At 40.1% G+C, this 288,358-nt stretch overlaps 5 protein-coding genes and 1 pseudogene across 11 annotated transcripts in view; 2 read left to right on the top strand and 4 right to left on the bottom strand.

Moving 5' to 3' along the window:
* The window catches only part of DYNC1I1 (dynein cytoplasmic 1 intermediate chain 1), a 188,618-nt gene extending 165,121 nt beyond the window's left edge, over positions 1 to 23,497 (bottom strand). The window contains exons 1-4 of one of the 6 annotated variants that reach the window (XM_087712713.1): positions 23,270 to 23,497; positions 16,197 to 16,319; positions 12,731 to 12,821; positions 8,559 to 8,649 (exon numbers count right to left, since the gene is read on the bottom strand). In XM_087712713.1, coding sequence (XP_087568839.1) covers positions 8,559 to 8,649; positions 12,731 to 12,821; positions 16,197 to 16,310 — 296 coding nt within the window. In that variant the 5' untranslated portion in view covers positions 16,311 to 16,319; positions 23,270 to 23,497. Of the gene's footprint in view, positions 1 to 8,558; positions 8,650 to 12,706; positions 12,822 to 16,196; positions 16,320 to 23,269 lie in introns of all 6 variants that reach the window. The other 5 variants (XM_087712711.1, XM_087712716.1, XM_087712717.1 and 2 more) reach the window with 5 other exon arrangements.
* Positions 23,498 to 67,021: 43,524 nt separating this feature from the next.
* On the top strand, positions 67,022 to 81,219 carry PDK4 (pyruvate dehydrogenase kinase 4). The gene is made up of 11 exons (XM_014060113.2): positions 67,022 to 67,263; positions 69,369 to 69,510; positions 70,805 to 70,876; positions 71,429 to 71,613; positions 71,715 to 71,801; positions 73,503 to 73,580; positions 74,135 to 74,211; positions 74,723 to 74,821; positions 76,262 to 76,369; positions 76,989 to 77,102; positions 77,727 to 81,219. The coding sequence occupies exons 1-11, from the start codon at positions 67,062 to 67,064 to the stop codon at positions 77,850 to 77,852; spliced, it is 1,290 nt and encodes a 429-aa protein (XP_013915588.2). The 5' UTR covers positions 67,022 to 67,061; the 3' UTR covers positions 77,853 to 81,219.
* A 15,937-nt stretch (positions 81,220 to 97,156) lies between these two features.
* On the bottom strand, positions 97,157 to 99,249 carry LOC148045799 (uncharacterized; annotated as a pseudogene).
* A 7,822-nt stretch (positions 99,250 to 107,071) lies between these two features.
* ASB4 (ankyrin repeat and SOCS box containing 4) lies at positions 107,072 to 132,421 on the bottom strand. The gene is made up of 5 exons (XM_014060108.2): positions 132,071 to 132,421; positions 119,769 to 120,068; positions 111,064 to 111,554; positions 108,469 to 108,582; positions 107,072 to 107,539 (listed from the first exon to the last, which is right to left on the bottom strand). The coding sequence occupies exons 1-5, from the start codon at positions 132,270 to 132,272 to the stop codon at positions 107,351 to 107,353; spliced, it is 1,296 nt and encodes a 431-aa protein (XP_013915583.2). The 5' UTR covers positions 132,273 to 132,421; the 3' UTR covers positions 107,072 to 107,350.
* Positions 132,422 to 155,310: 22,889 nt separating this feature from the next.
* On the top strand, positions 155,311 to 168,416 carry LOC106543984 (serum paraoxonase/arylesterase 2). The gene is made up of 9 exons (XM_014060107.2): positions 155,311 to 155,445; positions 159,236 to 159,306; positions 161,817 to 161,872; positions 162,707 to 162,872; positions 163,719 to 163,845; positions 164,749 to 164,952; positions 165,960 to 166,041; positions 166,450 to 166,578; positions 167,608 to 168,416. The coding sequence occupies exons 1-9, from the start codon at positions 155,369 to 155,371 to the stop codon at positions 167,764 to 167,766; spliced, it is 1,071 nt and encodes a 356-aa protein (XP_013915582.2). The 5' UTR covers positions 155,311 to 155,368; the 3' UTR covers positions 167,767 to 168,416.
* A 17,230-nt stretch (positions 168,417 to 185,646) lies between these two features.
* On the bottom strand, positions 185,647 to 284,942 carry PPP1R9A (protein phosphatase 1 regulatory subunit 9A). 2 transcript variants are annotated; one of them, XM_014060119.2, is made up of 16 exons: positions 284,449 to 284,942; positions 275,774 to 277,379; positions 243,609 to 243,741; positions 240,087 to 240,207; positions 234,174 to 234,278; positions 232,270 to 232,405; positions 231,629 to 231,784; positions 224,069 to 224,122; positions 221,697 to 221,926; positions 218,891 to 218,987; positions 218,455 to 218,626; positions 211,070 to 211,227; positions 197,223 to 197,342; positions 195,514 to 195,537; positions 194,822 to 195,004; positions 185,647 to 186,012 (listed from the first exon to the last, which is right to left on the bottom strand). In XM_014060119.2, the coding sequence occupies exons 2-16, from the start codon at positions 277,136 to 277,138 to the stop codon at positions 185,800 to 185,802; spliced, it is 3,267 nt and encodes a 1,088-aa protein (XP_013915594.2). In that variant the 5' UTR covers positions 277,139 to 277,379; positions 284,449 to 284,942; the 3' UTR covers positions 185,647 to 185,799. The 2 variants fall into 2 exon arrangements, with proteins under 2 accessions (XP_013915594.2, XP_013915595.2); XM_014060120.2 differs by lacking the exon at positions 195,514 to 195,537.
* Between the last annotated feature and the right edge of the window lie 3,416 nt (positions 284,943 to 288,358).

Below are 288,358 nucleotides of genomic sequence, written 5' to 3'. Positions count from 1 at the left end.
AGAAAGAGCTTGAGAACACAATCCTCAGCAGGAAAAACAACAACTGAGGTTACTAAATGAACAGGATCATCTTGAAGGCTTGCTAGGGGCTTAAATCTCAGATTTTTCTCTTGGAAGTACTGGTTTCCAGCATTTAACCTATTTCTGAGTGCCTGAGGTTAATTACTATCTTCATGAATATTCCGTCTTCCCATCTGATAACAGTCAAAGTCGGTTGCACAAGACATCAGCACAACACAACCAAAATGAACAATAAAATCAGAACTTCAGACTGGCTCAGACAAGAAAACCAGATAGGAAGTGACAAGAAAATGTTGCCAAAAATGGAATGTGAAATGAACTGAAAGAAGCAAAGAAGGATGCCAAATCTGTCTAGGAAGAGCATCAACGATGGACTACTTTGTCAAGAGAAAGTACTGTTTCCTGTCATTGCCAGACTTTAATTATCTCAGGAAGTGAGAGAGGTCATGCAGAAGAAAACAGGTCTCCAGAATCCCCCATTATAAATAATTAAGGGAAATGTAGGCAACTTTACTAGTTTTGGGTAAGACCTCATTCCACTATACGGCCAAATGTTAAAGCATATGTTTGATATGAGAGTTCAAAATTCATAACTTACACTTTGAATCAGGTCTAGAAATAGATAACTAACTTGGACAGAAGCATGATATTACGCATAAAGAAGACAGCCCATATAAGATAGCACATGGGTATATGTATCTTAATTTCCTTATAACTAAATTAGACTTGTTGTTTAGCACATTAAGCAATCCATGGGGATTTCTGGTTGATGTAGTGGTCAAAACAGCTTGGAAATTAGTGGGCTCCACCAAACTTTCCAAAATCCAGCCAGTAACCACTGTCAAGGGATTCTACGGGGTCAAAGCCGCCTTGTAGGGGTGAAGAAGAAAGGAGAGGTGCTTCGTGGACCATGAAGAACTTGCGATTTCCTCGTTAGGTGCAAATGAGCAGCAGGGACAATAGCCATTTTTGGCAGCCACAAGGTGGGACAACTGGGACTATAAGATTTATGCTGGAGCGGTTTATGGACAGAACATTGAAACTGGGTGATATAACTTCCAACTCTTACTCTAAAGATTTACGTTAAGTACAAGAATTTGAAAAGATCTCCAAGTGTTAAGGAAGCAGCAATCCTTATTGTTAATGAAAGTGGAGGTCCAATACACATAAAGTCTAATACACAAAATAGAAGAAAGTATAACATCTGGAAGGCGGCCTGACCTTGACTCTATTCTAGAAGATAAATACCTAATGAGTTTCTTTTTCCCCTTGAAGATTTCTAAGATGAATTAAATTGCAAATAACTAAACTTTATTGAAACTGGCTATTGGATTATGGATTTGAAAGATTGAAAGAATCTAGTGAATTAATTTGGATTATTAAGGCTATTTGAGAGAGCATTCTACGAAGAAGGAAGAGATAGATGAAAAGAGAAAAGAAGAATACTTAGATAAGACTTTAGAATTTGCACAATTGAGAAGATATGTAATTGGAAAATTACAAGGCTGTAAACTACTAAAAATCCTTAAAGATCATAAAACTAAAGAAAAATCTTTTAAAAAAAAGAGAAATGTTTAAAGAAAAAAAGAAAAATCTCTTTAAAAAAAGAAAGTCTTACTGATGGGTGTTCAAATAATACAGCAGAAAGAAACAAAGGTCAACCTGAACAGAATGTTCAGTAAGTATAAAAACATCTAAAAGTTATAAGACTCCAAGAGAAAAAAATAAAAGGCTGATTTAAAAGTCAATAAATGATGGAACCGCAAATAAGATTTAGAAAAGATGGATGATAATAAAAAATATTAATAAAAAATATAAATAGGGGAAAAAGTACCATACATATTAACAGATAATATAATTTATTATAATTAAAAGTAAAATAAGTTTAATAGGTAGAAGTTTAGGGTTAGGTAATCTAATTGTATTGTTAATATTAATAGTGTGTATATTATGAATTTAAAATTGTGACGATTTTGAGATACATTCCTGAGATTGATTAAATTTTGTTAATATTTGGCTTTATTGGTAGTCCTAGACATTTGAGATATTGAAATCATGGTGGAATAATGACTACTTTTCAAAATATTAAATATTAGTAACTTAGTAGGGGATAATAAATACATAGTGCAAAGAAATGTTATTTATGCTTAAATGAATTAATGGAATAATGATAAAGAATTAGAAAGAGAGAATGGTACTGTTGAAATTGAAAGATCAGGATTATGCATACTTATTTGTATTATTACTGTTAGCATTGTTTTAAAAAGATTTGACCCAACTAATACACAAAATATGGGTTATTAAAATATAATATTATAATATACAATCTATGATCATCCTGCAATTAGCTCCCTAGTCTGTAAAATCTGTGTTGAAGAAAGCTAGGAACTGCCATTCACTAATATTTCTAATCCATTTTGTTCATTATCACTGGGCAGCAGGTTTCCAGAATTTTAGGCAAAAATTACACAGAACTACGTAAGAGATTTGTATATCAGTCTTTTAGGCGTGATATAGATGCATATTACTGAGATACAGTGATACATCCCATCTGTGCTGATACTTCATGCAGTAAGTGGGGTTGGAAATGACCCACATGCATCATTTATAAATAGAAATGGCTGTGTTATATAATTGTTTTAAAGATGACTAAGATGCTTCTTTAAACTTGGAAATGAGAAACTAGCTAATTTTAATTATGAGAGTTTGCTCAATTCTTCCATCTTTAAAATTGCTTCTTTTTATTTTAGAGGAGTAAATTATAACTGATCAGAGATATGGGAAAGGGCATTTCATACCCTTGTACAAGTATTTGTAATCATTATATGTTCAATCCTAAACCTAATTAACCTGAAAAGGTTTCCCAGTTAAAACTTGAGTCATGTTAACAATTCTTTGGGAATTCTTTAGTTTCAGACATGTTCAGGCATCATCATGTTTCAATGATTATGACTTAGAGTTCTGTTGAATTTAAACACTGATATAATACACTATTATAAATGATTCAACAAATTTAACAACCTTAACAACTTAAGGTTTCCTTAGTAAGATATAGTTAAGCAACCATAAATTAGTGAGGTATGTGAAATCTAGTTTTCGAATTGGTAATCCATGGATCCTCTCTGGAAATAAACAGCTCTTTAATCCTTTATTATTTCAAGAGCATTTTTGGTATTTTTGTCCAATACAATATTGTATATTATAACAGTTCACAACCTAAATAAAATATAACCTGATTAGGAAAACAGTTCCCTTCTATAAATCTCTGACATGCAGATCACTGAGGATTTTAGAAGCAAAAGACCAAAAGACACCAAGATGTAAAAAATTATTTGGCACTGCAGTGCACCAATGTATATAGAAGTTTATTAAGAATTAGGCTAGTCATTAGGCTAGCCTAATGTACAGGTAATAAATTAATTAGATGTACAAAATTTCTAAGGCTATAGTAATTAGTTGAGAAATATTAATTGCAATATCATCACGTTTGTGTTCAACAAGCAATCAGAAAGAGCAGTCCTGACCTGAACTGTTACTATATGGGAATGGTCTAAGTAAAGAAATACTGAACAAGATATCTTGATATGAAATGTAAAGCAATGTAGAGAAGACATGATGAAATGGCAAAATAATTAATTAAATAATTTCACGGTGAAAATACAAGGTATAAAATATATCTTCATCATTTAAAGCATCATAAACATTAATCCCCATTAAGAAAACAAAGCATACCAGAAAGAGATGAGCAATTGAAATGGAGAAACTTTGTTGTATTGTCATATATCTTCATGCTCATGCGTACAAATTACTTTTTTTAACTTCCATATATGTAGAAAGTTTACAAATGAGGGATAAAATGTAAAACAGAACATTTGACAATGATACAAATTTTCAAAAGTGGATTTTGCAAACAATATTTGTTAGCTGCTAAGCAAACGTCTATTCCTTTGAGGTTCTGGCTTCCAGGACCTTGCTAAAACATCCATGTTATTCCATGTAGCATTTTTCATCTATATTTCTCTATGGATAGAAACAAGTAAATTATACCATTGATTTCCTTGGGGCTAGTAGTTGTTTCCACCTCTGAAAGAAAAGCAGTCTAATTAAGCATTTCATGACTAGATAATAAGTATGGTAGCCACGAATTACAATAGTTGCAACATATTACATTAATTAATACCAAGGACTAAAATTTTGGTTGTAAGGCACCCTAGATATCACCTTAGGGAAAAGGAAAACCCTTCCCCTCTGAACTACTCTATAGCACAACAAACTTGCTAATGAGAAGAAGAGCACAGAGAATGGAATTCCATCCTTCCTTGAGGAATGACAATATCAGCCCTCTTAATGATGCCACAAACTCCACATGCAAAATGACTCATTAAGCTGAGTCTCTAGCTTCTGTAAATAGCAGACTTCCAAAATTAATTCCTTTTCCTAGATCAAAGATGCAGAGAAGTAGAGTCTAATTTTATTTATCCAAGTATAAATTGAGACATCTCAACTGCTAAAAGCTTACATTGTGCAGTTCTATCTGATATGTGATGTACTCTTAGGAATAAATATGGGAATATCGTATTTTATACTACAGGCAGTTCTCGACTTATATCCACAATTGAGCTCAAAGTTTCTGTTGCTAAATGAAACAGTTGTTAAATGAGTTTTGCCTGATTTTATAATCTTTTTATAATCTTTCTAGCCACAGTTGTTAATTACTGTAGTTCTCCATTGACTTTGCAAAATATGATCACATGACCCCAGGATACTGTAATTGTCATAAATATGACTCGGTTGCCAAGTGTCTGAATTTTGATAAGGTGACCATGAGGGTGCTGCAACAGTTGTGTGAACAACAATCATAAATCACTTTTTTCACTGAAATTGTAAATTTAAATGGTCACTAAACAAATTATTGTAAATCAAGGACTACCTGTAAGTGAAAACTTTGGGTAATACAAATTTAACGCTATAAAATGGGAGGGAGGGAATGTTAATCTTTCAGATGTATAATACCTGTAGTTCAGTGGTGGGTTGCAAATCCCGTTCCAACCAGTACGGTTGGAAGAGGCTGGTGGCATCCTCATGGATTCGTGCAGTGCGCGCGCACATGTGCGCATGCGTCTTAGCGCCTCTGCAATGCTCCAGCTGCTCTGCGGAGTGTTGCGCAGGAGCTGTACGCATCATACGCCTGTGCAGAAGCTTTAAACACCGGTAAGGAGCTCAGGCGGGTGGGTGGGCCCTCCGGAGCACCGTACTGGAACTGTATCCAGTGTTCCAGGATGGCTCCGGTACCCCCGTACTGTGGCGTACCGTCTGCAACCCACCACTGCTGTAGTTACACTTTCAGAAGAACCACAGACATGAATTTTTCCTGGAAACAAATCAAAATAGTAATTATCTATTACAGATTCATTGATACTAATTGTTTTTTTGTTATTAGAAATAGTTTTATTTTCATACTTGTATTGTCTTAACAAGTATTTTTATTCATTCTGAATCTAGGAATATGATCAAAATTATAGAATACTGATTATGAAAAATATCTAGACAGTAGGAGAAATGGAAATCTTGACTGCCATTTGACTGCTGTTTACTCAGAAATAGAAAATAGCTTACTTTAAATTTTATATCTTTGAATTTCATTACTAAGTTTACAAAATGAAGTTATATCAACTCTTCCTGCATATCTGTCCCTTTTGTGTCTACAAGTGTTCTAAAACAGAAATAAAAGTGCATGTCAAGTATGAATTATTTATATCAAGGCTATAAAAACAAAAGATACATTTTCTATTACTGTATTATAATAGAGGTTGCCCAAAAAGAATGCATCAGAAGCACACTAAGCTCATGATATACATTTCCAATTCTATACAAGAACCAACAAACAAACCCCCAGATGCCATCCCCGTATTATTATTAATGGTTGTGTTGCATCGAATTGTGAGACCTTAAGTTTAAACAGACAACAGTGAGTAAAAACTTAGGGAATCCAAAGTTAGATGGAAAATCTACAAGTCTCTTTTCACTGTAATGCAAGTCCATTTAGAATCCGATTTTCATTTCAAGTAATCTCAGCTAAGAGCAGTGGTGGGTTCCTACCAGTTCAGCCGAGTAGGTAGTAATTCGGCCAGCCATGCCCCTGAACCAGTTCTATTGGTAGTGCCATAGGTTTTGCCACTAATGCTTCTGAGTATACACAGAAGCATTATTTTTAGAGCATCCCTGAGCACACTGGCAGTAGAAAAAGCCGGAACCCACTCCTGGCTAAAAGCCTTGATATTCCTATACTGTCTAAAGTTATCATTATATCACTATTCCTGTCATTGCCCCCTCATCATATGCCTACCACTCTGGCACTCAATATGGAGACCAAGTGGTCTCCCGCTCCTACCTGCAAAACTTCCAGTTTATCTGAGGTGGGTTTCACTTGTCTTAACCACAGAGAGGATAATGACATCTTAGTTTTTGCTACCACTTCTGATTTTTCTAATAGCTCAATGGTGCAGAAGTGGAAAAAAATGTTTGGAACAGCACCACACTAAAGAAACAACTCATAGGAATCAATGGCAAAATGTTCTATTTCAGGAGATGGGAAGTTAATGGTAATGTTATTTCTACCTTACGGAAAACCATAACCCTCAAAATGATTCCAAAGATCTGATGGAAGAGCACAAGACATCCTGATGCAGTCCAAAAGAAACACCTTATAGAAAGTGAATGTGGGCAGTGAATTCATAATGTGACAGGAATCTGCGCAAGGACATTTCAGTCCAGTGTTAAGAATAATTCAAAATAGTGCAACATTTTGCATCTTAAAAATTCCACGTCTGCAACATCGATTTAAAAAAGTAAGAGGATAATGGCAACAACCATACCAATGTATACCTTAAAGTGACCCAAAAAACTATGCCAAAAGTCTCGAGATGTTCAAGACATGCTCTGTTAGGCTCATAGGACTTCCCGATGCGCAACATGAGGGCTATGGTTGCCCATCTCTATCACAGAGAAATAACAAGAAAATGTTATCCCCTAAAAGAGGATGAACAAGATCTACATGCAGAGTCACAACAAGTGCTCAAAAGTATTGTCATTTTGTCTTCAAATATTTGCTATATTAAAGACAAAACAACAGAAAATTTTATTACCTGCCATTATGTTACACTGCCGACACTACATTGATTGGACAGCCATTCACTACAGGACATCCCTAAAAAAGCATTGTTCTTTCTTAACTCTTTAAAAGAAGACCATAAAATGAAATGAAATAAAATGAATCATGCATCTTTCCCTGAACCAAAAATCTGTCCCAAAATTTATCTGAAAAGAAGATAATCAGTGAAAGTTATGCATAAAATTAACTCTATAGTTATGTTTCAAAAGGTTTTGAAATATTGATGAAATTAATTGCACCCTAGAAATCACATGTCAAAGAATAAAAGCAGGACAAAATTTATTTTAAAACTAATAATTATAAGGCAATGTAATTAACTGCTATATCAGTTAAAAGACGCATGCATACAAAGGACCTCTGTGTTAGAAAACACAGTGAATGAATGCTGCTACATTTTCTTCCATTTTTTTCTTAAAACTGTTTAAAACTGAATGGATGAGAATATTGTTCTTCTAAAACAGAGAAGTGTTCACACATCATGCTAGACCCCAATATGGTTTGTTTGGTTTTGGCTTAGTATGTTGTATAAATCCATGCAATTGCGGCTTCTTCAACAATCATAATTAAATAGCCAGCAGTCTTCATGTCCCAAGTCAGTATCAGCTTTTCAAAATACAGAGCTTCAATAAAAGGAATCTTCTCTGACAATCTTTCTAACACAGGATTTCATCTCTGAAACATGGGTATCCCGGGTGGAGGAGGGAAAGAATGATGGAGGAGTGGGGCAAGTGATTAAATGTTTGCTATGACATGACATAAAAATGCAACATACAGGTAATCATTGACTCAATTGTTTGGTTGCTTAGTGACCATTTTAAATTGTAACGAACCTCTCCCCAATTCCAAATTTCCAACCGCCTCCGTGGAGTCATGTGACTGCATTTTGAGTGCTTGGCAACCGGCCTGTATTTATGGTTTTTTGCAGGGTCCTAAGGCCACATGAGAATTTATGACACTTTTGCCAAAAATGTGAGTTTACTTCCAATTTTTGCAAAAATGTCCCCACAGTGGATAATGAGTTCGTTTAACAAAAGCAGCATTCTTTAAACAATTGCAGTGTTCATTTAATGACCAACACAAAAAAGGCCATAAAAATGAATCTAGTCACAATGACTCATTTTACACTCATCAAAACTTATGACTATAATGAATAACCTCCATTAAAGTCATAAGTCAAGAACTACCTGTATAGATCTGCATTGTGACATATAACAAATGCAAGTCATCTTTCTGACATAATTTCATTTTGCGGCCTATACTCTCTAAAACAGAGTGTTCAGTCACACAAGAACCATGACAGAAATACATTTCCCAAAAATATCCTCAAGAGAAGTAGATAGCACATAATGTGAACATTTTATCTTACCTTCCTATAGGTCCCAACTCTCCCGAATCTTGACTTCCAGCTTCACTGGGTGTGCTCACTGATTTCGGAGAGGGAGACATAGGGGTTGGGACTAAATAATGAAAATAACAGGTATCCCATGTTAAAACATGCAATGATTTCACTGATGTAGAGCACCGTCAAGAAAATTATGAACCGGGATCCAAATAATAAAATGATTGCACATGCAGGAGGGTTTTAAATGGTGAAAAAAGGAGAAGAAAAGAAAAAACCAGTCAGTTCTAAATATTTTTGCTAATTAAATTTTAGGGAAGTTTAAACTGGCCCATGAACTGGGTTAACATCAGAGCCCATTTTTTTATATTAAAAAATTAAAAGTCAACGTTGACCTGAAGTAAAACTGATTTTTTAAGCATGGGCAGGCAGTAGGCAATTTATTTTTGATAATTTTGTTTTTACCAAAGTTAGAGCTTAAATGTTTTTGTTGCTACTTAAAAATGGAATTATAATGGACAATTCAAAATATTACTGAGCAAAAAACTTTTTAAAAAAGCCTTCTAATTTTCTATGAAAACAAGAAGTATAGTTCAAGAAAGAAAAGATATTTTGGACATTTATTTAATATCACAAAACAGAATAGCTTCTTGTGTCTTTAAGATCACTAATATTCATTATTTATTTTATTTATTTATTTATTATTAAAATTTATATGCTGCCCAATCCCGAAGGAATCCAGCCGGCTTACAAAAAAGAAGAAGAGGAAGAAAAAAAATAGAAAAGGATAGATTTAAAATCACAACACATGCATTCGTTCAATCGGGACTGGACCTCAACAGTGAGATTAACAGCCCCAGGCATGGTGGAATAGCCATGTTTTAACAGCTTTCCTGAAGGCCATGAGAGTGGGTAAAGTCCAGATCTCTGGGGGTAGCTCATTCCAAAGGGTCGGAGCAGCCACAGAGAAGGCTCTCCTCCAGGGGCCTGCCAGCTGACATTGTCTGGCTGAGGGCATCCAAAGGAGGCCCAATCTGTGGGATTTTACAGGCCACTGGGAGGTATGTGGCAGTAGGCGGACTCGCAGGTATGCTGGCTATTAATGTAATACTCTATAGTTTTATGCTCAGATTGGTTGTTTATGGCAAATGATTCCAGCAGATGTGAATTCCGCGAGCTTTTTTTTTCTTTTTCTTCTCAGCCTTATTTAACGTATTTGGAATTTTTCTGCCAGCACAATAAAAATATTATTCCTGATCCTCTACAAAAATCTCAGACTTTTCTGTAAAAAAATACCAGGGGGATTCCAGAGGGACTAGAGCTTTGTGATGTGCTTCACTTGCTTGCTATCAGCTGCCACAGAAACAGGGAGGGTGGGGGCATAGTATTGCTTAAGGGAATTATATGAAACTGGAGGAGTTATGTAGAAGGGAGTTTTGTTCTAACCATCTTCTGCGCATGCTGATGGCTGATGTTTGGACTTGGTCAAGGCCAACCGTCCTGCATACCAACCTGATAAGGCCTTTTGAAGATGCACCCCACATGACACCTTAGGGAGTTGCAGATTGGACACTAGGCTGGGGTAACTGGAGGGAGGGGGCTAGGCAATCGTTTGATATGTACTTGTTCACGCCTATTTGGCTCAGATCTTGCTTTCCTTTTTTCTGTTTTCAATTCATATCTAGTAAAAGTACTTTATCTCTATTCAAATGGAGTTGAGGTTTTTCTTTCTTGGATATTGAAGGAGGCATGCCTGACACACACCCTCCCCACACCCCCAGGTCAGTCCAACAGGTGTTCTAAAATGGTTTAGTTAAAACCTGCAATCAGCATTTATTAAAGTTCCCTTGCATTGACCCTGTATATAATTAATTACTTTTAAATTTGTTATAATATTGGTGAAACCAAGATAAAAATAACCAATACCTATTTTAATTTATATGCAGAATTCAAGAAGAACAGAGAATCAATTCTGGACCAGTATAAAGTATATTTATTTATTTACAAACTTTCAGATAAGTATTTTTAAATATAGATACATTCTTTTGATTTTAACTTGACATTGGTAGTTTTCTTGGCAAGAATAAAGTAGATTTCTTCCAGGACGATGTGATGTTGGCTTTAGTTTTTTGATTCTCATATAACTTAAGCTTTTGAATTTGCTGATGATCTCCCATCTCAGAATCAATCACATTCACAACTGCTTTGGTTTTTTTTTGCCAAGATAAGCCAAGGTCAGTTAGAAGCTGCCACCTGCTGTGGATGATCAAACATAAATATAAATCAGTATTTGGATAGAATTATGGACTCAACTATTTTTAAGAACTTCAGTTAGAGTTCCAAAACTAATCTAATTGGAAGGAAATAATTGACCAGGTTTTCCCAAGTGTACAATATTAAGCATAAACCATTTTGGTCATACCTTGGTCAAGCCTTGGTTATAGGATTACTTTCCATGATTTAATTTAATAAATCTCTAGGCTGGAAGGGAGGGAACTTTTTTATATCAAATGTATAAATTAAAGGTGAACTACAATTTTTTTTAAAGTGAAAACTCCCAATCACATTTAATTAGGCAATGAAGGAGTAAGATAAAATAAAAACAAGCCAATTAGAGCTAATCTTCACACAACCACAGTCAAAAATACAATGGGTATTTCAACTTCATGTTTAAATGTATACAGGTAGTCCTCAATTTACAACCAATTGCTTAGCAACCATTTAAAGTTATGACAACTCCTGCCCCAAAAGGTACTTAAAACCCCATTTTGAAGTTCCAATGGCTGCCCCCCCCCGTCACACTTGCATTTTGGATGCTTGGTAATCTGATCACATTCCAGTCACATGACTGCAATTTATGATTATTTCTTTTTGCGGGAAACCAGTGTTTACGTCTAATTTCTGGCAAAAAAAACCCACCCATCTGCTAAAATGGGGGTTTGCTCAATGACTGCCATGTTCACTTAATTATCACAACAAAAAAGGTTGTAAAGTCAGATAGTCACGTGGTAACCCACTTAATGACCAGCATGACTTACAATCATAATTCCAAACTCCAAATTGTGGTTATAAGTTGAGGACAACCTGTATTTCTTGATTTAGCTCATTTTGCTCAACCATTCACATATGTTGGCAGAAACATCAGTGAAGCAGCCTGGCCACAGTTTGATTTCCAAAATTGTACACATATTCTCCCCATGAACTGTCATCAGAATAAACTGAAAGAAAACCCAAAGGCATTGTTTTGTAATAAAAACAGTTTGGCAAGAATATGTGTGAAGGGATAATGACAATGAGTCATTATCCACCAATTCTACTTCTTGGTTCTATCAGCCATGCCAGTAGAAGCTAAATTCTGGTTTGCAAAAAATATCATCAAGGAAGCCATAGCTCTAAAACAATATTTCTAAATATTTCTTGGCAATTTTAAGATGTGTGGACTTTAGAATGCCCCAGACAACATCAGGTATCCTGATAGTTGAAATCCATATAATTTAAAGTTGCAGTGTTTGAGAAATACTGCTTTAAAATCTGTAGAAAGATCACATTATTTAATAATATTATCCAAGACTTCTTTAGATTGTGCTCAGTGTTTTCTCTGGGAGTGAACAAGGGGCAAAATGATGGAACCAATGTTGCAGCATCATAATACAACCCTACTCATTTATGTTTGTACACTGCAATGTTGAAGGCACATACAAAAATGGCACAGCTTGTGGCACACTGCTGCAGCACTGATTCCATCTTCTTGAAGAACAGCAAAAAATGAAGAGGGAAAATGTATATACTGAACAAAAATCCAAGTGAACAAACTAAAAAGGTTCTTTTGTTTTATAATTTATGTATGTACATTTTTATTCTTGGGTTCCATGAGTAAATCTATCTTGAAAGTGGCAATTATTATAAATAATTTAAGCCCTGCTCCAAGAAAGATGGAACACAAGCTACTAATGGTGGCATGAGTGACAACTATGCTGGCATACAAAGCTGATGTTCAGCAAGGAAGGGGATGAGAATTGCTATCAACAAGCCATACAATCATGTATTACATGATGTATAACCACATACATTTCATCACAGACACATCAAGACAATAAAAGCTAAGCATGCAGCAATTAAAATAATGCATGAATGTTACAGAAACTGAAAAACATTAATGGATCTATTAAGAGTACCTAGAGGAGGTTCTGGGGAAATACCAATGCTTTGAAGTAAAGCTTCAGTCTCTCTTCTCTTGCGATCCAGATCAGAATCTTCCTGGGGTGGTTCCTTCTTCTGCTGAGAATCCGCCTGAATTAACAGCAATGAAGAATTATTCAGAAAATTCAAGTAACTAGAATGATTCACAGATGACCGGTAGCCTCTCTTCCAGGAGAAGAAGCAGATTCAGTGGTGGGATTTTCAATAGAATTGCAGAGTAAGCAAAAAACGTGTTCATCCTAATTTCTACCTCAATAACTATGTATTGTTTTTAAAGGAAAAACAAGACACATTAAATGCATTTGTGCATTTAATGCACTGCAAAGAGAACAACAACCATTTCTAAATTATTATTTTTAATCCCCATAAAACACATCTATATATGACTATCATCAGCTTTTTAAACAGAAGTATATTTGGCCCCTTTCCCCAACTTTCAGCTGAAAAAGTAACAATATGGTAGATACTTCCCAATTACAATTTTGGCTATTTTGCTCTGCCAACAGGTCTTTTTATTGCTGTTTTAACATAATCACACAATATCAATGCCAATAGAATACCAAGCCAGATACCAAATACAGATTTAATCTGTATTTTAAGATGATAATTTTAATCTTTGCACTGCTATTGCTGATGTATAGCTAGAAAAGTAAGATTAGTATTTGCCTAAATAAAAAATGTCTAGGCATGTAAGAAACTGTCCAACTGTCTGCAGGAGATCTGGCAAAATCTAGCTCAGTTTTGCATGCAACACATGGAGCAGAAACAGTTCTCCAAGGTTGGAAATGAATGTGTTTCTCCACCCAATCTTTAATTGCACAGCATATGGGCAGGCTGTATAGTATCTTCTAGATCATCCAATAATTGCTGGGCCTATAATGTATTAATTAAGTCAAGCTTTATATCATTTCAACAATTATGTTGGGTGAGGCTAGAAGATTCTTTAAATCATTAATGATGAAAGGTATTGCCTTCTTATCATACACATCCATATACGATGTTTGTGTGAATGCATGAAAGAGACAAACATGTACATGGATGTGTAATCTGAGGATTTGTATCTGCATTAAAATGCTTATATACTCAGAAGCATCTTGATTTAACTTCCCACATAAAATTCTTATAAAATTCACACTATAATAAAATGCCCACCATTTCAAGATCACAACCATTACAGGTACAAAGTCTTTAAGAGAAAGCATTTTTGAAATCTACCATATAGCATATCTGATAACAACGCATTTAATCTGGATCTTGAAAATGCTATTCTGTATTTCCAAAATATAAGTCATTCAAATATTTAGGGAATTGTAAAATATATCTATAATTAATTCCCTTATAATATCCAAAGGATAACAGGTATTTTTTACTGCAACTATTGTTGACAAAAAGGGAAATGGCATCATTTAATGCTTCCCTGATTTTGTATTAAATGAATTTCACTGTCACTTCTTATCTCTATTTTATGCTATGATTGAATTAAAAAGGGAGGAGCATAAATTACTTAATTAAAAATCCCCATGCACATTCTTCAGGATATATCAAATAATATGTCATGTTAAAAGAATAAGACAGTATTCTAAACAAGGAAGCAACAATGCAAAAATAATTATCATTTATTTTGCTGAAGAACAGTAAATGCAAATTTGCTACCTTAGCAACCAAACTAGCCAGCCATAAAATGAGAGAGGGAGATACAGATTGCAATTGCATTTTTCTTTATGTTATAGGTAGAACGATAGATAGATAGATAGATAGATGGATGGATGGATGGATGGATGGATGGATGGATGGATGGATGGATGGATGATAACCTGTTTTTCCAAAAAATAAGACCTCCCCAGATAATAAGCCCTCCATGAAGATATTGCAACACCCATAAATATTGCAGCAGCCATAAGGTGATCACAAATTATGTTTTCACAAATAAACAATTCCATTTCAAGCCACAACTATTTTGAAATTATCAACAGCTTTTTGTACTTATACACCAATTATAATGAATGCCAACTTATCAGGACACAAAAAGAAAAAAATAGAAAAGCTAGAGATGTCTAAATTATAGATCTGCAAAGCAAGAAAAATAAGCTAAACATTTCTGAATTATAGGTCTGCAAATTAAAAGTTTAAGTTATGAAAGAACAATCAATAGGTTCCCAACTAAATTAAAACTTGCCATTGTTAAGGTTCATACTAGGCAAGGTGATATATCAAAACTCTTAACCTTACTTAGAGGAAAAGTTCACAACTAAGATTACTTGCTTCAGACAGGCAAGATAGAAGCCAAATATATACAGATCATTTTATTTCAGATGACTAACATCATGCCTATATTATAGATCATGGTGTCAAACTCACCTCGTCATGGTGACATCATGTGACATATAGGTATATTTTACAGCTCATCTACCTGGAACCCACACTGTATATCGGACATTAACATGATTAAGTGGATTCAGAGGTATTTCACAAGAAGAGTACTCCACTCCTCTACCCACGATAGAATTCACTATGCTACCAGGCTTGAAATTTTGGGCTTGGACAATCTTGGAACTGCACTGTCTGGGGTACGATCTAAGCATAGTACATAACATTGTCTGCTACAATGTCTTGCCTGTCAATGACTTCTTCAGCTTCAACCACAATAATACACGGGCAAATAATCAATACAAACTCAAGGTAAACCGCTTCAAACTCGATTGCAGAAAATACAATTTCAGCAACAGAGTGGCAACGCTTGGAATGCTCTGACTCCATTGTCACAGCTTCAATCTCAAACTGTCCACCATGGACCTCACCCCATTCTTAAGAGATCCATAAAGGGAGCGTGCATAAGCACACCAACGTGCCTACAGTCCCTTCTTACTGTCCCCATTTATTTGCAATTATTTCCTTTGTTCTTGTTTATGTTCATACCTATACTTGTTATCTTGTACATGTTTGACAAAAAACAAAAACAAACAAACAAATAAATAAATAAATTCCCCTTCACCAAATCGGGCATGTGCTTAGCCAGCGCATGACACATCTGGCCCACAGGACGGGAATTTAACAGCCCTGTTGTAGATAAATAGTCTTTTTCTCTCACCTTTTCAAGCAAACAGAAATTTGATCCTATACTTCTGATCTTGACAATGGGAGACATCTGCTTAATATTTGCATAATCATTTTGAGTCCTGCTTTGTTACTTCCACCCTTACACTAGCTCTCTTGTAGCAATTCACAGCAAACAAAAATCTACATACTTTGGGCATGGATACAAGTTACGGACTAAAAAGAAATAAATATGCTTATCAAAGTTCAGGGGAGCTCAACATATAAGATGGATCGAAAGCATCAGAGATGACAAGACTGACATTGTACCAGATTGTATTTCTTTTCTATTTTCTCTGATGAAAAAATATTAATCCAAAATAGACATAAGTAAAAAGTAGGAACAATACCTTAACATATTGGATCACATACATTTACCTCTTTCTTCTTCCTTTCTTCTTCTTTCCTTTTTTTCTCCTCTCTTATTTGAGCTAATCTCTGTTTTTTACGTTCCAGCTCTGCTTTTAAGTCACTCTTATCTGACATGATGGTTCACTGGTTAGGGAGTGAAAACAGAAGATATCAGTGTTGGGAACCAACAAAAAAGTATTTTTTTTACCTCAAAATATTTATAGGCATATAGAGTAGGAAAAGGGGAAAGAGGGAAAGAGTTATGATATGATTGAAAGAATTCCTTGATAATAGCCTATTATATTGTGCAATGGTAAGCAAATATCCAATCGAGTAAATGCATTATTAAAACATTTGATTTTAAAAGACAATTTGATTTTTTTTTCAGCATCCCGTATTTAAATACTGCCTTAGCCCCTGTAAATCTAAAAACAATTTTCTTGAACAGCTATGACAGGGGTGTATAACCTTTCCTACCTTGAGGATTACACATGGCTTGGCCAGTGGTTTGCAAAAGGTTTGCAAGAACATTCTCTAGAAATTGAGGAGATTGAATTGTAGTTCATAGTGTCCCAAAAATTGCTCAGCTCTGTCTTACAAATACAATTTGCTTACTTTCTATTTAATCCAGGTTCTGAAACTGATCAATATTGATTCCCAAAGGTTAAAGGATTATCCATTGTTGTTATTATTCATAGTACTATTAATTGAAGTAGTATTCATTCAATTATTTACACATAGCAAATGGGAAATAAACAATTTGAAACATCATAAAGGGAATAATGATTCTAGTATCAGCTGTTGCTCTCCAATGATCCATATGTACAATTTCTAAACTTAGACCTGCAAAATTCACAGGCAGGTATATTCTGAGAAATAACCAATCTCCAATCTGCATATTAATCTCAGAACCTCAATTTAGATTGGCATGAGTATAAATGTAAGTGCAATTTTCTAATTATGAGCAACTAATAGAAGCTAGCTTCTGAAACATAATTCGTCTCAACACACATTGCTTTCTCTTGATAGATTGGTGAATTAATTGACTGATTATGTGCCACTGAATCAGTATCGACTCAGAGTGACTACATAGATTTTCTTCATATTCCTCCACGTATGGTTTACCTGTAACTATATAGGCAATCAGTATTACTTGAGCTATGAAGAATTGTGTTTCTGACTAACTTCTCTCCTTTCCCCCCAACTTGTAACTTAATTCCCACTTGGGTATGTTCTGAGTTTAAAAAACAATCCAATTAGGTTTATTTGGGATTACTTTACTGTCACAATCACGTTACTTAACTATTAATTGCAGGGAGGGGGGAGACAAGATTCAGGACAGGGAGAGGCTAAAAAGAAATAATAGTTTTAGGACTTCTAACAAGTAACAGCATTATTATTGATTTATGTCCAGCACAGCTGAGCAAAGATTCCATCAGAGGCACACAGAGCCCAAGGAAAGCATTAATTATGCTTACTTTTACACTCTTCAGCATTGTTCAAATACATGAACAGAGATTTGAAGCAATCAATGCACAAGCTGCCAAAGGCTATTATCTAACAACTCCAAGAGGAATTTAGTAAAGAACTTCTAATTTCTAGAATTGAGGGAGTTGGTATAACATATTAAAAAAGGGTACAGTGATAATGGAGGATCTCTTTTTCCCTCTTGTGACCCTGGGTACTTTTACACTAGGTTTTTATTGTGCAATTGTCATGCTTTATTAATGGAACCCAAAGCACCCAAAAGTAAAATAAAAACCAGTAGGTAGAAGCTTTACAGTAAGAGCCAAATCTAAAATAAATGAATGACTGTAAAAGTAATAAAGCAATGAAGTCAGTAGACAGGCTGCAAAGAAGCAGCCTGCCTACTGAAGTGGTATTTGCTTCATCACTGGAAGTTTTCAAGAATTAGATAATTATTTGTACAAATAATCTGAGAATTCTGCACTTGGCGGAAGATTGAACTAAAAGACCAGCAAGATCCCTCTATGAAACTATGATTGTATTGGCTGTTTAGGCTATGTTATATAAATAGTCTTCAGCTTACCACAGTTCATTTAGTGACTGTTCAAAGTTACAACAGCACTGAGAAAAGTGACTTACGACTTTTTTTCACACTTACAACTATTGAAGCATCCCCATGGTACATGGTTAAAATTCAGGTGCTTGGCAACTGGCCCATGTTTATGATGGTTGCAGTGTCCTGGGGTCTTGTGATCACCTTTTGTAACCGTCTGACGAGCAAAGTCAATGGGGAAGTCAGATTCACTTAACAGCTTTGTTACTAATTTAACAACTGCAGTGATTCACTTAACAACTATGTCAAAAAGGTCATAACGTGTAAAATTCACATAACAAATGTCTCATTTAGCAAAAATTTGGGGCTCAGTTGTGATCATAAGTCAAGGACCACCTTTATTCTACTTACTTCCATGTTTTTCTATTATTTACAAACAAAGAAATCTACTAATTTTATTGTTATACCTCTCTTTTCCCCAAAGAATACACAGTCATCTCTTTAGAAATGATGTAACTCAGGGATCCCTTACCCCTAGCCATGGAGTGCCCCATGCCACCACTTGCACAAATGGAGGTGCATGCACGTACATGATTGCCCCTTACTCATGCAAAACCAACCCCTCTCTCCCTCCCCCCGCACCGGTCCACAAAGCCAGAAAGGTTGGGGAACTCTGATCTAATTCATTTGTTGTTAATTTAGATGTTACATTTTAATTGTTGTGCTTTCATAATTTATGGTTTTTATGAATTTTAAATGTTAATCATACAGTGGAACTTATTTGGAAGACATATAAATGACATAAAATAAAATACAACAAATCTTGAAGATGTTGGATATATTTTCTGATCTTTAAGTGACCAGAAAAATACTACTATAATAAAGATGCTGACATTATAATGAGAATACTATACTCAGTTCTTTGGTTTCTAGGGTTTCTAGGACTGAGAAGTTCAGTTCTACACTGCAAAATGAATAGGGTTTTGTCTCACTCAAGCTGGCTATTCCTCTAACATTGGGATAAAATGAATTGGGTTTTTTATTTTTTGAGTTTATAACACAGTTCTTGTGCATTCCCCATTTCTAATGGGAAAACTCTTCATCCATTTTTGGCAAATGTCATAGTAGGAAGCTCTAGAGCATGGGTGTCAAACATGCAACATCTTGTTGCTGTCACATGACATTTCACAATGTTCTTTTTTTCCCATTCACACAGGTAGGGTGGGCGTGGTCTGTACGTGATGCATTCAGCCTGCAGGCCGTCAGTTTGACACCCCTGCTCTAGAAGGTACATAAAAGGAATATGAAGTCTATAAGTACTCTTGAGGACTCAGCTTTCACTCATCTCTTATAAAAGAAGACACATTGGGCCTACAATAAAACATTCCAGTACAGACTTGTCCCCTATGTATATAATTAACTTTTCACAAAATCAGACCTATTCAGGCTGATGGGGTAGGGATGGGGGTTCCACCACAAAACAGCGCTCGACTAAACCGCGTCCGACTAAACTGCGTAGCTGACGTCATCAACAGGGTGACAACAGCGCGGAGACAGAAGCACGCTGTAAACCCTAAACCTAAAATTAACCCCTAAACCTAAACCTAACCCCCCTAAACCTAATCCTAAACCTAACCCTAAACCTAACCCTAAACCTAACCCTTAACCTAACCCTAACCCTTAACCTAACCCTAACCCTAACCCTTAACCCAACCCTAAACCTAACCCTAACCCTTAACCTAATCCTAAACCTAACCCTAAACCTAACCCTAAAACTAACCCTTATCTTAAGTTGAATCAGCTTGCTTTCAAAGCGCTATTTAAAGCGCCCTTCTTTCTCCGCGCTGGCTGTTGTCGCCCTGTTGATGATGTCAGCGATGCGGTTTAATAGGGCGCGGCTTAGTTGAGCGCGGTTTTGACAGGTCACGGGGATGGGACCATTTCGACTATTTAAGTAATTCTCTCACACTTGAACAACTAAGCTATAAAGAATAATAACCAAAATCAAACTTCAATACTAGATTATTGCAATCCTTTTTTTTTTTTTACTTCTATTGGACTTTGCCAATCCAACAGTTAGCTTTTTCATGTAGGTACTCGAAAGAAGATGCCAAAAATTAGCTGATTTTTCAAACGGAAGCAAAAAGTGATCAACATAAAGCTTGCCTGGAATGCACATTCAAAGCACTTAAACAAACTTTCTATGCACAATTATCTAGACACTGCATTTTTTTCTGTCATTAGTAAAGTCATCTGCTTTTCTCCATATACAGAAAGGGGAACGGAAATAACTAAAGCATTTTCCCCCAAGCAAAATAATACCACACTTTTTAAATATCTTTTTTATAAAATTAGAAAAACAATGTAATTTTTATAATTACCATTTGAAAAGGTTATAGATATAAGCAAATTATTGGAATAGATAATTTTATAAATATAAATGTTCTAGTGTTTCTAAAATTTTAGATAATATAGTATTAAAATGTGAATCTTTTCAAAGTTTATCCCGTCCCCCGTTCCCCCCCCCACACACACGGGAATATTTTGTGAATTGCATTGAGCATCCTTTCATTGAGAGACATTTTTTAATAGAGTGATAGAATATAAAAGTTGCAAAAAGGTTGATTTTAACATTTCTCTAACATCCCCCCCCCCCAAAAAAAAATCTGGTATTTACAGGTAACTTGGCAAAATCTAAGTGATCTTAGCTGTGATGGAATACATATGTTATTCTATGCCTTCCCAATACAGAAAAAATTAAATAGGCTTCCTCACCACTGAAAGAGTGTTTTATTAATGAGGGCACAGAAAAAGATCCTGCAAATGTTAATATGAGAAGGGAAAGCCTCTCTTTTTGTAGGCATTTCTAAAACCTGTTTTTATTGAACATGGGCTGCAGATTCTGAGGATTAGAATCCCAGCTCTTCTGGAAAGTGCTAAATCCAGGAGGCTGATTCATGCATTGTAGAAAAAAATGTGCAGACATAGTATGAGTAACATATCCAACTGAGAGGTAGCTTGAGATATTGTTTAGTAGGCCTTAATACCCTAGTATTTGCACATAAGAATCAAATTGGCAGCATTTTAAAAATGTATCTGGTTACTTTTTTTGCAGAATCACTGAGTTTTTAATATTGGAAGGGATCCTAAAAATAATCTAGAACAATGTCTGCCTTGATGCAGGCAACTTGCAAATGCAACATGTCTAGTAGATAGTTGCCTGCTTTAATACTTTCGGAGAATGAAAAGCAAATGTATCTCTAGGGCCTCAGCTTCACTTTCACACAGCTTTTAATCCGTATTCTAATATTTAGCTGAAATCTAGCTGAGCAGTTCCAAACATTACCTCTAGCTTTATGTACAGCAACAGAAAATGATCTGCTGAATCTCCCAGAATGACCAGTCTTTCCTTAACCTTTATCACAAAATATTAAAAAACAGAAGGAATCAGGGGATCTTACTAGATGACATTCCAAATACTCCAAAGGTATTTAAACCCCCGTCATTTGCCTTAAATTTAAAAAGGCATCATAATGAACAAGTGAAACAATTATAAACCTTTAATTCAGATAACATACATTATTCAATATTTTCATAAACATTTCATAGGAAAACAGTTAACATATTTTAGTCTCCTTAGCTCATATATGCAAATGCCAATTACTATAATAAATTAAATATGTACCACTTACCTCGAAGTAAGGGCTACTTAAGTAAATGTGAATTTCTTGCTTCTACTCAATGCAGCAAAAAGCTATGAAAGCTGCTGAATGTTTTGTTACTTTAATAGAAAATTATATCTTAATGAATATTTTCTCAGTTGATATTCTACCAATGGGTTGATATTTAAATCCCCATAATCCTACTAAGGAACCTTTCACTATGCTCACTACTGAACTATGACAGTAGTTGAGGTGCAGGGCAACCAAAAGCAAAAGGTTTCTTTTATTTTACAAATTGCTTTATATATGCACAAAAGGGAACACCTGGGATCCCATCCTTGCAAGAAGAAAAGCTTATAAGGGGCCGAGACCGTAAGAAAACCTTGCCTCTGGAGATGTGCCTAGCACCTTCCTCTTTGGTCTTCTATAAGATAGAAAAGACACCATTTTAAAAAAAGAAAGACAATTGGAGACTCGTTGCTATGGAATATTTGGGTGACTGGGAGGCCATATTTATTTCTTATTTGTTGTTAAACCACCAGGTGTTGTCAGTACTAGGCAATCCAGAAACACTTGCAAAAACAAATATGTAAATAAAGACAAACATCCCAAACAAATTGATATCTTTTGATTACTCAATAAGTTACCCTTTTTCCTATTTGGATTATTCTCTTTCCTGTTAGAATAAACCAAATCCTTCTCTACAAATGATGTTTCTTTATCTTAGCAACTTTAAGATGTGCATACTTCAACTGGCGACTGGGGAATTGTGGGAATTGAAGTCCGCACATCTTAAAGCTGCAGAGATGGGAAGAACTGCTCTACAGAGTAGTATTTTATTTCCTTCTATTCCCAAGTACCTATGGTAAGTTAATGGGTCTCCTCTATGGGAAGCTGGAATGCGGAATGGCTAGCAGCCCACAAACCCGGAGATCCTGCACCAGCTTCAGATACCAACGTAGGGAATGCCCACATCATTTTCTTCGGGAAGACACTCCCACTTCAGAGGCAGACTTTTAATGCCTAATGTATTTCATATTTTGCAACCAGTTCTAATTCTCCTCCTCCTGGGATGGGAACCGGGAAGGGGGAGAGCGCGCGCGTAATAAATTCATTCAAAAAAAAATTCACGAGCCACCAGCTGAAGCTCTCAAAACCATCTTGGGAGTCCAAATTTACAGTCACGAACCGCATTTAGGTTAACTGCGGCATACACCTTCCCTCCCAGTCATGTCTAGGCAGGTCCAACCCGGGGGTCGGGGGGTGGCGGGGGGGACGATTCAAGCACAGCATCTTTCTCCGGGGCTTGTAGGACAGAGAAAAGGGCGGGGTGAGGAAGGGGAGATAGGAAGTAAGAGCAGGACATCACCCACAGAGATCCAAATTCAACCCGGTGGCCGGGTTGGCATTACCTTTGCACAAGGATTTGCCGTAGGCTGTCTTCCTGCTTTTAGGCAGTTTCTAGAGAGCGAGCGGAGGGAGGCTGCAGGCTAGGTTGCACCGGTTGTTACCGCGGGAAAGATGCTCAGCTGGCTTCTGTTAGCTGCTGCAACGACCGCCTCTTCTAGAAATGTGCTGGCTCACGCCGGCAAGACTCCGCCCCGCCACAGCTGCTTCTCTCCCACCTCTGTTCTGGCTCAGACGGCGCTGCTGCCTCCTCCCAGACCTTTCGATTCTAGGTCATAGAAGGCTACACTAACGCAGTCTGCAGCTATCCAAAGGCTAGTAGGAAAGGGGGCCTTCAGCCTTGGATCTATGGGCGTAATGTCTGCATGAAGAAAAGAGCTTTCTGGATTTAAGAGTTGCACCTTTAACAGCATTTAAAGGCAAACAACTTGGATCATCCACAATTCTCCTTGATTCATCTTGTAAATGGTGGTGTTCTACATGCAAGTAGTCCTCAATTTAGCAGTTCATTTAGAGTTATGACACTGAAGAAAGTGAATTATGGCCATTTTTCACACTTGTGACCATTGCAGTATTCCCACAGTCATAAAGAGCCGAGGTGGCACAGTGGTTAGGGTGCGGTACTGCAGGCCACTTCAGCTGATTGTTCTAATCTCACTGGCTCAAGGTTGACTCAGCCTTCCATCCTTCTGAGGTGGGTGAAATGAGGACCTAGACTGTGGGGGCGATATGCTGACTCTGTAAACTGCTTAGAGAGGGCTGAAAGCCCTATGAAGCGGTATATAAGTCTAACTGCTATTGCTATTGCTATATCAAAATTCAGATGACTGGCAAGTAGTTTGTATTTATGACAGTTGCAATGTCCGAGGGTCATGTGATCAGCTTTTGTGATCTTCTGACAAGCAAAGTCAATGGAGAATTCAGGTTCACTTAACAACCGTGATACTAATTTAATAAATGCAATGATTCACTTAACAAATGGGCAAAAAAATGGGGAAAACTTGCTTAATGTTTCACTTAGCAACCTATAGCTCATATTCCACAGGCAGCTCTGGAGTGTTTATTCAATGTACTGTCTCTTTTTTTTTTTTAATATATTGCTACCAGATATTCTATAGCAGTGTTTCTCAACCTTGGCAACTTGAAGATGTCCGGACTTCAACTCCCAGAATCCCAGCGAATGCTGGCTGGGGGATTCTGGGAGTTGAAGTCCGGACATCTTCAAGTTGCCAAGGTTGAGAAACACTGTTCTATAGCAATGTAAACTAAAAACATAAAAACTCTTCACGCCATTATACTGTTCAGACATTAAAAAACCTTCTTTTAAGCCAGCCCAACATCATTTTAACTACTATTAACCTCAAAAAGCTGAGAATCCTACAAGCCCCTCAGTGCTTCCTTCAACAGATTAAGTTTGTAGGCATTACAGTTGCTGATTCAATAGCAGCACACCTATTTGATTGGCATAGATCAATAATAACTGAAATCATTAAAGTATATAAATCTGCTATAATATACTCCAGGCATGCATCAAAGTTTTGTTAAAAACTGATTGATTGTACTAAATATTGATATGGATTTATGCTACCTATGACTTTAAGGTATTCATATAGATTGTGCAGGCGCCCGCAGGAGGTGCCCTTCTCAATCACCGTCTCTGCGGGACGGTTTAGGTCCAAATGGACCATCCAGCGGCAGAAATTCGACTGTGATTTCAGAGCACCAAGATCGCATGTCGAAACGTTGTGACGTCATCTCTCTTCTCCCAGTATCTCTTCTTTTTATAATCCATCCTATCTAAACAAAAACATAAATCATGTTCATTTTTTTGGTTTTCCAAAAAAAGTCCTTAAGTTATATAAGAATGATGAATAAATGGTAGTTTGGACAGGTCTTGTCTGGCCATCCCAGCACCCATGAGATCACATGGTCAGAATCTGGGCGCATTGCAACACATTCATACTTATGACAGATTGGAAAGCATGACCATTTGCAACCTTCCCTATCAGCTTCAACTGGCAAGGGTAAGTTTCTGTCCCTGAGCCACTCTCTGTTTGTATTTACCTTTCATGCACCTTCATGAAACCTTCCCAATCCATATCACATCTCTGCACTCTGCCCAACCCATGTGGCTCCTCCTTTTAAGACCTTTTTTGTCATTGTTGTTAAGTGAGTCGCTGTAGTTGTGTAAGTGAATCATGTGATTGTTCAGTGAATCCAGATCCCTCCATTGATTTTGCCAGTAGGAAGTCAGCTGGGAAGGTCACAAATGGTGATCAATGAACCTGCAACTATTGTAAACACATGCTGGTTCCCGGCACCTAAATTTTGATCACATGATCATGGGGATGCTGCAATAAGTATGAAAACAGCAGTGAATCACCTTTTTCAGTGCCATTGTAACTTTGAACTGTCACTAAAATGAATACTTATAAATCAAGGATTGCCTGTACAAGAAAGACTATTGACTGTCATACCATTCCCACAGTCACCTGATCACAATCCAGTTACTTGGCAACAGGCTTACGTTTAAAATGGTTATAACATGTTGTGATCATGTGATTGCAATCCCTGATCTTCCCAGCCAGCTTCTGACAAGCAAACTCAGTTGGAGAAGCCAGATTTGCTTAAGAATTGTGTGATTCCCATAATAGCCTCATACCTCACTGAACGATTGTGGTAATTTGCTTAACAACAGCAGTAAAATTAGATGTAAAATCTGGTATGGTCATGATGAAAATTGACTTAATGACAGTATAATTTAATGACTAAAATTCCAGGCCCAATTGTGTTTGTAAGTCAAAGATTGCTTATAGGAACAGCAGCCAGGATAAAAACAGTATCCTCTATCACAAATTAACATAACCAGTATGCAGGCTTAGCCATGCCTCCTGATCGCCATGCCTGATGATAAAATGAGATCTTATGAATAACTAATAGGCTCAAAAGCCAGTTTAATTTATGGGGAAATTATATTCCAAAGGATAAGCACCAAAAACCTAATGACAGAGCAAGGCCCGACTTTCTCCTCTCCAATCTACAAGCTGAAAAGAAGATTAGGATACTAAAATAGGAAAATCTTTTTATGACTATAAACATTTACTAAAAGGAATAGAATCAATATCAATCATGAGGAGAAAAATAATCAGACTCCTTCTAATAATCTTGTAAGATGTCCTGAAATTATAAATAATTATTATAAGCTTTTTAGGTTCCCAGAACTCTTTATTACATGAAATTAGGTGAATTGCAGATACTTCTCATTTAGCAATTCATAAGCAGTTGCGATGGTAATGAAAAAGCAACTTTGACACCAATTCTTGCATTTATAACCTTTGCAGGTCTGTAAAGCATAGAAAAGCTGAAGTAAGATAATAAGCCCAGTTGTGGTTTCACTTAGTGACCACTTCACTTTATGAACAAGTTGCTGGCTCCAATTGTAGTAGCATATATATTATTAAATATAGGAATAGTGGAATTTCAGATATACAAAATAAATTTTAGCAATATTTGAAAAAGCACTTATAGTATAGATCTTCCTTTTCTGGAAATAAAAAATTCTGAATGTAGCCTAAATTTTTGCAATATAGCAAAGATCATTTGAATGGTGGAAAAGAGATGAGAAATCTGCTAAATGGCAAATCTATTTTATTAATTTTATGCTTTCCTGCCAATGATGGCTTTTGGTGACTGCCTGGACAAGTCTCTGCAGTTTTCTTGACAAGATTTCAAAAATGACACTTTCCTAGAGCTGAGAGAGAGTATGACTGGTGCAAAGTCATTCAGCTGGCTTAATATGGGTCATCTTAAGATAAGATAGAACTCAGAGTTTTATGATTACAAGCGTAGTGCCTTCATTATTACACCAAACTGGTTCTCTGTAAATATTAATACAATCTCCACATCAGGAGTGGGTTCTGGCTGCCATTACTACTGGTTCGGCACCCTAAATGTTTATGCACACAACATTAAAAAAGGAATAAAAATTACATTTTTTTGAATGAAGATTGTTCTGCGCATGTGCAGAGCAGAAAATCAAGATGGCACCACCGCGGATAGACCCATTCTAGTTACCTGTCTGCCAGAGCGAATAGGTAGGAACCCCCCTCTGCTGCACATTGATAAATGTGGAAATTTGTTCAAAGGGGCTTTTTCAAAAGGCAACTGGACTTTCTGTTTTTTCTTTGAAGACGTTTCGCTTTTCATCCAAAAAGGCTTTTCAGCTCTGAAAAGGCACATTTGAAACAACCATGATCTGGATGACTGAAAATCTCCATAGACATTTAACTAAGTTTGTTATTAAATGTAAAAAAAAATGTAATCAAAGCTAAATTGGGATGATTATCTACTGGGGAAGGAGATAACCATTCAATGATTCAAATATTATTTCTCTAAATAAGAATATATTTCTACTTTATTTGTTTATTTATTTGTTTGATTGATGTATTTATTTATGTGCTGCTCATCTTGCATAGAGGCAACTCTTTCTTACCCTTACTATGTTACAATTCCTTTTGGGGGAGGGCAAAATTCAAATTATTTTACTACCAGTTCTGTGGGCATGGCTTAGTGGTTTGGTGCACGTGGCAGGGGAAAAATACTGCAAAATCCCCATTCTCACCCCACTTTGGGGCCAGCCAGAGGTGGTATTTTCTGGGGGTCCGAACTACTCAAAATTTCCGCTACCGTTTCTCCAGAACCTGTCAGAACTTACTGAATTTCACCCCAGGGGGGGTATCATTAAATGGCAATGTTAATTTCCTACTCATTTTAAAGAGGCATTGTATCTATATTAATGCCTTGGGGCAAACAGTCAACACCAATAGACAGCTATATTAAAATACTGTGCTTCAGTTTATGAGTTGGCAGAGAAGTCTACCAATATAAATTGTGCTGCCCAAATTGCTAGCCCCTTCAGTAAACAAGCAAATGGTTTTGTGCCACCTGCCCTCTAGTGGTAATGATGGATCTAGAAGCACATCCAAACCAAAAATTTGATCATTTAGGTTAGGACAAGGGCAGGTTCCTTTAAGATAGAGACAAGGCACCACTTAGCTAGACCATGGCATCGCCCATAAATAGAACTCTGTCTTGTCTGGATTGAGTCTCAGTCTTTAGGTCCTCATCCTAAGCACTGATTCAGAACACTAACTGTTTCACTTATTTTAAAAGGAGAATTGAATGTCATCGACATTCTGATGGTATCTTAGCTCATACTATTGGAGATATCAGACATCCAAGGTAGATCTGACTAGGAAATCAGAGTCATAAATCAAGCTATGCAGCAGAGAACTAGCACACTCTCAAGCACTTAAGAGTATAGAATAGACAAACTTATATAATTTTTTATTGGCCAAGTTTGATTGGACACACAAGGAATTTGTCTCTGGTGCATACATTCAGTGTACATTCAAGCAACAAGTGATAAATCATGATCATAATCATAAAACACAATAATCATAAATCATAAGATACAACCCTCAGTGACTGTCATAAGATAATAAAAATACAATCTCTTTTAGACTAATATTGCATAATAAAGATTCCCATGATCTACTTGTACCATAAGGGAAACTATACACGTTTGGCATTTTATCACCATTTCTATTCTGTTTTTTGTCCTGTATTTCCTGGCTTTTATAGTCAGTTCATATTGACTTTAATAATCACCTAGGATATTATCTAAGAATAGTCTGGCCATCTATTGGACTTCCTCCAATCTGAAAGCAGGTTTTTGAAGGGGCAACATGTGGAATTTTGAACAAGGCCACGTTGTATGCTAACAGCAATATTTATTGAAAGTTTCTTCTATGGATTTTTATTATTTAATGGAGCATACAAATCAGGCACTGTGGCTTGTTATACGTCAGAGATAGAAATCAGGGTTTGTTCTTGTCTGATGGTACTAGTTAATCAATAAGGATGTAGATTTCTGGGCCCAATTTTAAGTGCTGTGCTATAAAACTCTTTGTACCATAACACCAGGGTAAATAAGGAAATGTAACACTGCTTGAGACAGCCTGCTGAGAACCTGTTTTGATATATATTGTCTTGAGTCAGAATGATTTGGGAGGTTTACAAATATTGCAAATGTGCAGATAAGTATATAAATAAATTGAGAATGTCTCTTTAAATCTTTGCAAGAGCAAAATACAATGGAGATGAATTTACACACACACTGCAATCAGCTTGCAGGCCACAGCTGAAAAGAACAACAGTTGCCAATGGTATGTAGATAGAAGCTTATCACAGTTCCTCTAACTAAAGTTAGAGTGAGGCACACAACTTGCCTTCTGACTTTAACCCCAGGTACCTCTCCTTTAACAAAAGGTTACCCCAATGTTAAGGAAAGTCCATTTTCTGGTGCTTTCTATTTTTTTTATGCCAATGCCAGGAGATTCTTTCCATTCATATCCATTCACTTAACTTTTGATCTCCATGCAAACCCAGCAGGATATTGTCTCTTCCTCCTCACTGCACCTGCTGTGCATTGGTTTTCATAACACCTTATTAGGAATAATTGCCTGTCAGCTGCCTGCAGGCTTTCTAGTGTAATCTAGACTTCATAAGTGTCCTTTCTTAACTTCCTGTCAAGTTGCTGGCATAGGAGGGAAATTGTTTAAAAGCTCCTTGGGGGGAGAAAAAGCTAGAGAGACACAATAGCTAATTAGCTGTCTGTGCAATGCAAATGATCATCATCAGCCCCCTCCTCCTTTGCAGTTTAACAATATCTGCCAAGTGTGGTTCTTACTTAACAATGTATAGGAGGTGCTGAAAGCCCTGGAATGTTCTGTTATACTGTGCAGGGCATAATATTGTTTAGCATCACCATTTCAAACTTCTAAGCACTCTTAGATGGGTGTATTAAAGCTGATCTCAATTTTGCTTTCTCTATAAGGTTGGTGAATAATTCTGTCCTAGTAGTTTACTGCAGGGCACGTTAAGGTACAGTGACTGTACATCCTGTAGTGTTGGAAGAAATGTCCTTCTGGGTTCAGTTCCAAGTGAGTAAAAAAGACACTGGAAACATGAAGGCTGCTTGGAAAGATGATTTTAATGATGGACAGGACCACATGGCTTGAGGTCCTCGGCATAAAAGGGGATCACATGCTTCAAAGATGTAGAACGAAGAAAAAAAAGCGAAAGGGCTTGCTGAGAGTTTCTGAGTTTTTTATACTCTCTGTTCGGCCCCACCTCTCTGTTTCCTGTTCCTGTGTAAGTATTCTGATTGGTTGTCAGACTCCCGGGGGCCGGGGGGTGGGGTCTTAGCTAACTTTGAAGGTTGTGTGTCTTTTGAGTCCCAATCTTGATTGTGTTCCTAGATGCCTTGTGGTGAGATGGGTAAAGGGCTAATACTATCATGCCTTAATCCCATCACCCTGGAGCTGAAGGGGGAGAGCTTTGTTATGTAGAATAGACTGCCTTGGGCATTGTAATGGCCCATTGACAAAGGGGCTATTAAAATTGGGTCTGTTTCCTGACTAAAACATGTATCTACATTTCTTATCCAGGGAAATATAATATTCTGCCTTCTTAATATTACCCAGGATATTTCATTTTTCTAGCAAGGGGTGGGTTTTAACTTCCTACAGTAGCTACTAGTGGAATGGCAGGGATGGAACCTAGATTATCTTCTCATTTCATTCTGTGTTGTGGGTCAGAAAATGCAAGCATCTGGTTGAGATTAGAGGAATCTTCTGGTTTAGTCACTGTCATTACTGCCTACAAACTGCTAATGCAACTCACCATTAGATGTGGTGATGATCTTCCACATGTGAAATATGATGCCAAAGACTCATGCTTTCTCCCATGCACTACACCGTCTACCAATAAATTCTGGAGAGAAGGAAGAATATATATTTGCTATATGCAGGCACCCAATAGGTGCCGATGTTCTACCTACTCCCTTCATGTCCTCTGCTCACCACCAAAATTATCCATCATGCACATAAGAAACAGCAACTTCTTTGGAGATAGAACCACTTTAAGGTTGGTTCAGAAAAAACACGAAGTTTGTAGGCCTCAGTTGTGGACTGTGATGAGAAATTATTTTATTTAAGATCAGGTATCCTCAACTCAACTTTACAGGCATTTAAATATCTGCTGATAATAAATTCCTGGATGAGCAGCAACTGCTGACTATAAAGTTAGACCTGCTTATATCTCTATTTTATGTTATAGATTTAATTGATTTTTTTTAAAAAGTGCATTAGTAACAATGAGTTGGTCAATAATCCTTGGTCTGATAACATTCAAAACATAAACAAGTTGAGATATTCTGATTCACAGGAGAGCTTGTTTGTCAAGAGGGTACCACACCCTACTAAGAATATATAGGGAACTTTCCAATTTCCAGAATTTCAATTCTAGAAATTAGCATTCCTAATTATAGACTGAGTTCTCCAGAATCCCGATTTCATTTCATCCCAACCTGAAGAAATGGCTCTTTGGCCTCCGTGAGAGATCAAGCGTTGTCATCATTAGCCAGCCATATCTGACCCTCAGCCACTGTATGGATCAGCACTGCTTTCTTCAAATCTGCCATAATCATCTCATGTTATCTTTTATACTGTCCAAGCCACAGGTGCTCGGATGGCCCCTAGTCGTTTTTCTGCTAATCACTCCCAGCTGTATTTCACTTATTTCTATCATCCTTTATTCATTCATCTTGTTTCATCATTTTAACTGATTATATTCTATTCTGTCCTGAGCAAGTTAATTCAGGCTGAATTATCAATATTTTACATAATTGTTGGAAGAAAAATCCAGTTCCAATCCTAAGGCGGCAATACAATGCTTATGAAAGGTCAGATTATTGATGAGCAGAACAAGCATACACAGCATGCAGGTTCTGGGATGGCTGACAAATTATCTTGATGAGTACGAGAATTTTTATACAATGTACAGTATTTTGTAATTTTGAGGTTTGCTTTGTTGGCTTTTGATTGGTTCTATTTGTTTTGCAAAGGCTTGTGATGGGTCTTAATTATCAGCTTCCTGAATCTAATCCTATCAGGCATGTGTAATTGATTTTATCATGTTATCTATTGCCTCTAGCCTGCCTTTCTTAATGGAATCGTATTGTTTCCACTTTTCTCAATGAATGCAGAGGTGGCATTCAGCTGGTTAGCACCGGTTCGCCCGAACCAGTAGTGGCAATTTGGTCTGGGTCACTGAACCAGTGGTGACTTCCGGTTGGCCATACATCTCAACCAGTCACCTGGTCACCGCTCGCTCCCCCACCCGCTCGACACTCGATTGATGCTTACTCAACCTGCCCGCCTGCCCAACGCTCACCCCACCCATCCCATCCCTATATATGTTGCCCTGGCTTCGCCACCCAGCCCAGCTCCTCCTCTCGCCAGTCTCCTCCGCACCTGCTCTGCTCAGCTCACAAAAGGTAAGTAAGCATGCTGCCTGTTTGCCCTTCACCTTGGGTCAGGGGCCAGTGCCCCAGGGATGCGCCATTCCCCAAGGCTCTGGAGCTCCCCCTGCTTCACCCGGGTTGGGGAATGCGCAATTCCCCGGCTCTGGCCTTGTCGTGGAGCCGCTGCCCACTCGTCCTCTGCCTAACTCACCTATCTTCTGTTCCAGTCACCTTGGGTAGGAGGAGACATGGTGAGGCTTGACCGCCTTTCATGGGAAGCCTCCAGCACCATGCCACGCCCACCCAGCCTTGCTCACCAAACCGTTAGGGGAAAATGTTGAAACCCACCACTGAATGAATGGGGTTAAGGCAGTGGTGGCTTCTGGGGGATACGACCCAGTACAGCTATACCAGTACGGTGGCTCTTTTGGCTCACCCACCTACCCGCGTTCCATAGCTATTTATAATGTGACCGGCCAATTGTGCATGCGTGCACAGTGTATGGCGCCTACATGACCGCCAAGCAGCTGGGTATCGCAGGGCAGTGGCGTGCACATTCGTGTGCAGCACACATGCCTGACTAGGATGCCCGGCCCCGTGCGCAGCACTCCAGTTGCAATGGGGTCTGGAACCCACCGCTGGGTTAAGGTCATGTCCTATCATTAATCCTATCACCTGGAGGTGAAGTTCTTTTGTGATTAGGCACATTAAGAAGATTGGGGCTGCTTCTTTCTGTGTCTAAGAAGATGTTTCTAAATTTCTCCTTTGGGGAAATATAATATTCTGTCTCTTTTAATTTTCCCATGAATATTTCATTCTTCCAGGGGGGAGGCTTCCAATATAAATAAATATAATACATCATGGATATTGTTCTGTTGTAATATGCCACTTTGCTCAATTTTCAGAAAAGTACTGTATATCTAAATGCTTTGAAGATATACCAGAAATATAAATGTAATAATTAGAAAAACATTTTTCAATTAATGGCTACAAAACCATGGTTGATAAGAAACTACTGTGCGTCTGTATGAGAGAGGCAACAGCAGAATAGTAACATTTACATCATGCATTTTAAATGTTCAAAGCATATCATTGGGTGACAAAAGTTTTCAATGAAATAAAATGAAATACTTGTTTGAATTAATGTTTAAATAATGTTAATTTAATGATCATCTAGGGTGTTATCCACTAGGTGGCAGTGTAACAACAATTGGAACAATTTAGTTGCTTGGTTCTAAAGAGCAATTATTCAACTTATTTGCATGCATCATAATAAATATATATCACTCAGCAATAATGTGCAAATCAGTTCCTTATGTTCATTTAAATTAAAAGGAAATTTAATGTTTCTGAATAGGGAATTAGGGTTATAACCTGCAGCATAAGGATTCTGGTATAATTAGGCTGATACATACAATAGAGAGATTTGTGATTACACAGACAATATTGGAGACTCAGCAGCTTGAAGAAATTGAGGTTTGTCTAAAATATTATTTCTTCTCACTATTAGGTCACAATCGGGCAATGCCTTAACAACTAGCCAATCCCCAAAGTGTTTCCTTTACACTTCATAATACTTAAATGATTTCTTTCAGAATTTTTATATATGTCTAAATATCTCCTACAATACCAGAAGAGATCTAGCATACATTAACTGGGTGATGGTGGTGGTGATGATGATGATGAAGAAGAAGAAGAAGGAAGAAGAAGAGGAGGAGGAGGAGGAGGAGGAGGAGGAGGAGGAGGAGGAAGAAGAAGAAGAAGAAGAAGAAGAAGAAGAAGAAGAAGAAGAAGAAGAAGAAGAAGAAGAAGAAGAAGAAGAAGAAGAAGAAGAGGAAGAAGAAGAAGAAGAAGAAGAAAATACTTGCTTATGGTAAATGTCTCTTTCTTGGCAGAATAAAATAGATTTCAACAATATCTTAGTTCCTTCTGTCATTTTATCCAATACCAGTTATTCAATTAAATCCTTTCATTTATTATAAAACAGAAAATGAAGCATCTTACTGAATTATTTGCAGAATCAATTTTGGAGAGATTTATATCAAAAAGCAATGCTAGGAATATAAGTAGATCATATATGCAAATAGTAGACATTTAATACAATTTATTATAAAACATATAAAACATTTTGAATTTCGCTGCTTTCAAACATGCATATATAACTCTCATACTATTTCCTTCTTGGGTTTTTAAAGGTTCTTTTTAAAAGATATTTATACTGACTTTATGTATTTTTATAAATATCTTAAAGTGAACATTTAATATTTCTTTCTCTTCCTGTTTTTTCCATAATAACCCTGTAAAGACAATTGGTCTGAGAGAGAGCGAAGGGATAACTGGAAATAAATAAACAAACAAACAAACAAACAAATAAATAATATGTGATTCTCCAGCTTTTAATGATAGCTATATAACCTTTCAGGCGGGGAAGTGGTGTAGCTTTGTCCCAAGACATGTCAATCGGTTGCAGGAGGCCAACATTTCTATCATGTAGGGAAATAAAAATGGATGTAAACCCTTTTTTAAAAAGACGTATATAAGCTGCAAATATCTTGTTTACATTCAGCACTGCATAAGTGTTGCTTGGTATGAAGGTTTCCTACCTTAACATTAAGCCCTAGGTTCTCAATGAAGTAGCCAGAAGCATTAGTATGTCATCATGACTTATGACCTATCTGCTTTTAAAAAATATTTTATTCTTTTATTTGAAAAGGATATATAGCTTAGAGTTTCTACGTCCTTATTCTTTGAAATAATTTGCTTTTAAGAATGCCGCTGAATCCCACAGTAGCCCTTGAGGCATTCCTAAAAAAAATAATGATAAGCAATAAATAGTTCTTTGTTTTAAAGATTACAATACATTGGGTAACACTGAGATTTTGGAGCAGGGTGTAGGCAGTGTTTCTCAACTTTATGGAGTTCATCTGTCCAACTTCTCCAATCAGCAAGCTAGCAAAGGAATGCTGGGGTTGAAGTCCATAAATTTCAGAGTTGTTCAGTTGGTGTAAAGGCAGCTTCCCTTTTGGTCAATGGTTGCTTTTGAACAGACTATGCCCTCAGTAGTAGCCATATTTGTGACAGTAGCCATCCCAAGATCTTAACATTCCAAATTGTCCCCACTGTCCGAAAAGAGTTTTGCATAGTGCCATGCATGTAGATAAACATAAATGACTGAACCATACAAAGTTGTGTGCAAGCATTATACCTACAAAAATTTACTTGCATTTACTTAGCCAACCTTTCCTCAGGCAGGAATTCTTCTTGTTCCAGATTCTTATAAGAATGAGGCAGAAATGAAGCGGAACATTGTAGGCTACAATGTCCAAAATGCCACTATTTTCACCTTCTTTTGCCTCCAACGTCAACAAAACTGGATGAAATAAATGGCAAATTATGACTGGACCCAGGGCCTAGGCAATGTAAAAAAAGAATTAGCAAGTCAAGATAATCAAAAGCATTAGATAAAAAAGGAAATATAAATTAAATCTAAAATCTAGTTCACATCATTTAGTTTATTCTCCATACTACAATCATATGTTATCTCAACCACTGTAAATGTAAAAAGAATCAAATTCATATTGGTTTCTGTCTTCATCTACCCAGTGTAACTGATCTTTTTTTATTTAGTTCTTGTTGATATTGAATAATATTTTCAAAAACAAGGAATTATAGACTATGTCTTAATTCTAGCAGAGATTTTTTAAAGATATTTATACTATTTATATATTTTTATAAATATCTCAAAGTGAACATTTAATATTCCTTTCTCCTCCTGTTTTTCCATAATAACCCTGTAAAGACAATTGGTCTGAGAGGGAGTGTAAGGGATAACTGGAAATAAATAAATAAATAAATAAATAAATAAATAAATAAATAAATAAATAATATGTTTTTGTAGATTATCATGGCTGTAGGTGTGCTGGTCTTGTTGTATTCGGGTCTTTTCCCGTGTAAGATTGAGATTGTCTTGGCAACATTTCGGTAAGGTCTCACTCGTCATGCTGGTGTTTTCGACTTCGTGTTTGTGTGAATAAAGCATGGTCAGAGCTGCCATCTTTCTATAAATCTTGTTGGGGGGGTGTGGAGTGTTGGCTTTGTTTTTGTAAGTGGATTGACTGGCTGTATAATTGTATCATGATTGGTAGATTGGTGCTGGCTGTGTGCCCATTGTTGTTTTGTTGTTTTGTAATGGCCTGGGGGTGGGTGGGGCTTGTTTGTTGATTAGGGCTGATTTCCAGATGTCTGGTAGGCGGGAGGTATTGTCACATTTATTTATATTGTGGGGGTGTTCCCCACAACATGATGATGTCTGGGTGGGTGGGCAGAGCTTCCCGTCACCACCACTACTGGTTCGCCCGAACCGGATAGAATACTGGCTGAATTGCACTACTGCCTGGTGAGTGTTAGGGGTGCCTTGCCCTCATAGTATTTTTCTCCAGAGAGTAAATCATTTGGGTACCTGGTTTGGTTGAAATTGCTCAAGACATTCCAGAGTTATGTTGGAACATACACATACACAGCCATAGATGATAGATGATAGATAGATAGATAGATAGATAGATAGATAGATAGATAGATAGATAGATAGATAGATAGATAGATAGATAGATTTGGAACCCTTTTGGTGAGACTTCAGATAGGAACACAATAGTGAGATGGCATTGCCTGTATTTGATGACTAATGCTCCATTGGTGGACCCAGGATGAAGATAATGCAACCATGATTGTACTCCTTGATCTTTTGAAATATTTTGATACCAACAATCCCGGACTGTCTGAAGGCACAAGGAATAGGAGGCATGGTGTTCCAGTGATTCTCCTCCTTTTTCCTTGCAACAAGTAGTATTGGTGATAAAATCACCAATATATATGATAATATATGATGTGACTCAGGACTTAAGAGTTCTTGTATATATAAGAGCATTGACAAATGTCATCCTTTACTTTGAGATTAGCTGTACATCTCAATACCAGAACAACCAGATGAAGCTGTCAAGGTCTTGCCTCCGTGACTAAAGAATTGGGTAGCTAATGAAACAAACAAACAAACAAATGTTATTTGCCTTAGAGTGAAAGCTCCTACTAGTATCAATGAATCTTCTCTTCTGGGAATAAAACATAGATATAGGAAAAGGGCATGACTCAGACTGTTTTCTTTTAGATTTATATTGATTTCTCATGTTTTAGAAACAAGAAAACAACCAGAGCATAAACCCGTGGAGAAATAAAATACTGCTCTAGACTTGATTAGGGAGTTTAAATATTAATGGACCTGAACAGCGTAAAGAAGATATCTTTAACTTGAAATAATGGTCATCAGGTATTTGGAAACCTCCCAATTATTAGTTGTTAGATTGGGTAATGGAAAGGCACACTCGGGCTCTTTATTGTAACAGAACAAGCATGTACAATGCAGTGAAGGCTGAGCCTGACAGCAGACATTTTATAGAGAACTGTCAGACCCTTCAACCAATGAGATTAAACCTCTGTTCCCGCTGGAACAGAGGACCTTGGTGGAAACCACTATGAAGCTGATATCTAACACCCCTCCCCTCTTAGATGGAATAATCCTACTGGTCACGTAGTCATGCAGGTAGGCGGGCTTTTGGGTAGCTCTGCCTGACCTGCGCAGTTCAGTCGGAGGGTGTTCTTTGGACAGGTTGGATGGACCTGTTTGCTCTGCAGCTCTGCTTGGTGGAAGCTCTCCTTGAACCTTTCAAAGGCTGCAGCTGGAGCTTCTAGAGCTGGTTCGCTCGGAGCTCACTGCGGGCCTGCAACACGAGAAGCTAAGCTAAGAGAAGCTAAGTATCCTGGTGACTTCAGGTTTGAGTTGGCTGTGGAAGGAGTGACTTCATGCTCCTTTTGGGTAGGACTTTGGCTAAGTCGAGCAGGAGTTACCTCTGGCTGCCTAAGAGTGGAGTTGGAGAGGCAGCCACAGAGTTGGTCAACGTGCCTTCTCCAATTCCGACCGTTTCTCTTACAATAGTACATTTTGAAATCAGACCCAACAGGCCCCTTGGGCAATCCCCTCCACACCCAGTTCAAAATCTGTTTGATCGTGGAGTCTCTTGCAGAGTGGTGGGCAATGTCACTAAACGAGATGGGACCAGTCTCTAAGCAGTCAATACTAAGGACTGGCATCTCAGGGGTAGGGTCTGCGAGTAGCTCGTCAGCGCTCTCGTCTTTCAAGGCATTGATACCGGTCATTTCTAGGCCCAGGGCTTTGAACCAGTCAAACCCCAGGAGGTTCTGCAGGTTGCCGCTGACCACCATCACTGGGCGTTGGCCGCTGAAGTTATTGAAGTTCACCCAGAAGGTGCCCTGGCCCAGGATGGGGACTAGGTTCCCCTGGTAATCGCAAAGACAGATGTCAGGGGAGCATAGATGTTGCTGCTTCAAGCTAGGGATAGCCTGCTTTAGTGTAGACCATGGCATGATGGTCAATGATGACCCCGTGTCGATTTCCATCTCGCATGAAGAACCCTCAATAAGGACTATGACCTTCAGCTTTTTTGACCGCCTTGTGCAGACTTGGCTGATTAAGGTGTGGTAGGTGACTTTAGTGTCGCGCTCTGAGCACCATGGTGGCTTCTGCCATGCCCCTTGGTTGGGCCTCTGCTGGTGGTTAGATCGGCTTCTTGGCTGCCAGGTCATTGTGGGATGCTCGCTTCTGCAAACTTTGGCGATGTGCCCCTTTCGCTCGCAGCGCTGGCAAATAGCATCACGGAAACGGCAAGTCAATCGGGCATGGTCTCCTCCACAGCTAGTGCAAGGTGGGAATTGTGGTTCGAATTTGTGCACCGGCTTGGCACGGTTACTGTACATGCGGCGGCTGTCATCTTCGCCTTTTGAGCTCTCGGCCTCTGCAGCCTTGAGATGTATGTGCATATTCTTTAGCACATCTTGTGGAGAGCTTTGGTGCTGCAGGGTTTCTGTTGACTTGACGGCTGATTCTGATGCCCTGGCTTTGTCCAAGGCAATTTGTAGGGTGAGGTTAGATTTTGCAAGTGACCTCCTCTGTAAATTAATGTCCCCACACCACATATGATGCAGTCAAGAATAAGCTCGTCAAGGTCTCGTAACTTGCAGTACTCTGTGGCCTTTCGTAGCGCCACAACATATTTGTTGATTGATTCGCCTTTCTTCTGGTTGCGAATATTAAATTCATGCCAGCGGATGTGCTTTGAAGGCTTGGGAGCATAGTGAGCACGGACCAAGCGGCCGATTGTAGCGGTGTTGGCTCTGACAAGTCTTTGGCAGTTTTGAACACTTCCTGGCCACAGTAACTGAGGAACATGTTCTTCTTGCGGCTTCAGAAAGGCTCATGAGGTCGTTGGCTTTGGGGAAGCAGTCAAACCTCAGCATACACAAGTCGGAGTGCTCAGTGACTGGGTCATATGGAGTCGGTGGGGCATGCATAGCCATTTTGTGTTCTGAGGGCATTTTGAGTTTGCCGCTGAAAAATGGCTGCTCAAAGCTGCACTGAGCTCCGGGCTGGATTTTCTTGCTGGATTGCTATGCTCTTTTTGGTTCCAATCCCACCTTCATCGCCAGTGTTAGATTGGGTTAGGCACACTCAGGCTAATGGCAACAACAGCTCTTTATTGTAACAGAACATGTACAATCCAGTAAAGTTTGAAAGCAGACCTTTTATAGGGAGCTGTCAGACCCTTCGACCAATGAGATTAAACCTTGGTGGAAACCACTATAACTGAAGCTAGTATCAGAATTTCATGAAGGCCTCTCTCCATCTGAGAGTCATGTGGATAGGGTATAGTATGTAGGAAGATACAGCAGAAGGAGAGGAGAGGAAAAAGAAAGAAGTTTAACCGTTTAAAATTAAAGAATGTGGGGGTCTAAATTTTGTCTTGCATTGTCAGCATTCCACCTTCATCGCCGTACACTTGCGGTTGCTGCCTCCATGGCCTGCCCGCTGCTCTTGCAGCACCTTGCATATCACAATGACATTTAGTGCGCTTCACAATAGGAGAGACAAGTTCTCCTCCTCCTGTAGCCCATTACAACATGGAGCCACAATGCAATTCTGCAACATCTCAGCTCTCTCTTGCCTCCCGGATGTCAGTTGCTTTTCCTGCAGAGCTGCCGGTGTTGTGATGGTCTTCTGCTGGCCAGCTGTTCTTTGGCGTTGCTGCTCTTGGGCTTGTCAGCCTCTGGATGTCAGATTCCCATCAGGGGAGAGGGGGGAAGAGGGGTAAAGACAGAGAAACAGAGAGAGACATACAGAGAGAGGGGGGAGGGACAGAGAGAAAAAGAGAGAGGGAGAGAAAGAGAGGAACAGAAATAAATAAATGACATTACAAAAGTTTTTCTTTTTTATTGTTGCTAAATGTAATATTTAAAAGCAGGAAAAAAATGAAGGGGCATAAAAGTGCATTTATCACATTTTTTCTTAGAACAATTAGCTGAACTCTACCTTTTTTATCATTATTTTAGATAGTAAAACCTGAGTATTCAGGTTAAATTGCCGTGTTGGCACTTTGCGATAAATGAAATAAATAATGGTTTGGGGTTGCAGTTTGGGCACTCCATCATTCCTCTATGCCATTCCAGAAAGTGACTGTCCAATCTCTTTTTTAAAGTCTCCAGTTATGGAGCACCAACAACTTCTGAAGGCAAGCTGTTCCACTAGTTAATTGTTCTCACTGTTAGGAAATTTTTCCTTAGTTCTAGATTACTTATCTCCTTGATAAGTTTCCACCCTTTTTTTCTTGTCTTGCTTTCTGGTGCTTTGGAAAATAGATTGATTTCTTCTTCATTATGGCAGTCCAAAAAAGAGCCGAGGTGGCGCAGTGGTTAAATGCAGCACTGCAGGCTACTTCAGCTGACTGCAGTTCTGCAGTTTGGCTGTTCAAATCTCACAGGCTCAGGGTTGACTCAGCCTTCCATCCTTCCGAGGTGGGTAAAATGAGGACCCGGATTGTTGGGGGCAATATGCTGACTCTGTAAACCGCTTAGTGAGGGCTGAAAGCCCTATGAAGCGGTATATAAGTCTAACTGCTATTGCTATTGCTATCAAATATTGGACCACTGTTATTGGGTCATCCCTAGTCCTTCTTTTCACTAGACTAGATAAACCCAATTCCATGATCACATTAATACAATTTTATATTGTTCCCAGCCTATATCTTAAGCAAATTTATGCTAATCCTTTACATTCTATAAAATAACATTTTTTTCTTTCTTAATCCCCTGCAAAGCCACCACTTGTAAATTTTGTTATGCTTAGCTTCTTCCTTATTTGGAAAGTATCTTTAAGTGAGAAATTTGACCTTGATTATTGATTGCTAGAATCTAAGTCTGGATAGGGGGAGGAAACTTCATGCTACTGGCTATCTATCAGCCAATTGGTAATTCTGAAAATAACATTTCCTAGCATCGTGATAGCGAACTTATGGCATGTGTTCCCTAAGTGGAACACAGAGCTACGTCGCCTGGCATATGCAGCATCACCCGTTCCTCTTCTGGGTTTCTGGCGCACATGTGCATAGGACGATCAGCTGGTCTTTCTGCATGCGGCAATGCTGGAAACTGGAAGAGCTGGTCTTCCAGCTCTGGTCGCCTGGCATACGCAGTATCAACTGTTCCTCTTCTGGGTTGCTGGCGCACATGTGCATAGGACGATCAGCTGGTCTTTCTGCGTGCGGCAATGCTGGAAACTGGAAGAGCTGGTCTTCCATTTTCCAAGTGAGCATTTGTACTAGCTAGCTGATTGGCATGTGCGCATGCGCAGCAGGAGCCGGTAAGCTTGCTGGCCGGAGCGCATGTGCATGCCAGAAACCCGAAGTTTGTTTTCTGGCATGCGCATGCCCCCTGGGCAGCTTCTCTTCTTGGTCGTGGCCCAGACGAACGTGTGCGAAGTGCTCCCTTTTTTGCACTTGGTGCCTTGTGTGCGTGTGCGCGCTCCCTTTTCGGCACTTGGTGTCAAAAAGGTTCACCATCATTGTCCTGTCACATTAATAATGGAAATATTATTGTGAGCCAGCAAGAAGAACAATAGAAAGCAGGACATACTACTATTCCAACAGGCCCTTATTTTGATTCCGCAGGAGTTGAGTACGGTGTACTACTATAAAGGTCTATAATATTGTCCAATAGAACTGTCCCTGGAATGACTTGAGGAAATGAAAAATGCATCATAACAAAATTCATAATTCTTATTTAGCTCTATATAAATTATCAGCAAAATTACTGAAGAAACTTAACACAGCAATTCACAAATTAATGGATTATAATCTTGAAATCTTTTCTTCACCTTTCCCTTGAATTAAGAAAAAAAATGATATAAACTTTTGTTCAGACAATCATACCTAGTAAATCCAACTCAGAAAACTTATTAGTGGTAGCTGCATAAAGCCAGTTCAACAAGAAACCATGGATCACTTATAAAGGCTAGTATGTTATCTGGAATAAATTCTGATAGGACTGCGAACTAGATTTAGGCCTTGAAGAATCCTACAATTCTTCAAACACAAACAGTGATTTTATTCCAGGCAGATGCTCCATTGATTTTTATTTTTGAGTGATGGTATACCAGAGAAATACAAGAGGCACACCTGTTGCATTAGCTAAATATCATATTCTAGTAGATTAACTATGACATTCATAATGGCTGCAACCTTTCACACAGAATGTCTTATATGCTAAAACAGCTATTCTCTCTAGTGCTCTTGACATGTATTGGTAAACAAGGGTAAATCTGCATTAAGAGAATATTAGATCACATATTTCTGGAGAAGCTAGGAAAGCTGGGAAAGTTGTGCTATGGATTAAGAAAGGAAAATAATTTTCCAAAATGCCACTTGCCCTTTATGTAATGACTCCAAGTATTTAACAAATGTAATAACGTCACTACTAGAATTGTCACACATTGTGGCAATCTTTCCAGCTCTGAAATGTGAGGATTCAGCTCTGTCATTCCTTGGCATGCTAAAAACACTGCAACCATTGACGTCAGCAGTAAGTTTAGCTGTCTTAAATGCAACCATGTTTTTATGATGAATTCTTCCTTCTTTTATTTCTGATGGTCAAGCTGTAAGCATCAGTGACATGCGGTGAAGCTTATGGCTGGTGAGGCAAAAAGAAAGAAAGCAGCTTTCCCTCCCCCCCCCCAGCAGCAGTTTTGTCCGAAATAGAGATGTCTCGCGCCCCACAGCTATGACCGACCCAGCTGCGGGGCGCCTCTATGTCAAACAGAAGCGGTGGGGCGCTTTCTTTCTGCTTTTGCCCACCCCGCAGGGCAAACACTCCCACCTTGCAGGTGCCGGAGCCTTAGGCCACCAGGAGTACATCCCGCCCGCAGCAGAAGAGCTCCGGTTCCTGCCCAGGTTGGAGCGAGAGCCACGGAGGCGAAAGGCGAAGAGGAGTGGGGGTGGAGGTATTCCAAGAGACCCCCTCCCCTCTTTGCACTCCGCAAGCCAGGCCCGCAGCGGCAAGAAGCTCAGCTCTGCTTCTATCGCCCTCCCCTCCGCTCCAGAGAAGCCGGCAGCGGGCAAGTCTCCAAGAAGCCCTGGAAGGAAATGAGCCAGCCCCACTTCCCTCCCTGGACTTTCCGGGAGCAGAGGACCCACATTCCGCACCCACTTCCAAGCCCCGAGTGGCCAGCCTCGGCTCCCGCCGCTTTCTCCCAGAGCTCCAGCAGGCCTGCCAAGGAGGAGCCCAGACGAGGCTGGAGCGAGAGCCGCAGAGGCGAAAGGCTGGCCACTCGGGGCTTGGAAGGGGGAGCGAAATGCGGGTCCTCCACTCCTGGAAAGTCTGGGGAGGGAAGCGGGGCTGGCCTGTTTCCTCCCGGGCCTGCTTGGAGATGGAACCGGTGCTGCGGAGGCTCGCCCATGGCCGGCTTCTCTGGAGCGGAGGGGGGGCGATAGAAGCGGAGCTGAGCCTCTTGCTGCTGCGGGCCTCGCTTGCAGAGTGCAAAAAGGGGAGGGGGCCTCTTGGAACACCCCCACCTCTCTTCACCTTTCGCTTCCACGGCTCTTGCTCCAGCCTCGTCCGGGCTCCTCATTTGAAGAAGTCAGTTTCTTTTTACCACTTTAAATATTCTTCAGGGAACTATTTCTGCTTCAACTGGCGAACCAAATAATACATACATGTTGCAGTGAAAAAGTGTTCAAGAATAACTATAATTTTCTATAGGAAACTGGCCATTTCAAAATGATGTCCCATATTACTACACTTATATACTCGGTCAAACATCAAATATCACTGTATAGCTGCATATTATAGGGGATGGATGATTGGAATTTTGAATTCCTCCCCCCTGCCCCCTCCCTTGGACCCACCTTTTCCAGTTGTGTCAGAGGATCATTTCAATTCTCCTCTTGTCCACCCGCCATGATGAAAATGTAAAAGAATTAAATAAAAAAGCAACAGGCACGATTTGCTGATCCCAGATCAGGAGGCAGAGAACTATGAGTCTCCTTTGCATAAGGAATTTTGCGCCTTTTAACCCTTGCTTAACTCTGAGCAAGTGTTAAAAGGTGAAAAATTCCTTATGCAAAGGAAGCCCATAGTTCTCTGGCCTCCCCCTGCAGTTAGCACTAAGCAGAGTCATTCTGGCAGCAACTACCTTAGCCTTTTTCCTTTTAATTTAATTTTCTTTTTTTCCCTCATGACACGGTGAAGCTCCACCTCCCCAGCCTCCCCTGACTGCACGTCCCTGTGATATATAATATATAACGTTTGAAAACAAAGGTGTTTTTTTTAAAAAACCAAACAGATTTTTAAAAAAGTTAAAAGAGACAATTGCAGAGTTGAAAGACCAAGGAAGCTCCTCCGGCCCACGCACCTCCCCTCCCGGGCTATCTGGACTCATAATCACAATTGAGCCCAACATTCAGAGGCTTGGCAACTGGCATGTACTTATGACGGTAGCAGTCTCTCGGGATAATGTCATCCTCTTTTATGACCATCTCACCAGCAAAGTCGATGGGGAAGCCGGATTTATTTCCCAACCATGTGACTACCTTACAGAATGGAATGGAATGGAATAGTTGGAAGGGTCCCTGGAGGTCTTCTAGTCCAATCCCTAGCTCAGTCAGATGACCCTTTATCATTTCAGACAAATGGTCTCTTCTTTAAAACTTCCAGTGTTAAAGCAACCACAACCTCTGAAGACAGGTTGTCCCACTGCTTGATTGTTCTGTCAGGATGCTTCTCCTTAATTGCAGGTTGATTCTCTTCTTCCTTAGTTTCCATCCATTTAAGAAGAAATCAGTCACTTATCTGAAATGGTATAGGTCCTCCTGCTTGACTAGTGGGCTGGACTAGAAGACCTCCAAGATCCTATCCTATCCTCTCCTAATTCTTATTCTCTGCTATTTTCTTCTGTTCTGTCCTGTCCTCTCCTGTCCTGTCCTACCGTACCCTACCCTACCCTATCCTCTTCTAATTCTTATTCTATTCTCCCCTAATTCTTATCCTATCCTATCCTTATTCTTATTCTATCCTACCCTACCTTACCCTACCCTATTCTAATTCTTATCCTGTCCTTTCCTATCCTCTTCTAATTCTTATTCTATTCTATCCTAATTCTTATCCTATCCTATTCTATCCTATCCTATTCTATCCTATCCTACCCTACTCTATCCTAATTCTTATTCTATTCTCTCCTAATTCTTATCCTCTCCTCTCCTCTTCTAATTCTTATCCTATCCTAATTCTTATTCTTATTCTATTCTATTCTATTCTATTCTATTCTTTGTTTCTTGTCCTGCCTTCAGACGCCTTGAAGAATAGTTTGACTCCCTTTCCTTTGTGGCAGCCCATGAGATATTGGAACACTGCTATCATGTTACCACTGGTCATTCGTTCATTAAACTAAACATACCAAATTCCAGCAACCATCTTCATATGTTTTAGCTTCCAGACCCCTAATCATCATGGTTGTTCTTCTCTGCCCTCTTTCTAGAGTCTCAACATCTTTTTTACATCATGGCGACTAAAACTGGATGCAGAATTCCAAGCGTGGCCTTACCAAGGCCTTATAAAGTGGCATTAACACTTCATGTGATCTTGATTCCATCCCTCTGTTAATGCAGCCTAGGACTGTGTTGGCTTTTTGGGCGGCCGGTGGTTCATATTTAAGTGGCTGTCCAATAACATCCCTAGACACTTTGAATGTCCTAGTTGAACATAACAGAATAACAGAATACCTGCTGATACCATGAGCCACAGTTTAATTTGAAAATGAACATCTTAAAAGCCATATTCCATGTTAGGTTATGGGTAAATAGAAAGCCAATCAACATTATCCAAACTCATGGGTAGCCTCACATTGCAATGAAAAAGGACATGTATTCAATTTCTCAGTTACTAAGATTGTTCGCTGAGCAAGTACAAAAACGCATGAAATGTATCGGTAACCAATCAACAGGCTTTCTACAAGATGTAGCGAAAGATGATTCTTTTATTTTTGTGTTTTTGTTTAATTAAAACAATAAAAATTTCAAAAAAAAATCTGCAGAAGCTTTGTGACCACGGCAGTTACCACTGAAATATATTTTGGAGTCTGCAAAATATAAAGCACATCTTATTAGTGAGCTATCCACCCCAGTATCATTTACAATATAATAAATAAAAACATATTTATTTACCATAGCTGGGAGATAATGAAGCATCACTCGCTGTTTCACATACTAAGTACTCCGCAACTCATCATTAAAATTACAACACACCATACTGCAGCCGTGCAAAACGGGTCTGAATAAAAAAAAAATCTTAATCATAACCCTTGCAACCGGGTTTGTTGCATTCTGGCAGCTGGGGTCTTATGTCAGAGCATGTGATGCTGGCTTTTGCTGTTGTTTTACAAACATCTTTGGAATCAGAGGATGCCACCTTCAAGAGACTGCTGGAATTAAAGGCTACCTGCACAAAGTTCCCAGCTCTTGTAATGACAAGTCCTTGAGCCTTGCGCATGCCCAGAATTACGGGGTGTGTGACATGCCCAGGCATGTCCCTGGCATGCCTCTTGCGCATGCACAGAATCACAGGGAGTAGTGTGTGGGTATGACATACCCGGGCATGTCCCACACATGCCTAAACAAGGCTTAACCCCTATATATCGCCTGGCGGCTTGCATCTTGTGAACATTTTAATTTCTGTTAATATTCCTTGTCTTTTTCTGTAGGTGGGCTTCAATCGGTTACATGAGGATTTAAAGGGGAAATTGGCAAAATATATGTCTTTAGATTTTACGAAGGTAAAAACCAGATGCGGGGTTTAAAAGGGGATGTGTGTTTTTTCCCTGCCTTTTAAAATGCTTTTAAAACCTCCTAAAAATAAATATCTTCTAGAAAAAAAGGTGTGTTAAATGCAGGCCCTGTCACCACAAAAATTAAAACTATCATTGCCTAGAAACAAATACCTTTAAGAAAAAAAAGTGGGGTTAACTGCAGGGCCTGGGTGCTCCTTTTTGTCCCCAGTTTTTGAGGCATTGATTTTTAAACTCCACAAAAATTAAAACCATCATTAAGCCACATGATTAGAAATTTTTTTAAAAAAACATTTTTATTTCACAACCGCCCTTCCCCTTGAATATCCATAGAATTAATCTAGGGTTAAGCTAATCATATACCCAGAGGCTTGGCATTTTTCTTGATGGTGTTAGGTTCAACATCTCTCATCTGAAAAATAGGGCTAGGACCTTGCATAACACTTTATCTGTTAGGGCTACTCATACTTATCATGATGGGCTTAGGCCAATACAACATATCCGACTAGGGTTATGGCCTTGTGAATCCTGCGCCACGTGGGATAAATTATGCACATCCCAGCCATGGAGGAGGGCTATGCATGTCATATCCAGAGGGTGGGGGTTGTACACATCACTTCCGCTTAGGGGCATGATCTGATGACGTAATCAGCACGTGGGTTTGTTTACTTTGATGACATCACTGATCAAAAGTACTGATAATTTTCATCAAAAAAAGGTACACACTCTTTCTACCATTGTGTTTTATCTCGTTCTTGTTAATAAATGCTGTTCCTCATTATCTCAGCTGTCTGCGCCTCATCTCTCCTCACAGGATTTGACAGGAGCCACCCAAGAGAGATCGTCTCCTCAGCTTTTGATTGGGGCCAACCTGGAGGATTTCGGGCAGATGACGAAATGCAGCGAGGCGGATGGTTTCCGAGATTCCCTAGGCAAAGTGATGCTTATGAATTAAAACATTTGCACATTTTCCTTTTCTTAATCTTCCTCTTTCTCCTCCCCCTCCTCCCCCTCCTCTCTGCAAACCCCAGGCCCTTCTAGCACTGATAATGTTACCTATCTAGATAATGAAACATCTCCAAGGAAACAACCAAGTTAAGAGAGTACCAAAAATCCCACAGTTCTTTTCCTTATCCTCCTGCCCCTCCCCCTCCTGCCCTTCCTCCTCCTCTCTTCACCTACACACTGCAAAACCTCTTCCCTTCTAGAACTGATGACGTGACCTAGTTGGGTCGCAAAATGTTCTGCAAGAAAACCACCAAGCTCAGAGAGCACCAAGGACCCCACAAAGTTGGAGGTCCCAGCCCCCACAGGCAGCCCACTCCCACTCACCTCTTTGTCTGCCTCGTCCGCAACTGAGAACACCACAAGTCTTTTTATATGGTCCTTTACAAGCTCCTTCCTCCTTGCAGTTCCTCAGCTTTAACCCATAATATCTGTACAGGTTGATCTGAAGGTTGGAAAAAGAATCCGTGAGTCCTAGAGAGCTCCACCCATCGGCCAGGAAAAGGAAACAGAGGACAAAGGAGGATCAGGAATGGGCCAGGTGTGATCAAGCACAGGGTCGTTTCCCCCTGCACCTTCCGGGTCAGGAAAAGCCAAGATGGAAGCCAGACCCACACACACACACCCATTCCCCATCCCCATAGATCCTCTTGCTAATTCCCTATTTGGGGGTCTGAAATGCTTGATGATTTTTGTCAAGATCTTGCAGCTTCGTCTTTTTAAGTGCATTATTTCTCCTTGGTGGACTGGGACACCTTATCGCTCTTGGTATGGCGAACTAACCATGGCTTACTCGCCGTAGCCAATTCACATGGGAACCAGAGTTACACTAATAGCAGTGCTCCAATATGTCAGCGGTTGCCACAAAGAAGAGGGGGGTCAACCTATTCTTCAAAGCACCAGAAGGCAAGACGAGAAGCAGCGGATGGAAACTTATCAAGAAGAGAACCAACCTAGAACTAAGGAGGAACTTCCTAACAGTGAGGACAATTAACCACTGGAACAGTTTGCCCCCAGAGGTGGTGGGTGCTGCATCACTGGAGGCTTTTAAGAAGAGATTGGACATCCATTTGCCTGAAATGGTAAAGGGTTTTCTGCCTGAGCAAGGGGTTGGCCTAGAAGATCTCCAAGGCCTCCTTCCGAGTCTGTAATTCTATTATTCATTTATCTGTCTAATATCGAGAAATAATGGAAGAGAAGCATCAAAGAAAGGATGCCAAAGGAGGGACAAAATGAAACATTAAAAATAACATTAAAATGATTTTTAACATGGAAATGTTGAATTAATTGAAGGTGAGTCAGCCGTGGCTCGTGGGTAGCGATGAGTTGGCCACGGCGAGTTGTCATCATCTGACGTTGGGTCTAAGACAACTGGGGGCCTAAAAGTGTAAAACCTCAGCATATTTACCTTATCTTTAGCCAAGACCTGGTTAGTGCTTCTTTGTATTGAAGGCTTGCTTATGGACGGCAATGCACTTCTTTGACCTCTGGACCAGGAATCTGTGTGGACAAGAACAACAACAAGAACAACAAGTTGTGACAAAGTTAAGGAGCAGAGGAAGGAAGGGCTTTTTGTGTATTTCCATGGGGAAGGGTTGGTTTCCCTTCTGTGCCAGGATGCATATGGTAATTTGTTCGACTTTTCTAGCTGGGACAGACACGAAGCACCTAAGAAGGACCATCCAGATTGTTTCGGATGAAGCTGAGATGAACGGAAGGAAAAACCCTGCCACAAATTATGAGAACGGTTGTCCATATGAAGAGCATAGATTGTCTTCCACTGTCTGGAATGGCAAGTAAACAACCCCTTTCCAGAGGTTGGTAGTCCTTGATTTATCACCGTTTATTGCCTGGCCCCTCTGGCCCCTCCAGCAGCCCAATCGGAGGAGGAGGAGAAGGCGTGGGAGTCAGGGAGTCAGGCATCAAGGCAACCTGAGAGCTCCGAGAGGGAAGAGGGAATAGAGCTGGCAAAGAGAGAGACAGAGGCAGAGCCTGGGCTGCCCGTCAGCCTTCAGTTGGAGAGTCAATGGTCCCCGGATCTGGAGGTGGCTGATGAGGGAGAGGAAGAACAGCTAGTCCAGTGCCTGATGAGCGGATGCACAGAAGGCAGAGGAGAGGAGAGCAGTGGAAATCTATGGGCCGATCCTTGGGAAGGAAGAGCCACTGCTGCTAGCGAAACTCCACCCTAGCCCTAGGGATAAAAGGCAGGGGGCGGAGAGGAATAGATGTGGCAGAGAACGCTTCATCTCCCAGACTTGTTAATCTGTGGTGAGATTTTGTCGGGGCTGCAGGCTCTCCTAATAAAGGAGACTTTGAGTTAAGATCAGTGGGTTTGTGGTGTTGGGGGAGCTAGGTCAGAACATTTATTTACTGACTGTTGGAAGTTATAACAAAAAGTTTACAACTAAAAAAGGGATTTTGTTTTTCACACACAGGCAGCATCCCTTGGGTCACGTGATCAAAATTCAGCTGTTTGGCAACTGGCATGTACTCGTGCCAGTTGCAGTGCCCCAGGTCATGTGGTCCCCTTTTTGCAACTTTCTCCCAAGCAAAGTCACTGGAGAAGCCAGATTCACTTAACAACCATTTTACTAACTTCACACCTGCAGTGATTTGCTTAACAGCAGTGAAGAAAGGTCGTAAAATGGGGCCAAATCCATTTACAAAATGTCCTGCTCAACAACATAAAATTTGGGCTCAGGTGAGGTTGTGAGTTAAGGACCAACTATTGTTCCCTGAGCTTGGTGGTTTTCTTTGCAGATGTTTCATGACCCAACTAGGGAACATCATCAGTGCCAGAAGAGAGTGGCGTTTGCTCTCTTTTTATATACAGTAGGTTCCCCCTCAGAAGCAGGGAGCAAACATCACATTCCCTAGCACTTAGGTCATGGATTGTCTGCAACTGAAGAACCAAGTTCAAAGCACCAAGGGCCCCATCTTTTTCTTTCCAGCGTATTCCCACAGGCGCAGGGTCTGCTTTTCGGGTCACTTTGCATCGTCTCCTGTGTCTCCTGGGTTCGGGCCTGTGGCTTGCATATCTTTGTTGATGGCATCTTGCTATCTCTGTTTTGGACACCCACAAAGTCGCCAACCACTCTTGGCCACGGTGGAAGATGCTGCTCTCTGGACGTGTCCCTTCTCTCATCTTCTCTGTAATTGGCGCCACACCAAAATGTTGTCCAATAGTGTCATTTGTGATGTGGTCGAGAAGGGATCTGCCAGATATCCAAAGGAGTCTTTACGTATTCATGTCATGGAGATAGCTTTCTGTCCTTCTTGTTTGCTGCCCAACATTCATGGCCGTACATTGCAACAGGTGGGATCATTGTCTTGTAGATCTTAGAGTCAAGATGGGTTGGCATCCGTCCGTCAAACCATTAAATTCTCGCCAGTGCATCCAGGCTGCATTAACCCTGCTTGCGCCTCACCATTGATGTCCTCTTTTGTTGTGCCTGCCAGAGGCCAGCAGAGCTGGCTGCAGAGTCAGACAGTGAGGAGCTTGGGGAGGAACAAGGGCCAGTCCTGGGGACTGAGGGAAGCTCAGACGAGGGTTCTGCTTCGGAGGCTGAGAGGGATCTAGACAACAGTGATGCAGAGGAACATCTGGAGCCTGTTCCCAATGTGTGCATGCAGACAAGACAAGAACAACTAGGAAAGTAGGGTCAGCTTGGAGGTGATTGGCCCCTCCCATAGGAAACAAAAGAAGAGCAAACAAGGAGGGGGCTTTTGCAAGAAACAATTTGTTCAGTCAGTCATTTCAAGAGTAGAAAGTTCTGTTCGTTATTGTAAGAGACACTGTGCCAAGTGTTGCCTTGCCTTGCGTTTGGAAACTAATTATCTGACAGCTCTCTGAATGAGATAAGGTTCGTGTCGATAAATATTCCTCTGAAAGACTGTTTGCCAAGCCTGGCTGACTGTGAATGAAAGGATTTTACAGTTGTTTTAAAAGGGGGAGGTTTTGCTGGGACCCAGACTTTGCTTCATGCTTATTAAGAAAACCTAGGTCAGAAGACCTTTGCGTTGGAGGTGGGATCCCAGATACTGAAAAATGTCCATCTTCTTTAGGTTTTCTCCATGGATTGGTTGGTGACAGTCTCTAAGTACCCAGCTGTCTTGATGTTGAGGTGGGGTGCCGATTATTGCATGGTCCTTCCAGATCGTCCCACCAATTCAGCAGCTTTTCAATGACCACATTTCTCTACTTTGGGGATAAATCATCTCCACCGGGGCAGCCCTGCTTCTGCAACCTCTCCACGAAGGATCTCCGGGCCTACCACAAACCAAGCTGCTTACCTGGAGAGGACGAAGATGGTTGAAGATGGTCTCTAATATTTCACTCTCCTCCATGGAGTCCAAGATTTCTTTGACTGATCTTTTTAGCGGCTTCTTGCTGTCCCACAAATAGCTAAAGTATTCATCAGAGAGTTCTGGAAAGAAGAGACAGACTGAGATTGAAGGGCAGTTCGACGGGATAAGCCTTCTCGAAGCGAAGAAAGAAAGGTTGTTTGTAGGGGATGGCCAGGCTGAGCCTGTGGGAGGGGTCAAACGGGTCATAAGCCCCAAGTCCCTGATCTTCATATCCTTAGACAACCCTCTTGAGGAGGAGCTCTGAACTCCAGGGCAATCAACATATAAAAGAGCATCTAAAATTAGCCATGAAATATTAAGATTAATTTAGGATGACTTTTTAAAAAAAAGAATGATAAGATTAAAACATTGTGAAATTTCAAAGCAGTAAAGAAGGCCAAGGGCTTTGAATATGATAGAGCTGGAAGGGACCATGGAGGTCTTCTAATCCAATCCCCTGATTGATTGATTGATTGATTGATTGATTGATAGTGTGGGATGGGCGGATGTGAGAGGAAAAGGTTGGTTCCAGAAATAGCCCAGCCCTGGAGTAAAGATACCTGGATAGGAAAACGGGACGGCGTTGGGGGAGCATTTTCTCCCCTGGGTGAGGTGGCTCCTCTGAGCCTTTTCCTTCTCAGGCACCCTTGGCAAGAGAAGGCGCTCCTTCCAGCCACCTTTGATCTCCATCTGAGAAAGCCCCAGAGGGGTCTTGGCAGTTGCTCTGCCTGCCAAATCGGGCAGCACCAGAGCTGGAAGCTGAACCTTCTTCCTGAGCTCCATTGGAGCAGGGGAAGACTTCTGAAGCAGAGGGAAGACTTGAGAGAGTCGCTGACTGGCTAAGAAACTGGATGGGTAGGAGCTAGAGAACTGGGCTTCGTGGTTGTCATTATTATTGATCTGTGGATGGGACTTGTGGTTGTCCTTCTTCTTCAGGAAGGGCAACTTTTTCAGCCTATCAGACATCCTGCCGTGAAGAGTGACCACTAGAACTGGAAGCAGATGCTATCAGTGAAGGAGAAGGTTTGTAACTCTAGGTTGAAATAGCTCTGCTATTCTCTGGTCGCCTCTCAACACAACTGAGTTGAGAACACAACTTGACTCATCAAGTGTCTAAACTCTCAACAGCTCTCCTCCCCTCCATTTGGCCTTTATATCTCTTCCCCCAGGGGCCATGACATCACAGCATTCTTTATGTGCTCATGGGCGGCAGCTGATGTCATGGCCCAAGGGGCCTCTTACTTCCCAACCTAATGGGGGTGGGATAGGGAGGGTCCCCTTGATCACCCCTTCATCCCATTCACCAGATCATGGGGAGCAAAGCCAGGGCTCTCCTACGGAATGACCCAATGGAATGGTCGCTCTCCAGTGGCTGGATCTGGAAAGATCCAACCCAGATTATGGCTGATCAACTTGATTCTCTGATTGGCTCTCTACTACTGGGCTTGGCCTTTTTATTTGTATGATACGTGACACGTGACACATGACTGTCGCAGCATCCACAACTTCTGGAGGTACATTTTCCCATTGATTAATTTTCTAACTGTCAGGAAATTTCTCCTTAGTTCTAAGTTGCTTTGATCCTTGATTAGTTTCCATCCATTGCATTCCACCCATATGATGATATACAGTGACGTGCGGTGGGCTTTATGGCTGGTGAGGCAAGCGGGCAAAAGCCACCATATGTCTACTGCCCTATGTCTGCCAGCACTGGGGCTTTGGCAGGGCTTTCCGAAAGCCCCACTGAAGCCCCGCCGCTGTGTCTGCCATACAGGCAGGATGCGTCCCACTCTATGGCGGACACAGCAGCAGGGCTTTAAAGCCCCGCCGCTGTATCTGCCATACAGGCAGGACGCCTCCCGCTCTATAGCGGACACAGTGCTGGGGCTTCGGCGGGGCTTTCCAAAATGGCAGCACTCCGAACATGGCATAAGCTGCAGCCAGGGCAGAGGGAAAAGTGGCAGCAGTGGAGGAAGCGGCAGCGGCGGCTGATGAAGTTCTTGTGACACAATGTGCCCCGCCGCCGCCTGCAGCCAGCGGGCAGGCGGCGGTGGCGGCGTGAATTGCAACCAAAATAACAACAAAAAGTTACTTCTGCCTATTTTTCACACTTCTGAACATTGCAACACATGGTCACATGATCAAAATTCAGCTGCTTGGCAATTGGCATGTATATATGACGATTGCAATGTCCTGGACTCATGTGACCTTCTAACAAGCAACGTCAAGTCAGATTCACTTAGCAACCAAGTAACTAAGATAGAAACTACAGTGATTTACTTAATAACTGTAGCAAGAAAGGTCATAAAATGGAATAAAACTCACTTAACAATTATCTTGCTTGGAAAAAAAAAATTCAGTTGTGGTCATAAATCAAGCATTACCAATATACAATCTACTAAGTTTCTCTTCAATAGTTTTTCTGTTTGCATGCATATTGTTATATAAAAGTATTTGCATTTCTTAGAATAATTCAATAAACTTGCATTTCACAAGAATCCTAAAATAAGGATTTCTATATGTTGTAGATTAAGCAAAGAATCCCAGTCTTTTTAGTAGTTGGCAAAGTCATTTAAAGATCAAAATATTTGTTGGCTAAAGTTCAGATGACAATTGGATGGCAGCTAAGAGAGTGTTATGTGTCTTTTATTACCCTCTAGTGATTCTCCAGCTTTTAATGATAGCTATATAACCTTTCAGGCGGGGAAGTGGTGTAGCTTTGTCCCAAGACCTGTCAATTGGTTGCAGGAGGCCAACATTTCTATCATGTAGGGAAATAAAAATGGTTGTAAACCCTTTTTAAAAAAGACGTATATAAGCTGCAAATATCTTGTTTACATTCAGCATGCATAAGCGTTGCTTGGTATGAAGGTTTCCTACTTTAACATTAAGCCCTAGGTTCCCAATGAAGTAGCCAGAAGCATTAGTATCTCATTATGACTTATGGCTTATCTGCTTTTAAAAAATATTTTATTCTTTTATTTTAAAAGGATATATAGCTTAGAGTTTCTACGTCCGTATTCTTTGAAATAATTTGCTTTTAAGAATGCCGCTGAATCCCACAATAGCCCTTGAGGCATTCCTAGAAAAAAAGAGTGATAAGCAATAAATAGTGCTTTGTTTTAAAGATTACAGTACATTGGGTAACACTGAGATTTTGGAGCAGGGTGTAGGCAGTGTTTCTCAACTTTATGGAGTTCATCTGTCCGACTTCTCCAATCAGCAAGCTAGCAAAGGAATGCTGGGGTTGAAGTCCATAAATTTCAGAGTTGTTCAGTTGGTGTAAAGGCAGCTTCCCTTTTGGTCAATGGTTGCTTTTGAACAGACTATGCCCTCAGTAGTAGCCATATTTGTGACAGTATCCATCCCAAGATCTTAACATTCCAAATTGTCCCCACTGTCCGAAAAGGCTTAAAAATTTTGCATAGTGCCATGCATGTAGATAAACATAAATCACTGAACCATACAAAGTTGTGTGCAAGCATTATACCTACAAAAATTTACTTGCATTTACTTAGCCAACCCTTCCTCAGGCAGGAATTCTGCTTGTCCCAGATTCTTATAAGAATGAGGCAGAATGAAGCAGAACATTGTAGGCAACCCTTATTTTTACCTACAATGTCCAAAATGCCACTATTTTCACCTTCTTTTGCCTCCAACGTCAACAAAACTGGATGAAATAACTGACTAATCATGACTGGACTCACGGCCTATGACATGACTGTTGAGTTAGAGAAAAACTACTTCATTTCAGATAATTGTCTAAAGGCTATATGTAACTGAGAAATATTTGATACAATGACATGATGCAGAAATCATCTTTTCTGCATCATGTCATTGTAAGTATATCAAAATGATTTTGTATTGAAACAAAATTAATTTACTATCTGCATAATTGTGTGATATTATTTCTTTACTTACTATAATCTCTTCCTTTTATCTTTCTAGATGACATTGAAGTACAAGTTTAAGTTTGTTTTACTTGAATTTCATTTTTGTAAATATTTGACCTCTATTTATATAATACCTGGCATCACACATGATTGGACTGTATTTTTTTTTAAAAAAATTAAATAATTATTTCTGCTTTGTTGGGGGAGGTAGCATGCACACAGAGTTAACCTTTTCAGCCCAAAAGGTTTGCCATCACTGATTTCTCTTGACATGTATATCCTGGCAAGGAGATTAGAACATACATAGTAGGCTATTCTGCCTAGTTCTAACATTAGACTGAGGAAAGCAGCCAATTTTAGTAGCAGATTTTGGATAGGCAGCAAATTGTTAGTTACCCACTTTGCATTTTTTCCTGCCAGAGTTGCTGAGATGCTGCTATTTTATTTTTAAAATTTCATATTGCTGAAGTTATTTGGCTTTGGACTCTAGAAACTCTTCCCATTGTAACTAGGACATGGGTAGCTTATTCTGTTCTGACAAAATGCTGGCAGAAAAATGCATGGTACATATTTTGTGGCATCTACAGGGTAATGATGTCAAGCAAGTAGTTTTCTTTATATAGTATTTTCTGCCAATGTTTCACATAAGATTAAATTATTTCAGATGACTTTGTGGTATTGTCCAGAATGTTAACTACTGGTAGTGGCTCATTACGCACCACGAATTGATCACCCTATAATTTCCATTTCCGTTTAGATTGCTTCTGCAGGATAGAGCCATGATATTTTGAGAATTATTACATCCCTAGCAACATTTATTTTTTAAAAAATATTTTAAAGGAACATTGCATAAAACAAACAATGATGTCATTACCTAAGTGCAATATTTTGGGAGCTGAGAAAACTATTTACCAAATCAGATTTTCAGCAAACTGAAAATTGATAACATTTACATGAAAAGTACTTGCCAACACAAATAGCACTAAATCGTTTGCTTAAACTTTCATATTAGCCTAATCAACTAATTTACCTAGAAGCAAGCAAAGTTATCAATAGAAGCCAACAGATGATGCCAAACAAATTTTATGGCATTCTTTGTCAGTGACTAAATTAGTGGATCAGTGAAATTTTTAGACATATTTGGATTTCAGTAAGGAATTTGAAAAAAGTAGACCATAGCATACTACTTGGTAAGATAGAAAAATATTGGTTAGACAGCATTATTTCCAGATGGATTCATAACTGGCTGACCAACTGCAATCAATATATAGTCCTTAATGAAGCTACTCTACATCTATATGGAGGGAAGTGGAGTACCCAAAGTTCTGTCTCAGTTCCAGTAGTCTTCAGCATCTTCATAAACAATTTATGTTAGAAGGGGACCCACCAAATTTGTACATGACACAAAGTTTTGTGAAATAGCCAACAGGTAGATTCAAGATCCAGAAGGATCTTGATAGATTTGAACATTTGGCCCTATCCAACAAATGCGCACCACCCAGCTAGTCTTTGGGTATCTGGAGCTCCAGGACATGTGAAGGCCAGCTGGCCAGCATGCATCCACACATTGGAAACCAAAACAGCAACGAGCAACAGCACACAGAGCCACAGAGACGGCTCTGTGTGCCACATCTGGAATGTGTGCCATAAGTTTGCCATCATGGTTATAGGGTGTCCACCTTGAATAAAGGGTTGGACTAGAAGACTTCCAAAATCCCTTTCAACTCTGTTATTTGTCATTCTAATAAAAAAAGTGCATTAATTTTGTCTCTAGATCTCAAACACATCATATCAGCTTCCTTTTTCAAGAAACATTGTCATTGTCAACATTATATTAATGTTTTCCTGTGAATATTTCAGGCACATTCTTAATATCACCCTCTGAAGAAGTATGAAGACATTGCTGACTTGGCACTCCAAGGCATCATATTTTAGTCTGTTTCAGCTTATATTTGGAATTCCATGCCATTTGGCTTTATTAGCTTTTCTCCTAATGGAAGACCTATCTGTTTACACTTATCTTGCTTGACTGAAAATGAGTTGCCCTAAAAGGTAGTGCTTTTTCACTTGTTTGCTTTTGTTACCATCGTGAAAGACCAAAAATAGAACATAGAATGAAATGAACTGAGATACATATGTACTACTAGGCCACTTGAAAGAACACACTATGCGTATTCTGTTTTAAGTAATGGGGCCTCCTTCAGGTACAGACAATAGCTTATAGGCATATAATTCCTATAGATACCTGCAGCTGTAATGAAATAAAGCTACTCTAACATAGCTATAACAGCATTTGAATACAAAATGCTTCCTATCAGAAAAAATCCTTTCGAACCAATTATTAAAATATCTCTGAAACATGAGGACAAGATTGTACTAAAACAAAGTTGAGGCAATCATTACACTAGCACTCCACAGCTGCACTGATGTAGTATTATAGGAACTGGTGCTATGTCATACCACTGCAGCTTGATATCCAGCAATTTATGCGGACACTGTTAGCATATAGAATTTGTGACTATCTGTCATTGATTACAACTCCAAGAAGGTCCCAGAATTTCAACTCTGTAAAGCTGTTGCCAAGAATTTGTAGCAGATTTTTAATATGTAATATTATTTCATCATATCAATCATTTTATAAATATTTTTCTTAACAGTAAAAGCATTTGGGGGTTGCAAATGTTCATAGTTTACCATAAGGGTATTATGCATGTGGCGTGCTATAGAAGAGAAACAATCCATACAAAACACGATATTGCAATGAAAACAATAGGTACCCATTAGATGCAACTATATCTTCAATTTTAAAGAACTTGATTGCTGCTACATTAGCATTTGCCATACTAGTCCTTAACTGAGATAAAAAAAATTCTGTAAAATTAATTTTCATAAATTAGTAACTATAATTAGGTATAGGAGGTGCTTGACAGGTCAACTGGAAGGTTGACAGTTTGACCCAAACCTGAGTGACCGAATGAACTCCGCATGAACTCTCATTCCTGCTCCAACTTCTGCCCTCTTAGCAGTTTGAAAGAATGCAAATGCAAGTAGATAAATAGGTACTATTTTGGTGGGAAAATAACACCATTCTAATTTGAAGCACATTACAAATAAAAGTGGGGGGGAGTAAGGGTGGTGGAAGAAATTGAAAATTATTCAAATTATTATAGAAGACATGTATTGTGGGATGCTGATTCATCTCTTCTAATGTGTATCAGATGATTTGTTTGACTCAATGTGACAAGTATTCAAATTGCTCAAGATCACAAATAATATATAAACATACACAAAGTTAATTAGCTTGTATTTAATTCTAATTTGAAAATAATAAAAATAACTTGCCATTAGCAACCTAGAAGAGAGAATTAGACAAAATTGTGTTTGGAAATGGATGTTCTTTAAAAAGAAGAGAAGTGTGCTCTCTAATTAATTGTGTCTTTCCAGTGTACCTTAAGTTCCTTCTCTCCTATGCTGATGGTGCTTCAATTTCAATCTGGTTTAAGAAAATTCTGTTTGGATTGGGATACTTTAGCAGTAGACAGTTGGGAAGGCACTGCAGCACCCTGTTGCTGGTACGCCATCCCAATTTTCTATGCTAGGAAAGCAACTGGTGACTGCTTTTGTTTCTGTGGGAAAATTTTACTGGATGTAAGTATGTAGGTATATTGCTGTATGTATAAAAAGATAAATGTATGTTTATAAAGATGAAGCATTCAAGTGCATATATGTAGGGACAAGAACCAAGCACACAATATAAAGAAAAATTAATCTTTGTGTTAAATTTCAGATTTGAGTCAAATTGAGCATCAAAGTAATCGGCAAATGTAGCTGAGGAATATTTCCTTAATATTTTGAAATCTAAAAGTTGTAGCATTTTCAAGTTATTTGTACTTTAGGACACATTAGCCTTAAAAATTCTAGTTCTACGTTTAATGTATTTCCTTTGTTAAAGTTGTACTCATTCCTTAAACTTCATAACAGACTTGATAATGTGTATGCCTGTTACACTTTTATTATTACTTCATATCTTACCAAAAGCCAGGACATTGCAGAATTATAAGCATGTATGTTACATCCCAAACAATTTCAGTCAAAATAAGGGCAGTGAAAAAAAAGAGCAAGAAAAATACCAGGAAGAAAAAACAGTACATAGGAAATGAATACTAGGAATTATTAATTATGTCCATAATCTATTAGACAAGAGTCATATACAGTAATTTTTTGAAGAAAATCATGCATCCTAAAAAAACACAAATATAAGCATGGATTGTAATTTTAGATAACTCTCAATGTACAACTGACTGTTCAAAGTTACAACGGCACTGAAAAAAGTGAATTATGATTATTTTTCACACTTCTGACTATTGCACAGTCCCTGAGGGTTACATAATCAAAGTTCAGATGCTTGGCAACTGACTCATATTTATGACAGCTGCAGAGTCGGATAATCGCCTTTTGTGACCTTCTGACAAACAAACTCAATGGGGAAGTCAGATTTACTTAACAACCATGTTACTAAGTCAACAACTGCAGTGATTCACTTAACAACGATGGTAAGAAAAGTCATAATGGGGCAAAATTCATTTAATCTCACTTAGGAACCTAAATTGAACTCAATTGTATGACCTATTAATTTGGCATATAATTTCCACATTCAGGAAAAGTGTTTTGTACAAATAGGATCAGTCAAAAGGCATGCATCACTTTTTTAAAACTTCAAATCAAGCTGTTGAGTGAGAGTGATCTAATATTAGCTGCTAAGCACGTAATTATCAGTCCAGTGACGTCTACTGAGTTTGGCATAATTCCCAAATTCCCAAATTCCCAAATTAGTTGAAAGACACTTGATCATCTAATGGGTTCAGAATGTACTAAAACAAATGGCTTTACCATTAATAAATGTAACATTGAGAATAAAAGATGATGACAGAAATTGAAAACTCAGAATGATTACAATATTATTATTTTTAAATGAATGTGAAAATATTTACATGGGGAAATGTGTTCTAACATGTTTTTACATGTTAGAAGTAATTTTGTTGAAGCAATAATTAAAGCCATGTTCATACTACTTAAATCTTTTGATTTATTCCCATCCTATTATGTTTCATAATGGTCTCAATGCAAAAATGTAGAGATGACATAATGAATATAATTCTCATTATTTCACAGATTAATTGTTCTCACTGAAAGAAAAATTCTCCTTAGTTCTAGGTTGGTTCTGTCTTTGATTAATTTCCATCCATTGCTTCTTGTTCTTCCTACAGATATGGTATAGAAGATTACTTTCTCCTCTAATAGTCTGGTAAACCAATTAAATTGAAGACTTGAGCATATCAACTTCAAATCTAATCTCTGAATTGAGGTTTTACACAGGTTTAGTAAACAATATAATGTATGAGACTAATGCAATTTTGGGTAGAAGGCAATCTAACCTAAGCAATGATTTGTAAAGTAGTTTTTACATACCAAAAAGGAGATTAATAACAGAAAATGTCTTGTAAGGACAGGCAAAGCCTAGCACTTAGCTAACTTCATGCTTCCAAGAAGAAAATCCAAGAACATATGCTCTGTATCTGCCTGGGAAGTAAGGTGAAAGTAAGTATCCAATCTCATAAGCAAAGAGCAGGCAATGTAAATCCTTAGGATCTAGTCTTTGAATCAGCAAACATGCACTTTCAAATATTTGTTTATACTGTAATTATTAAGTGCAAAATTATAATTACAATATCCTTTTTCTTTAAATTAAAAGAAATAAATACCAATATAATTAAAAAGACCCAGATAATTTCATAGAATTAAATGTATTTTCAAATGAGACAAAAACACAAAAAACCAATAGTATTAAATCATTGGATCATATACAAATATGGCAGAGTAACTATAATGCAATGCAGATAAAGGCACAGAATAACTATTTCTTTTTGATATTGAGTAAAGTATATAGCTTTCAAGATACAGTGCTACTTAAAGTATAACAGCTTGAGAAGCTTTAATACTACAACTAGGAGCAATTTCATTTTCTCTATTTTTCCCATGTTTAAAAAATCCATAGCCATTAAAAAGCATAGAAAAGGAAGGATGTTTTTAACTGCTTCAGGGTAAGTCCACAGACATATCAGTAGGTAATATACAATCAGGTGTGGTGTTTTGTAGATTTTATCATACCATTTGAAAGTAAATTGTTAATTTGTACTTTTTATGTATTTTTTTATAATATTCTGAATTACGTCTATATTATAGTTCTCATATACTAAAATATGAAGTGCAAATGACTGAAGTTATCTTATCCAGTGATAACTAAGTAGGGTATTGCCTGGGCTGCTTAGGCAAATTACAGTTCTGACCAAGATTCTAATTTCTTTTAACTGATCACTGCCTTGTTACAGCTCTTCCTCCTTTTCCTTAAAGTTATTCCTTCTTCTCATTACAGCAACTTACTCCCAAGCCCTAAGGACTCCCATAGCTGAAAAGCTAAGCTACAATAAAATATACTGGCTATTCAGTAAAATACTAGAGTAGTATTTAGTAAAATACTTAATGGAATAAACCCAATTTGTGATGCTTCTGTAGGTATCAAAATCTGTTGTAGAAATATTCTGAATCTTTTCAGATTACTGGAACAATTAGTTATGAATATTTTGTCAAAATATTCCCTATATTTGGGGAATGGATAGGTCAGGGCTTTGCATGGGAGATTTGTTGGCTGCAGGAACCTGAATGAATTAATTATAATCATGACTAAAATGCATTCAAACAGATGTTTTAGTTATTGACTACAAGGATGCAGTAATGGACATGCCAACTAACAGGAATATTTAAAAAAATGAACACACAAGTTATTCGATTTAAATTTATAGTGGCATTAAATAACTGAAAATAACATGGGCTAGATTGTTTAAAACTGTTACAGAGCAATATGTACAGATAGTCCTTGATTTACAATAATTGAGCCCAAAATTTCTGTTGGTAAACAAGTTGTTTGTTAAGTAAATTTTGCCTAATTTTGTAACTTTTATCACAATTGTTAAGTGAATCGCTGCAGTTGTTAAGTTAGTAATACAGTTAAATAAATCTGGCTTTCCCACTGACTTTGTCAGAAGATTCAAAAGGTGATCACATGACCATGGGACTCTGCAACTGTCATAAATATAAACCAGTTGCAAGCACCCAAATTCTGATCATATGGGGATGCTGGAAGGATCATACATGTGAAATACTGTGCTAAGTTAATTTTTTCAGTGCCCTATATCTTTAGTCACTCAAATGCCTAAACTGAAAAATTCTTCTGGAAAAAATACTCCAGGATCTTTGGAGTTTTTATAAAAACTCTAAAAGAAGGAATGTCCTAGAAAAATATTTGAAGGAGTCCAATAAGAGAAACTAATTATTTTATGAGTCAAACAAAACTGCAAAGACATCAGCTTACAAAAGAATTGTGAATACAGATCAAGATGAACTGTAGTTGTCCAACCCTCTTCTAGCTTGTCTGTAAGGATTAATTTAGAAGGAAATCCAAACAGCTGACTCTTCTGTGAAATAGGAGGAGGAAGCTGTTTCTTCTGCAAATGTTGACCTTTTGCCTACTAAACTTTAGTTGTAGAGGCACAACAGCCCTGGCAATTTTACAGACCAAGTGAAAAGTTTTTGTTCCTAGTACTATGAACTTTCCCCGACTAAACTTCACTTTCAGATAAAATGTGTCCTAAATCAATAAGCTGACATAGCTTTTCTAACTGTGCATTGTATCTATCTAGTCTTATCTGTACCAGAAAGTTGGGCTATGAACTTTCTTCCCTAATTGTTTATGCTGTGAATTAGAAGAATTGCTTCTTATTGATGGCAACATGGCTCCAAAACAATTAAGTATAATTTTTCACTGGAATGTTCTAAGCAGGCCAAACTAGATATGACCAAACCATAAATGCAGAAAATCCAGAACTTGCTGATTTATATTTTCCAGCCATTAATTTTAGTTGATCATTATAAGAAAGGCCATTTAGTTGATCATTCCATGAAAAAAAAACATAATCCATCTAAGCTGATATTCATTTGCATTAACAGCAGTTTGTGAATAAATGCAGACATGAAAAATGCCCCATTAGATCCAGATGCTGCATTTGATTACAGAAAATGGGCTCTTCTTGATCCTAAAAGCCATTTTTCCCACCCTGTACCTTTGGGGAAAATGGTAAGATGATGATGATTAATTGCAGTTCATGCACAAGATGATTGAATAACTTTCTCTGCCAATAAAATTGCTTATTCTAATCTATCTTTATGAGATGAGACTGTTAAATATTTTATACTTCTTAAAAGTTTGTGAGACTTAAATTTTAGACAGACATTTTATACTGATGTCATAATGGTATATGACTATGATGCTATGAGAGTAACATGGCCTATGTTTATTTAGGAGAAGTAAGGATCTAGTAAAAATTCAGGAGAAGTAAAGATCTAGATTGATAAGGCAAAATAGTCTTCTTTCATCAAGAAAATAATAGAACCTAAGCTCCTAGATAATAGCTTTGTGCTATTACCTGTTCCCAAAATGTAGTTGACAATAGCTAGAACAACTGAAATCAGAAACAAAACTTTACTTGCTATTTTATTTACTAGCATCCAGACCAAGTAACAATTGCAAATATTTCTAAAACTTGCTGTTTCACAATATTTAAAGCAATGTTTCTCAACTTCAACAACTTTTAAAATTGGTAATTTTTAATAACCAGAAATCCACAGCTAGTATGCAGCACAGATTCGGGGGGGGGGGTGTCAAACGTCACCCACCTTAAATTCGTGAGATTGAGAAATAGTGTTTTAGACAATCTTGTTACTCTGGATTTTTCTTCTTCTCTTTTTGTCTCCCAACCCCCGAAGCAGCAAATCATTGCCTATCTAACATCCTTTTAAAAGTCTCATGGGACTTTTGAGTTGCCTCATGAACTGTTTTGAAGCTTTTCAAGAATCAGTTTGGGGAGGGAGGCAAAGGAACCTTAAAAGTAAATATTACGGAAACGAAGAGGCTATGTAGAAAATAGAGAATGGGTTGGGGAAATAAACGAAGCTTGGGGTTTATTTATTCTTGCCCTGTCAGATGTCAGTTATCCTTAGCGCCGTGTGTAGAATATTCCAAGGGGAAAGATAATGTTGCTGATGAACATTGAAGAGGGTTTTTTTTTTTTTTTTTTGCTATTCAATAACGCGTCCTCCAGCACCTGGCTCCCTGCCATAGGCAGGCCTGCTGTGACTGCCTCCCGCTTCACCGCCTCGGGTGTTGTTCTGGCCGTTCTTGGAAAAAGCGGTACAACCCTCAAGTCACCCCCTCCCCTCCCTTCAGGAATCGTGCCAAGTTATTTCAGTAGTCGGCTTGAGCCAGAAGTCAAGATTCTACAACCCAGCTGATTGGTTCCCACGCAGAAGCGAAGTTAAATTAGAAAAACCAATGAGAAGCGGACAAAACGCCACACTCCTTTCTCCCCCCCCTCCACTCCACCCGCCCGCGCGATCATCGGTTGGGGACTTGTGAAGGCGGGGCGGGGGAGGAGAGGACGGGGCTATTCTGAGCAGCGGCAAATACGTTAATTGTTTATGAAAGATGCCGTTTGTCGCCAGTTACATCCGAAACGTGGAAGGCAGCGCGGTCTTATTGGACGCGGCAGAGATACACCTCCTAAAGTTACACCTCCTCTTCCCTCCTTCTGAGGTGCTTGGATCAACAGAAACTCCAGGGTGGTGGAGTTCGAGCTTCGCTTTGGCCAAAGGGGCGTGGCTTAGCCTCGACTTTCTTCCATTTCTGACGGTTGCCTCACCCCTCCGGGGGCGTGGCTTAATTTGAAAGCCCAGCCCCCAGAGGGCGGTGTCAATAGGTGTTGCACGTGCAGGTCATTTACTCAGGGGGTTTAAAGTGAAGAGTCTTGATAGCGCCACCTTTAGTCTTGTTCACAGCTACGATGAAGGCTGCACGGATTGCCCTGAGAAACGCGGCTCCTTTGGTCGTTGGTAGTGGTAATGGTAGTGGTAGTGCTGGCGGCTCCACTGCCAACAACGGAGCCGGAGCTGTGGTCGGAGTCGGAGTCGAAACAATCAAAGAGGTGGAACGTTTATCGCGTTTCTCTCCATCGCCGCTCTCCATTAAGCAATTCCTGGATTTCGGTGAGGGGCATGAATGGCGGGGTGGGATGTAAGAAGGGAGACCTCTGGTGGATCTCTAGGTCAATCTTGGGAGGTTTCCGGTCTCATGGCTGGGAATTTGGGGGACATGTCGCCCAACACGTAACAGTAACAGAGTTGGAAGGGACCTTAGAGGTCATCTAGTCCAAACCCCTGCTCATGCAGGAGACCTATTGTAGGGATTCGAACCCCCGAACTGCCAACCTTTCTGATCTACAAGTTCAGTTTCTTAGCCACTGAGGTATCCCATTTGAAATGCTTCTAAGTGGGGATGTCTTTGAGTTGTAGGTCCTTGATTGAGAAACCGTGACTGTTTTTCCCCTCTAAGCAGTGCGAAGTTTGGGTTTTTGCTCAGTTTCTGTAGTTGGAGAATTCTCTAGCAGAGATTGAGGGGAGTGAGAAAAGTTTTAAAAAGCTGGGATGTTGGGCTATTCTGTGGATTGTCACGATGATAGTATTGCCTCAATCTTTGGATATCACATCCTTTTAAAGTTTATTTTAGTTAAAACCCTCAGTGTAGTGTTACCTTTGAGATAAGGCATCTCTTTCTATGAATTAGTCTGCCTTTCCAGGTGGCCTTAATCTGATATGATGCAATTCAGGTATCTGATGACATGGGCACTAAACACAGTGATTTCTGCCGCAATCTTACATACTGCAATTTAATGTGCAACTAACAAGGTTAACTGATTAGAATGGAAACTACTTTTGGGTAACATTGTAATATTCACATTTGAAGTCCACTAAGTGTTGCTTTGCTTCTACATCTTTCTTGTACCCTTATACTCCAGACTAAGTTTTCATGGCTATAATTTTTCTATCCTTTCTTTTTCAGAGACTTTATTGACCATATTTGTCCAACTTCTTTTTACAACTTTGTTGTACAAAAGTTTTGCTTTTAGTTAATGATGTAAGAATGTATCCTGATTTGTGAACATTTCCTAAATTTTATGTTGTTTGAACAATGACCTGAAGTTTTAAACAAGATCGCATGTGCACTATTTTCAATATATTGTTTTTTTCTATACAATATATTGATTATTACATTTTTATGTAAATGTAAACACATTTGGTATTTTTGTTTTGGTTATTATTAGCATTACTAGTAGCCAATAGTGTTGCTAGTAGTCAATACTGTTGCTAGTAGCTAATAGTACTAGTGCTAACAGTATTACTATCAATGTATTAAAAGTATGCATTTTAAGATAAACAGCTATTTTGCTTTCCTCACTTAAATTTTTTTAAAGGGAGCCAAAGATATTGGATATGTTATTGTGGATTTTACACAAAAAAATTAGTAGGAATCTTTATAATTGTCTCAGTGGATTTAGTTCCTTCCCTAATTCTTTAATCTAAATGATTTACATATTGTGTTTTTGTGTGTGTGTGTGTGTGTGTGTGTGTGAAGTCTTCTTTTGCCAGTTTATTTAACTGGACTTAAAAAAACAGAAATGTCTTATTCTTCACCAAATAAGATGTAATACTGTATTGCTTCTTATAATATGCAATGGCTGACTTTGTCAAAATTTCTTTATTGCTGATGCTATATTGAACTATTGACCTTTGAAATGGCAGACTTTTATAATAAAAGTTAAATATGATTGCTTAATCAGTATAAAGTTATAGTTTGATTTTTATGTTTTAAGCAAACCTACTTTATTGGTTAGGAATACATGACTTTCATTTAGGTATAGTTGCTTTCTAAATCAATGTATTAATGTAATTGTTAAATTAAAAAAAAACCATATACAGCCATTTAAATATAAGAGTTTATTAACACAATTCAGATGCGACACATATAAGTATATAGTTTTTTATTTTGTGTTTTATCAAGATGTTGCTACAATATTATAATTTGCAGTTTATTTGGGCTTGGATAACCCATATAGCAATCAAGTTCCATTCAAATGCCTCTGTAATACTAACATTGCTACAACAGGAGCGATCTCATTTCAACTACATAAAATTCCAGCTAGCTGCAAACAAAAACATATAAACTTCTGCATACTACTAATATGGGTAGGAAGTTTATTGAAACCGTTTTAGGCCATTGCACTGAAAATATTTTATTTCTCCCTTTTTTATAGGTTCAACAAATGCATGTGAGAAAACTTCATTCTCATTTCTTCGGCATGAGCTTCCAGTTCGGCTAGCAAATATTTTGAAAGAAATTGATCTTCTTCCTAGTCTATTATTGGGTACACCTTCAGTACAGTTAGTAAAGGATTGGTAAGTAGCAAATTTTGCAAAAGTTCAGTTATCACATTTCAGTCACCTTACACTACTTTTTTAATCAAGTAGGTAACCAATAGCACAGTGCAAAGGTAATACTACCAATGGTATCCCTGCTTCCCAATCTTAACCTTTTCTTGCAGCACTGATTTTCAAACCAAGGAAGAAATAAACTGGTCACAGGGATAGGGAAGGGCAGGAGAAAAATCTCTCTTCCAGATCAACTGGAGAGGATGAGGAGATAATAAGAAGATCCAACAGTGAAGCCTTGATTTCAGTAGGGAATTCTGAAAACGTGGGATGTGACAGGAATGTTACTTCATAGGAAACCCACCTGTCCTGTTGCTTCAAAGAAAATGTTGCATTATTTTTCTATGGTGGGATAGATGAGGCAGAAATAGATTTGTTCCAAAACCTTCTGCAAAACCCACATAGTATTAGGGAAATATGGAGTGTAACATTGATCTTAGATCCACACAGCTTTGAATATGAAAAAGCCTGTATGAATAAATAATAGCTAGTTTTTGAAGCCCTGCTGGTATGTATTCTGCAGTCATTTTGTAATCTCTGCTGAAAGGTAGAAAGACACTAATGACCATTATACATATACTCTCTATGTTTGGTAGTATTCTGATAGCTTATGGCACTGGACATATCATAATAAATAAAAGTAGATTTTGTTGCAGCTGCTGTATTTTGTGCAGACTTGCTGGCATTCTAAAATGCTGATTTCAATAAGTGCATATTAAATGCTACAAAATATTCATTAAAACTTTTGTCAATGGATGATAAAAAGAGAATATGCATGAGGTGGTAATTTTTTGAGGAAGAGATTTAAAGTACTTTCAATATTAAATACTCCAAATGTTGATTTAAACAAGGACTTTGGTGTTATTTTTCTACATTTATACATAATGAAGGTCCTTCTATTTGCTCCTAATTTGTATAGTTTTTGAAGTTACTGTTAACACTGCTTAGCCATGTACAAAGCTAAGAGATTTTCTATAGCTTTGTGTGTGTGCATATTTCTTCAGGTCAGTTTTGACCCCTTGTAACTGCCTGAAGAAGTCCCTAAAGTTTTCTTAGAATGGTTTTCCAGAAGTAGTTTACAATTGTCCTCTTATTAAGGGTATGAGAGAGTGATTGGCTAAAGTCACCCAGCTGGTTTTGTGTCTGAAATGGGATTAGAATTCATGGACTCCTAGTTTCTAAATTCCTTGACCACTACATTAAATTAGCACTTTGGTCTATATGGATAGCCTCATATTTACATTACTTGTGCTCTTTACAGGTACATTCAAAGCCTACTGGAACTAGTGGAATTTCAAGATAAAAAATCAGATGACCACAAAGCTCTTTCAGAGTATGTTTCTTTTGTTATCTGTTTTTAGCAGCTTATTCTATTTTAAGTAATGTTTGGTTGATCTTGGATGATTCATCTAACTTGAAACCCAGACCTTAGATAACTAATTATATTACAATGAGATAATGATGCAGGAGCATAACTAATATATCTGATATAGCAAAAGGTAACACTTTGAAATAAAGTATATCAATAAATTATTAAGTTTCAAAGTACTATTCATAACTATCAGTTGTCTTGATATATGAGGAAACTAGTACATTTACATTTTTCTTCTGTTATGTTTTGTATAACAAACTATTTATTGCTATCTAAGAATCAACTAATGGAACAGATTGCCTTCATAGCGTGTGGGAGCTTCATCACTGGAAGCTTTCAAGAAGAGATTGGACTACCTTCTGTCATAAATGGTGTAGGGATTGCTTGGGCAGGGGGTTGGACTAGATGACCTACAAGGTCCCTTCCACTCTGTTAATCTTAACATTTGCTTACTGTAATTTTGGTTTTCAGAATTTTTATATAGGTAAATATGAAGTTTTGTGTTTTTCCCAGTTTCATAGATGCCATTACTAAGATCCGAAACAGACATCACAGTGTAATGCCCATGATGGCACAAGGGGTATTAGAATACAGAGATTCATCTAAAATGGATTCATGCATCAATCACAATATTCAGTATTTCTTGGATCGATTTTACATGAACCGGGTATCTATTCGAATGTTAATAAACCAGCATGGTAAGTTACACTTTTATTCTTTGGACAAATCAATTTTTATAGGCTATTGAAAATATTTTGTGGAAAAAACATTTCTTCACTTTGTGTCTTTATTTCAACAGCATTTATATTTGATAGTAGTAATGCGTGTAACCCGCGACATATTGGCTGCATTGATCCTTGCTGTGATGTTGTGGATCTAGTGTATGGTATGTATAAAAAAGAACATATTGCTCATAGTTATCATGTAGCCTGATATGTAAACAGTAGTCATACATTGCAATACATTATGAATGTGGTTTGTTGCTTTGTGGCTTAGCTTAGGACCCTGAATATATCAGGTTATGATGCCTTGCTCAAAAAATAATGCCTTTAGATTATGGCTTAGAATTAAATATGAATGCAGTGATTTTTTTCCTAGGAAGCACAATAAATTTGAGAAGATGTAAGAAGATTTATACTTCTCACTGAAAAACTATCAATAGTTGATTAGTTTAAACAATAGTGCTGCCAAAATGCTCAGTTAGCTGAATGAACACAGCATAAATTAAGATAGTTGGTCCTATAAAACAGTTGTTTTCTTTCATAACATTCTAATTATTTAGTCAAAATCTGAATGGTGCAAATTTAGGCTACAATCTTAGATAGTTAATTTTTTTGATACAAATAAGAACATTATGATAAAGTCTTATATACGTTTACATGGTAATAAGTCCTGTTCTGTAATATTTGTTTTTTGAATAACTGTATATAATGTCTACCCCAGAGAAGTTATTCAGAGATTTGAAGATGGCAGCCATCATTAACCTATTGATAAACAGCTATGCTATGCTCAGCTGTATGATTCCAAGGAAGCAATCAGTTCCTTTGAATGTTGCCCATTTCAGTAATGGACTGGTTAAGGGAGAACAAGTTTAAATTAAATCCAAAAAAGCAGAGATGCTCTAGATATAATGAAAACACTAAACGTGGAGATTGAGATGAAAACCTGTTTTGAATGCAGTTTTAGAACCTCCAAAAGAATAGGTTTGCAGGTTAGCAATGATTCTTGAGATTGTATTTGTAAATGGTGGCCTCAAAAGCATATATCTACAAATGCGGTTAATGTACTGATTATAATATTCCTTGAGCTCATCAGACTTGGTAACAGTTAACCATGCCTTGGTTATAAACCATCTTGATTAAGGCAGTTGAACTATAGTACTCTTGAAAAGTATGTCAAAACTGTAGTTGGGTGTCAAAAGTTTACCAGTTGCAGACCACTACAAAGTACTGATTGTATTAGCACAGATATTATTCACTGTCTGCCAGGTATAATGTTAAGTTTTTAATGTGGTCCTTTAAAGACCTAAATGTATAAGGCCTGAGAATCTGAAAAGGTCCTTCTCTTCTGGTCAATTTTCCCCAGTATTTAAATCACTAGGAATGGTTTTATTTTGAAGATGCTGCAGCTCTCAGAAATTCAGCAGTCTGTTATATGGGAAAAGGGCTGCTTCTCCTTGGCATTCAGAATTTGGAATGCTCTCCTAAGGAAATTAATTTAGTTCCATATCTTCAGAATTTAAAGTTGTTAAATTTAAATTACCATTCATTTAATTGTATTGCACTCCATATTGTCTTCTTTATGTTGTATTTTATTTTTGTAAACCATCTTGAGTGCTTATATAAGTAGAAAGGTAGTTTACACATGTAACTTTAATAAAAGAAAGGTATCTTAATAGAGAAATGTTACATCTTTTTCAATAGTGTTTTAGGGCCATAGATTTGCTGACAGTAATAAATCAATTCTTGAATATAATGGGAAATTTACACAATAAGTTCATGTAATAAATATTGTATAACACTGAGTTGTCTGGTGTTTAGAAAATAATACTAAACTGTTTAATTTTGTTCTTAAAAATACATTTTAGATGCTTTCCAGAGTTCCCAGATGCTTTGTGATCAACACTATTTTGCTTCTCCGGAGTTAAAGCTTACTCAAATAAATGGTAAGATTTTTTTTTCTGACTGTACTAGTCTATTTCTGAAAGCTTTTCACTTTCAATAATCCTTACTGCTGTTTTTCTTATCTTCAGTAAATATGTCCTAGAATTGCTAGCTAATCACATTTTCCCTACAGATAATGCTTACCTGTGCACAGCTGCATTCATTCACTTATGCAGCACTGTGCCAAATACAAAAGGACTTTGACATGCAATTGTGCAATAGTTGGTTTGAGGGTGTACTAAAAAAAAAAGAATAAATTCACCACTCAATGTTCACATGCAATAATCCAAGAAAATGTTATCATGAAAGGTAGACGAGAGGAATTCCACAAATCTGTGCAGGCAGATTATAGGGAAAGTGTAATTTGAGAATGTATAAAGATTTGAAAAACTAGTCAGACTTAAAGTGCTAGAAAATAAAAGATGATCAATCTCAGAATGCTGTGTGGGATGCACAGATCTCATTGAAAAGTTTCTTTACGTTCATAATAATTGTTTGGAATAAAATTTCAGTAATAAAATAAAAGTTGATTTATAATGTGTTGTATTTTTTTTAGCAAAAGCACCTGGAGAGCCTATTTTCATAGTATATGTACCTTCTCATCTCTTTCACATGCTGTTTGAACTTTTCAAGGTTTGTAATTGGTTTAAAAAAAATATTTGAACCGTGCATTGAAACAAGGATTGTAACTTATTTAGCTGAAATATTATTTCCAATATCCGTGGAAAGCATATCAAAAGTACAGGATGTTGCAAATCTTGCAACTACCAAGGTACTACAGAATTATACCCTTCCCAACATAAGTATTCTAATAATAATTAAAATTGAAAGAATGATGGTTAAAGCTTAAAGTGACTCTTGCTATGCTTTTAAAATAGGGTTCTGACAAGGGAGAGGGTGCAGCAAGATATATTTATTATTAAATTTGTTTGCCATGCATTTGCTGCAATGCAACTCAGGACTTTTGAATCTTTGTTATTAAGAGTTTTCTTGTTAATATGACAAAACAGCTATTATTCTATTAGTCAATTGTGCAGTTCATTTTCGTTGTCAAAAGCAAATTTCTATCTTAATGGGACAAGGCAAATTTTAATATTCTAAAACCTTTTCAAACTAACTTAATTTCTTCTTAATTTCTGTGTAGAATGCAATGAGAGCAACAGTTGAACATCAGGAAAAAAAACCTTCCCTTGATCCAATTGAGGTGACTGTTGTACTTGGAAAAGAAGATCTAACTATTAAGGTACTTCCCCTACTTGAAAGAACAGCCCACTGAGACATGAGTTATAGATTCTCCTATTTCCTCCTGGATTCTAAACCTTCATGAACAGAACTGCTAAGTTTATAGCTAAATCAATTGACCAACGGACTCTTTATATCAATTAGATTGGGGTATATTGTAAAGGTGATATGTTTACCTGAATGTTGATTCTTTGTATTTAGCACTTCTTTATTTTATTAAGCTATTTTCCTTGTATATATTTTATTCTGGACTTCTGTATATTCTATATTTTATATAGAATATTCTATTTTATATTTTATGTGGTCATAAGTTTAATTTATCTAATATTAAGGTACATTACTTTTGATATGAGAGTGAAATGAATGCATAAATAAAATAACATTTAATAAAATAATTTAATTTAATTTAAATATTGTATTTAAAATATTTATATAGATATCGATCTTTCAACTCTGAGTGTCTCCCAACCAAAAATCCAATGTATAAAATATATAATCACGTAAAACTCTAAAGCTCAACTAATTAAAACAAAAACACCTGGTACCAGTCAGTTCTAATGTGCATCTAATCTTCTCCTAATACTTGGGGGAGAAACCAGGTCTTCAAAACCTTACAAAAGCTAAAAGGGTGACATCCTACTGAACCTCACAAGGCAGCATGTTCCATAAGTCAGGGGCTGCCATGGAAAAGACAAACTTCCTAGCTCCCATCAGATCTTTAGGTGAAGGGACTAGCAGCATGCCCATTCTATCTGACACATAGGAAGGATAGATGTCCAAAAGGAAAGGTAGTCCTGCAAATGGCCCTGTGCCACATAGGATATTAAAATGTGATGACCAACATCTAGAATTGCAGCTTGAAAGAGCAACTCAGAGCAACTCAGAGCAACTCATGCAACAGAGGTGTTACAAGCAAAAATACACACACACCCATTATTGTGCATACTATTACATTCTGGATCAGTTGAAGTTTCTTTCAAGGGCAGCCCAAGAGAGTGCATTGTAGTAATCCAGGTGCAAAGTGGCCAATGCCTGAGTGACCAGGAAAGGATGCAATTGATGCACAGGCAAATCTTTGCAAAGATCTGCCATCTGCCACCTGCTCCTTGAGCAGGAACTGTGACTCAGAAAGACCCCCAAATTGCACACCACTCAGTCTGATGAAGTGTCCCCCTACATAGAAAGAAAGATGAAGAACCATCTATCCTTGTTTAGTGCTGGAAAGGTCTTTTCATTTAAGTAGGTTTAATATGGAATAAATAGATGGCTTATAGATTGCAACCAATTAGAACTAGGTGAACAATCTCCCCCCAGTACTATTTTAGCAGAGTTTCTTTTTTTAAATTAGCAAGTCTGAAGCCAAAAGAGTCATTGGAAAATATGATTGTTTTAACTGCAAGCAATTTGTTAATTACATAGGTTCTTTTTTCTTTTTAACTAGATTTCTGACAGAGGTGGTGGTGTTCCAGTAAGGATAATTGAAAGACTCTTCAGCTATACATATTCTACTGCACCAAAGCCTGTGATGGATAACAAAAATACTCCCATGGTAAGAGACAGAACATAAAGTTAGTAGGCCATTGGTATTATTTTATAGACATAAGGACAAGTGAGACAAGGGGATGCTTCTAGCTGGAAAGGTTTTGTATCAAATGACCGCATTAATCCTTGAAGTTATTACTAGGAATTCCAAGATAACCATAACTTTGAGAATTTTTGATAAGATGCATATTCATGAAACTAGGAGGTCTTCCACTATTGAATGCTCTGCCATATATAATCCCCTTCCAGGATCTTGAAGTCATGAATTCTAGCCTAACCATTTCTATGAAATTGTGATATTGCTATGGGGAAAAAATATTCTGTAACACCCCATTTTAAAAGATAGAGCACATGTGATATGTGCAGAAGAAATTAAATCTATTTCAACATAATCTTTAAAATGCAAAACTGCAAATGTTCATTTTGCACTTTCTTCTCAACATTGTTTTATTATTCCATAGAATGCTTATTTAGCAAGTATTTAAATTAAAATTGCCACTGTTCTATATGTATGCAAGATCACATTTTTTATTTAGACCCTTAACCACTAAGCTACCTGAATTGAATATAATTTAAAACAAGAGAGATTAATTTCAATTAATGAAAAATACATTATATTTTTTTAGGCTGGATTTGGTTATGGATTACCAATTTCTCGTCTTTATGCTAAATACTTTCATGGAGATCTCAATCTGTACTCTATTTCGGGGTACGGAACAGAAGCTGTTATCCACTTAAAGGTATGTTCTGTACTTTTATTACTCCTTTCAAATGTGGTAGTTTGTTTTCAGATGCTTTTATATTTGACTTACTAGTAATTTTAAAAAATAATAACTTTTATAATTTGTGCAATTTTATTTATTTATTAAATTTGTTTGTTATCCATCTTGCTGAGAGGCAACAATGATTTCTGGCAGAATATATTTTTTATTCTGTTTAAACAGTTGCAAATAATTTATTGTTTATCATTATTGTTTGGATTATGAACTGTTTTGATACAGAATTATGCTGGTCTGTGTTTAGGATTTGACTTAAAAAAGCAGAGTAAAATGTTTATTAAGTCTGGGTATTTATTATAAACAAAATTCTATCTCCTAAATATAATTTTGCTTTTTTAAAAAACAAAATAAATCACGCCTTTCAAAGCAGCTATATCAATATATATATATCAGCTATTCTGTCTCAAAGACAGAAATGAAAAAAATGAACAAAGTCTTGAAAAATGTGAAAACAAGAATTTTTAAATAGAAAAATATCCATTGTGTGTATGTGTGTCTGTGTGTGTGCAAATTGTTGCAAAAATAATAAGTGTATCTCTAAATAGTAACAATTGTCTATTTCAATCTATGTTTTTAATTTTTCAGGCATTATCTACAGAATCAATAGAGAAGCTTCCTGTTTTCAATAAATCTGCATGTAAACATTATCAGACGTCTGTAGAAGCAGATGACTGGTGTGTTCCTAGGCAAAAAACAAATTGGTCAACATAGAACGTTATTGTGTGAAGAGTACATTTATCCAACACATTGAGATGGGATCAAATCACAGTTTCAGAAAGAATTAATGAAGTAAATTACTTGAAGTCACTACTGTTCAATACAAAGACTTACGTGAGATGAAAGAAATTATATTGAATAGATGCTACCCATGCTGTGTTTGTGCACTGTAAACTATTAGGAGAATCAATGGGATAGAGGAATGCACATATTGGTGGTATTGAAGTTTAGATTAACACTCCAAAATTCTAATGTTTTCAGATTCCTATGTTCTGAAAAAAGTAGCTATATGGCTTCTAGATATATCTATATTGGAGGAAATGGAAAACCACGAAGGATTTTCAAAGGAATTGAAATGGATGGAATTAGGTCCATTAATTGATTAGGATATGAGGCTATCAGTAAAAAGAGGCAACTTTTATGAATGGAATTGTTTATGCAACCGTCAAGTTGAAATTATTTCAGAATATGGGTTTAGGTTGTATTTGATACTTAATCTGACAGCCTCCTTTTTTCCTTCAAATAAAATGCAACTTTAAAAATATATTAATAATTTATTGGAGATCTTTCATAAGGATGTAATGATCAATAGGCTGGCAGAGGATATACTGTAATACCTACATTTTTAAGAATTTAGGAAATACATTAACAGACACAAGAAAAATATTTATCCATGCAGCAGCAAAGAATAACAATGGTAGAATATTTTGTGAAGAATTGATTGCACAAATACTTCACTGTAAGGAATTGATACTCCTTAAAACCAAGAATCTATTTAGGGCCCAGATAGCACCAGTATAGATTATTTTGCCTTTTCTTTTTAGGCAGAATTGCTAAAGATCTAATCTTAATACATTTTTAAGGGATTATTGTGACAATTTTGTATCCATTCTTATTTATAGCAGTTTTATCAGTGCTGTAATTGCTAATGTCCACTTTTACATGGATTCCAAATCCATGTGAGTAAGTAATCCCATCCATATGAGGCTATCGTCCAGTTGATTTAGTGCCAGCAAAGGCTTAACAGTTAACATTGATGAAATATTGAATGTTTTCTGCTGAAAATATAATGCAAGCTTGGAAAATACTGAATATTATGAGAACTATTATTAGATCCTAATCATGAAAGAAATTAATTGTTATGCTAATGCCAAGTGCATATTTGGTAGTCAGAGTACATTAAAAATACTCCTAATTAGATATTTATGGACTATTTGAGTACCATATTCTGGTGGGTATTACAAATGGTATTAAGGTAATAACAGTATAGATGTTAATTCAAATTTTTGGCTGTTACAATAATACTTGTTACTATGATACACTTGTGTACTTTGACCAATATAGTACATAACATAAAGAATTGCTTCGCTAATATTGCTGCTGATCTGCTTCACAATCTTTACAGAAGACCTGGATTATTGGCCAAAGCCTTAAACAGCATTGCACCTATACTCTCCATGATTTATGGAGGGGATTTGGGAGCTGTAATGGATCAAACAATCTGGCAAGAACAGGATGGATGTGGTGCATCCAACCTTATCCTTCTTAATAGCTTTCGATTCTATCAACCATGGTATTCCTTTGGGGACAATTTAGGGAGTTGAGGATGGGTAAAACAGTTTTGTGCTGGCTCACCTCCTTTCTCTGAGGATTGGTGTTGATAGGGAGAGAGATCCATTTAAGGCCTCTGTTTTGGTGGTGGCATAGGGTTATCTCTCCAATCCTTTATAACATGAAATGCTGACTGAGATCTTCGGTCACCATGTGATGAAATATCATTAATATGCTAATAATATCCACTTATAAATTTCCATCCTGGATGGATGTTCTTCTGCAGAGCCTAGAAGCTATGGGGGCCTGGATGGGGAACAACAGACTTCAACTAAACCCTGGAAAGATAGTATGGCTATGAGTAGGTCTCTCTATAATCCAGGAGGTTATTATTTTGAGTGGATGGTTAAGTGCTGACAGACATGGTACTTAACTCAGGGATCCTCCAGGACTCACACTCCTGTTCAAAAAGCAGGTGGCAGCCATGGCTAAGAAGACTTTTGCTCAAGTTTATGTTATGGGACAATTATGCCCTTTCCTGGATAGGAAGGTTTTCTGTTTGGTCATTCATGTCCCAGTCTACTCCTATTTAGATAATTGCATAGCACTGTACATGAAAAATATCCAGAAGCTTGAGCTAGTGCAAAATGCATGAGCAAGTTTGAATGTCCAAAGAAGGATGCATGTAATACCATTGCTCTATGAAATGTATTAGATGCCAGTTTGCTTCCAATACAATTAAAGGTATTACCGGTAGTTAAGACCTATAAAGCCCTACATGGCCTGGAACTAGGCGCCTATGGAACAGTGGTTGGTTACAGGTGATATGCTCCAGTACGGGCGTACCGGTGCCGTCTGGGAGCACCAGGTACTCTTCAAGTATGGTGCTCCAGAGGGCCCACCCGCCCGCCCTCGTTCCTTACCTGTATTTGAAGGAAACAGGCCACCTGTGCACGCGCGCACAGCATATGGCACCTGCATGACGTTCTGCCAAGCAGCTGGAGCATTGCGGAAGTGTTGCAGGAGGTAAGGACACATGTACATGCTGCACATGTGTGTGCTCTGCACACGTTCATGTGGCCGCTGGGCCCTGTTGCACTGTATCAGTTGCACCAGGATCCTGAACCCACCACTGCTATGGAAGTATTCTTATACTACCCAGTAAGACAGGAGAGATATGCAGATATGTCCAACAGTTAAAGAACTTTGATTGATGGGGTCCAGAAAGAGAGTCTTCCCTGCTATTGCTATGAAATATTCTCCCCTCCCCACAAAGGTGAGGTAGGTCAGCACTATTCTGGCCTTCTGAAAAAGTGTTAAAATATTGGTCTGTGGGGACCCAGAGGAATACATGGCTAGCTGGTGCCCTGAAATCCCCCCCTTTGCGCTTTAATTAATTTTAACAGTTTGTTTTTAATTTTAATACTTTGTTGCACACCCATCTGAGAAAGATGGGTGATTGAAGAAAATGTGAAAATTAAAAATAAACTAAAACATTGTCAATCCATGCCTCTACAAAATTAGTACAGTCTTTGTGTTGTTGCAATCTGTCTTTCTAAGTTACTGAATAGTTTAAAAAACTTGTATTGGACTGGAACAAACATTAGCCTAAGGACACTTAACAAAAATATTTTGGAGCAAAATAAAATTGAATGCTATTTTGTATACAACACATTTTATCAAAAGCCAGCAGAATGTAAGAAACCTAAGTGTTTTAAATTTTAGAATGAATCATTTCTGTCACAATTTACATTCTGGAACAGGTCACTTAAAATACACTATGCTTATAATAAAATGTTTTTTTTTTAAATATTGCTTGGCTCTGTCTTTCACAAAACATATATGTTTCTATCTGTTATGATGTTCATGAAATGTATTTATTTGTTCTTCAGTCTATTCCATTTTTGTACCTCACACATGATTGTATTCTGGCATTTCAGCTCTTAGGCTGGAGACGAAACTATATGAAGAACAGTTGCGGAATTTTGAATAGTCTAGAGAAAAAAAGGACTAGGGGTGATATGATAGCATTATTCCAATATTTGAGGGGCTGCCATAAAGAAGAGGGGATAATTTATTTTCCAAAGCACCAAAGGGCAGGACAAGAAACAATGAATGGAAAATAACCAAGGAGAGAGGCAACCTGGTATTGAGACACTTCTTGATAGCCTCCAAATTTGGATTTAACTATAATTCCCAGTAACATAGCCATTTCTACTTAGACATATAAAAACTAAAGCTGTATTGATTTTGGAGGGAGAGACTGGAGAAAGTTGATTTAAAAAATTGATGTATAGCTCACAGATATGTGTTCCTATTATGCATTCAGGGCAGATATTAACAAACTTGGCAAATTCAAGATAAAGTAAGAGCTTTGCTATACTGCATTGACTGCTTTTATACCAGGGTCTACAAAACAAATAGCATTTATTAAGATATCTTCCATTATCTAGATCAGCTGACTCCAAAGTATACCAAAGTTGGTTGTGTACATTATGTACATGTAAAAGGAGATGGGAGAAAATGGCACCAGATTTCTCACTGCATTTTCCCAGCAGACAAAATGAAGACTTTTCTGTTACCGACAGAAAATTGGAAGAATTCAGAATTAATTTCTACAAAATCCATGTGACTTCTTAAAAAGAATTAAGATGTCAGTGAAACTTTCAAATACTTTTGTAGAAATATTTTCAATATGGAGGATAAAAATTATAATTTTGGAATGATGAAAAGATAAATACCAAGCCATCAAATGAAAGAAATGGTAGTCTTTTCATTGGAAAAATTTAGTAAATGTATACAATATGAACAATGTTATTTAGATTATATACTACAGCTATCATATCAGTGGTGGGTTTCAATTTATTTTACTACTGGTTCGCTCATGCACACTCCCGCCGCTGCACTATCAGTTCGCCCGGTCCAGGTTTATCTGGCAGAAATCCACCTCTGTATCATATCTTGGGTGTGTATTTCTGGAAAGGTTTGTAGATAAAAGCAAAAAGTGTTTTTGTGCTGCTGTGCTTTTCATCTAGTATAGGAGTGTCAAATTCAAGGCCTGGGAGCTGGAGCTGTCCCATGGGGTACTTAGAAGTGACCGCAGGTGCCCTGGAACCAGCAAAGGACTGCCCGCGGTGCCTCTGCCAGTGAAAATGGAGCTCCTTCAGCCTTCTGCTAGCAAAAACATATTCTTTTTATCTCATTTTCACTGGCAGAGAACTTCAGGAAGCTGTCCTGGCCAAAAACAGGGCCCGGGAGCCAAACATGGTCACCTGAGCTCCATTTTTGCTGGCAAAGGGCCATGCCCATCCCGTCCCCCACCCCCACCCTTGAGGTCAAACACAACCCTGATGTGGCCTTCAATGAAATCAAGTTTGATACCCCTGATCTAATAGCTGTCTTGTTTTTGAAACTCAGATTGTTAATGTTAATTTAGATTAGAAAACTGATTAGAAAGAATATGCCTTTTTTAAGTTAAGCAAATATTAATCCAGCTGACATTTTAGTTCACTGTTTTGATCTTGAAATGCTTTACAAACATTTTTAAAAAAGCAATTTGGGAAGGGTCTTCTCATAAACATGTAAACATCCAAATGTGCTTTGTGGTTTTGGGTTTGATGGTATATTTTATAAATCCCGCCAAAAAGATTTCTTTGGTTAAGCAAATTGCAATTATCACAGTATATAAACCTAGCCACTGACTTAACAGAGAAACAGATGAAACTATGTGGTGTTGCTGACTACAAAACAAGATATACCAATGAAAACTTTGGCTTCCCTTGAGAAGAAGAGTAAGGAAATCAGGAAGAAAATAAATAACCCATCTTGTCCTTGGAAATACTTTATATCAGTTAGAGAAAACCTTATCCCACAGCTCTAAATATCTCAAATTCTGAGTATGCTGGAATCCAGAATCAATTTATGTTGCTAAAATCTCTATATATCACAGTGCCTTGCCCCGGAGAAGTGCAGTAGCAATAGGAATCCTGTTTTGTAGGGAAACAGGAGGAGAGGACTTCATTGCAGTTGTGCCACTTCTATTTATACTGCACACAGCCAAGCTTTATGAAAAGGATTAAGTGTTTCCTAATGCTTGACAATACAAGAACCATTTGTAACAAAGCTGGAAGATTATTCCAACTGTTTTGAGGCTGTAAGCTTTCAAAAACAGAGAGTTAAGCCTGCCTCCCATAGGTTCTTCTTAGCTCTAGACAACTTGAAATGAATTGACAGGTTTAAATAAAAGCCGGATCAGCTGCAAACACTTTCGGATGAACAGGAGTTGGGGAGGTCATGTTCCAAACAACAAAGATGTAAATATAAAGGTTACCAAGCTGTTAAAAATAACCTTCAGGCAAACTAAATTGGTTCTCAGTAAGTTGCTATTGCTTCTTGTTCTTCTTTTGCTTACAGATTTTCCATTCCTTATTTGGGGGAAATTTTTTATGGTAAGTAAACATATACTATATTACTCCTGTCGGGAGACAGATAATCTGCACTTTTCCTTCCTTCCTTTCTGTTTTTTAAATGTTTTCTTGGCATTGTTCTTCCATTCTCACAAGTCTGTTGGCTGTTAGCAGAGAGAACAACATGTACCCTGCTACCAGTTACACAGACAATTTAAGAAAAACATGTTTATGTGCAGCAGTGACAAAGGGTAAGTCGTGGAGTGGCACCCTCCCCCTCCAAGCCACGTGGTGGAGCTTTTTGAAAGTGAAAACCAAATAACATTTCAATGAAAGTCAGATTTGACTCTATACAATTGCATCTGTCAGCAGGTTGATTTCTTAATCTGGGAAGAGAGAGATTATTTTACTTAATTTTATTTAGCTTTATATAAAATGATGAACTCTCTGCTGAGCATCACAGAAGCGTTCAGAAATGCATCTATATCTCCACTCTAGCATTTCCCCCTCCCTATAATTTGTTAGTTATATGCACATATAAGGAAACAAATCATGTTTAATGTGTTACTGCAGCAGCCCAACAGAGACTGGCTGACATACACTATATTGCCAAAAGTATTCGCTCACAACTGCTTCGGATTATGTGGATGGGTGAGCAAATGCTTTTGGCAATATAGTACGTATAAACCCAATATAGGATATTTAATGTTTTTCAACGCTGATATCCTGGCCAGAAAAAATCCAGATGATCACTAGACGGTAGCAAAGAGAAAATGCTAACTCTGTAGAAGAGGAATAGGCAGAGCCTGGGGGCAAAATCAAGACAGGACAAGTCTAGAGTCATAATGTGTCCACAAGTGCTGCAAGTCCATCTGCCCTTGAATTGTATTAACTCTTATCTAGTGCCAATATAGTTTTCACCATTACTTGACCATATTGTTATGAATAGACTTGAACAATAAATCTTATGAACTTGATTTTATGTGAGATCCTGATTCTTCATGCCTGAATCTGGTCAATTCACCTGATTATATAATCCAATTCTTGCAGGTCTGAATGGATAACCTCGAGGAACCCCACCAGGTACTGCATCCATGTTTGCAATGGAGTAAGGGTCTTGAAAAATAAGGGCAGAATTGTATAACGATTCCCCTAAGCGTCAACTGTTGACCTATACATTCTTGTGTATAGGCTTGAACAATAAATCTTCTGATTTTTCACACCTGACAATTCTTTCCAATTAACTAAAGGTATCCATGTGAACTTCTGCATTTTAGATATGGATTGCCTAGTTCCCAAGTTGTAATGGCTTCCTCTCCTAACTTGAAAAAGTAAAGACTCTTGAAATGGATAATTTCAAAAGGAACCTTTAATCAGTCAGGATGGAAACCATTAGAGGCAAAGCAGCATCTGAAACCCTTTAGGCAATGCAAGTGGGATTAAGCTGATAATTACGCCTCCACTTTGTCCGAATGCAGATTCTGACCAATATACAAGTGTGAAGATGTTTCCTTAACTCTTCTGCCCTGAGAGTCAATAAAACACACGTTCCCATGGCTATCTCTTGTTAGACATTAAAGTAAGATATCCCACATGGCTATCATAAACATCCCTCCAGAGATGCTGGGATCTTCAGTCTTCCGGTGACAGGAAACCAGTTGTAAAGTTGTAAAACTCAGTTGTTACAGATACAGCTAGTGATTTAACTCCGAGGCCCCCCTACTCCCAACTGAATGGCAGTATCACTTTTAGGGATCTGACACAAGTAATATTAAGCCACAATAGATGGATCTATATAATACAGTATATTAAAAGCTCAGAATAAACTATATTACAGTTTAAAATCTAAACATAGTTATCCAACCTTTTGGCTTCCCTGAGCCACACTGAGTGAAGAGGAATTGTCTTGGGCCACATATAAAATATATAATAATATTAATATATATTAATAGCAAAATTCCTTCATTTTTAAATTTTCTATTATTTTGTCAGGAGCAGCATAACTAGCTGTCTAAAGTAGCATGCATCCTGAAGGTCACGGGTTGGATACACCTGGTCTAAAGTTTTCCCATCATTGAAAAACATCATCTGTATTCTTCATCTGTTAATTTTACAGAATTTCTAAAGATTCTGACAACTATCATATAGAATTTGCATCTAATGGTAAACCATTAATTATAGTTTATTGAATAAATTCAATTTGACTGGGTTCATATATTCCATTAAGTCATGATATCATAGTTTAAATCTACAATGTCTTGGTTTCTAAAATTACCCAAAACCAGAAGCAAATTCATGTATTAATTTGGAGGGAGGGATGTCAGGTGCAATAAATCAGGAAGCAAGATGGTTCAAATGATTACAGATTTATTGCATGCTAACGCTCTCTATAAAAACCTAAACTACTAATGGTCAAAGCTAATTTGAAATAAATAAGAGTAAACAAAATTAAGATGGGGTGGACTTAGATTTCTTCTGGCTATGAAGGAACTCTAAATTGATGATGCACTTGACATTTCCCTCAGTCTCAGCCTGATCACATCCTAGAGGGGACACTATTTTAGAATGATGTTCCTCATTTCTCCATGACCAGTTCAGTTTGGGGGGTGCTTAGCCTTACAGTTGCCAGAAATAAAAAACTGACTTGTGAATCTATGTTTAACTTTATTAACTTTCCAAGCTAGAGCAGCTGTGTTTGTTAGCTGGAGAGAATGGCAAAATTTCAAAAGCAAACAGAAATCTTAAGCTTGCAAAAGACATTCTCAGAAATACAGAAATTATCAAATACACATGAGAGGATAGAGAAGAAGCTGGAAGACTTAGAGCATATAACAGCAAAATATGATGAAGAAGTTGAGGATGTTTATCAAATGCAAAATGTGGTGGTTAAAACTCAAAAAATCGAAGTGGAAAATGAATATGAAGAGATTAAATTTGCTGATATTTATGGTGGTCGGTTGGTCTCTGAAAATGGAAAGAGTGGAATACTGAAAGACGAATTAAAGGGAGGGGAATTTTATCCCAGAGGGGAAGATACAGAAGAAGAAAAAACCAAAGAATCTATGGATTTAAAGAGAGAAATTTTATTAGCAATAGCATTGATAACACTACTGACAATCAAAGATAAGCTGACTAAGGAACAGAAGAAGGGCATCAAGATTACATAAGAGATCTTATAAGCAAGGAGTTGCTAAGAGGACTCCATACAAAATTGATCAAGGAGATGATTAGAGAACTGGCACCACAAATGGCAGAAGATATGAAACTGTTTTGCTATTGGAAAGATACAGGTTGATAGATGGAAGAATATAATTTAAAACTAGTTAAACTTTGTGAAATTTATTGACAATAGATATATCTTAAATAAATAATTGATAATGTTACTAATGTATACAATGTGTAGTGTTATGATGAGTATAATTGGATATGAATATTGAATGATACCCATGTAAGGAAGATTAGAAATCCCTTTGGATTATACATAAAGGTTAAGTTTTAAAAAAGGAACCAACTTAGATACGGTTGAAGTTTTGATTATTAGGGGGAAAATGTTATGATACATGATATAGTCAAATAAAGGAGGGATAAGAATAACAATGTATATATAGAGCCGAGGTGGCGCAGTGGTTAGAGTGCAGCACTGCAGGCTACTTCAGCTGACTGCAGTTCAGCAGTTCGGCTGTTCAAATCTCAACGGCTCAGGGTTGACTTAGCCTTCCATCCTTCCGAGGTGGGTAAAATGAGGACCCGGATTGTTGTTGGGGGCAATATGCTGACTCTGTAAACCGCTTAGAGAGGGCTGAAAGCCCTATGAAGCGGTATATAAGTCTAACTGCTATAACTGCTATATAGTTATGGGTATACTATAAGGAAACTGGATGTAAATTTTAAACAGTGATTTGGAAAGGAGGATTAGAAAACTTTGTTATTAAATATTATGGATGTTTAGCTAGAATAGGACATAAGGATTTAATGTTAGTGGAAGATTTTAGAAATAGTAACTGAAAGGCCAGTATGTGGTTATGTATTAAATTTTGGTATAAACAATTATAGTCAAATGAAAATGGAGATATGATTATGGTAATATGTATAAATATCTGAGTTTAAATACTTGAGTTAATATGAATTATGTTTGTTGACTGTGGAAGAGATGCACGGAAGTCTTTTTGTAACCAACTGATACACTTTCTACAGTATGTAAAGGATATTGTGTTTTTTTAAATTAAAAATAAACAAAAAATTATTTAAAAAACTGACTTGAAGCACTTGCACACATATGCACAAATAGAGCTGATTTTGTTCAATGATGTTTATTGCTTTGTTTAGTTCGTGTTTTCTCTTAGACATCAATAATTTGTTTCTTGATTTTTCATGGTTTTCACTTTTAAAGTATAACCTGCCTAGAGAGGTTTGGAGTTAAGTGGCCTTAGGAAAAGTGACATAACTTCAAAACTAATCAAATGAAGTTCCATGACAGCAACTAAAATCAGTCTGACATTGATACCTGGGAAGATCTAAATAATCATTCTATAAGCATCTTAAAACATTGTGGAGATTGTCCAAAGCCAGCAAGGATTTTCAATAACAAATTCAGCTTAGTTAACTTTTTGTCAATTTTTCACTCTTTTTGTGCATTGTGGGAATTCTGTGACCATGATATCTTTTGAATGTGTTTATTTATTTGTATAAAATTTGCATAACATTTATTGGCTGCCCACCTTACTACAAGAGTGGCTTACAACAACAAGCAGCAGCAGCATATTTGAGTGTCTGTGTGTATGTGCATGCATGTGTGCATTTGCACATACACACATGTACACGCGAACACGTGCACATGCGCGCGCGCGCGCACACACACACACACACACACACACACTGTATATGTATCAAGGGAGGAGGACAAAATGTTCCAGAAGTCAGGTGCATCAGGAGAGAAAGCCCTTCTCCTGGATCCCACCCATAGTCTGCTTCTAGGTGCAATTCAAGGTATTTCTCACCTTTAAAGCACTTCATGGCATGGGTCCAGGCTATTTGAGGGAGCATCTCATCTACTGGGATTGACACACCCATGCTGGCAAGAGACATGCTATGGGCCCCATCAGGCAGCAGCATGCCTTTTCTGTCAGCATAGGTGAAATGTGACAATCCTAGTAGCATGAGATAGTTCCTCAAATAGTATTGACCTATGCCATGAAGGGCTTTAAAGGTAATCACCAATATCTTGCTTTGTACCCAGAAGCAGATTGTCATCTAACCTAGCTAGTGGAATAGTGCTACAAGGGCTATTCTAACAGAGCCCAAGAACTGCTCAAATCACTGGCATGGGACCAGTTGTAGCTTATGAATGATGTTCAAAGGTAGCAAAGAAGGACTCTGCAATTAAGTAAGATGGTGTGAATGGCATGATTATAAGGTGTGTAGGTAATTGACTACAAAAAATAATTCTTAGAGTGTCTTCATAAATTGTTCATTATCAGATCAGAGTTAAGTGCCATAACTAATCCTGCATTCTCTGATATGTTTGCTAATGCCTTAAAATGAAGAAGTGAAGGAAATAGGTATTAAATAATATAAATTGGGTGAAGGGGATAGCTAATATGATGGAAGACAGAAATAACATTCCAAGAAATCTTGCTACATTAGTGATATAACAAAGTTCATAGTGTTCATTTAGGAAACAGAAACTAAATGCATATGTATAGATTGAGAGGGGCCTGTTTTTTAGTGGAATTTGTAAAAAAAAAATCATGTAATAATAGTTGATTAATTGCAAACTAAATATGAGCCAGCAATATGTCATAACTTCAAAAAGCAAAAAAAAAAAGCCTATGAAATGCATGTCCAGCCATAAAAACCACATCATGTTTTAGTGGTGTGATACAAGACAATACAAGGCATAGATATGCTTATATGTAAGCAGGTTTAGAAATAGTTCCCATTGTTTAATTAAAATACCCGTGTTAGAAATTAAATTAAATTAGGGTTAGCTAAATTCAGCTGATAGGGGAAATCATCTTTAATACTCCAGATTGATCAGCTCATAATAAATCCATACATAGTGAAGAATCTACATATCTGAGGACAATCTTCCTTTCCAGTTTTCACATGATCTCAGGGCAACATTCTAATATACACATCCAAATCAGTGGTGGATTCCTACCAGTTTGGCCTGGTTCAGCTGAAATGGTAGTGGTTTGGCGACCTGGGTCTGCCACGTCCCCAAACTGGTTCTTTGCGTGGTGCTATAGTCACCACCATCTTGTTTTTTGCTTCTGGGCATGCACAGAACTATTTTTATTGCATTGCACATGCACGCATAGCGTGCATCAAGCATCCATAGCCCACATCAAGCGTGTGGGCGTGCACAGTGCACCCGCAAGCGAACCAGCAGTAGTGCCTGCCGGAACACACCCCAGATCCAAATGCCTCAGGATCAAACCCAAAACAGAACCACTTCAATCTCCACATCTAACCTAGCCCACTTGTCATTTTGTGTGTGTGTATATACATATTTATACATCCATATATATGTATATGTATATGTATATGTATATGTATATGTATATGTATATGTATATGTATATGTATATGTATATGTATATGTATATGTATATGTATATGTATATGTATATGTATATGTATATGTATATGTATATGTATATGTATATGTATATGTATATGTATATGTATATGTATATGTATATGTATATGTATATGTATATGTATATGTATATGTATATGTATGTCTTTCACTTCCCTTCCCTTCTATTCCCTTGGCAAGGTTTTTGGAAGTGGTTTGTCATTGCCTTCTTTGCAGGACTGAAAAAAGTGACTGGTCAAGGACACCTACCAGGTGTAATTGCTTTAACCACCACACCAAACTGGCTATTCATTTTTAAAACAAATATCTCAGATTGTATGTATACCTTCAAGTCAGCATTAATTTCTGATGACTGCCTGGATGAGTCCCTGCAATTTTCTTGGCAAGATTTTCAAAGCAGCTTGCAATTACCTCCTTCCTAGGTTGAGAGAGAGCAACTGGCCCAAAGTTCCCCAACTGGCTTTGTGCCTAAAGCCACAAAGGAATCATTAACTGGGATAATAATTCACAGTCTTCTTTCTGATGCTTTGACCACTATACCAAAACTTGTTCTATCCTTTCCTTACCATGCTTCATTTTAAAACTACTAGTCAGATTTTCAGGTACAAAATTGTCTTCAAAATACAGGAGAATAACACCGTTTTTCTGCAGTTTTCCTATTTTATTAAATATAGTCAAAAGTCATCTATCTATATGTGCCTACAAAGAGTCCTCACCTGTGCACAAGACCTGCTGAGTGGCTTTGGGCTAATCATTCTCTGCATCACCTAGAACAGAAAATCAAAAAAATCTACCACAAAATTACATTGGACTGTTATGATAGATCAGCCGTGGGATTGATTCAGATTGATTCTCTCACTCCCTCTCTCACTCCCCCTCCCTCCTCTTCTCATATACTACACTAAATCAATTAGCTAATATCCATCCTTCTGACAAATACATTAGCTTGGTTTGCTTTCATGCTAGATTCTAGAACTGAGTCTTCACTTTCTCTCAACACACATACTATATTACATTGTGGTTAGCTTCTTCAATCCCTCTTTTTCCGAGAAATCCTCCCAGCAAAGATAGATTTTTTTTACCAATATCTTTTGAAATGAATCTTTTCTACTCTTCCTCTTCCATGGTAGTCAATGCCTTGCACAACTCCTTTTTCGCTTCCTTTTCTGAAACGAAGTTTGAGGCACAATGCATTATAGCTAGTTCTTGATTTACAATCATTTATTTAGTGACCCTTCAAAGTTACAACAGTAGTGACAAAAGTGATTTATGACTGTTTTTCACACCTACAACCGTCCCCATGGTCACATGATCAAAATTTAGATACTTGGAAACTGGGATGTATTTATGAGACGCAGCAAAGAAGTGGATCGAATATATTTGAGTGACTTGTTTTAAGCTATATTGACCTAAAGATTCATGTGTGGCATTCTCTTTTATAGAACTAATCAAATGCAGGTAGTCCTTGATTTACGACCATAATTGAGCCCAAACTTTCCATTGCTAAGCAAGATAGCTATTAAATGAGCTTTACCCATTTTATGACCTTTCTTTCCACAGTTGTTAAGGGACTTCGGCTTCCACATTGATATTGCTTGTCAGATTGCAAAAGGTGACCATATCACCCCAGGAGACTGCAACTGTCATAAATAAGAATCAATTGCCAAGCGTCTGGATTTTGATCATGTGACCATGGAGATGCTGGGATGGTCATATGTGTGTTGGAAGAAATATTCACCTAGTTCAGTTCCAAGCTGGGAGAAAGACACTGGAAACATGGAGGCTGATTGGAAAGATGATGTAAGGATGAACATGACCAACAGCAGTCCTGGGTCATCTAACCAATTGGTTTGGTCAGTACATGGATTTTTATATAGTTTTTGTAATTTATAAGCTTGTTTTGAGTATCTTCTTATTTGATTTTAATTAGTCTTTTTCAGGAAGGGAAATAACTCTAAAGTGCTGGCTTCCTTGGATTTCTAATCTTGTTTACCAAATATAATTAATCCTGGATGTTGGTTTCCTTGGGGTTTTAATCCTGCCTTGAAGGATTACTTTTGGATTACAAAATCTACATTTTTAAAAGGTGGCCTCCTTAGTTTCTTGGGGGGAAGTAGCCTTAGTCTGGTTTCTGTTTTTTAAGAGCACGTTTCTCTATTTCTCATTTAGGGAAATATAATATTCTGCCTTTTTTAGTATTCCTCAAAATATTTCATTCTTCTAGGGGGGGGGTGGCTTCCCACACATGTGAAAAATGGTCAAAAGTCACTTTTTTAGTGCCATTGTAACTTCAAATGGTCACTAAATGGATTGTTATAAGATGAAGACTACCTGTTGTTAAATCTGACAAAAGAAGATTAATGATTTAGTAACCAACCTAAGTTTATTCTTAGAGGACAATCAGATGAAAGAAAAAGCAGGCAAGGAGAGGGGAAAAATAGCAGTTTGATGAAGAAAGCACCACTACCTCAAAGCAGCAAAAGTTGAGCAACATCATTTAGCATTAAATCACTATAATCTGGATCTTCTCTACCAAATTTATAAAAAATAGCACCAAAACAGAACATCTCAGAACCTAAATGTCTATGGAGACTCTCAGTCATCCAGGTCAGGGCAGTCCAAAAGGTGGTTTTTCTTTGAAGACGTTTTGCTTCAGATTTAAAAAGCTTCTTCAGAGCTTAAGAAGATTCTTGGATGAGAAGGACAACATCTTGAAAAAAAAACCTGAAAGTCCAGTTGCCTCTTGAAAAAGCAACTTTGGGATCTCAGAACCCACAATCTTAAAAACAGATCATTATATCTGTCAGCAGATTCTTCTTTATTGAAAAGAAATAGGTGCTTGGACCAAGACACAGTGTGTATATATTATTATATATACACATTATACTATTTTGAAATAGTTTCTGAATTTTGTATGTATCTGCATAGGTGTACATGTATATCCCTTTTATCTCACCTTCCTTTCATTATGTAATTAGACCGCTTTCTCTGATTTAACTTCATTCAAGTAACCTTACTTCCCCCTGCTGTTTTGTATGTCTACTGCACTTCAGCATTTCAGAAAATACTAAGAAAAAGCCCTTTCTATTATTTTAAATAATTCTTGTTTTTTCTCTTCTAGCTGAGTAAGATGGAATCAGGACGAAACTTTAGAAATGATCTAGTGCTGCCCTCTTTTGACGAAATTCATACTAATCTGTACAGCACATAAAATAAAGAGGCCTGAAATGTAAACAAAATTACAGTTTGAAAACCGTATTTTTTGGAGTATGAGATACATCTTCCCCCCCCCCCCCAAAAAAAGAGGGTGAAAATCTGGGTGCATCTTATAGACTGAATACAGCACTTTTGGCCTACTGAAACCCTGCCCCCTTTGCAAAAACGGACGTGCAGAGGGTTGCAAAGTGCTCCTGGGAGCTGGAGAGGGCAAAAATGAGCAAAAAAAAATGGCCCGGTTTACAAATTTATCTCTTCAAAATCATGGTGCATCTTATACTCCGGTGCGTCTTATAGTCCGAAAGATATACAGGGAATATTGTAAATCCATACTGTAAGGTGAAAAATATGAAGAACAGTAGAACTGAATTCAGCCACTTTTATCTATCAGCTTTACAACAATATTATCCCCTTACTCTGCTTACAATGACATTAAGACAAGTGAAACAAAGATTAATGCCCATAAAACTAATAAACATAAAAACACTGATGAATTAATTTCCTAAAGAAATCCTCTCTAATTAATTATTGGACCTGAGAAGATCTGAGGAAGAAAGTGCAAAGTGATATGAGACACATGATAGTTTGTGTGGGATCTTTGAAAGAAACAGACTGATTTTTCAAAGAGGAAAAAAAACCTGCCTTTAAATATACCAGAAACTTTGAATTTATACATATTAGGCCTGATTTGTTTACTATGTCTTTCTGACTAAACAGTTGGTTTACTTACCTGCTAAGGCATCAGTCATGGTTTACTAAATATAATGACAATTTTTATAAACAATCTAAGCTAAAATAAAACCACATTGTGACTCAGTATTAACAGCCATTATCAATTTCTCTATTTTTTCCAAAATACAGTATTTTTAATGGCAACATGCTGATATTTTATTTTTTATTAAATATTTGTATTAAAGTTTACTGAAACATGATTAAAAATAGGTGTTGGTACATACCTGATACATCCGTTCTCAGGGCAGTGGAGACATCATCCAGGCATGGATATGACTCCGTCAGGATCCAATATGACTGGGTCTACAAGTATTAAAGCCACGCCCATGAAGCTCCTCCCCAGAAATAGATGAAGGAGCGACTTGTAGACCGCTGTGTAAGCAATCTGAAATGATAGAGATTATCTCTCCCCAAGAAATATAGAAGAAAGGTCAGTAAGTTAAAGGAACAAGGTGGGCTGGATGATGTCTCCATCACCCTGAGAACGGGTATATCAGGTATGTACCAATGCCTATTCTCCAGTAGGTGGAGACATCATCCAGGCATGGGACATACCAAAGCCCACAGTCCCGTTGGGAGAGAAAGAATAAGAAGGAAAACTTAAGTGGCAATGACACGTTGCAGCACACGCCGTCCGAAGGAAGCATCAGCTGAGGCGTATCTATCGAGCTTGTAGTGTCGGATGAATGGAGAAATTGAAGTCCATGTAGCCGTTTGGCAAATTTCCTCCAACGAAGCTTGAGCCGCCCAGGCCGCAGAAGTGGCTGCGCTGCGTGTAGAGTGAGCCATGATATCAGGTGGCATAGGCAGAGAGAGAGCGGAATACACCCTAGAAATAGCTGCCCATACCCAGCGACCAATGTCCAAAGAAGAGGCCTTGGAACCTCTCTTATCTCCAGGTTGGAACTTGACAAAAAGAGTCTCAAAACGCCTGAAAGAAGCAGTTCATTTAATATAAATGCGTAAAGCACGACATACATCGAGATAATGCCACTTACATTCCAGTCTATGAGATGGCTGAGGACAGAAGTCGGGAAGCACCAATTCCTGGGTTCTATGGAATACAGAATTTACCTTAGGTACAAAGGGCGGGTCAAGTCGAAGGACTACCTTATCTGTATGAAAGATGCATAAATCTTGTCTGATGGACAAGGCTGCCAACTCGGAAACTTGCCTTGCTGAGGTAATGGCTACAAGAAAAAACACTTTTAATGTTAAAACATGCAAAGACACAGAATGCAAAGGCTCAAATGGAGACTGAATTAGTCCTGAATTAGGAATTCCAGGACTTTGGAGACATCCCAGGTAGGGAATCTGTGTATTGTCGGTGGCTTGATGTTGGTGGCACCACGCAAGAAGCGACGGATCAGAGGGTCATTAGAGAGTGATTGGGGAGAAGTCAGAGAGAGGACTGAGGACAGGGCCACAACTTGGCGATGAAGAGTGTTCGGTGAAAGTCCCAGGTCCAGCCCCCGTTGCAGAAATTGAAGAATATGAGGAACAGAAGCCTCGAGAGGAACAATAGCCTTAGAGTAACACCAGACAGAGAATTGAGTCCAAGTGGCATCGTAAATGCAATTAGTAGAAGGACGTCTGGAGGCTTGAATTGTTCGAATGACCTCTGCAGACAAGTTAGCAGTCCTTGGAGCTTCCCGCTCAACCTCCAAGCAGTGAGCGCAACCACAGAAGGTCTGGATGTTGGAGCGCCCATAGGAGAAGCAGCGAGGGAAACTGGGCAGTAGCCATGGAGGGGCTACTGAGAGGTTCATGAGGTTCATGAGGTCAGCAAACAAGGGTCTGCGGGGCCACCAAGGAGCAATCAGGATTACTTCTTCCCTTTCCACCAGAAGTTTTCGCACTACCCTCTGAATGAGGGGGGTAGGGGGAAAGGCATAGAGAAGGCCTGGAGGCCACTCGCTCCTCAGAGTATCTGCGCCCTCCACTCCTGGCGTCGCATAGTGAGTGAAGTACCTTGGTAACTGAGTGTTGTCCTGGGAAGCAAATAGGTCAAGAACCGGGAGCCCGAACCTGACCATCAGTTGGTGGAAAATGTGCAGATGTAAGCTCCACTCTGATGGATCGATGTGCATGCAGCTGAGGTCGTCTGCCTGAGTGTTTTGGATCCCCAATATGTGCTCTGCCCTGAGCGATAAAAGGTGGGTTACCGCCCAAGAGATCAGTTGGAAAGACAGATTCATTAGATGTCGGGATTTTGTCCCCTCCTGCCAGTTTATGTGTGCTTTGGTGGTGGTATTGTACATAAGGACGAGCATGTGCGCATTGGCCACCAGAGAGTGGAAACGAAGGAGGGCAAGAAACACGGCTTTCAGTTCCAGCCAATTGATACTGTTTTTGTCGGAACGTGACCACCTTGGGCCGTGTGTGACAGCACCTGGGCTCCCCAGCCTTGCAGACTTGCATCCGTAGTTAGTGTGATGCATGGGGGTTCACAAAAAAGAGACCCTTGTGTCATGGCAGGGGAAAGCCACCAGCGTAGGGATCGCCTTACCTCCGATGTTGGATGGATTCTGTGTGAAGAGCAACTGCAGTTCGTCTTCTGATACAGGAGTAGAAGCCATTGGAGCTGGCAACTGTGGAATCTGGCTCATGGCACAATGTGGAAAACGGACACCATCTTGCCCAAGAGCTGAGATAGTTGGATGAGCGGAATGGCCTCTTGCTCACGGATGAATGAGACCATGTTGTGAATGCTCACCTGCCTTTCTGGGGTTAAGAATACCTGTTCCAGAGCTGTCTATCACTGCCCCCAGATGCATGAGACAAGTCGTGGGCTACAGATGACTCTTCTTCAAGTTGTCAAGAAAGCCGTAGTCCTCTAGGATCTGAAGGGTGAGCTGGACATCCCGGTGGGCCTTATGTGACGACCTGGATAGTAACAGAATATCATTAAGATAACAGAGAATTCTAACCAGCAGAGGGCAGCAAGGATCTTAATAAAAACCCTTGGGGCCAAGGATAAGCTGAATGGAAGAGCCCTGTATTGGAAATGATTTCCATTGTAAGAAAAACGGAGAAATTTCCTGTGGTCTGGAAGAATAGGGATATGGAGGTATGCCTCTGTGAGATCAATGGAGGAGAGAAGGTCATTGGGCCGAATGCTCTCCAGAACAGACAACAGAGAATGCATTTTAAACCTCCGGTAGACTATACATTTATTTAGAAATTTGAGGTCGAGAAATGCTCTCCAGCCCCCCAAAAACCTAGGCACTATAAAGAGACGGGAGTAAAAACCCCTCCCTTGCTGTTCAAGGGGAACCTCTTAGATGGCCTGAATTTGGAGGAGATGCCCTATAGCTAGTTCAACCAGATGTCTTTTGGAAATGTCCCTGGAGACGGGACAAGGTACAAAAGTCTGTGGAGGACTGGAAAGAAATTCCAGAGCCAGGTCAAAATGGACGGTATGCCTGATCCAGGAGTCGCTAGTGATATCATCCCAGCGATCAGCGAAGGTGGACAGACGGCTCTCAATAGGGAGGTGGTCAGAGAGTTCACTTCTGCTTCCTAAAAGGGCGATTTGAACTGCCCTTGAAGGGCTTCCTATAGGAGAAGCACTGGGAGTTCCGGTTGGACCTGTCCTGGAACTGCTGGTCTTGTCTCGGGGGAGCCTGACGCTGGGGACGGGGGTAGGCAAATCCCCCATCCGTCCCATGAAAGGATTATCTGCGGAAGAAAGAAGGGAGGTTAAGGTCAGACTTGCAGTTTGCAGAAGGAAGCACCTTACGCTTGTCCTTGGATTCAACCAAAAGAGGTTCTAGAGGAGGACCAAAGAGTAAGCCAGGTAAGAAGGGTGTGGATGCCAAGCGCCACTTCGCTCTGGCCTCTGCTTGCCACTGCTTCAGCCAAAGAAGATGCCTCGTGCTGATATTAGGAGCCATGGACCTGGAAGAGAAACGTGCCGCATCCAAAGACGCATCTGCCGCGTACTTCATTGCCGCCTTAAGCTTGTTCATATCCTAGTGAGCATGGGAGTCTCCAGAGGGGATCCTGTTTAAGCCAGTGAAGGGCAGCCCTGTTGAAAAAAGAAGCAGAAGAGGCAGCCTTGACCACCTATGCAGCGGACTGATGACCCTTCACCAGTGACTGCTCAAAGTGTTTGTCTTCAGGGCGCAGGGCGTCCTCTGGTGCGGTGGTGGCCGTGTTAGGTGATGACAAGGAAACCACGGGCAGATCAATGGAAGGAACTTCCAAAAACTTAGAGAGTTCTGGACTGACATTATACAGCTGTTTGTCCAGTGTAGAAGGAAGGGGCCCAGACCCTGGACAAGCCCATTGATTTTGAATCACCTCCAGGAATAGTTTCAGGGAAGGAACAATGTCCTTCTCGATGGGGGGATGAGAGAAGAGGGGATCAGTGGTATCTGACTTGTCTGCCTCCAAGGAGGTGATGGTTTAGAGGCTGGAATACCAGAGACTTTCTTGGCCTTGAATAAGAGGAAGCAAAATAAGACAGGCTTAAAAAGACCCAATAAGGCAGAAGGGGCATGGTCAAGTCCTCATCTTCTGACAGGTCAGAATCACGGGAGACCTGCTCCTCAGTATCCACAGCAGGTGCCTGAGAGACGCTTGCAGAAGTCGTCCCTTGGGCCTGATTGGAACGACCCTTCTTAGATGTGTTAGAAGAGGAGCAATGAGAAGTGGCAGCAGCAGGAGGTTGATGCTGAAGGCCTGCAGCGATGCCCCGCTCAATGGCAGCTGCTATGATGCCAGCCATGTCATCAGGATTGATGGTGACAGCCCTGGGGACAGGGGAACCCATATCAATGTCGGTGGTGATGCTGCTGTCTCTTTCAGAATCTGAATCCCCCTGAAATCCAATCCCATTCTCAGGGTTCAAAGGAGAAGCTTGAGGGGAAAACATTCCCATCAGTATCAGTGGAGAGGTCCTCCATAGGGTTGAAATTAGTTGGAGGAGAAACCCTGGGCAGGAGGATAGGAGTAGAGCAATGATTGGTCTTGGAAGTGGCCTTTTATGGCACAGGATCAGGGCCCTGTGTTGGTAGGTACACCAGGAGAGGGAGTTTCCTGGGTCTCCTGAGGGAGAGCAGGTCTAGGGGCCTTGGCAGACCTGGTAGAAGAAGGCTTTGAATTGTCTCTCTTTTTGCTCTTAAGGTCAGAGGGGACTGGAGCAGAGGGGGCAACTGAACTGGGCAAATCCCCTCCCTTCGGAAGGGTTCCATTACTTGCCATTACTCATGATTACTCCTTTTGTCAGTAGAAATGTTGCGAAGCATTGTAGCAGGCTTCCCGCCCAAACAAAATGGCCACCACTGTTTTTGCACTCAAAATAACTGCCTCAGAAAGTAGACCGGGACTGAGGGAGAGCTGAGGTGGCAAGCCGACCAGGTAGCTTATCGCTCGGCAGTTTTACTGTCGATCAAGCGCTCTGATGCGAAGAGATGCTTCAGGAACCAAAGGAGAAGGCTGTGGAGGCTGGAAGATGATCTTTGTAGCCTCCGTGGCTAGAAAGGGCCTCTCTGGACGTGCATGGCTGTGGTGAGTGTCCCTGAGGCAGCCAGCTGCAGCAATGCTCTTTTTGGGAGGCTTGAGCTTTTTCCGGCAGCGCAGCAGCAGGGAGAAGCTGGAGCTCCTCGGACAGTGACGAGCGGCACCAAGAAGCCAGAGGCGAACCTCGTAGTCTGGCCACATGGCTATAGGCTGCTGAGGCAGCCAAGCCAGAGGGAGGCAAAAGCTTCGGAAAGGCAGAAAAGCCTAGAGAGCGGAGATGGATAGATAGCGATTTGGGAGGAAGCCAAATTAGAGTTTTGAAAAAGTTTGAGGATTTTTAGAAGAATTTAAAGGAAATTAGCAAGGAGAGATAGGGAGACACAGCTAATCAAAGGATCGACTGAGTCTATTTCTGGGGAGGAGCTTCATCGGCGTGGCTTTAATACTTGTAGACCAGGGGTGGGTTTCTCGCCCCGTTCCAACCAGTTTGGTTGGAACGGGGCCGGCAGCGTCCTCGTGCACGAGCGCAGTGCATGCATGCGTACTAGCGCCTGTGCGATGCTCCAGCTGCTCCTGGAGGATCGCGCAAGTGCTGTATGCGTTCTGCACATGCGTGGAAGCGCAGAACTCGTCAAAACTGGGTACAAAAAGCGGGCGGGCGGGTGGATCCTTCGGCGTTCCTGGAAGTTACTTACTTCCGGGTTCGCCGACCAACCGGTTCGCGGGGACTGCCGCGAACCGCCTGAAACCCACCCCTGTTGTAGACCCAGTCCTATTGGATCCTGATGGAGTCATACCCATGCCTGGATGATGTGTCCACCTACTGGAGAACTAATACAAACAAAAATAAAAAGGAAGAAAAGGAAGAAGTACAGGAGGGAAAGGAAACAGGAAAGAAAAAGGGAAAAAATAAATATACAAAAAAATAGTACAGACAAGTACAGTAATTTACTACCCTTTCTGATGCTACAACAAAAAAAACCCTTCTTTTGTCATATTTCATCTCTTTTCTATAAGCAAATTTTAAATCCTCATCATTTAGTCTTAATCAGCAAAAGTCCATTAAGAAATAAACCAGATTTATTTTCGTTTCCTTTACTTTTAACACACTTCCTTGACTTTTCCTGATTCTGTTATATTGGTACAATAGCCACATTCAATATCAGGTACTTGTTCATACCTTATGTAAGCCCATGGTTTAACCCGGGTTTATTGAATAAGTCACAATTGATATGGGTCACATTTAGCTTGCTGTTCATAAAGAAGAACTGATGATTAATGCTGACTAAGATTTGAAGAGTTTAGCTTCAAGATTTTTTCGGCCATGGAGACAAACTGTCTTTCAATCTAAAATATCTCCCAGAGTGGCTATCAAAGAAAACTAAAGTGAGTTCTCTAAATATTACTTTGACTCCTAAATTAAAAGCAATATAAGTTCATTAATTAAAGAGGCAAAGTGGCATTTAAATATATCATAGTTGAGATTAACCATATTTTAGGGCCTAGCTGTAGAAGTATTCTTAATGAAAGGAAAAATGAGCATACAGGGTAGATCAGTGATGGCTAACCTTTTCCAGGCCAAGTGCCTAAAGCGCAAGGGTGCATGCATGAATGTGTGTGCATGCCCCCAAGCCCCCAAAATGCAATGTGGATGCAGCCCCTGTACATGCCCCTGTCCCCCCATTTCCTGTATAAGTGCACATGGCCCCCATCCCCTGCGTATTCGCACGTGGCCCCTGCCTCCCCACATGCTCCCCCCATACATGTGCCCCAGTGCATGCACAGCAGAGACTTGAAAACCAGCAGGCTGGCGGGAGGCGCGTGCACATGTGCGGCAGAGCTGAGTGGGGCAGCGGCTCACATGCCCACAGAGAGGGCACTGTGTGCCACCTCTGGCAGGCGTGCCATAGGTTCGCCATCATGGGGGTAGATAAAGACACCTAGAAAAGCATAGAAAAAGATGTTCGGTATAATTGAAACAATTATATTTGATTAAATATTTCTGCTTGATTTTAAATTGCAGTGATTTATGAGTTCCAAACCATTCTCCTCTCGTCTCTTTTTTATTAAAAAAAAATAGCTAAATGTTGTCAGTGGGGCTGTAGCAACAATTGCATGGATGCAACCAAAAATAAAGTCAGCAGAACCTTGTGTAGTTTTGTCTGTAACAGAAAGATTTTATCAATGCAAGTTGGCAGCAGGTGTAATGTTCATGTCCTGTAACATACCTCTTATATGTCCAAACTCTTTGCTCCCAAGAAACAGGGAAATCTGGAATGCATACTGATGTGCATCCAGAAATGGGTGGCAAAGGGATGTTGTGAAAGGTTTATTTCTGACTAATCTTTCAACCAAATGAAAAACAGCAGTAAAAAGAGTGCAAGGCAGTTTTGTTCCAACATTGATGTTCTCCCATGTTTTGAAGAGACTGCAAATTCTTCGTACTATAATCAGAGTGATCTTGCTGAGTTCTCTGTCAGATGCCACAATGGGTATAATCTAGCACCTGCTTAGGACAAAACTGGCAAGTAAGCATAGATGCCCACAGAATGAAGAGGGAGGGCAGTTGCAACATGAGGAGGGGTTTGGGAAGATCAGTGACAAATATTCTTTCTTTTTCACTCAGCATGGGAGCCTTAGCTGTAATGACAGGGCCACATAGCCTATTGTTCTTCTCTACACCACCCTATTCTACGTGTACACACTGACAGGCTCAAAGGATGAAATTATGCATGCAGATTTTAAGCATGAGCTCTCTTCTTGTTTTCCTGGCCCTGCAGAAAATTCACTTTGATGACAACTGTGTTTTTAAATTTCTCACTTCTGGGCATCCTTAGAGCCATGGTGAGTTTGTTGAAGTTACTGTCTATTTTTTTTTTCAGTGCAGTGATAAAAAATGTGCTTTGTATTGTAGATACACACTACCAGGAGCAGTAACAGCCCTTGATTATAGTATGTTGATAATGCAAGTATGCACAGTACATATCCTCCAGGTGTTTTGGACTATAGTCGGCATGTTGGGGAGAGGTGATAATCTGTCTGGCAGAAGCCAGAAAAAATTGAAAATAAACTTTTTTACATGCCTTTTCCCCTTTTATTTTGAGACTGCTAGCAGTAGCAACAAGTCACATGATATGACTACAATCACACACAAGATAAACCCAGATTCTTCACATCATTATTTACTTTTTAAAATATATATTTTATTTATGCATCATATTTGTATGGCTGCTAATTTCACAAAAATAAAGCTCTGGAAATAGATGATAATGTTCTGATTTGCACCTAATCCTAAAACATAATAGGTAGTTTACCTACCCTCTTAAATCAAAATCAAATTAACCTCACTAAGTTTTGTAAAATGTGACAAACCTAGCAAATTACTTTGTAAGGCACAGTATTTTCTGGCCACAATAAAGGCAAAAACTGAGTTTCTAGAGAACATGCTGGAATGGAAAATGGTTTGACAACTTCACCAATATGCCTTTTGATTAAAATGGTATTTTGATGTTAATATAGATGTAATACAGAATAACAGAGTTGGAAGGGAACTTGTAGGTCATTTAGTCTATCCTGTGCTCAAGCTGGAGATTCTACACCATTTCTGATAAGTGGCTGTCTGTCTCTTCTTGAAAGCTTCCAGTGATGAAGCACCCACAACTTCTGAAAGCAAGCTGTTCCATTGGTTGATTGTTCTCACTGTCAGAAAATGTCTCCTTATTTCTAAGTTGATCAGTTCCCATCCATTGTTCATTGTCTGGCCTTTGGGTGGTTTGGAAAATAGGTTGACCCCTCATCTCTGTGAAAGCCCCTGAAATATTGGAACACTGCTATCATGTCACCCCTGAGTCCTTCTCTTCACTAGACTAGCCATGTCCAGTTCTTGCAACTTTTCTTCATATATTTTAGCCTCCTGCTCCATATCTTTGTTGCTCTTCTCTGTACTCTTTCTAGAATCTTAACATTGTTAAGAGAAGAGACGCCTAGAGCGCCACTGGAGGTCCAGTAAATCCGAGTCAGACCGAGCACTATTAAAAGCTTGCATCGGAGTATACCTCTCGGCAATACAGACAACCAAGAACAACTATATTGCCGCTCTGATAGCGTCCGCTGAGTCCCGCCCTGCCGCCCTGTTTAGGGTGACCCGCTCCCTCCTAAACACGAGGGTTGCGGATAACCCTTTACAGGGTAGAGCAGAGGAATATGTCCAGTTCCTCGTGGATAAAGTTGCTCGGCTTCGGATGGACCTGGACTCCAATTGCGCAGAGCCAGCCGGGGTACCAGGGGAAGGTCTTTAATGACATCTCTGGACTGACTTTCAACCTGTTGCCCCTGATGAAGTGGACGAGGCCATGGGAGTGGTGAGTGCTGCCACATGTATACTGGACCCGTGCCCCTCCTGGCTGGTCGCGAACAGCAGGGAGGTGACACGGAGGTGGATCCAGGCGATGGTGAATGCCTCTCTTTGGGAGGGCTTCTTCCCACCGGCATTGAAGACTGTGGTGGTGAGACCCCTCCTGAAGAAGCCATCGCTGGATCCAGCCATTTTGAACAACTATCGTCCAGTCTCCAACCTTCCCTTTATTGGGAAGGTTGTTGAGAAAGTGGTGGCCTCTCAACTCCGATGGTCCTTGGATGAAGCCGATTATCTAGACTCCTTTCAGTCCGGATTCAGGCCTGGCTACAGCACAGAGACTGCTTTGGTCGCACTGACCGATGATCTCTGGAGAGCCAGGGATGGAGGTCATCCCTCCATCCTAGTGCTCCTTGACCTCTCAGCGGCCTTCAATACCATCGACCATGGTATCCTTCTGAGACGGTTGTGAGAGGTGGGGGTGGGAGGCACCGTTTTTCGGTGGTTCTCCTCCTACCTCTCAGACAGGTCGCAGTTGGTGTTGGTCGGGGGGCAGAGGTCGACCCCTAGGCTCCTGAAATATGGGGTTCCTCAGGGTTCGGTCCTGTCCCCCCTCCTGTTTAACATCTACATGAAGCCACTGGGTGAGATTATTCGACGGCACGGGATAAAATACCATCAATATGTGGACGACACTCAGTTGTATCTGTCCACCCCGTGCCAACTCAGTGAAGCAGTCAACGTGATGTGCCAGTGCCTGGAGGCTGTCAGGGTCTGGATGGGGGTTAACAACCTTGTGCTCAATCCAGACAAGACCGAGTGGCTGTTGTGTTTCCCTCCCAAAAATTTGGTTAGTATTCCATCACTCAGGCTGGGGGGTGAAATTTTATGCCCCTCAGACTGGGCTCGCAACTTGGGAGTCCTCCTGGACCCACAGCTGACTTTAGAACATCATTTGTCGGCTGTGACCAGGGGGGCATTTGCCCAGGTTCGCCTGGTGCACCAGTTGCGTCCCTACCTGAACCGGGAGGCACTTGCAACAGTCACTCACACCCTCGTGAGTGACTGGACTACTGCAATGCGCTCTTCATGGGGCAGCCCTTGAAGAGCATTCAGAGACTTCAACTGGTCCAGAACGCGGCCGCGCAAGCGATTGTGGGTGTACCTCGATACACCCACGTTACACCTATCCTCCACGAGCTGCACTGGATTCCAATCGGTCTCCGGATACGCTTCAAGGTGCTAGTTATTACTTATAAAGCCCTTCATGGTATTGGACCTGGGTACTTGAGAGCCCGCCTGCTGCCAATTACCTCCCAAAGACCCATTACATCGCACAGGGCTGGCCTCCTCCGGGTTCCATCCACCAGCCAATGCCATCTGGCTACGACCCAGGGGAGGGCCTTCTCTGTTGCAGCTCCGGCCCTTTGGAACGAACTCCCCGCGGAGATTCGGACCCTCACCTCTCTCCCTGCTTTCCGGAAAGCCGTTAAAACCTGGCTGTGTCGGCAGGCCTGGTGTTGATGAGCTCCCCTTCCCTCTCGACAGGTGTAGATGTTGGTCATTTTAATATGTTTATTTTGTACTTGTATGTTTCCCCTTCCCGTTTAAGTTGTTCGCCGCCCTGAGTCCCTTTTAGGGAATAGGGCGGCATATAAATAAAATAAAACTTAAACTTAAACTTAATTGTTTTGCTGACCAAAACTGGATGCAGTATTTTAGATGTGGTCTTAGTAAGGCTTTATAGACCGATATTAGTACCTCATGAAATCTTGATTCAATTCCTCTATTAATGCAATTCAGAATTGCATTGGCTTTTTTGGCTGTCACTGCACACTACTAACTCATATTTAATTGATTGCCCACTAGTACTCCAAGATTCCTTTCACAGTTACTGCTAGTAAGCCTGGTTTCACCCAGTCTATATATGTATAGTTGGTTTTTCTTGCCTAAATCTATGACTTTATTTTTCTTAACATTGAACTTCATTTATCCACCACAGCAGCCATTTTGATTTATACCCAAATTCTAATGTTAAATATAGTTAGGGATCCCCCTCTTATTTATTTACTTGCTAAATTTATTTGTTACATTTATTTGCTACCTATGTCATTGTGGGGCTACTCTTAGATGATAATGTCCTGATTTCTATTGAGTAAGTAATCAGTTCAAGAATGAAACCTTTATTGTATAACATATAATTCAATGCATTCTGCAGTAGTCTTTCTTAATATTACACTTCATTTTTGATGAAAATGTCAATACTGTAATATTGATATCCCAAATTATAACTAATATTGATGCCATCTTTATTTTGATTTCCAATGTCTTAAGTTATTCAAACAATAAAATATCAATAATTTTTAATATTGTATAAATACCATTGTATCAAAATGTATAAATATATTAAACCTCACAACAATATAATAAAAAGGGAAAAAAGATTATATGTATTATTTAATAACTTTGCTTTCTCATCACTTCTTGCTTATTTTATGAAGGGAGAAGAACATGTCTCAAAATGAAAGGATTAACATTCACAATAGTCTTGCAGGATCCAATCTGGAATAGTTACCAGGATCAGAGGTTTTTTCTTCCGAGCTTTCAGATTCTTGCTGGAGCTATAGAGAAGTTCCCTGAAGATGGGTCCAGCACAAGTCCAAAAGTTTGGAAGACAAAATCTCTGGTCCCGGTGACCAACTAATTGGATCCTACAACTTTATCCTGGGACATGTATATTTGCCTTCATTCGTAACAATAGTCTTGCATGACTGTTGTTGCCTCAGCATTTTGGACTACAAGTCCTATAACTGCAATATTAATGCAATATGGCCATGGTGATATGGAACATTCAGAAGCCACCAGGTGGAGATAACTAATAATTTCCCACATGTTGAACTTTTTCTCTCTCTTTCCTTAGAAGTATTTTCTTAGTTCTTTCATTTCATTTATTGTGCTTCTGTAAACTGCTAGGATTGAAATATTTTACCTGTGTTCAAGGTTCAGTAATGATATATATATATTTATATATATAAAAATTCATGTAGGAAATATTAGTTCTGTTTTCTGCTGGTGCTGTCACAGAAATCTTGCTTTTATCTTCTCCTATGGGAATAAAATCCTAACACTTTTAAATTAAATTATCAGAAAATGTCTCTTACACATCTTAATATATTATTCCTTCTGGCTCTAAAAGTAAATACCTTTTTAGTATTGATGGAATTAAAAGTAAAGGGATTCCTTTGTGACATTTATGGAGCAATATTCTTCGAATAGCACATCTGGCTAAATGTTTTAGTGATCTTGGTGTATTTGCACATGCTTCAAAAAGGGACTCATAGAAATTTCTGTAAGTCTGCAAAGACAAAACAAAATATGTTTGAAGTTAGTATCTTTCTTCAATGCACAAAAGCACTGGAAGAAAATGTGCCAAGCTTTGCCATTATCTCTTGCTGGCGCCAACAATTTTTACTTTCTAGGCTCTCTATATCTTTATTTTAATATATAATCTTCTTGTTCTTCTTCTTCGCTATTTAAATATATAATCTTCTTCTCATGCCTCCAAATTCAGCAAAATAGAATCTGCCCAAGAACAAATATACAACTGACTGCACCTGGGAATTTAATACCGATAGCACCGCTACCCTCTCTCCCACAATATCTTTTGGCTAAACCTTTGTCTTTTATTTTTTCAAGTGCCTGGCAGTTATCATTAAACTTTTCTTTGGCCCCTTTATTTTTTTAATATTGACTGGATGAGAAGAGGAAGGATTTTGTCCCCCTCACATAGGGGGACAAGAGTGGTGGAAGAATATGGGCTGAATAAGTTTGTTTTCGCATATCTAAGTTCTCTGGACCCCAGAAAAACAACTGGCTGGCTTTAAATCAACAATATTTTTATGACTGCCTAGTTGACAGGTTAACTTGGCCAGAATCAAATTATAGAAGAGAGTACTATGCATATTGCTTTGAGTTGCTAGAGGATAGCTAGAGTTTTAAAAAAATTGAAAATAAATAAAATAAATGTATAGAACTTTTATTTTAGGTTGCCAATATTTGTCTTCTGCAAAATATTCCTTTCAACGAAGACACAAAAATTGTATTTTCTTTAAGGATCGGGTTTACTTATCCCAGTTCCAAAGCTAAAAGCATGAATTCTGAATCACCCTGGCTAGGTTTACACATCATGCTAAGGTAAAATTAAAAAACACACCAACTTTATGGCCTAATGCAATGAATGACTTCACTGCCCTTAATTTAGTTGGGTATTTTTAAACTACTTACCTCAAAGAGATCATCAGGTATAGCTGTTCTCCATTTTGTTGTGCACCTGATATGTTCATATGTATTCACAATAACCTCAACTGCTCTGGGATAGGAACAACAAGCTTGCAACACCTATAAGCAGAAACATATCACTACCCAATAGATGTCACTGTTCTCCCGAAAGCCATTTTGCGGCCTTTATCTGTATATATAAGGTCAAAGAAGCTGAAATGGTCACCATGATCTTGTAACTGACACCTTCAATCTGCATTGATAAGTGGTGAGTCTTGATTACATGGTCATGGCCATCATGACAGCCTTTTGCCGCCATCCTGCTCCAAATCTAATCTTTTAAAAATGCTAACTGATAGGATTATTCCAACCTTAAATAATAGCTATATTCATTTCAGCTCTTTTACTGGGGAAAATTAAAGGTACTAGTGTTTTCCAGTGCCTGTAGCAAACTATCTTTCTCTAAGAAGCCTGTCATTGATGTTATGTCTCTATGTACAGGTAGTCCTCAAATTATGACCACAATTGAGTCCCAAATTTCTGTTGCTAAGCAAAACATTTGTTAAGTTAATTTTGCCCCATTTTCTGACCTTTCTTGCTATAGTTGTTAAGTGAATCACTGCAGTTGTTAACTTAATAACACTTAAGTTAGTTAGTTGTTAAGTAAATCTGCTTTCTCCATTGTCTTTGCTTGTCAGAAGGTTGCAGAAGCTAATCACATGACCCCATGTGGATCCACAGTGGTGGGTTTCCATTTTTTTTACTACTGGTTTGTTTGTGCGCGTGCGAGCACCTCATACATGACACTTCTGCGCATGCACAGAAGCATCTAGGTAGGTGGGTGGGGCCTCCCACCGCTGCCACTACCTTTTTGCCCAATCCAGGCCAAACCGGCAGAAACCCACTTTTGGATGGACAGAGCTCAGGTAGTCCTCGAATTACGACTGCTTCATTAGGCAACTGTTTGAAGTGCTGGACTTTCCCAGGCCTACTTATGATCTGTCATAATACTTACGAAAGTCTTAAATATGACTCAATTGTCAAGCATCTGAATTTTGATCATGTGGCCATGGGGATGGTGCAACAGTCATAAGTGAGAAAAATGGTCATAAATAACTTTTTTTCAGGGTCATTATAACTTTCAATGGTCACTAAATGAACTGTTGTAAATCGAGGACTACCTGTATTCTGTAGAGCAGTGGTTCCCAAACTTGGCAACTTTAAGACTTGTGGACTTCAACTCCCACAATTCTCCAGCTGGAGAATTCTGGGAGTTGAAGTCCACAAGTCTTAAAGTTGCCAAGTTTGGGAACCACTGCTGTAGAGTCATAGATTCTACACCTGGTGGAGAATTTAGCACACCAGGAATTTTCCCACTTTAATTTTATACTGCAGCTTCTGTACCTCATAGCTAAAGAGAAAATACTTGTTGCAAGTAGTCCCAAAAGCAGCTATGCTATGATTTGGCACCTGCATATCTACACCTTACTTCACACTTCTGTTTGCAAAGTATAGATTTGGGCACACTTATACATATAGAGTAGCCCAGTGGTGGGATTCACTTACCTTCCCTATTGGTTTGCAAATGTGAGTGCACACACTACATTTGCGCATGCGCAGTGTTCGCACATTACGTTGGGGTTGGGTGGGCGGGTGGAGCCTCCCATAGCCGCCACTACCGGTTCGTCCGAACCAGAGAATACCGGCTAAATACCACCTCTGTAGTAGCAATAAGTAATATTCAAATTATGAAAAATTGTCAGAAAAGGATGGACTTTTCAATTTGTGCTATCTTGACTCATATTTCAATTAAGATGTTGAACTGGGTTAAGAAAGATTCACGTTGCTGCTAAACTTTAACTCAGACCAGTTTTCTCTTATAAGTGGCATGCATTTCTTGCATATAGAAAATCCATATATATATATTCCACATATAAATTGTTTGTAGAAAACTTTAGAAAAATAGCATTGGAATAAGTAACAAAAGATGTGTTATTGCTGTCTTTCTTTGTTAAGTTTTTAAATATAATGAAACAATTATGGCTATCTTACAGAATTCTCATTCTATAATAAAATTGGTGAAAGTCAAGAAGCTTTCTCTTATTTAGCCCATGTATGTTTGTTTACCGGGATACATGTTTTAAGAGGGGGGGGGGGGAAGACATTTCTGACAAAGTTAGCCATTCTAAGATTTTTTTTCTGCCACAATGCCTGGCCTGCATTGTGATTTAAAAACAACTATTGACCTGTGATCTGACATCACAGGATCCACATTGCAGACATCTGATGAGAATTTGCAATATCATATTCCAAACCAAGATCACATCTCTAGGATTCTGTTGCTCTGCAATCAGATATTTAAATTTAATTGGACCATATTTTTAAAGAGATAATCCTCCATCCCATCCTGGTACTGTATTCCTTTACATCAGAGATGGGGGAAACAATGGCCCGTTTATGACTTGTGGACATCAACTCCCAGATTTCTTGAGCCAGTCATGCTGCCTCTGGGAGTTGAAGTCCAAAAGTAATAAATGGGCCATCGTTCCCCTCCCCTGCTCTACATAATTAGTTTAGCATGCACCATCTTCCCCTTTTCACCTTATGGAATTGTGGTGGATATATCCTGGCAGCTCCGTGATTCAGAAGCAGCTGATAACAGATTTCAGGCTGAGCACTAGGGCGCACTTCTGTCACTTTCAGGACATATTGCAAGGGGGCACACCCATTATCATCCATCAAGTTGGCCTCAGCACCTGCCTCAAGCAACATGTTTAGTAGTACATGATCACAATTCCAGGCTGCCTTGTGGAGGGGGGTCCTGAAATCTTCATCCCGTGAATTAACATCAGCCTTGTAGTCAAGGAGCATCCGACAGATGAGGTGGTGATCTGTACTATAGGTTTGCTCCTTGCCATTAAGGGCCCAGTAAACAGCACAGGACAACGGTGTTTCTCGGTGGGCATTTGCACCATCAACTACAGCTCCTTGTTCTACGTAGAAGGCTACCATTTCAGGGATGCCACAACGGGCAACTGTATGAAGGGGTGTTTCTTCATCTTGATTGTTTGATCTTATATTTACATCTGCACCTGTTTGAATATAAATCACAAAGGAAAGGGGGGGAGAATGGGATGGAATGGCAGAGCATTGATACTCTACAGCAACAAAAACAAATCATCATGAATATATAAAAACATCAGAAAAACACCAGAGATGCTGAAAACCATAAAGAGTAAAATTATGTGGGTTTTTAAAAAAAATATCAGATAGTTTTTTATTCAAAAAGTCACTCCCTTTAATAGGGAGATTTAGGGAAATGCCTCTGAATATGGCATTAAAATCTAATTACATATAGGTTTAGAAAGATGGTCTTAGGGAATATGGACATTCAGAACCTTCAAACTTAATTTAAGCTTGGATTGGATTTAGAAATGTATAGATTGACAATGCAATGCAAAACTACTGATATGATAGGTTTTTGTCTTCTAGCTACTAGCTAACTATCCTGTTACAATATTTGAACTTGCTAACATTTCTGAGTATTTTTAAAAGTAGCAGCTTTGTTTGTATAGCAAACAAACAAGTAAACTGAAAGAAATGGCTAGGAATGCCTTGACCCAGAGGTGGGTTGTTAATTTTTTTACTACTGGTAAACGGGCGCGTTCCTGTGTGCATTTGCTCCCAAGAGCAATGCTTCTGCACATGCGCAGAAGTATTCAGGCAGGTAGGCGGAGCCTCCTGCCACTGCTACTACTGGCTCGCCTGATCCAGGCTGAATTGGCAGCAACCCACCTCTGCCCTGATTTCCTCTCACAGTGATTGGAGGCTAGTAAGAGCTGGATCAGGAACGACAGATTGAAACTAGATGATGTTATCTAGTTTGGATAATGAAATGTCTGTGAGAAAACAATCTAGCTCAGAGAGCTTTGTGGGTTTTCCTGGACTCACAACACCTGCTTAAGGAGCAGGTGGCAGTTATGGCAAAAGGGAGTTTGCGCAATTGCAGATTATGCAGTAGTTATGCTCTTTCTTAAGGAGGTATATCAGGCAGAACCCAGACATTTTCCATGGTGTCTCCCTCTCTTTAGAACATCATACCTGCAGAGCAAAGGTGGGTTTCACATAATTTTACCACTGGTTTTCTACACACCAAAACTGTGACTACCCGCACCTTCCATGCATGTGCTTTGCTTGTGTGTGGGGCTTGCATACATGCACGCATCTTAGAAAATGTGGCTAAATAGGATGACATAGAGCAGGGTGGATGAGCAAGCCCACCCACAGGTCGGCACTAGTGGCTCATTTGAACTGGTCCAAACTGGCTGAATACCACCACTGCTGCAGAGATTAGGTTGACTCCCACATTAATACTTTTTCGCAAGCCCTGAAGACCTGGTTTTTCCAATAGGTCTCAGAAACCCCATCAATTGACTTATTTGATTGACTGTTGTTTCCACAGGGTAGGGGTTATTGCTTTTTTTTTTTTGGGTGGGTCTTTTGGTGTATGCGTTTATAAGCCACGAAGAATTACTGAGAGTAAGTGGAAGGACCTATAAATTTTCTTAAATAAATAAATGTACCATAAGTCATATGGAGTTTCCTACAAGAACTTTCTTTTGGTGGCTTTTTCCATTGAAGTAACAGTCCCATCAAGTGAACAATCCATGCCTATGTAGCAGAATTATTTCCCACCTTGTAAGCTTTGCGAAAGCTCCATTGTTATCACCTTCATTTAGGATTACGATTGCATTGGATATCATTGGGCACTCAAAAGAGCTGAGGTGGTGCAGTGATTAGGGTGCAGTACTGCGGGCCACTTCAACTGACTGCTATCTGCAGTTCAGTGGCTCTAATCTCACCGGCTCAAGGTTGACTCAGCCTTCCATCCTTCCAAGGTGGGTGAAATGAGGACCCAGACTGTGGGGGCGATATGCTGACTCTGTAAACCGCTTAGAGAGGGCTGAAAGCCCTATGAAGCGGTATATAAGTCTAACTGCTATTGCTATTGCTAAAACGTAGAAATGGTAGTAGACTTTAGGAGAAACCCTACCATACTACCACCTCTTACAGTACTAGACAACACAATATCAACAGTAGAGACTTTCAAATTTCTAGGTTCTATCATATCTCACGACATAAAATAGACACCTAACATCAAAAACATCATCAAAAAAGCGAAGAACAAAGAACATTCTTTATGTGCCAACTCAGGAAGCTCAAACTGCCCAAGGAGCTGATGCAGTTCTACAGAGGAATTATTGAGTCTGTCATTTGTACCAACATAACTGTCTGGTTTGATTCTGCAACCCAACAAGACAGACACAGACGTCAGAGGATAATCAGAACTGCAGAAAAAACAATTACTGCCAATCTGCCTTCCATTGAGGACCTGTACACTGCACGAGTCAGAAAGAGGGCCATGAAATTATTTAAAAACCCCTCGCATCCTGGACATAAATTGTTTCAACTCCTACCTTCAAAAAAAGATCTCACATAGCCACCCTGGTTGCATCCGCTGAGTCCCGTCCAGCCGCCCTGTTTAGGATAACCCGCTCCCTATTGAACAAAAGGGAAGCGGGGGAACCCTTGCAGGGCAGAGCTGAAGAGTATGCCCAATTCTTAGCGGACAAAATTGCTCGGTTTCGGTCGGACTTGGACTCCACACCCGCAGTTCCAGCCGAGGCACAGGGGGACCAAGTAGAACAGCTCTGGGTTGAGTTTCAGGACGTTACCCCCGGGGATGTGGACAAGGCCATGAGAGCTGTAAGTACCTCCACCTGTGTTCTGGATCCGTGTCCCTCATGGCTGGTTACTAACTGCAGTGAGGTGACACGAGGCTGGATCCAGGCGGTAGTAACCGCCTCCCTTCGGGAGGGGAACTTCCCTGCCGCACTGAAAGCGGCGGTGGTGAGACCCCTCCTGAAGAAACCATCCTTGGATCCAGCTGTTCTTAATAGCTATCGTCCAGTCTCCAACCTTCCCTTCTTGGGGAAGGTTGTTGAGAAGGTGGTGGCCTTCCAGCTCCAACGGTCCTTGGAGGAAGCAAACTATCTAGACCCCTTCCAGTCAGGCTTCAGACCCGGTTACAGCACAGAAACCGCTTTGGTCGCATTGATTGATGATCTCTGGAGAGCCAGAGATGAAGGACATTCCTCCATCCTGGTCCTCCTTGACCTCTCAGCGGCTTTCGATACCATCGACCATGGTATCCTTCTGCGACGACTGCGGGAGGTGGGAGTGGGAGGCACCGTGCTACGGTGGTTCTCCTCCTACCTCTCGGACAGGTCGCAGTCGGTGTTAGTGGGGGGGCAGAGATCGTCCCCTAGGCCCCTAAATTATGGGGTGCCTCAGGGCTCGGTCTTATCCCCCCTACTATTCAACATCTACATGAAACCGCTGGGAGAGATCATCCGCAGGCACGGGATTAGATACCATCAATATGCGGACGATACTCAATTGTATCTGTCCGCCCCGTGCCAACTCAATGAAGCGGTAGACATGATGAGCCGGGGCCTTGAGGCCGTCATGGACTGGATGAGGGTTAACAAGCTCGTGCTCAACCCAGAAAAGACCGAGTGGCTGTTGTGTTTTCCTCCCAAAGATTTGACTAATATTCCACCACTCAGGCTGGGGGGGTCAAATTTTATACCCCTCAGAGAGGGTTCGCAACTTGGGAGTCCTCCTGGATCCACAGCTGTCATTTGACCACCACTTAACGGCTGTGACCAGGGGGGCATTCGCCCAGGTTCGCCTGGTGCGCCAGTTGCGACCCTACCTGAATCGGGAGGCTCTCACAACAGTCACTCGGGCCCTTGTGACCTCTAGGCTGGAATACTGCAATGTGCTCTACATGGGGCTGCCCTTGAAGAGCATCCGGCAACTTCAGCTAGTGCAGAACGCAGCCGCGCGAGTGATTGCGGGTGCACCTCGATTCACCCGCATAACACCTATCCTCCGCGAGCTGCGCTGGCTACCTGTCGATCTCCGGATGCGCTTCAAGGTGCTATTAGTCACCCATAAAGCCCTACATGGCAGTGGATCTGGATACTTGAGAGACCGCCTTCTGCCAATTACATCCCTGCGACCTATAAGATCCCATAGATTAGGCCTCCTCCGCATTCCATCGGCCAGCCAGTGTCGGCTGGCAACTACAAGGAGGAGGGCCTTCTCAGCAGTAGCCCCGACCTTTTGGAACGAGCTCCCCGTGGAGATTCGTACCCTCTCCACCGTCCAAGCCTTCCGCATAGCCTTGAAGAACTGGCTCACCCGTCAGGCCTGGGGATAAGGATAGTTACCCCTCCCGAATGATGAATGTATGTTGCCTACTATTTTATTATATGTTCTTATCTTATGTTTGTATTCCCCCTTCCCGGTTTTGTGTGAGCCGCCCTGAGTCCCCTCAGGGAAAAGGGCGGCCTACAAATACTAATAAAACTAAAACTAAACTAAAACTAAAACAATGCTATGGAACACTGCAGACCAAGACAACTAGACACAAGAACAGTTTTTTAACAGAGTTTTTAACTGTTAAAAAAATAATTCCCTCACGATTGTCAAACTATTCACTACATTACTATTACTCTTCTCATCGTTCCTATTACCCATCTCCTCCCACTTATGACTGCAGGACTGTAAATTTGTTGTTTGTATCCTTACAATTTATATTGTTTCCTGATTGCTTATTTGTACCCTATGACTATCATTAAGTGTTGTACCTTATGATTCTTGACGAATGTATCTTGTCTTTTTAATTACACTGAGCATATACATAAAAGACAAATTTCTTGTGTGCCCAATCACACTTGGCCAATAAAGAATTCTATTCTGTTCTATTCTATTTGGACTGAAAAAATCCAAATGAGCTGGTTTGGTATAATGGTAAAAATCAGGAGGCCATGAACTGTAGTTCTGATATAAGTACAAAGCCAGCTGGGTGACCTTGAGCAAAACCAGTTATCCTTTGTTAGTCTTAGGAGGAAAACAATGCCAAACCACTTATAAAAAACCCCGCCAAGCAAAGTTGCTAGGACTAAATACTGATATGAAGGCGCAGAAAAGAAAAGAAAAACAAGAGATACAGAAAATCCAAATTTTTTGCTGCTTTCCAGTATTTTGCAGTTTTAAGTTGGTATGCTGGTTGTTTAAACAGGTGACAAAATTAAAAGGGATTTTGGGTACTGGAGGCAGGAAAAAAGATTTCAATGAATTCATCCCATCCTAAAAATGGCATGTTGTTAACTTTCTAATTTTCTGTTATTTCTTAACTTAATGTACTTGCCTGGGGAAACAGCAGCCATAGTGGGAAAAACCTATAGAAACCCTGAGGTTAGAACTCATTATACTGCTTTAATTCTTTTCTAAGTCAACCTAGAACATGATCCAGGGCAACTTGATCCAGGCTTGAAAGACCTGAAACTAAAGGGAATTATCTGTAGTTCACTTTACCGTTCCGTGTCCATAAACAAAGCGAGTTGCATGAGTGAGCAATTAATTCCACAGATGGGAGAAAATAATCCTACGTCCATTCAAAATACCCACTCAAAATCCCGGTTCCAAATATATGTTTCTTTACTGAGCAGAATAACTTAAAATGAAAGCAGTTTGGGCTGCATCTAAACAAAATGGGTGATTCCAAAATTGTGTGATAAACATATATGTGCTACACTGCACATATAAATTGAAAAATCAATCCAACTAATATGACAGCATTAACCAGCTAAGATTTCTTTTACTTGATCAGATGGCCTAACTAAAAGGTTGTCTACATTCCATGTTTTCAGGATACTTCACAGATACAGTCTAATCTAATCATAATAGTATAAATACATTTGGCCAACAAAGTATTCATCATATTGGAAAAAAATTCCCCTGATTATTGATAATAGCAGGACATGGGAAGAACTTTATTAACTTCATGAAAAGTAAAGATGACATCATTAATTTGTCCTTTATCCAATTCAGTAAGCAGTATCTCTCAGCAGGAAAATCTGTATTAATATATACATTAACACTTTTAAATATATTCCTTTTTGAGCTAGTAATCCATCCACTAAACAAACGGATTCCAGATCATAAAGTCTCATGATACCATGACAGATTTTTTTTCGTCTAATCTATTATTTATCACAGATTTGCAAGATAGTACATTTAGTATTTTTTTTTATTCACCTAACCGTTTACTATTCTCTGCAATCAGCTTCAATCCATTTTATTCATTTATTTTTTTCCTATTTCTTTTAAGACTTACTTTTTAGAATTTTATGCCTGGGAAATCGATTTATAAGCAACCTTGATGAGGAAAATGGGAAAACATTTCAGTCGCCTAAGTCCCAGGAAGGGAGCATAATGATATAAAAGTTAAAACACTGGGTTCAATTATTGGAAGATTGGCAGTTTGAGACCCAAGCACTACATGGCAGGGTGAGTTCCATTCTTGCCCTAGCTCCTGCCAACCTAGCAGTTCAAAAGCATGAAAATATTAAGTAGATAAGTAGGCACCATTTTGGTGGGAAGGTAATAACGTTTAGCATATAGTCATGCTGGCCACATGACCACACTAGTATCTTCAGACAACAGTGGCTTTCATGGCTAGGAAACAGTGATGACCATGCCCCCTAGAGTTGGCCATTACTGGACAGGGGAAACCTTTATCTTTAAGTCTCAAAAAGCCCTCAGAGTAAGTGAAAATTGACAAGTTTATATTAGGTCTGGTGTTCTGTTGAGGTGAAGACAATTTCTCCACTTTCAATATTCCATTCCATTCCATTTATTAGACTTGTATGCCGCCCTATTCCCGGAGGGACTCAGGGCGGCGAACAGACATATGGGGAAGGGGGGATACAAAAACAACGGAACAAGACAGGATACAAAGACAAGTTAAAACCACACAACAATCAGCAATTCGAGTGGGGCTGGGAACTCATCAGCCCCAGGCCTGCCGGAACAGCCAGGTCTTAACGGCTTTGCGGAAAGCCTGATGGTTTTTGTTTTCTTAGTTTTATTTTTGCTTTGCATTTCACACACCCACAGAGAATATTAAAAAGTGTAGCTTTTTTTTTTTTTTGAGCAAAATATTTTGGAGCACTTGATTCATCTCTGGTTACTGCTATCTTCTAAAGTTAAATCCCCATGGAGATTCGAACCCTCACCACCCTCCAGGCCTTCCGCAAAGCCCTTAAAACCTGGCTATTCCGCCAGGCCTGGGGCTAAAGAACTTCTGCCCCCCTTCTCGAATGGTATGGTTGTTGTGTGTTTTAAATTGTGTATTGTTTGTTTGCCTTTTTATTCCCTGTTTGTACCTCCTTTCCCTTGACTGAGTTGTGAGCCACCCTGAGTCCCCTTCGGGGGAAAGGGCGGCATATAAATGAAATAAATCCTAATCCTAATCCTAAATATTAACATTATCAGAATTCAACACAACTACCTTGCAGATTCACAGGCTAGAAATGATGGGCTGTAAAGTTCAAGCAATGTGGAAGTCACACTTTGAGAAAGGCTAGCAGCATTAAAGTCATCTAAGCTAGCCAATAATATTGAGTGGCCTGTAAAAGAGAAAAGAAATGGTGCCTTCCTTTCATTAAAATATATATTAGCAATTGCCTAGCAGTTAAACTTGTTTGAGTATTGGCAGTAAGCCACTTATTCAGCTAATTTGTCTGAAGACAAATGATGTAGCACACTCACAGTTTTACCTACCAATAGGAGCAAGGGTGGGTTCAGGCAGGGACTACTGCCGGTTTGTTCATGGGTGCACTTTACACGCGCAGTGCTAAAAAATTGTTCTGCACTAGCACAGAAGCGAAAAACAAGAGCAAACAGAAGCAAAAAACAATCCTGAGAACTGGTTCGGGGGCGTGGCTGGCTTGGGCCACTGCCAGTTCCAGCGACTCAGGCCACCAAACCACTACCGGTTGGGCTGAACCGGTCCAAATCAGTAGGAACCCACCACTGAACGGGAGGGAAGGTGAGTTATTATAGCTGCCCCAATTCCACTTTATATGCCAATTGAGGTAGCAACTTCATTTTGCCTTCTAGTGGAGCAAACTCTACTATATCATCGTAAAGAACATAATGTGCAATTTGATCATTGATAAACTAATTTGGAGGGATTGTGTCCTTGAGGAACAGAGGTAAGAAGCATACTATGCTGTTTGAAATCAAATCCATACTCACATTTTAAAAACAAATTTATGAAGACACCAGAACTTGTTCAATATTTCTGTGCAACTGGGTCTCCATGATAATTTGTGCAGTTCTGTCCCAGCAGCTTCAAATTATGACTGTTTTTATGCAACTGAACTTACCTTTCCAAATTAACTGTTGTGCACAAGGCATAGATAACTTTGTAGTACAATAATGCAGGGGTGCAAGCCCACTCAATGAATAGCAGTTGATTTTTGCTCCATGGCTGCAGAGTATATTGATACAATCCAGATTGGCAACTTCACATGCTATGTGGATTGCTGCTTTCCCATTGGGTCTGCAGTTGATGGTTGCTTTGTGCTTCAGCAGGACTGTCAGACTCTCCAGATGTCCATACAGAACAGATAAATGTAATCCTGTCGCCCAGGAATGCTGCAGTTTATAACTAGGCATCCAATATCCTGTTTCAATTGGAGAAAACAAACTAAAGCAATTGTATGACAGCTTTCCAAAATCTTCCAATTACTGATTAGTATAAAAGTGATTAGCCTGTAGGTTGCAATATAATTAGACTACGCATTGGAACTTATTTTATGTGTTTATAAAGGGTTGTCCTTAACCAAGTTCCATGTTATTCTGCTGTGCACACAGAGCTCTTGTGTACATATCCTGAAACTTGAGACATACATGAAGATGTCTTCATATTCAAGTATTTTTGCCCAGTGACCAGGATGATATGCAAGTGAGCCAACAAGTCAACAGAGAAGAAATAGAAGGGCTTCCTAATTCTCTGCACTAATTCCAAAGAAACACAGTGGTATACTATAAAAGGAGCAATATTTATTATCCATCTCAGAAAAGACAGTATAAAAATTGTGCAACAGTGAAATTATTCAAATATATGGAAGAAAAACCAAGAAACCAAAATTGATCATTAGGCAGTGAGGCAGTGGTATAAGATACAGTATTGTACCTTCATGATAAAGAGCTAAATTATCTATATTAATTATCCTTTGGGGTAACACTATGCTTTCCATTTCCAATCAACACAAACAAATTAGAGTGACCAGTGGTTGGTTTTTGATCCAATATCTTAAAGGATGAATTATAAGATACAGGTAGTTCTCGACTTACACCTATAACAGAGCCCAACTTTTTGTTGCTAAATTACACATTTACTAAATGGATTTTGCCCCATTTTACTACCTTTCTTGCTACAGTTATTAAGTGAATCACTACAGTTGTTAAATTAGTTACATGATTGTTAAGTGAACCTGGCTTCCCCATTGACTTTGCTTGTCAGAAGATCACAAAAAGTTATCATATGATCCCAGGAGACTGCAACTGTAGTAAATATGAGTTAGTTGCAAAATTGTAGTAAATATGACTCAGTTGTAAGTGAAGAATTGGTGATGACTACTGGAAAAGCAGAGTGCTTCCCTCTGGACTAGTGAAAGAGTGTTTCCTCAAGAAATTTGATCACATGATCGTGGGGATGCTACAACAATCTTAAGTGTGAAAAATGTTCGTAAGTCATTCTTTTCAGTGCCTTTGTAACTTTGGTGACTAAATGAACTGTTGTAAGTCAAGGATTACCTGTACACCACAGGCTTTAAGTTTAGATGACTGTGTCACATGGTTTTCTCTTTAACTGTTGAGTAGTACTTCAACTAGTGGCTCAGTGGCTAAGACACTGATCTTGTTGATCAGAAAGGTCGGTAGTTTGGCAGTTTGAATCCCTAGCGTAATAGAGTGAGCTCCCGTTACTTGCCTCAGCTTCTGCGAACTTAGCAGTTCGAAAGCACATAAAAATGAAAGTAGAAAAATAGGGACCACCTTGGGTGGGAAGGTAACAGCGTTCCGTGCACCTTTGGCATTTAGTCATGCCAGCCACATGACTACGGAGATGGCTTTGGACAGTGCTGGCCCTTTGGCTTTGAAGCCAAAGATGAGCACCACCCCCTAGAGTCGGGAACAACTAGCACATAAGTGCGAGGGGAAGCTTCACCTTTTAAACACTTAAATTGAAGCAAATAGTATGATAGAAGAACTGTTATTATGATAAAAGAATTTTTCTCATAAACAGGTTAATTATTTACAAGCCTATTAGATTCATATTAATTGAAGAGGTGTGAGGCAGCTGAGGTAAGTAGAACAGCTATTTATTCAATAGAACAGGCAACAGCAACTATGTACAGAGATTGAGCACCTCGCCCCTGCTTGACAGCTATTTATACTAGAACTGTCAAGCAGGGCGACCAATAGGAATGCTTAGACAGCCCACACTCAGCCAGCCGTGCTATAGCCAATCAGGTGCGGCTGAGCTGTTGCCGACTGTCAGTTGTAAGTTGAGGACTTTAGGGCTGATTGCAAGTTGAGGACTTAGCACTCCTTCCCTCCTAGTGAGGGCACATGCACGGACAAGGCGCATGTGTAATCGCTTAAGTAGGTGGGCAGTGTCGGACCCGCCCAGAACATTGCAGCAGAGCCGTCGACAAGGGAAGAAGTTCCTTTTGTAGTTCCTCCCTGAAGGAAGTGTAGCTCTGGGTGACATCTTTGGGGCCTACCCTTGAAGATGGATTTGGTAAAACTGGTAAGTCCGGGTGTGGTGGCGCGACAGATGGAGGCGAGAAAGGGAAGGGCTGCTTGAAGGCAGTGGCCACGTAGGAGAAGCCTGATTGGGTGAAGGCCTCATGCAGAAGAAGGATGGGTGGTGAAATGGCAGACAGAGGTTGAATGTGGGCAGAGGTTGAATGCTGGGAGGCAGTAGCTGGGTAGGAGAGGCCCGATTGGGCGAATGCCTCATACGGAAGTCCATGTAACTGTGGAACAACAGTTTGAAGTGGAACTTGAGCATGCTGCTGGAGGGTAGCAGCCAGGCAGGAGAGACCTGATTGTGAGAAGGCCTCAGGTGGAAGTTGGCGCCTTAGTTGTTCTACATGGTGCTGCCACTCACTGCCATCTGGGAATCCAATCCTGTAAGAGCAGGGGCCGGTTACTGTAGTGTTTGTAGATGTTTATGTTTATTAACATTTGTAGGCCGCCCTTTTCCCTGAGGGGACTCAGGGCGGCTCACATAAAATCAGGGAGGGGAAATACAAACAATGACTTAGACACATATAATAAAAGTAATACGCAACATGCATTCATCATTCGGGAGGGGCAACTATCCTTGTCCCCAGGCCTGACGGGCTAGCCAGTTCTTAAGGGCTGTGCGGAAGGCCTGGACGGTGGTGAGGGTACGAATCTCCACGGGGAGTTCGTTCCAAAGGGTCGGGGCTACTACTGAGAAGGCCCTCCTCCTTGTAGTTGCCAGCCGGCACTGGCTGGCCGATGGAGTTCGGAGGAGGCCCAATCTATGAGATCTAATTGGTCGCAGGGAGGTAATTGGCAGAAGGCGGTCTCTCAAGTACGCAGATCCACTACCATGCAGGGCTTTATGGGTGACTAATAGCACCTTGAAGCGCATCCGGAGATCGACAGGTAGCCAGCGCAGCTCGCGGAGGATAGGTGTTATGTGGGTGAACCGAGGTGCACCCACAATCACTTGCGCGGCCGCGTTCTGTACTAGCTGAAGTCGCCGGATGCTCTTCAAGGGCAGCCCCATGTAGAGCACATTGCAGTATTCCAGCCTAGAGGTCACAAGGGCCCGAGTGACTGTTGTGAGTGCCTCCCGATTCAGGTAGGGTCGCAACTGGCGCACCAGGCGAACCTGGGCGAATGCCCCCCTGGTCACAGCCATCAGGTGGTGGTCAAACGATACCTGTGGATCCAGGAGGACTCCCAAGTTGCGAACCCTCTCTGAGGGGTGTAAAATTTGACCCCCCAGCCTGAGTGATGGAATATTGGTCGAATCTTTGGGAGGGAAACACAACAGCCACTCGGTCTTTTCTGGGTTGAGCACAAGCTTGTTAACCCTCATCCAGTCCATAACGGCCTCAAGGCCTCGGTTCATCACGTCTTCCGCTTCATTGAGTTGGCACGGGGCGGACAGATACAACTGGGTATCGTCCGCATATTGATGGTATCTGATCCCGTGCCTACGGATGATCACTCCCAGCGGTTTCATGTAGATGTTGAATAGTAGGGGGGATAAGACCGAGCCCTGAGGCACCCCATATGTTAGGGGCCTAGGGAACGATCTCTGCCCCCACACTAACACCAACTGCGACCTGTCCGAGAGGTAGGAGGAGAACCACCGCAACACGGTGCCTCCCACTCCCACCTCCCGCAGTCGTCGCAGAAGGATACCATGGTCGATGGTATCGAAAGCCGCTGAGAGGTCAAGGAGGACCAGGATGGAGGAATATCCTCCATCTCTGGCTCTCCAGAGATCATCGGTCAATGCGACCAAAGCGGTTTCTGTGCTGTAACCGGGTCTGAAGCCTGACTGGAAGGGGTCGAGATAGTTTGCTTCCTCCAAGGACCATTGGAGCTGGAAGGCCACCACCTTCTCAACAACCTTCCCAAGGAAGGGAAGGTTGGAGACTGGGCGATAGTTATTAAGAACAGCTGGATCCAAGATGGCTTCTTTAGGAGGGGTCTCACCACTGCCGCTTTCAGTGCGGCGGGAAAGTTCCCCTCCCATAGAGAGGCGGTTACAACCGCCTGGATCCAGCCTCGTGACACCTCACTGCTGTTAGTAACCAGCCATGAGGGACACGGATCCAGTACGCAGGTGGAGGCACTTACAGCCCTCATGGCCTTGTCCACATCCCTGGGGGTAACATCCTGAAACTCAACCCAGAGATGTTCTACTTGATCCTCTTGTGCCTCGGCTGGAACTGCGGGGATGGAGTCCAAGTCCGACCGAAACTGAGCAATTTTGTCCGCTAAGAATTGGGCATAATCCTCAGCTCTGCCCTGCAAGGGTTCCCCCGCTTCCCTTTTATTTAATAGGGAGCGGGTTATCTTAAACAGGGCGGCTGGGCGGGACTCAGCGGACGCAACCAAGGTGGCTATGTGAGATCTTTTCGCTGCCCTAAGCGCCCTGGTGTATTCCTTGGTGCAGGTGGTTACCATTGCTCGGTTCGATTCGGACTTATCGGACCTCCATCGGTGCTCTAGGCATCTCCTCCGGCGCTTCATCTCCCGGAGTTCCTCGGTGAACCAAGGGGGTCTCCGGGATCCGCTGCCTCGGAGGGGCCGTAGTGGCGCAATCCGGTCGAGGGCCTCCGATGCTGCCGAGTGCCAAGCAGCAACCAGAGTCTCTACCGGACTGTGGGCGAAAGTATCAGGAATGACCCCAAGCTCCGTCTGGAACCTTAACGGTTCCATAAGTCGCCTGGGGCGGAACCACCTGGTCAGTTCCTCCTCCCTACAGTGGGGGTTTGGTCTCCGGAAGTCGAGCCTCAGTAGGCAGTGGTCTGACCACGACAGGGGTATGATGTCGTTACCCCTCAGACCAAGGTCACAAATCCACTGCTCCGAGAGGAATACGAGGTCGAGCATGTGACCCGCCGAATGGGTTGGGCCCCGAATTACTTGGGTCAAGCCCATGGCTGTCATGGAAGCCATGAACTCCTGCGCCCCATCAGAGTTTTCACCGAGCGAAGGCAAATTAAGGTCCCCCAGGACCATCAACCTAGGGAACTCAATTGCCAGCTCGGCTACCGACTCGAGGAGCGAGGGGAGGGCTGCTGCAACGCTGTTGGGAGGCAGGTACGTTAACAGCAAACCCACTTGACCCTTGAGGTCCAACTTTATCAACAGAGACTCACACCCGACAAGCTCCGGAGCAGGGACCCTACGAGGAACTAACGACTCCCGGATAACAACGGCCACACCCCCACCCCTTCCCTGGGCTCTCGGCTGGTGCAGCACCTGAAATCCTTCTGGGCACAGTTCTACAAGGGGGACTCCTCCCTCTGGGCCCAGCCAGGTTTCAGTAATACATGCCAGGTCTGCCCTCTCGTCTAAAATTAAGTCCCGGACGAGAGGAGCTTTATGTACCACAGACCTGGCATTTAGCGACAGCAGCCTGAGTCCAGGGTCCTGATTACTTGCGCCATCTGGTCTCGGAGTGGGACTCATAGGGCCGGAAGGAGGGATCTCTGTAATGTAGCGAACCCTCCTTCCCCGGTAATGGCCTGCCCTAAAGTCCCCGCCGTATCTGCCCCTCCCTGTTACGACCGTAATACCCCGACCCTCTCCCATGTCTCTAGTCCCCTCAACCACCCCCATGGCCCCCGCTTCTCCCGGCAGGTCCTCCGAATCATACATACCCATGCACTCCCCCAGACAATCCCCACGTAAGAGTTAAAATACACAAAAATTTACAACAATATAATAATAAAAAAGTGGGACATTCATTCATCTCATACGTATCCCATGCATATCCCATACAAAGAAAGAAGAGAAAGATGAAAGAAAAGAAAGAAACTAAAATAGTTGCGCAGTTGATTAAAATTTAAATTTAAAAGTGCGAGTTCGGATGGCAAAATTGGCTCTTAATGTTCAGAGTTAAAGTGGCTAGGGACCAGTTATAGTTCAGATGAAATATATGGGGGAGTGTCTTATAACCCCTCTCTTCTTTTGCAAATTTGTTGGTTAAAAAGTCCTGCGGGGGTCCAGTGCGAACACACAATGCTGCCATCGTCTGTCCACCCGCAGCCCGGGTCCAAAGTTTTCCTTCTGGGGGTAAAGCCACTCCGAGGGATTCCCAAAGGTACACCAATAGAAATAAATAAGGTACAAAGATGGAGCAGGCGTTGTAATTGCCAGGGGACACCGTCGCTGTTCTCCAGATGAAACTTGCTTCCTCAGCATAAAATGGCCGAGGCAGCCCGAGAACCACCGGAATCCCTAGAGCCGATGGGATCATCCAGGACTGTAAAATCCAAGGGTGGTCTCCCCCGTTCCTCGTCCCCACTGCAGGCAGACGGAGTAGAGAAGTAGGGCAGACGATGAGGCCGCTAAAGGACGATGCCGCTGCCACCGAGCTGAGGCTCCTCTCCTCGCCGCCGGACAGCTGATATGGGCGAGGCAGGTCGAAGACCGCTGGAACCGCTAGAAACCACGCGGCCTGCGGTCGTAACGTCCGAGTGACTTGGGAACGGTCCTGGGGGTGGTCCCACGGCCGTAGGGCGCTCCCGTCGCGGGCCGCCAAAGCTGAAAGATGAAATAAGTGCCGGAGCCGCCGAAGAACGCCGTCGCCGTTTCCAGGCCGAAATTCTCCTCCTCGCTGCCAGGCGGCATGGAAGCCACTGAAAACGCTGAAGCTTTTGCGGTCCGGGGCTATCCCCAAAGAGGTAACCCCTACCGCTAGCTGGTCTTTCCGGGTTCTCAGAATCTCAAGCCTCCCGAACAAGCCTCTCATAATATAAATTAGAGTTGTTACTCGCAGTGTTTTTGGCATTTTTCGTCGGGTAGTTTAGAGCGGACGGAGCCTCGCAGCCATCTTAGTCTCGCACATGCGCAGAGCTGGTGCTAGTGATGGTGGCAGGCACCCATTTTGGTTCCCCAGAAAAGTTCCTAGTGTAAACTAGGTCTGAAAAGGCAGGGAAGGGCCCCCAGGTTGCAAGGCATACAGACATAGCTGTAACCCAAAGCCTTCATGTGAGCTATGCCTGGGTGATCCCTATGGAGGCGGTCAAGCACCAGAAGATGGAGGGAGGGGGGAAAGATGACCCGGACACTCCAAAGTGAGCACCCGCTGTGGCTGGAGAGCTCCATCTGGCAGGTCTTAAAGGGGCAGAAAACCTCGGTGACCTTTCCCAATGGCCACCCTCTCTGAACCCAAGTGAAAGGATGGGGTCAGCCATAGAGTGGGCCACCACATTAGAGGAGGTGAGCAGCAGGTCCAGAGAGGCAATAGAGGGTACAGAAATGGAGGGAACAGGGTAAGGGTCAATAGTAGGAAGTGGGCAGCGGCTGAGGGCATCGGCAGGCCCTAGCTGCTTGCCCAGTCAGTACTGCAGTGTATAGGAATACGCCATGAGGAATTCCATTCAGCAGGTCATCCGAGGAGAGAGAATGGGAGGGGTAGGACGATCACCAGCCAAAAGCCCAAGGAGAGGCTTGTGGTCAGTGAAGAGAGTAAATTGCCGTATATGTAGTCGTGAAACTTTTTAATTCTGGACACGGCAGCCAGAGCCTCCTTGTCGATCTGGCTGTAGTTCCTCTCAGCGGAGAGGAGCATCCGGGAATATAAAGCTATGGGGGCTTCTGAGTCATTGGGGAGTATATGGTTCAGAACTGCCCCCAGACCAAAAGGCGAGGCGTCACATGCTAATGTCAGTGGCAGTTTGTCACTGTATTGTACTAAGACAGCTGCTGACGTGAGCATGGTTTTGACAGCTGCAAATGCATGCGCCTCATGGCTGCCCCAGCACCAGGCCACGGATCAGTAAAGCAACTGATGCAGTGGCTTGGCTAGTGACACCTTATGCGGAAGAAAAGGTATGTAAAAATTCAGAAGGCCGAGGAATGCCTGCAGCTCCACCTTAGAGGCAGCAACTTTGGAGGGGTTGGGGCGGATGCCCTGGGCATCTATTAAGAAACCCAGGAATTCCACCTTTGGCACAGTGAATGAACATTTGCTGCGTTTTAATTTCAAGCCCGCACCCCTGAAACACTTGAGGACCTTCTGGAGGACTTCAATGAGTCCTGATCGACTGTGGACAGTGATCAGGACATCATTGAAGTAGTGTACTATGCCTAGGAGCCCATGAAGCAAGCACTCCATGAAGCTCTGGAAGATCCCCGGGGCATTGGATACGCCAAATTGAAGCTGGCGGCAATGGAAAGCCCCTTGGTGGGTGACCATGGTCTGTGCAGTGGCGGCCTCATCATCCACCAGAAGCTGCTGATAGGCTTATGCCATATCCAGTTTGGCAAATATGCAGCCATGCCCCTAGGAATGGAGCAGGTGCTGCACAACAGGAACTGGATATGGATTTGCCTGGAGGCCAAGGTTGATGGTCGACTTATAGTCAGCGCAGATCCTGATAGACCCATCAGCCTTACCGGGACCACTATGGGGATCTCCCAGTTGGAGTGGTCGATGGGCTCCAGGACTCCGTGCGCCAACAGTTTGTCTATCTCAGCATCAACCTTCGGCCTCAAGGCAAAAGAAGCCCGGTGAGCCGTTAGTCTTATAGGGGCAACCTGGCGGTCCAAATTCAAAGAGATTGGGGAACCCTTATATTCCCCCAACTTACCGTCAACGACGTCAGCAAAATCAAAGATGACATCCTCAATGGTAGGTGGAGTGGCCAAGGTTTGATGCACCCCCAAGAGTGATAGGCCCAGCGAAGGGAACCAGTCAAGCCCCAGGAGGGCAGGCAGTGGCTTCCCAACTACCAAGATGGGAAGCTTCCAGTGGAAATCCCCGTAATCAACCCACACACAGTAACTGCCCAAGGTGGGAATTTGAGTCCCCTGGTAGTCTTTTAGTGTCATATCGGGCGGCATCAGCTGGTCACGGGAGATAGCAGGGCACAACTTGGTCAGCACAGTCCAGAAGAGGAGGGAGTGAGAGGATCCCAAGTCCACCTCCATGGTGCAGGGCGACTCTTTGATCAGCAGAGACATGGTTATCTTTTTGGAATCAGCCGATGCCTTGCTTACCAACACTGCAGGGGCGTCTGGTGGATTTTTAGTGATGGTGTAGCAGTTGTCCTTCCAGGGCTGCTACAGCTAATAGTAAGGCTGAAGCGGTGGCCGATACTTGGGTTGAGGCGTCGGCGGCAGGGAGACATACCTGGGTGAGGTGGCCTTTCTTCGTGCAACAGCGGCAAATAGCAGCTTTAAAGGGACAAGCGGAGTGGGCATGATTCCCACCGCAGCCCAAACAGGGGGTTGCAGCAGCGTGACTGGCCGTTTGAGGTGGCAGCCATCTGGGTTTAGCTCAGAGGCTGTCTACCTGGTCCTCCTCCAGGTCATCCAGGGGAACCAGCTCTTCAATGAGGCAGGTTCTCTGTGGAGGAGCGAACAGTTGTTGGTAGTGGTGCAGCTCTAGCTTCTTCCACCGCCTGCTGTAGGGTGATGTCTGCCCAGGCGAGCAATCTCCGCTTCAGGCTAAGATTATGAACCCCGCAGATGAACTGCTTGACCAAGGAATCGTCAAGGTCAACGAATTCGCATTGAATAGCCGCCATTCTGAGAGACTGTAAGAATTGGCTTACAATCTCAGTGTCTTTTTGTAAGCACTGCCTGAAAGCGTACCAGCGGACTATTCTAGATGGAGTCAGGGCATAGTGGTTCCTCAGCTTGCTGATTAGAGTGTTCCAGTTGAGCTCATACACGGCCAAAACCGAAGCGAGAGCCTTGGCCGTGTTAAACATCTGGCGACCGCATGAACTTAGGAAAAAACTGCATTTGTGGTCCGACGGTACTTGGTGATCATTATTTGCGATGAGGAAGCACTCAAATAGCTCTAAAAAGCCAGTCCAGGATTTGCTCGTGGATCCAAAGGGTGCAAAAGGCAGCAGTGAAGCCATAGCTGTAGTGAAGTTGAGGTAAAAAAATTTTTTTTTGTAGATGGAAAGGAAATTAATTGGGTTTCCTTTTCTCATAGCTGTTCAGGCTGGAACCTTCAGCATCCCACCCTTGTCACAAGTGTTAGATTCATAGTTAATTGAAGAGGCGTGAGGCAGCTGAGGTAAGTAGAACAGCTATTTATTCAATAGAACAGGCAACAGCAACTATGTTCAGAGATTCAGCACCTCACCCTGCTTGACAGCTATTTATACTAGATCTGTCAAGCAGGGTGACCAACAGGAATCCTTAGACAGTCCGCGCTCAGCCAGCCATGCTTTAGCCAATCAAGCACGGCCGAGCTGTTGCCGGCTGTCAGTCATACGTTGAGGACTTGCGGCAGGTTGTAAGTCGAGAACTTAGGGCCGGTTGCAAGTCGAGGACTTAGCAAAGCTAAGATGCTAGAAAATATGTCAGAATTCTGTCTGGCTCTCAATCAGCAAGATACTTTTCTGAAAACAGGACAATATATATTTGATATGGTAGAAGAAGCTGGGAGGGGGGAGATTGAGTTAAAAATGGGCCAGATCCAACTGAATCAGGTCAATGCTTTCAAGGAAAACATACCTTGAAAAATTTCTTAAATGCATTGTATAAGAGAGGTAGTTGAGTAGCATCTCAGAAGGTGGGTGATTGCTCCATTGTAAATCCACTTCCCCCCCTGATTACATCATTTAAGTGAGCATATGTAGTCTGCCCTGTATTTTCCAAAGCTCATAATCCTACAGAAGTATTTTAGGGATCCTGTATGTGTGTGTTCATATGAATGAAGGTAACACTCCATACTGTATTGTAAGAGTACCTTCAATTACATCTATTCCTTTTACTTCATTTGCTACAGAAAGTATATGTTACAGAAAGCATGTTAGAGTGCATTATGTAATCGTAGTGATGTTGCTGCTCTCTATTCTTACCAGATTTTCCTTGTGTACTGTATGTCTGTGTGGATGTGTGTGTGTGCGCGCGCATGCATGCATGCATGCTTGTAACTTTGACTCCAGAACAAGTTCTCATTTTTTGGTAAGATTTCAGAAGTGGCTTGTCATTGCTTTCTTCCTAGGGTTGAATGAGAATGACTGGCTCAAGATCATCCATTTGTTTTGTGCCCACAGTGGGAATGGAATTCACAATCTCTCTGTTTCTAGCCTGATGGCTTAACCACTGCACCAAACTGGTTCTTGCATTTCTTCCTAAGCTGTTTTAAATATGACCTAGAGCAAAACTCCAAAGATCGAAGCAGCAGGCAAACCAAAGCAAGAAATTTGTATTTGTTGGTCACTGACATACTTTGGATTTTTCTATATATTCCTCAGGAATGTCACCAGAAAAAAGATCCTTGAGGACTAAAATTCCCTCATGTCTTGGTGTTATCACTAGTAAAACTTCCTCTGTTTTGTTCAACTTCAAATTTCAATGGTTTGCATTTTATAAAAGTTGTATCTTAAGGGTTTTCTAAAATTTTTGGGTACAGCCATTTATTTGTGTGTATGTGTGTGTGTGTATGTATGTGTGTGTGTGTGTATGTGTGTGTATTTATTTATTTATTTATTTATTTATTTAACGACATAGGTATGCTGGTCTTGTTGTATTCGGGTCTTTTCCCATGTAAGATTGAGATTGTCTTGGCAACGTTTCGGTGAGGTCTCACTCGTCATCTTCAGGCTGGATTTTGGGCTTAAAGCATGGTTGGAGCTGCCATCTTTTTATAAATCTGGGTGTGTGGGGGTCAATCTCAATCTTACATGGGAAAAGACACAAATACAACAAGATCAGCATACCGACATCCATGAAAATTTATATATATACATACACACACATACACTGTCCCTATAAATGATTTTGCTTCAAGCATATAGCTTAATCAGATTTGATTTGAAGGGTTATTGAATACAATGAAACCCACAAAGGACAAATACTCATAGCATGCAATAGCTAACGTTTTCTCAAATATTTCACAAGCTGAAACACTGCCATGGCTTTTTACCTTGTTTGTAAGAGGCCAGGAGCAAATTCTCATCTTCTACTTCAAACACTGTGTCCACATCTATTTGTTTTTGAGCCAAAAGTTCTTCCAGAGTCCTGTAGTCATTTGATTGTAGAGCCTCCAAAAAAGCTTTTTTCATTAGCCTGGCTGTTGTAGTCCGTGTAATGGTTTCTCCCATGTTTTCCTCAGGGGATTCTATCATGCTTCTTTTCGGTGGTCAAGCACTGTGTTTATAAAATGCATCAATGGGTGTTTTAAGTTTCCCAAAGCATGCTAGCCTGCAAGCCCAAAGATAATTTTAACACCAAGCAATGCTGATCTGCCTGTTCTATTTATGAAAGCAAACATCAGCCAATGTCTAACATGCTTAATTCTGTCAAGTGAAACCAAAGCAGACCGGTGGTGCCAGTATGAAGAAATACACAGAGGGGATTAGGTAACCACCAAAATATTACCTATCATAAACTTGTTAAGATTAACTATATATGCTCTTAAAGCAAATATAATTTCTCAGCAAAAGTAGCAACTAACTATATTAATTTCTGGAAACCTAATTTCTTGGCTTGATTTAGACAGTTACTACAAATTTTCACATTCTCCATTAAGTAGAGGTTTCATTGGTTTTATATTTATATATTATTTTCTCTGCCCACACTTACCTTCATTGTCCACAAGTCCATTACTCATTAAGATGGATGAAAATTAGGATGGATTTCTGTCACCCTAAAATGCAGAACAAAATAGTCTTCTCGTCTTCTACCTTAGTTCAACTGTGGAAGAAAAATAGAACAGATAAAAAATCTTCATTTAATTTAGAAAGATAATTGCAGAAGGCCTCCTGTTAAGGGCCTCTCTTCTTCCATCCTGTTTCACACTTCAATTTTTGGTCCAATCAGGGAAGAACTTTCAAACATGGTAGAAGTCTCTGAAAAATAAAACATGACAGCAGGTCTTCCTTGCTGAGCAATCCCAATCATCAATTATATAGCCATATTTTTTAACAAAGTGATATTTGTTTACAAGCTGTCCTTTGATACTTCCTGTATGCCTGCTTATGACATACTGTATCTATTTATTCTGCATTAGAATAAGGCTGTGCCTGAGTGTAAAAGTAACTGAGGTAATATATCCAATGCAAAATTATAAATGTGAAGGTCTATGCAAATAAACATAATTTATGTATGGAAATGTAAACTGATTGAATATAACAGGCATAATATTTCTGTAGATGGAAACATTAAGGCCATAATAAAGGTGCTCCTCCATGTGTCTATTTTCAATCATCTAGAGCAGCACTGAATGTATTCTGTGAAAAAAAACCTGATGTGTAAGTGGAGATCTACTCAATAGAGTCCTTCAATTATAGCAAAACAGAATTATATTTCTATAGACGATGATGACGACAATAATGACGACAATGATGATAATGACGACAAGGACTTTATTTGCAACAGCTTATATCAAGCAACAATAACTTTAAAAAAGAACATCTTCCTATTTCATGTCTTGAGAAAATGTGAAAAGTAGATAAAAATGCAAAGCCCAGTCAAAACATCTTGGCACAAACATCGGGACACAAATTATCATCCTCAAAACCTTTTTGTGACGATTCCTTTAACGCCATGAAACAACATCTTATCCCAGACTCTTATGAAGGACACGACAGGTTCACACAAAAAGCCGCATCTAGCCTAAACATTTGGCTGACTGTGCAGCAAAACATAATAATGATAATAGCAACAGTAAAAACACAGCATCAAAGACGTGTAGAAATACATAAACTCTGCTTTGGTATATGAAATAGTAATCAGTTGTTGATTACCCCAAAATGAACTGGAATATTGGGTAAGCAGTTTACTACGATGCAAGCAAGTAAGCAACTTTCTGTGTAATTCTGGTCAGATTATTAGGCAGGTGAGATGGAGCCTTTTCAAGCATCTGTCATGCAAAAGACGGACATTTCTCTTGTGGGCAAATCTCATAGGAACTGAGTGGTTTTGTTTTATTAACCTGCTAACTTATAAATACAATATGTAAATGGAAGATGAAACATCTGAATCATCTCTCTTCTCGCCAAATGTTTTGCAATGAAATTTTGGAATGTCTGCAGTACTTTCTGATTTAAAAGTCTGATTTTGTTCAGACTCAGATTTGTGAAACTAATTCAGATATTCCAAATGAAGCTGTTGCACAATTGAAGCTCAAATTGCAAATGGCATGGATCATATGTTGTTTTTCCCTTCTCACTTCTTTTTTTAAAGTCTGTCACTCAGATTACTCTCTCTAAAGTTTTTTTTTTAAGTCTGTCACTCAGGTTACTCTCTCTAAAGTTTATTTTTCCCTCTGCCCCTTTGATACTTTCAACGTTACTGTTATGTTGGAAAATATTGCAATAAGAGGTAAATAGTACTGTAATGCTGCTACAGCTAAAGGCAATTTAAGCATGTTTCACTCATGGGTTGAGAACAAGCAGAAGATAACTCAAAACAGGCAACTGGAGTTTCCTTGATGTTTTTTTTCTTTCTTTGGAAGCATTTTACTGACTGTCATCCCTGAAGCTTCTTCAGTTTTCAAAAAAAACAAACAAACAATAAAGTTCAGTTGCCTTTTGGAAATAGCAACTTTGGGACAACCATGATCTGGATGATTTTAGAATCTCCATAGACAAAATGAACACAAAATCATGAAACATGGCTATACTCCCCACCCACACTTTTTTTTTATTCCTGGAAACTGCATGAAATTCCAGGGTTTTTTTTTTATTCCTGGAAACTGCATGGAATAGTCACTGAAATTTTGCTGGCAAGTGATTGACCATAACCTACCCATTTAATAGCCAGTGCAAGTTTGAAGATTGACTTAAATCATAAAGCCAATTCTCAAAAACATCTTAGAGTCATGGGGGGGAAATATGTGAAGCTAGAAGTAGATATAAGTAAGAATGAACTTAAACCAAAAATTTGAGGGTTAATTACCCATGACATCTTTTACAAATCTGATTGTTAGAAATCTTAGGGATTCCCCCCTGTAAAACCAAATATAGGCAACTGTTAGAATAATTGCTAACATCTTAGCTATAGCTATGCTTTCAGAAGTCAACTGATACCCTTTTATTACTAATTAAAGATTTGTACACCACATACTTTTAAAATTTGCTATTTTTATTGGTCTAGGAGTTGGACTCTACATAAATAAATGCATACTTCAAAATTAACCAATTGACATCGAATTGAAAGTGTGTGTGGAATTTATAAAGATTCCTCCTCTCCAAAGGAAGAGAGGATAGAAATTGTAGGATATATTATAACATTCGTTTAACATGAATGATATATGAAGACTCTTCAGTACTTCAAAAGCAACTTTAGACCTCTATGAATCTATGACTTAAGTTTCATTTAACTGAGCTGATTTCTGGCTTAGCAATAGCATATCTGAAATCCCAATTAAATTTGTATTTTATTTGAAGTGTTATAATGTGCTTTTGTCTATCTTGTGGATAGATTTGAATCATATTCCCATTTATGGAATTCTTGCTTTATTATAGGATGGATTTGAAATGTTGAACCTAATGGAAGTGGTTGAAGATGGAAGTGTCAAATATGGCCTTGCTATTTTAATTTCTTTGGAGGAAAAAAAGATGCACTAGTCTTCCTCTCATATAAATAAAGGTGTTCCTCAAGTTAAAACCATTAATTTAGGTGCTGTTTGGAGTTACAACAGCACTACTCATGATCACTTGATCAAAAACACTTGTTCTTATGATGATTGCTCTGTCCCAAGGTCATGTGATCATCATTTTTTATTTTGCCAACTGGTTTCTAACAAGCAACGTCAATGGGGGATTTTATAATAACCTCGATTCATTTAACTGTAATGATTCACTTAAAAACTGTGGGTGCTTCCCTGAAGCCTCTGGAGGGCTTAAACTGACTCTACGAGCAAACCAGAAGTGACTTCCGGTTTTCTTGTAGGCTCCTTTTTAATCTTCCGGAGGCTTCAGGGAATACTCCTGAAGGTCCCTGAAGACTCTGGAGGGCCTCCAGGGGTTGTGGAGGGAGGCTGTTTTTCTCCTCCCCAGGCTCCTATAAAGCCTCTGGAGCCTGGGGAGGGTGAAAAAGCCCCAAAAAACCAGCCCTATGGGCAAACCAGAAGTTCGGGAATGGACTTCCGGTTTGCTCGAAGGGCTGGTTTTAATCCTTCGGAGCCTTCAGGGACCTTCAGAAGCAAACCGGAAGTCACTGTTTGTAGGGTCGTTTTTCATCCTCTGGAGTCTTCAGGGATGTCTCTGGAAGGCCCTTAAGGCTCCGGAGGGCTTAAACCGGCCCTACAAGCAAATCAGAAGTCCATTCCCAGACTTCCAGTTTGCCCACAGGGCTGGGTTTTTGTATTCCGGAGGCTTCAGGGAAGCTCCTGAAGCCTCCAGAGGGCCTCTGGGGGTACGGGGAAGGCTGTTTTTGTTAGATCCGTGGAAAGAACCAGGCAGGAGGCGTCTGAGGTAACCATAAGTAACACAACGTTTATTGCAGGCAAAAACGAACAACAGTAGTAGACCGGCACCCTTCCTCTGCCTGACAGCTTTTTATATAGAGCTGTCAGACAGGAGGACCAATAGCCACGCGTATGACAGCCCGGCAACTTGCAGGGCGTGCCTGATTGGCTAAGGCGCGCCTGGCTGTTGCCGAGCTGTCATTCGTAAGTCTGAGGACTTACTCGGGCTTCAACACTCCTTCCCTCCAGCGAGGGTGCATGCGTCAGTGATGGCGCATGCGTAGTCGCGCAGGTAGGAGGGGAGACAGTGGACATGCCCCGAACGCCGCAGTTGGAGAGGCGGCGTTGGAGGGTAAGGACGTCCTCGTGAGAGCTCCTCCCTGCGGGGAGTAGAGCTCCGGGTGACATCACCACTGCGGCCTAATGGAGGAGGCGGCACCCAAGGAGGAGGTAGGCCGGGAGGAGGGGGCGTGGCCGGGAGTGGCAGTGAATTTTGAACGGGCCGGTAGGCGGCCGGGGGTGTGTGGGCAAGGCCTGTGAATGGAAGGCCTAACTGGGCGGAAGAGGGAACCTTGGGGCCGGATTGATGGATTGTGGGAGGCTGGCCCAGGGGCAGAAGTGACCCAGCAGCCCGGGCAGGATGGCCTGAATCTGGGAAGGCCAGCGGAGGCGCGACCTGCGGAAACTGTTGCGGGGCTGGGGCCGGTTGCGAGGCGTCTGTGGCAGGCCTCTGCATGTCGGGTTGACCTGGATCCTCTGGGAGGTGGCGGCGCCTCAGTTGATCCAGGTGGCACCACCACTCACTGCCATCAGATAGGTGGACCCTGTAGGAGACAGGTCCGGTTACCTCGGTGATGGTGGCAGGCACCCACCGAGGGTCCCCACAGTAATTACGTCCCCAGACCAAGGCCCCGGGAGAGAAGGAATGGGATGGAAGCCCCAGGTTGCCAGGCTGAAGTCCTGAATGGAGGGGGTGTAGTCTATCCAGGGTGGTCAGCAGGCAACAACTCATCAGCAGCTCTGCAGGGCTTTGCTGTGTGAGTGGGCAAAGTGTGGAGTGCTGAGCCATTAGGTAAGCATCCACCCTTGCCTGCCAGTCACCACAGTCCATGCGGCCCAAAGCCTCCTTGGCTGATCGGACCGCCCTCTCCACCCGGCCATTGCTGGCTGGATGGTAAGGGGCGACAGGGGCATGGCGGATTCCTTAGGCAGCCAGGTAGGACTGAAGACTGCGGATGCGAATTGTGGGCCTTTGTCGGACACCACTGTGTCCGGCAACCCATGGGTAGCGAACAAGCGTCGCAGAGCCCACACCATACTCTCCGCTGTTGTGGAGCGCATGAGGACTAGCTCCACCCAGCGCGAGTAGGCATCCACAGTCACCAGGAATACCTGGCCATGGAAGGGACCCATGAAGGCAAGGTGAAGGTGGGACCAGGGCCCGTGGGGCATCTCCCACTCCCGGGAGGAGGAGGAGGGAGGAGATGGGCAGGACTCCTGGCATGGGACGCAGAGGCCGACCCAAGCCTCGATGTCGGCATCGAGGCAGGGCTACCAAACATAGCTCTGGGCCAGTGCCTTCATGCGTGCGACCCCGAGGTGATCGTCATGGAGTCGCTGGAGGACCTGGTGGCGGAGGGCCAAAGAGATGACCATGCAGTCACCCCAGAGAAGGCAACCGCAGTGGAATGACAGCTCCAACTGATGCATTTTAAAAGGGCGGCAGTCTGGAGGAACGCCCCCTGTAGGCCAGCCCCTCAGGACCCATGCCATGATTTGGGAAATGACAGGGTCAGCTTGCGAGTGGGCAGCCACATCAGAGGATGTCAAGGGAAGGTCCAGCTCAGTGATGGAGAGGACGGAAAGGCAGAGGACCAGCTTGCCCGGACAGTAGCACAGCGCATAGGAATATGCAGCTAGGAACTCCGTCCAGCGGGTCATCATCCTGGGGGATAGGATGGAAGGGGCCAGCCTATCACCGGCCAGAAGTGCAAGGAGAGGCTTGTGGTCAGTGAAGAGCATAAAGTGCTGACTGTAAAGGTAATCGTGGAACTTTTTAACCCCGGACACCGCAGACAGAGCCTCCTTGTCTATCTGGCTGTAGTTCCTCTTGGCCGAGGAAAGTGTCCAGGAGTAAAAAGCTATGGGGGCTTCTGAGCCATTGGGCAGGACATGGATCAGGACCGCCCCCAAACCCATGGGGCAGGTGTCACACGCCAAAGTCAGGGGCATCTTGTCACTATACTGGACTAAGACTGCCTCTGACATCAGGAGGGATTTGACAGCCGCGAACGCATGCGCTTTGCGGCTGCCCCATTGCCAGGCAGCGGATTGGTCGAGCAACCGATGCAGCGGCTCGGCTAGTGATGCCTTGTGAGGGAGAAATGGCGCATAGAAGTTTAAAAGGCCGAGGAGTGCTTGTAACTGCGCCTTGGAGGTAGGAGGGGGAGCGTTCCTGATGGCCACGATTTTGGAGGGGGTGGGGTGGATGCCCTGGGCGTCAATCAAGAAGCCCAGGAACTCCACTTGGGGCACAGCAAAAGAGCACTTGTTGCGCTTCAATTTGAGACCCGCGCCCCTAAAACGGTCGAGGACTTTCCGTAGAACTCCGATGAGTCCTAAGCGGCTGTTTGCAGTGATCAGGACATCATCGAAGTAAGGGATAATGCCGGGGAGCCCATGGAGCAAATGCTCCATAAGGCCCTGGAAGATTCCTGGAGCAATGGAAACGCCGAATTGGAGGCGGCGACAGCGGAAAGCCCCTCAGTGAGTGATGATGGTCTGGGCAGCCACCGCATTGTCATCCACAGTGAGCTGCTGGTAGGCCTGCGCCATATCCAGTTTGGAGAAAATGCAGCCCTGCCCCAAGGCGTGGAGCAGGTGCTGCACGACAGGGACTGGATAGGGGTTTGCCTGGAGGCCAAGGTTGATCGTCGACTTGTAGTCGGTGCAGATCCTGATGGACCCGTCGGCCTTCATGGGGATCACTATGGGGGTCTCCCAGCGTGAATGGTCAATGGGCTCCAGGATGCCCTGTGCCAACAGCTTATCGAGTTTGGCATTAACCTTAGGCCTCAAGGCAAAAGGCACCCTGCAGGCCTTCAGCCGGATGGGGGCAACCTGGGGGGTCCAAGTTAAGGGAGACAGGGGTGCCCTTATACTGGCCACGTTCCCCATTGAAAATGCCGGCGTAGTCCTGAAGGACAGCCGCCACGTCAGGGGGCGTGTCCACCACAGTATGCATCCTGGTCAGGGATAAGCCCAGAGGGGTGAACCAGTCAAGGTCTAAAATAGAGGGGAGGGGTTTCTGAACTAGCAGGGCTTGGAGAACTGCACAGTGGCTCCCATAGCGAACCCGCACCCCATAACAGCCCAGGGTGGGAATGTTAGTCCCCTGGTAGTCTTTCAACAAGGTGTCCGAGGGAGAAAGCTGGGACTGCAAGACTTGCGGGCACAGTTTGGTGAAGGTGGCCCAGGTGAGGAGTAACCAGGAGGAGCCCGAGTCAACCTCCATTAGGCAGGGGGAACCTTCAATGGACACAGTTATGGATATCTTCTGCATATCCGCCGAGGCGACCCGCCGAGGCGACACTGCAGGGGTGGCAGGGACATCATCCAGCAGGGCGTAGCAATCGTTGCAGCGAGGTTGCTGGCGTCTGGCCGGTTGGTTCTTGGCTGGTGTGGGTGGGCCGTAAACTGGAGGCTGGTCGGCTTGAGGCAGAGGTGGCAAGTTGGCCTGGCAGACCTGCGCCAGGGGGCCCTTCTTGCCGCAGCGGTGGCAGACGGCCGCCTTGAAAGGGCAGGTTGCCCAGGCATGCGAGCCTCCGCAGCTGAGGCAGGCAGCGGCGGCAGCAGGAGAGCAAATCAGGGAAGGCTGCTGTGGCTGAGGCCGGCGAGGGGTGGCCCTCAGTCAATCGACCTGGGCCTCATAGAACTGGTCCGGCAGAGGAACCAGCTCATCGATGAAGTTGGTGATGTGCGATGAAGGTGGCGGCGGCATAGAGGCAGGAGCTGGTAGGGCAGGCAAGGCAGGCACGGCGGCCAAGGCGGTTGCGTGAGGCAGGTAGCGGTCTATGTCCACAGAGGACAGATCAGCAAGCTCAACGGCCCTCACTTCGTCGATGGCATATGTAAGCGTGACCTCGGACTTGCTGAGGAGCCGCCGTCTGAGGAAAAGGTCCTTAAGACCACAGACGAATTGCTCAGTCAAGTTGTCCTCCAGGTCAGGGAAATCACACTGAGCAGCGGCGACTCGCAACGCCTGGAGGAAGTGGTTTACTGATTCAGACGGCTTCTGAACACTCCGGCGGTAGGCAAACCTGCATGTAATTTGGGACGTAGTTGGGGCATAATAGGCTTGGAGCCCCTCCATCAGTTTGTCCCATGAGAGGTCATAGACAGCCCACAGGGCTGCAAAGGAGCGGGCCGTCGCGAACATTTCGGGTCCGCAGGCGGTCAAAAAGAAACCACACTTTTTGGCTTGGGAGTACCCCTGCCGGTTGTTAGCAATTAAGAAGCACTCAAACTGCTCTAAAAAGGCAGCCCAAGATTCCCCGGCAGCTCCGAAAGGAGCGAAAGCAGGCATTCTAGCGGTGTCGGATAGCGGCTGAGGTGAAGCGGCTGAGGGGAAGCGAGGCGTGTAAATTGTCCGGTCAAACGCCTTTAAAAAATCGTTGCTTGCCCTGTAGGTCTTACTCAGAGCCCGTGATCCCACCAGCTTGTCGCCAGTGTTAGATCCACGGAAAGAACCAGGCGGGAGGCGTCTGAGGTAACCGTAAGTAACCCAACGTTTATTGCAGGCAAGAACGAACAACAGTAGTAGACCGGCACCCTTCCTCTGCCTGACAGCTTTTTATATAGAGCTGTCAGACAGGAGGACCAATAGCTGCGCATATGACAGCCCGGCAACTTGCAGGGCGCACCTGATTGGCTAAGGTGCGCCTGGCTGTTGCCGAGCTGTCATTCGTAAGTCCAAGGACTTACTCGGGCTTCAACAGTTTTCACCCTCCCCAGGCTCCTATAAAGCCTCTGGAGCCTGGGGAGAGTGAAAAATGACCTCAAAAAAAGGCTGAAGTCATGCACCCGCTGGCCAGCTGAGAGGCAATGCTTTGTGTGCCCTGACAAATGGCTCCATGTGCCACCTGTGGCATGCATGCTATAGGTTCGCCATCCTGGGTTTAGTTGTATTGGATACATTAATGAAACTACTACTTCTACTGCTATTATTATTACTTGTATGTAGTGTATGTACAAAAACACCAATCTAACCTACAAATATTGCTTAGTTAGAGAAAGAAAAAATGCAATAATTCTTGGATTCTCCATTTTGGAAATCTAAAATGCAGTTATAAAAGTTGAATCTATTTCCATGTTCAAATGTTTAGATACTTACACAGGCATAGAAAAGGCATTGTAAATAGTATCAAAGAGCAGTAATTTCCTTTTTCTAATCAGCACTGCTACAAAATAGGTATTCACAGCTCACTTTTCTCTGGCCAACTCAAAGCCACAAAACAGCATGCAAACATTTACGATTTCTTCATGAAGCAAAATGGGTTTATTATCAATAAGCAGGTGTAGTATTGACTTACCTTCCCTACCAGTTCACAAATGTGAGCAAGCACCTCTGTGCATGCGCACAGCCTTCTGCACATATGCTTTTGGTGAAAAAAGGACCTAAATGGGATGCCATACAACTGGGGTGAGTGGGCGGGGCTTCCTGCAATTTCTGCCACTGGTTCGGAAGAAACAGTCCAAACCAGTAGAATACCACCTCTGGGTATAAGAAGAATGATAGAGAAGGCAAAACTGCCATTGCCCCAGGCATGAGTCAGCAGTTACTTACAGTCTGGTAGTGGAAATATAGAACTATTTTTGTGTATAAGCTAACAATTGTTCCAGATTCACTTTCAAATATTTTTGAGACATGGAGCAAAACATGTCCTCTGTGTTTTAAAAAAACAATTTTATTAATTTGTTAATTAAAAAAAAAAGGCCACATTTTGTTTGTTTAGAAGGTTGGTAGAGAGAAGCTTTGGGAGAACCTGGCCGAGTAGCCCTCCATTTCTCCATGGGGCAGATAAATTCCCATCATGCATAGGATGCTACTGTCTCCTCTTTGTTGCATCTTGTGGACAGTGTACCAAGAGTTTCATTAAATAACCAAACTGGGACAAATCTAAAAATCTCTTGCAATGGCTCAAATAAAAACACAATAATTGCATGTTTCTGTACATAATGGCAGATAGTATCTTTCTTAGCCAAGCAATCATTACTATGATTAGTAGTTAAGCTACTATGTTGGCATTGAATCTCAATTGGAACTAGCTCAGATGCAGGCCAGGAATACTTCAGCCTTCTGGCTGAAATAAATTAAATAAGTAGGAACAGCAAGCATCCTTGACAACATACTGGGAGGTTTTTAGATTTCAACCATATGTTGTCCTTGCAGCTTCCTTATCAGAAATAGCTCTCCGCTTTAAACTGTGGTATCTGGAGCCGCTTAACAAAATATGTTGTTATGGTTTACTGACCTTAAAAATGAAAGGAGTACCTAGCTTAGCATTTTGTTTTCATTTCAGGATTCTGTCACTTCACTTGCAGACATGATCATGAAATTTAGTTATGCACCATGAATAATTGATTTATCTTAGGATTTTATGAATATAAAAAAAATCTTATTGATTAAATCAGAAGACCTGAGTAGCAAATAGTGAGTGTTCACTGCCTAAAAAATTGATAATTATAGCTAGATTCTGCTATTTCTCTCAGGAGAAAGCATTGTCTTAATAAAGATTTATAAGACATTAAAATCTTATTAGTATCACATTTGAAAAATTTCTACTGATTGCAGTTTCAACAGGGTAAATACATTTCTTACCTAAAAGCAGGAAGTGGTAAACAATTCCATTCTAATTCATAAAGGATGGAAGTCATCAAGCAGAATTAAAACACTACCTGGTTAGAGTGTAAAATAAAGAATAGCAATACTTTGGTTAATCACAATTTTGGTCACCACAATATAAAAAAAGATGTGAGATCCTGGAAAGTATAGAGGAGAGCAACAAAGATGATAAAGGACTTGGAGGCTAAATCATATGACACAGAAAGTTAGGTATGTTTCCAGGCTATCAAAGAGAAGATTAGGATGGGCATGATAGTTGTTTTGTAGTATAGGTAGTCCTCAACATATGATCACAATTGAGCCCAGAATTTCTGCTACTAAGTGAGAAATTTGTTAAGTCACTTTTGTCCCATTTTATGACTTTTCTTGCAATGTTTGTTAAGTGAATCATTGCAGTTGTTAAATTAGTAACATGGCTGTTAAGTTCCCATCACTTTGCTTGTCAGAAGGTTGCAAAAGATGATCACATAATCCCAGGACACCGACCATCCAAAATATGAACGAATTGTCAAACATCCAAATGTAAATCACATGACCATGTGGATGCTACAATGGTCATAAGTGTGAAAAATAGTCATAAGTCATGGGTCACTAAATGAACTGTTGTAAGTTGAGAACTACCAATACTTGAAGGCTGTCATAAAGACTTATTCTCTAGGACAGCAAACGGCAGGACAAGAAGATATGGGTGGAAGCTTGTTAAAAGGAGATCCGACTGTGACTAGGGAGTAATTTGACAGTGAAAACAATTAATCAGTGCAATAGCTTGCCTCGGGGTTGTGGGTGTTTATACGGGAAATTTTGAAGAATAGACTAGCCACCATTTAACTGGGTTGATATAAGGCTTCTGCCTTGAGCTAGATGAGCTGGACTAGATGACCTCTAAAGAACAAGGAGCTTCGTGGCACAGTGGTTAGAATGCAGTATTGCAGGCAAACTCTGCCCACTACTGAGTTTGATGGAGCTCAAGGTAGACTCAGCTCTCCATCCTTCCAAGGTCAGTAAAATGAGGAGCCAGATTGATGGGGAAAATATGCTGACTCTGTAAACTGCTTAATATGGCTGTAAAGCACCGTGAAGCAGTATGTAAATCTAAGTGCTGTTGTTATTGCTATCTTCCATTCCTATGATTCCATGATTCTACTATAGAAGTGCAGTTGATATCTCTTGTATTTTTGCCTCCAGAGCAGTTAACATTAGTCATACTCTGATGATGGAGAGGAAAATGTATGCAGCCAAAGAAAGCATTGTTGCTTAACTATGGATAATCAGTTTTCATGTAGGTATAGATCAGCAAACAAAACAAGAAAATTGCAACTAATTAGGATAAAAAGAAGAAAAAACCCTATAAAATACCTAAGAGCAGTGGTGGGTTTCAAAAATTGTTTGAACCTACTCTGTGGGTGTGGCCTCTTTTGTGGGAGTGGCTTGCTGCCCATGTGACCGGATATGAAGATGCCGACGACACTTGTCAGAACCACCTTAAATTACCTCACACACAGCACTGGCATGCATAAGAATATAGATGTAAACTTGTTTTTTAAAAGCCTCTTTGGTTTGCATTAAAACAACTTCAACACACGCAATGTTCTGATTGCACCACAAACGCAGTAGTCATCCTTACCTTTCACAGAGGCACTAAGTTTTATAAATATGAGCTTGATAGTGTAGAATAATCATATCCAAGGACCAGTGGTGGGTTTCAAAAATGTTGGAACCTCTTCTGTAGGTGTGGCCTGCTTTCCGGGTCCACTGGTGAAACCTCTTCTAACCGGTTTGGTAGTTTTGACGAACCAGATCTACCGAATAGGTGCGAACTGGTAGGAACCCACCTCTGCCTAAGAGGATTAGAAAAGAAGCTATGGCATACTGTACAAATTTTAAAAAAAACAGTACCTAGATATAATAAAACAAATGTAATCAGATTGATCTGAAAATAATCAGATAAAACAAATCAGAATTACCAAGATGATTAGTAAAGAATGGAGACAATAACTTCCGGTGAGCAATTGCAGAATGGGTAAAATTCAAAACACATTCTAATAGATTAACAGAGTTGGAAGGAACCTTGTAGGTCATCTAGTCCAATCCCGCACCCAAGCAAGAGACCCTATACTATTTCTGACAGATGGCAGTCCAGTCTCTTCTTGAAAGCCTCCAGTGACGAAGCTTCCACAACTTGTGAAAGCAAGCTCTTCTATTGGTTGATTGCTCTGGCAGAAAATTCCTACGTATTTCTGATTTAATAGCAATAGCAATAGCAATAGCAGTGGACTTATATACCGCTTCATAGGGCTTTCAGCCCTCTCTAAGCGGTTTACAGAGAGTCAGCATATTGCCCCCAACAATCTGGGTCCTCATTTTACCCACCTCGGAAGGATGGAAGGCTGAGTCAACCCTGAGCCGGTGAGATTTGAACCGCTGAACTGCTGATCTAGCAGTAGCCTGCAGTGCTGCATTTAACCACTGCGCCACCTTTAAACTCTCTTTGTTTAGTTTCCATCCATTACTCCTGGTCTGGCCTTCAGGTGCTTTGTAAAACTGGTTGACTCGCTCCTCTCTGTGAAAGCACCTTAAATATTGGAACACAGCTATCATGTCTCCACTGGTCCTCCTCTTCAGTAGATTATCCATGCCCAGTTCCTGTAACCATTCTTTAGCCTCCAGTCCCCTAATCATTTTTGTTGCTCTTCTCTGCACTCTTTCTAAAGTCTCAATATCTTTTTAATAGTGTAGTGACTTGAGAGACCACCTGCTGCCAATTACCTCCAATAGACCGATCAGATTCCACAGATTAGGCCTCCTCCGAATTCCATCCGCCGGCCAATGTCGACTGGCGACTGCCCGGAGGAGAGCCTTCTCTGTGCTGCTCCGACCCTCTGGAACGAGCTCCCCATGGAGATTCGAACCCTCACCACCCTCCAGGCCTTCCGCAAAGCCCTTGAAACCTGGCTGTTCCGACAGGCCTGGGGCTAAAGAGTTTTTGCCCCCATTCTCGAATATAGCAATAGCAATAGCAGTAGACTTATATACCGCTTCATAGGGCTTTCAGCCCTCTCTAAGCGGTTTACAGAGAGTCAGCATATTGCCCCCAACAATCTGGGTCCTCATTTTACCCACCTCGGAAGGCTGGAACGCTGAGTCAACCCTGAGCCGGTGAGATTTGAACCGCTGAACTGCTGATCTAGCAGTAGCCTGCAGTGCTGCATTTAACCACTGCGCCACCTCGGCTCAATATCGAATTGTATGGTTGTTGTGTGTTTTTAAATTTTGTATTGTTATGTCTCGTCTTTTTATTCCCCTGTCTGTACCCCCTTCCCTGATTGAATTGTGAGCCACCCTGAATCCCCCTTGGGGAAAAGGGCGGCATATAAATGTAATAAATCCAATCCAATCCAATCCAAACTGGATGCATTATTCTAGTTGTGGTCTTACTAAGGCTTTGTAGATAACTCACTTGATCTTGATTGAATTAATGCATTAATGAATTAATTGCCTCTCTTAATGCAATTTAGGATTGCACTAGCTTTTTTGGCTGCCGCTGCATACTGTTGGCTCATATTTAATTGGTTGTCCACTAAGACTCCAAGATCTCTTTCACAGTTACTGTTTTTACCGAATTTATATGTATACTTTTGGTTTTTCTTTCCTAAATGTAAGACTTTACTTTTCTTTACATTGAATTTCAAATTTGTTAGATATTATTTTAGAAGCATAATTCTAATTGTTGCATGGGCACAATTACTGCAGATAATATTAATACCTTGGTTATGCAACTGAAAGGTTTAATTCGGAAATATTTCGTCCCTGTTGCTTTGTCTCTACTTTGCTTGTTATACTCCAAGTAGATCAGTGATGGTGAACCTTTTCGTCACCAAGTGCCAAAAAGGGAGCGTGCGTGAGCATGCATGCACTTTTACACATATATGTGCATGCTCATCTGGGGCGCAACGGGAAGAGGAGCTGCTCAGGGGGCATGCATGCACCGGGAAATGAACTTCACACCAGAAAAAAGAAGACCAGCTGCTCTAGTTTCTGGCACTACCTCACACACGAAGGCCACCTGATTGTCGTGCGTGCAAGAGCGCCAGAAGCTCAGAAAAGGAACAGGCAATGCCATGCATGCTATATGACATGGCTCCGCATGCCACTTCGGGCAAGTGTGCCATAGGTTTGATGCAAAGGGAATTTAATTTGAAAATATGCCATGATATAAACCACTATTAGGGAGATTATTATCTTGATGACTTTTCATCAAAAATCATAAATGAATGGAGTGCTTTCTCTAAATATTAAGCAGCTAACTTTAGGTCTCACCTAAGGGAAGCAATTATTTCACCCCCATCATTTACCATTCCAATGCAGGGAGAGTTAAAAAGAAAAAAAAAGACTTGAGATTGGCATTTGTGTCTCATGAAAAGTTTGGATGTTGGAACAAAGGCAAAGCTGCTTTCGCCCAAGGCCAAAAAAATACATGATAATTCATTATCAATTCTTTTTTATAAAATACGTTCTTGTGAAGTTATTGCGAAACATAAACAGGTAACCGCACATATTTTCGCACTGATAGTATTGTATCTCGACTGTGTCCTTCGCTAGTGGCAAATAGAATGAAGGACTAAAATAGGCTTCACACAGACTCCCTTTAGAAAGAACCAAAACAAAGCGCCACCAAATGTCTGGGAACGGTCTGCTTTGCATTCAAGCCTCTTTGGCTCAAAACAGGCCATTTTAGACTCAAAATGGGGTATTCTGAATCTGAAAGTATTCACTGAGTGGTTCCACACCAGTCAGTAACAACAGACAGCCTCCAAACACAAGCTGGTGTCCAAATAGTGTATTTTGATTTTCATTATACTTTTTAGAAATTCTTTATTCTATAGTTCTTCCCTCCTTACCTTGTTTCATCTTCACACGAGTTTTGTGACAAAGCGTAGTTGTCTGAACTTGTGCACTGTGCTGAAACATAATGTGGTTTGGTTTGTATTGGCTTAGTGTAATATAGTATGCAAAACTAACTCCGACAGCATGTAAACTATGGTTTATAGTATACATCTAAGCCCTAGAAAGCACCAGCTAATCTCAAACTACTTCTCAGATCTTGCCAAGGATCTTATCAGACAATGATGCTGACTTGAAGGCAAATTACAAACAATTTCAGACAGGTTTAGTGCAATTACAAACACATTGCACAAAGCAATGTGTCAAGTCAGGAACTGAGAAAGATTGAGTGGCCAAATATAATCCACCCAGTTGGGTGGTTGGATTGGCTATGAAAATATATATATATATTTGTTTCTATTCCAACCCACTAATACCTGCCCTTCATGGATTCTTTATGAAATAAGACATGACCTTCTTTTCAGAATGGTTTGCAATTTCTGCATGTGTTCTTCTGTACAGGTAACCCTCTACTTACGACCCAACTGAGCCCCAAATTTTCATTGCTATGCCAGATAGTTGTTAAGTGACTTTTGCCTCATTTTATGACTTTTCTTGCCACAGGTGTTAAGTGAGTCTACTGCAGTTGTTAAGTTAGTAACATGATTGTTAAGTGAATCTGGTTTCCCCATTGACTTTCCTTGTTAGAAAGTCACAAAAGGTGACCAAATGACCCTGTAACCATCATAAATATATGCCAGTTGCCAAGTATCTGAATTTTGATCACGTGACCAAAAAGGATGCTGCAGTGATTGTAAGGATGAAAAACAGTCCTAAGTCATTTTAGTCAGTGCCATGTTAACTTCAGTCACTAAACAAGTGATGGTGAGTCAAGGGCTACCTGTAATACATTGTGTTTCAAAATTCATCTCAAAAAAGGAAGCAAAGACTGAAATAAAAATATTTGAATAAAGAATTTTTGGGACTTTAACTGGATGAAACCCTGTTTGATCTCGTGATTAAGACATCAAACTAGAAACCAGGAGACTGTTAAGTTCTAGTCTCCTCATACATATGAAAACTGGTTGGATGACGTTGGACCAATCACTCTCTCTCTCTCTCAGCCTAGCCCACCTCATAGGATTATTCTGGAGAAAATAGGAGGAAGAAAGTATATTTACTTTTTAAATATGTTTGCTACCTTGAGTTGCTTATAAAAATAATAAAGCTGAGATATAAATAAAATAAATAAATAACATATGCAGGACAAGAAGTAGGATACATATCTGTGAGTGACTTTGGGAACAGAATAAAAATTAAATCCCTGTCATTCTCTCTGTTAAATCACTTGTTTATTTTATCTATCTGAATCAGAGGTGAGTTTCTGCCAGTTTGCCCCGGATCGGGCAAATTGGTAGTGATGGCAGCGGTGGTTCCACCCACCCGCAGGGATGCTTCTGGGCATGTGCAAAAGCATCACACAAGCGCACACATGCACCGGTAGCAAACCAGTAGTAAAATAAATTGAAACCCACCACTGAGCTGAATATGCTTTCTGTGTCTACTATAGCATGAAACAAGACTGGCTCCAATCTCTTGCACCAGATGGAAAAGGCAGCCTATTTCATATGCAGAAATTATATTTCTTCAGCCTTTTTAGTTATTTAAAAGGACAAATATTTTTCCACTCTTTATAAAAGAATGCATATTTTTCTCAATTCTATAACAGTTTGTGGAAGAAACCAAATTGTTTAATTTGGACATTCTCTCATGAATCCTATGGAATAATAGAATATGAATTTGTTTGAATACAAATGCACATTTTGTACTAGCTGAAAGATCAAACATCATTTATTTTTGTTTCATGTGTATCTAATATTTACAGCACAATCTAGTACACACAGTTCTAAAAGCAAGACCCTAGGACAAGCTAGCTTCATTGAAGTGGGTGCTGAGATAAGGGTTTGGGAGCGGGGAATCTTGCTATAGTCAAGCTTTCCAGTTACACTGCAAAATAGGTTAGTACCTATTAGATGGAAACTGACAGAAACTTGCACAATACAGTTAACTGGGTTACCTGTTGTTCAATGGATCCACCCCCCTGGATTTGCATAAAATATTGAATCATAAATTAACAGCATAAAATGGTAATATTAGTGCCTTAAACATGTGTCTAATTAATTAATGATTCAGTTTGCAAGAAAAGCATTGCAAAAACTTCAAGAGTAACTTGACTAGACTAGGTTAGGTTTAGGTTTAGGTTTATTAGCATTTGTAGGCCGCCCTTTTCCCTGAGGGGACTCAGGGCGGCTCACACAAAACCGGGAAGGGGGAATACAAACATTAAGATGACAACATATAGTAAAATAATAGACAACATACATTCATCATTCGGGCGGGGTAACTATCCTTATCCCCAGGCCTGACGGGCGAGCCAGTTCTTCAAGGCTGTGCGGAAGGCTTGGACGGTGGAGAGGGTACGAATCTCCACGGGGAGCTCGTTCCAAAGGGTCGGGGCTACTGCTGAGAAGGCCCTCCTCCTTGTAGTTGCCAGCCGACACTGGCTGGCCGATGGAATGCGGAGGAGGCCTAGTCTATGGGATCTTATAGGTCGCAGGGAAGTAATTGGCAGAAGGCGGTCTCTCAAGTATCCAGATCCACTGCCATGTAGGGCTTTATGGGTGATTAATAGCACCTTGAAGCGCATCCGGAGATCGACAGGTAGCCAGCGCAGCTCGCGGAGGATAGGTGTAATGCGGGTGAATCGAGGTGCACCCGCAATCACTCGCGCGGCTGCGTTCTGCACTAGCTGAAGTTGCCGGATGCTCCTCAAGGGCAGCCCCATGTAGAGCACATTGCAGTATTCCAGCCTAGAGGTCACAAGGGCCCGAGTGACTGTTGTGAGAGCCTCCCGATTCAGGTAGGGTCGCAACTGGCGCACCAGGCGAACCTGGGCGAATGCCCCCCTGGTCACAGCCGTTAAGTGGTGGTCGAATGACAGCTGTGGATCCAGGAGGACTCCCAAGTTGCGAACCCTCTCTGAGGGGTATAAAATTTGACCCCCCAGCCTGAGTGTTGGAATATTAGTCAAATCTTTGGGAGGAAAACACAACAGCCACTCGGTCTTTTCTGGGTTGAGCACAAGCTTGTTAACCCTCATCCAGTCCATGACGGCCTCAAGGCCCCGGCTCATCACGTCTACCGCTTCATTGATTTGGCACGGGGCGGACAGATACAATTGAGTATCGTCCGCATATTGATGGTATCTAATCCCGTGCCTGCGGATGATCTCTCCCAGCGGTTTCATGTAGATGTTGAATAGTAGGGGGGATAAGACCGAGCCCTGCGGCACCCCATAGTTTAGGGGCCTAGGGGACGATCTCTGCCCCCCCACTAACACCGACTGCGACCTGTCCGAGAGGTAGGAGGAGAACCACCGTAGCACGGTGCCTCCCACTCCCACCTCCCGCAGTCGTCGCAGAAGGATACCATGGTCGATGGTATCGAAAGTCGCTGAGAGGTCAAGGAGGACCAGGATGGAGGAATGTCCTTCATCTCTGGCTCTCCAAAGATCATCAATCAATGCGACCAAAGCGGTTTCTGTGCTGTAACCGGGTCTGAAGCCTGACTGGAAGGGGTCTAGATAGACTGGAAGGGGTCTAGACTAGAACATGTATATCATGGGACTCTTCAACCATCAGATTGCAAAAGGCTGATTTACCTGCAGAAATGCATCTCACCCTTTTCTTTGTAAATAAACAAATGAACTAACTGAAAGGAAAAGGACTTGGACCTTTAATACAGCCATAAATGTTGCATGTATCATATTAAGCCATGCATGAACTAGCTAAGTTCATCTAACTAAAAACCTGTACAGCTATTCCTTGACATACAAACAGCTATTTAGTAACCAATCAAAGTTGCAAAAAGTGACTTATGATTTTTCACATTTTTGAACATTACAGCATCCCTTTGGGCATGTGATCAAAATTCAGATATTTGGCAACTGATTCGTATTTGTGACATCCTAGCAGTTTGATTGATTCCAGTGTTCTGGGATCATGTGATCAATTTTTGCAACCTTCTGACAAACAAAGTCAAAGGGGTAGACAGATTCACTTAACAACCATGATACTTAACAAGTGCAGTGATTCACTTAATAACGGTGGCAAGAAAGGTCATAAAATGTCTCATTTAGCAACATTAATGTTGGGCTCAATTGTGGTCCTATATTGAGGACTACCTGAATTCACTTTCCCTCTAGAAAGTAACATTGCAGTTAACCTTGTCATTTACTCTTTTGAATTCTTTTGACCAGGCTACAAAAGTTTCACTTAAGAAACAGTTACATTTTATGGACAGTGTGGGACTTAGTTCTAAAACTCCTAGGTTCAAATTCTTGCTGAGTCATTCAAAAAAAAAAAACACCTGCTCATCAAAACCTTCTTTACAGAGTTACAATAAAAATAAGCACTGAGATGAACAGATAAAGCAGATAAAGCATACAAGATAACAAATACTATGCGACCTTTGGATTAGGGAAATGTTCATTGGCTAGATTTCTAAATTGTAACAATTGTACATATTGAAGAACTTTTTTTTGCTTTGCTGTAATCCCCCCCCTCTTTTTCCCACTAAGGAAAATGTTTTATTCTGAAAGTATTCTTGTCCCCCTCCACCGCCCCCATTCCCATCTAATTTCGAAGTGAAGGCAATTACAGTAAATCAGATGGCAGCCTCCAGGTGGAATGGGACAACTCGCCACGGCCACCTTGCCACAGTAAACTTGCCACAGCCAACTCACCGCGGGACAACTTTCCATGACAACTCACTATGGAAGAATTCAACAATTCAATTTAATTACTTAAAATAATGTTTAAATTTTAATTTTTTTTGTCATTCACATTTTATTTTGTCCTTCCTTTGGCATCCTTTCCTTAATGATTCCTCTATTCCACTATTTCTTCAATATTAGTGATACTCTTGTCCCCCAAAAGTTCTCCCATGGCAAGTTGGCCATGGTAAGCCGCCCGGCAGTGAGTTGGCCATGGCAAGTTGATTAGAGCAAATTGGCCATGGTGAGTTGGCCATGGCGAGTTGTCATAGCTGTCCCACCTCCAGATGTTCTCTGGAGCAGTGAGATGTTTCTCACTGCTAAGCTGAATTGCTACCAAACCATTCCTAAAATAGCAGGAAACAATACTAAGACAAAAACTGCTGCTTCCTGTGTTGCCTCTATTGACTAACTTGCCTTCCATCCAAGGTAATGAATGGGAAAAAAGGTACAGGCAGTCCCTGACTTACAACAGTTCATTTAGTGACTGTTCAACCTTACAACAGATAAAAGTGACTTATGACCATTTTTCAAAGTTATGACCTTTGCAACATCCCCATGATCATGTGATCAAAATTCAGATGCTTTGTTTCCCTTGTCCAATCTTGTCCAACTCTAGGAGGCACTGTACATCTCCATTTCCTAATTGAGGGAGTCCATGGTGTCTGAAAATACTTCCGTGGTCATGTGGCCAGCATGGTTATAATTCTGAGGCCCATGGAACATTGTCATCTTTCCAACCAAACTGCTAGGAGGGCAGAAGCTGGGGAAAGGACGGGACCTCACCCTGTCAGGGTCTTGAACTGGCAACCTTCTGGTCAACAAGTCCAATGTCTTAATTGCTAGGCCACTACAGTGTGCCAGTATCGTGTGAACACCTTTTGTGACTTTCTGACAAGCAAAATCATTGGGAAGCCAGAGTCACTTAACAACCGTGTTACTAACTTAACTGCAGTGATTCACTTAACAACAGCGGCAAGAAAGTTTGTGGAGCAAATGAAACAAAATTCACTTAAGAACTATCTCACTTAGAAACAGCATTTTGGGCTTAATTGTGGTTATAAACGTAAGACAGCCTGTAAAGGAGATTACGATTAAGCACAAATCAAAATTTCCTGGCTTATTGTCTGTGAATGAGATGACAGTAATATCATGGGGACAAATGGAAAATGATGTTTTTTGGACTGGTTTATGCAGTGGCTACGCAGGTACAAATGGGGGCAAGACTGTTACAGGCTAAGACTCTGCATGGCACTCCTTTGTATCCTCTAAAATGTGGTCCACAATAAAGGGCCCATAAAGCACTCAAACCCCTCCTTAGCACCCAGCAAGGTGCACTACCCCAAATTAATTTTTAAGATTGCTTAAATTAAAAATAACAAGTTGGGAAGTTGTTATTCCACAAACACTATTCTTAAACATTGCAATTCTGATGCCTTTTTATGATTTGGAGGGTAAGATGGCTGCAGCCGAGTCCTCTTTTTGAAAAGTGCTCACCCGCCTTTAAAAAAAAATAATCAAGAAGTTGCAATACCCATTGTCCTAGAAATTCAGCTTATTATAGATGGATTTTTTTTCATCCTCCAGAATTATCATTGTGGTAAACAAATATTCCTGAGGGACATTTCAGTTGCCACCCTGGCTGTCTCTGCACATGGGACTCAGGAAGATCATCTTGTCTTGACCTCAATCGATAAGATGTCCCTAGAGGCAGCATCATGGCTGCAACACATTCTAGGAAGTACAGTGTGATAAAACATGTTTGTTCCGAGGTGTGAAAAGAGCCCCAAACTAGACTGGGGAATCGGGGGTGAAGGGTGGGGGGAAATAGCCCAGTAGGAGATAGAGGGAAGCTGTTTTTTCTTTTAAAAAAAATAAAACTGCGTCAATACGTCGCCAGGAGTCTGAGGGCCACGATTCCAGAAGGTCTTCATATTTACCTTACCTTGGAGAAAGCAGCAATTCTAGGAAACTTTTTAAGCGCCCGCCCCAGCTCTCCCGGCTCCGGTGGTGATTGGTGTAGAAAGATGGACTTGGGAGTGTCCCTCGGGGCGTTCTCTTGGCGGAGGGCGGCGCTCCGGTGTTGGTTCTTCAATATCACGCCAAGCGAGAGCTACGGGACCACATTTCTTCTCGGAGCTCGCCGGTGGATGGTCCTTTCGTCTCGTGAGTACCGGAATCAGGCTGCACCATGGGGAAGATGATGCTATTGCTGACGGTCTTCATCATCTTTGGCGCTTTGTTCGTGGAGAGGCTCGTCGTATTTCGGTAAGTATAGCATCGATTTTAACCGGGTTGCTTCGGTATGAAATTGTCTAGATCCTCCGTGCCAATTCCGGCGATTTTCTCCCGTTTGACTTGAGCAGGTTATACGCGTAGATGCAATTTCCCCCGCTCTTTCGTCTTTAGCGCTGCAACCTGTTTGAATACAAGACGCAAGAGTAAATCTCCCATACATTCAATTGGCTTTTCCTTCCAATGCGTTTGTCTTGTTTTTGTGCGTTCTGTGCTTATTTTACTTAGAAGTTAAATCTGAATAATAATGCGGTGTAATGTTTGCTGTGAAATTATTAAGTGGCTTGGAACAAACGTGCGCTTCCTCACCCCCCCCCCACCCCTTTTTTGTTACTCATGTTTTTTTCCAGGACGGCAAGGCAGGTGCAGTTTTCTTCACTTTGTTCTACTATTTATTCTCACAACTTTGCGGGGTAGTTTGTCAATTGAAAAAGAATTTAAAGGTGTCCAGTGAGTTTGGATTTAGTTCTGGGCAATTTATCATTTTAATCCAGGCTTTTAATTGCAGGGGCTTCCCTATAGCTAAAGCCATCTAGATCAGCAGTCACCAATTAGTGTTGGGGGGGGGGGAAATTTAGGTGGTCTGCAGAAAATTGTTTGCATTTTTTATACTGTACTAAATACTATTTATTAATAGTATTTATTGCACTAAATACTTCTACAAAATTCATATTGGTGGTCCACGGGTTTAAAATTATGAATTTGGTGGTCCCTGAGGTCCGAACGTTTGTTGACCCCTGATCTAGATCAATATTTCTCAACATTATTAACATAGTATACCAACACATTGCAATGTTTTAGGTTGAAAATAACTCAGTGATTATTAAAAATAATCTAGTTAAAGAACTGGTTTTACCTGTGATTTCACATGTTTGTAATTATAATATTGTTGACTATTCTTCATACCAGCCCAGCAACAAATCTCATAAGCAGGTATCTATTTTTTTCTGGGTCTGTTGTGGTGTATTTGAAACTATAGCAGAGGTGCTTTTTTCTTTGAAACGCTGTCTGTGGAGTCCGTTCCCCCCCCCCATTACAGAGAGTCTTTCATCATCCTTGCAGCATCCCGTTGTAGACACTGCCCCTGTGTGTAAGGTTGCGGATAGTGTCTACGCACAAAAATCATTTCATGTTTGCAGGGTTTGTTGTTGTTTTTTGACCACAACAATTTTGTTTCTATAGCATTTCAGGTGTGGAAGTACTTATGTAATGTTATTTGCATTTTTTTTCACATTTTGACTTCGGCGGAAATGAAGATGAAGGAATTGTTTTCAGTTTGTTTTTGAGAAATTGGGCTGGACAAAAGTAGCAGCATGGGAGAGCCTTTTATTTAACAACAGTGGCTTGATTTGGGGTGAATTTTGTAATTTTTCTTCTTTAAGTAGTTCTGAGAGGTGTTCCATCCCGGCTGCTGCAGCCAGCTCAAGAGTGTGGCTTTTAATAGCATAATTCAGTATTATTTTTATGTTTTCTTTTTCCTTTGAGAGTTATTCTTTTCCCAATTTCTTCCCCGGATTCGGTGGAGAGGACCATTCCATTCCGGACTCTTGGTGAGTTTCCCATCTGCATTTCTCTGTTTTGGCAGACTATATTGGCTGTTTCACAGTTTTGTTCTTAATAAGCAGGAACATTTATTGCTTTTGCAAAAATGAGTCTCAAATTAATATATTTTGTTTGTGACTAATAAATAATATGCAGGTTTCATACAAGTTTATAAGGGAATGATTATTAAAATTGTTGCTATCTTGGCAGAAAGGCTTAATGCATGCATATTCATCTAAATTCCTGATTATTGAAAAGTGCAATTGCTAATGTAATTTTTATTTCCATTCAGGCTGATCTCCGCTAGACCATCCAGCAAGATTGTCTATGAAATGAGGAAAAAGAAGCAGGCACATGCTTGCATGTGTGCACAATCCTGAACATGGGAGGCCAGATGTGGTTTATTGATATGTGGTTTTCTTGTGCCATTTCATTTATCAGAATGTAATAGCTGGCATTTCACAACTTTACTTTCTACATGGGTTGGGCTTCACTGTTGCCCAGAGCAGGGAATTAATTTGCCTCCAAGAAGGAGTTTACTTCCAGTTTTTAACTGTACAACTAAGCCTGTAAAGCAGCAGCCTTTTCTGGGCAGATAATTATTTTTGCTGGGGATGATAGGAAATTTAGTCTAACAAATAGGGAAGAGAGCCAGTGAGGAAACGCTGTTTGAGCCTACTCTGAGGGGGTGATGGGGAAGAAGCGTGTAAAATGTAGCACATCATCACAAGTCTTAAAGTTGCCAGGTTTGAAGACTTCTGTTCCAGAACTTGGATTCCTTTCTCTGGTGATGCTCATTTGCAACTAGAGCAAGATTCCAGGATCTGGGAGAGATGCTAAGTCGGACATTCCTTCCCCTATGAAAACAAGGGAGCCACTTCAAGCACAAGGTTGCCATTTCTGGGGGAGCATTTCTTCAATTACAGATTCGGAGACATGAACTCAAGGTTAAGATGTCAATTGCTTGCAATTAAAGCACTGTATAATTATGGGGTTCTTTTTCTGCACTTCCCTCCCAAAAGCGAAACTTAAAACTGACAGTCAGAAAGTTTTCCTTGCAGCTTGTGTTGGGAAAACTAATAAACAAAACATTCTACCCTATTGACTGGTGACAGGTATATAAAGGAAAGGAGCCAAATGTCTGTGAACCTAAATTCAATCTTGATGCTTCCCCTGCTGAATGTCCTGTGTGTTTAATAAATATATTTCCTTTCCTACCATCTCCAAATATAGTTCTCTGTTTAATATATCACTGTACTACCAATATTGCATATAGAAGGGAAGCAAGGAGCAATAGAGATTAACACACAGTTGTCACAGTCAAAAGCCAAGTCACTCAAAAAACAAATGTAACCTGCTTTTGTTGCAAATTGTAGAGAAAACGGCAAAGGCAATTTTCTAGATTTATTGAGTTAATATCATTAGGCAAAGAGCATTAACTGGTAACCAGAGTGTGTATGCATAGGAAGAGTCTCGTTTTTTAAAAATTAGCAAAGGTTACTCTATACAAAAGTACCAAAAAATGTAACGCAGTTGTGTTGCTGAGAAAGAAAAGGAATCAGAACAATTAAGTTTGCTTCCTATGAGACACATATGGTTTAACTGTTTGGTTTGGCTGAAATTAATTTTCAAAATTGCTTTTAAAAGCATCGGATTTTTTTCTCCGCTCTTTTAATTCTTTTTTTCTTTTTGCCACAGGAGGGAGCCCGAGCACAAGAGCAAAATGAACTATTCACTTGCATTGAGAATTCCAAAGGCTTTAATTAATGATGTTGATACTAATACTAAGAGCCTTCATGCTTTTATTCTTCATGCTTTTATTCTTTTCCTTGTATACTAATCACATATAATATTATTGAGCATTACTGAACTTTCTATTTGATTTTTTTTATTCTGAATGTTTTAATCTGTTTGATTTTAATTTAATGAAGAGAATTATATGCATTAAGATTATTTTATTTTTTCCCCCCATACAAGTAGGAGAAAGCAGAGCCCAGACTTTTTCAAAAGGGGACAAATCTAGTTTTATTCCTCTGCTTGAAGTGATTTCAGCAAATGTCCCTAAAATCACTGAACTGTAATGAGGAGGTACAGCACAAAACCTGCAAGATTCTGACATCATGGCCAATTTCAATAAAAGTAGTTTTAGATTTGCTGTGTGGTGCGTTGTCCCAATTGTATTTGTATTTTATTTAGCATGTTTTACTGCTTATCCTTGCAGGCAGAAGCTGTTTGCTGACAGAGTAGTGCCCCTCAAGCGCCTTCCCAACTGTGAACTCATTCCAGGAATTGGTAAGTCTGTGGCATATTTGTTTGTTGTTCCTTGTGCATAATAATTGTGCATATGTACATTCACCAATAGCTGGTTATATATTTTCTAAGGAAAACATACAGTTGCTCTGCTTTCTATGCAGTTAGATGTTTACTATATTTTTATTCAAAGATTTCTGCATAGAGGAAAGAGTAAAATGCAGGGGAAACATCCCCCATTAATATTTCCTCATAACTACCGTCTGTGAAATGTCAGCCAAAGCATAAAAATCCCTCTTATGAGCTTTCTGGCTGACTACAGATTTGAAACCAGTTCTCTGAAATCAATCTTCAATTTGAAAATGATGCACAGCCAGGAGTTACACACAAATCAGGCCAATGGTTTGTTCAACTAAATGTCTGTAAAACTAAACTATCATTCAGCAAACCACTTTCTGAGTTGGTTATTGTTTCAATCAGTGCTTGTCCAGCACTTCATGAGTTGGAAATATGACATGCACTGTGCCAGCCTCTGCTATCTGGTAAGCAGCATCCTGTGTCTTATATAAAGTACAGATAGTCCTTGACCTATGACCATAATTGGGACTGTCATTAATTGACACACTCCTTAAGTGAGCCACACCTGATTTTACAACTTTTTGTGGTAGTCATTAAGTGATTTACACATATGTTAACTGAATCCAGCTTCACATTGATTTCGCTGACTGGAAGCCCCTTGGAAAGGTCATAAATGGAAATCAACCACAAAAGTATCTACAGAATAAATGACTTCTGTGCCATTCAGACAATAATTCAAAACAAGAAAGATGAAGCAGGGCTTCAGAAAATGAATCCTTCCCAGGCAAAGATTAAACAAATTCCTTGTGGCCTTTCCTTATTCTGCAGGATCTCCATAGCAACAGAAATTTTGCAACCTTTGGTTGCAGAAAAGGGAACTTACCTTAGGTAGCTTGTTCTCTATCTCTGCAGATAAAAAACACACTTTTCAAAAGAATGAAGTTTTTCTTGCAGCACAGGAATAATTAATTGTGGGTGGGCAGGATGAGATATTCTTGAAAAGACTGAACAAGGTCAGCTGCATTAATTGACTGTATTGGAAGACATATTCTTCTGGAAGAGTTTTCCACTCCTGTATATTTAACAATTTGTTATTAAAATGCTTAATTGCTTTAGCAACAACAAGAGATACCATTAAAAAAAACAAATATGATCAGCAGGCCCAGCCAGCTTTGGCTAGTATATTTAAAGTCACAGTTAGAAGTGAAGTGCATTAAAATTATAACTATAGTTTCTTGAGGTTTATTAATAATTCAAAAGCACTACAATAGCAGTCTCTGTATAGTTAATATATATTTTACTGAGGCAAAGATAAATTACTTTGCAGTGTTTAAGGTATTCTATGGCAATTCACAAGTCCACCTTCATAGGTAGACAGAACATAGAACAAAATTTCCATGTAAATCACTTTTAGCTCTTGGTTGCTGATTTACCCTTCCTGAAACTCTTGCCTTGCCCAACCTAAATTTGGAGTTCTTCTATTAATTTCACAGTGTATTATAAGCAAATACAGTTTAAAATCTCCTAGTTTCTGATCTGTTTTACAATCCCTGAAGGAATAAAGAGAATTCCTGGCTTGATTTTTCCCCGATAATTTAAGCAAAATACATTCATGTTTTTGCTCACCCCCTTCAAGTCTTTGAGATCCAGTAAGCCATTAGTTACCTGCCTTCACAGGTGTATGCATGCGCCCACATGCAAAACCTACACTCATGTTTGCAAAAGCTGGGAAGCCACCACACTTGCACAACAGCTGTATGGTGTCGTCATTAAAGCTTCCTTGATACATTAATAAAGCTACATTAATATGTAAGAAGGAAAGCAGCACTGCAGATCAGAGATGGGTTGCTAATTTTTGTACCACTTGTTTGGGCACTCTTGCGTGCGCAATGCTTCTGGCTGGGTGGGTGGGTGGAGCCTCTGGGCTGATCCAGCAGCAACCCACCTCTGCTGGGGATGTCTTGCAATCACAACTTCATGAGGGAGACAGTCAGACAGTGACACACTTGGACTGCTCTGGTTTCAGTACAGCTAGTTCTCAACTCAAACAGTTCAGTTAGTGACCATTCAAAGTTACAAAGCACAGGAAAAAAAATGACTTACGACTATTTTTCACTCTTATGACCATTGCAACATCCTCATGATCATGTGATCAAAATTGAGATGCCTGGCTATTGTTTGATATCTTACGATTGCCGTGTCCAGGGGTCATGTGATCACTTTTTGGGACCTTCTGACAAGCAAAGTCAAGGGGGAAGACAGATTCACTTAACAACCATGTTAGTAATTTTACAACTACAATGACGCACTGAACAATTGTAGCAACAAAGGTTGTAAAATGGGGCAAAACTCACTTAACAACTGCAACATAAAATTTGGGTTCAGTTGTGGACTACCTGTATCTATATTCTCCCCTGAATTAGGACTTTGTTTGAATATCTCCAATAAACACACTTTCTCTTTTTCATTTGCAGACAATGGAGCAGAAGATATTGACATACTTCCTAATGGATTGGCTTTCTTCAGCTCTGTAAGATGTCATTGGTGTCTTGATTTCCCTCTATTCCTCCAGTGTAAAAAGTTATGCCCATTATGGATTAACTTTAAGGTTGTCAGAATGGGTTCAATCAGACTCAATTTCCTAATACTCATGAGGTTCCCTGGATTGCATCTCTGCCTTTGACTTGGATGACAAGGGGATGTGAATTCTAAGCAGTGGGTGGAGCCAAGATAAATATATAAGCAGGGAACATTTATTGAGGAGCTAGAGAAAAGAAAAATGAGGTGCAGTAGTCTCTAGATATGCTAGCTTGTATAAACTATTAGAGCATGCTTGAAGCAAATGTGGCTTTGGTTGCTTTTTGCACTAGCCAAAAACTTGGTTTTTGACAACAAAGGTGTCAAAACTAACCAACAGTTTTACGATGTTTGCTGCATGTGATTGATACATATTTGTGGCTAATAATTTAGGAATCACTTTCTTTTACCAAAAGTCATTATATGAAAGACAAAACTGATCAAGGCTTTTACGGTAACAATTGTTATACAGAAAACTGGAGAAAATTGTGCACTATTCTGAATTAGGACAATCCAGGAGAAATAATTATTCTGCTAGGTTAGATTACATTACAGTAACCTAAATATGAGGTTAACAGAACATGTCCTGTTGTAGCTAGACTATCTGGGAAAGAGCAGGTTGGAATATCAGCTGAACTATTGCAAAAATACCTTTGGACTTTGCATTCATTTTTGTTGTGCTTCAGGTAAAAGGTGTCAAAACACATGGGAAATCCTTAATCTCAGCAATTTTGATAGAATATTGATTGTCATTTGACCAAAATTCATCTTTCATTTCAATTTCAAGGGCCTGAAATATCCTGGTTTGAAAACCTTTGAACCTCATAAAGGAGGGCATATATTACTGATGAACCTAATGTCAGAAAGTCCTCGTCCAGTTGAACTGAAGATTGAAGGTGGATTTGATATAGATACTTTTAATCCTCATGGGATCAGTTTATATACGGAAAGGAGTAAGTAAAGGAACTTTTTTGCGTGACCCTAATTTTCTTCTTGTTAGCTTTGCAGCTTGAGTGGATTATACATTGATTAGAGTTAGCCTTGGTTGGTGATCATGATCTTGGCTTTGCCAAAAGTAGAGGCAAAATATTCCTCATTGCATATATCTGGTACAGAGAGTCCTCAGCTTATGAACAGTTGCTTAACAACTGTTTGAAATTATGATGGACCCAGAACAGATGTTTGCAGCCCATAATGCACTTCTGGTCATGGTAAAATGTCATTCTACCTCACTCCCCCACGATCATATGACTGCATTTTGGGTACTTGGCAACTGATTTGTCTTTGCAATATGCCCCAAGATCATGTGACTATGATTTGCAACTTTTTTTCAAGTTTCTAGCCAAAATAAATCATTCAGAAGCACAAATTTGGATTTACAGCTGCAACATTTGCTTAATCATCGTGGATTACTTAATAACTGCTGTGATTCACTTAACAATTGCCAAAGTGTTATAACATCAGGTCCAGCCAAATAGGAGCCTAGACGTATGCCCTACAACCAGCAACCCAGCAGAAATTATGATATGCCTCCTAATACGTTATGCCTTTTTTCAGGAAAACGTTAAGGGGGCTTTTTCATTTTGGTGGTTTGTAGTTCCACCTCTACTAAGGGTTAGAAGAGATTTAGAGTAGCATGAAGAAAAAAGAAGAAATTATATCCATCATACTAATAGATTCACTAGGTGACTGAAACACTGACAGTTACTTTAGCTTATTACTTGAATACTTGGAAAACTACATGTTTATGTTATGATTGTGAATTGTGTTAACTTTGCTCAAATATTCATATTTTCTAGATGACAGCATATATCTCTTTGTGGTTAATCATCCAGAAGGCAACTCAGCAGTGGAGATATTTCAATTTTTTGAGGAAGAAAGATATTTGCTGTACTTAAGAACTGTCACTAATGAGCTCCTATCAAGGTATATTAGGGAAAAAATATTTTAAGTATGTGTTGTGATTGGAAAGGGGAAAAGGGAGTATCTGGAAAAGGATTGAAAGGAATATGAAATGATGAGTTGATATGAAATAGATACATGCATAATGACAGCTCATAGCAATCAAACAAATGTCAATAAAATTAAAAAAATGTAAAAAAAAGATAAAGGATGTGAAAATAATATGTTCAATAAAACGTTATTTTAGTGCTAGTACATTTAGCAGTGTGCATAGAAAGTAAAAAAAAAACAACCCCAAAAGTTTGTAGTCCCGATAAATATTGTAAGATAAAGTAAGAGTCAGGTTGATTCCTTATTAGTTGCTACAATGTGAACCTAAAGCAAATTACATATTGTAAAAAACAATTACTTAGGAATACGTTGTGTCACAAAACTTCCAAATGGTGCTGAGGAGGGCAGGCAGAGCTGAATGTATTAATTCAGAAGTGGGAATCTAACATTTGAGACTACTGAGGAAATATTTACAACATGCCTGCCTTACTCAGTGTTGTGAAGTTTCTGTTGGCATGCTAAATCATCTCCTTCATGTTACATTCTATCATCCTCAGACAAAGAGACAATTTATATCAGAATATAATGTTTTCTTAATAGACTATTACACTCAATTTCACCTTTAGGATTTTGGGGGAATATATTCATTTGGACCCTTTATGAGTACTTACCTTTTGTAACAATATTTACTCTTAAATATTTTTTTCTGCAAACCACAAAGCCAGATAGAGCCTATCAAGTAGATCTGTGTTCTTGGGTTATGTTTAGACGACAAAATAGTTTCGGTGCAATTGAGCAAATTTCATAAGAAATTTTAAAAAGTAACTAATGCAACTTTATAACATTATGTTTTATATTTTTCATTTTTGTCTTAAGTGTCAACGATATTCTCGCTGTGGGCCCTGAGCATTTCTATGCCACCAATGACCGTTACTTCCGTTCAGAGACTGTTTCGGTATATGTGGAGATGTTTTGGGGTTTGTCCTGGACAAATGTTGTGTACTATAGCCCAAAGAAAGTTAAAGAAGTAGCATCAGGATTTTACAGTGCCAACGGCATTAATATGTCACCAGATGGGAAGTAAGTTTTTTTTTTTTAAATAACTCAGTTCTTCCTTAATTTAATTCGCTATGACATTGGGCTTTCCTCATTGAGTTTGAGAACACATAATATATTTGTATTTAAGTTTATTTATATGCCGCCCTTTTCCCTGGGGGGGCTCAGGGCGGCTTACAACTTAAAAAAAAGGGGGGGAACAAACTTTTAACATATAGAACAATACATCATTAAAACACAACATTCATACCATTTGGGCAGGTTGCAATCTTTAGCCCCAGGCCTGACGGGATAGCCAGTTTTTAAGGGCTGTGCGGAAGGTTTGGAGGGTGGTGAGGGTACGAATCTCCAGGGGGAGATCGTTCCATAGGGTCGGAGCTGCCACCGAGAAGGCCCTCCTCCTATAATTGAGTTGTGAAGGTTTTTTTTTTTAAAAAAAAAAATCTAATCAATATTGCTTAACTTTATCAAAAAAGGTTGACTAGGTGATGTTATCCATTGTGGTTTTGGTTAGTTAACAGGCAACAAATGATGTTCCTCAAAATTAATCTCTTTTTTAAAATTGATGTTTTAAGTGGGAAAAAGCTAGCAATATAGTTGGATGGTTTCCCTAATCTAGTGCAACCTGTAGCCTTCTAAATATATTGAATTACAACTCCTGTAATCTTGAGTCAACACGATCATGTTAGGACAGACTTCCTTAAAAGAAATCAGAGTGGTAATAATAAAATAAAATTTGTTTTAGGAATCATTTTAAAAGATGTGATTAGAATGTACTGGAAATATGGAAATACAATTTTCTTACCGTAAAACGTAATAGTAGGCTATTCCACAGGGCGGGGGGCACAGTGGAAAAGTGTCTTCTCCCAACCACACCAGCCTTCAACTCATTTATACCAAATGATTTTATAGTTGGCCATTTTATCAGATTCTCTTTAATTGATTATTTTTCCTTTTGGGACGGGGGTATAGAATTAAGGTCAAATAATTTACAAATAAAATAAGTAAAATTAACAATATTTCATTTCAAGGTTTATCTACGTTGCTGATATTTTGGATCATAGCATTCGTGTCTTTCAAAAAATGTCTAATATGAATTTATCTCCTGTGAAGGTAAGTTTGGTTTTCTTTGGTTCAAATCAAAGACTGATATTCTTTATATCTGAAACAAAAGTTAGATCTTGAATTTTTTTTTAATGTAAGCACTCTTCTATGACATATTATATATTTCTCTGAATATGTAACTTCTGATAATCCTGTGAATTTATACTATTGGCATTTGGTAAGTTTATGACCAAATACTGGTAACTCAGGATCACTAACAGAATTGGGCCTTTTGTGACTAGAAGAGTTATAATTCAGGGCCAATTAGGAAGGATACATATTTCCTGACTACATATGGTATCTAGAACAATGGGAAGATGCTTTTAGAATAAGTGGGGGGGGGGGGAATTGATAAAATTGTGCAGCAAATGTCTTGTATTTTCTTTCTAACCTAATGGTTTTGTTTGTTCATTGTAGGTCCTGAAATTGGAGACTATCCTTGATAACATATCAGTTGACCGTACAACTGGAGATCTCTGGTTAGGATGTCATCCCAATGCTGCAAAACTCCTTTCTTATGATCCAAAGAATCCCCCTGGCTCAGAGGTCAGTAAGAATTATTTTTACAAGGTACACTATAATTTTTCAACCAGAGTGAATATGGGTAGTCCTCAAGATACAACAGCTCATTTACGACCCTTCAAAGGCACGTCACTGAAAAAGGTGAACTGTGACAATTTTTCACACAACCATTGCAGCATAATCACGTGATCAAAATTCAGACAGTTAGCAACTGACCCGTGTTTATGACGGTTTGCAATGTCCCAGGATCATTCACCTTTTGTGACCTTCTGACAAGCAAAGCCAATGAGGAGATTCCCTTAATAACCATGTTACTAACTTTTAACAACTACAGTGATTCACTTAACAATTGTGGCAAGAAAGGTTGTAAAATGGGGCAAAACTCACTTAACAAATGTCTTTCTGGCAACATAAATTTTGGTTTCAATTATTGGTACAAAAAATCCTACAGGCTATTTGAACAAGATCAAAATGCTTCTTTAAATAGAACAAGAAAAATTTCAGAAGAGTTGCATTCAACCAGTCTAGCAGGTATCTTATTCCATGTATCGGACATTACCAGAATTCACGAACTCAAAGCAGTGTTTGCAACATTTTTGCCAGAAATCAACTATTACTTTCAGTTTCTAGCAAAAAATGTCCATTAAGCAATGGGTTTGCTTAATGATGGCCACATTTGTTTAACAAGCACCGCAAAAAAATAATAATTATAAAAACTATAGAGCCATATGACCGTCATGACTTACAACCAAAACTACAGGCTCTGTTCAGGTCATATGTTGAGGATTACCTCTTCATCATGAAACATGGATGAGAAACATGAGAACCTCTTTTTACAATGAAGTAAGGGATCATAACTGAAATGTTTTGAAACTATGTTACTATTTTTGTAATTCATACTAGAGCATCTGTTTTATTTAGTCTTCTGGTGTTTCTTAATTATTATCTTTTTAAACAGGATGCATAGCAGAGTGGTAAGTTCTAGCAGGATTCTTATTAGCCAAAGGTTTATGCAAGAATCTGGCTAATTGATTTCTGTTTGATTTCTTCCAGGTCCTTCAGGTCAAAGATATCCTTTCTGACAAACCCCAAATCAATCAAGTGTATGTGGATGATGGGACAATCATCCAAGCAAGCTCAGTTGCTATCATGTTTAACCAACACCTCATCATTGGCACTGTGTTTCAAAAAGCTCTTTATTGCCACCTGTAATTGGCACTCCCATGAGCTTTGTCTCAGATGAGCCATTCAGTGACAATAGTCATTGTCACTGAAATCTGAGCCAAGCTTTCTGACAGATGTGGTCTGTCATAGTAAACTTTGACTTGCATTACCATAAAAATTAGCACAAATATTGTTGTATTCACATAAATCTATAGAATAATATAACCTCAAAAAATACCTGCTGTTACTGATTATTCTGTCCTGAATTACTGCTTATAATTCAGGTTTGATGAATAAAAACCTGATGATCTCAGGTTTCAAATCCATGTTATCCAGTCCATTTATCTAAAAGTTATAACCACATATATCTAGCAGTTATCCAAAATATGAGAGATCAGGCATATATTCCTGTCATATCTGAGGAGCTGCCTTGCCCCAATTTGCCTATGCCTTTTGGCCTTCTAGGCGGTATTAAAACCTGGGTTTGCCTTGAAGCCCTGAAGGAGAATACTGGAGATGGTTTATGAGCTGAGAAGATCTTACTCCTGTGCCATCCAACTCCTGGGTTCTAGTTTTTTTTATATAACTTTAAAAAAAATTGTTTTTTATATTGATCTTTTTACTATTTGTAAGCTGCCGAGAATCACTGTACTGGTGAGATGGGCAACATAAGCATTTAATAAAAATTTAAAAAAAACCACCTTTTGTCTTTATTTATTTCTCACTGTTTCCAATAGTGTAAAAAACCTATAGCAAATGCAATTTCATTAGTTTCAAAGTTACGGTATCTCTATCTTGCTTGCTGGAACTGGGAACCAAATGGATTATGTTTCTCCACTGATGGTATTTATCATTCAAGGCAGATTTAAACCATTTCCAACCAGAAACAGAATGATGGTAGTTTGTTTACATCATATTTCAGTTTTATGAAGTAGCAGTGATTGCTAGTTAATCTAGAATGGTTTCATAAATTCGCCTTTCTCTTTCTAGGCTAATTTGAATATTCTTCTCTGGTAAATATAATTGCCCGATAAAGAGCCAAGGATCAATCATAATGTAGTTCAGAAATTACTTGGAAGTATAACTCTGCTCATGGCTCTGATAGACTTTGCTTTGATGGTCTTTGTCTCTTACATGCATTATTTAATTATGTTGCTGGCCAACTCATGTATTAAAAGAAAGCCTCTGGATGAGGCTGCACTGGTTTCACAGTTTTATAACACTCTCATATATTTAAGCCATTTTTGTGGCTAAACTATCTCCATTCTCCTAAAATGCTGCCATGTTGTGGCATGAATATTTTGTGCTGCCAATATCTGCTACTGAAATGTAGGAAAAGATTTTATAACAAGTACACAAAAACTTTCACATTTGGTCCTACCTCTGTGGAGTTCCTGAAATGCAACTATTTCTGATATTTTTTTTAATGAACAGTTCAGTTTCAAATTAGCTGCCAGTAGTAACTGATGCCCCGAAACAATAAAATACCCCCTCCAAGTTTAGTATACCCACCCAACATCATTTAATTATTCCACTCAAAATCTTGCACTTTTCCACTGTCAGTGTCTTAAGACATCTGCAGCTCTATTTAATCATTCTTGCATTGAATGTTGATGGGTCAAAATACTCTCTCAACAACAAAAAGTGGGCAGAAGGCAGAGAGATGGTGAGAATATCTTCTTGCTTTATAGTAATCTCCCAATTTTGTTTTCAGACACTTGTTTTCTATTGATTTTTCAGTACCCTTCTTTTAATTCTGAAATTCTTCTTGATAATACTAGCCTAGTCAGGAATTAATTTTTTTTATAAAAAAAAGCTTCACTACATATTACTACACTTTCAAAGCATTTTGGTAACCAATCTGAAGTACATCCATACTCTGGCCCCAGCTACACCTTAATCCATAATTTAATAAACAAAAGGAAGTTAGTTAGCTATACTTTCACATGTTGCAAACCCTCTACTGTTTCCAACTAAATTGAAAAGCAATCAGTTATTACTAACATGCATTTGAGTTTCAAATTTGTGTTACCTCTAGGTGGACCAAGGATTCTAATCCTATCTTACATTTTTGTACTGTCAAGTTTAATTGTGATGTGGGAACAAACAAAATGCTAAGTTCAAAATTATTTTAAAACCATTAAAGGGTTGGCTTGTGATCCTTTGTTAATAGCCAAGGATGGTGATTTATGTCTTCCAGGCATATATACAGCTCTTAATGCTGTTGTAAATGAAAGTTCCTTTTAAAAGCTAGCTTCAAAGTTTCTGGTGAAAAAAAGAGTTAATAAATGAGACACCATTTGCTTTATTTCTTTTTAGTTACTCTTTGTTCATACATCATTTAATACAGTATTTTTTTCTTTAGATTTAGATTTTTTTTAAAGGAATTCATTGGCTTTATCTAAGCATAGTGTTCCCCCCCATTCACTTTTCCTTTGGGTATTAGTTTTGCAATCATTCTCATTCATTCTTTGTGATTCTAATTAATGTGCTTTTTTCATACTGTTTTTGCATTCAGCCTCTACTCAGTCTTGATTCTCTTATGTTGAAGCACACATGCTCCCATTCCTATTGCATTCCACTTATCTTTATGGTCATGGCATACCCTTAGCTCTCTCCTATATAATGTGGGCAGATGCATATTTCTATTGGCAGACATGTCTGTTGTTTTTTAAATGTTTATTTCTCTTTACCTTTCTCTTATCTTTTGTGGATCTTAAAATGCTTCTACCTTTGTTTCTCATTTCCAATACCTGTTCTGCCAAGAAGCACACATTTACTGACTAATCCATTCAGCCTTGTGTGACTAGGTGGTTTACATTTCAGTTCATCATATATACAATCCATTATGAGAACAAACTTATTAAAGCTTTAGATCACCAATTCCCGTATAACTTTTTTGCTAGCCTTTTATTTGCTCCATTTTTTTTCCTGCTTTTGATGGATTTTTATAAATCCAAACATGCATATTCCCCAGGTCATGTGGATAATTGCCCAGTCAGAGTTCCTACTCAGCAGGGGCAGCTGTGTCAAGAAGGCAATTGTGACCCTGCTATGGAAGCTCTGACCTTTTATTACGCATCACATTGCCCAGTGCATGCAGAAAAGGGGCTTGGGATTTCTGGGTCAGAACCACCATTTTGATATATCAGAATAATAGAATTGGAAGCCACCTTGGAGATCTTCCAGTCCAGGCCCTTGCTCAAGCAGGAGACCCTATACCAGTGATGGCCAACCTTTTTGTCATTGCATGCAGAAAGCGCATATGTAGCCCCCACACATGCACGCACCCATAATGCAATGTGTGCATTATAACCCCCGCGCCTCCGCCCATTCACGTGACCCCGGCATTCACCCTGTGCAAGCACCGACACCCCCGTCCCATTTTGGGTGTAATAGACCTCCCTTCAGCCTCCTGGGAGCAAAAACAGGTCGCTCTGTTCTCCCATGCTCTCTCCCACCCCCGCACATATATGCATGACCTCCCACCTGCTGTGCATACATGTGCATCTCCCGCATGCTCCCTCCCCCATGCATGCATGGCAGAGACCCAAAAAATAAGCTGGCTGGCAGGAGGCACGCACACATTCACAGTGGACCTGAGCTGGGGCAATGGCTTGCATTTTATTATCATTTATTATTTTATTATCAAAATTTATATGCCGCCCAATCCCGAAAGATTCCGGGCGGCTTACAAAAGAAGTCTGTCTTTCCCCTCCCTTCAATTGTGAGCCGCCCTGAGTCCCCCCAGGGAAAAGGGCGGCATACAAATAAAGTATATATAAAGAAAAAAAAGAGAAAGAAAAAAAACAAGAAAAAAGACAGTTTAAAAACACAAAACCACATGCATTCATTCTAATCGGGGCTGGACCTGAACAGTGAGGTCAGCAGCCCCAGGCCTGCCGGAAAAGCCAGGTTTTTACAGCTTTCCTGAAGGCCATGAGAATGGGTAAGGTCCGGATCTCTGGGGGTAGCTGATTCCAAAAAGTCAGAGCAGCCACAGAAAAGGCTCTCCTCCGGGGGTCCGCCAGCCAACACTGTCTGGCTGACGGCATCCGAAGGAGGCCCAATCTATGGGATCTTACTGGCCGCTGGGAGGTATGTGGCAGTAGGCGGTCTCGAAGTTACGCTGGCCCACAGAGAGGGCTCAGCATGCCACCTGTTGCATAGGTTTGCCATCACAGCCCTATACCACTTTAGACAAGTGGTTGTCCAAAAGCTCCAGTGATGGAACACCCACAATCTCTGAAGACAAAATGTTCCACTGGTTAATTGTTCTCACCATTGGAATGTTTCCCCTTAATTTCAAGTAGTTTCTCTCCATGTTCAGTTTTCATCCATGGCTTCCTGTCCTGTCTTCAGGTGTTTTGGGGAATAGGTTGACCCCTTCTTAATTGTGTCAAATATTGGAACACTGCTATCAGGTCACTCCTAATAATTAATTTCATTATACTAAACATATCGTATTTTTTGGAGTATAAGACACACCTTTTTCCCTCAAAAAAGAGGCTGAAAATCTGGGTGCATCTTATACACTGAATGCAGCATTTTTGGCCTCCTGAAACACCGCCCCCTTCACCAAAATGGCTGTGCATACCTTGTAGGAGGCTTTCAGATATTTCCTGGGGGCTTGGGAGGGCAGAAATAAGCAAAAAATGGCCCGTATTTTGCTCAATTTCCCCTTTCTCCCGCCCCCAGCTCATTCTATAAGCTTCCTAATGCCCCCCCTTTTTTTTTTGACAAAAAAACGGGCTCATTTTTTGCTCATTTTTGCCCCCCCCCCAAACACTCTACAAGCATCCTAAAGGCTATTCATGCCCTTTTTTTGGGGAAAAAAAGCGGGACCGTTTTCACATAAAACAGGCTGTTTTGGGGAGGTTTGCAGAGTGCAAAACTTTTTTTTTATTTGCCTCTTCAAAACTTTGGTGCGTCTTATACTCCCGTGCGTCTTATACTTCGAAAAATACAGTACTCAATTCCTGCAACCATTCTTCAGAGGAATTGATTCACACGAATCGAAATTCATATTTTGATTCCCCCTCTTTCATGCAGTGTGTGTAATGTAGTGGTGAATTTAACAGAACAATATGCTCACCTAGTTCTATTCCAATTCTAATTCTGGTGGAGAATGGTGCCCTCTACTGGACAAAGATAAGCAGAGGTTTTTCTGCAGGAATGTAATATGTTGAATTTGATCTCTTTTTATAGACTTTCTATAGACTTCTTTTTATACAGAAAAGCTAAGTGTACAAGTGCAAAATGCATTTCTAAGGACAACAGAACCATTTTCATTTGTAAATGAAATCACCATGACCTTTTAATATTACTTGGGGGTGGTTAAATGCACTTAATAAATGCCCTTAACTTGCCCTTAATAACAGCGCAAACATGGCCTACTAACTCAGTTTTGCACTTTCTGTTCTCTTCCTCTTCTTTCCAACCCTATGAGTATGATAGTTTAAATTTTCCTCAGCTGTATCTCTTTGTAGATATTTTGTCCCTTGCTTGCCATAGTTCAAGAGCAATATCAAAGCATGTGAGATCTGCTGGATGCTTGGAACAGAGACAATAGAAAACAAAGCAAGAATTGGTGATCAGAACAGCTCATTTCAAGATAGTTTAGCTTTCTGTTGATTCTATGATGCGTAGGCAACAATTGAACTCTTTTGTAAGAGAAAAGTCCTGATGGAAAAATGAATTCTACTTATTTGTTTTATAAAATTTATTGGCTGCCCTTCCTATAATACTTTTATTGCTTTTTTTTTTTTACTGTCCATTGCCTTAAAAAAAAACAGTTACAACTGAGTTGCTTGTAATTGCAATCTTGAATATTTCTGTTTTATTCCCACCCCCCACCCTGTTAGATAGGCAACAATATGTTCAACCATAAATGATCGGTGTCTATTAAGTATAAAAGGAAAAACCAAGGTCCATTGACATGGTAGCTGGTTATACAATGATTATGTAATTAGCCTGATAGTTGTTTTTTTTAAAAAAAAGGATTGCAAGAACCCTGTTATCTCCACTCCATAGGACAACTGGAATTAATTCAGTGATAGCAAACCTATGACATACATGTCAAAAGTATCATGCCACATGTTGGGTGACATGCCAGCATTCAAAAAGCTCCAACAATTAATCTAGAAAGCACACACTGTTGTCCAATTCTTGGAGGTATGGAGGCAAACTAGAACCTCCAAAAATTTCATGGGAATGGGGCATGATTTTTACCCACAAATCCTAAAAGATTGTAGACATTTTCTGAAGAAAAAAAAAGGCAAGAATTCCTGGAGGAGCAGCATGCTTTTAGCTCAAGATTGAAGTTCATTTTCTTTTCCATTATGGATAGAATTACCTACATTTCAGCCTGGATTATTTCTGTAACTTGGGTAAGATGATGACTATACACTTCAAAATGACCAATTCAGCTGATGATTTTTGTGATTTTGTGATTTTATTGAGATTTGTAGGCCGCCCTTTTCCCTGAGGGGACTCAGGGCGGCTCACACAAAATCGGGGAAGGGGAGATACAGACAATAACAAAGACACATATAATAAAAACAGTAACCAACATGCATTCATCATTCGGGAGGGGCAACTATCTTCATCCCCAGGCCTGACGGGCTAGCCAGTTCTTCAAGGCTGCGCGGAAGGCCTGGACGGTGGTGAGGGTACGAATCTCCACGGGGAGTTCGTTCCAAAGGGTCGGGGCGACTACTGAGAAGGCCCTCCTCCTTGTAGTTGCCAGCCGACACTGGCTGGCCGATGGAATACGGAGGAGGCCCAATCTGTGTGATCTTATTGGTCGCAGGGAGGTAATTGGCAGAAGGCGGTCTCTCAAGTATCCAGATCCACTACCATGTAGGGCTTTATGGGTGATTAACAGCACCTTGAAGCGCACCCGGAAGTCGACAGGCAGCCAGCGCAGCTCGCGGAGGATAGGTGTAATGTGGGTGAACCGCGGTGCACCCACTATCGCTCGCGCGGCTGCGTTCTGCACTAGCTGAAGACGCCGGATGCTCTTCAAGGGCAGCCCCATGTAGAGCACATTGCAGTATTCCAGCCTAGAGGTCACGAGGGCCCGAGTGACTGTTGTGAGTGCCTCCCGATTCAGGTAGGGTCGCAACTGGCGCACCAGGCGTACCTGGGCGAATGCCCCCCTAGCCACAGCCGTCAAATGGTGGTCGAATGATAGCTGTGGATCTAGGAGGACTCCCAAGTTGCGGACCCTCTCTGAGGGGTATAAAGTTTGACCCCCCAGCCTGAGAGATGGAATATTGGTGGAATCCTTGGGAGGGAAACACAACAGCCACTCGGTCTTTTCTGGGTTGAGCACAAGCTTGTTAGCCCTCATCCAGTCCATAACCGCCTCCAGACCCCGGCTCATCACGTCTGCCGCTTCATTGAGTTGGCACGGGGCGGACAGATACAGTTGAGTATCGTCCGCATATTGATGGTATCTAATCCCGTGCCTGCGGATGATCTCTCCCAGCGGTTTCATGTAGATGTTGAATAGTAGGGGGGATAAGACCGAGCCCTGAGGCACCCCATATGTTAGGGGCCTAGGGGACGATCTCTGCCCCCCCACTAACACCGACTGCGACCTGTCCGAGAGGTAGGAAGAGAACCACCGCAACACGGTGCCTCCCACCCCCACCTCCCGCAGTCGTCGCAGAAGGATACCATGGTCGATGGTATCGAAAGCCGCTGAGAGGTCAAGGAGAACCAGGATGGAGGAATGTCCTCCATCTCTGGCTCTCCATAGATCATCAGTCAATGCGACCAAAGCGGTTTCAGTGCTGTAACCGGGTCTGAAGCCTGACTGGAAGGGGTCGAGATAGTTTGCTTCCTCCAAGGACCGCTGGAGCTGAAAGGCCACCACCTTCTCAACAACCTTCCCAAGAAAGGGAAGGTTGGAGACTGGACGATAGTTATTAAGGACAGCTGGATCCAAAGATGGCTTCTTTAGGAGGGGTCTCACCACCGCCGCTTTCAGTGCGGCGGGGAAGTTCCCCTCCCGAAGAGAGGCGGTCACGACCGCCTGGATCCAGCCTCGTGTCACCTCACTGCTGCTGGTAACCAGCCATGAGGGACACGGGTCCAGTACGCAGGTGGAGGCACTCACAGCCCTCATGGCCTTGTCCACATCCCCGGGGGTAACATCCTGAAACTCAACCCAGGGGTGTTCCATCTGATCCTCTTGTGCCTCGGCTGGAACTGCAGGGGTGGAGTCCAAGTCCGACCGAAACCGAGCAATTTTGTCCGCTAAGAATTGGGCATAATCCTCAGCTCTGCCCTGTAAGGGTTCCCCCGCCTCCCTTTTATTTAATAGGGAGCGGGTTATCTTAAACAGGGCGGCTGGGCGGGACTCAGCGGACGCAACCAAGGTGGCTATATGGGATCTTTTCGCTGCCCTAAGCGCTCTGGTGTATTCCTTGGTGCAGGTGGTTACCATTGCTCGGTTCGATTCGGACTTATTGGACCTCCATCGGTGCTCTAGGCATCTCCTCCGGCGCTTCATCTCCCGGAGTTCCTCGGTGAACCAAGGAGGTCTCCGGGATCCGCCGCCTCGGAGGGGCCGTAGTGGCGCAATCCGGTCGAGGGCCTCTGATGCTGCCGAATGCCAGGCAGCAGCCAAAGTCTCTACCGGATTGTGGGCGAAAGAATCAGGAATGACCCCAAGTTCCGTCTGGAACCTTAATGGTTCCATGAGTCGCCTGGGGCGGAACCACCTGGTCGGTTCCTCCTCCCTACAGTGGGGGTTTGGCCTCCGGAAGTCGAGCCTCAGTAGGCAGTGGTCTGTCCACGACAGGGGTATGATGTCATTACCCCTCAGACCAAGATCACAAATCCACTGCTCCGAGAGGAATACGAGGTCGAGCGTGTGCCCCGCCGAATGGGTCGGGCCCCGAATTACTTGGGTCAAGCCCATGGCCGTCATGGAAGCCATGAACTCCTGCGCCCCGTCAGAGTTTTCACCGAGCGACGGCAAATTAAAGTCCCCCAGGACCATCAACCTAGGGAACTCAATTGCCAGCTCGGCTACCGACTCGAGGAGCGAGGGGAGGGCTGCTGCAACGCTGTTGGGAGGCAGGTACGTTAACAGCAGACCCACTTGACCCTTGAGGTCCAACTTTATCAGCAGAGACTCACACCCGACAAGCTCCGGAGCAGGGACCCTACGAGGAACTAACGACTCCCGGATAACAACGGCCACACCCCCACCCCTTCCCTGGGCTCTCGGCTGGTGCAGCACCTGAAATCCTTCTGGGCACAGCTCTACAAGGGGGACTCCTCCCTCTGGGCCCAGCCAGGTTTCAGTAATACATGCCAGGTCTGCCCTCTCGTCTAAAATTAAGTCCCGGACGAGAGGAGCTTTATGTACTACAGACCTGGCATTTAGCGACAGCAGCCTGAGTCCAGGGTCCTGATCACTTGCGCCATCTGGTCTCGGAGTGGGACTCATAGGGCCGGAAGGAGGGATCTCTGTAATGTAGCGAACCCTCCTTCCCCGGTAATGGCCTGCCCTAAAGTCCCCGCCGTATCTGCCCCTCCCTGTTACGACCGTAATACCCCGACCCTCTCCCGTGTCTCTGGTCCCCTCAACCATCCCCATGGCCCCCGCGTCTCCCGGCAGGTCCTCCGAATCATACATACCCATGCACTCCCCCAACCAGTCCCCACGTAGAAGTTAAAAAACACAAAAATTTACAGCAATATGATAATAAAAGTGGGCCATTCATTCAATCACAACCAGTCCCATACACTCATCATACTATTTAAAAAAATTGCGCAATTAGATGTATAACAATATGAAAAAAAGGGGGGGGAGAGATACTCCGTTTCTCTCTCCTCCTATGTCCTGGGAAAGCGTCCTTGGCCGTCCAATCAAGAATGGATAGTATACAAGGCGGCCGTATGCAGGCAGGGCAGGATGTAAAAAGTAGGAAGTCCAGCAATTCATAAATGGCAGTCTTGACGGTGAATAAGTGTCCCAATCCAGGGGGCCAAGGTTTGAAACTAGCCTGAGCCACTTTAGCAGAGGAGGCGGGAAGTGCTGATGTTTTTGGAGCCCAGTCTCTGCCACCATGGTCGCCATCTCCCATTACTCTCACACCAACTCAGCCACAATCCCTAGTGGCTGGAGCGGGATGCAAAGGGCAATGTCCGGAGAGGCCGCAGTGACACAGAGCTCAGTTCAGGGAGTTTAGAGGGCCGTCTTCTTCCCCACCCTAGTAAGCACACCAGTCAATCAAAGGGCAGACAGCAAATAGCTGGGTGAGCAAGATAGAACCGAGGGGGGGGGGAAGCGTCTGAGGGAGTAACAAACACAGTCAGAGCTTAAGGTCTCAATAAGCTTCCAGCGCTTCCTTCTTTAAAGAGCCAAAGGGGGGGGGAGCGTCTGAGGCAGTAACAAACACAGTCAGAGCTTAAGGTCTCAATAAGCTTCCAGCGCTTCCTTCTTTAAAGAGCCAAAAGGGGGGGGGAGCGTCTGAGGCAGTAACAAACACAGTCAAAGCTTAAGGTCTCAATAAGCTTCCAGCGCTTCCTTCTTAAAAGAGATGCTGATTAAAACTAAAACCCTCCAGGCTCACCAGTCACTGGGGCTCATCAGGGATCGTTAATCCTTCAGCGCGAACAAGTTCAAACAGGCTGGCTAGGGAAGAGGCGTCCGAGATGTAAAAGTGCTGCGACTCAGCTGCTTGAAGTCTGAGTCGCCATCTTCCCTCCACGTTGATGAGTTTTAAAGTTTTTTTTTATTGCATTCATTGTCTAACAATACTTGTCAATAAAGTTATATACACCAACAAATCAATCACAAACTTCAAAAATCCATAGTACAAACGGAAACTGGCTTTTTTGTTTATGCCTCCAAATGTAGAGAGAATATTTTTCTGGGACGTTATTTAAGGAAAAATTGAAAAAGTACAAACATATTGTAGTGCTTCAGCATCTTTCATGCAAAAAGATCTGACACCCAGATGTACAAAATGAAATATCAGGATTACATGCAATTGATACATTACAACCTCCAAAATAGCTCTGCCATTTATTCCTTTTTGACCAATAAACCAAAGTTTAAAGCCACAGGACCCAGGCATAAAGAGGATTTGAATTTAAACTGCTTTAATTTAGGAATATAGTTTGTTCTGGAATATGGCTTTACAAAAACAGGAACTAAAATGTGTAAAAGTGAGCATTTTTGAGAATTTCTCAGTATACTGACTTAGTTTCCTTCCTTTTCATTTAATTTTTTGTCCGTTATGGGGTCAGCTTCAATAGACTCAAGTTAATCCTAACCCTAAATACCAAATGTCCATTCAAAACTAACCATTGTAGGTTATCTCAGGGTTCTGAAATTATTGGCAACACAGCAGCACTTCCACCAGGAATCAGCATAACTTCACTAGATTTTGTAAGTTTTCTTACTTCTTTTCTGTCTTGATTGTCACAGCATTATGAAGACAACAGGAGAATATAAACAAGTTATGAATACATATTTTGACATCTTTCTAAGGTGACTACCTGACGTGTTTGGAAGGGGGAGGGGCTTACCATGAGAAAGATGCATATTACGATTGTCTTCCAGGTGACTTGCACCTTCTACTGTTACCTTCACAGAATCATATAAATGATAAGGATAGCAAGTTTATTGAAATAATTAGTTATTGCATAATAGTCTTTTCTAAAAGTTCATATGAAAGAATCAATAATTAACAATTAAAAAAATAAATTTCAATGCTTAATATGTTATGGGTACTGCATAATTTACACCCACAAAAGTCTCTTACAAGAATGCCTCTTCTTACATACAAGAGATTGTTGGACAGCACATTTTCAGGGCCGAATCACAGACATCCAAATAGATATTGTTCCAGTATCACACAAATACAATAAAATCAAGAAGAGTCATTAACTGAGTATGATTTGGCCACATAAATATGGTTGATACTAAAGAAGTATCCAGAAGGAACATTAACAAATGTAACTTCAAGGCAGAATTTTCTTAAAATCTCAGATCCCACATTATTAAATTTATAACAGGCAGCTTCACTTATTAATTCCCAGAACAGGGCATGACTAAATTCATTTTTAGGGCTCGATGGGTTGTATATATAATTAAATGTATACATCCAAGTCAGTGATGGGTTGCAGGTGGTATGCTCTGGTAGGAGCATACCGGAGGGCGTACCAGAAACTGCCCAGAGCACCGGCACCATTCCGGTACGGTGCTCTGGAGGGCCACCTGAGCTCCTTACTGTGTTTTAAAGCTGTCGGCGCTTCCACACACATGCATGGCGCATACAGCGCCTGTGTGACATTCCACCGAGCTGCTGGAGCATTGCGGAGGCTTGCGGAAGCATCTCTTCCAGCTACAACGCATGCGCGTGCTGCGTGCTTGCATGTGGGTGACGCTGGGGCCATTCCAACCGTACCGGTTGGAACAGAATCTGGAACCCACCACTGACCCAAGTGGACTCTTATGTAAAGATATATAAACAAACATGTTTTTTCTCTTGCTTGAGAACATTATAATGAAAGTAGTTTCCTAAATTGGCCATTGACAGAAAAGATTCAAAACCTTAACTGCTAGTTATGCAAATCATTCTTCACTGCAGATGCTTGCTTGATAGCACTCTGGAAACTGCTGTTATTTGATAGTGTCTCACTGAATTGGTAGCACTCTGGAAACTGCTGTTATTTAATACTGTCTCACTGGATCTGACAAATTATTTTTATGTCAAGGACCTAATCCAGTGAGTAAGCCAAAGTACAGATGCCAGACAGTAAGGCAGAGGTCACCCTGTGTCTTTGTAAATAACATATCCTCGCTAAAGATTTGTCCTCTATACTTTAAGTTGAATAACCGCAAAATGTCAACCACTGCCTTTGGACAAAAAGATTTAAAAGTTAAATAGTAATTTAAGGAGTCTGTTTGGATTTTAAATTTCACAACTGTTTTAATTAACACACGAGGCTAATGAAAGATTAGCAGCAGAGGTAAATCTTTCATTTTTTTAGCCATTTCTGCCTTAGTTCAGGAAACATGCAAGAATAAAAGCAACAAAGCTCATATTTAAAAAAGGGAAAGACACATCAACTAGTGCCAGTGCATAGAATTGTTTGGCAAGTAATTATTCTTCCAGATATTTTAGCTGGACAACCTGTGGGATTTGCTGAGTTACATGGGTTCCCTCAAGCGCCATGGTGGCACAGTGGTTAGAATGCAGTACTGCAGGCTATTTCTGCTGACTGCTGCCAGCAATTTGATTCTGACCAACTCAAGATTCACTCAGCCTTCCATTCTTCCAAGATCAGGTAAAATGTGGGCCCAGATTGTTGGGAGCAATATGCTGACTCTGTAAACTGGCTAGAAAGGGTTGTAAAGCACTATGAAGCGGTATATAAGTCTAAATGCTGGCACTAGTGCTTTTCTCAATAGGTATCTTGAGTCAGATCTGTATCATTAAAAGTTTTACTTTATAGATATTGGGAATCTTGTAAAGGTTTACTCAACAACCAAAATACAAAAATGTTCCCAGTACAAAAGTGAAGGTTAAGAAGCTCATTAGAGATGAATCCTGTGCAAGAGAGCAATGGAGAAGGACCTCAATCTTTTGAGGCAGGGATTGCTAATCTTCTTTCAGTTTTACTTCTTTCATCTCCAGTTATCGTATTTTTTGGAGTCTAAGACACACCCTTTCCCCCCATCCCCAAAAAAGAGGGTGAAAATCTGGGCGCGACATACACTGAATACACATTTTTCGGCCTCCTGAAACTTCACCCTCTTCGCAAAAATGGATGTGCACTGGGTTTGGGAGGCTGGCAAAGTGCTCCTGGGGGCTGGGGAGGGTAAAAATGGTGAAAAACCATTTTTTGCTCATTTTTGCCCCCCCCCCCAGCCCCAGGAGCACTTTGCAGGCCTCCCAAACCCTCTGAATGCCCCATTTTTCACAAAAAAGAAACGTGCAGAATGCAAAAATATTTTTTAAAATTTATCTCTTCAAAATCTTGGGGTGTCTTATACTCCGGTGTGTCATACTCTGAAAAATACAGTAGTATTTTTTCTAGTAGTCTGGATACAGCTTGGTTGTAGGTACACTTATTTTATTTACTTAAGAAAATGTGCAGAGCTGCCCACTTGTGGTCAATGACTCTGGGCAGCTTACAAAAATAAACACCCAATATACAAACAATAAAAATCAATAAGCCTTCCCCCACCATTCCCTGGTAACACCAATGAATCGGACAAGCCACTTGATGGGCTCCATCACATTCTGGGTTCCCCCAGCCCACTGGCAAAACTAGGGTCTTGAGGGCCTAGTGAAAGAGTATCAAAGTGAAGGCCAATCTAATCTGTGCAAGAATGATGTTCCAAAGGAAGGGAGTCACCATGGAGATGGCTCTTCTTCTGGATCCTGCCAAATGTGCCTCTTAGGACAGGGACATGCAACATACCCTGCCTGCCGACTCTGGTGGGTCGGTAGACGTGACCAGGAAAAGACGGCCCTTCAGCTAACCAAATAAATATTTGATCTGTTTTGGAATCCTTCAAGATTTTCAGCTTCCGGGTTAACAAAGGAAGGAAAGAAGATTTAATCCAGCTTCATGTTAAAAGCTACTACAACAATCCAGACAATCAATAAATTTATCTATTGCTTTATTTATATGTTTTCCTGTAACAATCCAGATGATCAATAGATGTTAGCAAAGATATATTATCCAGGGGTGGCTTCTGGCTTCTGCTACTGCCAGTTTGCTCAGGGACGTGCTTCGGGCGCATGTGCTTTGCATTGCACATGCACAGTAGTAAAATAATTTTTCTGTGCATGCGCGGAAGCAAAAAACAAGATAGTGGCGCCTATGGCTCTGCTGATACAACTGGTTTGGGGGCATGGCAGGCCAAATTGCTACCTACTTGGTCAGACTCTGCCAAACCTATAGGAACCCACCTCTAATATTATCACTCTAACTTTTTCCTGCAATCTAGTGATCACTGAATGTTTACCGTTTGAAGTAGCAGTCCTTCTCTTGTTCAAGTATCTATTAACTAGATTCTGCCACATCTAGGATAATTTAATGTACCTTTAATGATTGTCCAGCAAGCATTAGTTAAAGAAGTGCAGGTCTTCTACAATGTATACTTGTGAAGAGAATAGTGTTATTAGGCAGACATGAGCAGCGAAGCTCACTTTTACTATAGTAATTTCTATTAAAAAAAAGACTAATGGGCAGGGATTAGAAGCATTGTCACAAACACCTTGAGGGAGGAAAATGAAGAGGCAAAAAGAAAAGCAGCAATAAGATATTTTTTGGCTCTTACCAGTGGAGACGCAAGTTTTTGTTTGATCTGTTCTGTATCTTTTATTTACTCAGCAGGAATGTTAATTTCATATATTTCTTTCTTATGTATAAATAATTACTTTTACTTTAAAAAACTTAAAATTCAATGCTCAGGTCTGAAATTATCACGAAACACAAAATAAGGGGATAATTTGCAGAACATACATCAAATTTGTTATCTGCAGCATCACACACGTTACCAGGAAGGAATGTAAAATAATTCTACAAAGCAATATATATTTCTCAAGAATCTTAGAAATACAAAATAAAGAACATAAATAGTATAAAGGAGAGTAACATATCCTTAAATGTTACTGATATATGCATCCATCTTAAATTACCAATAAACCTAACAAAAACAAAAGAAATGCATTTAATTCGATTACTAACTTCGGAGGTAAAAGAAAGTTTTCTTTTCAGATATCCTTCTTCTGCTCAAACAGAGCATTTAACTTCTGCAGTAAACCAAACAGTTTCCAAAAGTTTCTAATCATTCTTAGACTTTTTTATCCAATCTGTCTCTTAGAACAGGGATCTCCAACCATGGCAACTTTAAGACTGGAGGACTTCAACTCCCAGAATTCCCCAGCCAGCAAAGCTGGGAATTCTGGGAGTTGAAGTCTTCAAGGTTTAAAGTTGTCAAGGTTGGAGACCCCTGTCCTAGAAGACAAATGTCTTCCATTTGGTGGGGTTTTTTCCCCTTTTTCTTTTGGTCCTTTCTGGCTCAAAAGAAAGTGTTAGGACCTTCAAGTTATCAGAAATGCTGGCAAGGTTTTGTTATTATAGCTGCAGGATTCAGCTTGAATATTGCAAACATAGAATTACTGAGTAGGATTAGAGAGGAATTAGGGCCCTAGCAAGTATAAAATGCATATGGCATACAAAGCACTGCAAGTAGAACAGGCATAACAAAGCTACTGAGACTGAAATGGAAAGTTGAGCTTCTTTAGTTAAGCAATTCTCTTGTAAAAATTCTAGAATTAAGTCCAGGTAGGCCTTAAATAAAATCTGGATGCTAGCTAAATGATCATAACAAACTTCTTTTAAAGTGGTCATTCTTTAAAGCCACCTATCTGTTTCCACAGCAGACTCTGTTTCAGTTCATAGTTCTATGTATTGCAGTACCACCAAAACCAAACAAAAAGAAGAAAAGAAAAGCTTATGCTAAACTCAGTTAGAACCAGATCTTATCTATATTATTTTAATCAATTGAAAGGGAAACTGAGAATACAGTTCATCATTTGGAAAAATATTAATGGCCACAATGGAAACAAATATCCTATTGATTTTAAAGGAAGGATAAGTTAAGTGCATTGTTAAACCTCTCCAATGAAATCAATACAATTCTAAAGAACATACTTTCATCTGGATCATCCCCTTAATACAATAAGAATTATAATGCTTCTTAAATCAAAGATCACAATGTTCTTTGACCCACCTATTTAAGCCTGAGCTTTCAATTCTACTTGTTATTTTTCTTAAGGGGAAAACATGCAAACTACATTTTATAAAATTTTTGGTCCATTATTTATTACAGGATAGTTGGCAATATTTTATTATTTGGCAGTTTAAAAAATACATTGCCTTTTAAATGGCAAAAATTCCTTCCTTCCTTTAGAAAAGAAAAACATTTGAAAGTGACTTTGAAAGTCGATTTCAGCAGGTGAAACCTCAATTCTGCCAAGGAATATAATCATCTTCGGCTTCTGGTTTAAGGAAAGTCAAAAGGTAGATCATCTTGCCGATCAAATAAATGTTAATTCTTTTAAGAAAAAGAAGAAAAGAAAAGGGTAGCATGCTGGAAAGTAATTAAATACTTTCCTCAAAGTAAACATTGAAAAATTGTACTTTATTACAAACCGACTTAGATTTTAGAAATCCAACTATACATATAAATTCAGAGAATAAATGTTACTCTCTAGTGTCACGCAGCACTTTAAGGCCTTGCTTTCATTGTTCCTTAGCTACAGTTCCTGGGAGGGGAGAAATGTGGGGTGCTGATAACAAAAGGACTGCCTTCCCCATTGAAACCCAGTTGCACTTGCTATTTCAGTATCATTCCAGATCCTGACACGGCACAGTGCTGGGATGAAGCAGAATCCTCTCTCAGCACTGATGTGACATGCAGTCCACTTTTCAGAGGAAAAGATTGAAACATTTTATGTGCGTTGTTATCCATGTGTAGTCACTGATACACAGTCCAGCTGGTTATTCCTCTTTGCAGGTCCATTGAATCTTTTCTTTTAACCCTGGCCTGTTTCCAGAGCACTTTACAGTGCAAAAGTTACATAATTCTGCCTCTGAAGAAAAACAAGTATGCCAGGGCAGCATGGAGAGGTGAAAGAAGTAACATTCCCCACCTGGGTTGCTGAATCATTAAAAAATAAAGCAACCGTGATCTGAATTGCCAAATACAACCCAAGTATCCACATGTTTACAGGGAAGAAAACTGTAGCCCAGAGGTCTTCAAACTTGGCAACTTTAAGACTTGTGGAGTTCAACTCTTAGAATTCTCCAGCCAACTCTGTTGGCTGGAGAATTCTGGGAGTTGAACTCCACAAGTCTTAAAGTTGCCAAGTTTGAAGACCTCTGCTACAGCCAATCATGATTTGTTTCCCTTAAGTAAAGCTTCAGATACAGGTGCAAAGCTTTCTTTTTAATGAAGAAAACAGTGTTCACGGTTGCTTTTCTGAAACAGTCTTCATGTTCTTAGAAAGCACAGTGAATTCTAGTGTCTCACTGCTCATTAGCCCCCTGAATTGGTTCCGATGATTGCTTTTCCAGCTTTCTGCACTTCCTTTGAAACTGATCGTTTTCCTTCTTCCTAAGTTTCTCCCTTTGCTTTTCCATCTTCTCTTGAGCTTTGCGGGCTTTTTCTAGATTTGCTTTCATTTCTTTAATTTTCTTTTTAATTACAGCTCTCTCCTGGGAAGATGTCATACCAAGGAACTATTTTTTTTTTAAAAAAAAGAAAAACATGTTAATGTATGGCAAAATTACAGGTCCTTTAAAACGTAATTGGGAAATCACCATAAGCAGAGGCATGATCTTTAATAGAACAGTAAATAATAATATTCTTGATCTATCAAAGTGGCCTATTCGGGGAGGAAGAGCAAAACTACTATTACTAATACTATAACAGTGAAAATATATTTACATCTGGGGATTAAGAGAAACACTTAATTCAATGTTGATTCACATTTGAATTTCTCCAGGTCAAAGGGATATCAATGGGAGTCAGGCTGATGTAATAGTTAAGGTGCCAGACTACAAACCAGGAGATGGTGAGTTGTAGTCCTGCCTTAGTTCTGAAAGGCAGCTGGGTGACTGTGGGCCAGTCACTCTCAGCCCAACCCACTACCCAAGTTGGTTAATGTGGGAAAAACAGAAAGAGGAAGAAGTATTAGGAGTGCTAAAAACAATAAAGGTGAGATCGACCGTTGACTTACCTGAACGGTCCTTCTATGTGTGCTGCGAGGGGAATCCAAGCATGGGCTAAATTTGTCCATTAACCTAGAGACTGAATTATGTAAATTGCTGACCATGCCTCCTCTGACCGGATGGGCTCAGTTTCGTGCAAAGTCAGCCGTTTAATGAAGTATAACAAGAACAAGAACAGTAACATAACAATAACAGTAGCAATAAAGGCCGTAGCCAAAAGGTGTACAAACATTGTCAGAAAGAACACAAGGCACAAGTAAATAACGTCCGGAACAGACCGGTGACACATCAATGAGGATATCCAAGTTCAAGTCACAATCACCCTGACCAGCCGAAACTGTGGGCGGGTTTGGATTCCCCTCGCAGCACACATAGAAGGACCGTTCAGGTAAGTCAACGGTCGTTCTCCTGTGTGCTGCTTGGGGAATCCAAGCATGGGACATGCCAAAGCAATTAAGGTTCAGGGCGGGAACTAGGCTGGCTAGGGTCCCCCGCAGGGGGGAGCACCTGTTGCAATACATGCCACCCAAAAGACGTCTCAGCCTCAGCATACACATCAACCTTGTAATGTCTGATAAATGGTGATGGTGTAGACCAGGTGGCTGCTCTACAGATTTCTTCCACTGAGGCTTGCGTGGCCCAGGCTGCCGTGGTGGCCACACTCCTGGTAGAATGAGGGGTGATGTGCCTGGGAACCTGCCGGGATTGACTGTCATAGGCAAGAGTGATGCACGCCTTCAACCATCGCCCTATCGTGTGAGAAGAGACTTTCTGTCCCATAGAAGAGTGCTTCAGACCGTCTGAAGGACGCTGTATGCTTCACGTAGCGACAAAGAACCCTGTGAACATCCAGGTGATGCCAGTGGATGAGAAGGGTTGGGACAAAAGTCCGGTAGAACGAGCTCCTGAGCTCTGTGGAACAGCGTGTTGATTTTTGGTAGAAAGGCTGGATCCAAGCGAAGAACGACCCTGTTTGGGTGGAATATGCAGAGATCCGCCTGAACAGACAGAGCCGCCAATTCGGAAATCCGTCTGGCCGATGTAATCACCAGCAAGAATACTGTCTTAAGAGTCAACAGATGAAGACTGATGGAAGTAACAGGTTCGAAAGGAGAGTCCATAAGTGCCCTGAGCACCAACAACAGATCCCAAGTAGGGTAGCGGTGCACGGTCAGAGGTCGGATGTTGGCCTCCCCTTTCAGGAAGGCTTTGACTTGAGAATGCTTCGACAAGGAGCTCCCCTGACCACCACCCCAATCACTGTGGCAAGGGCTGTGACCTCCCTGCGAAGTGTATTGGGTGCCAAACCTTTATTAAGACCAGATTGCAGAAAGTCCAACACTCGGGGCACTGAATCCTGGAGGGGGTCTGCCCCAGTCCGGCGGCACCACCTGCAGAAGGCTTGCCAGGTAGCCTCATAAATTCGAGTGGTGGAAGGCCGACGGGCTGCCTGAATCATGTTGATGACTTTGTTGGAGTACTGAAGGTTCGCCCACTCATGTACCACATGGCTAATTGCAGCAACTGGGGGTTCGGATGAATGAGGGCCCCCTGATGGAGCTGGATCTGATCGTCCAGGATCCGCCATGGGCAGGTGATCAACAGGTGTACCAGGTCCGTATACCAGGTTCGCTGGGACCACATTGGAGCCACCAGGAGGACTTCCGCTCGTTCCGACAGAATCTTCTGGATGACTGCCGGGATCACTGGAAGAGGCGTAAAGGCGTAAAGGAGGCCGGCTGGCCACGGGCTGCGCAAGGCATCCACTCCCTCCGCTCCGGGAGTCACATACCTGGAGAAGAAATGGGGCAGCTGCGTATTGTGAGGTTGCGCGAACAGGTCCATCATCGGACAGCCAAATCGGAGGCAAATCTGCTGGAAGAGGCCAGGATGTAACTGCCACTCCGCATGATCCACTGTGGCTCTGCTCAGCCAATCCGCCTGGACGTTGGCTACGCCCGAAATGTGTTCCACTCGAAGGGACAACAGTCTGGACTCCGCCCAATGATGCAATTTCTCTGCCTCCATCATGAGGGCTCTGGAATGTGTGCCCCCTTGGTGGTTGACATGTGCCTTGGAAGCCACATTGTCTGTCAGAATCAGCACGTGTCTATGAGTCACAATGTCCTGAAATTCTCGCAGGGCCAGTCTGATGGCCCGTAGCTCTAGCCAATTGATGCTGTTGGATAACTCCCAGTCTGACCAACGCCCCTGTGCCACCCGATCCAGGGCATGGCCGCCCCATCCAAACAGGCTGGCATCTGTCGTAACCTGGATTCGTTCTGGTTCCTTGAACGGGCAACCTTTGAGGATCTTGGAGGACGCCCACCATCGGAGGGATCTGAGGGCTTTGGGTGAAAGACAGACCTTGAGTTGAGAATGACTGGTGTGAGACCTTTGATAAGGAAGCAGGAACCATTGGAGTAGTCGTGTGTGAAACCTGACCCAGGGAACTATGTCGATGCAAGAAATCATCTTCCCTAACAGCTGAAAGAGCAAGGCCAGGGGCACAAGTCACAAGGCTGAAACTTGAGCTGCCAGTCATTGGATGCTCTGACACCTCTCCAGGGACAGGAAGACCTCGCAAGTGGCGGAGTTGATGATGGTCCCTAAGTGAAACAGTGATGTAGTTGGCTGCAGATGGCTCTTGGGAAGATTCAGGACGAACCCGTGCTCCGCAGGGAGTCCATTGTCACCTGAAGATCCCACAGGGCCTGGTCCCGGGATGGTGACAGGACCAAGATGTCGTCTAAATAGCAATTCACTCTCACCAGAACCGAACGAAGGGAGGCCGCTACCACCGCCAGGAGCTTGGTAAAGGTGTGGGGCGCCGATGAAAGGCCGAAAGGCAAGGCCCGATACTGGAAATGACGGCCCACAAATTGGAAACGGAGGAACCATCGATGAGCTGGATGAATGGGCACATGGAGGTACGCCTCCTTGATGTCGATTGATGTCATCATGTCGCCTTGGCGGATGGATGTCAGAATGCTCTTTAATGACTGCATCTTGAACCTCTGATACTTGATGTACCAATTGAGTCTTTTTAGATCTAGAATGGCTCGCCATCCTCCTGAGCCCTTGGGTACCAGAAAGAGGATGGAGTAAAACCCTAGACCTTCCTGCCCTTCGGGAACTAGTTCTATTGCTCTGATGGAGATGAGATGATGTATTTCGGCTTCCATTAGGTGCCGCTTTACTGAACACCTGGGTACGGGGCACCTGATGAACCGTCTTGGGGGGATGGAAAGAAATTCTAGTGTGAGACCCAGCCTCACCACCTGAAGGGCCCAGGCGTCGGAGGTGGTTTCCACCCACTGATGGAAAGGATCGGTTCCCGGAGCCACGAAAGGATCTCCTGTTGTGGGATTGCGTCTGGTGCTGTTGGCACCCCCTATCCCTGCTCCTCCCCACAGTCCTGGCCGTGGTCCTGGGACTAGTGAAAACCCCTGTTGTAATTGGGAACAAATGGGGCTGCTGAGTAACTAGAATAGCCTCCCCGAAAGGACTGGCGTCTGTTATATGGTTGCTGCCGCCTGGTATTGCATCCCCCTGAAGAGGGAAGCACCTTGCGTTTGTCCCTGGTCTCTATGAGTATGGGGTCGAGAACGGATCTAACAAAGCCCCGCCCTTGAAGGGCGTGTACGCCAGCGCCATTTAGACTTAATGTTGGCCTGCCAATGGCGAAGCCACAAGAGGCGATGAGACGCCACATTGGACACCACAGCGCGAGAAGCGAACTTGGCAGCATTAAGTGTGGCGTCCGCCAAAAACTCCAAGGCAGCCATGATTTTAGTAACGTCCTGGTGAAGACGCACTTCATCAGGGGATAGTCTCTCCTGCAACTGCTTAAGCCAAAGCACAGAAGTTCTATTAAAGAACGATGCTGCAGTAGCAAAACGCAAGGCCTAGGCCGCAGCTTGATGAATTTTCCAAATTACTGTTTCAGCTTTACGGTCCTCTGCCTTTAAACCCTCAGAGATTTCAGATGGAATCAGGGCAGGAGATGCCAGGGCTGCTACTGGCTGATCTACTGTTGGGAATTGCAAGATGTTTTCCAGATCAGGGGTAGAAGTGTACAACTTCCTGTCCCCGTGGCTGGGTGGGATAACTGCAGTCGGTTGATCCCATTGCTTCTGAATGAGATCCATGAATAGCTTTGGGGAAGGAATCACTTCCTGCAACGCGACTGGCTCTGCAAAGAGGCGCTCAGTAGTGTCGAGGCCTACAGCCGAACTGTCTTTGGAAGTGGCCTCTTCCATGTGGGTAGTGGCCTTAGCTTTAAACAATAAGGATTTGAAAAGAGTAGACCTAAATAGACTAGAAGAATTAGGCTGATCAAAGATTAGGCCCTCATCATCAGAGAACTCCCTATCAATCAGCTCCCCTTCCTCCACCAAGGCCGAATCCTCACTATAAGTAGAGGGAGGAGGAGGAGAAGAAGGCCCTGCTTGCAGATCAGGCAGATCTACATGAGGGGGCGGGATAGGATGGCCACTTTGCAAACTAGCAATCATTGGTGCCTGGTGCCTTCGAAGCAGCTCGGCATCCACCCCCCTGGAAATGGCTGCAGAGATCATCTGGTAAATATCAGGGGATAGGCCCTGATCATAGCCTTCCATAGGCCTTAAGCCTGTAGCAGTTGGAGTAAATGTAGCTGAAGGCCCAGCACGAGGCAATAAGAAGGCTAAAGCAGTCTGGGCCTCAGGCAATACAGAGAGGGATCGATCTGGGGACCAGGTCTGATGCCCTGCAGTCTGGGGAGCAGGCGAAATACGCTGAGGTAAAGGCGCGGGGGGGGGGGAATTCCTGCCCTCCCCTAGAGCTTTGGAGATTGACTTATCTTTCTTTTTGTGGCTTTTATCAGGGGCCCCGGAGGCCTCCCTGGGCCTCTGGCTGGTTGTTCTAGATGAGGCCCTGCCAGGTCTCGAACTAACCCCTGCCTGGGCAGTACCCTGGTTATCAACAGAGGGCTCAACTGTACCTCCCAGAGAAGAATGGTCAGCCATTGCAATGATTGGATGCAAAAAGACTCAAAGGGCACAAAGCCCAGCGTTTGCTTGCAAGAGAAAAGACCTCGTGGTCAGCAGCAATGCCAGGAACTTTCCCAGGGTAAACAAAGCCAAAGCAAATGACAAGGGAGGGCCGATGAGTCAGCAGTCCCCCCTTTAATGTGCGAGGAAAGGCAACGCCCAACCCCTACAGCGCCTGCGCTCCAAATGGCCCCAAAATGGCTGCCGCAACTCCGGCGCCAAATTTCAAACCCAGCAGGGAACGAAAGGTGCTTCCTTGGCTTTCCCAGCAATAAACCGGCCAGCGGCGGCAAGTGCGCCCTCAGAACGGCCCACAGGACAGCGGTGGGGGAAAAACCACGCTGCACAGGGCGGGCTGGCCCCATCGTTCACAGCAGGAGCCGCGCCGCGAATGGCGGGCGTTTGCTGGCTCCGAAAACGGCTGTTTGGCAGCTAGGGACAATGCCAGCTGGCACACACAAGCGACCAGATCCCAAGGCCAAAAACGCAACAAAACGTTTGTTGCCAAACACCCTGCAAGGCTCCAATAGCCTGAGATTATACACCCAATAGCTAGCAGCGAACAAGGGCAATTCAAATATCTGGGTGAGTTAACGAGGCACGAGGGAACTGGGCAGGTAGCGAACTGCTGCCTCTCCCCTGTCCATACACAAGCTTCCTCCAATCCAAGAAAAATGCACTCAAGAGAAAAAATCCAAGATAAGGTATAAATTTGTCTCATTAGTCTGGAGAAGATCATAGCCTTCCATAGGCCTTAAGCCTGCAGCAGTTGGAGTAAATGTAGTTGAAGGCCCAGCACGAGGCAATAAGAAGGCCAAAGCAGTCTGGGCCTGAGGCAATACAGAGGGGGAGTTGGAGCCCCCCACCCAGACCAGTTTCAGCAATAACAGGGAGGGATCGATCTGGGGACCAGGTCTGATGCCCTGCAGTCTGGGGAGCAGGCGAAATGCGCTGAGGTAAAGGCGCGGGGGGGGAGAATTCCTGCCCTCCCCTAGAGCTTTGGAGATTGACTTATCTTTCTTTTTGTGGCTTTTATCAGGGGCCCCGGAGGCCTCCCTGGGCCTCTGGCTGGTTGTTCTAGATGCGGCCCTGCCAGGCCTCGAACTAACCCCCGCCTGGGCAGTACCCTGGTTATCAACAGAGGGCTCAACTGTACCTGCCAGAGAAGAGTCTGGTATACGTCTCTTACGGCTGAACTGAGTTAAGAAACTGAGCCCATCCGGTCAGAGGAGGCGTGGTCAGCAATTTACATAACTCAGTCTCTAGGCTAATGGACAAAGTTAACCCATACTTGGATTCCCCAAGCAGCACACAGGAAAAATACATAAATATGCTGTGTATGTTGGCTCTTTAAAATTTAATTTTAACCAGTTTCCTCTTCTAACTTAAGTAAAGGTAAAGGTTCCCTTCGCACATATCTGCTGATCATTCCTGATTCTAGGGTGGTGGGGGAGTGCTCATCTCCATTTCAAAGCTGAAGAGCCAGCACTGTCTGAAGAAATCTTTGTAATCATGTGACTGGCATGACTAAATGTCGAAGGCGCACGGAATGCTGTTACCTTCCAACCAAGGTTGGTCCCTATTTTCCTACTTGCATTTTTTATGTGCTTTCGAACTGCTAGGTTGGCAGAAGCTGGGACAAATAACAGAAGCTCACTCCGTTATATGGCACTAGGGATTCAAACCACCAAACTGTTACCTTTCTGATTGACAAGCTCAGCATCTTAGCCCCTGAGCCACCACATCTCTTCCCCCTTTTTTTTAATATACATGTTTCCATATAAATGAATATCTCAATCAGAGGTGGTATTCAGCCAGTTCTGACAGATTCTGGAGAACCGATAGCGGAAATTTTGAGAGTGGAGAGGGAATGGGGATTTTGCAGTATCCTTCCCCTGGAATGCCCACAAAGCCACCAGTAATAGAACTGGTAATAAAAAAAATTGAATCCCACCACTGATCTCAATCATTATTCCTCAACTAGATTAATGCTGCCTAGCGTGGCTGGCATCACCTAATGTACAAATGCTACTAAAGCTGATTTCAAATACTTAATTTCCCATTCCCTGTTGTGTTCTTGGCTGTCTGGTATGGTGAGACAGAGAACCAGATGTCAAAATGTTGGCAGCAACTATCAATGATCACATCTAGTTCCAAAAGAATTAGGAGCCGTAATATGAGTAACAGACAAAATCCTCCTGTATTAATAAATTACTTTGGTAATTTATTTTACTTTGGTAAGGCTTTTGCTGTAAGAGATGGCATAAAAATATCTTAAAATGGATAAATATAACTGTGTTGCCTAACTATAGAAAGTCCTTGACTTATGACTGCAACTGAGCCTGGAATTACAGTAATAAGTCATGCCAATTGTTATGCAGGTTAGATGTGACCAACCCAATTTTACCACAGTTTTGCAGAAGTTGTTAAGTGAACTTCATCAACTGAACCCATTGCCTGCAATGGCCATTTTATGTCAGAAAGCAGAAGTAAACATTGGTTTCCAGTGAAAAAGTCAGAAATTTTGATTATATGACCATGGGATACTGCAACAGCCATAAACATGACCAAGTTGCTCGGCATTTAAAATTTGAACACATAACCATGAGAGAAACGGCCCCTGGCCATTAGAACTTTACATCTAGGTTGTAAGTACCTTTTGGGGGATCCATTGTATCTTTGAATAGTCTTTAAGCAACTAGTTGTAAATCTAGGACCACCTGTACACTTTAGGACTAACATTCATTTAATGCTACCAAGAGATGCACTCAAATATCCAACCGTCAAGCACGGGAAAATCAGAAGATTCAGGCAGTTCAAATAAGTATTGTTAGCTTAAGCTCCCTACAAGAATCTGAGCTACTAACAGTCAAGGGAAATTCACAGGATTTAAGAATAAAAAGGAGTACAAAGTAGGATGGACTACTCTTGTGGGTTGGGATTAAATTCACGATACTGTAATGCCAAGTGTACTATCTCTGTCCATTAATTTTCAAATTAAAAAGGATTTTGAAAAATAACAAATTAAACAATGAATATTAAATTGTTTATTAATTTTAATAGATAGCATCGTCCATCTTGGAATGATTTTCAGAGCTAATGAAATTTTCATAATTTCAATGGTTAACACTTCAGTTCTATAATTTAAACTTTCAGCAATTGGTATTGCTATAACTTATTGCTAAATCTTATCATCTCTATATATCAAGATTTTAATTGCATTTCCCATTACACATTCACATAATAAAATTCTAAATTATTTTTCCAACACCGAAGCAAATTACCTTAAGTTTACTGCCATCCAGCTGAAGGAGACATTCTCCATTTATATTATGGGCTGTGAATTCAGAAATATAATGTTCTAAATTCAGGCTTTTTAACCAATTGGAGACTTGTTGCACACTCCATTCCGAAACAGCACAATTTGGAAACTGGCTGTGCTTGGGAGATTGTCCATCATCAAGAATCTATAACAAAAATGTTTTGTAATACAAAGTTCAGTAGACCTGAACCATCAGATCATTGTGATAGTAGCAATCTTCAATATAATTTCAATAGCATTCCCAATTAATTGTGAAATCATATCAAAATTGAAAACATATTATTTGTAAAAATGTGCCTATAGCAAAATAACTGGTTGGGTGGTGGGTCTAACCGAACATTCAATTGCTTAATATTCTTTGGAGGAAGCAAGCATTTGGAAAATCCTTTTAATATTTGAACTAAAACCTATTTATCATATTATTTTCATTTATCAGAACTATCACATGCTGATTTTGTAGAGTGCATCTGGAATGACAACGGTTCCACATGAGCAAATTTCATGCAATATTTACCATATTGAAAATCACATCCTAATATCTATACCTAATATATCACCATTTACTTACTACATTTTATAGTAAGATATATTTGAACGAACTCAATACACCATGCAATAAAATGTCAACAAATAAATAGCTTACTATTGTCTCACCTCATCATCAATCATATCCAAGCTCTGAGAGATTCAGCATTAAAAACAATGGGAAATAAAACATTACAGAAAGAAACATATTCAGGGAATTTAAAAGTCCCTACATATAAAGCCCCCAGATCTAGGCTGCAGACCTTCAGATGATCATTAGATGTCAACATAGAGACACATTTGCCGCTGTGACACATTTAACATTTTGCTGCCATCTAGTGGTCTCCTAGGTTTCTGCCCTCTAGATCTAAAAGTCCAAGAGCTGATGCTGCAACAAATTTCATAACTGAAGATACCATAAACAATCAAAATTTTATAGAAATTTTGGTAGATAAACAATAGAACAGCGATTCTTTTTTGGCTCAATTGCCAAAAGCGGGGGGAGCGCAGGGTGGGTCATGCATGGGCGTGCCGCACCCATAATGCAAAGCACGTGACCCCATTTTTTGCATGATTTTTCGTCCTTCCCAGGCTCCAGAAGCTTTATAGGCTTTATAGGCCCTCCGGAGACTTCAGGAGCTTCCCTGAAGCCCCCAGAGCGCAAAAAACTGGCCCTGAGGGCAAACCAGAAGTTCAGGAATGGATTTCCTGTTTGCTCGTAGGGCCGGTTTAAGCCCTCCAGAGCCTTCAGAGGCCTTCCAGATGCTTCTCTGTAGGCTCTGGAAAAGGAAAATGACCCTGCAAGCAAACTAGAAGTCACTTCCGGTTTGCTCGTAGGGCTGGTTTAAGCCCTCCGGAGGCTTCAGGGAAGCCTCTGTAGGATGAAAACGACCCTAAGAGCAAACCGGAAGTCACTTCTGATTTGTCCATTGGGCTATTTTTAATCCCCCGGAGCCTTCAGGGAAGCCTCCAGAAGGCCCCTGAAGGCCCGGAGGGCTTAAAGCAGCCCTATGAACAAACCGAAAGTCCATTCCTGAACTTCCGGTTTGCCCCAAGGGTGATTTTTTGCACTTCAGGAAAGCTCCTGAAGCTTCTTGAGGGCCTCCGGGGGGGGGGGGCAGGGAGGCTGTTTTCACCCTCCCCAGGTTCCTATAAAGCCTCTAGAGCCTGGGGAGGGCAAAAAATGGGCTCAAAAAAAGGCTAAAGTCAGTTGGCAAGTGCCCACATGCACGCTGGCCAGCTGACAGGGCAACACCTCATGTGCCCTGATAAATGGCTCCGTGTGCCACCTGTGGAACGCGTGCCATAGGTTCGGCATCCCAGCAATAGAATCTTCTTTCCCATTTTGGACATAGAAAATGCAATATATTTATATTGCAATTTAGTAATATAAATGGATCTTCCTTAAACAGGTTTCAAGATTCAGAATGAATTTGTTATATTTTCTGAGCGGAAGGGATGTTAAACATTGTAAAAAAAATGTTTGTGTGTGTCTGTGTGTGTGTGATCATGCATTTTCAATTTTATATTATTGTGCTTTTGAATTTATGTACTAGGTTACAATTTTAAAGATTATACATTGTTTTCTATCTATGTGTTTTCCTTGTTCCTTGATTTAAAACTCATTAGGTAATTACAACTGTTTTCTTTCCTGCACAGGTTTTGGATTTTATTTCATGATCAGTAGTTTAGCATATACATTAAATTCATAATTATAAACAGCAGATCTAAACACACACACACACACACACACACACACACACACACACACAGAGTAACTAGTTCACAAGGAGCGCAGAACTCATTTCCTGCTCTTTAAGTATATGTGGAGAAGATACCTCATTAGAAGATACGATTGTGGAATGTGAAAATCCTGGTGTTTTTTGTCCTGTCCCTAAGCCACTCAAATCAGCTGAACTTGTGCTGCTAGGGCTGAAGTCATCATTTAAATTGATATTCTGTATGGGAATAAGAACAAAACAACGATAATCAAGTCCAACAATAAAGATTGGCCTGCAAGATTTTGTATGTTCCTCCACGTTTATTGTGGAATATATGCCCAATAAATTTCAACATGGGTTTATGCCCCTTTAAAACTATTACCAAAGACTGGAAACTCTTTATAAAACTTTTGCTGAAAATGGCTAAAAATGAACTGCTGATTTCTGGATTTATTGATTAAAGGGACTTGTTTATAGGCAGAAGGGAACTATAATTTGTAATATGAGAAGATAAAATGGTTATTATGTTTGCAACAGATGCAAAAAGTGGAAATTACTGTAAATATTTTTCTTTTCCTTGCTTTTTTGTTAATTGCTTTTTCTTTTATCTTTATATTTTTTATTTCTTAGTCTGTAGCTTTTTAAATTTGTAGTAGATCTTTTATTTTATTTTTTATTTTAAAAAAAACTGGAGACCTGGTGGAAAAGGTTTAAAATTCGTATCAACTTAGTAACAGCAATGACCTTTCGGTCTTCCCAGCTTTAATATTTGCTATCAAGACAACTTGTCCAAAGTAATATTGCAAATTAATTAACTATGGTTTACATTACCATGTTGTGACCTATAAAAACTTCAAATTCTTTTCTTTGTATGTTGTCATTTTTTAAACTGATCTAAAAAGGATGATAGGGTATAGGGCTATTAAGTTTCTTTCACAGAGTGCTTCAAACATGTTCATCTGATGCTGTAAGAAGGAAAACAAATACCATTAAAATTTTATTGTAGGCTCTGATTTTTATTTGTGCAATCTCACAACTATGAACCAAATTCAATTTGAAGGGCAGATAAGTTCACTAGAAACTGCATATTACTAAAAATGGACCCAATTCCACTGAATCCTTAGAACTTCAGTCAATTCTTCACCCTTCCCATATCCCTGCATGTGTAAAACTGGGAAGTCAAGGGAAAAGACAATTTCCATCTCATAATAATGATGTATTACGTTGAGAACAGAAATGTCTCCCTTAAGAAATAAATTTATAAAACACAAATCCAATCCTTTGCTTTATGAGATGTGTGGATTATTAGAGAAAAAAATGACTGTTTTCCCACAGCAAAACTATTGAGATCTGTTTCACAATTCCATAGAATAAAATTGTCTAATGTTATATTTAGCTGCTTCCTAAGGAATCCGAGGGATGCAGTGGCTCAGTGGCTAAGACACTGAGCTTGTCGATTAGAAAGGTCAGCAGTTCAACAATTTGAATCCCTACCGCCCCATAACGGAGTGATCTCCCATTACTTGTCCCAGCTTCTGCCAACCTAGCAGTTCGAAAGTATGTAAAAATGCAAGTAGAAAAATAGGAACCACCTTTGGTGGGATGGTAACAGCATTCTGTGTACCTTTGGCATTTAGTCATGCTGGCCACAGGACCATGGAGATGTCTTCGGACAATGCTGGCTCTTTGGCTTTGAAACAGAGATGAGCACCGCCCCTAGAGTCAGGAACGACTAGCACATATGTGCAAGGGGAATCTTTACCTTTAAGGAATCCAAAACCTGTAGTATTCTCCATTTTGTGGTCTTAGCATTCTTCAGAACTCCTGCACTCTATGGTTATCTCTACTTTTGGGATAAATAGGAGCATATCCAGGTTCTCAACCCTTCTCCAGTTTGACCCTCCAATCTCTGCGAATTTTCTATTACCCTTCTCTTCACAACAACTTAGTGGAAAGGGAATCAAATGAAATTGTGAATAAAATGGGTTTCAAATAATGGTCTGCAGCAACAAAATTATAGTATCAGCATAAAATATGGTGTTGGGGTGGAAGCAGGAATTTTATCTTTCTGGATCAGATATTAATATGTTTTAAGACATGTTAAAAATCTCTGAGAGTTGGGAGTCAAGGAGCATATAAATGTAAGTCTAACCAAAATTAATGGAGATGATGAAGAATGTAATTTGATATTGAGATCACTATCAAATTTAAAATCTCTACTTTTAAAGCTCTGATAAAATTCTTATATAACAGTTTTTCTTCACTTGGTAAATTTCCATTTTTCTTGGTAATAGAATCCTGTTTCCAGATGTTGTACGTTATTAAAAATGCTAATATGGATTCTATTATCTCTTTGTGATACTTGTATTGCTCAAGTAAACAGCAATCATAACCATAAACATAAAACTGGAATACAAAATATATTTTGTTCCTATCAAAACTATCAAGTGAATTACATTTGAAGAGCAAGAAGCAATTTCTTCTAGAGTGGCATGTGCATTTGGCAACATTAATCTGATTGAATTTAAAAAATCAACTAGATCACATATCGGGTTTTAAACACAACACACAAATAGCTCCCCAAATCAAATTTCCTGTGAAATACTTAATATTCCCTGAAAATAAGCTCACAGACTGTTAAAAATGAGCAGTGGAAGCATCAATAATATACAAATGTATTTACTGAACTGAAAGACAAAATTAAAAGATAAACTAAAATAAATATTCACAAATACGATTCAATATATGTCTGATAGAAGAACCATTGGAATGGGGTAGTGGTGGCTAATCTTTTCGGAGCCAACTGCTCAAAATGCACACTTATACATCAGCAATGAAATACCAACCCTACTTGTTTATGAAGTTTTAAATATGCTCTTTCTAATGAGAATGATTTAACAGAGTTCCCAGAAGGTTTTTTTCTTTTTCTTTTTTGTAAAAGCAGGCTGAAAATACCTCATTGTTGGTGTTTTTACAAAAAAACATCAACTTTACACTCAATTTGTAAACTACTGGAAAGCAGTAGGAGAATGAAATTTTACATTTGAAAACTTTGTGTTGCTAAGTTATTATGCACAAAGTTTTCTTCCCTCTAGAGCAATGGTAGGTTTCAAAAAATTTTGGAACCTCTTCTATAGGTGTGACCTGATTCGTGGGAGTGGCTTGCCAGCCATGTGACTGGATGGGAGTGGCTTGCCAGCCGTGTGACTGGGTGGTAGTGGCTTGGCAGTCATGTGACTGGATGAGAGTGGCGTGGCAGTCATGTGACCGGATGGGAGTGGCCAAGACGATGTCATTGAATTCTTTGCCCCAATGGGTGATCTACAAAAAGATATAAAAAAGTAAATTTATTATTTTGTGCACTTACTACTTAAATAAGATTAAAATAAGTACACAAAACAATAAAAGAGCTACTTACAGAAGGAAGATGACTGTCCATGCCAGTCTTCAATATCACTGACTCTAATGAATGGCCTGCAAAAGGAAGAGACACAGAAATGAACTCTTTCATTGCATGCACTACATTAGGATGAAACCAGCACACAAAATAATAAAAAAGGAAGATTACTGTCCTTTTGTGTGTTGAAGTCACCCACTGACCACCTTGCTCCAATGAATGGCCTGCACAAAGAGATACAGAAAAGAAGACATTAATTGCTTGCACTAATATATTAAGGATGAAATCAGCACACAAAGCAATAAAACAGCTACTTACATAGGAAAGATGACTGTCCTAGCTGTCATACTCTGTTGCCTCTTCATCCTGTTAAATAATACTAATTGCAGAAGAAATAAAACAATATTGGACTCCATTGTAATTGTAAGCTGAGGACTACACTTTAGGTAACAGAAGGGACCTCTGTTTTCACCCAACAATGTACAGTCTTTTCAAGAAGGATGTCCCCCAACAAACAGGAAAGATATAGTTTTTCATCTAAGAAGTTAGATCAAGAATGAATGTCATAGGTAGATTTACAGAGCAATACAGATTTCTTTTTCTGAAATATTTCACTGAAATCTGTGATGGTCGAGCAGGGAACCGCCTGACCACTTGACATTAAATCACCCAATTATTTGCTATTGTTTAATCTTTGCTGCAGAATTCTGATCTTTGTGAAAATTCTGCAACACAAATTTTGCACAAACTCTCTTTAAGCTGTTCTTAGCAGATGTTAATACAAAAGAACAGAATAACAGAGTTGGAACGTCTTCTAGTCCAATCTCCTGCTGTAGCAGGAACTGTGTATCATTTCAGATAAATGGTTGTCCAATTTGTTTTTTTTTTTAAAACCTCCAAAATGAGTACTCAGAACTTTTGGAGGCAAGTTGTTCTACTAATTAACTGTTCTCCCATGCGGGAAATTTCTCCTTAGTTTTAATTTGGTTCTCTCCTTGATTAATTTCCATTGGTTGCTTATTGTTCTGCCCTTCGATGCATTTAAGAATAAGTTGATCCTCTCTTCTTGGGGGCAGCCCCTCAGATATTGGAACATGTTCTTTTTATTAAACAAGACATACCCAATTCCTGTGGTTTTGCTGATTTCAGTTTAGGAGTTACAAATTCCTAATTGCTGAGGCCAATAGTATATAACTTACTGATGTATCCAAGAAGCAGCTTTAAAACTGAAATCAATATCCGATTGTACATATACAAAAAGATAAAATTAGACAAATATTTTCTCTATTTCACAATTAGGATTCATCCTTTTGTTTCCTTCCTTTGCCTCTCTCCTCCTTCCCTTCCTTTTTTTCCCTTCCATATTTAAGTATTGCTTTGTTCAAATGAAGTTCTTTTATATTATTGCCTAAGACACAAACTATGAAACATAGAATAACATTGTTCGAGTTCTGACTCCTTGATACAATTATGACATTTCTTTTGACTATCTTGGAAAAGTACAACTTGCATCATCAAATGACCAGTTAATATATATTACCAATTGCAGCCAAGTCAAACCTAAGGCAAAACATTACTACAGTGCTCTTGATATTGGCCCTTGAAATGTACTGAAAATCTTTTCAGATTGAATTTCATTAATGTAAATGTAAGAAATATAATAGGATTCTGTTTTACCAAAGGCTGAAGTAATGCTAGCCCCCCCCCCCCTTGTATTTGATTGCCACTACAGATGTGTAAATATCAAAGCAGGACAATTACCTCTGTAAACATTTTGATGCCAATCTCATATGAGTTATGAGATTCTCAGGTAATGAATGCAATAATAAATGAAATATGTAATAAACCCACATTTAAACAGTACTTTTTTCTTAGTTCAAATAACTTCAAAATTTAATTTAACTTCATACCCAAGATAAATGACAGGAACAGGGATTGTAAAGGAATTATGAGAAACAATAAATGCAACCCCAACATTTTACTATTTGCCCATTGATCTTTAAAAAAAATGTTCAAATACACTTCAACAACCTAATTACAAGGCTTTGGTGCATAAAATTGCTGCAGGAAATTACAAAAATAAAATGGTTTTTTTTTTAAACTAACGAGGCTGGAATTTAAGGATCTCCTCCCAACCTAGCCTCTTTATACTTATTATTTATGTTTATTACTGTGTAATGATGCTTTGTCCCACTCCAGAAGGAAGTACAAAGAAATACAAGCTCACGGATGTACAGAGCCGGTTGCATTTTTAACAACTTGTCTGAGAGCCTGTGATGATCAAGATATACAATATCTATTAAGAAGTCAATTGATCAAATAACTAGAAGAAGGAGAACTGGCCTCCCCATTCCTTTTTCATCATTTTATTTGGCTTCCATGCAAAGGAAAGGTCTGCTTCTCACCTGCCACTTTGGTGAATGAAAAATATTGTTTTTCTAAGCTACATCTGCTACTTCTTGGTGTGAGCTAGTTTCCTTTCTTTCAAATAATATTCCCTCCTCCAATTTTTTCCCCAATAGCAAGTCTTAATGGCCACCTTAGACCAAGCTAAAAAAAACCAATAATGTTAGGGAATTCCCAGAAGCTTAGCATTTAGAAAGATCAGTCATCAATAAAAACATATAGATAAACCACATTTTAAACACCATTCAAAAAACCTAAAACAAAAAGATTAGAACACCTCAGTTCCAATAGCTAACATTTAGAAATCAGCTCCAAAAAACAAACAGAAATAAATACTCTAAACCAGTGGTCCCCAACTCCCAGTCCATAGACTGGCCACAGTCCGCAGCATGCCAGAAACAGGGCCATGCAAACAAATATGTCCCATCCATGGTATGCAGGCAGCACACAAAAGCATGCCTCCTCCAGTGTGCAAAAAATCTTTCTCAATGGAACTCGTCCCTGACGCCCAAAAGGTAGGGCATCATGATTTTAAACAATGAACCAAAAAATAGCAAACTGCACTCTGTCAAAATTAGTAGGGCAAGCTATACAGGTTATAAAAAATAAGGAAAGGTCCCACATTCACAAACATTGATGATGTTATACCTCGTTGGATACTGAAATATCTTCAGGCAAACCACCAAGATCAAAGAGTACTAAGAATACCAGTGTTTAACCCTGGGCTACAGATATTCTCTTCTATTGAAACACACACATTATATGGCAATGGACATTCCATACTACTTATGAAACTATGTTCAGGTTTTGAGTTTTTGCTATTTTGGCAGTCCTGTATAAATTAAATATTTCAATGCAGCTCAGGGCTATTAAGGTCTCTATTTTTTTTAAACAAATCCAGTGGATTCATAAACTGCAATATGCAGTTGTTGAAAACAGCTAATTAATCTCAGTTATGAATGCCACCTTAAATATATTAATAGTTCTTGGATATTGTTTACTGGGCTTGGCACTGGTTAGTACTCCAGGCAACACTAAAGTTAGACTGAGATTAGAAAAAAACTACCTCCATGTTGTTACCATAATTTGAGGTCATCTTAATTTTTATTTAATATTTAATACTGAATTACACTATTGAATTGTTAATTCTGTTCTGTTGGTACTGCATAAAGTTTGATTGGAAATTGATTGCAAAATTTAGTGGCCAAAATGCTGATTAATCAGGGAGCGTTGTACAGTTTATGCCAACTCAGTAAATACTGTTTATAACTGGTTTGTAATCAACTTAGCTGAGGGACTATCTGTATACACATTCTACTCTTGGTCTTTTCCTGTTTGCTACATGCTACAAGGTTGAAGCATATAATCATTAAATTTACTACATAAACTATTAAAAAGTGTCAATGACACAATAAGTTTAATAACTAAATAAGCCACAGATTGCCTCAAAAAGAAATGAAGCAGGTCTTGCCATAACTTATTTTTAGGTTGTTTATTTCAATTGATTACACCAGTGGTAGTCAACCTGGTCCCTACTGCCCACTAGTGGGCATCCCAGCTTTAAAATTTTATTAAAAATTTTATAAAGTAAAGTTACTTCCCTACTTTATAAATCACCATTACTGTGGAACCGGTGGGCGGTTAGAAAATTTTACTACTAACAGAGATACAAAAGTGGGTGATAGGTATAAAAAGGTTGACTATCTCTGGATTACACAAATCTCTGAAGGAAAATTGCGTTTATTGCTTTATTGTTTTGATGATGTTTTTAATTCTGTGTTTTGGAGCTGGTTTAGGTGGCTTGCTTTTTATATTTGCCTTTATTGATTTGGATTACATGTTATTTGGAATACAGACTATCAGTCTCTCAGTTTGTGTGTACAAAAGTTGAAAAATAGAAAGAAAGGACTGTAGGTTCTTGATTTGTTATAATATCCTATGAACTATTCAAGATAAAACTTTGCTACACAGTTTTGCTACTTTAAACTACACATTCATTTTATTTGAATAAAAGTCAGTAATATACTTCCAGCAGAGCTAACAATTGGGTTTTTAGTTTCCACTATGCTGAGAAAGCAGATTCTGTTTCCAAGAAAAAGGATCACTTTGATCCATGACTGAATTGTGCTTTCTGCTGTGGGCATGGGAACACAGTAAATTTGGTTTTTTTTAAAAAAAATTGCTTCTGAATAAAGCCTACCTAAAGATTTAATCTTCTATTGTTCTGCATAGATAGGTACCTTTAAAATCAGTTTGCAGTCAACCTATAGGTGAGGACTGGGAAAGGAAACTAAAAGGGCTCCCAATGCGATTTCTTAAATTAAAAAAGCAAGCATAGTTATAATTAGGAAAACCCCTACTATTCTATTGTAATTCTTTTCTTGTTAATTGAACAAAAGTAATTATTTACTCATCATCCAGTCCTGACGAGTAAACGTATTTTAATATAAATTTTGATCGCACCTTGCTTTCTCACATGCCCTCAGATCAACCTTCTCTAATCTAATAGTGCATTCAAACTGCATTGAATTACAGTTCCATTGTCTCTGTTGGAAGGGGATTTGAGAGTTGCAGTTCAACAGACACAGAGGCAAAGAACTTCGAAGATAGATGGCTATGTGTATAGACATAGAAAGAAGTGCATTGTTCAAAAGCACAAAGAAATTGGGACTATAAAAAAGACTAGATTGATCTGTGAAAGATCATTACTTAGAGATCCTGAAATGGCTCTCTTTTTTGTAAATAGATGATTGCAGCAAGAACAATTTAACATAAATCATTTTTTAATTTCTTAAAAGGTGACACTTCTTTATTTTGAAACACAGTAAAATACTCAGATCCAAGGACTAAATTTTTGATCCACAATATCCAACTCTATTGAAATAGTAATAGTGCATCATTATAAGTACCTTAGTCAAAATTGTGCAACTTTTTTGATTGGGAACTTTATTTGTCACCCTCCCAAATTTACAAAACTGATACCTTAAGTGCTAAATGAAAAATAGCTTAATTTAATATTCATGACATAAATGGAATGCATATTTTTCTCTGCAGCAGCCCAAAGAAATAGTCTATTTTTCAGAGTATAAGACGCACCAGAATATAAGATACACCAACGTTTTGGAGAGGCATTTTTTTTTAAAAGTAGGTAAGTAGATAGAGAGAGAAATAGAGAGAGAGAGAGAAATACAGTAGGTAGATAGGAAGAGAGAGTAGCTAGGTAGGTAGGTAGATAAAGGGATAGAGAGAGAGAGAGAGAGAAATAGAAAGAGATAGAGAAATACAGTAGGTAGGTAGGAAGAGAGAGAGAGTGTGTGAGTGGGTAAGTAGGTAGGTAGGTAGAGGGATAGAAAGAAATAGAAAGAGATAGAGAGAAATACAGTAGATATAGGTAGGGGGAGAGGGAGAGAGAGAGAGAGAGAGAGAGAGAGAAATATAGTAGATAGGTAGGGCGAGAGAGTAGGTAGGTTGGTAGTAGAGGGATACAGAGAGAGAAAAAGAGACAGAAATACAGTAGATAAGTAGGGGGAGAGAGAGAGTAGGTAGGTTGGTAGGTAGAGAGAGAGAGAAGAGAGAGAGAGAGAGAAGAGAGAGAGAGAGAGAGAGAGAGAGAGAGAGAGAGAGAGAGAGAGAGAGAGAGAGAGAGAAATACAGTAGGTAGGTAGGGAGAGAGAGTAGGTAGGTAGGTAGATGTTCCAGGTGTATTTATCCATGTGCTAGAGAAGGAAATCGCTGACAATCTGCAGCACTTAAAACTTTGTTTCTGCTGGCACAGCACTTGATCAATGTAATTCTCATCTAAAATCCATCATCATGATAGGTGGCTAAAGAAGACTTTTGAAACAGATAATACAAACCTTTAAGGGCAGAATGATGGGGGTTACCAGGGGGCATGGTCAACGGGTTCCAGGACGCCCTGAGAGACCAGCTTGTCAATCTTGGTGTCCACATGAGCCCGAAGGGCGAAAGGAACCCATCGTGCCTTCAGGCGGATGGGTACCACCATGGGGTCCAAATTGAGGGAGATTGGGGTGCCCTTGTAGCACCCCAGGGTGTCGGAGAAAACGTCACCGAACTCTGACAAGAGGGAATCCAGGGAAGAAACAAGATGGAGAGAATTAAGGCCAGCTATGCTGAGCCCAAAAGCCTGAAACCAGTCTAGCCGAAGGAGAGAAGCTAGGGGGCATTGAACCACCACAAGGGGCAGGGACCCATGGAATTGGCGGAAAGTGACAGGGAAGTACCCACAACCCAGGATGGGGATCAAGTTGCCCTGATAGTCTCGAAGAAGGCAGTCGGCAGGAGCCAGCTGGCTAATGGTAAGGGTAGGTATTAATGATCTCAGGGTGTCCCAAGACATAATAGCCGGTGCCACCATCCAAATTCTCCAATCCCTCTTCACCACCCATGGCATCCCGGATGTCATCGTCTCTGACAACGGGCCCCAATTCCAATCTGCTTCTTTCCTTTCCTACCTCACTTCCCTGGGCATCCGGCATGCCCCTGTTGCCCCCTACCACTCGGTTGGCAACGGCATGGCTGAGCGCGTCGTGCATTCGGCCAAGGAGGGCTTGGCCCACCTGGCCCACCTGCCTTAGCCTGTCCGCCTCCAGACCTACTTGCTCGCCCAACACTCCACCCCCTGCCAGCCTACCGGCAAGAGTCCCACAGAAATCCTTATGGGTCGCCACCTGAGGACCACCCTTGACCGGTTGCATCCCTCCTTCTCTCCCACATCAGTCCCCCTGCCAGAGCCCCCTAGGTCTTTTCTGGTGGGTGAGGGGGTCTTCGCTCAAAATTTCACAGGGGACCCAAAATGGCTGCCTGGGGTCATTATGGAGCTAACAGACCCATGCTCTTATAGGGTCCAGCTGGGTGACGGAAGACTATGGTGGCGCCATCTGAACCAGCTGCGCCGCCGGACTACCGAGTGGCCTCTGCCACCAGCCACCTTGCCAGTTCAACCATCGCGGCTGGGGTCCGCTTACCCAGCGGCACCCAACCTGCCGAGCCACGTCCAGCCACAGCACTGCCAACTCCAGCCGCGTTCCCCGCTCCACACCACCGGCAGCCAATAGTTTTACTTAAAGAATGAAGCCTAACTTCAACTTTTCCCATGGACTTGGGGGCCTGGCGTTCCCGTCTGCTGCGTCACAGCAGGAGACCACCTCCTCCTCTGACGACAGACACTCCCTCTCTCCGGTGATCCCAGCGCATGCTCAGAAGACCGGCATACCTAAAAGACTATGCATGCGCTGTCTGGGGGGAAGGGGTGTTGTGTTCTCTTGACGCAGCTGGCAGGCAGGGCCAGAGCAGCAGGCTCCTGATTGGCCCAGGCGTGCCTGCTGGCTGGTGGGACAATCACTGGCCGGCGATTGGCCAGCCGCTGACAGCTGTCATATATAAATAGCTGTCAGGCGGGCCGAGCCGCTGTCCATGTTCTGAAGTTGTTCTTGTTGATACCTGTTAAATAAAGATGTTGAATTTACCTCACATCTCGTACTTTAAATTAACTATCCTGCAATCATATGTATTCGAGAAGCGAAACAAGGTCAGAAAATAGTAATAACGCATCAAACGTTTCTGTAAGTATTCTATATATAAGAGAAAACCTTGAGAACTCTGACTGGGTTAAATCTTGTAATCTTGATTTAAAACAAAAGTTATACATCTGGAACTTGAAAATGATTAGGTTCAAAAGTAATTTAGAGAGAATCATGTAGAATTTTAAAATTTAAGATCATTTTTGTGCCATAAGCTTTTGTGGACTCAGGTTACTTCAAAGGATTGCAAAAGTATTTGCCATCATGAATACATGAACATTTGATGCCAGAAGGGCTGTTGGTAGATTTACCGGATTTGATGCCAGAAGTGTTGTAGATTTACAAGAATAGATTACATGGTTATTGTATAAAAACTACTGGAACTAGACTGATTGTACCATCCATCTTTCTTTCAATTTGGGACAGATTTTTTAAAAATATTTACCTTAAAATTCGGAATCTCAAAATAATAAACTAACCAAATCCAGACTGATTTTTAAAGTACATGCAGTTGATTAAAGTGCTAGTGGAACTTGGAAAGTGGCATAAGGCAAGAAAATAAATTTCAGTCACATACACATTTAACTTCATAATTCCCTTTTCCGACTCTGTAATCCCTTAATTCAGGGTAGAATCAGGGTGACAGGGCGGAATTGAGTGCTTACTGGCCAGAAGCCCATCCTGTTACCAGTTTGGAGAATACTTTTTCTTTGCACCCTAAGAGCGAAAAATCTGTTGCTACCTAGAATTAAACTCTCAACCTTCAAAATGAAAGGTGAGCATCTTCACCACTAGGCCACCACTCCAATTATTTAGTTCATCATGGTAAATATTTTTGCTTGTTGGAAGATTTCATAACTTTCATGGGATGTTGAAGGAAAGGAGAGTTGAAAGAACACTCTTCTCCTCTATGACTTATGTATTTCTATAGAATACACAACAGTCATATACTGCTGATCTTCATCCTAGTTTTCAGTTACATTCGGGGGTGAGATTCAACAATTTTAGCAACCGGTTCTCTGCCCAGTTGCTGGGTGGCTGTGACCATGGTGGGCATGCCCTACTCAACTTTCTGCACCATGGTGTGGGGGGGGCGCTTTCACCCTCTCCAGGCTCCGGAGACTTTCCTCGAGCTTCCGGGAGGGCGGGAGATGGCCTCTCCCAGGCTTCAGAGGCCAGAAATAGGCCTGTTCCTGAACTTCTGGGAGGCGTGTTTTTTGCCCTTCCAAGGCTCCGGACACTTTCATCGAGCCTCCGGAAGGGTGAAAATGGCCTCCCCGGGCTTTGGAGGTCCTTCTGAGGCCAGAAATGAGTCCATTTCAGACTTTCGGAACTTCTGGGATGCCTGTTTTTCACCCTCCCCAGGCTCCAGAGGGTTTCCTCAAGCCTCTGGGAGGGCAAAAACAGCCTCCCCCAGCCTCCAGAGACGCCCTAGAGTCTGGAAATGGGCCTGTTTCCGGACTTAAGGAAGGCCTGTTTTTTGCCCTCCCAGAGCCTCCATGTGCACCCTGCACTTACCTGGCATCCAAAACAGGCTGTATGGAGACTCTTGGGAGGAGAAGTTTGGGCAGGGCCAGCCAGCTTTTGCAACAATCAGTTCAGCGAACCAGATGTAAAATTAGCATTTGGTTTGCCTGAACCAGTCTGAACCAGCTGAACCCCACCCCTTGTTACATTGCAAAATGCAAATGTAGCACTGCTACCACAGGGGAGAAAGAACAAGTACCAGAATCTAATGCTAATGAGGATAAGCAGAAAAGATTCTGTAATGTAATGTATGTTACATGGAAATGTTTATGGGACCACCATAACTGTTTGCAAGGAGTTGGTATAACAGATTATGAAGCAGATTCAGGCTTTTGGGAACTAATCAAGTTATTTTGAACATTTAAACCATTATTTCTTAAAGCATATTTTCCAGCCCATGTCTGCTTCTATTTTAACTTTTTATTTTAAAGTATTTGCATTTCTTTTTTGCACTGTACATCTTAAAATTACTTATTAAATTACCTATTTGTAGTATTTAATATTACAAAGTAATATTTACTTAAATTCAAAGATGGAGGACAAAAGCATATCACAATGTACATAAATTTCAATCAGACAACTTGGCAGGACTGCAAGGAAACCTATGTTTTATCTTCAAACAAAAAATACTAGAATACATTTCTATATAGTTTCATCTCAAGTTATTGCAGGTAACCTTCGACTTAAGGCCACAATTGAGCCCAACATTTCTGTTGCTAAGCGAGACAGTTGTTAAATTTTGCTCCATTCTTCATACAATTGTTTCAGTGAATTGCTGCAATTGTTAAGTTAGTAACACGGTTAAGTGACTCTGGCTTCTCCATTGACTTTGCTAGTCAGAAGACTGACCCTGGGACATTGCAACCATCATAAATATGAATCAGTTGCCATACATCTGATTTTTGATCATGTGGCCATGGGGATGCTTCAATGGCCGTAAGTATAAAAATGGCCATGTCCCTTTTTAAAGTGCTGTTGTGACTGCAAACGGTCACTAAATGAACTGTTGTAAGACGAGGACTACCTGCATTGACCTGGCAGCAAAAGTTGAGGAAACTAAGATGTGCTGTTTGTCATAGTAATGTACTCACCTTTCTTTCAAGACTGTCTTCTCCATCTGTGGAGCTGATGCTGTCACAAAGTCTTGTCCGGGTTGGCAGTGACCTTTTGTTTTTCACTGAAAGCTGCAAACGAGTTTTCAGAGCTTTAGAATCCAATCTTTCTGTTTCAGGGACTGCTTCATTGAAATCTTTTTTGGGGAAAAAAAACAACAACACTCAACTGTCTCAATACTCAGGAATATCCTATGCGAGAGGATGTATAGAATGAACAATATTTTGTTGATCAAATATAGAGGAAGCAATTTGGAAGTAATTTGTCTTTGCACACTGTCATCAAAGTGAATTGATCATTTGTTGCATGGAAATTAAAACTGTGTTAGAAAACATTGGGACATCCTGATGGTTTGTTAAAGGCTGAAGAATAAGTTTTTTATTTAAAAATTAGTGTACTCTAAGTCCTTGGTGATAGAAATGTACTTAAGATAGGTATTTTTCCAGTAAAATGTTTTTTTAGCTTAGTATATTCCATAGTGGCATACAAAGAATGATTATTTACATTCTAAGAAATGTAAACCACTCTAGATGCTAGGGCATCTCCCCTTGTTGTTCTTATAATTCATTAAATTAATTTTTATCTATTTAGTTTGGTCTAGTGGTTAGAGCACCAGTTTGGAAATTGGGAAACTGAATTCAAGTCCTATGTTATCCATGAAAGCCAGCGGGCTGACCTCAGGCCATTCACATTCTGCCTCAGCCCTACCCAACTCTACCCTATAATAAAGGGCAATTGTTGTGAGGAAAATAGGAGGAAGTTGTGTTGGATATGTTTGTTGCCTGGAATTATTTTAAAAAAAATAATGATGGGTAAAATAAATAAAATTAAAGAAAGGTTGCAACTAAGTTGGCTGGATTGTAACTCCAATTTGTACTGGAAGTACCAAATAAAACCTTTTCTTCCAAAGAGAAATATCAGGCCAATTCAAATTGGAATGAAATGTTTCCTGAAAATGCCCAGATTCCACCTTCTTTCTGAAATGACTCATATCATTTCTATAGCTGCTCATTATATAATAGGATACTTTTATTTTGGTTTCTAAAGGGAGCAGTAAAAAACACAGGAAATATAATTAATATAGTTTGAGCGTGTCACTAATATCCACACTTCTCCCTAAATGGGTGTTTACTAGTGAGCATTTGGATATTAGGAGGTTTTGTGTCCTTGAACAGTAGGTGTCAGAAAACTCAAAATCAACGACTATTTTACAAGAAAACTTTTCAATAGCCTCTTTTGTAGAAAGGGTGACTATAGCAACAGTAGATACAGTATTTTCTTCATTTATTCAAGGGATCTAAGGCCTAACTTCTATAAAAAGTATCTGGGTTCATTTGAGGTCAGTTTTCCTTTCTTGCAAATTCCTAAGCCTTATTGATGGAATTAATTAGTAAATGTAGGTATCAATGAACAAGTATTGATAACCACATGACTACCGTAGTTATTTTAATTATTAGAAAAATTAGCAAAGCAAAAGGAAAAGTGAGAATTTGGGCTATGAAATAGTCATAGCTTGCTACAGAGCTAGTTCGCTTTGGAGGTTGGCTATTATGTTGGGTAACCCATTCATCTCTGGGCTTGTTTTCCATTTAACACATGAATAAATACAGAAGTGATAAAAAGAAACTTTTTAAAGAGACAGCAAAAAAAAAAAGTAATGAAAAGCATCTTCTCATGTTTTCCTTCAGTATTGTGCTCTTTCTTTCTCCCATCAATTCTTCTTTTCCCTTCCTTACCAGTGCTGATATTCTAAAAGTATATTTAGTTGAAGAATTAAAACAGGAAGTTCTGTAAAAAAATAAATACGGATTTTTAAGTATGCAGCTTACACAGAATTATTTTCCTCACAGCAATGTAATATAACTACCTACTGTATATGCTCTACTCTATGCATCTTCTCCTTTCCTTGCCTTGCAATATTTGTTAATTTTAAGTAATTTTTAATGTTAATATTTATTATTTTAATATTTTCTCTTGTTTTACTTGGTTGCAAGCCTGGTAATATTTTATTTATTTTAATGTTATTATTTTATTTTATGATAGAGATGATAGGTAGGTAGGTAGGTAGGTAGGTAGGTAGGTAGGTAGGTAGGTAGGAAGGAAGGTAGGTAGGTAGGTAGGTAGGTAGGTAGGTGATAGATAGATAGATAGATAGATAGATAGATAGATGGATGGATGGATGGATGGATGGATGGATGGATGGATGGATGGATGGATGGATGGATGGATGGATGATATGATAGAGATAGAGGAGACAGACAGACACAGATGCATAAATAGATACACAGATAGATGGATAGGCAGGCAGGCAAAAAAGGGAAGATATAGCTTAGCTCCACAGATGTCAGAGAAGAAGCATGGGAGACCTATAAAACTCAGATTTTGAAGATGGCATCAACTTGTCTCTTACAGTCTATGGATTCCTCTCCCTGTAGTAGAATTAATGTTTCAGAGAGTCTAACTGATTTATAGAGCAGAATTTAGCAGCACCAAAAAAGCACTGTAAGAAACCAACACATTCTTTTTTATCTGTGTTCATTTTGAAATGCTCAACAAATATAGCAATAGCACTTAGACTTATATGCCACTTTACAGTGCTTTTACAGCCCTTTCTAAGCAGTTTACAGCATCAACATATTGCCCCCAACAATCTGGGTCCTCATTTTACCACTTAGTAAGGATGGAAGGCTGAGTCAACCTTGAGCAGATGAGACTTGAACTGCCAAACTGCTGACAGTCAGCAAAAGTAGTCTGCATTACTGCACTCTAACCACTACACCACCATGGCTTATGCCATATCCATGGAGAGAACTGTGGACAGTGGAACTGTGATTTATTTTAAAATATGTAACATGTAGTTTGTGTTTACATTCCACATTTTGCTTTTGATTCTTTGAGCCCTGGAATGCTTCCCAAGAACTTTTATATTATTTTAATTCCCTTTTTGTTGTTGGTGGTGGTGGTGGTCAAGTCATTTTATAAACTCTGTGCTCCTCAGGTCTAGATAATTTTTCAATGTATACATGCATTTATTTGCATTTCAATGTGCTTATGTAAATAGATGATATAAAACCTAATTTTCTTCACTTCTGTTTGTGGTGAAATCAATGACTGAAAGCAAAGATGCCCTGGTAGGGGCAGTTAAGAAACTTGAACTCCAAAGTGGGGAGGAATTGAATGAGACCAAATACTTAGGACTATAACAAGTGTTTCTCAAGCAAAAGTAAACAATCTGACAATTTTTTTGTGAACTGATTAATCTTAAAAATACCCTCTTGATCTAAACATTGGAGCTGTTTTGGTTATTTGCACCTGACACTGATGCAACTACTGTATAAGTCAAATAGAAATACCTTTCTTCTCCTTAAACCTTCTTCTTAAGCTTTGTCACAACATACACCTCACTTCAACCAGGGCTGGCTGAAAGTTTTGGTATCTGACAAAATGTTTCCTTCTTTCATTCCATCTAGAAAAGCCATGGACTGAATCTTTTTAAATATGGGCTGGAGTATTAGATCCTCCAAGCATACTTGAGAACAACCAGTTCAGAGTGCAAAAAGGCTAGGCAAAGGTTCCCCTCACACACATGTGTTAGTCATTCCTGAATCTAGGGGGTGCTGCTCAGCTACATTTCAAAGCTGAAGATCCAGCGCTGTCCAAAGATGTCTCCGTGATCATGAGGCCAGCATAACTAAACACCAAAGGCTCATGGAATAAAGTTACCTTCCCACCTAAGGTGATCCCTATTTTTCTACTTGCATTTTTACATGATTTCGAACTGCTAGGTTGGTAGAAGCTGGGACAAGTAACAGGAACTCACTCCATTATGCAGCACTAGAGATTCGAACCGTTGAACTGTTGACCTTTCTGATCGACAAGCTCAGTGACTTAGCCACCTTTTCCCTTTATGCGAAAGGCTATTAGCAAGCAAAAGCAAGAAATGATTTGGGAGTTAGTAATAGAGATTAGCAGCTACTAATTGTATTATTATCTAAGGCAACTGCTTTATTGGGTCAAAAAATAAGGCTAGACCTAACAGAGCAGTAATTGGGTGAGATTAACTAGAGGTAAAAAGTGCTGGGTTTTGTCTTATTAACTTAGTGCTTTTCATAGGGTCAACCAAACAAGCACAAAGCTGCCTTAATATAAAATACACCCAGTCAGCATAGCCATAACTGTTTTATTTATGATTAATAACTAAACTCACATCTAAACTGGCATTAAAAACTTTACAGAATTTTCATATAGATGTTATTGTGAAGACAGATTTTTTTTAAAGATTCATTTTAATAAGTAGACCAAATTTTTTATGTATCCAGAACATGAGTACAATAGTCTTCCCCAATTGGTGCTGTAAAAGTATGAAAGAATTACCAAAAATTGTAACCAAAATATCTGTTATAATGCTATATTGGGAAATACAGTATCATTTAGGAAAGACTTCACGTCAACAAGTTGCATTTTAATCTTGTTTTTCAATATGCCTAATGATAATTTATGTTGGCCATTTTTTATTTTGCAGTACGAACGATTTTTTAAAATTACATTTATGTATCAAAGCAATAATAGGAACATAATTGTCATCCAACTTTAGGCTTTAGTGGCATGGGTATATTGCTATACTGTAACTTACTCTAACATTTTATATTTAAGGTAAGGCATAAGCAGGTAGCAGTGCTTATATGAGCTTAATTGCCCTCAGAAGCTACGTGGGTTATGTTCTACTTAGTTCTTGGATGGGGAACCACTTGGAGAGTCAAGGCCTATTGATAAAAGGCAATGAAAACCACTTGTATAAGGCTGCCAAAAAAGTACTTGGATAGAGTTATCAAGACTCAAGAGTGAATCACTTGTATCTTTATTTTTAGCTATGTACAATAAGACACTTTCCCAGTGTTCTATCACTATTATATTTTTGAAGAAACATCTTGCCAAGAAGCATTTTCACTTTGTTTGCTCATAATATTGAAAAGCAAAGCAAAGACTCATATGAACATCATTTAACCAATGAAATATGAACATAATATTTGCTAGCTGAAATCCTATATTATAAATTGACAGATTTAAAAGGAAGATGAAATTAAATCTAAACTTACTCTGACTTACTGAACAGAGCAGCTATGTGTAGAAGCATTAAAAAGTGATATCAATGCAGCTAAACGGTAAATGATTTGACTGAACTCTTCTTCTGTACCTTACCTAATTACTTACTTAATTATTTACTTAAGTCTGCCAAAGCCAATCTATATGAATGTGGTTATAGAATCAAATGTAAAAGAATCCTCTATGTAACAAATGATCAATAGAAACTCTACATCCTATACTTTCCAAGTTTTAGACATGCTATTTAGCATTAGATAATCCTTTTCCTTTGAAGTAAAAATCAAAACTTCTTAATGAACATCATCTTTTGTTTCTAACCTTAGACAGATTAGAGGACAATATTTGTATCTACATGGAAAAAGTGCCAACTGGCAATTCTAATAGAAAACTTTATCAAACATGTTTCTTCTGGATAAAAAAAGAATTATATACTTTGAATTTTTATACATTTAAAGAAGTTGTTCTTGCAATAACTGCCTTTTACCTTAATTATATCATGGTATGACTCAGGAAGCACTACAGAGTTAGGCAAGGTTGAAAAAAGGGTCTTGATTGTGTGCAATTCTTTCATACTTTTGGTGATGTGTAGTTGTGGCTAAACTTCATAATTCCGTCTACTGGCAATATGGTTAATGAATCAAGAGTCTGAATCTATACATTTGATAATGACTCTTTGTAATATTTCATCACATAAAGATCAGGATTTTGATTTCAAAACCCTAGTTAGCATAACAATGTCAAGTTTCTACAATATTGATTCCTGAAATGGAAACCAACGTTCTGATCAAAAAAATGGCAAGAAATGGAAGTCACGTCTGCTCACATATTTTTAACCAGCATGCAAGTGGGTATAACAAAATATGGATTCATAAGGTTGTACAGGCTATGAAGTACATGTATAAATGTGCAACAGCCAAATGGAATGGATCTACAACTACATATGTTTTCACATTATTTCTTTTGCTGCACTACTTATAAGTATTATGGGATAAGGACATGATCCCATAATTAAACATCCACTACACATTTATAACACTAGTGGAAAGCAAGTAAAGCTCTAGCCGGCAGGGACTTATTACATCTGCTGTCACAATGGACACAGTTCTACACTAAACATTAAATCATACACTCTAGAAAAAACTTACCAAATACATCATCAGAATCAACCCCCTTTATATCTCCTTCTGCAAACATGCACAGGAAACCTATTAGCCAATAGCCTATTATATTCTATCTTTAAAATATTACAAATATCTTCTAAAATATATATTTTTAAAAAGTTACCATAGACGACAGTCAGAAACCTATTTTCTACCTGAAACACATTACCAAGAAGCTACTTTACTCTAGAAAAAAATGATTTATGTAAATGACAAAGGTGCTTTCACTAAATGTATTAAAAACCTGACAAAGAATTATATGTATTAATATTATAAATGGGATAGCATTTATACAACCCAAAGTTCATGTGTGTATGGGACTACAGATAAACCTTTAGATGATAGATTTAATTCAGCATATTATGCTGAAAATCAGTTGTGTCTTATTTTCTTTTCTTCCAGTGCCTGACTCTGCCAATTTTTAAATCAAATACACATATACATGGGTTTGTTCCTATAAATTAACAAAGAATTGCTTCCCAACAGTGTATATATAGTGCTTCTATATGCATCCATACCTCTTTTCCATTTGTTTCTACACTGGACCACTCAAACTATGCTACTAATATGCTCCCTCTGCTCTTCTGTAGCTGACCATTATATGAGAAATGTTTTTTTAAAAATTTATTTAAAACATTTATATAGTTGCCTGTAATGAACCAAACTCTGGGCAGTTTACAACCCAGAATTTGCAATGTAACAGAAAGAGAAATTCATTATCAAAGCATGTACGACTCCTTACCCAAATAGCCATGTCCACCCCTGCTCTGAACACATAAACACACAGGTCTCTCTATTGATGCATAAGTCTTTGGTTTATTTTTACAGATACAAAAGTCACTGCATTTTCACCTTGGAATAAGAGTAAATGTAAAACATATAAGAGTGTGCAAACTCTTCGTTAATTTGTTCATTAACATAATAAGAAAAAATCAGAGATAAATCGAACAAAAATGCAGTTATACACCTTACAGGTATTTTTAAATAACATGTTTTGAGATGTCAGCACATCATTTAATACATTCTGAAAGTAATAATAATTCCAAAATCGGTTCAGACAGTAGTAACTAAGTTATCATCTGATTCACAGTCTGACAAACCTTGAACTAAGGTATCCAGGCCAGATATTTTCGTTCCATCAAGATTTTCTGTTTCATTGCCTTCTGAGGATTCTCCAACAGAGGTCTGTTGTTCGAAAGCATTGTTATTGTTATTTAGCTGGCTTTCATTTTGCCTCAGCAGCCTGAGCACTTCTGCTTCAAGTTCTTTAATCTGAGAGAAACATAGGCAACTGTTACGAAAAGACTTGAGACATTTCGTTTTCTTGAGACAATTAAACAAAACATCTATCAATACTTCAGATCATGAGGGTTGCTTCAAGTCCCTGTATTAATACTGGGATAATCTCCATGATTTATAGTACTATAATGTGGCTCATTGATTTAAAAGGTTTATAATCTGCCGTTCTTTTATCAAAATTAATACAAATGAATTAATAATGCTTTCAAAATGAATGAAAGTTACAAAGTTTTTTACCTGAGCTTTTAAATTTTGAACTTCAAGAAAGTGAGCTTTTTCCAGATCTTCAATTTTTTTCTTGTCATCATCATGGTACTGCATATACTCAAGTTCTCTTTAGGGGAAAACATATTTGCTGGTTAGAGCAATCTTTGAATTGTGTTAAATACTGAATCAATTTGCTGAGGCATTGTACTGTACTTTAATATGTAGTTTCTCAGAGAATTTCTGTTGATAAAGAGGTTTAATACGAATCTTATAACAATTATGGAACAATAAAAGGTGGAAAGGTATTTTTTATTGAGTGCACTGAAGTAGCATTTCAGATTATCCTTTATGAAAAATGGTTAATTAGCACTATCAGAAAACAATGAAGGAAAATCAATGTTATTAAAAGTATGTCATGTGGTTTGCTCCATAGACAAGAAAGCGGTGATATAAAGGCATTACATTTTCAGTTAATGTTACTCATTTAGAATATGCTTAAATATTTTAAAAGCTATTGGTCAACCTGTTTGGTATATTGTATAAATTTGTAATTTTAGCTTAAATGATCATATATGTTTTAGAAGGCTTAAGCACACAGGTACTTTTTGATTAATAATATTTGGAGGCTTATATCCCAATCTGGTTTTTATTTTAAAACCTCTTAGCCGCAATCCTAACATATATTATCAGCTGAAAGTATTGGAATGGATTATATTTAGCCTTGTTTCTAGAAGCTTAAAGTGCCACATCAGGGGTAGGTTGCTGCTGGCCCTTGCCGGTCCTCGCGAACCAGTTTGTCAACGGACCCGGAAGTAAGTTCCAGAACGCCTGTCCCGTCCCCAACCCTGTATACTCGGCTCAGAAAAGCAACTCCGGGAAGGTCCTTTGGTGGCGCTATCTTGTCTTTCATAGCCGGGTCGTGCTCCCTTGTCTTTCAAGCTGCCTCATTTCCAATGAGGGGGGGAGAAATTGATATTTTTTGTCCCTCTCCATGGATCTCCTTCCCAATTGGAAATGAGGTGACTATGAAAGACAAGGCAGCGCAACCTGCTCAGGATGTAGAAACAGCAAAAGAAGGAACAGGAGAGGAGTTCCAAGCGGGGCTTTTCAAACAGCCAAACTCCTCTCCTGTCCCTTCTTTTGCTGTTTGAACAAGCCGTGCGGGTTGCGCTCCCTTTTCTTTCAAAGCCACCTCATTTCCAATTGGGGGAGGGGGGAAGAAATTGATTTTTTCCATCCCTCTCCATGGATCCCCACCCCAATTGGAAATGAAGTGGCTATGAAAGTCAAGAGAGTGCGACCCATACTGCAGACAACAAAAGAAGGAACAGGAGACAAGTTCCAAGCGTTCAAACAGCCAAATGCCTCTCCTGTCCCTTCTTTTGCTGTTTGAACAAGCCGCGCGTGTTGCACTCCCTTGTCCTGGCTGCCCCACTGCCCGTGCGCGCTTATGTTTTCCAAGGCATGGAGAGATTCCGGAGCCCATCCATCACCCCCGTGGAAAACATAAGCACAAACACACAGCCTGCACAATTACAGCCCTGGAAAGTGGAGACTCTAGGAAGGAAGCCAGAGGCAGCGGGGCAACCAGGTCCCTCACCCTCAGCGGGAGGAAGGACCAGTTTTGGAGAGGGGCTTTGGTCCTGCTGCCTCTGGTGGACAAAGCTTTACTGGCCCACAGTGAAGATTCCATCCCTCATCCCAGAGCCTTCATATACTGTTCTCATTTGCCAGGGCTTGTGTAGAGGCTTCACTTGCCGGGCCTGTAATTGTGCAGGCTGTGTGCGTGCGCATATGTTTTCAACGGGGGTCACGGATGGGCTCTGGAGTTGTTCCATGGCGTGGGGCTGTGGTTGGAACACAAGGAACGTGAGGGGGACCAGTGGGGCCTCATCCTTCTGAAGAGGACATGTCCCCAAAGAGGGCAGATGTGGTGGCATTGGTCTTGGGATGTTCTGCGGAGCCCCCCAGGGAAGAATGCCACTGCCATGTACTTTTAACCATATATTTTGCTCCCATGTCTGCAGAATGCTGCAAAAAACCATGAATACAGGCCAGTTGTTGAGTGTTTCAAACGTGATTGGAACACTCAACAAGGTGACCACAGTATGTGTGTGTGCATCTGTTTCTGTTTCTGTTTCTGTGTGTGTGTGTGTGTGTGTGTGTGTGTGTGTGTGTGATACAGACAGACAGACAGAGGCACAGAGTGATAGAGGGAATGAGAGACAGACACAGAGGGAGGGAGGAGAGAGATACACAAACACAGAGAGAGACACACAGAGAGAGAATCACATAGAAAGACACAGAGGGAGGGAGGGAGGGAGGGAGAGTGAGAGAGAGAGAGAGGCAAAGAGCCACAGAGAGAGAGAGAGTGAGAGAGAGAGAAAGTAAAAGAAAGAAAGGAAGAAAGGAAGAAAGAAAGAAAAAAGAAAGAAAAAGAGTGAGAGAGAGATGAAAGAAAAAAGGGACAGAGAGACAAAAGGAAGGAAGGAAAGAGAGAGAGAGAGAGAGAACACATGGCTGGCAAGCCACTCTCACCAGGTCACATGGCCAGCAAGCCACTCCCACAAAGGAGGCCACACCCACAGAGTAGGTTCCACAAATTTTTGAAACCCACCACTGTGCCACATATATGGTATAACCTATATTACATTCACAAAACCCCTGCAAATTAGACTGAGGGGTGGGGCTGCCCAAAGTCAACCATATAATTAATGGCTGAGCCAAGATCTGAATTAGTTATCCCCTCAATCAAGCTTAACAGTTATAATGTTCTTTGCTTGTCCTCATACAGTCTGGGACTTGATTCTTGACTACACATAAGGATATTGCTTACTTTTGTTGAAACTCCTTAATCAGTTTCTTAGCTTTGTTATATTTCTTCTCCAAGGCTTTATATTGCTCTTGTGACTCTTTCAAATGTCCATTTACACTCTGACATAGAATTTGTGCTTCAGTCCAATAAGCCTCAATTTTAACCATATTTTCGTTGCTTTCCTTAATGTTCTGCTGAAGTATGTTCTTTTCCACCTGCCATCTTATTTTCTCATTTTCAGCAATCTGCAGCTGGAGAAAATTAAGGTTTATACATTCAGCGTAATTGATTGGAAATAAGGTTGGGAATATGGCTACTATTGTTATTTAGAATAACAATAATTCAGAACAGCTTTCCCCTAATGTTTTCTAGTTCTGCACACTTTAGTTGAAAATTACAATTCCAAAATATTTGTAATGAAACAGGTGCATTAAACCTAATAAATAAATAAACAAATAAACAAACAAATAAATCATAATATTTACCAATGTATTGGCTTTCAGTCTGATATAGAAATAAATGCTTGATGAAGTTTGCTGATACCATGTTAACAGTACTAGTTCATGCATTACATAGATGACTGTACTTAAAAATAACATGTAAGTGTGTAAAGAAATCTTTATGAAAGCTATTGTTAACAATGATTAATGAAATTAAATTTGATGTACAGAAAGTCCTCAACTTACAACAGTTCATTTAAAGATACAATTGTACTGAAAAATATGACTTATGACTATTTGTCAGTTACAACCTTTGCAGCATCCCCATGATCATGTGACCAAAATACAGATGCTTGGCAACTGGTTCACATTTATGATCATTGCGGTGTCCCAAGGTCATGTGATCGCCTTTTGTGATCTTTTGACAAGCAAAGTCCGTGGAGAAGCAAGATTCACTTAACAACCAGGTTACTAACTTATCAACTGTTATGATTCACTTAGCAACTGTGGCAAGAAATGTCATCTTTTCCATTGGAGCTTCAGGGCTGCCACATTTAGTGCCTGGGAAAACAGGTGGGGGGATTACATGGAGTGGTGGGGGATTAGCCATAACAACATTCATTTATCTGGGAGTCAAGGGCATTCAGTCTGCACCTGAATGGGAGTGACTGAAGGTTGCCTCCAGTTGAGACAGTGAATTCATTGGACCATGTGATGGACTTGTTGGTGCAGGGCAGGGGTGAAATTCAGCAGGTTCTGACAGGTTCTAGAGAACTGATGGCAGAAATTTTGAGTAGTTCGGAGAACTGGCAAATACCACTTCTGGCTGGCACCAGAATGGCAATATCCTTCCCCTGGAGTGGGGTGGGAATGGAGATTTTGTAATATCCTTCCCCTGCCATGCCCACAGAATTGATAGTAAAAAAAAATTGAATTTTACCACTGGAACAAGGGATGGATCTTTGACTTTCTTTTGGGTGGGGAAAACCCGGAAGTTTCAGATTCGGGTTTTCCAAGATGTGCCAATATGACATATCTAATAAAATGAAACTTTAAGGAACTTCAAGCCTTGGAGTCTTCTTTCATTGGGAGTGTTACTTGCAACCCTGACAATCTGGATGTTCAGCAAGATAGATAAATTGACATGGGTTTAATTCTAAAATATAATATTTGATCAAAGCAGGGAAAATTAAAGTCTCCTAAAGCAATTTAGAAGTAACGTGGGTTACTAAAGTGATTAAATATTAAATGACAAAATAATATTTTAAAATATTTACTTTTTATTTTTTTTAATATAAGGAAAAATGTGCTTTCCAAAGTGTGTGTGTGTGCTTTATAATTTCTTTTCAAGACTGTTAATGATATTGTGATGGAGAAATAAATAAAAATGTATTATGGAGATGCAGTAATATTATATTACTGAATGAGTTATCTGCATCTCTCAGAGGTTTGAATACAGGGAGTCCTCAAATAACAGTTAAGTTAGTGACCATTTGAAGTTACAAAGGCACTGAAACATGTGACTTACGGCACTCACAACAATTACAGCAACCTTATGGTAAATTCAGAAGCTTGGCAACTGAGACTCATATTTTTGACAGTTGCAGTGTCCCAGGTTCAGGGAATCACTTTCTGACAAGTAAAGTCAATGGGGAAGCCAGACTGACTTAACAACCATGTTACTAAATTAACAACTGCAGTGATTCATTTTACAGCTATGGCAAAAAAAGATAGTAAAATAGCAAAACTCACTTAATAAATGTCTCAGCATCAGAAATTTTTGGGCTTAATTTGGTCTAGTTGTAAACCATTTCTATAACACAAGTTCTCCTAAATCAACTAAGGCTATTACTTTTTCTCATTATTCATTTCTATAAAGAACTTTTCTTTGCTTCTCTTTTAATCCAGCTGAAAGTAGGAATATTGTCATTTGAAGGTGGTAACCATACTTACCTTTCTTTTTAGCTGCTTAACCTCTGATCCTTTAACTGTATACTGGACTTGCAACTAAAAATGCAAAACCATAAAGCAAACAAATGAGCTGCAAATGCCATTATATACATATATTTGTGCATGCATATGTCTTGTGAGGTCTGTCTTTCTCAAGTTTGTTGCACTTGCAGTGGAACCGCTGCGGTGCAGAAGAATATAAATTAAAATATCTAACCTGAAAAATAACTCAAGTCTATGCAGCTAATTAAAGAAAAAGTGTTGCTAATTAGCCTCTCTAAAAATAAGATTAGGATATTCAAACTGCATACTGAAGTCATTTCTCCTTAAAGATGTAATATGAATAGTCATATTCAGTTTCTTAACCACATTAGATTTAAATTTTCTAGTGGATATAAATACTCTAAATACTAAAAATATAAAATATTTATATTTAGTCTAAATACTAAAAATATTAGTGCAATTGTTTAAAGCAGACATATCCTAAAATAGCAGAAAAATCTGGTAAGAATCTATGAAGTGCATCAGTACTAGGGAGGGAATAGTAGAAATATACATATATACTATAACGAAAAGGAAATACTTACAACCCTTGAACTGTTAAAAACAATCAAAGACATTTTAAGCTATTTTTCTTGTACCTTTATTTCTAAGAATCTCTGAAACGGAAATTCCAGATATGGAATTTTCTGGGAGGACAAATTATCTCAACCCCAAAATCAAAATTGTGATGATAAATGGAAAGTTAAAAATTGTGATACAAACAAACAAATAGTGGTCAAATAAATTAAACAGTGGTCAACACCAGATCAAACTCAGGTTGGGAAATCAGCCAAGAAAATATTTACCTGCTAATGAAAGGCCGCTATAAAAGATTCTAAACAGGCTACTTACGTGTCAGGGTTTCTTTATGAACATATATTCACAGCAAATATATATCTATAAAAATGTACACCTGCAATTCTCTTCAACAAAAACATTTGATAAACTATGAGAGCAGTCAGGTGTGAAGGATAGAAATAAAATGCTTAGAAGCAGAAGTGAGCTGCAAAATTGACTTGATCAATAGCTGGCAACCAGAGCATATTCCACATCTGGAATTTTATAGTCCCCAGTCATGACAGCACTAAAACTGGTTGTAAATATCTTCCATAGTTACAATAAACACTAAGTTCCTGTGTTTTTCCAACTCACTGAGTGTGTACTGCTTGGTTTGTACCCATTTTAATGGATTTAAAAAAAATTTTTTTAGTGATTTTATTAATATTTATAAGCCGCCCTTTTCCCTGAGGGGACTCAGGGCGGCTTACATAAAATGGGGAAGGGGGGGCACAGACAATAAACACAAAATAGTACATATAAGTAAAATAGTAAACAACATTCATTCATTTGGTGCGCATGCGCGAGAACGGGAATGGCCGCCGAGCTCTAACGCTCCGGCTACCGAAAAGAAACAGCGGAAAATTCCAGGCGACGAGGACCCCGAATATGACAGCAGAGGGGTCCTCGCAAGCGATCAGCTGTCAGGCTTCCAGGGAAGGTAACTTTCTAAGGAGGGGGCTGCCTTCGGGTGCCCCCGGGACGGCGTTACCTCCCTCGGTGACTTTTCTTCCGATCAGCTGGGCGGCGGCGGTGGCGGCGTTGCGCGAGCGGCGGCGGCTTCGGCCCCGCTGCCTCAGGAGGCTGCCCCGCTGCCTTGGGAGGCTGGATCCGGACTTTGAAGTGCCTGTTTGGTTTGGAGGTTTATTTTTCTACCCTCACTGTAATCCTGGTGCCTGGCATTACGGCCCTATTGACGGCTCCCTCTTGAACAGCTGGGTGGCGGTGGTGGCGGCGTTGCATGAGCGGCGGTGGCTTTGGCCCCGCTGTCCCAGGAGGCTGCCCCGCTACCCTGGGGAGCTTGATCCGTGCCCTGATCAAAGGGTAAGGAGCTGCATGGAAGTGCCTGCTCGGTCTGGAGGACTTGGTCTTTATCCCCACCACAATTCTACTGTTTTGTATTGCGGCCCTGTTGACTGCTCTTTCTCCCCTTGGTACGACATCTCCTTTGGGTTCTACTGCTGCTTTCACTGGGCCTTGCAACGTTTTATTTACCATCTACCTTCCTGGATTGTGATCCCAGGTCTGCAACAACAAACTTTTTATTGTGTTGGGTACCATCTGCTGCTGTTGCTGCCTCAGGAGTGCCACGTCAGGCAAAACCGTCTACCAGACCATCTTGTATTGGACACCATTACCCCGGAAAGGCAGCATATGTGGTCCTCTGGCCCCCTCCAGTGGCCATTACTGGCGCTTCCTCTAGTTCTAGGCTGGTTTCATCATTTTTTCCACCTCTACCGCCTTCTTAATTACCACCTACACACTCCACTTACAATTATAGCCACAATTACATCTGCCGGGCCTCTGCACATACGAACTAACTGCATCCAGCTGGTTAATATTATCTTTTATCGTCCAAGGGAAACCATCTTAACTGCCCAGACTTTGCCTTTACTGACACTATTGATAAATCGGACTTTAACAGCTTTAACAATTTCTTCTAATCGCCTGGACTTTTTGGGACCTTCCCAAATACATAAGAGGGGACGAAGGCTACTCCCCCTTCTATATATACTCTTTTATAAGATCTACGGACGCTGCGCAAACTTTTAAATGGTATGCTGAGTGCATGGGATTGAATGTGTGAATTGGATGATCCCACTTTTTATTACCCTATGACTCTTGTATTTTATGTGTTTTAATTATCACGTGGGGACTGCTTGAGTGTATAAATGAGTGTGCTTGATTCGGAGGACCTGCCGGGAGTTGCGGGGGCTATGGGGGTGGCTGAGGGGGCTAAAGACACGGGAGAGGGTCGGGGTATTGCGGTCGTGACAGGGAGGGGCAGATACGGCGGGGACTCTAGGGCAGGCCATTACCGGGGAAAGAGGGTTCGCTACATCACAGAGATCCCTCCTTCCGGCCCTAGGAGTCCCACTCCAAGACCAGATGGTGTAAGTAATCAGGACCCTGGTCTCAGGCTGTTGTCGCTAAATGCCAGGTCTGTTGTACATAAAGCACCTCTCGTCCGGGACTTAATTTTAGACGAGAGGGCAGACCTGGCATGTATTACTGAGACCTGGCTGGGCCCAGAGGGAGGAGTCCCCCTTGTAGAACTGTGCCCAGAAGGATTTCAGGTGCTGCATCAGCCGAGAGCCCAGGGAAGGGGTGGGGGTGTGGCCGCTGTTATCCGGGAGTCGTTAGTTCCTCGTAGGGTCCCTGCTCCGGAGATTGTCGGGTGTGAGTCTTTGCTGTTAAAGTTGGACCTCAAGGGTCAAGTGGGTTTGCTGCTAACGTACCTGCCTCCCAACAGCGTTGCAGCAGCCCTCCCCTCGCTCCTCGAGTCAGTAGCCGAGCTGGCAGTTGAGTTCCCTAGGCTGATGGTCCTGGGGGACTTTAATCTGCCGACGCTCGGTGAAAACTCTGATGGGGCGCAGGAGTTCATGGCTTCCATGACAGCCATGGGCTTGACTCAAGTAATTCGAGGCCCAACCCATTCGGCGGGACACATGCTTGACCTTGTATTTCTCTCGGAGCAGTGGATGTGTGATCTTGGTCTGAGGGGGAGTGACATCGTACCCCTGTCGTGGTCAGACCATTGCCTACTGAGGCTCGACTTCCGGAGGCCAAACCCCCACTGTAGGGAGGAGGAACCGACCAGGTGGTTCCGCCCCAGGCGTCTTATGGAGCCAGTAAGGTTCCAGACAGAGCTTGGGGTTATTCCTGATACTCTCACCCACCGTCCGGTAGAGACTCTGGCTGCTGCGTGGCACTCGGCAGCGTCAGAGGCCCTCGACCGGATTGCGCCACTGCGGCCCCTCCGAGGCAGCGGATCCCGGAGACCACCTTGGTTCACCGAGGAGCTCCGGGAGATGAAGCGCCGGAGGAGATGCCTAGAGCACCGTTGGAGGTCCGATAAGTCCGCATCGAACCGAGCAATGGTAACCACCTGCACCAGGGAATATACTAGGGCACTTAGGGCAGCTAAAAGATCACATATAGCCTCCCTGGTTGCGTCCGCTGAGTCCCGTCCAGCCGCCCTGTTTAGGATAACCCGCTCCCTGTTGAACAAAAGGGAGGCGGGGGAACCCTTGCAGGGCAGAGCTGAAGAATATGCCCAATTCTTAGCGGACAAAATTGCTCGGTTTCGGACGGACTTGGACTCCACACCTGCAGTTCCAGCCGAGACTCAGAGGGACCAAGTTCAACAGCTCTGGGTTGAGTTTCAGGAGGTTACCCCCGGGGATGTGGACAAGGCCATGAGAGCTGTGAGTTCCTCCACCTGTGCTTTGGATCCGTGTCCCTCATGGCTGGTTTCTAACTGCAGTGAGGTGACACGAGGCTGGATCCAGGCGGTAGTAACCGCCTCCCTTCGGGAGGGGAACTTCCCCGCCGCACTGAAGGCGGCGGTGGTGAGACCCCTCCTGAAGAAGTCATCCCTTGATCCAGCTGTCCTTAATAACTACCGCCCGGTCTCCAACCTCCCCTTTCTGGGGAAGGTTGTTGAGAAGGTGGTGGCCTTCCAGCTCCAACGGTCCTTGGAGGAAGCAGACTATCTAGACCCCTGCCAGTCAGGCTTCAGACCCGGTTACAGCACTGAAACCGCCTTGGTCGCATTGATGGATGATCTCTGGAGAGCCAGAGATGAAGGACATCCCTCCATCCTGGTCCTCCTTGACCTCTCAGCGGCTTTCGATACCATCGACCATGGTATCCTTCTGCGAAGACTGCGGGAGGTGGGAGTGGGAGGCACCGTGTTACGGTGGTTCTCCTCCTACCTCTCGGACAGGTCGCAGTCGGTGTTAGTAGGAGGGCAGAGATCGTCCCCAAGGCCCCTAAAATATGGGGTGCCGCAGGGTTCGGTCTTATCCCCCCTACTATTTAACATTTACATGAAACCGCTGGGAGAGATCATCCGTAGGCACGGGATTAGATACCATCAATATGCGGACGATACTCAATTGTATCTGTCCGCCCCGTGCCAAATCAATGAAGCGGTTGACGTAATGGACCGGGGACTCGAAGCCGTCATGGACTGGATGAGGATTAACAAGCTTGTGCTCAACCCAGAAAAGACCGAGTGGCTGTTGTGTTTTCCTCCCAAAAATTCGGCCATTAATCCAACACTCAGGCTGGGGGGTCAAATTCTACACCCCTCAGAGAGGGTTCGCAACTTGGGAGTCCTCCTGGATCCACAGCTGTCATTCGACCATCATATAGCAGCTGTGACCAGGGGGGCATTCGCCCAGGTACGCCTGGTGCGCCAGTTGCGACCCTACCTGAACCGGGAGGCTCTCACAACAGTCACTCGGGCCCTCGTGATCTCTAGGCTGGAATACTGCAATGTGCTCTACATGGGGCTGCCCTTGAGGAACATCCGGCGACTTCAGCTAGTACAGAACGCAGCCGCGCGAGTGATCGCGGGTGCACCCCGATTCACCCGCATTACACCTATCCTCCGCGAGCTGCGCTGGCTACCTGTCGATCTCCGGATGCGCTTCAAGGTGCTATTGACCACCCATAAAGCCCTACATGGCAGTGGATCTGGATACTTGAGAGACCGCCTTCTGCCAATTACCTCCCTACGGCCTATAAGATCTCATAGGTTGGGCCTCCTCCGCATCCCATCGGCCAGCCAATGTCGGCTGGCAACCACAAGGAGGAGGGCCTTCTCAGTAGCGGCCCCGACCCTTTGGAACGAACTCCCCGTAGAGATCCGTACCCTCACCACCGTCCAGGCCTTCCGCACAGCCTTGAAGAACTGGCTCGCCCGTCAGGCCTGGGGATAAGGACCATTACCCCGCCCGAATGTTGTATGCATGTTGCGTATTATTTTATTATGTGTTGTCGTCTTAGTACTGTATTGTATTGTATTCCCCTCTCCCTGGTTTCTGTGAGCCGCCCTGAGTCCCCTCAGGGAAAAGGGCGGCCTACAAATAAAATCAATTCCAATTCCAATCATTCGGGTGGGGACAGATTATCTTTATCCCCAGGCCTGACGGGCTAGTCAGGTCTTAAGAGCTGTGCGGAAGGTCTGGACGGTGGTCTGGATGCTGGACGGACGATTTGGGGGTAGGAAAGGGGTGGGATCTGATCTTATGAGCTGGATTTTTTTTTAAATTATAAAACCATAAATCACTCTTATCACTCTCAAAGCTTATGGTCAATTCTGCCCTTCTAAAACAGTTCTATAAGCCACTGAACTACATTTAGGTTTCTAAATAAATGGGTTTTCAAATGGCTTTGAAAACTACAATCTATCCACATACAGATGGTTTAGTCAATGTTTCCTCTGCTATTAAAACAGGTTCTTGCATTATCAATATAAACAATGAACACCAATTAGTTTAGATAATTAAGTAGAATATGATACGACACATAAACCAAGAGCAATAGAAATTTATTTTGTAAAATTAACCAGTCCATTACTTACTAAATATAGTGCCTACAAAATAATAGAAGCAATCCAATAATTGCTTGGGAATGAACCTCTATGAACATTAATACTGTTGTACCAATGTATAAACACTGGTAACATTTCCTCTAATACTGAAAGCAGTGTTCTACTGTAAGATGAAGGGATATGTGGAATATCAGTGTGACAGAAAGGGCAGGGGGCTAGATTAAGCTAGACATTATCTACATCAGGCAAATTGAAGAGTTGTGGACTTCAACTCCCAGCCAGCATGGTCAGCTGAGGAATTCTGTGAGTTGAAGTCAACAAATCTTAATATTGCCAAGTTTGGCGACTCCTGATCTACATTGAAGCCTACTCTCAGCTATATAAATTCACTAGTTAATTTCTCCCTGTAGTTATGCTAAATTTTGTAGTTTAACCATGTAATCTTGACTCTATCTACTTCTCAATTATTAACTTGGGGGAAAATTGGGGAAACAAATGGTATAAATGCTGCCTCAAGATCCTGGATATAAAGAGGGATATAGAATAACAGAATTGGAAGGGACCTTGGAAGTCTTCTAGTCCAAACTCCTGCTTAGGCAGGAAACTTTACACCAATTCAGACTCTACCCAATTCCTTTTATTGCTATCATCACAACACTTATTTTAAAACCATTGCTTCAGTCTTCTAAGGCAAAGGGAAGTTTCTATGCCTCTTTGCAGATTTTTCCTGATATTAAAGAAATGAAAATGGATTTGTGCTACCATGGTTCTGAATACTAGTTTGTAATGAATCGTGGATGAGAACCACTGACCTTGTATCTTGCATACAGTCTTACAGACAATCTGAATAAAAAGATTAGGATTAATTTAAATTCTAATTTAAGTTTTAAAAAGATTAGAATTAAAAATGAAAAATTAGAATTAGAGATTCTAATTCTCTAATTGGTCTCAAGCCATGTATCCATTAATAGTGAACGCAATAGTGAATGCAAACGGGCAATATTACACTTTGCACTGAGGGGGAGTCTATATCAGTGAAAATATCAATTTTTCAATATTTTCTGAATCCTGAATACAATATTTTGTTTTATCATTTTTATCCCTTTCATTCTCTAGATTACCTCTTTAAATTTTTCAGTCATTGTTGTTAATTCCTCTGGAGAAAGGGTGTCGTCATTTTCAGGACTTTCAAAGAAGTGAATATTTTCTTGGTCTTTTGGATAATTTGCCTCAAAATCATCTTCGTCTTCATCTTCATCGGTGGCGTACTCCTCTGTCTTGGAAGCCAATTCATTTTTTTAAACAATTTGTTTAAACAAATTTTAACATACTTTCATGAAACAAAAGAGTAAATTGGTTTTACTGAAAAAAAATTTCCCAGATAAGTAAATCTAAACAATTTTAACAGCAAATAAAGTCAGAAAATCTGTAAGGAAGGTGGAGTCTTCTACATCAGTTCTAGATGAGAAGTAAAGCAGTTTTTTAAATATTATTTCACAATAACTTTATTATTACCTAAGTGTGAATAATTCATTTATATGCTTGAAGATTGGGGATCCCTACCTCTTCTTTTTACAAGAATGAATGCTAGAAGCTTTAAAAAATAATCAAACCTGGATTCTCAGTTTTTGACTTCAAAAAAGAATAAGAAAATAGTAATAATCAACTTCGAAAAAATGTATTATTTTCAGTTGCAACTACCAAAAATGTTAAAGAAGAAAGAATGAAATATAAATAAATAAGGAAGGAATGAACAGGATACCTCTTCATCAAATTCCTCCTCAGCTTCAAAATGGGCATAATGATGGGCTCTCTGGCGCTGGTCATACTCTATGGTCTGTTTAATCAATTTACCCACTTCACTTACTTGTCCTGCTTTTTCTCTGCCTATTATAAACCTGAGGAGAACATAAATGAACAAGGGTAATTCCCCCGTCTCTTCTCTTGGTTACTAAATATCCAAAAATAGAAAACAGTAGTGGAACATCTTACAACTAATATGCTTTAAACATTTGTGAACTAATATTCACTTTATCAAATACGGCATAATCAAAGCCCAGAACTTTCATTTAAAGGAGATATTCTATAATGCAATGTTGTTTGCAACTGAATTATACTGAATTTGTTTAAATGAGGGATAGCAAATCATTTACATTTTTGATGCAGAACAAATTTACAAATTAGATTCTCTTAAGCAGCAGATTTACTATCTACAAATTTAGGTACCTCTAGAGAGTACTTGAACTTATGTTTATCAATTTGTGCATTTTTTTCTTTAATGGTTTAGGACTATGGACTTTATTGAAAAGAATAGTGAATGTATTAATAGGCCAAAGACCTTGATATCAGATAGTTGTACCTGATTGTTCTATGCAATAAAGGAGAAACACTTGAAACAACACTCTGAATAACAACATTTAAAATAGCATAGGGCTAAGGGACCATGCAAGAAGCTGCACACATACATATATCCCAAAACAGAAGCAAAAGAGCATGTGGTTTTCACTTACCTTTATAATCCTGAGCTTGTTTGTATGCCCATCAAAATTAGAAAACTATTTTTACACAGCACAAATAATCCTCGAGTTATGCCCATAACCTAGTCTGGTAATTATGACTGTAAGTTATGATTGTCATATAGCAGGTCACCATGTTACCAGCACCAATTTTATTACCAGAGAGCAGATGTGAACACCAGTTTCCACCAAAACCATAATAAATTCTACTCATTTGACCACAGGGTGGCTGCCACAAATAACCATAAATCTGGTCTGGTTGGAGAGCCTTCCAAAATGTCACATGATTGCAGGGGGCAGCAACACTGAAACTCCAAAACTGCATTGTAAGTAGCTTTGGAGTGTTATAACTGCATATGGTCACTAAGCAACCGATCACAAGTTAAGGTTTACCTTAATAATAAACATGTCTCACCAACCTGTGATATTATGACATAAAGATTGATAATCACCTTCTGCAATCTTCTGACAAGCAAAGACAATGGGGAAACCAGATTCACTTTACAACCATGTTACTAATTTAATAAATGCAGTGATTCACTAAACAACTGTGACAAGAAAGGTTGTAAAATGGGGCAACTTAACTGTCTCGCTTAGCAATGAAAATTTTGGGCTCAAATGTGATCATGTGGAGGACTACATGTATGTCTAATTTTTTTAAAAGAAATTTTTAAAAAGTTACAGTAATCCTTACTCTTCTAACTAAGTCAAATGCTTAGAAATGAATACTGCAGGAGAATTAAAAATTCACACAGATTACTAAGTGAGAAAGACAACACACATTATCCATCTTCATCATATGAGAGTGTAAATCATGATTTGAAGCCTTTTGCCACATATCTGGATTGTGATCATGTTACTGTAAGGATGATGTGATGGGCAGAAAGACAGGCCATCTTGCTGTCATAAGTTTAAACAGTGCTTAATGTTTATTAAGCAAGGGCCATCTATACCATTTGACAATGTGAAGTAATCAGTAGAATAATATTTTATATACTTATATTAAGTATAGATATATTGAGGCAAAGAGCTTTTTGAAAATGTTAATTGTTTTCACTTCATTTATTTGGATTATGCTATATTTTATTACAGAGTAGCATAATTGCATTAAATTTAACATTTCTTTTCAAGGTTTCCTAGAAAATGTTACCTGACTCTTCCTTTGGCACATCTGAGAACTGCCGAAGCAAAATCTTGTGAGACACCAACCATGTTGACACCACCTACTTCTATAATTTGATCATTTAACCGGATCCTTTAAGAAAAAATAAAAATAACAGTCATGTTATGTCTGCATAACAGACATAATATGTCTGTTATGCATGACATTTTATAATCTGCTTAATGAAAGATAAAGTACGTTGGCCCTATAATCCACTGCTGAAGCCTTTTGAAAGTTAAATCAAATGTTTTTTGAACTAATTATTTGCTAAAACCAAGATAAACAATTCAACATCAGGTACAGTGGCAAATTTATAAATACAGCTGTGTAAATTTTGAACCAATAGCAATAAACAAACAGCCTATCATAGAAAAATGTATACTCACTGGAATAAAAGATAGCACAAGATGAGAGAGAGAAGCATAATATTGCACAGTACTGAGGCTCAACTTTTTTATCATTCAATTGCCTTCTGATATTTTATGTTTGCATTTAAGTAGAATCAAATTAGTAATGCAGAGAGTATCTCATAAAACTTGGCTCTTGAAAAAATGACATTTTGGTGATACCAAGTAAATTTTTCCGCTAAATGTAACTCAACTTACACACAAATACCTCAAATGGTATGGCAGGTAGAGCTATCTGAACACCTTCTAGTTGATTCGTTGCTATTTTGTTTTTTTCCTATAAAGTCTCTGGAAATATTAATGGGATATGCTGCATTGGGACATTAATAACAGTGGAGTGAGAAAAGAAAGGAAGCTGACACTTCAGTGACAAATGTCTTTTTGGTTTATGAGCCATCAATTTTTTTTGAGGGGGGTGATTGTGACACCATATGAATTTTCTATGGGGAAAAGCAAGCTACCTTCTAGAAGCTGTAGAGAGGCAGATGAAATGATGTGCACTATCATTGCTGTATCTACAAATCTAGATTTTGTTTTTTCTGAAACCCAGATCAAACAAAATATGGCTTTGGTAGTGCCTAAACTGGTGTTGGCTTGGAGCAGTTTGATTGAACCTCTAGATTCCCACTTTTCTCCCATGTTATCTACATTCATGCTCTTAATTGTTAGACTCAGAGATTGATTTTCCCAGAAAAACTTCAGAACAGCCTACAATACAGGATATAAGATCAAATGGTTGAAGAGCTTTGTTCAAACTTGGGATGGCACAAAGGTGAAACCTAGAGCTCTTAGCCTTTTCTTGAAAACTGAAGGCTATTATTAATTCTGATTTGCAGCATTAGACTATTACAATTATAACTGCTAGAACCAGGTCCTTCTCTTTGTAATTAAGCAATTTATCTTTCACCAATGCTTAAATCTGCAGAGATGTCATTATTCCTTTTGTCTGGGTAGCTAAGACTCTGGTTCAAAGTCTGAATTACCACTGTCAGAGTCGCAAATATTGCGATTCTAACAGTGTCTAATGTTACCTCTCTAGACCTGTGGGGCCAAGATTATTTGTATTCTGAGTAACTTCCTTTGGTCCTTATTACCTGAGAATTATTTATCTATCAAGAACAGGTGAGCATTGAGATGTATTTTCTAGAGAACTAATGAGAAAGAGTATCTCTCCCCACACCAATAACAACTATTCTACAAACAGGCAACTCCTTCATTGTAGCCATTGTGTGATCACATCCACAATGTGCTCAAAAAATTCAAAATATGCTAACTGGCTGAAAAGGTTGCCTGCTTTTGTGACTTTGTTAAGAATTAAATTTCAGACTTTTCAATCCTGCCTTTTTTTACTTGCCACTGACTCCTTCTCATTTATGACTCATTTTTTGAAATAAGTAGGGAGGATTGACACAGCCTCCTTCATGTAACAGGATTTCCATAAATATCTATATAGAATAAGCTATTTTTTTCTCTCAGCAGAAGAGGGAAATATATTTAGAGAATCAGAGGGTTTTCAATTGCTTAAGGCGGCGGTGGTGAGGCCCCTCCTGAAGAAACCGTCCTTGGATCCAGCAATTCTTAACAACTATCGTCCAGTCTCCAACCTCCCCTCTCTGGGGAAGGTTGTTGAGAAGGTGGTGGCCTTACAGCTTCAGCGTACCTTGGAGGAAGCTAACTATCTTGACCCCTTCCAGTCTGGCTTCAGGCCCGGTTACAGCACTGAAACCGCTTTGGTCGCATTGACCGATGATCTCTGGAGAGCCAGAGATGGAGGCTATGCGTCCATCCTGGTTCTCCTCGACCTCTCAGCGGCTTTCGATACCATCGACCATGGTATCCTTCTGCGACGACTGCGGGAGGTGGGGGTGGGCGGCACTGTTTTACAGTGGTTCTCCTCCTACCTCTCAGACAGGTCGCAGTCGGTGTTAGTGGGGAGGGAGAGATCGTCCCCGAGGCCCCTAACCTGTGGGGTGCCGCAGGGCTCGGTTCTGTCCCCCCTGCTATTTAACATATACATGAAACCGCTGGGCGAGATCATTCGGAGGCACGGGATTAAGTACCATCAATATGCGGACGATACGCAGTTGTATCTGTCCGCCCCGTGCCAACTCAATGAAGCGGTGGACGTGATGAACCGGGGCCTTGAGGCTGTTAAAGACTGGATGAGAGCTAACAAACTGGTACTCAACCCGGAAAAGACCGAGTGGCTGTTGTGTTTTCCTCCCAAAAATTTGGCTGACGTTCCATCGATCAGGCTGGGGGGGCAAAATCTGTTCCCCTCAGACAGGGTCCGCAACTTGGGAGTCCTCCTGGACCCACAGCTGAGTTTTGACCACCACTTGTCGGCTGTGACCAGGGGGGCATTTGCCCAGGTTCGCCTGGTGCGCCAGTTGCGGCCCTACCTGAACCGGGAGGCTCTCACAACAGTCACTCGAGCCCTTGTGATCTCTAGGCTGGAATACTGCAATGTGCTCTACATGGGGCTGCCCTTGAAGAGCATCCGGCGACTTCAGCTAGTCCAGAACGCGGCCGCGCGAGTGATTATGGGCGCACCACGGTTCGCCCATATTACACCAATCCTCCGTGAGCTGCGCTGGCTACCTGTGGATCGTCGGGTGCACTTCAAGGTCTTACTTACTACCTATAAAGCGCTCCATGGTAGTGGATCTGACTATTTGAGAGACCGCCTCCTGCCAATCACCTCCCTGCGTCCCATCAGATCGCACAGAGTAGGCCTCCTCCGAATTCCATCCGCCAGTCAGTGCCGACTGGCGACTACGCGGAGGAGAGCCTTCTCTGTTGCAGCTCCGACATTATGGAACAACCTCCCCGTGGAGATCCGTACCCTCACCACAGTCCAGGCCTTCCGCACAGCCCTCAAGATCTGGCTATCCCGTCAGGCCTGGGGATAGGATTATTTCTCACCCCGCCCGAATGTTGAGTGAATGTTGTATTTTTATGGTTTAATTTCTTTTAATCACGATTCTTTTTTTCAAGTCTTGTCTTGCACTCCCTTCCCTTCATTGTTGTAAGCCGCCCTGAGTCCCCTCAGGGAAAAGGGCGGCATATAAATCCTTAATAAAATAAATAAAAAAATAAATAAAATAAAATAAATCGTTTAAATATTCCATGTAAAAATTATAAAATCATGTCTTCTACACAAAAAAGTTAATTTTTGAGCTAAATATTTATTCTGTGGTTTGAAGTACAATTTTTAGAGGGAAGATTTTTTCTATACCTTATTAATTCAATTTTTACAAAGCACCTAAAAACTAACAGACTAATAAATATAGCAATAAAAAAGCAAAAGTGCTGAAAGAAAAAATAGTTCCTATTTTCTTTGCATCAAATATTTACAAAATTATTTCTTATTTGATTCCAAAAATCCTTTTTTATATTATCCATTTTTTCTTATCATCAAACCCACAAATCATAGGTGATTTTTTTTCCATTTTATAGAAAAAGTCTATAAGGAGTTTTCATTCAATCATAAATATAAATAGTATTTCCCTAAACAAAGAGGTTAATTTAGCTATCTCCACCTTCATTAATCAGCAGTGTTGAGCCTTACCACTTTTGAGCATATAATAATATTGCTACAGTTGTTAAAATTAATAGAAATTCCTGGCTTTTCTATTTAGCTTACTAACGAACTGTATCAAAGCATTTTCTTCAAGAATAAAAATAAACCTAGAATAAAAATAATATCTCCGTATCCACTGAAACCTTTCGTATCAAAGAGTCTTTGCTACAAAAGGAAATCTCTCTTCAGTTGTAACTGATTATTTCTTTAAGTGATTAAGAGATGGGGAGAGTAAGAACTTAAAATCCAAGCTCCTCACCACTCAACTCACAATCTGACTGCAGAAAAATTTCTGCAGTTTAGCTAGAAGGAACTGCTGTCCAGAACCCATGTGGGTCTCTAGATGTCCCTTCGATCCAGGGAGATAAAAGGCAAGCAGAAATCACCTTCCAACTGATGTTCAAAGGCTGTAGCAGCTCTCCTCACTTTTGGGGACAAACAGACTGTCATTCCCACTGGAAGCAACTCTCAAAAGGCAGCCATCCTAATAGGTATAGTACTGCTCCATATATTCACCCACAACACAATCCATTTCATTGGGTTAATCCAGTGAATATCCCCTTTCCCTTTAAAGATGCATACACAACTACATGCACAGATAGCATCTTGAGCCATTAATAGAAATGGAGAGCTTAAAACTTCACTGCACTATACTTTCCTATTTGGCATAGGCTATTTTCAGAACAGAGAATGGGGCCTGGGGGACATGAGGACTCCTCCAACACCCCTAATGGCATTTCATGCTATTTGCACGTACAGTAACAATTCATAGTTGGAAGAAAAACTGCAATCTACTTACCTTTTCCAAAGTCTACCCATAGGAAGGTTGTAGAGCTGATAGACTGTGTACTACTTTTATTCCTGTAACTGCATTTACTAAATATAATATTTCATTGGGAAACATACCAGATATATATATAAAAGATATATAAAAGCATTTCAAAGCTGTTACATTCTGGGTTTCTTGCTCCCATGATTCCAGTCTACTGGGGGTGTCAAATTCATCTGAGAAGGTGGAGAGTCAGCATCTTAATTTTCATTTCTAAACTGACTCTTTGTATAAATTCTTGTGCATAATACAAAAGCTTTGTGTTACTTCTTCCTTAATGGGAAAATTTGTTGGCAACTGATATGAACTATCTGAATAGTCTTCCAAATGACATTCTAAGTCTTGACTAACTATATTTCTTTTTACATTTTTAGACTTAATTAATTCTTTGTGATCTGTTTATATCCAAACCTTTGATACCCTGAACATAGTGTCAGTACATTATTTTGTGTTTGATAATAAGTTTCCCTTCTCCTTTTTATAATTACCCAGTGTTCCATCAATGTTCATTCTTGAATTTTTCTGTTTATATGATTTATTATTGATCTCCAAATTCTATCACATGGATTAATTTAGAAACAACCAATCATAGTTTTAGTTTGCCTACAGATCTAGGGTAACTTTAGGATAAAAAGAATTAAATGCTTGATAGAGAAATAAGTATTTCCTCAATGGTTCTCATCACTGATTTCAGTTTACTATATACTGAAAGGTAAATGTTATGTGAAATTAAAATGGAAACTTTTTAAAGATATACTTCTTACTAATGTTAGCTTGTCTGATGATACCGTATTTTTTTTAAAATGCTGTAATGAAAGTTAAGACACTCAAATGTATGTTTAATTTTTAGATGTTTACACTTCAATATGATTGTAATTTTCAGCATGAAGAGTCAAAATAAAACAAAATGTGATGTTAGGTCTTTTGACAAACCACAGAATTTATAAATACTCACTTTCAATGAAAACACACACTTTTGCTTATTATTTATAGGCTCCTGTAAGTTTGTAATTTTTAGAAGTGTATACCATAATACATTTTAATTTTTAGTGATACTTGAAACAATGGTAATTCATATTTACCTCCCATCTTTTTCTGCTGGACCATCTGCTGTAATAGTTTTTATAAATATACCTAGTTTCTCATAACCTGTATCCATTCCAATTCCCATTCCAATAATAGAGATACCAAATCCTTGTTCATCTGAAAAACAAATTGAACATAAATATTTGTAGCTCAGGGTTGAATAGTGGAGTCCCTGGTGCTCTCTGAGCTTGGTGGTTTTCTTGCAGACATTTCATTAGAAAACTAGATAACATCTTCAGTGCTAGGTTATACCTATACACATACAATAGTGATTCTATGGATGGTCTTCCACCTGTGAATTTAACACTGCTCAATTTTTACTTTAACCCTATAAACCATTTACAATAAAATCCAGTATTCTAATACAGAATCCAGCAGCCAATTACCAAGATTTATAACTGTACATTGCGAGAATTGTTTCAGGAAAGTTAGCTTATTGCAAAGTATATATTTTTCATAGAAGTTGGTACAGGTATTTTTCAATTACACAAGAGTAACTATATCCTTAAGACTCTTTTGCAATCTCAAAGAACCCAGTAATTGTTTGCTTGCATTCGAGTCTTCCTCATTATATATATCATCATTGATCTCTCTGGGAATGAAGAATGAATATGTGCCATCAAGTTAGTGTCAACACTTAAGATTTTCTCTAAAACAAGTTGTCCCAATTTGGTCCTTCAGCTCTTCCAATGGCACACTCAATGCTGCTGTAATTGAATCCACTCATCTTGGTACTGGTTGTTCTCTATTGTATTTCCTTCCACTTTCCCTAGCATTATAGACCTATCTTAAAAACTCCTGGCAATATTGCCTATATGTAGTCTTACACCTAGATATATTTAGTAATAAGGCCACATTAGGATTGAGAGTATTTTTTTAGAGATCTGCAGTTATCTATAAAATTGGTTTGCAGCAGAATAAATGAGATAGGAGAACTAAGTAAAAGTAGTCCCTTAAAAATAGAGAAAAATAAAAGGTTGGCATATAAGTGTTACAAAAGAAGTGAAGAAGAAAAAGGAATGGAAAAATGGAGCACAATGGCAAATGATTGTTACTAGGATGGCAGACAGTGTTCTGGTGGCAAGGTAACTAATTTGTTATGTATTTAATTAGATTTATACTGTGCTTTTCCTCTAGAAGCCCCGGATAGTATATCACTCGTCTGGTCTGTCAGGTAACTCATTCACTCTATTTTTAAATTTTATTTAAACAAACACTTTTAAAAAGTGGGGTTGAAATTGTAGTGGAGCGACTCTGCACCTTTGTTGATGATAAAACATTCACACTTGTTAGAGATGGAACTTCACAGAAGATTTTGAACTGAAATAGTGTTGAGTTGATACTTTCCCTGCCTCATTTTAAACATTTTAACTGCCCCTTTCTATACCAACTTTGAACTTTGGGTGTTGGTCAATCCATACTTGAGAGACCGCCTACTGCCAATTACCTCCACTAGACCGATACGATCGCATAGATTAGGCCTCCTCCGAATTCCATCATCTAGCCAGACTGGCAACTACCCGGAGGAGAGCCTTCTCGGTGGCTGCTCCAACCCTCTGGAACGAACTCCCCGTAGAGATTCGGACCCTCACCACCCTCCAGTCCCTCCGTGCCGCCTTAAAGATCTGGCTGTCCCGGCTGGCCTGGGGTTAAGATTCTAACCCCACTCGAATTGTGTGACTGTTGCGTTTTTAATAATGATATATTGTCTGTATGTTAGAAATAGTTTGTCCTCCCCCCCCCCTTTTTTTGAACTGTGAGCCGCCCTGAGTCCCCCCAGGGAAAAGGGCGGCATACAAATAAAGGGAAATACAAATACAAATGTAGACAAAGAAGTAGACTTACATGGCCACCCATATTACTGGACAGTGCACAATGACACAATAAAGCATAAAATATAACCATTGAACCAACACTAAAATAATTCCTAGTAATGCAAAACAAAATTTGCCTGCATCCGAACTTACTGTGAGGAAATGAAATACCAAATAAGGAGGCGGCCTTTCCAAGAAGCAAGGAAACAGCTCAGCATGGAATCTTTGGTATGAAGGAAAAGAGCCAGAGCGAACACCCCCAATCTTTCATAGGATATATCTATGCAAATTTATGCTTTAGTCTGGCAAGATTCCCATCTACAGGAGAGCAACAATGAAGAAACTGTTCTGGAGTAACTTTTTGTGCCATTTTTGATTCCTTGCCCTGACAATTACAACCTCTTTTTGGCCCAATACTTTGGGCAAGACTTACACACCAAGGTTTTCCAGAAGGTCAAAAGAATGAGAACCTTCCTTGATCTCAAAGGGGCAGCTCTTTTACAGGGCAGGAGCAACTCTGGAGAAGACATGCTTTCTAAGTCTTACTAGATGAAAGCTGTTCTTTCTGAGCTGAGGTGGCGCAGTGGTTAAATGCAGCACTGCAGGCTACTTCAGCTGACTGCAGTTCTGCAGTTCGGCTGTTCAAATCTCACCGGCTAAGGGCTGACTCAGCCTTCCATCCTTCCGAGGTGGGTAAAATGAGAACCCGGATTGTTGCTGGGGGCAATATGCTGACTCTGTAAACCGCTTAGAAAGGGCTGAAAGCCCTACGAAGCGGTATATAAGTCTAACTGCTATTGCTATTGCTATTGTTCTCTATTAGAACAGTGGCTGACAGACTGAGGCAAGACGACTTTAAAGGCTAACATATTTATTCAGCTCTAACATAACAAGGCTAACAAGGTGACTGCTCAGCTAACAACAACAGCTGAATTCCATCCAACAGCTCTTTTATACTGAGCTGTCAGATGACCAGCCACTCACAACACATCTTCATTTCTTCAGCTTCTACTAGGGGAGTGGACCAGAGAGAAGACAGGACACAACAAAACCATTTATGGAAAGTGTCCTGTTGTACACTCTCTCCATAAAACATAGTGGAACAAGCAGATACGTTTAGGGAGAAATTCCTAATTCTAAAGTACAGACATTTTAAAATATATTATCTTCCAGAAAGTAGAAAGTGGAAAGCACTTGCCTTAGTTCTTCTGATTTCCTTCCTGGAAATGGAAATTCAAACATGGGGCTTAAAGCCCGACATTTTTACAAAGATTCACTAGTGTCTCAGTGGTTATCTTATCATCGTTCAATAATTTATAATGTTTGGGATGCATACTAACTAATATCCATCTCTTTATTTTAACATATTTAATTTGTTAACAGTATATACATTAAATTATTTTTCTCAAATTGTATCTCAAAGTTTTCATAATACTGTAGTCAGTTAAGCTTCTTAAAAATTTCACTGATGCCAATGAGTTTTAAGTGCTGTGTGTGCAGGATTAAAATTCATATGAATTAACTCTCTTGCAAAAATGGAAAACTCATGAAATTATGTCTATAAATTATATTATTGATTACTTATTATAGATTCAAGGAGTTAATTTTTGAATCCAAATGCCATTTTTTTAAGGGCATATCGGAGCAGAACTTCATATATTAGACAATTCAACTCTTATCCTATGACAATTAAAGAATATATACCTTTTTCGATGTCTACTGGGAAAACATCCAACTTTTCCACACGTTTTTCTAATTCATACTCAGCTGATGATAATATTGGATCAACTGTTTCATTTTTTCGGTCGTATTCTTCATCAGAGTATGTATTGAAAACCTGAAAAGATATTGTAATCAAAGTCAGTTAAATTCAAAGAATCCTATTAAACTAGGAGAAAATGACTATTTCCATGAAGTGTTTGGAACTCATCAAAGATTTAGTTTCTATTATTAAAAATACCATAGTAGACCAAATATTATTTTGTTAAACGTCCTCTAATGAAAATAATGATAAGTAAAATTGAATCATCTAAATCTATTTATAGGCTAAGATGCTTTATTAATGAAGCAAATCTTTATCATTCATTCATATGGAGTTCAAATTCTAAAAATGACAAAATATAAAATAAGTGTATTTGAGGGAGAAAGGCATGGAAGCTGCAAGGGACACCCAGAGCCAGTCAGAGTTTTATTATTTCTACCCCTTCAAAATAGGTCATGTTAGGAATCAGACACCACAATGCTGGAATTATGAAACACAAGAGGCTTTCCTAAGAAATATAGAAAGTGTACTCAGAATAAGCATCCAACAATTGTAATAGCACTTTAATAGAAAATATTTATTTTAACAGCATAACTATTAAAATAATTTCAATTTTCTCATTTATTTGAATTAATTTGACAGTTGTTTGAGTATAAATTAAGTGTTTTATTTGTATAACAAAATGGAGAATATAATCCCATTTTATTCTGTTGAATTTATTATGTACTGATTTTTGACAACACTAAAGATTTCCTCATTTAATCATAGCAAGACCATACTTGTCTTGCAAGAAATAAAAGTCTTTGTATTTTGTTTAATAGAAGCAATAAAAGGAAAAGAAGCTAGTGTTTTAAAATTCTTAATGAAATCAACATAACTGATTAAAGTGCTAATTTTATTGCATGCATCCAAGAAAGAAAAATCTTTTCCTTCTGCAAAATTGATCAGTTTGCTGAAAAAGTTTGTGTTTGTTTCATCTACATGCTAACTGGGACTCAGATATGTATTCCAGAATGAAAAAAATGCTTTAAATATTAATTATACTTTTCAATAATAGATCAATAAACTGAAATGTTATGTAAACTATTACTTTAATATTTGAATCCATTGTATACTTGTTAACTTGACACACATCTTAGGCATTTAAAGTACATATTGGAAATAATCAGTTTGTAAAGGTTAAGAAAATAGGAGGGAGAAAATTCTGCCTTTGGCAAGCCTTGTTGTCACGGAAACAGATGAGTATGCTGTACCATTTTATGGTTATCTCCAAAAGAGCATCAACATGATCCTGAAAAGGAGGAAGATTAGGACATCTTGCTTTAAATGCAGATGATTTAGCTTGCTTTGATTTTGGGTTTGGTCTTTCATTTATTTGGAATAGCAAAACAATGATTGCACACAAACAGTTTTTGCTGGATTTATTCCCAACGATACAAGATTTATAGTGCAGTCCTATAGAACTATCTACAAAAATTAAGATCCTCAGAATCAATACATCCTTTTTCTAGGTAAGGTACAAAAAGGAAGTTGTTACTGATTACTCCATACATGTTTATATTTTGGATGTTTAAAAATCCATTTCAATCCAAGCAGGACCAATCTTTGGCATGAAAGGTCTTTTACCAAGAAGGGAAAGAGAGAACTCTATTCATTTTCTTTGATCTCTTGACAGCTCTCAGGGGCTTTTTGAACTCTCAGCTGTAATTATCATATATAGAAAGTACAAAATACCATTTCCTATAAGGAATAACTATTCCGAAGACCTGTGGGGAATGGTGTCTTTTCTACTAAATGTTTCTTGCTTTAGTTCCAGAAGATTGTGAACAGGAAGGTAGTAGAGACCACACTAGAAAATTAGCAATCATCCTGTTTGTCTCTTCTCTGCCTCCATTGAATCACTTACGGCAAATTCTCTTGTCTGTTTACTAACCTTTTCCATGCCTTTACAATAGACAACCCTCTCTCATATCTACAGGCCAGAACTCTAGTTTGATTTTTCAATGTAATAAAAACATTTTATGACTTTAGAGAAAATTACAGGTGGAAAGTCAATGATGCTAATGGTTAGCCACAAAGTTGTTTTCGAGTCTGGTGACCACCTAGAGATGAAATGTGACTTAAACTATATTTATGTACTAAGCTGCAATTTATATTACAGCAAGTCTATCCCATTCAAATACATAAGAATGTGACTCACCCCGACCTCCCTAGGGGAGGAGTGGAGGGCACTGACTTATTATCCAATTTTATCTATATTATAACTATGAATATAACAGCCTTTTTCCTTATATTACACATAATTTAATGTTTGCTGTTATGTGTGAGTTGCAAATAACAATTTAAAAATCAATTTAAGCAAAGATTTAAGTGTGACAATATGTAGGCCTGAACTGATCTTCAGCAGCATGATTAAACCAATTCTCTTTAAGCTAATAATCATTTATACTGACTCGAAACAAGAACATTTTTCTACCTACTATAAAGGGCAAAAGATTCAGCATCCAGCAAGGACTGTATTTTTCGAATAAACACTCAAATTCAGTTAAAACAAAATAGCAGCACTTAGACTTATATACCACTTCATAGTGATTTTATAGCTCTCTCTAAACAGTTTACAGTGTCAACATATTGCCCCCAACAATCTGGGTCCTCATTTTACCCACCTCAGAAGGATGGAAGGCTGAGTCAACCTTGAGCCGATAAGATTTGAACTGTTGAATTGCAGCTAACAGTCAGCTGTAGCATGCAGTACTGCACTCTAACCACTGTGCTACCACGGCTCATACAAAAAATTGTGAACTTCTATTAACTTTCATGAGTTTTTATGTTATGCTATTTTTACACACACATGCACATTTACAAACATAATGCCAATAAATAAATAAATAAATGCAATAAAATAAAATATTTTTGTAGTATAGTCAAAATAGCACAGCTAGTTTCTTCAGGAAATAGCTCTTTTTGTAAGAAATCTTAAAATGCCAGGTGAATAATTGCTAATTTTTACAAGTAGATTTAGTTCAATTGCACCTGCAGGAGGCCATTCTAATGGACTTAAAAGCATTTTATTCCTCCTAATTAAGAGTTTCATAATCTTGCTCTTTTTTATGTTAGCACAATGACTAATACGCTAACAAGATGCAAAACTTAATTTTTTTTATTTGTAAATTCAATAGAAATCAGTGCTTCAAAAATCAGAAAGCTTTCTATTTTAAGCACATTCTAGCTCAGTGGTCAGCAACCCTCGGCTCTGGAGCCGCATCTGACTCTTTCATCCCTCTGCTGTCACCAGTCGGAGCCACAATTGATTGGTATTTCAGTTAGAACAGATAAAGGAAAAAGGATGTCACGCTAGGAGGAAACTCTATGGTGGAGGAAGTGGACTTCTGGTCAGCTCCACAATTGAAATGGGGAGCTTATGGGTAGGACCTTTGTGGCTCTTTGAGTGTTTAAGGTTGCTGACCCCTGGTGTAGCTTCATAATGGCTCCAAGGGTAACAAGCAGGGCAAAAAAGGAAGTGATACAAGCCAAAAGTAGGAGTTCATCCAGGATAGGTTAACTGGTGTAGTTCCATCAGCTGCAAATATAATATAATGCAGGGAAAAAAGATGATTAGACAACAACTAGAAGGTCACAGCAGTGCATGAGAATGTAAGGTATCTAAACAAAGTGTAAGGTTTAAGTGTATTTTAAATCACATATCATATCAAAGAGATAATAGTAAGGGGAAAAATGGGAAATACAAGTTTCCAATAGTTACACATAACTGAGGATTTCCCTACTTTTATTATTTTCATTATTTTTAGGAAAAGTAATCACAAGTCAAGCTACAAACTAAAATGCTGAATAACTGCTCTGTTCATGCTGCCATTATAGATAATCAGCATTTCATCTTATTTTCTTATTTTGAAAATTAAATGATACTGAAAATGCAAAATTAAGAATCCATTCTAGAATTGCTGAATATGTTTAATTTTGGCAAGCAATTACATTAAAAAGCACACTAACGTTAAAATAATTCTCAAGCAAAAACTTGCATTTCTATACTTCGTACTGAAAATCTCTAGGGATGAATTAGTATGATCACATTTTCAGCACAGAGATAAAATATAGAAACATGAAAGAGGTAAAATAGTTATATAAACATAGAATATGAAAACAAAGGCTCACATAACAAATCTTTGCTATACTTTTGGTACTAGTTAATTGTCCAGTCTCTAGTTTTATTGAGAGAAAAAAGAAACATAAACATCAGAATTCTTTCGTGAACAAGACATAGTTGAGAATGAACTAAAAAGTAAAAAATATTCAAAGGGCATAGAGATAGTCTTCAATTTACATTTGTTTAATAACTGTTTGAAGTTACAATAGCCCTGAAAAAGTGACATGACTGATTTTCACACGTATAACCACTGCAGTATACCTATGATTAATATTTGGGCACTTGGCAACTGACATATTTATTATTACAGATCACATGATCCCAGGGTCATATGATCACTATTTGTAACTTTCCCAGCCAGCTTCTGACAAGCAAAGTCAATGATGGAAGCCAGATTAATGACAGCATGATTCATTTAACAACTGTGGAGGAAAAGTTTGAAAAATGAAGCACAACTCACTGAACAACTACCTTGCTTGGGGATGGAAATTTTGGGCTAAATTGTGGTTGTAAGTCAAGGACTGCTTGTACACAACCTAGTGCAGAAGTCTTTGAACTATTTCCTCAACTTTATTTTCTTTCAGACACATCAAATTAGAGTTCCCATAATTCCAAGACAAACAGGTTTGGGATATGATGGCCAAAATTTGCAGATTTATGTCTAATTAGTCATGTTGAAAATTGAAAGAAAAGTTAAATCTCATAAATATATGCGTAATATTCTGTCAAATAATGTGTTATTTGACTTATAAGAAGCGTGCACTTATTAAGAGAAGATTAGTCCTGTCAAAAATATTTCTGTATAAGAAATATATATAAATATATCTGCATATTGTGGTTCATTCACCCACATTTCTTCCCCAATGAGTCAACATTATCTGTATAATTCCTAAAGTTAAAAAAAAATGGGTGGATGACTCAGAGCATATGCGTGTATTTCTGGATATAAGACAGCAAATACATATACAGAGCTCGTTAGACTAAGGTAATTAAGAAAACACCTTCTTAGAAAGTGTGATTCATTAAAGGCTAAATGTAAAACTACTGAACAAAAAAAGAAGGTCGACACTTATAATTCTGGATGACCTACAGAAATAATCATTACGTTGGCTATGATTTCATGCCCCTAATTTATGAAAACAATGTTTTATTCAAACATAACAAGGGATTCCTTCCACAACGATATTTTCAAAAGATTTGCAAAACAAGCATAAAAAACAAAAGGAAAAAACGTGAAACATCACCTAGAAGAGCACATTAAGAATGTTTGATGTTTCATCAATTATAAACCAGATTTACTCTTTATAAGCCATAGCAATTAACTAATTGTAAATCATAATTATTGTTTGAAATGTCAACTAAATCAAACATTTTATTTTATTGCTTTTCTCACACAAAAAGAGCAAAGGCTTCTTGAGCTAGAAGTAGTCTTCTACCATATTAGACTTTAAAAGAGTTAATAAACCCTACAGTTTATGCATTGCAGTAAAATATCTTAATTCTTAGTTTGCATGCTTGATTATTTCTTTAAAAGCATAGACTTTAAAAGCATAGCCAGGGTCTTGAGGCTGTTAGAGACTGGATGGGGGTTAACAAGCTTGTGCTCAATCCAGAAAAGACCGAGTGGCTGTTGTGCTTCCCTCCCATGAATTGGCCAAGTGCTCCATCTCTCAGGCTGGGGGGTCAAATTGTACGCCCCTCAGATAGGGTTCGCAACTTGGGAGTGCTCCTGGACCCTCAGCTGACTTTTGAACACCATTTGTCAGCTGTAACCAGGGGGGCATTTGCCCAGGTTCGCCTGGTGCACCAGTTGCGTCCCTACCTGAACCGGGAGGCCCTCACAACAGTCACTCGTGCCCTTGTGACCTCTAGGCTGGAGTACTGCAATGTGCTCTACATGGGGCTGCCCTTGAAGAGTATTCGGTGACTTCAGCTGGTCCAGAATGCGGCTGCACTTCGATCCACCCACGTAACACCTATCCTCCGCGAGCTGCACTGGCTGCCTGTTGATCTCTGGGTGCGCTTCAAGGTGCTACTTGTCACCTACAAAGCCCTCCATGGTATTGGATCTGGGTACTTGAGAGACCGCCTACTGCCAATTACCTCCACTAGACCGATAAGATCGCATAGATTAAGCCTCCTCCGAATTCCATCAGCCAGCCAGTGTAGACTGGCAACTACCAGGAGGAGAGCCTTCTCGGTGGCCGCTCCGACCCTCTGGAACGAACTCCCCATGGAGATCCGGACCCTCACCACCCTCCAGACCTTCCGCGCCCCCTTAAAATCTGGCTGTCCCAGCTGGCCTGGGGTTAAAGACTCTAACCCCCACTCGAATTATGTGACTGTTGAGTTCTTAAATGATGTAGTGCCTTTATGTTGTAAATTGTTTGTCCTTCCCCCCCCTTTGAACTTTGAGCCGCCCTGAGTCCCCCCAGAGAAAAGGGCAGCATACAAATAAAGTGAAACTAAACTAAACTAAACTAAACTTCAATTAAAAGTAAAATAAATTTCCTTTAAAAATGTGATACAAGTTGATAGATATTAGGACGGGAATAAGAAAATTATATATGTAACATAAACAATAACCTTTTTATACTATTCAGGTTTGTTTTAGGACCAAAGAAAAAAACTTTTTAAAAAAAAATCCCATTTAAAATTACCATCATCTCAGCTAGAAAAGAACTCCAATGTAGAGCTGGAAATGTAGTAGCAGAGGATGGGTGTATATATATATATATTTGTGGCAGGATAAAAGAAAGAAGATATATATATATCTTCTTTCTTTTATCCTGCCACAAAATTTCCCAGGCAACATAACTACTGGTAGGTTTCTGCTCCCAAAACTGGCCTAGATTCTGAAGGAAATACCTGCCAGTAGGATTAAACGCATTTCTATATTTCACCGCAAATCTGATCAGTGATCTAATCTAATCTACTAATATAATTCCAACAAAGTGGAAATTTAATAGTGTTTGATAAAATCTGTTTATATTTTTTTGCAGTATTATTGTAGCATGGTTAAGAAATGAGGATATTTTATTTATTTTCATTTATTTATATTTCACATTTCTGAACCAATTATTTCCCTCAAAGAGAGATTCTTTGTAATTCTTAGTTATAAACAACTATGTCTTCAGAAGCATCAAATCCAATAACAACTGGATTAACCTGATTTGTAAAAGTGTCTTTGTTACAACATTACAATATTGCTAAGCAAACTTTCTCATAAATTTCTTCAGAAAGAAAAGCATTTCTTCAGAAAAAGGAATCCGGAGTAGAAAGGAAGGTAGAAAGAGTGGTGAAAAAAACTGAAAAACAGTTCTAAGGAAACCATGAATAAAATAGATATGGTACACAGATAATTTTCCTAATGGTTGGAGAGGGAGAGGGAGAGGGAGAGGGAGAGGGAGAGGGAGAGAGAGAGAGAGAGAGAGAGAGAGAGAGAGAGAGTTTGTGTGTGTATTTTAAGACAAATATTTAAGACTATTATTTAACAAAATATTTAAATACAAATATTTAACAGTGTGTAGGTCAACTGTATCACAGTATAAAAAGCTACACTTCATCAGTATGGATTATTCTAAAGCAGGGATGTCAAAACTCATGGCCTGTGGGCTGGATGTGTCATGCGCTGGCCACCTCACCCCCATTTTAGCGAAGGGGGAAAAAGTCACAATATGTTACATGATAATAATGTGATACTGCGAGTTTGACTGTTTTAAAGCCAACCTAAAACACATTTATAAAACTGCTGATAGGGATCTTTTAGTGAAAAGTTAACAATTGAAACTTTTTAAAAGTAAATCAAATGGTTCCGTTAATGATTTTGGAACTGAAACTTCTTAAAACAGCAGTCTCCTACTCAGCATTACTCGTCCATTCACTATAGGAACAGTAAGAACGTATATTTCCTACTTACTACCTTACTCAGAGATTGGTTCAACTCCCATAATGTCTAGCTAGCAGGACTCAAGTGCCTTTAACTGGTTGAGCACATTTTCATTGAGGGTCATTAAGAATTAATTATTTCTCCCAAATCCATTTCAAAAGAAACCATAAAAAAAGGAAAAGAAACATAGATGCCCATGAAAGAAACAAATACTACACATAAAATAGTCCAGTGACAGTGAACCTTTTTGGCACCGAGAGCCTAAAAGGTCACACAGAAACGATGGGTGTGTCTGTGCTAGTTGATGCCGCACTCCAGAAAAGACAAAATTCTGGGTTCTGGTGCACATGTGCACCTGACAATCAGCTGGCCAGTGTGCATGCGCACACTGGTTTTCAGAACTTCCATGCACAAAAAGGACAGCTGATCGTTGTCTGTGTATGTGCACCAGAAACCCAGAAGACAAACAGGCAAGGCCGCATGTGTCGGGTGACATGGCTTCATGTGCTACTTTGGGCACACATGCCATAGGTTCGTCATCATGGGAACAGCCCAAGCACACGGTCAGTTGCCTCTTGAAAAAGCATCTTTGGGACATTTTGGTGAGAGAGAGAAGTGCCATGAGGACTGGCTCCAGCATGAGACCAAAAGCTTGGAAGTCTAAACCTTTGCTCCTGGTGACTGACTCATATTGGATTGCTCAACATTAACCTGGGACAAATAATGAAATATGTGTGGGTTCATTATACAAATACTATAACTTGTGTACCCAGGGAAGAGATTGGGATGCAAGTAGGTAAACATGATACTTGTGTAATGATGACACAACTCATCAGTTTTACATCACTGTGGTTTACTGCATAATCCACTGAAGTGAAAAATGGAAAAAGAGTGAAGGTAACATCGAGCAATTAATCCCTGAACACTTGGAAAACAAAATGCAACAATTTGGGCAGAGAGAAGTTTTGCATACTTTAATCTTTCAGATGTTAGTTGAACAGTCCCTAGGTGACTATGTGCCAAATATGTTCCAGTGCGATTTTTTTCAAACTTGGCAATTTTTAAAGGGTGTGGATTTCAATTTCCAAAATTCTAGAAGTCCACAACTCCCAGAAGTCCTCACATCTTAAGCTTGGCAAGTTTGAAAAACGTTATTCTAGTGGATCCTGTATTGAGCAAAGGATTTAACTAGATGATCTCTAATAGATCTTACCACTATACTATATTTATGGGAAAATAATGCTTTGCTTTTCTGTGTTAAAGACATAAATTTCTAAACTCTGTTAAAAGAACAGTATCTTCCTTTTGATAATCTTACAGAGTTAAGTGAAACAAATGCTTACCAGATTAAAAGAAAGGTTAACAATGGAACAAAATGTGTGGCATCTATATTGGCTACTCTTAGAATTCCTTAATATCCACTTGATATGTTTAAAATGCCACTAGGTGTCTCTAAGCCATAGAATAACACTTCTAGTCTCAAGGAGAGGACGGCGAATGCTGGCTGGGGAATTCTGGGAGTTGAAGTCCGGACATCTTCAAGTTGCCAAGGTTGAGAAACACTGGTCTAGACTAACAATTATTTTAAAAAGTAATTCTGATACCAGTTTGACTTGGGGGGCTCAACATGACCAGGAGATATAAATGAAGTAAAAGTGAAGTAAAAATTGAAATAATCCATAAACAAATTGTTTTATTGCAGGCGTTTCCCAATTATGGTATAGTTATCTGTACAAAATAAAAATAATACAAAATTGCAGAAAGGGTTTTGATCTATTTATTGACGCAGCTACCTCCTAGTTCCACAAAGTCTCAGCCTGAAGAAGCAGACTTTATCATCTTTCTGATCTAGGATTTAAGACAGGGGTGAAATGCTACCAGTTTGGGCCAGTTCACCTGAAACAATTGTAAAAAATCCTACTGGTTCGCAGTTATTTAAAAAAAAAAAGTTCCTATGATCACTGGTGGCACAGCCAAAAACAAGGGGTAGGGGTTCCATTTTTTGCTCCCAACAGGCTCCCCTTAAGCCTGCTAGGCCAAAACTGGGGGGAAGTAAAAAAACAACAACAGGGGGGGTCTGTTTTTGCTCCCAGCAGGCTTCCCTGAGGCCTGCTAGGCCAAAAATGGGTGGTGAGGGTGCTGACAAAGAAAGAAGGAAAGAGAAAAAGAGAGAAATAGAGAAATAAATAAATAAAGAGAGAGAGAGAGAGAGAGGGAGAGAGAGAGAGAGAAATAAAAAAAGAAAGGGAGGGAGGGAAAAAGGAGAAGGAAGGAAGGACTACAAACTTGGCACTAGACGCAGCTTCAGACGATAATCGAGGGCTGGAAGGGACATGGCGATCATCTAGTCCAACCCTGTTCCAGCAGGACATTGTTAAAGTGAGTTTCTGTCTTTTGATTCTCCAGTTATATGACTACATAGTCACAAGACCCCACCAAGCCACGCCCTACCAAGCCACGCCCACAATACTGGTAATTAAAAAAAATAGATTTTACCACTGATTTAAGAGTCTCCACCTTTAAAGGTTAAATGTTTTCCCTTCTAAATCTGAATTAGCCCACAGCTAATTCACAGAGTCCTTATTTAACTCTACCTGCCTCAGTAACCATTTTAACTTACTATATTTTTTGGAGTATAAGACACACCTTTTCCCCCCCTAAAAGAGGGTGAAAATTTGGGTGCATCTTATACACTGAGTGTAGCCCCGCCCACTCACCAGCCCCAACCTTTCGCCTCTGCCTCCCAGCAATTTACCTCCTTGCAGCAAATGGCTTGTGGAGGGTATGGCAATTCCTGCAGCCTGAAACAGCTGATCATCCAAAAGGCCATGGTGAAATTGAAAGTGAAATGGGCTGTTTGCTGTAAGGAGGTAAGTCATTAACTATAAATGCTTATAGAAGGTTCAAATTATTAAATTTATTTTTTAAAGACTGCTTTATTATTGTTCTAGACAACCTAGCCAAATGAAGAAGCTTTTTAAGAGCTTTAAGAGCCAAGGTGGCGCAGTGGTTAAATGCAGCACTGCAGGCTACTGCTAGATCAGCAGGTCAGCAGTTCAAATCTCACCGGCTCAGGGTTGACTCAGCCTTCGATCCTTCCGAGGTGGGTAAAATGAGGACCCAGATTGTTGGGGGCAATATGCTGACTCTCTGTAAACCGCTTAGAGAGGCCTGAAAGGCCTATGAAGCGGTATATAAGTCTACTGCTATTGCTATTGCTATTTTAAAATAAATGCTTGATCTGAAGAGGCCCAGTGCTATTGTACCTTCTTTTAAAGAGCAGAGAATAATGTATACTTCCAGAAAGCCACATCAATTTTAACAGCATCTGTATAAGTATAGTCTGAAATGTAACGTCACAAATATTGTATGTCATATTTGCTGTTTGCTGCAAGGAGTCAAATTTCTGGGAGGCAGCTTTCATCCCAAAAAGCTAAGTGTGTCTTATACTTTAGAGTGTCTTATACTCCTAAAAATAAGGTAGAATGGTACTGAAGGAGGACTTGCCGTGACTGCAGTATTTCTGTTGACAGACGATTGCAATCCACGTAACTGACCTGCAATTATGATGCTTCTGGTGTCCTAAGGTCACGTGGTTGCCATTTGCAATTTCACTGCCAACTTCTAACACGCAAAATCAATGGAAAAGCCAGCAGGAGGTTGCAAAAGGTGAACACCTAACATCACCCCTAACGAATGTGCAGGATTAACTTAATGACAGCAACCTAGGAAGTCAGCAATCTGTGACATTATGCTTTACTATATTGCTAAGCGACGGGCTTGCCCATTCCAATTATTATCATTAAGCAAAGGCAACCTGTAAAAAGACAGTAGTAATATATGAACAACAATTTCAGTTCAGTCCTACATAGGACTAAACAAAAGATTCACTGAACATCATAATTTGTTTATAAGACATAGATTAAAAATAAATAGCATACTAGCCTTTGCTGTTATATACCAAGTACTGAAAAACTCAGAAATCAGAAAACTGACAATTATATTTCCTTAGTGATTAGTGCAGCATTTATATTTAGCATACACTAATAAAACTTATAAAAAAAATAAAATATTAAATACCCTGCATGACAGCAACACAACTGAGGTTAAACAAAGAGACTCATTTAATACAACTGAAAAACGGAGGAATAAATGTGTGAAGACTTCAAACCCCCCCTTCCCTCTGCACATGCCGTTTGTCCTAGAAAGCCTGATAAATCCGAAGACATGATGCCGTCTCCAACAATCTGACATTTTAAACAACCGCTGACTTGCAGAGAATGTTTTTCTTTCATGAAATAAACTATTTCCTTTCGTTCACAGCTGGTTATCAGGGTTGAGGTCAGGTGTTGATTGAAAGAATAAAAGACCAGACTTCATAGGATGATATATTCCGTAGTTCCGCTGTCGGTGTCCTTACAACTGCATTAGAACTTTTATCTTTTTTGGATTTGGGCAATTAGTTTTGCTATACTGGGAGTTAAATTGCCCAGATGCTTAAGTTATTGAACTTGGATACAGGGCTGTAGGGCTATGTAGGAGATAGCAAATAATGAAACTGTATTGGAACAGTGTCAAAAATCCAGATTTGCCATTACTTCAAACACTTTATTAACATCCACAATCTTGATATAATTTTAATTTTACTATATTTAACAATTTGTTCTATGTTCCATTAAGCTTACTGCTTAATGACTAATATATTCAAAGGTTTATATTCTACATAGCAAATATTTTAAACACTACTGCTTCTAATTCAGAGTATCTATTCTTTAATGCAATCTAACTATTTGGATTGGCCAAAATGATATTCTTCCTAATATAAATCAGTGTTCATTATCCAATTAATTTTGGACACCGTTTTCCTAGTTCACTTCCATTTTTCCCCCAGAAAAATGGGTATTATTTGGAAAAGTTCTATTGCTTATAGCCACAATAATTTTCAACAATAGAAAAAAAAGGAACTGGTGTATTGTAGTATGTTTATCAGTAGAATTATAAAATACTATAAGAACAAAGGGATTAATTTTTGTTCATAAAAGAAGAGCATTCATTTTTTAGAAATGTTATCATTTTATTGAAGGCAGACTGTCAGATTTGCCAACTATTAGTAACACGGTAAGAAGGTAAGTTTTGGAGCATATGTTTCAATAGTTAAATGTTTAAAAAGAATAGTTAAATTTTATTCTTCTTTATTTTTCTGCTATTTGTCAAACTGCACACTCACTTTATTTTTCCAAAAAGTCAGATAAAGGTAAAGGATCCCGTCGCACATATGTGCTAGTTATTCCCTACTCTAGGTCTAGGGGGTGGGTGCTTATTTCTGTTTCAAAGCCGAAGAGCCAGCACTGTCTAAAGACATCACCGTGGTCTTGTGACCAGAATGACTAAACGCCAAAGGCACACGGAACACTGTTACCTTCCCACCCAAGGTGGTCCCTATTTTTGTACTTGCACTTTTACATGCTTTTGAATTGCTAGGTTGGCAGAAGCTGGGGCAAGTAACAGGACCTCACTACATTACACGGCGCTAGGAATTCGAACCACTGAACTGCTTACCTTTCTGATCAACAAGCTCAGCGTCTTAGTCACTGAGCCATTGTGTCCCTATCTTTTGCTAGTACATAGGCTTTTATTCCTAGAAAATAATTTTAAAGTTTATTTTGATCATTTAGGTATAGATATAAAAATGAAAAAATAATATTCCGAGCACCTAAACAATGAAAAGTTACTGTTTATTTAACAAGATTATTAAGAACAGATCCCAATACCCATTATTTCCAACCACTGTCAATGCAGATTGAGAAAGTTTATTCATAGTTTGGAAAAGAAGCCTTTTTCTCATTTGTATTTCTTAATGCATTGCTTTGAAGTTGTGACTGCCATACATAATATTTTTTTTCCCTTCTATTTCCATTACCTGGGAGGCTGGCCCTAAGCTTTACCAACACTAATGGCCTAAATTCATTCACCTAGCTTACCATGCAACAAACAAACACAACAACAAAATTCAGATTCAGTTTATTTAAAATGCAATCTTAATTATGAGGGCTCTGCACACTTTTGGAAATGAAAAGGAAGACATGCTTTGGTCCACATATGAACACAACACTTTCCTGCGGTTCACTTAAGCAGTCCAATTTCTTAAAGACTCATAAATCTGGAAAAAAAGTGCCCCTACTTTAGATGTCATCTTAATGTGTAGCTTCTTTAAAACAACCATTTATTTTTTTCTAGAATCAGAAGCCTCAAAATGGCAGCCTGCTTTCACAAATAGTAGGATGAGTGGTTCTGTCTACATGTGATCCAAACCATATCTTATTAAACATTTTTGAGGTAGTCCTCAATGTACAACCACAATTGAGCCGAAAATTTCTGTTGCTAAGTGAACTATTTTTATGAGTTGTGCCACATTTTATGACATTTTTGGCTATTTTTAAGTTAATCACTACAGTTGTTAAGTGAATCATTGATCATTACGTTAATCTGCCTTGCCTCATTGACTTTTCTTTCGTTTGGGAAGGTTGCAAGAGATGATCACATGACACCAGGAGAGTGCAACTGTCATAAATACATGCCAGTTGCCAAGTGTCACTGTTTTTAGTGCTGATGTACCTTTGAGATGTTCATAAATGAACGGTTGTAAGTTGAGGACTGTTTGTATAGTGTGCACAGCTCTAATAATAATAATAATAATAATAATAATAATAATAATAATAATAATAATAATAATAATAATGTATGTATCTGTACTTGCCTAAGGAATGTTAAAAACCTATCAATTTCAATTCAATATCCCCAATAAAGAAAAACGATACTTTCTGGATGCTTATTAAAATATTTGCAAGCTTCTAAACAAGTGTTTCCTTTCTACAAAAGCCTAATGTAATTGTCACATGGTAATCTGATTTGTTGGGAAACAAGCTTCTTTTCAAAATACTGGCTGTTACAAAGCTTCTTATTTTCTGGACAAATTAGTTACTGTTCTTCAAACTTTCTTGCCTCAAAACTATACATATTTATTTTATTTCAATACTTCTGCAAAATAAATAAAGTGGAATGTTTCATCCTGATGCTATTTACACATGAAGAAATGAAATTTAAAACAAGTTATTTTTACAGCCTTAAAAGGAAAAGGGTCTATAAAACACTTCAACAAGTGAATGCTGTTTATATAACACTGAAATACAATGAAGATTGGCTTCCCTATATATTAAATATCACATAATAAGGCCAACTTAGAGAATGGTTGTAAGGGAAAATATATGGTGTTAAGATAGAAATCACATGTGTGTGCGTATATGTGAGGATGTATCAGTAATGGTTTTCTCTTACCTTTGCTACCAGTTAGAAACTGGGAGCGTGTGTGCTCGCTTTACTCACGTACGGCATTTTTGCACATATACAGAGCGTCCATGATGACATATGGGTGGGTGGGCAGAGCCTCCCGCCGCTACAGATTCACCCGAACTGGGGCGAACAGGCAGAATACCATCTCTAGGGAGTGTGTGTGTGTGTGTGTGTGTGTGTGTGTGTGTGTGTATGTATGTATGTATGTATGTATGTATGTTGGCAGATGAGATATAAGAAGAGGTGGTTCCTCACATAACCAGATCCAGAGCCCTGTAGGATCTACATCTATGTTGCTTTCCATATTAAAAACAACAACCAGCCCTTCGAATTACATCTAGAAGCCAACCAGTAATCAATGCAGCTCTGAAGCAGCAGGGCCAGCTGAATATATTGGATTACAGCAGGGGTGAAATTCAGCAGGTTCTGCTGAAATTTTGAGTAGTTCAAAGAACTGGCAAATACCATCTCTGGCTGGCCCCCAGAGTGGGGTGGGAGTGGAGATTTTGCAGTATTCTTCCCCTGCTACGCCCACAGAACCGGTAGTAAAAAAAAATGAATTTCACCACTGGATTATAGCAACCTATAATTGCACAGGCTTCTGCATTCTGCATCAATGTAGTTTATGGATGCTCTTCAGGACAGTCTTACATATAGCATATTACAGTAATTCAAGTGGTAAGTGTCTAGAAGCCTGTGAGCAGGGTTTTGTAGTTCACAAAATGTTAGAACTGCCTGCAGTGGAAATATGGAAAACTATTGGTTTTTCGAAGAGTTAATCATACAATCTTGATTTCCCCCCCCCCTTTATATTAAGAACAGTCTAGAAGTTTAGAGCTCATTCTGACCTAACTTGCTTGTGTTTTTCTCTTAATTACTGAACAAAATAAAAATAAAATCTTAATGTAGTTTCAAAGCTTTTCCTGCTCAGAATGTCTCACATTAGGTTCCCATTGCAGAGTCATAGTCAAAGTTGGGTCTTGCATTGACCATAGCAGGGTCATAAAGTCATGGTGCCAGACTTAAAAGAAAACACTTAGGAATTATTGTTTAGTGGGAGCTTCTGCACAGAACTTAACACTGGGTACTATGGAAACTGGACTATACTTTTGGGGTATTAAGGAGTTTTTAGCAGCTTCTAGAAGCCGCTTCTAGACTTAAATCTTAACTTAAGATTTAAGTATCATCTTGCTTGATATGTTTATGTTTTGCTTTTAAATCTTTGTTTGGGTAATAATAAAATTTAAATGTCCCTTGATTTACTGTGTTTATTGGGGTTCCAAAATTGCCTGGCCAATTGATCACTTCCCTGACACTTGTGCAAAACAAAGTTAAATATACAAAACCTCTTCTAAATTACAATTGATCCCTGTCTTCAAACATAAGCTATAAATCTCTTCCAGAGAAACAGAAATGCCTCTATTACAGATCCGCCCCATTTGCTTTTCAAAGGGGATGGAAAAGTGGATGGTTTCAGCTGAAATAATGATGAAAAGAAAGGATGATTTCTGGGACTTTCTCATCCTTCACGGGAGATGGTGAAGGACAGAATGTCCTATCATGTCCCTGAGATGGGTGGAAAGAAGAGGGTGGGAGAGTAAAGTGGAAGCAGCTGGAAAGCTAGAAGAGGAAGATAAGAAATATTTAGGCATGTCCATTGCAATGAATACTCCTCTTACTAAGGCATGGCTGTCTCTTAGCCTAATAGGACAAAGAAGTAGTAAAAGGGAAACAAGCTGGACCTTGAGACAGTTTTATCAATATAAATTGAGGCCCTTAATTGGCAGGTGCTGGTTTTCTACTCTAATTACAACTTTCCCCCCAGCCATAATCTCTGTTTACTTTCTTTTTCTTTATTCCTGTGAGAAGCACCTATAATTAATAGGCACATAACCTTGAGCAAATAAAATATATATTAAAAGGACATAGAAATATAGTAGGTCTAAACAGGACCACTTTTTATCAGCCTTCCAGCACTGGTGGGGAAGAAACAGACAACATATATTTTACAATAAAAACAATTCATTTCTCTCTAGTGTAACTAAGTGATAGCATCTTGCGCATCTGCCCACTTCACAAATTCCCTTCTTGCCTGTCCTTGGAACCAATTACCAAATTCTGTGGCTTCAGGAACAAGCCAATTAGCCAGAGAAATGCATATGGTTACAGTTTGAGATTAGAATTACAAACTGTAAATTAGATTTTTCTTTTCTTTCTATGACTAACCTCAGGAACAAAATTTTCAGTGCTTTGTTCTTTATTGGTCAATGACCCTAATAGAGTTATGCCAATTAATTTAGTTAATTTAGTCAAATAAAAGAAGAATCAATAAGTACATGCAGGATAAGTTACTTCAATTCTAAGGAATTTTTCTTTGTTTATCTGCATATAGTCCTTAGCAAACTTGCACATGATAACTAAAAACCTGTGTTGAATTGACTTAAGAACCTATTAACACCAAAGTTAATGGTGTTACATTAATGACTCTACATTAACTAAACAGTCAAGAGGCAAGCTGTTCTACAAGAGACAAGTTCCTACAAAGAAAACCTACTTTGGACCCTTTCCTGTTATACTTCGAAATAGCAATAACACTTAGACTTATATATTGCTTCACAGCCTCTTTAAGTGGTTTACAGAGTCAGCATAGTGCCCCTAACAATCTGGGTTTTAATTTTACTGATCTTGTAAGGATAGAAGGCTTCAGCCTATGAGAATAGAGCAGCTGGCAGTCAGCAGAATTAGAATGCAACTGTGCAGTCTAACCACTGCACCACCACAGCTCTCAATATGTGCAGACATCTATCAGGCATTCTCTGTACCCTTAGATTGGGCAGGCAGACTCTAGATGGGATAGGTAGTCTTACACAGATTTGCAAGTGATAACCAGTGCTCTGAATTGTAATAGGAAATATATCAACAACCTAGTGCTGCTTCCAGAGCAATTATGTTATATAGTAATAATGAGATTATCTAATAGACCTTTGCTCTTTGCATCAGTTTAACTTTTCTGGGTGATTTTTAAGGGCAGCATCCTGAAAAACGAATTATAGTATTCCATAAAGCACATGACCTAGACCAGTGATGGAGAATCTTTTTTGGCTCGCATGCCAAAAGTGGGGGAGAGCACAGGAGGGGTCATGCACGGGGGTGCCACACCCATAATGCAATGTGCAAACCCCAGCATGCATGCATGCATGAGTGGCACTCCCCCAATTTTTGCATGCTTTTTTCACGCTCTCCAGGCTCCAGAGGCTTTTTAGGAACCTGGGGAGGAGGAGAAAGCCTCCCCTATCCCCCCAGAGGCCGTCCGGAAGTTTTAGGAGCTTGCCCGAAACCAGAGGAGTGCAAAAAAACCCGCCCCTATGGGAAAACCAGAAGTTCAGGAACGGACTTCCAGATTGCTCGTAGGGACAGTTTTAGTCCTCCAGAGCTTTCAGGGACCTTCTGGAGGCTTCCCTGAAGGCTCTGAAAGACAAAAAAATGACGGTTTTGAACAAAGGTTCAGAGATTCGTGGAAGCAACATCTAGGATATCTAATGATTTTTTAAAAATCAATTTTTGGTTTATTTCTAATTTATAAATTGCATCTAATTTGTTTTTCCAATACATACTGTTATATATTGGAGCTGAGTATTTCTACTCAGTTGCATTAATGTAGAGAAGTGATGGCTCATGTTTCTATATATAGATTTACATACTGTATGATTGATGACTAATGTTCTGAGTCAGTATGTTTGGGGTTTCTCATCTGATGTCTAAATCAAAGAATCTAGGAAGAGAAAGTTAAAAGTTCGCAGCTAGGTTGTTGGTCTCATTTAGCAAGAACCCACTTTCATTTGTGGCTTCCATTCGTGAGCTTCTTTTTCAAAACAAAACCTCCCAAATAGACCTTCGATTTTCTAATTATATATTATAGAATCGCTTAGAACAGCAATAGAAAGTTGGTCAGTCTCCCAAGATCCTTCCATGTTAACTTCACTAGCTACAATTGTTTTGGGTTGTATTTCAACAATATTTGGAAGAAGGTAAGTTGCCAATCCTCGTTTTATATGTACTAAGAAGAATAACTAATAATGAAAGCACTGCAGAAGTACCAGAAAAGCAGGAAAGAGTGGAAAATAAATAATAGGCCAAGACTTAAGAATTAGGCACAATTCCCTAATAAAATTGTTGCATTAGCTGCTTAAAATATTCTTGGAAGTGAATAATAGTTTGACTGGAATAGATATTTTCAATTTGGGATGAAGGCAGATATGAAGCCCTTTAGATGCTGTTTCACACCAGGCCCTTTTAAAATCCAGTCACTGTAATTGGTAATCTGATCTTCCAATGTAAAACCTCTTACTTAATACCTATTGCTTGGCAATAATAGAGAATATTTGTAGCACCGGGTTGTAGCACCGGTGCTCTTTGAAGTTGGCAGTTTCCTTGCAGGTGTTTCATTACCCAAGTAGGTATCAGCATGTTGATGTTACCTAGTTTGGGTAATGAAATGTCTGCAAGAAAGCAGCCAAGCTCAGAGAGCACAAGGACACCTCACCTATTTCTTCTATTTTAAGATGAAAGGTGCAAAGCAGATGCACAATTCCTTAATAAATTGTATTAGCTGTTTAAAATATTCTTGGAAGTGAATAATTGTTTGACTGAAATAGATATTTTGGTACAAAGGCAGGAAGAAGTGAAAATATATGGGGGGAAATGGGAAAAGTGTAACAGCAGAAGTCCAATGTAGGGAGTAACAGATGTGACTTTAAGGGGAAAAAAGGATTATTAGCCAGAGATGTGGGAAATAATTTGCCCTGACTGACCAATTTAGAGAAGAATTTGCTAACAGCCTGTGAACTACATTGGTGAGTCAAGGCACTTCAGAAAATTTAGAAAAATGTTTTAATATTGTGTTATAACTGGACAGATGATGAACAAGATGAGATAGGAAAAATAAAAGGGAAACCTTTTACAGCCTGTGTTCACTTTGTGAACCGAGCTTTTTTTCCCTCCAGTCCACCACCAGAATTTCTCTTTCCATGTATTTTTCAAACTCCAGCACTGGAGAAAACAAGCTCAGATTTTTGTGATCTAAGGTTTTTTTCCCTCCACCCCAATGACAGAGTTCACTCACACCTACCACCATTGCCGTGGTGCTCTACAAAGCCCAGTAGAGCAGGGGTCACCAATCCTTTGGACTTCAGGACCACACCAAATTCATAATTTAAAACCTACAAAACACTGGGGGGGGAGGATCAGCCACCTATCTGTCTGCTTCTGTGAGGCCCGAGAGAAAGCGCCTTGAAATCTCCTTTCTGTTCCTTCTCTCAAGAAGTTTGGTCAATCTGAATGAAGAAAATGAGGACGGACAGACTGACAATGGTTTGCTGATGTTGGTGGAAAAGTCGGTCCTGTATTAGTAGTAGTCACAGGACTGGTCCTTTGGTCATCCTGGAGCAGCTCCTCCACCCGGTTCCACCGGCCTGCAGGGGAGCTGCCTGCTCTCTGGCAGACAAGTGCACCTGGGTGGAGGAGCTGGTCCAGGATGACCAAAGGACCAGTCCTATGACTATTACAGTTCTGGAAAATGGGACCAGCCCATGATGAGGCTAGAAATTTCTGCCATGTGCAGTGTGCAACTTTGCAGGTGGTGCAATGTGCAAAAAGAAGTGCAGCCCTTACTGGCCAGAACAAGGTAATGGTGCTGTTCCAGGGGTGTGTGGGCTAAGTGGGCCAAAGCGCTGATGGTGATGGCTGGAAGGCGTGGGAGCGAACCGCTGCCTGTAAATGCACAGCATCAGCATTCCGCCTTCACTGCACTATGTTTGCACCAGCTGGTGATGCCAAGGCAGCTCTAATCTCCTGCCTCGGACCGGAAAACTGCATCCGGAAAGCACTACAGCAGAGAGAAGCAGCCGGAGTCAACCCTAACTTTGCTCCTCTTGTCTCTCGAGGAGCCTGGCTGAAGTTTCCTGTGCTGTTTCAGTGAGCGCTCAAGACCTCAAACCTCACTCTTGAGCGCTCAAATTTGCAGTGGGCCATCTATAATCCACAATGGACAGCAAAGATAGGTTGACCCTTTCCACTAACAGGCCAAGATAACTGCCTGATTGACCCCAGCCTGTGTCTGGGATTCAAAGCGCTGAAGTGTGATTGGCGCAGGAAACTTCAGCTGGGCTTCTCGAGATAAATGCAAAGATTTCTCTACGGACCACAAAATTTTCTCAGGGGGCATCGATTGGTGACAATTGCAGTAGAGGGCTTGAAAAAAGAAACTAAGATCATGAAGATCTAAAGCTTTTCTTTTTCTTCAGCCCCAACACTGGAGTTTCCTTCTGTGCATGGATATGGCGGAAATTCCTCATTAGTATGAATAGGTTGCCAAATTCTCAGCACACATTTGCAGGGATGCTGCAATAGCCATGACTTGAGACATACATCATAAGTCCCTTTGCTCAGGATAGTTGTAATTTCGAACAGTCTCTGAATGAATAGTTACATAAGGATTACCTGCAACCAACAGTAGGCCGGCACCCATTATTGTTCCTGTTACTCTTTTACTCAAGTAGGAAAGCTGCTGTAAACTCAGGATCTACTAATTTCATAGATGAGAAGTCAATGATAAAGATTGACAGGCTAAAAGTTGGGTTATTGTTGCAATGCATCTGACTGGAACTCACACATTAACACAGCTCTATCTTCCTTTTACGCTGATGGATGAGAAAGAAGAGTATGAAGTGGAGGCTATTCTGGACTTCACACATAAGGGAAATATTTGGAGTATCTGATATATTGGAAGGCTACCTAAAGTCAGAGCAATGATGAAAAAATGCAAAAGGCGGAACCCTGCAACTTGCTTAAAAGTTTTGTCTGCTACTCCCAGGGAAACCCAACTATATAATCTGCCACCTCTATGTTTGTACAGGATGAAGATGCATTTCCCAGCATAGGACATTTCACAGACCAGATTGGGCACAACCTGGAGAAGAATAAGATTTTCTGATTCTATCAGTTACTTGGCTACAAGACTGGCAGAACAGGCTACACAGAGCAGCAGAAAGGGGGAGGGGAGAAATGTATAGCTGTGTTATAGGACTTGCTTAGGGAGAGGAACAAAGCCATGAATTAGCAGTTTGTTCCTATGGCTTCTACCTGAGGTTTTCTGTGCAAATGGGAGGAAAAACTGAAAGTAACAGGAAATACTATAGACTATGAGAGAGATGACTAAGAAAAATCTATGATAAGTACTAATTAGGCAAAGAGAGCTGAAGTCAGGAGTGGTATTCGGGCCACATCACCCAAACAGGTAGCAGAAATCGCAGATTGATCCACCCACCCACGCCTGCCTCTATGGCATTCCATTTAGGCCGTTTGTTCACCAAAAGCACATTTTTAAATAGAACAGTGCATGTTAGTTTAATGCCTTATTATTTGAAATTTATTGCAGTACTTTTTAAAGTAATTTTAAAGCAATTTGTAACATTTATGGCATCATCCTTAAAATAATGTAATTTATGTCATGTCAGTTTTAGTGAGATAGAGAATAAATAAGGCAATCACATTAGGAAGAATATAACTATTTAAAAGAATGCAGCGATCATGTATTTCCGAATATGATTTTTTTGCAAAATGTGAAAGTGGGGAGCTTTTAAGTATTAATAAATTGATTAATCAAATTATTCAACCTCCCCTCCCCCCCCAGTTGTTAAACTGAATTGCTTTAATAACATTTCCATTGGCATAAGGTGAAGTTAAGGTTACACTTGTATTGGCAGAAAGGTAAAATTAGGTTACCTAATGAGCTTTTATGATTAGTAGTAGTCTTGCATTCATGTTACAGTACAGGTTATTTGCTATGGAAACTCTTAGAGTAAAAAATTCATTTTGCAATACCGCAGAGGGATTTGGCTGCAGAGGATTTAGTATTTAATGGTTTTCTTATGCACAGTTAAAAGAAATATTTAAAGTAAATAATATGACATTTGTTTGCTGACATTTGAAACTGAGCAGCAAAAGGCAGAATTTGAAGTTGAATTATGTACAGGTAGTCCTCGACTTACAACAACAACTAAACCCAACATTTCTGGTGCTAAGCAGGGCAATTAAATGATTTTTTTTCCATTTTATGACTTTTCTTGCCACAGTTGCTAAGTGAATCACTGCAGTTGTTAAGTTAATAACACAGTTGTTAAGTGAATCAGGTTTCTCCATGGACTTTGCTTGTCAGGAGATCACAAAAGGAGATCACATGAGTCACGGCCACTGCAACCACCATCAAATACGAGTCAGTTGCCAACCGTCTAAATTTTTATCAGGTGACTATGGGGAAGCTGCAATGGTCCTAAGTATGAAGAACGGTTCTCATTTTTTTCAGTGCCACTGTAACTTTGAATGGTCACTAAAGGAATTGTTGCAAATCAAGTATCTGTACAAATGATGAACATGTAATTTCTAAAAGATATAGAGCATATTAAAATTTGAAATTGGACAAGTAAAGAACTGTATGATAAAATGAGTTAAGAACTTTGGACATATTAATGGAACAGTAGGAAATTTACATGCTACAAATTAAAATTATTAAATGATGTATTTGCTGATACATGGTTCCAGAAAATGTATCTAAAATGTATAAAAGATATTCAGATTTATGTTAGAAATATGGACATTATGAAGAGTTATTTTATTATGCCTGGTGGATATGCAGAAAAGCTAGGAGATTTGGGGTTCAAATGCCCTAATTCAAAGAATTTTAAAGATCACACATAACCAAAATCAGAAATTTTCATCTTAGACTGATGGATAAATAAATAGTTGTAAAAAAGTCATAGAACTCAGTTTCTATATATGACTAGATATCCTGTGCAATCCCTGGGTCATCATTTCAGAGATACATCAAAGTTATAGTTGTTAATCAAGGTCTATCTATATTACTTTGCTGGTATAATTGAAATCAGTCATTAATCAGTCATTTGTTTGACTGATTAATGATTAGAAACAATCATTGGAAACAGAATGTTTAATGCACTTAAATATTTTAACAATTAAAGTACTGTATATCTAGTAATTTGAAGGTATTTTAGAAATAAATAATTCTTTTAAGTATCCACCAAAAAGAATGTGAGAAAAACTTTCAACATTTAAAATTTAAATATCTCCAATGATGCATCACTGTAATTCATGCATTCTTGAGCTCATGCATATTTATGCAGATCGTGTCTCCAATAATAAACAGTATTTTCAAGTAGGTCTTAGCCTTCTGTCTCACAAATCAGCAGAAGTGCTGAATATTTCAGAAGCTGGTATAACCCACTCAAAACCAGAGCACAATGTACACTGAAAGTTAAATCTAACAAAAGGTACCTCAGACGAAATCTCTACACTGAATTACAGGAGAGGTGCCAGTCACTCAATTTCTGATGAAAATGTGAATTCAATCAGAATAATGGGATAATGGGAATAAGATTAAATAGGTTGTAGCTACACACATGTAGCTACATACTCATTAAGAGGCACCCAAATCAATTTGAAGCATTGGCTCAATTAGATTTGTTTTCAGGATTTAAATCAAAAGAGTGTTTCAACTAAAACAAATTGAATTTTCATAGAGCCATACTGTTTAATTAGGACAGAACCTCACATTGGAACTTCATGTTGGAAACATATAGAGGTATATGCCCATTCACTCAGAAGAAAGTCCCACTGTTTTCAACAAGATTTGTTAGTATGGATATACAGAATTGCTATTTTAATTATATTGCAATGGAGATTGTCTCCACATGAAGGTAAGTTTAACTCCCAACAACTGCTGGCCAGGACAATCTATGGAAGGAGATTTTGAATTTGTTGCTCAGCAGGATTTGGAAGATCCCTCTCCCTAAGAGAGCATTTTGCCACTTCTCAGTTCATAGCAAAAAAGTGGAAAATAACTGACTTTTTTGTATTTCAAAACAATGCTGTGAATATTTTTAATAACATCTTTTATAAGGGGCTATTACTATTCAAAGTTTAGCATGACTACAACTAGTTACAGATGGATTACTAGAAACAGCCAGCTTTTTCCTTTATGGGTTCTCTTGATGGGATGAGAAAAGAGAAAGATAATGGAAGTTAAAAGGTATCTGAAATTGAAAGTAATTATAAATATACAGGATGTCTGTCTATGGTTGATAGTAAACTAAGCTATTTGCTTAACTATATTCATTGAATAAACCATAATTAACTGGAATAAGCATGCTAAGCCAGAATCTCATTAATAACTTACACTAATCACTTTAAGGCTTAGCACAACGGAATACAGGGTGTCTAATTCTAGGGTAACAAATGGAAACTGGAGAGAATAATTTGATGAGCATACGTTTTCTTCAATGAAGTGAGAGCTTAGTTGGAAGCGAAACCTGGATTCTTAAACCATGTTAGTTTATTAATTTTTTCCCTAGCCTCTTTATATTCATTCTAATTGGCATGGGGTGGGGATGGGGGGCAACAACCAGAAGGCTCCTCTCACCAAATGTGCAAATATACCAGCTGTATAATCTGATTTTTAAGTGTGTGACTAATTAAAAAAAAAACTTAATCTGATCATAGTGTTAAGCTTTTTGCTCTTGGTAAATTCCTAATTAATGCATCTGCTCACAGAGAAAACTAAGTGTAAGGAATTGGACACCATGCACTAAGGGAATATACTCTTGAACAATATACTAGTATTGTTCTTGAACAATATGCTAGTATTCTCTGGGATACTGGCTTATTGTTTTATGTTATATACATGGACAAGAATTGAAATCCAACTAAGTAACTGGCATTTTTGCTACTGCATGTACACAATGTTGTTGGTGGAGGGTAAAAACATGAATCTGTATGTATTGAATGCAGTAATTAAGTGGGATGAAGAACCCTGCAGCTAAGTATATTTAGAGAATTCATACAGTAAAGTCAGCTCTCAAGTGAAGTTCTTAATAACAGGGAATTGAATAGGAAATGATTTAGTTGGATTACAAGCACAATCACAACAGAGCTATTTTTACCACTTTGAACTGTAAAATGTCCAATTGCCAAATAACATCTTTTTTCATCTATTATATTCCTTGTCTATCTTAATCCTTTTAACTGAGTGCAAGTCAAATACCTGTAACCTATTAATAATTTCAAGTAAATATTAAATGCCATTAAATGCTTTAAGATAATTATATTGTCTCTTCTTCTTGATATAATAAAAAAACATTTTTGTTTCCTAATATTTAAGAAGTTACCATAATACATACTTTTTAAAAAATGATATTAATGCAGGGGAGTGAGTCAAACTAATGCATTAGACTTTTTAAAAATAGAACAAACGACATGGGGAAATATATATACAGGTGAAATTCGAAAAATTAGAATATCATACAAAAGTTCATTTATTTCAGTAATGCAACTTAAAAGGTGAAACTAATATGTGAGATAAGACTCATTATATGCAAAGCAAGGTAGTTCAAGTAATGATTTGTCATAATTGTTATGATTATGGCATACAGCTCATGAAAACCCCAAATCCACCATCTCATATTATATGCAATCAATAAAATAAGGATTGTACATAGAACAATATCAGAAAGCATGCATATGTACTCAGTACTTGGTTTGGGCCCCTTTTTCAGCAATTACTGCCTCAATGCGGCTTGGCATGGAAATTATCAGCCTATGGCACTGCTGAGGTGTTATGGAAACCAGGATGCTTCAATAGCGGCCTTCAGCTCTTCTGCATTGTTCGGTCTCATGTCTCTCATCTTTCCCTTGGCAATGCCCCATAGATTCTCTATGGGGTCAGGTCAGGCAAGTTTGCTGGCCAATCAATCACAGTAATCCCACAGTCATTGAACCTCCTGCTAGACGGCTTTGTTGACCCCAGTCTTAATGAAGCACAGTGGTCCAAAGTCCTGTTGCTCATTGGTCCAAAGTCCTCTTTTCTGATGAGAGCAACTTTTGCCAAAAGCACCAAAACCTGGTTCAATGACTGTGGGATTACTGTGCTTGATTGGCCTCTCCATTCTTCCTCCATACTCTGGGTCCTTAGTTTCCAAATGAGATGCAAAAGTTGCTCTCATCAGAAAAGAGGACTTTGGACCACTGAGCAACAGGACTTTGGACCACTGTGCTTCATTAAGACCAGGTCAACGCAGCTGTCTACCAGGAGATTTTGGAACACTTCATGCTTCCTTCCGCAGACAAGCTTTATGGGGATGTTGACTTCATTTTCCAGCTGCCCACACTGCCAAAAGCACCAAAACTTGGTTCAATGACTGTGGGATTACTGTGCTTGATTGACCAGCAAACTCGCCTGACCTGAGCCCCATAGAGAATCTATGAGGCATTGCCAAGAGAAAGATGAGAGACATGAGACCGAACACTGCAGAAGAGCTGAAGGCCGCTATTGAAGCATCCTGGTCTTCCATAACACCTCAGCAGTGCCACAGGCTGATAGCTTCCATGCCACGCCGCATTGAGGCAGTAATTGCTGAAAAAGAGGCCCAAACCAAGTACTGAGTACATATGCATGCTTATACTTTTCAGAGGTCCAATATTGTTCTATGTACAATCCTTGTTTTATTGATTGCATATAATATTCTACTTTTCTGAGATGTGGATTTGGGGTTTTCATGAGCTGTACACCATAATCATCACAATTATGACAAATCACGGCTTGAACTATCTTGCTTTGCATGTAGTGAGTCTTATATATTAGTTTCACCTTTTAAGTTGCATTACTGAAATAAATGAACTTTTGCACGATATTCTAATTTTTTGAGTTTCACCTGCATTTTTTCACATCATTAAATCATTTTTTTAGTATTAACGAACAAAGTTGATGAGAAACAATCTAATCACTTTCTCAAATATTTTCAGCTTTTTCTCATTCATTTATTTACAGTGCATTGTTGAACAGGGAAAGAATGACTTATCTTCCTTCATGGCATGAAGTTGCACTGAACGATTTATTTTTGTTCTTATCCCCTTTGATCAGAATTCTGCAAAGATATTCTCAGGCATACTTAAACTAATTGCCCTGTAGATTTTGCAGGTTGTTGTTTTTTTTTTGCGCTATTTTTCCTTTATATGTGGGGAAATAACAGCATGATACCAATTGTTGGGCACAGATATAGCCTTTGAACACACATTAAAAACAAATCCTAAAACCCCTCTAAACCATATTTAGCTTTGCTCCACTTACATTTGCAGCCTTTTTTTTGCTTTTTCAGCATTCTCATACCATTTATAATTTCCTTTTTATTATTTTAATTGAACACTAACATTTATAGCATTCAATTCCACTATGACATATTATTGTCCCCACACAAACCCTTAAACTTTTTCTCAGCATTCTCTTCTTTCATTTTTAATCCAAATCATTTCACTATTTTTAAGGACATTCAGTCTCTGGAGGCTGTTTAGCTGTCTTCACTCATATGCTAACTAACTTATTATTTCCATCAAATATTTTTTCTTTGTCTATTAATGTAGTGATGGACTTTCTCTTGGTTAATGCATCTATCCCTCCTCACAACTGAATGTCCCAGAGTTAAGGTTCTTGGAAAATACAAGATGATTTTCTTAAAAAAAAAAAAAAAACACAACAGACTGGTTTTACATTTCCTACACTAGTTCCTAATTTTTGCTGGGGATTTCAATGCCAGATATCATCTGACAACAAAGTTCTCTTTTCATATTTTAAACCTCCTCTGTATTATTTACACAAGCTGCTTCAGCTCAGTCTTTGCCAGTCTATGGATAACCATATAACTCCTGCAGATAAACTATAGCATCCTACTTCAAAGCAAACTCACTTAGAACATACAAATATATAATCCTTCAACTAAAAGATACTGCAAATGCTGTATTGGTTACCCAGTTTTTAATCTTTCCCTGAACTTTTAATAACTAAACAGTTCATAAATACTCAACATCCTTGAAGCATTAGATGTTTATTACTTACTCACAAAGCTTTTTTAAACTTTAGAGATGATGCTTGCTTAGTGACTGTAATTGGGATTGGAATTTCCATCACTAAGTGATATGGTTGTAACCATGCTGCTTAGCAATAGCACTTTTGCCAGCCCCCAGTTACTATCACTAAGCGAATAACTGTGTGTCATTAACCGAGAACTACAGGACTACAACTTTCTGTTGACTTCTCCACTGACTTTGGAATGACTCTGGCTTGTGGAAAGCCAGCAGAAGTCGCAAATAAAATGACCAAGTGACCACAGGGTGCTGCAATTTGTCATAAACCAAGGCCAGTTGCTAAGTGTCAGGATTGCAAGTATGTCTGTGGAGGCTGCAACAGCCAGAACATTGAAGACCTGTCATAACTCATTTATCTCCATTGTAAATTGGAATGGTAAATGAACAAGTGATTGTGAATGAGGATCACCTGTACTTAAATCTAGTTCTAGTCTCACAATAGCAATCCAAGCAACATATTTTTCAAAACTTCATTCAATAAGGAATGTCTCTTAAGGATTATTTGTCTCCAGCTAAACAATCCCAAAAATAAAGGGCATTTGCACATGCAAATTTTTTTGTACAGTGGGTAGACTGACTGACAGTTTTATATAGGTGGTTCCTGAGAAAAATTGCAAATGATTTATTATACATTTATGGAGAAGTGTTATAAGCATAATAAATTCTGATGTCAACATTTCAGCCATCTTAAAATCAGTTTGCATCCAGATACCTAATCAATGGTTCTAAAGATTTCTAAACACACTAAAAAAACAAACATTCTGGTAGTATAGCAAGCTGGCTAAGCAGATATATGGAGTTGACATCCATATATATCTTAAAATTGACAAATTTGAAAACTCTTGCTCTAAATAGTAAGATATACCTTACTAGATAAGGTATAACAACATATCTAGCATATAATAAATGGCTATTTTTTTTAATAAGCCAGAATTTTAAAATTAACATATAGTAGTCATCCTGGTAATTACAGAAGTAATTGGCAAAGCTGAATCTAAGCTATAAAGGGAAATAACAAAATATGCTCTAAGTAACAATTCTAACCCAAAAAAAGAAATATTGTTTTCTTCAGTATTTTCCTCCACATACAACCTTTTCCCCCCTTGTATATTTATCTTTTTAAACATTATAATTATTAGGCTGTATTGCAAGCTATTTTTACACTATAAAAATACAGTTGTTAAATATAGGGAATTAAGACTCTAAAAATATTTAACATCAATTTTCTTTTAAATGAAAGTAGTTTAGCATCACAGAATTTTCCAGCAGTGACTGCATGCCTCTTTATAGTCTAGAATAAAATTTTTAAAGTTTGATGAACCATCTCACTTCAATCTTCACTAAAAATAACAAGAAAGGTCAAAGAGAATGGAATCCCAAATTCAAATTCTTTCAGCAATAAGATCAATGAGCCGAGCCTCATAGGGTTATTGTTATATTAATAAGAAAGTAGCGGGGAATGCTATATACTCCATTTTGAGCATGAGGTTAAGAGAGGTTAAAAATAAACATTAGAAACAACTTTTTAAAATAAAGAATTTGTAGAACCAGCACATAGCATACCATTTCACAGATGAAATACTTAGTATTAAACTTATAATTTTAATTAAGATAATTATAATTTGTTGAATGAAACTTTTTTTTTCATCTCTGGATATTCTGGCTGCTCCCTAAATGGTTTTGGTGGCATTAAAAAAAAAGTTACAGGTAGTTCGGCAAAACTAAACTTAACTTGAGTGCAAAATTTATGTTGCTAAATAGAATTCTGCCCCATTTTATAATCTTTTGCCACAAATAAGTAAATCACTGTAGTTATTACGTGAATCATGCAAGTTAATGCAGCTTCTTCCATTGAGTTTGTTTGTTGGAAGCCACCTGGGAAAGTTATAAAGGGTAATCACATGACACCAGGACAATCCAAATATCATAAGTACATGCCAATTGTCAAGCACTCGAATTTTGATCATGTGACCATGGAGATCCTGTGACGGTTCTTAATGTGCAGACTGGTCACAAGTCACTTCTTTTTAGTACTATTGTAACTGAACAGTCACTAAACAAACCTTTGTAAGTCAAGGACCACCTTTACTGAATTTTCCAATAGTGCTGGATACAAACAATTTAAAAACCAACTTCCATAATACACAAATTTGCACTACTGAATAAAGCCCCAATTGTTTGAGAGCATTTGTTTTGATTATATCTGCTTATCTTTTCCATCAGCCCCAGTTTAACCTTTTTACCATGTTGTCAAATGTGTTTCAGTTATTTCTTAATAGATAAAGTGATTACTACACCTTCAATAGATTAACAATTTTTGAAAAGTTCCCTACACTTTTGAATGTTGGTTCTCCTTATACATATTTATATTTTATCTAGCAATTCTGCCTCCTCATTCCCCACTAGAAGGCTAATAACAAAAATTGCATAGACAAATTGGCTTAACAGACATAAACGTAACCTGAGTAAATTTCAGAATAGGTAAACATTTTGTAACATTGGCTTAAATGTTCCCTAAAGTAACATTTAACAAAGGGAATCAAAGCACGGGACTTGTTTAATTTAAATTATAACTTTTTTGTCAAAATATCCAGTACTCAATGGAAATGGGCAAAATCTCCATTATCAACATTCATTAGCAAAACCACCACCATGAAAAAAAAAAAAAACCAACTTGGAATAAAAAATGTGCATGCATATAAAAGAGTGAAACTTACCTTAATTGGAGCTGTACTAAACATAATTTTTCTGGCTGGTGGGATTTCCTCTTCTTCTGATAATCCTCTAACTTCAAAACTTTTGTCATGATCAGAACCGCTGTTATCATCACTATCTTCTTGGTCATCCTCTTCAGTTTCATCCTTCCCCCAATCAAAACTATATATTGATTCTATCTTATGGACTTTATAATTGCCCTGAGAGCTCTGGAAATCAGCTTGTTCTTTCTGAACTTCCCTTTCACTTCTATCTTCAACTGAAAATGAAGCTACGTGGAAAGTGCTGTCATCAATAATGACAGGGCTCACTGGCATTTCTATCTTTTCAGCTCCATCCACTATCTCTTTTTGCAGAGAAGATGCTTTAGAATCTGTTTCTGCCTCATTCTTAGTCTCACCCAAATCCTGTTTGTCACATCTATCTACTACCATCTCTTGTTTAAGTGATTCAGATGGGCCAGAAGTGGAGAAGCAGGCACTTTTAATTTGTGTTTCACTTGTTTTTAAATCAGGAAAAGTGCTTTTTGATTTTTCATTAACTAAAATAAGGGTATGTGGAGAATTCTCAAGAGATACTGAACAAGTATTTTGTTTTGATAAGGGCCAAGCACTGGTATCTTTTAATGGACTAAAACTATCAAGATTTCCAACTGTGGGAGACAAATCATTGTTGACAGCAGACAGGTTTAGAGGGTAATGGCCAGTTACAGTGAACTCTTCACTGCTTTCTTTTTCTGAAACAACTACATCTTTTTGTGAATCATTTTTTTCCAACACTGCCAGTTGAGACACAGTTGGTGGAACAATCTCTGCTTTTGAACTAGAACTGTCCATTGAATCTTCTAGGGAACTTCCTTTGCTGGACTTAAAGGAATACAAATCATCTTCATCAGCAGAGGCTGTTTTCTCTTTCTTTGGGGAGCAGTGTTTGGAGGGCTGTGTTTTGTTTCTTTTAATGCCCTTCCTGGTTTCAGTAAATTTGGAAGATTCATCATACAAAGTATCAAATATACTAATCCTTTCTGAGATGGAAGCTTCTAACTGTATTACTGTTCCATCAGCTTTCTCCACAAACTCTATAGGTTTGTTTCGTCCTTCAGATAATACTAGACTATTACTTCTTCTGACCTTAGACCTTTCCTCAGCATTCTCACTAGGCTCTGCACCCATTTGCATGAATATCTTTTTAATCCTGCTAACATTAGAGCCATAATTCCTTCCCCTGGTTTGCTGAGAAGCAGCTTCTACTGTTTCTTGTTCTTCATCAAAATTCTTTCTTAGGGCTTGGAACTGAGCTCTATAAGAATTCCTGTGAGGAGAGGCACTTCGGATGGTTGGTTTTTCCCCTGAACACTCTGACTTCATGTTTACAAATTTCAGAAAGTTACACTAACATATATAAAAGATATCTAACTTCAGAAGGTTACACCAGCATATATAACAGCTACCTAACTAAGTTTGGTTAGAATTGAGGAGGGACTTAAAATAAGAGAGATTCTATCCAAGTAATACTCATAGGCAGCAGATAATCTTCCAGAAATGGATTGTAGTAACGGGAAATCAGATGCAAAATCAGATGATGTTTCAAAGAAACAGTTGGTGTAATCTGCAATACAAAAATAGGATTCTAATTTATACTTGGGTTCACACCTTTCATTTATGATTTATACATTTGTTTTGGCAAATCTTGGTAATACAGTGGAATCCCCAGTCATGACCATAATTCGTTTCAGGATTTTGGTCGCAATCCGATTTGGTCGTGGCTGGAAGTAAGACTGATTGCAGATGCGCGTACAAAAAAAATGGTGTAGCAGGGGAAATTGCCACGGCTGTGTTTGATTGCCACCTGAGGATGTGTTTGTCTGAGTGAAACATTTAGTGAATGTTTTGGCTGGCACCAGATTTGGTCATGGTCAGAAGCATTTGTGACCCCAAGTTCTAATGTAAAGTGAAACAGTTATATCTATAATGTACCCAATTGTAATTCCACCTTATGAACTAAGCTCACTTCAGCTTGGCAGATATTCATAATGAATATCCCACTGATATTTAGGTTCTTGGAGGAAAGGTAAAATTCAAAGAAAATGCAGAGACTTTTAAAGTTTTAATGACAGTGATAATCTTGTTGTAAAATAAACCCTGAATCTATAATATTTAAGTCTTTTGAACTCCATTGAACACTCAAATTAAGACAAAACAATTTAGCTGTATTTCTCTCACGAATGAATAATTACTATGTCCCATACTTGAGATTAAGGAACAGAGATTCTATGGAAGATTAAGTTTGAACGCTCTTTTTTCCCTGTTAGTCATTTTATAGCCTGTAAATAGGCCCATTACTATATCATATAACACCATGGAATAACTCTCTGAGGAAAATTCCAACATTTACAAGTTCACATATGTTGGTGTTACAAGTCCATTTGCATTGGTGTCACATATCTATCACAGATATTGTTTCCCTATTTATTTTATACCACCTCTTGTTATTTTGTATTGTGTGCGTGTGTGTGTGTGTGTGTGTGTTTATAGATTTTCTTATATATATATAAATATTTTATATTTGTTTTTGTAAATTTTCTTATATTTTCTTCATATATTTTCTTATATCGCCACTACATATGGGCATAAGACACTTCAGGCAGCACGCAAATGGGATAAATTTGCAAGTAGGCACATTTCCACTAAGGAACAACTATTTTTTTCTGTGTGAATGCCTACAATAGCATGCCCTACCCACCAGTTTCAGATATAAACTTCCAATAAAATGCACAGAATGATGGAAAATAGCCCCAGAAACTGTCTGAAAAATGATACAGAATCACAGATGTGCACTTCAGATTGAATAAATATCAGCATACCATGGAAAATCTCAGGGAACAATTACAACATACCATCATACCCAGAGCACATTGAAAGACTGACAATGACCATTCAGAAAACTTCCCAGAGACATGTCAGAAAAAGGAAAACTAAGTTACAAAGCAAACTACTGAAACTAAATCCCAGAACCAAAGAGGCATTGGAACCTGAATGGGTGGTCAACATGTCCAGCTGCATACTATCTGGGTATAGTCTAGTCCAGTGGTGGGTTTCAATTTTTTTTAGAACCTCTTCTATAGGTGTAGCCTGCTTTGTGGGAATGGGTTGCCAGCCATGTCATTGAATAGGAGTGGCTTGGAAGTCATGTGACTGGGTGGGCATGGCCAACTTGTAAAATGTGGTAAAACTAACTTAACAACACTCTTGCTTAGCAACCAAAATGTTGGCTCAGAAACTCTGGCATTTGAAGCACGCAAGTCTTAAAGCTGTCAAGTCACAAGACCCTTACTCCCCTAACCCTTTAGAAACCCCTTCCCCCAGGGGTGTTCAAACTTGACAGCTTTAAGACTTGTGGACTTCAATTCCCAGAATTCCTCCTCCAGTCATGTTGGCTCAGAAACTCTGGCATTTGAAGCACGCAAGTCTTAAAGCTGTCAAGTCACAAGACCCTTGCTCCCCTAACCCTTTAGAAACCCCTCCCCCCAGGGGTGTTCAAACTTGACAGCTTTAAGACTTGTGGACTTCAACTCCCAGAATTCCTCCTCCAGTCATGTTGGCTCAGGAACTCTGGCATTTGAAGCACACAAGTCTTAAAGCTGTCAAGTTACAATACCCTTACACCCCTAACCCTTTAGGAAAAAACCTCCAGGGGTGTTCAAACTTGACAGCTTTAAGACTTTAAGGTTTAGATAGACTCTTAGAGGCGGGTGGGACAATTGGTGAGCCAATCAGTGAGCGGCAGGCAGGGCAAGCGTGGTATGGACGGGTGGGGAGAGGGAGCTGGAACCGGTTCTAAAAGACACGGTAGATTTGTGGAACCTCTTCTATAGAAGAGGTTAGAACTGGGCAAGAACCCACCCCTGGTCTAGTTTGATGAAAAGAAGGACTGGGGGTGACATGATATCAGTGTTCTGATATCTCAGGGGCTGCCACAAAGAAGAGAGAATCAAGCTACCATATTTTTCAGAGTATAAGACACACCTTTTTTCCTCAAAAAAAGAGGCTGAAAATCTGGGTGTGTCTTATACTGCAAATACATCATTTTTTGCCTCCTGAAACCCTGCCCCTTCACCAAAATGGCCATGCATACCTTTATGGAACCTTTCAGAGAGCTCCTGGGGGCTGGTAAGGGCAGAAATGAGCAAAAAACAGCCCTTTTTTGCCCCTCCAGCCCCAGCAGCACTCTATAAGCCCCCATAAGGCTATGCATGCATTTTTTTAAAACAAAAAACAGTTTTTGCAAAAAATGGGCCATTTTTTGCTTGGTTTGCTCACGTCCCAGGAACACTCTGCAAGCCCTCCCCCCTCCCCAAGGCTATTCATGCCTTTTGGGGGGGGAACCAGGCCTGTTTTTGTAAAAAATGGGCTTTGGGGGGAGGTTTGCAGAGTGCAAAAACTTTTCCCCCCTTTTTGGAAAGCTCTTTAACTGATTGATGAGAATTACATTGATCAAGTGCTATGTCAGAAGAAACACCTACCTATCTACTGTATTTCTCTCTCCATTTCTCTCTCTCTCTCCCTTTATGTACCTACCTACCTACTCTCTCTCTCTCTTTCTCTCCCTCTCTATCCATCTATCTACTTACTTTTTTAAAAAATTGCCTCTTCAAAACCTTGGTGCGTCTTATAATCCAGTGCATCTTATACTCAAAAAAAATATGATACTCTCCAAAGCACTTGAGGGTAGGACAAGAAGCAATGGGTGGAAACTAATCAAGGAAAGAAGCAACTTTAGAACAACTCACATAATTGGCCAAAGCACATATTCCAATAGAGAAGAGGGGCTCCAGCATGAGTCCAAACACTCAGAACAGTACATTTCTGGTCCCAGTGACTGACCAGATTCAATCTTGCAAAGTGAGTTATGACTGTTTATATGTATGAATTGCTGTGACCCAAGGTCATGTGATCCCCTTTTGCAATCTTCTGACAAAGTTAATGGCGAAGCCAGATTCATTTAACTTAGTAACTTGGCTGCAGGGATTAATTTAACAATTGTGACAATGGGGCAAAACTCACTTAACAACCATCTCACATATAAGTAATCTAGGACAATTGAGCCAAAAATTTATGTTGCTAAGTGAGACAGGTGTTAAATGAATTTTGATCCATTTTACAATTGCTCTTGGCAGGCGTTGCTAAGTGAATCACTGCAGAATGAATCTAGCTCCATTGATTTTGCTTGTCAGAAATCGCAAAAAATAATCCCATGACTGTCTCCAGACACTGCAACTGTCACAAATCTGAGTCAGCTGCCAAGCATTTGTCTTTTTATCACATGACCATTGGGATGCTGCAACAGCTGTTGTGTGAAAAACAGTCAAAAATCACTTTTTCCAGTCCCTTTGTAACTTTAGACAGTCATTAAATGAACTGTTGTAAGTCAAGAAAACATCTTAAAAACAGACCAGCTAGAGAAAACACACAAGACTATCAACATCTTCCAAAGAAAATTCACGGGGGAAGAAAATTATAAATAAATAAACACACACACATACACACATAGACACACACCCAAACTAAATGCGCCATTACCAAAATAACAATCCAACCTTCTACAAGATAAGCTGTGTAAAAACACTTGGACAAGACAAACCTACTGAACATCGTGTGTTTGTGTGTGTGTGTGTGTGTGTGTGTGTGTGTTTCGTCCAACAAAATGGATAGCCATACAATTTTATCAAAAAGTGCCTTTCTGCTTAACCTACCATGGCTCAACCAACAGAAGCTGTTAAAAGGATAACATTTTGCCATCCATCAAAAATATTTCAGAAACCATCAACAGACTATTACAACCACATGGCATCAACATAGCACACAAACCAACTAAAGTCCTCCAAAACATCTTAAGTAAACCAAAAGACTCAGGAGGCCCAGAAAAAAAATCATACAACGTACAAAGTAAGGATTATTAACAGCCATTATTAAAGACAAACAAGCAGAAGATTAGCAGAGCACATCCATAAAGACAAAATAGCAGTCAGAAGAAATTATAAAAGCTCCTTAATTTCAAAACACATGGCCAGACTCAACCATAGTTTCAAATAGGAAATTGTGGGAACTCCAGTTCAAGCCAGGTCCAAAAAAATCAGAGAATTCCTGGAGGCCCAAACTCAGATCTGACCATTAAGAGGGCACATGGATATAAACATCTGCACACCATTCAAAAGAGGCCAAATAGAATAAAAGGCCAAAAGCAAGCAAAGAGACCAAAATGCCTGCTCAGTAGCAATCAACACCCATACCAGGAAAGATTAACACCAAAATTAACATTAGACCAACAATCAACACTAGACATCAATGAACAATACTTGTTTATTTACTTATTTTAATACTTATTTTACTTATTGATCCTAAATAAGTAAATTTTGTCTTAAAAATCTCCAGTGATGACTGGCTTCAGAAATTGTGAGTGCTTCATTGCTGGAGGTTTTTAAGAAAAGATTAGACAGCTACTTGTCTGAAATAGTATAGCTTGGGTAGGGGGTTGGACTAGAAGACCTCCGAGGTTCCTTCCAGCTCTATTCTGATTAAATCAAGAAACCAATTCCGACAAACAAGCTACTAATAAACAACATCTAAATAATAAACCAACATCTCTCCCACCTACATTGACATGGCAATCCACTATTATACAAAAATAAGAGCAAGCCCCACACTCTCCTAGCACTGTTACCTAGTTTAATAATGATATGTCTGCAAAATAATAATAATAATAAAGCTCAAAGAATACCATATACAATGTATTTTGCTGCAATATTCCTGTACTAGAGTTTCACCACATGGTGACACATAATCAGATATCTTCATTTTTCTCTTACAGAAATGATGAAATGTACCAATCAGTGACAGGATCCTTTGAAATACCAACACTAAGGCAGTAATACCAGTTTTTAGAATGCCAATCAATGCACCAGCAAATGTACAAATTAAACACTGGCTTCAATAAATCTGGGGGTGAGAGTGAGAATCAAATACAATGAAACTCAGAATCAGCAAAGAAAAATAATTTGGTATGAAACGACTTGCCTGTCTCCTTGGTAGTCTTGTCAGCCTGACAAAGAACCCTTAAAGGTTCACAGAAATGCATGAAGAATTTTAAGAATGAGAAGCAGGCCATCTCACAAAAAACTTGGGTCTCAATATTATTAGGTGGTCAAACTGCCTTTCACAAACATTGACAATTATCCCTGGTAACAGAGAGGCAGTTGGCAGCCTTTGCCATGGTGGATGGGCAAAAGGAGGAAATGGTTGTTTGCTTCCAGCTTTAGTGAACAGCAGCAGCACATGACCAATAATAAAGAGAGCAAAATCTCTCATTAGTGCAGTTTCCGCCTTCTCCGCGGTTACAACTTCGTCAACACTGCAATTCCCCCCTTAGAGAAGGTGCACATGTACACTTGCTTGGCGCTCCCTCAGAAGCAGGGAAGCCTTTCAGAGCTGCCGGAGCTGAGAAAGAACATATTGCATCCAGATCTGGCGATTCGGTCTTTTGCTCCACCGGCAAGGTTTGGATGTGGCTGCTCCTTCTGTCCCTAAACCCCCTTCTGGGAACGCGGCATCTTCCCTGCTCCCCGCACGGCCTTTTTCCATTCCCGTCCGTGAAGGGTCGTTACTAAAAGGAGGGGCGGCAGGTACAGGGAAGGAAGGAGCGAGAAGCCCACAGGATTGAAGGGCTCCCTACAAAATAACGAGAGGAGGCGGAGAGAACCGCTCTGAATCTCAAGGCAGCGGAAAAATCACCGTGCCGTTTCGCCGCCGCTTGCGCAAGGAACGCGCTAAGGAGGAAGTCTTGCGGAGGGGTGGGGGGGAGGAATTCGGAGCTCGCTGGAAACCACCATGTGGCAATGAAAAAAAATATGCACGTTTTCTCTTCTTTGCTTCTCGCGCTCTGCCCACCCCTTCCGCGTGATGAAAGTGAGATAGAAGACTGAACTCCCGTGGCGGAAAACGCCGAACGGAGAAGCACCTTGCAACAGGAGATGGAGCAGCACCGCCTCTGGATAAGCAATGCAGGGAACCGCGCAAGGGGGAAAAAATCTGGCGTGACAGTAGAGCCGCCGCGCAACCCGTCTGCTTTTTTGGGGGGGGGGGAAGGGGGGGCGGAGTGCCGAAACAAAAGCGTTGCGAGCAGCAGGGACCTCTACCCACTACGCTCACTTTGGCCCTAAAAAAATTACCATAGCGTGGCTTGCACGTCGCCCTACCCGGAGTGTGGGCGTTGCAAATCAACCGCTTTTGCCTTCATATTCTATACTAGGGGTGTTGCCGCGGCTCAAGCCGCCGTCCCGTTTCATTACCATCGCCAACACCGCCCGCCGACCCCCTCCTCCCGCGCCCAGCACCACAGTTACACCTACCCGGTTGCTACACCGGCTCGGCTCCGCAACACCAGAAGAGGCACACAGCTGATAGTTCCCGCACTAGACTGTAACCCTGGTTCCCGCCGCCCGGTCGGTCGAGAGAGATGGGCCGGCAGGCGGAGGCTCCGAGAAGGCGCCCTGACAAACCTCCGGGGAGTCCCGGCTTCTCTCCTCCACTTGAGCCAAGAACGCCTGACAGGTGTTTAACTTTCTAACGCGTTGCAATGGTTTGCTTCGCGCGAGAGAAGGGAAGGCACAGAAAGCACGAACCTGCTGCTGCTGCTGCTGCTACCTCTGCAAGAATCCAGCGATATCGATGGGCCTTTGTCGAAACGAGCGGGAGCGAACGGCTACTGCTGAATAACTCGGACACTACAAGCGTGGCCTCTTAGTAGCTTCTGGCTACGAATCACCCCGCCCCCTCAATCAGTCCCACGCACGTGCACTCATTCTGAAGGCTGATGCGGAGGTCTGCGCGCTCTTGCAATCAAGGCTAACTGCAAAGCGGTTGCCTTGACCGGAGGTGCTGAAAAATAAATTGAAAACAGCAAGAGACTGTGGGAGGGCTCCTGTCCTGGAAGTGCCCCTCTGCTGGACTTATCCAGTTTCTCGCCGTCTATCTCGCAGCGGCTTGTCACCCGCCACCTAAGGAAAACCCATCTGCAAACGTAAGATGGAGGCTCCCTCTGGTTGCAATCCCGAGCTATTGAGACGTATTTCCATCGCTATGGGCACGTACTATTTTTGAACGCTAATGTTGCATATAATACATCCAATATACATTCGCTGTACAGTAGGTACATATAAGCCCTGGCTATTGGCATGTAGTGTTTCTGAATGTGCATACTGTATACAATATTTCGAATATATTACATAAGCAATGTAGGCATATAACTCCTTGATATTAATACTCAGTGTTTCTGAATGCCGAAAATTATTAGAATTTTAAAAATTCTCTATGACTTGTGCTTATCCTGATCATCTATTACAACACCCTCACTAAAGTAAGAATGTAACAAAAATGTAACAAGTGAATTGTAATTATATTTCAATATACATTGCAACTTTCTAGCTAGTAGATTTTTTCTTCTTCAATTAAACCCTAAGTATAATACTATGGTAAGGGTAAGGGACAGGAATCTGGTTAAAAGTGTGGCTATTCCTTAGGCCTCCTTGTGGTGAAATGTAATAGGTTTGGTGTTCCTTCTGTCTTTCCATCACTTGTGAATGATCTGCCAAGCCACAGCTTAATGAAAGCAAACTTCACTTCCAAACATGGATTTAACTTGGTCATCTAAATTCAAACCATGTTTGATCATTCTTGTATTAAGAATACTGTAAGCACAATTCTACATAATGATACTTATTTCTTTTAAACCAATTTAGGAATTCATCTTGGTTTAAAAAGGAGTAAAATATTCATCATATTTTTAATATATTTGTGTGAGGGCTTAAGTTTTGTTTTACTCGCATGTTATATTCACAAAATACCACAAATTAGCAAACCATACATTTAGCCTAATAAATAGTGTGAACAGCTTTATTGTTAGTTTCTGGTTTGAACTAATTTAGACAAAGAATTGTTAAGCTAGGATAATAGTGTTGTGAGGATCTCACTACATAAAATGAACCATCATCATATACTAGCTTCCTTTCCCCCCCCCCCAAAGAAACAGATCATCTGTGAAAGCCATACTTAATTTGCCTGTTTATTTTTAATATATTTTATGAGCTCATTACATATTCTGAATTCTAAAAGTAAATGCTTAATTAAAAACAATTAAAAATAATTTCAGATATTGGCTTTAATTTTCTTAAGAAAAAGTGATTTCTTAAGAAAAAGTGGGCGAAAAGTAGCATGAGAAAATGTCTCCCACCCTCCGAAAATTTATTGCCCCAACCAATAAAAGTCTGTATAATGAACACTTTTCAAAAGTGAAGAATCAAACCAATATTTGGTGAGCTACTATTAAAAAATGAGTGAGGATCCTACAACATTTCTTCACAAAAGTTTCTTTTAATAACAAAACTTTAATAACAAAGATTTTCGGATTAAATAAGCATAAAAGGAAGATTGAGGTTTATTGCTGTTTATCAAATTATTTTAAGATTGAAAAGTCAAGAAACAGTAAAATTGGTGTGTCCATTTTTCTTTCCATATTGATTGGCCAAGTTCCTTTTTTAGTATAGCACTTCTTATTACTTTTTTATTTTTGTGTTTACGTCCCAGTGTCCCTTTTGGTAAGATGGGCAGCTATAGATAAATTAGATAAATACATAAAACAAATAAAAATAATTAAGGGAAGAAAAATAACTCATTCCTGGGAAAGCCAAAAGTGTGAAAAAGAAATGAAAATTATTCTTGACTTTATTCTGCTTGGTGAAAGATGGAGCAGAGGAAAACTGAAAGCTTCCCAGAATCTACATGAGGCTGCCCTAGAGGAGCATCTGAAAACAGAGCTGGCAATTAGGTAAGCAACTCCATCAGCATTTGTTACACCTCTGCTCCACAAGCTGCATTAGTTACCAATATGCTTTCAGGTTCAATTCACAGAGCTGGTAAACCCTATAAATCAGGGGTGAAATGTTCTGAAGTCTGCTGCCGTTCTGAAGTCTGCTGCCGTTTCGCTTTGCTACTGGTTTGCTTTGCTTCACGCGTGCAAGCACACCGCTGATTGTCAGACAGCTGATCATTGGAACTATAGGCTAACTGGTAGTTCCAATGATCAACTGTGTGACAATCAGCTGTGCCTTGCTATTTCTAATGGCACAGGACAGCTGATTTGTCGCACAGTTGATCGTTGGAGTTACCAGTTCATCTGAAGTGATAGCATTTTTTTTACTATTGGTTTGGGCGAACCGGTAGCATTTTTTACTACCTGTTCGAGAAAAACAGTCCCAACTGGTAGCATTTTACCCCTACTATAAACCTATAAAGCCATGAGGGTCACCTATCCCCACTTGAGGGTCACCTATCCCCACTTACCTCTATCCATTGTATCAGAACTGGCATGTTATGGGTCCAGTTTATGAATGTGTGTCATCAAGCAGGATTCAGAAAGAAGCCCTTTCTGCCATAGAGGTCATTCTGTGGAACATTATCCCTTCCTGCCTTCCCACTGTGATTGCAGATTGGCTCCAATCCCTCCCAGGCTTTAGGATGGCCGTGAAGACATTTATCTCCCACTGTGTCTAGGTATCTGGCAATGGTGGGGAGCCAATAGGAAAAATGTTATGTAATTCAGGATTGAACTGTGGAGTCCTTGAAGCTTTCTGAGTTTGGTCGTTTGCTTGCTGGCTTTCTATTACATGATTAGGTAACATATCAGTGTCAGTGAGTGTGGGGTTTCCTCCCTTCTTACGCACAGCAGTTGTCTTGCTGGTTTTGATGGAGGTCTGGTTTTCTCTTTGGTAGTTCCTTGATTAGGTTATAGTTTTCTGCTTGATTGTCTGGTGTTAGTCCCTACTTACCTGGGTATTAATTGCTGGACAGGATGTAAACTGTCTTTTTTTTTTCATTCTTAGCTTTTTTTATATTGTCTCTTGAATGGCATTTAAATGCGATTTATCTCTGTGTGTATTGATAGTTGATTTGGCTGAATGCCAAGCTTCCAGAAATTTCCCATGTTTTTTTAATTCAGCTTACTCTAGGATACTCTTGGATTCCCTGTTGAAACTATGGTTAAGTCTGTCCATGTGTTGTGATTAATGAGTTTTCATTGTATGCTCTTATTGCTAGTTGATGTTCATGGATACGCACGAAATAATAACTGACACAAATTATTAATTTATTAGATTTATTAGATTTTTTTAAAAGCCAACTTTATCACTTTATAAGTAACTCAAGGCAACAAACATACTTAGTACTCCTTTCTTCTATTTTCCCCATAATAGTCCTGTGAGGTGGGTTGAGCAGAAAGAAAGGACTGCCATTGCTGTAGAACAGGGGCGTCAAACTTGTGGCCCACGGGCCAGATGTAATCATGTCCTGACCATGCCCACCCTTAGTTTAGCAAAGGGGGGAAAAGTTGTGATACATCACATGACAATGTGTCATTGCGAGTTTGACATTCCTGCTGTAGAGTGATGCAGTAGTGATTACATGCATAACCAGAATCTTCAATGTGTACTGTAAGCTAAAACAGTAGCACGGAATACAGCAATTTAAAAGCTACCATGG

The sequence above is a fragment of the Thamnophis sirtalis genome, unplaced genomic scaffold (assembly GCF_051295495.1).
Source record: "Thamnophis sirtalis isolate CommonGarterSnake01/CBP01778 unplaced genomic scaffold, rThaSir2_p1.2 scaffold_4, whole genome shotgun sequence".
NCBI classification, from domain to species: Eukaryota; Metazoa; Chordata; class Lepidosauria; order Squamata; family Natricidae; genus Thamnophis; species Thamnophis sirtalis.
The sequence above is the reverse complement of the archived record's forward strand: the minus strand, read 5'-3'. Positions and strand labels throughout refer to the sequence as shown.

Coding starts and splice junctions, on each gene's coding strand:
- PDK4 (XM_014060113.2), top strand. CDS start 67,062: ATGAAGGCTGCACGGATTGCCCTGAGAAACGCGGCTCCTTTGGTCGTT. Junction 73,581..74,134: donor AAAGCTTACTCAAATAAATG/GTAAGATTTTTT, acceptor TATTTTTTTTAG/CAAAAGCACCTGGAGAGCCT. Junction 76,370..76,988: donor ATAACAAAAATACTCCCATG/GTAAGAGACAGA, acceptor ATATTTTTTTAG/GCTGGATTTGGTTATGGATT.
- ASB4 (XM_014060108.2), bottom strand. CDS start 132,272: ATGATAGAATCCCCTGAGGAAAACATGGGAGAAACCATTACACGGACT. Junction 120,069..132,070: donor CCTGGCCTCTTACAAACAAG/GTAAAAAGCCAT, acceptor CAATTGAAACAG/GATATTGGATGCCTAGTTAT. Junction 111,555..119,768: donor ACAACAGTTAATTTGGAAAG/GTAAGTTCAGTT, acceptor ATATTCAAACAG/GTGCAGATGTAAATATAAGA.
- LOC106543984 (XM_014060107.2), top strand. CDS start 155,369: ATGGGGAAGATGATGCTATTGCTGACGGTCTTCATCATCTTTGGCGCT. Junction 162,873..163,718: donor CAGTTTATATACGGAAAGGA/GTAAGTAAAGGA, acceptor CATATTTTCTAG/ATGACAGCATATATCTCTTT. Junction 166,579..167,607: donor AGAATCCCCCTGGCTCAGAG/GTCAGTAAGAAT, acceptor GATTTCTTCCAG/GTCCTTCAGGTCAAAGATAT.
- PPP1R9A (XM_014060119.2), bottom strand. CDS start 277,138: ATGAAGTCAGAGTGTTCAGGGGAAAAACCAACCATCCGAAGTGCCTCT. Junction 218,988..221,696: donor ATTAAGGAGTTTCAACAAAA/GTAAGCAATATC, acceptor TTTCCCCTAAAG/AGAACTTGAGTATATGCAGT. Junction 197,343..211,069: donor AAGACAGTCTTGAAAGAAAG/GTGAGTACATTA, acceptor ATTCCCATACAG/AATATCAATTTAAATGATGA.